Raw genomic sequence first — 270,782 nt, 5'->3', positions numbered from 1 at the left:
ATAAATAACTCCTATTACACAGCATAAGAAGTGTTGCCGTATTATTAATAATAGCGGGATATGACCAAATAATATAACAGAGACTATTCAATATTACAAATTAATATTGGCAAAAGATTAGACTTCGATCGAAGGGTACGAATTAATTATCTGTAACAATGACTTATGTGGAAGACGCTATCCTCGAATGCATAGAATGCAACAATTTCGGTTGACAGAAAAGAGGGAACATCTGTTTTCTTTCGGCTTCGGGAGATGAAATCGAAAAATAGGATGAAAAGGCTACGAAATTATAATCCACATTGGAAGCAATTTTTTTTTTCCTCCCTGCTTCTCGGTGAGCTGAAAGCCGGTTTAGTTAGTAAAAGAACAAGGGAACCCCCTAAAAATAAGAATTTGTGATTCTTTTAGTGTGAAATTGTTCATTTGGGCATGGCGGGGAATCTTCTGCCTGCCTGCGTTTACATTTGGGGGGGTGAAATACATCTAATTAAATTGGCTCAGATTAAAAATGGAAAGAAAGAAGGAAGGAAGGAAGGAAAAAAAATGAACGGGCTGTTTATGTATGTACAATAGCGCCATCTAGAGGACGGCTTTAGTATCTTTTTAATTTAGTTTATATAACATCAAATATTAAAAAAATACGAAAGAAAATAGCCGGAAAGGGAGGGAGAGAAAGGGGAAGGGGGAAGTGTAGGGCAAAGTGGGAAAAAAAAGAAAGAAAAGGCATTGACTTTTGACTCCCTTTGGTGCGGTAGAATAAGATCGTAGCATCAAACCTCAACTTTTTACTTTTACATAATAATATAAACTAGCCATTTTTTATAACAACAAACCTATAAAACAGAGGAGCAGCTGTCTGACCAGAGACAGGAGAGGCCCAAGTGGCAGCTGGGAAGCCCAGAGGCTTTGGGTGGAGAGGCCACACAGCTGCAGCTGGTCAGTGGACATTGGAAGGGAAGGGAAGGGAATATATATAGAACGGAGTAGAGTAAAGTAGAGTAGAGTAGAGTAGAGTAGAGTAGAGTAGAGTAGAGTAGAGTAGAGTAGAGTAGGGTAGGGTAGGGTAGGGTAGGGTAGGGTAGGGTAGGGTAGGGTAGAATAGAATAGAATAGAATAGAATAGAATAGAATAGAATAGAATAGAAAATATGGAGTGGAGTAGAGTAGAATAGAAGTAGAGTAGAATAGAGTAGAGTAGAGTAGAGTAGAGTAGAGTAGAGTAGGGTAGGGTAGGGTAGGGTAGGGTAGGGTAGGGTAGAGTAGAATAGAATAGAATAGAATAGAATAGAATAGAATAGAATAGAAAATATGGAGTGGAGTAGAGTAGAATAGAAGTAGAGTAGAGTAGAGTAGAGTAGAGTAGAGTAGAGTAGGGTAGGGTAGGGTAGGGTAGGGTACGGTAGGGTAGAATAGAATAGAATGGAATAGAAATAGAAATAGAAATAGAAATAGAAATAGAAATAGAAATAGAAATAGAAATAGAAATAGAAATAGAAATAGAAATAGAAATAGAAATAAATAGAAATAGACATTCGGAAGATGACTTTTTAGGTCATCTAGTCCAACCCCCTGCTCAGACAGGAAATCCCATACCCTTTCAGATAAAAGAACTACCTCCTCCTCCTCCAGATCTGAGAGCAGAGGAGGGCTGAGAGGAGGCAGGCACAAAGAAGGGCAGCCAGGCTACACGCGAGGAGGCAGCCTCGGCCCTCTTGATGAGCTGCACCGGGAAGGAGTTATTTAGCTCAGCAAGAGATGTGTGTGTGTGTGTGGATTTTGCAGTAACCTTCCCCTGGAGTGGGGAGGGAATGGAGATTTTACAGTATTCTTCTCCTGGAGTGGGGTGGAAATGGAGATTTTAGAGTATCCTTCCTTGGAGTGGAAATGGAGATTTTGCAGTAATCTTCCCCTGGAGGCGGGAGGGAATGGAGATTTTACAGTATTCTTCCCCTGGAGTGGGGTGGGAATGGAGATTTTACAGTATCCTTCCCCTGGGGTGGGAATGGAGATTTTGCAGTAACCTTCCCCTGGAGTCGGGAGGGAATGGAGATTTTACAGTATTCTTCCCCTGGAGTGGGGTGGGAATGGAGATTTTACAGTATCCTTCCCCTGGGGTGGGAATGGAGATTTTGCAGTAACCTTCCCCTGGAGTCGGGAGGGAATGGAGATTTTACAGTATCCTTCCCCTGGCATGGAAATGGAGATTTTGCAGTAACCTTCCCTGGGAGTGGGATGGGAATGGAGATTTTGCAGTATCCTTCCCCTGCCACGCCCACCAAACCACACCCACAGAACCAGTAGTAAAAAAAAATTTGAATCCCACCACTGCGTTTCAACAGTCACTAAACAAACTGTCGTAAGTCCAGGACGATCTGTATTAGAGCTGTGGCTCATGATGGTTTCCCAGGTGGGTCCGGGAGCCCAGGTGGCATTTTCAGATCGACCCCACCACCCCCCTTGTGCGTAAAGTCTCCCACCTTACGCATCACCTGCTTTACTCCCCAGGTAAGGAGACATCTTGGGAGCTCCAAACTCCAACATCTCCAAGATGCTCTTTTTAAATGGCGTCGCTCTCGAGATCGTCGGCTTTTAAAAGGGAGGATGTGACATCTGCAGACCGAAGCTTTACCTGGCATGTGATTAATATCGCAAGCATTAACGGCAAAAGGATTCCAGGAAAGCTCTGAGTTCTGGGCCTTCCCCATTTTTTTCCCCCTCTTGCAGGGATGGCCAATTCCAATAGTCACACCTGTTTTTTCGGAATCCATAGTTCCCGTGTTCCCCTTCTCTTCCCAGAAAGGAGGAAAAAAAATGGGACCCGGAAGGTTTTAGGTAGAACATCCCAAGAAGACCTTCTAGCAGAGCGGTGCGGTGGCCTAGAGGTTGGAGCTCTCACCTCACAATCAGGAAGCGGTGAGTTCGATCCTAGGTAGAGGCAGATATTTCTCTCTCTGGGAACAATCTGCCGAACAAAACTCCACGTTGGCAACAGGAAAGGCATCCGGCCAGTAAAAAAAAAAAAACACACACACACGCTCTGATAGCTCCATTCAGTTGCACGACCTCCATCCCACAAGGGATTTTGGGGTCCTTACATGATGACGATGATCCCAAGAAGGCCGGCATGACTCAACGCCAAAGGCGCACGGAACGCTGTTCCCTTCCCACCAAAGATGGTGCCTATTTTTCTACTTGCATTTTTTACCTGCTTTCGAACTGCTAGGTTGTCAGAAGCTGGGACAAGTCACGGGAGCTCACCCCGTTACGCGGCACTAGGGATTCGAACTGCTGAACTGCCGACCTCTCGATCGACAAGCTCAGCGTCTTAGCCCCTGAGCCACCGCATCCCTTATAATGCCACTATTACTGTGAGATTATTATTAATGATACGTATATTGCGATTGCCATTAAGCTTATTAATGTCTTTTTTGTTGTTCAAAACTAATTGTACTCTGACAACACGGTATTCATATAGACATTGAGTTTTTTTATGTTTATTAAAGAAAAATGTATCAGTAATTATATAAATGTAATTAGTGATACATTACTGAACTAAACGGGCGAAGTGATTTTAGCCGGATGGCTCAGAAGTTCAGCCTCGGCCTCCCGCTTACTTCGGCCTTTAATTGAACATTTTTGACAAGGTCAAGCTGCGGGAGAAAGGTTAAGCAAATGGAGGCTTTGTGCAGGAAGTTGATCAGGACGGAGTCTTCTTAATCGCCACTGTTTCTTCCAACCTTCTCAGGAAAGGATGTAATTGAGGGAAGCAGCTAATTCGGAAGGAAATGCCAGGGGTTTTTTGGGGGGACGGGACCCCTGAAGGTTTGGGGCTCCTCTCCTGCTTCGGCCCGAGTTGCATCCTCGGTTTATTCCAAGGGACGACAGTGGGCGAAAATCGCTTGGCTCTCCCATCGGAGCGGCTCCCTTGGGAGCGTGGGAAAGGGCGCCCCCACCTCTGGTTCTCTGCCCCCCCCCCGCTCCCCCCCACCCCCCACCCCCCGGTCGATTTGAAGAGGTGGATCTTGAGACCCTTGCACTGCTGCCTCGGTGGCCGGAATGGGACAACTTGCGACCGCCAACTCAATATGGCCAACTCAACATGGCCAACTCAACATGGCCAACTCAACATGGAATAATTTGCTGTGGGACAATCCAACAATGCAATTTAATTATTTCAAATAATAAATGACTTTAATTTTTTTTCATCCACATTTCATTTTCACCGCAAGGAAACAGAGATGTACTTCTTCCAGGATTATTTCTCTCTCTCTCTCTCTCTCTCCCTCCCTCTTTCCCTCTCTCTCTCCCCCTTTCTCTCTCCCTCTCCCTCTCTCTCTCTCTCTCTCTCTCTCACACACACACACATCACTGGTGGGATTCAAATTTTTTTACTACTGGTTTTGTGGGCATGGCATGGCTTGGTGGACGTGGCAGGGGAAGGATACTGTAAAAACTCCATTCCCACCCCACTCCAGGAGAAGAATACTGTAAAATCTCCATTCCCTCCCGACTCCAGGGGAAGGTTACTGCAAAATCTCCATTCCCACAGAATGGACAGAACAATGCCCAGATCTCTTGCACGGATCCTATGATCCTCTCTACCCCTCCTCAGGTCACTTTATTTTGGAGTTCAGGGAACTTTTGAATTTTGGCTTTTCCAACGCATTGGCCCAATTTAACAGAATAACAGAAGCAAATGAAACCACTTGGTATCCATGATACCAAGACTTGGTATCCATGAAAAAACGCATCCTAAAATAAGCCCTAATTGAGTGGCAGAACGTTTCTGGAGAGTGGGGGGGGCTGATTCAGAATAACAGAGCCAAAAGGGACCTTGGAGGTCTTCTAGTCCAACCCTCTGCTCAAGCAGGAGATCCCATATCATTCCAGACAAGTGGCCAGAGTGAGCAGAGGGGCAGAATCCCACCTCATTGAGCCACATCCAGGGAGGGGAGATCTAGTGCAGCCCCCACGACCTCCCAGCCCCCCCTCCTGGGTTTTCCCTGTCTCCCCCCCCAGGCGTGGGCATTGCATGGGTGCCCCCCTGCCCTCCAAGCTGGACCCTCTCCCACCCTCCTGCTCCCAGGCAGAAAAAGGGGCATCCAACAGGTGCAGCCACTGCACCGCTCCCCAGCGCCTGGGGTCTCACTTTGGGGAGTGGGGCGGCCGAGGGGCAGAATCCCCCCCCCAATGAGCCACATCCCTGCCTCTCCAGGGAGACCTCCCAGGGACCCCCTCCTCCTGGGTTTCCTCCAAGGCGCAGGGATTGTGTGGGTGCCCCCCTGCCCTCTGAATCGGACCCCTGCCCATCCTCCTACTCCCAGGCAGAAAAAGGGGCATCCAATCAAGTGGAGGAGCGCACAGGCAGTTCATTGGGCACACCGTTGCTCCCCTTCCCTCTACAGGATAAGCAAGATCTGCCGAGGAGGCCCCTGAATTTTAAACCCTCTCCATCTCCCAGGTAAGAGGCTGGACCGCCCAGCTCAGCAGGGCTGCTCCAAGTGTCCGGGGAGGTGGGGGGGGGAGGGGCAGGCAGGGTAGTGGTGGGCTTTTTTCATATATCTCTGGGAGGGTGACCTGAATTGAATGAGCCCGAGAGAAGGGAATGGCACCAGTCCTGTCCTGAAATAAAAATCCATCTCGTATTCAAAGGTCACTTGTCATCCAAGCCGGCAACTCATTAAAAAGTTTCCACTCCTGTTACTTGAGACACCCCTCGAGTACGGCTGGGCATGACGAAAGAAGGGGGGGACTCGGCTGCCCCTTCCCTAAAATAACAGGCCTGCTCTTTCCCTGTCTCCTTTGCGACCACGACCTTCGCCGTCGGCTGAACTGCCTGCTTTGTTTCTCTGCTTTGGGGTGGGATTGAGAAGGGGGCGCTAGGGCCTTCCTGAGATGTTTTTGGGACGAGCAGGAACAGCGGTCTTCTAAAGATCTAGAGCAGAATGGGACAACGCACCGCTGCCAACTCACCACGCCCGACTCACCTGGGCCGACTCCGCTACGAGACAATCCAATGATTTAGGTTGAATGATTTAAAACAATCGTTAAAAGTATTTTAATTGGTGTCGTTCACATTTTATTTTGACCCTCCTTTGGCATCCTTTCTTTAAGGAGTCTGTTCCACTATTTCTATTAGGGTAACTCTTGTCCTGTGGCAAGTTGACTCATCGAGAGTTGGCTGCAGTGAGTTGGCTGTGGAGAGTTGGCCATGAAGAGGTGGCCGTGGGGAGTTGGAGGTGATTTGGCTGTGGAGAGTTGATTGTGGGGAGTTGGCGGTGATTTGGCTGTGGGGAATTGGCTGTAGAGAGTTGGCCATGGGGAGTTGGCCATGAAGAGTTGGCCATGGAGAGTTGGCTGTGGAGAGTTGGCGATGATTTGGCTGTGGGGAGTTGGCTATGAAGAGTTGACTTTGGTGAGTTATCCATGGAGAGTTGGCCGTGGGGAGCTGGCGATGATTTGGCTGTGGGGAGTTGGCCATGAAGAGTTGGCCATGGTGAGTTGGCCATGAAGAGTTGGCCATGGGGAGTTGGCCATGAAGAGTTGGCCATGGTGAATTGGCCATGAAGTTGGCCATGGGGAGTTGGCCATGAAGAGTTGGCCATGGTGAATTGGCCATGAAGTTGGCCATGGGGAGTTGGCCGTGAAGAGTTGGCCATGGGGAGTTGGCCATGAAGAATTGGCCATGGTGAGTTGGCCATGAAGAGTTGGCCATGGTGAATTGGCCATGAAGTTGGCCATGGGGAGTTGGCCGTGAAGAGTTGGCCATGGGGAGTTGGCCATGAAGAATTGGCCATGGTGAGTTGGCCATGAAGAGTTGGCCATGGTGAATTGGCCATGAAGTTGGCCATGGTGAGTTGGCCATGAAGAGTTGGCCATGGTGAATTGGCCATGAAGTTGGCCATGGGGAGTTGGCCATGAAGAGTTGGCCATGGGGAGTTGGCCATGAAGAATTGGCCATGGGGAGTTGGCCATGGGGAGTTGGCCATGAAGAGTTGGCCATGGTGAATTGGCCATGAAGTTGGCCATGGGGAGTTGGCCATGAAGAGTTGGCCATGGTGAATTGGCCATGAAGTTGGCCATGGGGAGTTGGCCGTGAAGAGTTGGCCATGGGGAGTTGGCCATGAAGAATTGGCCATGGTGAGTTGGCCATGAAGAGTTGGCCATGGTGAATTGGCCATGAAGTTGGCCATGGTGAGTTGGCCATGAAGAGTTGGCCATGGTGAATTGGCCATGAAGTTGGCCATGGGGAGTTGGCCATGAAGAGTTGGCCATGGGGAGTTGGCCATGAAGAATTGGCCATGGGGAGTTGGCCATGGGGAGTTGGCCATGAAGAGTTGGCCATGGTGAATTGGCCATGAAGTTGGCGATGGGGAGTTGGACATGAAGAGTTGGCCATGGGGAGTTGCCATGGAGAGTTGGACATGAAGAGTTGCCCGTGGTGAGTTGTTGTAGACCTGACCCAGACTATCAGGTTGGAGCGCCTGTGGCCTCTGCCTGGCTTGTTGGGGTGGGGGTAAGACCCGATTGGTGATGGTAGGGGTTTGAGAATAATTGTGGGTGGAATTGGCTATAATGCACGACGGCATTTGATGCCGCTGCTTGACATTCTGAAGTAGCCAACCCTGCTGCATTGGAGCAGCCCTGGTGTCTCGACAAGTTTTGTACCCCTCCCCTCCCGCCTGTGGGGGCCGAGGAAAAACTTTGGTTTGAAAATAAAAATTGGGAGGGGGGGACTCCACGTCCTCTGAATGCATTCTCTCGCCTGGAAAACCCTTTTGGCAGTCCACACGACCTCTGTCTCTGCTGATCTTTTGAAGTTCTCGGCAGGTTGTGCTTTCCCGTTGCGTGATTTCCTCACTCGTTTCCCCAAAGTAGCACACGGAAAGACACACACACACACATGTCATTGAAACACACGATAATCACTATTTTACCTTTTTATTTCAGCATTTGAAGGACACTTCGGAGAGGCCGCTCAAGCCCATCTTTCAAGAGGCACCTAAATTCTGTACAGGCGGTTCTGCGCACTATTTGGTAAAAATGTGAGAACGTGTCTCAAACGCCAGACCAGAGTCAGAACTAAGTAGACGATGGAGTAAAAATAAGGAAGTGGGGCGCTGATAGTCCCCGTTTCTATAGGGGGCAGAACGTGGACCGAACCTCCCGCCGTTGACGGAGCTCTGTTGGGCCCAAAGGAAATGAGATTGTGCAGAAAAAAAGGCTGGGAAATGGAACCGGTTGGGAACAAAAATGAGACGACCACACATGCTGTTTTTCAAAACCCAAGCAGCTCAAAGAACTAAAAGCTATCGATCTGCACCGTTTGGGTTGCAAATTCCATATTATAACAGGTTTCTGCAGCGTGTAACTCCCTGGTCAAACAACAAGAGGTGGTATCTGCTCTCTAATTGTCTCTCCTCCTTCTAAACAGCCCCCAAAACAGCTGCAGTCTCGGGACGCTCTACAATGATCTGCTGCAAGACAGGAAGAACAGGTCTTCTCGCCCTTCGACCGCGCGACCATATCCTGCCTCGAGTTTCTTCGCTCAGGAGAAGAGCCGTGGTGGTGCAGTGGTCAGAATGCAGCACTGCAGGTTTACTCTGCCGACTGCCGGCAGTTCGATCCTGACCGGCTCAAGGTTGACTCAGCCTTCCGTCTTTCCGAGGTCCGTAAAATGAGGACCCAGATTGTTGGGGGAAATACGTTGACTCTGTAAACCGCTTAGAGAGGGATGTGACGCACTGTGAAGCGGTATATAAGTGCTATTGCTTGTGAAGGAAGGAAGGAAGCTATAGTGGTGGACTTGTTACATTGCAATGTTGCAGGCTATCTCTGCCGACTGCCAGCAGTTCGATCCTGACCAGCTCAGAGTTGACTCAGCCTTCCATCCTTCCGAGGTCTGTAAAATGAGGACCCAGATTGTTGGGGGCAACAGGCTGACTCTATAAACTGCTCAGAGAGGGCTGAAATGCCCTGTGAAATGATATTTCCCTTCCTTCCTTCCTTCCTTCCTTCCTTCCTTCCTTCCTTCCTTCCTTCCTTCCTTCCTCCCTCCCTCCCTCCCTCCCTCCCTCCCTCTCTCCCTGTGGCTAGAGTGCAGTATTACAGGCTAACTCTGCCCACCGCCCACAGTTCAATCCTGACCGGTTCAAGGTTGATTCAACCTTCCGTCCTTTCCAGATCGGGAAAATGAGGACCCAGATTGTTGGGGGGCAAGAGGCTGACTCTGTAAACCGCTTAGAGAGGGCCAGTAAAGCACTATGAAGCGGGATATACTAAAAGCACAATATAAATGCTATTGCGATGTGACCAAAACCTCCATCTGATATTTTTAGGTGCATAGAAAAGAGGCGGAATTTGAGTGGCACCGTTATGCTCACTTGCTTGTACCTTGTAGTCCCCCCTAAATGTGCAGGGCAGGGATGGCCACCTGCGAGAGACTGAGAAGGCTACCCAGATGGATGGGAGCAGGTGAGATGACATAATAGGGAAAAGGGCAGAAGGTGACTGATGGCAAGGGAGGGGCAGGTCAATGGAAGACCCCCGAGTGGTTTCCTGGGGATTTTCAACGACACCTCCCTGATACTACTGTGTTTCCCCCAAAATAATCCCGAAATAAGCGCTTGGCCTTATTTTCGGGGAGGTATTACTTTGGGGCGCATGGAGCAAGGCGGGGCTCCTCCTGCCGTCTTACCTGATTTCCCGCTCTGTCTCCCTAACCCTAACCAGAGGAAATGGCGGGGACCAGCTACGCATGAGGAGACCCCGCAGAGGAGGTCTTATTTTCGGGGGAGATCTTATTTTCGGGGGAGGTCTTATTTTCGGGGAAGGTCTTATTTTCAGGGGAGGTCTTATTTTCAGGGGGGTCTTATTTCCAGGGAGGTCTTATTTTCAGGGGAGGACTTATTTTCAGGAAAAGTCTTATTTTCAGGGGAGGTCTTATTCTCAGGAAGTCTTATTTCCAGGGGAGGTCTTGTTTTCAGGGGACGTCTTATTTTTCGGGGGGGCGGTCTTATTTTCAGGGGAGGTCTTATTTCCAGGGAGGTCTTATTTTCAGGAAACGTGTCAGACTTCGATGCTATCTCAAAGTAAATGAATTTCCAAACTGCCAATCTTTAAGGAAATCTTTTCTTTAATTGAGCACAGCAACTGGATCATGACTCGATGCGGACAAGACTGACCTTTTGCCCCCCAATCCCTCCCTTTCCGATCCCCAAATCTCTACTTCTCATTGGCTATCTTCCAAGTCATTCTCCAGACTTCTTGTCTCGTCATTTCCCAGGAATGTCTCCCCCCTCCTCATTTCCACGACAACCCGGCTTCAAAGGGATTTAGCAGGCAAAAGTTCAGAGCTTATCTCTCTCCTCTCTATGCCAGCGCTAAGGCGCTGACAAAAGGTCTTATTTTCAGGGGAAGTCTTATTTCCGGGGGAGGTCTTATTGTCAGGGCAGGTCTTATTTTCGGGGGAGGGCTTATTTTCAGAGCAGGTCTTATTTTTGGGGGAGATCTCATTTTCAGGGGAGGGCTTATTTTCAGGGGAGGGCTTATTTTCAGGGAAACATGGTAGCTGTGCTGGACATGCAGATCAATGCACGTACCTATAAAATAGTAATAATTGCAACCGTCATTATGGACACCGGGGAAGCCTGGAAGGACAGCTACATACAGATAAATAATAAATAATAAAAACCAGTTGCTTTGGCTGGGGGTGCAAGCGGGAGTGGAAGTGGTCTCTTTCTGCACACCAGCAGCCTTTGATCCAAGCAAAAAAAGAGGAAAAAGTTCCCCCCACCTTCCTGATCTGCGTGGGAGATGCATTTCCCGGGAATGCAGAATCCACCAAAACCGTCCACTTTCCAAAAATTTTCTGGAAACACCAGTTACTCTACAACAGGGGTCCCCAAACGTGGCCATTTTAAGACTCGTGGGACTTCGACTCCCAGAATTCCTCAGCCAGCATGGAGCGGAAGTCCACAGGTCTTAAAAGTTACCAAGTTTGGAGACCCCTGCTTTCTACAAAGAGGAAGGACACGCCTGCATCCCAGCCAGAAGCGCCCAGTAACAACAAGAAGGCAAAATTAAAAGTCGGTTTTGTTTCATGCTGCTCGCTCCTCGTCCCAATCCTAATCACGTAGACGTGTCCTTCTGCTTTTTGAAAAATAATAATAATAATAATAATAATAACAACAACAAACCAAAGCCATTTCGGCTCTTAACAAAAGCAATCGGATCAATGCGTACACTGTACAGAGTTGCGTTTCTTGCATATTTCGTTCTAGTTACTTTTCTCGGACTTGAAATGCCTCGATTTCACCGTTTTTGGTATGTAATGCCTCGTGTGCCAAGATCCACATTTTTTTTTTTTCAACAGAGAGGACTGCTGGTTTGGAAGAGAGGGTCAAAGAGGCCACCTGTATCAAAACCGAACAGCCCTCCCTTATCAGAGGGGGAGGGTTACGACATTATCTATCTCCAATCTATGACATGGTCCTTTCAGCAGTTCCAAGAAGGCTCCACACCAGTGGTGAAATCCGAATTTTTTTTACTACCGGTTCTGTGGGCGTGGCTTGTTGGGCGTGGTGTGGCTTGTTGGGTGTGGTGTGGCGGGCGTGGCAGGAAAAGAAGGATACTGCAAAATCTCCATTCGCACCCCACTGTGGGAGCAGCTAGAGGTGGCATTTGCCGGTTCTCCGAACTGCTCAAAATTTCCGCTACCAGTTCTCCAGAACCTGCTGAATTTCACCCCTGTCTCCACACCCATTTTAACTATTCAGATGATGCTTTGGACACAGATAAACAAAACTCCAAGTGGCCTCAACAGCTCTCTAAAAGGATGCAAATAACCAGCTCTCTGCAATCCCCGCCTTCCAATCGGAGCTGAAGAAGCTTCAGGGATGAGAAGCGAAACGTCTTCCGAGAAAAATCAGAAAGTCCAACTGCCTCTTGAAAAAGGACCCCGAGGACACAGACAAAGCTCCAAGTGGCCTCAACGGCCCTCTAAAAAAGGGATGCAAATGACCAGCTAGTCTGCAAGGAGTATCCACCATTCTCCGCCGTCCAGTCGGAGCTGAAGAAGTTTCTGGGATGAGAAGCGAAACGTCTTCAAAGAAAGTCCAGTTGCCTCTTGGGGAAAAAAAAACCCGCTTTGGGACAAACCACGAGGCGGATGACGGAGAATCTGCACACACGGTTGCGACGAGTGGCTTTGGCGCACCCGTCAGCCGTGCTGCCGGTTTTCCTGCTGGAAATTGAGTCCATTGGAATGAATCTGGTCCAGACCGGAGTGCAGGGATGGCGTTTAGGAGGGCGAGCGCAGGTGGGCAGGTGGCGAATTTCTGCCCCCTTAGGAAGAACCGGGAGGGCCGTCGTCTTTTTTCTGCTGCTGCTGCTCCAGTTCCTGCAGACGCTCTTCTCGAAAGTGGGCGTGCTGGGTGCCCACCTTATGGGCCGTTTCCGTGGCGGTGATGTCAATCTGGGCGTATTTTGTGGTGTCGCCGCCTGGGTGTGAAAGCATTGCGTTGGCCACGCAGCGTATCCCACAAGCGCAGAGCGGGAATATCAATTTTACACAAGGACCGATAAGCCACCCCCTCCTCCCCCCACCCCCCGTTCTGGATCTCTGGAAGCTTAGGAGAGCGAACCCAGGCAGTCCTCGACTTACGATGTTTCATTTAGTGACCATTCAAAGTTTACAACGGCACTGAAACCAGTGACTGACGGCCGTTTTTCACACTTAAGGACCGTTGCAGCATCCCCGTGGCCACGCGATCACAATTCGGTCGCTTGGCAACGGACTCATACTTATGACGGTTGCAGTGATCACTCTTTGCGACCTTCTGGTAAGCAAAGTCAGTGCCGAAGCCGAATTCACTTAACAAGTGAATTACTAAAATATCAACTGAAGTGATTCACGGAAAAAACAGTGGCAAGACAGGTGGTGAAACGGGGCAAAAACTCACTTAACGAATGTCTCACTTAGCGACCAAAATTTTGGGCTCAATTGCGGTCATAAGTTGAGGACTACCTGAGCTTGGCTCTTCTGGGAAGCCTATCTCCTTTCCTGCCCCCGCAGGAAGACTCCTCTAAGATTGCCTGGATGCCTCCCTTCAGGTTATACAGGTAGTCCTCGATTTACGACCAGAATTGAGCCCCAAATTTCCATTGCTCAGTGAGATAGTTGTTAAGTGAATTTTGCGACGAACTTACAACACTTCATTTAGTGACTATTTGAAGTTATGGCGACACTGCAATGACCATTTGTCACACTGATGACCGTTGCTGTGTCCCCATGGTCATGTGATTAAAATTCAGGACCTTGGTGACTGACTCACATTTATGACGGAAGCAATGTCTCAGGGCCGTATCATCCCCTTTTGGGACCTTCCTCAATGGGGGGAGACAGCTTCACTTAACAACCATGTGGCATTAATTTAACAACTGCAGGTATTCCCTGAACAAGTGGCAAGAAAAGTCATTAAAAAAAACCCCTCGCTTAACAAATGTCTCACTTAGCGACGTAAATTGTGGGCACTCATTCTGGTCGTAAGTCGAGGACTGCCTGCAACCATGGCTATTCAGCCAAATTCGGGAGGGAGGGACGAGGAGAGAAGCTTTTATATTCCAAAGGCTTATTGTGATTCTTAGCGTAGCTCAGAACGTCGTGAAAAACGTATACTCTTGCCTGGTTGGCCATTTTTGGAGATTCTTACCTCGAACGCTCCCGCTGGCTTCCTGAAGCTCCACCTCCATGTAATGGAGTTGCTTCTTTGCTGTGGGGCTCGTGGGGATATTCACGTAAGTTGCCATTTCGCCGTGCAATTGCTCCGAAAGGGACGGTTCTGCAGAAACAAAACAGAATGCGAAGTCTGTGGGGATGACCTTGGAAGCGGGAGGAAGCCGAGCCTGCAGAAGGAATGCGGGCATGGCTTATGTCTCACATGGGACCCTCCCTAGGGTTTAGCTCTGTAAAGGTGGGAGTGGGAAGAGATGTATTCTCAGACTAGCCAAATTTCCTTTGTGTGTGTGTTTTTTTTACAGTCCTGTAGTCCCTTAAATCAGTGTAAATGACTAGAGCTGAGCATTTACTGGCCAGGTGCCCTTCCTGACACCTACGTGGAGTTCACAGTAGATATTTTTTCTTTGTGACCTGAGAGAGAAACTATGAAATTTCCGGGTTTTTTCTTTTTATGCCCCTGTAGTCCCTTAATTCGGGGTGGGGTCAGGGCGATTGACTGGAGCTGAGTATTTACTGGCTGGATGCCCTTCCTGGCGCCTACATGGAGTTCACAGTAGGTATGTTCTCTTTCCACCTTGAGAAAGTACGAAATTTCCTGTGTGTGTGTGTTTTTTTTCGTTTTACGACCCTGTAGTCTCGTAATTCAGAGTGGGGTCAGGGCCATTGGGTGGAGTGAGCATTTACTGGCTGGATGCCCTTCCTGACTCCTATATGGAGTTCACAGTAAATATTTTCTCTTTGTGCCATGAGAGAGAAACTATGAAATTTCCTTTTTTTTTTTTCTTTTTATACCCTGTAGTCCCTTAATTCGGGGTGGGGTCAGAGCGACTGAGCATTTACTGGCTGGATGCCCTTCCTAACACCTACATGGAGTTTGCAATAGATATTTTTCCTTTCCGCCCTGAGAGAGTGAAACTACAAAATTTCCTTTGTGTGTGTTTTTTTCTTTTTACGACCCTGTAGTCTCGTAATTCAGAGTGGGGTCAGGGCCACTGGGTGGAGTGAGCATTTACTGGCCGGATGCCCTTCCTGATGCCTACCCGGAGTTCACAATAGGTATTTTCTCTTTGCGTCTTGCTTGAGAAACTACAAAATGTCCTTTGTGTAACTTCGCAATCAAGATAAGGATGGCACTCCTGACTAGGCAACCTTGCAAGGGCGACAATAAACTTTTACACGACAATCACTTAACTGGATACGTCTGGAGGGGTGAACAATCAGAACTAGAATGGGAAACTTTTATCTTCGGACATGAGTGGCGTGGGAAATTCAAATCCATCCGTGGCTCTTACCTAGATTGGGTGCGAACATTTGAGATGATAAAATTGAAGTCTCCTTTAAAAACACACAAACACACACGTAGAGAGAATAGGTTGTATTAAAATACGCTTCTTTCAAAACTACCGTGTTTCCCCGAAAATAAGCCATCCCCCGATAGTAAGCCCTCCCACTAAAATAAACCCTCCTCCGAAAATAAGCCCTCCCTGAAAATAAGCCCTCCCCGAAAATATTTAAACGCATTTCCTCTGCCATTTCCTCTGGTTAGGGTTAGGGAGACAGAGCTGGAAATTATGTAAGACAGCAAGAGGAGCCCATGTCTTGCTCCACGTACCCCAAAATTTTTTATTTTTTATTATTTTATTTTTTATTATTCATATTTCTATGCCGCCAACTCTCCGAGGACTCTGGGCAGCTTACACGAAAGACAGTATACTAAATAGCATATTGCCCCCAACAATCTGGGTCCTCATTTTACCCACCTCGGAAGGATGGAAGGCTGAGTCAACCTTGAGCCGGTGAGATTTGATCCGCTGATCTGCTGAACTAGCAGTCAGCTGAAGTAGCTGCAGTACTGCACCCTAACCACTGCGCCACCTCGGCTCAATAATAAGCCCTCCCCAAAAATATTTCAACGCAGAGCTGGAAATCAGGTAAGACGGCAAGAGGAGCCCCATCTTACTCCATGTACCCCAAAATAATAAGACCTCCCCGAAAATAAGGCCGAGCGCTTATTTCGGGGTTCAAAAAAATATAAGACAGGGTCTTATTTTTGGAGAAACACAGTAGGAGCACTAAAATGAACTACTTTCTCTTGATCTCTTAAAATACAGGTAGTCCTCGACTTAAAACGGTGAACACTCAGTGACCGTTCAAAGTTACACAGCATTGAAAAAATGGACTCGTGACCATTTTTCACACTTACGACCGCTGCAGCAAGCCCCAGGTGCTGACATTTAATTTAATTTAATTTAATTAATTCAATTTATATGCCGCCCCTCTCCGAAGACTCAGGGCGGCTCAGGGCGACATGATTGACATTCAGATACTGGACAGCTGACTCACATTTATGATGGCTTGCGGTGTCCCCGGTGGGGAGGGAAGGGGGGTCACGCGATCCCCCTTTTGCGACTTTCTAAGAAGAAAAGTCCGCGGGGAAGTCAGATTCGCCGAACCACTGTGTGACTCGTTTAACAACGTCGGGGGATTCGCTTAACAAATGTGGCGAGAAAAGTCATACAATGGGGGCAAGGCTCGCTTAACAAAATCCCTCACTTAGCGACCCAAAGTTGCGGCTCAATTGTGGCCGTAAGTCGAGAACTACCTGTTATCTCTATAGAAACACATTAAAAAGGTTTAAAAAGGTAAAAAAAAAAAAAAAACTGCCAGGAAAGCTTTAAACGTGGTAAGCAGCACCCACAAATGCAGCTCCGTGGTGTTACACGGACCCAGTATCTGACATTCTTTACCACTCGTGCAGCCTCGTTCTGCACCAGTTGAAGCTTTCAAATGTTCTTCAAGGGCAGCTCCCTGTAGAGACCTCTGCAGTAGTCCAGACGAGAGGGCATGAGGGCGCGAGAGACTCTGAACAACGATACTGCCAATTTCCTTTTCCGGTAAACCACAACTTAATCAAGGAACCAACCTAAAACACTGCCACCAACACTGATGGAGAGAGCCACTTGCATATAAACTCTTGTCCCTTCTAGCATTGATGACGTTACCTAGTTGGGTCAGGAAACGTCTTGCAAGGAAGCAACCCAGCTCAGAGAGCATCCAGGAGCCCACAGTTTAACCCTGAGCTACAAATATTCCCCTTCTGTCTATTTACTCCGTTATAATCTTAAAAAGAATTTTTATAAAATGATGCACACTTGGCGTACGACACCAGAAAAACTGTCTAGAGCGGGATGACAAACTCAAGGCCCAGGGGAGCGGATCTGGGCCGTGGGGGCCCCCCCTGGAAACAGCAAAGGACCAGCCCGCAGTACCTCTGCCAGCTAAAACAGAACTGGGAGGGGGGCACGTGCAAGCTCCATTTTCACCGGCAGAGGGCTGCAGGTCATCGCGGCCGAAAATGGGGCCGGGAGGGGCCCCGCACAGCCCTCCCGGATTCTGTTTTTGCCGGCAGAGGGCTAGCAAAACAAACTAAAAACGAAACAAAAGGAGAAATGTTTCCACTTTTGCATTTGAGCATGGTAGGAAGGAAAAGGAAAGGAGAAAGGGAAAGAGGAAAGACAACGAAAAAGAAGGGAAGATGGGAAGAGAGCAAGGAAGGAAAAAAATAAGGAAAGAGGAGAAGGAAGAAGAAAGGAGAAGGAAGAGGGAAGGAAAAGGAAGAAAAGGAAGGAAGGAAAAATAAGGAAAGAGGAGAAGGAAGAAGAAAGGAGAATGAAGAGGGAAGGAAAAAGAAGAAAAGGAAGGAAGGAAGGAAGGAAGGAAAAAATAAGGAAAGAGAAGGAAGAAGAAAGAAGAATGAAGAGGGATGGAAAAAGAAGAAAAGGAAGGAAGGAAGGAAGGAAAAAATAAGGAAAGAGGAGAAGGAAGAAGGAAGGAGAATGAAGAGGGAAGGAAAAGGAAGGAAGGAAGGAAGGACAGAAGGAAGGAAAAGGATGGAAAGAGGGAGGGAGGGAAGGAAGGAAGGAAATATAATGAAAGAGGAGAATGAAGAGGGAAGGAAAAAGAAGGAAGGAAGGAAGGAAGGAAGGAAGGAAGGAAGGAAGGAAGGAAGGAAGGAAGGAAGGAAGGAAGGAAGGAACCCTTATGCTGCCCTCAATGAAATTGAGTTTGACACCTCTGGTCTAGAGGGTACAAAGGTATTTTAAAACAGCAGCCCCCAATGTTTTGGGCAACAGGGACCGGTTCCGTGGAGAGATTCAAAGCAAAATAAGGATGAGCTGCCAGTTACGGTTTACCTGTATCCCACCACAGACTGGGCAAGATGGGAAGAGAGCCGGCTTCGCCTCGGAAGGGGAGCTGCACAGTTCACACGAACTGCTAGAGATGCACGGAGCAACCTCGGGCCCTCTCCAATCCTGGCCCTGAACCGGCTGCCTGAGCTGTGTCTCCGGGAAGGAGCCTTTGGTGCTACCCGGCGGGAAGGCGACTTGCGAGTCCTTTTCCAAGCTTGGCCTGGAAGCGGCATCTCTCTCCAGATGTGGGGCCGGCCGTTTCACATCCCCTTTGGAGCTCTGGGTCTTGGACAGGCCGGCGTCTGGACCTGTCGTAGATGCTGCAAACAAACTTCGGGGTGTATCGTAGGTGTGCCGGAGCCAGCTGGGGGCCTGGTACTCCGACCCGGGACTTCTCCCTGGCTCCCCCGACAGGCAACTGCAAACATTCCGGTCGGAAGGGAAGCTGAGCGAGAGGCTCAGCAGGGACCCAAACTCATCCCCATGGCAAATGTCCAGGCTCCCCGCGTAGGAAGAGAAGCTTCCCGAATAAGAAGAGTGGCTTCCGGTCGCTATCCCGCTGTCGGAGGAACTCTGGCGGCCAATTTCTTGGAGCTGCCTGGAGCGCAGGAGGCCGGGGGGAAGCTTGCTGGCCCCGTGGGCTCCGTCTGACTGCAGCTTCTCTGCTGCTGTTGCCGCCGCCGCCGCCACCGGTCCACGAGACTCCTGGGAAGTGCCGGCGGATGACTGCTCGGGCCAGAGAGTCAGTCTGCTCCCAATGCTGGCATCGGAGTGGCTGGTGTCCGAGGATGCACTGGACAAGCTGCGGTCATCCCCTGGTTGAAGGAAGAAGAGACACAGGATTAAACAGTGGAAGCCATGTGGGAGCAGAGAGGGATGCCACTAATCCTAGCCAGGCAGGGCAGCATCCATTATCACCCAGGTAGCCTAGATAGAGGCTCTTTTTTTTTTGCACCATTCAATTCCACAACAAACAGCCTTCCAACGGCCGTGAAGGCTCTACCCCAAACTTCCCTGAAGGCAGCCACCCACAAACAAAACCCAGGAAGCAACGAAACCAATTCACGAAGACAGAGAGGAAGTCCAAAGGCAAGATGCAAGATCGAGGGAGGGAAAGATCCGAGAGTCAAGGTCCCCACACCAAACATGATCCAAAGCAGGTTTTTTTTCTAAGGTCGGGTGGGGTGGGGGGGAGTGCATGCCAAAAACATACAATTACTTCTGACAAAAATAAGCACCTCTACCCCCACACCGGGCCTCTGTTTAAGTCAACCCCAGCCTTTGTGAGGAGGAACGGGGTGGCCTCCTCACCGGCAGCCTCCGCAGACCTCCTCTGAGCTTGCCTCCGCTCTACCCTCTGTGCCCTCGGATCAAGTGGAGGAGGCAGCTGTCCTTCATCCCCACCCACTTTCTGCAGTCCATCCTCCCCACCCCCACCCCCCTCACCCCGTGTCTGTGTGGGCAGGCAGCTCCCTATCTGGTCGACCACTTCCCCCAATGCCTGAGAGGCCTGGGACAACAGCGTTCTCAGCCCCAAGCATTCCAGGGGAAATGTGCCATCCCTGATAGACAGTCCCAGGGTTTCAATTCCTCCTTCTCCTCCTCCTACGAACTAGAATCCGATGGGGTTGCGCCAGCATCTGGCAACACCTGGGACAGGCCGATTAAGTCACCTGCAATGCAAATCTGTCCCAGAAGATAAATATGGCAGGAAGACCGGTGACACTCTACTTATATTTTGGAACCTGGCTCCTTCCCGCTTCTACTCGGTGGCGCAGCCCAAACTCCGTCCCATCCTTGCAGAGAAGAAGAACTTAAATCCGGTGGCGCTTTAAAGATTAGCTGGGCATGGATGGAGTGACCGGACTCTGTTATCTCTCTGTTGTTTCTATGGCTACTTTTGCAGAAAGCCTGTCCTGTTCACTTTTGTCCATTCTCCTCTCCCCGGACTCAGCAACTACCTTTTATTAAATTGGGCAAAGAATATTTTTTTTCAGACCCGGAATTTGGCACCGACTGTGCAGAAACCAGCAGACAAGGGAGCTTGTCCAGGGGTGGTTTCACTTACCTTTACCACCGATTCACCACGTGCGCTGTCCGCGAATGCACCCAGCCTTCCGTGCATGTGCCCGGTTTCGAAAATGTGCCTAAATAGCACCACCCGTGATCACTGCAATCGGTTCACCCGAACCGGTGCGAACCGGCTGAACACCACCTCTGGGGCCCACCCTCGCATCTAAAGCCCAGCTTCATTCTCCTCGCCCCCTCCCACGGGCCCTGAAAGGAACCAAAGTGGCGAAGCGGTTCGGTTCTCCGGCTCAGCTGTGGAGCAAATTCCTGGGACGGAGAAGGAAGGAAGGGCTGGGCGAGAGACGTTACCTCCGCTGCCGTGGCAGCCGCTGTGGGAGAGCAGGCTGAGGCGCTTCTCCAGCTTCGAAGCCTCGTAGGCCACCCTTTCTTCCGTGCAGGCGGGACTCGCACTGGGGTCTTCGAGAAAGGGAGGGGTAGAGATAGAGAGGTCAATGAGACAGGCTGAGATTAATTCTAATGAACATTTGAAGGACAGCTTGGCACAAGGGTCTCCAACCTTGGCAACTTTAAGAGTTGTGGACTTCAACTCCCAGAGTTGAAGCTGGCTGATGAATTCTGGGAGTTGAAGTCCACAAGTCTTAAAGCAAAGCTGGCTGATGAATTCTGGGAGTTGAAGTCCACAAGTTTTAAAGCTGCCAAGGTCAGAGACCCCTGGCCTGGCAAGTCCAGCTCAGCTCTGGCTGATCCCAGGATAGCCAGGGCACCAAGACCAAGCTTGCTGAATGAAATTAACAGTGCATCACAAAAGAAAGTAGGGTGACATTTCGCTCTTATCCCAGAGGTCCCCAATCCCCGAGCCATTCACCACCGGGCCCCAGAAAGAGCAGGTCTGCGTGCTGCCACAAATGGAGCTACACTGCGCACGAGCTTGCCGACTACTTGTGGGGAGGCATCCCCTCTCTCCACCCCACCTTCCCCGTCGGTCGACAAACCCGGAAAGGTTGGGAAACTCTGTCTTAAACGCCAGGGTTATGGACATTTTTAGAATAGGATAGGATAGGATAGGATAGGATAGGATAGGATAGGATAGGATAGGATAGGATAGGATAGGATAGGATAGGAGTAGAGTAGAGTAGAGTAGAGTAGAGTAGAGTAGAGTAGAGTAGAGTAGAGTAGAGTAGAGTAGAGTAGAATAACAGAGTTGGAAGGGACCTTGGAGGTCTTCTAGTCCAACCTCCTGCTTAGGCAGGGAAACTTATAGCATTTCAGACAAATGGTTGTCCAATCTCTTCTTAAAAACTTCCAGTGTTGGAGCATTCACAACTTCTGGAGGCAAGTTGTTCCACTGATTAATTGTTCTCACTGTCAGGAAATTTCTCCTTAATTCTAAGTTGCTTCTCTCCTTGATTAGTTTCCACCCATTGCTTCTTGTTCTGCCTTCAGGTGTTTTGGAGAATAGCTTGACTCCCTCTTCTTTCGGGCAGCCCCTGAGATATTGGAACACTGCTATCATGTCACCCCTAGTCCTTCTTTTCATCAAACTAGACCTTAGAAGCAAAGATGAAATCCAAATTTTTTTACTACCAGTTCTGTAGGCATGGTTTGGGGGGGCATGTTGTGGTTTGGTGGGCGTGGCAGTGGAAGGATACTGCAAAATCTCCATTCCCTCCCCACTCTGGGGCCAGCCAGAGGTGGTATTTGCCAGTTCTCCGAACTACTCAAAATTTCCGCTACCAGTTCTGTGAACTGATCAAAATTTCCGCTACCGGTTCTCCGAACTACTCAAAATTTCCGCTACCGGTTCTCCGAACTACTCAAAATTTCTGCTACCGGTTCTCCGAACTGCTCAAAATTTCCGCTTCCGGTTCTCCGAACTGCTCAAAATTTCCGCTTCCGGTTCTCCGAACTGCTCAAAATTTCCACTACCGGTTCTCCGAACTACTCAAAATTTCCGCTACCGGTTCTCCAAACTACTCAAAATTTCCGCTACCGGTCCTCCGAACTACTCAAAATTTCCGCTACCAGTTCTGTGAACTGATCAAAATTTCCGCTACCGGTTCTCCGAACTGCTCAAAATTTCCGCTTCCGGTTCTCCGAACTGCTCAAAATTTCCGCTTCCGGTTCTCCGAACTGCTCAAAATTTCTGCTACCGGTCCTCCGAACTACTCAAAATTTCCGCTACCGGTCCTCCGAATTACTCAAAATTTCCGCTACCGGTTCTCCGAACTACTCAAAATTTCCACTACCGGTTCTCCGAACTGCTCAAAATTTCCACTACCGGTTCTCCAGAACCTGCTGGATTTCCCCCCTGCTTAGAAGTCTTCCAGTCTTAACTCCTGCTCAAGCAGGAAATCTTCTTTTCATTAAACTACTAGCCATACCCAGTTCCAGCAACCGTTCTTTATACGTTTTAGCCTCAAGTCCCCTAATCATCTTTGTTGCTCTTCTCTGCACTCTTTCCGGAGTCTCCATATCTTTTTTACATCGTGACGGCCAAAACTGGAGGCAGGATTCCAGGTATGGCCTTACCAAAGCTTACTTTTAATCCAATGGGGTTCTGTTTTTCTTTTTCTAAATACCTAAATTATCAGGATTTAGTTTATTTAGAGTAGACGAGGGTCAGACGAGGGGTCAGCTTTGCTTATCACCCCATGCAGGGGTGGGCTTCAAAAATTCTAGCAAGGGGTTCCCTGCCCGGTTGCTTGGTAGGCGTGGCCATGATGGGCGTGGCCTAGTCAGTCTCCTGCACCACGGCGGGAGGGAGTGTTTTTGCCCTCCCCAGGCTCCTGAGGCTTTTCTCGAGCCTCCGGGAGAGCGAAAACAACCTCTCCAGGCTCCGGAGGCCCTCTGGAGGCTGGAAACGAATTTCCAGTAGGCCCGTTTTTTGCCCTCCCCGACCCTCCGCGCACGCCCTGCACTTACCTGCATCCAAAGTGGGGAGTCCTGGGAGGGGCAGGGTGGTGTGGGCAGGGCCAGCTAAGAGTGGGATTTGGGGGTTGTCTGAACTGCACAGAATCGTACCTAGAGGTTCTCCCTGCGAACCCCCAGCAGCCCACCCCTGACCCCATCCCTGTGAGGGGGGGGTGTTTTCCCGTCTTAACCTGCTAGCGCCCTCCGAAAGCCTCTGGTTGGAGAGATGCCGTGAACGATACAGTCGAAGAGAAAGCTGATTTTTTCCCCTTCCGTGCAAGAGAGGAAAAAAACTCCGGCCCCTGAAAAAAGAGCGAAACGTTAACATTTGCTATCCATTCAGTGTTTTCTTGTCGAAAAGAATTGTTGAAAAGAAAGGTAGACTGCTTCGGGAGCTGGAGGATTCTCCATCACAATTACAGGGAGACCTTGACAGTTCGTTTAGCGACCATTCAAAGTCACCCCAGCGCTGAAAAAAAGTGACTTATGACGGCTTTCCGTGGTAACAACGTTTGCAGCATCTCCATAGACACCTGATCAAAAATCAGATGCTTGGCCACTGACTCGTATTTACGACGGTTGCTGCATCTTGGGGGGGGGATGTCACGTGATTCCCCCCCTTTTTCGACCATCTGACCAGCCATGTCAAAGGGGAAGCCGGATTCGCTTAACAACCGTGCTACTCACTTAACAACTGCAGTGATTCACTTAACAACCGGGGCAAGAAAGGTCGCAAAATAGGGCAAAACTCACTTAATAAATGTCTCAGTGAACAGCAGAAATTTGGGGCTCCATTATGGCCTTAAGTCGAGGACTAGCTGTAGTTTCCCACAAGTTCTAAATAAAAACATCGTTTGTGCTCAAAAACATAACTTGTTTTAACCATAAAATCCAAATGCTTTTAAAAAAATGTTTTTTTTTTAAAGCTTTACTTCTCTCTAACCTCTTTGATTCACTGTTGTTGTTGTTTTTTTAAATCTTTTTCTAAAACTTCTAAACCATGTTACTTTTACAGTAGTGGCCAAAATTGTGAAAACCTTTTGGGAAAAGTATATTTTGGAGGTTTGATGGCTTATAACACCACTTTTTGGGGGGGAGTTTCAAGATAATCCTACTCCACTGCTGGAATGGACTGGAAATAGCCCAGATCTTCTTAACCCAATGGAAAATCTATGGAGCAGCCGACTAAAGAAACTGGTTAGTCAGAACTTGCGATAAAACCCAGTTAATAGAAGCCATCATTCAATCTTGCTTTCATATTATCACAGCTGCGGAACTCAAAGATTTGGTTCACTCCATGGGAAGACGTTGTAAGTGTCAGGGCATTGATTAATCCCATGTTTGGCTCTGGGAAAAATCACCCTGGTTTAGAGGATGGATCGTGGCTTATTCCTTGTCGCAATATTCTGAAAAGAAACGCGAAGAAAAGTTTCTAATAAAACTCATTTATTTGTTATAAAGAAAATAAAACACCTCATTAACTAAGAAAAGTAATTGCTACATTTTGAAATAGCTTTTGCCGGCTATTTCTCAGCCGGACCTTACTGGCAAGAGAACAAAGGAAGGAGTGTGAGAAAGGAATGTGGGTGGATGGATATGTGTAGTAGCTTTTGATAACAATTCTTGGCAAGGTATGGAAAGTCTGATAGTCCAGAAATATGAGCTCAGCTGGTAAATAAAATAACGCAGTGACAGTAAGGCCGTCATTCATGCTAAAGGTTACCCAACGAAGTATTAACTGACACAATGATCATTTTTGTATATCTCATTTTTTCTACGTGTTTCACTTTTCTTCTTTATCCTGTCACTAACAGAAAATCCTTCCTAAAAGTTATTGCATGACATTCTTGATTAAATTATCTTTCCATGGATATATAATTTCATGGCACTACTCCAGAAAAAAAAAAAAAAGTGGGATTTATTAGCTAGTTTTAGAAACTACATTTTCCCCAAAAGGTTTCCACAATTTTGGCCACTGCTGTATATATTTATATACTGTTACATTCTAGAATTAGGACAGTTGGAAGAATGAACCCCCATTATTTTCTTTGCCGCATTTCTTGCAAGGAGTTCTCAGCAGTCCAGAAAAACTTTCGTGGATTGTTGGATTCACTGGGTTTTTTTTCCCTAGACTCAAGAGTAAAAAATTACTCACAGAAGCCGCATCGTGTCCCGCCTTCATAAACAAATCCGTTAGGAACGGCCCCATAGCGTCGGAGGTCCGAGAGCTTCCACTGTCCCATGATGACTGGCGGGACATCCTTCACCAATACCAGTATGTCGTTGCAGAAGTGAAGAGTCGCTGGGCCACTTTCCAGCTTGGTCCCAGGCGCTACCACGACGTGAAACCGGTGAACTGGTGGGAGGAACAAAGCCAAGGAATTCAGCTTCTCATTGAAATGCCTTTTAGTCTGCCCACTTTCCTTTGGGGCAGCTGGCGTCTTTGCATCCAACAGCATCGTTCTAATCTGGAGGGTGGCGCAGTGGTCAGAAGGCGGTATTGCAGCCTAACTCTGCCCATTGCCAGGAGTTCGATCCTGACCGGCTCAAGGTTGACTCAGCCTTCCATCTTTCCGAGGTAGGTAAAATGAGGACCCAGATTGTTGGGGGCAAGAGGCTGACTCTGTAGAGAGGGCTGTAAATGTCTAAGGGCTATTGCTAGTGTTATTTTCCTTTCTTTCTTCCTTCCTTCCTTCCCTCCCTCCCATCCATCCATCCATCCATCCATCCATCCATCCATCCATGGTGTGCAGTAGTTAGAATGCAGTATTGCAGGCTAACTCTGCCCACTGTCTGCAGTTCGATCCTGACTGGCTCAAGGGTGACTCAGCCTTCCATCCTAAGGAAGGTTGGTCACTAAAATGAGGACCCAGATTGTTGGGGGCCATAGGTTGATTGTGTAAACCGCTTAGAGAGGGCTGCAAATGTCTAAGGGCTATTGCTAGTGTTATTTTCCTTCCTTCCTTCCTTCCTTCCTTCCTTCCTTCCTTCCTTCCTTCCTTCCTTCCTTCCTTCTTTCCTCCCTCCCTCCCTCCCTCCCTTCAGGTTGACTCAACCTTCCTTCCTTCCGAGGTGGGTAAAATGAGGACCCAGATTGTTGGGGGCAAGAGGCTGATTCTGTAAACCGCTTAGAGAGGGTGGTAAAGCACTATGAAGCGGTATATAAGTCTAAGTGCCATTGCTATTGCCCGCCTTCCTTCCTTCCTTCCTTCCTTCCTTCCTTCCTTCCTTCCTTCCTTCCTTCCTTTTCTTCCTTCCTTCCTTTCCTTCTTTCCTTCCTTCCTTCCTTCCTTCTTTTCTTCCTCCCTTCCTTTCCTTCCTTCCTTCCTTCCTTCCTTCCTTCCTTCCTTCTTTCCTTCCTTCCTTCCTTCCTTCCTTACCTTCCCCTAAACTGTAGCGGATGTGTGCATCCCAGACGTGCATGGTTTCCTTGCTCTCAAAGCCCAGCATCACCACCTGGGTGAGGCAGATGATGGCCAGGGTGTTGGTCAGCCCCTCGTAGCAGAGCCCGGGGTCCAAGCCGCAGATGTCCTCCAAGGTCACGCTGCTCCTCTCCTTCAGCCCTCGCAGACGTTCGGACCTTTCCTTGTACACCAGGAGGAGCAAACAGTCTGGCACAGAGAGAGAGAAAGGGAGAGAGAGAAAGAGAGAACGGCCCTCAAACCCAATTCTGGACCCTCCAGGACAGGGGTCTCCAACCTTGGCAACTTTAAGACTTGTGGACTTCAACTCCCAGAGTTCCTCAGTCAGCCTTTGTTGGCTGAGGAACTCTGGGAGTTGAAGACCACAAGTCTTAAAGCTTTGCTGGCTGAGGGATTCTGGGAGTTGAAGTCCACAAGTCTTAAAGCTTTGCTGGCCGAGGAATTCTGGGAGTTGAAGTCCACAAGTCTTAAGGCAAAGCTGGCTGAGGAATTCTGGGAGTTGAAGTCCACAAGTCTTAAGGCAAAGCTGGCTGAGGAATTCTGGGAGTTGAAGTCCACAAGTCTTAAGGCAAAGCTGGCTGAGGAATTCTGGGAGTTGAAGTCCACAAGTCTTAAAGTTTTGCTGGCTGAGGAATTCTGGGAGTTGAAGTCCACAAGTCTTAAAGCTTTGCTGGCTGAGGAATTCTGGGAGTTGAAGTCCACAAGTCTTAAAAGCTTTGCTGGCCGAGGGATTCTGGGAGTTGAAGTCCACAAGTCTTAAAGCTTTGCTGGCTGAGGAATTCTGGGAATTGAAGTCCATAAGTCTTAAAGCAAAGCTGGCTGAGGGATTCTGGGAGTTGAAGTCCACAAGTCTTAAAGCTTTGCTGGCCGAGGGATTCTGGGAGTTGAAGTCCACAAGTCTTAAAGCTTTGCTGGCCGAGGGATTCTGGGAGTTGAAGTCCACAAGTCTTAAAAGCTTTGCTGGCTGAGGAATTCTGGGAGTTGAAGTCCACAAGTCTTAAAGCTTTGCTGGCTGAGGGATTCTGGGAGTTGAAGTCCACAAGTCTTTAAAGCTTTGCTGGCCGAGGAATTCTGGGAGTTGAAGTCCACAAGTCTTAAAGCTTTGCTGGCCGAGGGATTCTGGGAGTTGAAGTCCACAAGTCTTAAAGCTTTGCTGGCTGAGGGATTCTGGGAGTTGAAGTCCACAAGTCTTAAAGCTTTGCTGGCTGAGGGATTCTGGGAGTTGAAGTCCACAAGTCTTAAAGCAAAGCTGGCTGAGGAATTCTGGGAGTTGAAGTCCACAAGTCTTAAAGCAAAGCTGGCTGAGGAATTCTGGGAGTTGAAGTCCACAAGTCTTTAAAGCTTTGCTGGCTGAGGAATTCTGGGAGTTGAAGTCCACAAGTCTTTAAAGCTTTGCTGGCTGAGGAATTCTGGGAGTTGAAGTCCACAAGTCTTAAAGCTTTGCTGGCTGAGGAATTCTGGGAATTGAAGTCCACAAGTCTTAAGGCAAAGCTGGCTGAGGGATTCTGGGAGTTGAAGTCCACAAGTCTTAAAGCTTTGCTGGCCGAGGGATTCTGGGAGTTGAAGTCCACAAGTCTTAAAGTTGCCAAGGTTGGAGACCCCTGCTCCAGGAGGAGACCCAGAGCCTGACCTCTGCCCCACAGCCATTCAGATCATCTAGGGACCCCAGCGCTGCCCTCCTGCGGAATTCCTGCCTGCCCTGCCACCTAAATCCATCGGAGGCTCCCCACCTCTCTTGCTTCTCTCCCCCCCCCCAAAGTTATCCACACTTCTGCATTACACGTAGACAAAAGGTATGTTAGGATATGCATTAAAACACGCAGCCTCGTTCGTGTTCTCTACACTTAACAGCATAACTGAGCTTCTTAGAAGCAAACGAAACCCGCGAGTCTTGATTAATATTCAATGTTCTTCTTCCTCTTTGCAATTTCACATTTGAAAGACTTGGTATCCATGAAAAAAAAAAAAGCATCCTAAAATAAGCCCTAATTGAGTGGCAGAACATTTCTGGAGAGTGGGGGGGCTGATTCAGAATAACAGAGCCAAAAGGGACCTTGGAGGTCTTCTAGTCCAGCCTGCTGCTCAAGCAGGAGATCCCATATCATTCCAGACAAGTGGCCAGAGTGAGCGGAGGGGAAGAATCCCACCCCATTGAGCCACATTCGGGGGAGGGGAGATCTAGCACAGCCCCCACGACCTCCCAGCCCCCACAATCTCCTGTGTTTTCCCTGTCTCCCCCCCCCCAGGCATGAGGATTGCATGGGTGCCCCCCTGCCCTCCGAGCTGGACCCTCTCCCACCCTCCTGCTCCCAGGCAGAAAAAGGGGCATCCAACAGGTGCAGTCACTGCCCCGCTCCCCAATGTAATGCCGCCTGGGGTCTCCCTTCGGGGAGTGGGGCAGCCGAGGGGCAGAATCCCTCCCCTATGAGCCACATCCCTGCCTCTCCAGGGAGACCTCCCAGGGACCCCCTCCTCCTGGGTTTCCCCCACCCACCCCAAGTGGGTGCCCCCCTGCCCTCCAAGCGGGACCCTCGCCCACCCTCCTGCTCCAGGGCAGAAAAAGGGGCATCCAACAGGTGCAGCCACTGCCATGCTCCCCAGTGCAATGCTGCCTGGGGTCTTACTTTGGGGAGTGGGGCGGCCGAGGGGCAGAATCCCTCCCCTTTGAGCCACATCCCAGGGAGACCTCCCAGGGACCCCCTCCTCCTGGGTTTTACCCCCCCCAGTGGGTGCCCCCATGCCCTCCAAGCGGGATCCTTGCCCCCCCTCCTGCTCCCAGGCAAGCAGGCGGAAAAAGGGGCATCCAACAGGTGCAGCCGCTGCCCCTCCCTGGGGCCTCACTTGTGGGGATGGGGGAGGCGAAGGGGAGGAGGGTCTCGGGGATGGGAGGCCACCAGGAAAGCCCAGGGGAGGGGGACTCACCGGCCACTGGAGAGGGCTTGCGCAGGACCAGCCACCGGCTCTTCCACTGGGGGGGGGGACAGAGAGACAAGGGGAGGGGGGTTAGCAGCGTCCCAGGGGGACCCCCGACCCTCCCTCCCTCCCCTGTTCCTCCCCCTCCCTCCCTCCCTGGGGCACCTTCTTCCCCTCCCGCCACTTCAGCTGCCCCTCCAGCACCACCGCGTCCGTCATCTTCGGGCATGGCTGCCGACAGCTGTTAGGGGGCGGGGCGTGGGCGGGGCAAGCGAGGGGGGCGTTCCCCCCCACTTTTCTCTCTCTCTCGGGCGCGTTGCATGCCGGGAGCCGTAGTCCGCAGGCAGGACGCTGCCACGCCGGCTGGCGGGAGGGTGGGAGGGCCGGAGCCCCGGCGGGTGATTGACAGCGGCGGCGCGCGTCGCCCTGGCAACGGGGGCCGAGGGAGGCGGCGGCAACGGAGGCGGCGGAGGTGAGCGGCGGCGGACAAAGGGCGGGCGGGGGGCGAGGGAGACCCTCCGCGGGAAGGAGGGGAGGGGAGGGGAGGGGGGAGGGCTTGGGGGAAGGGGCGCCCTTCTCGCAACCCCTGGGGGGGGGGCTCTGGCCTTTCCTTTCTTTCTTTCTTTCTTTCTTTCTTTCTTTCTTTCTTTCTTTCTTTCTTTTATCTTTCTTTCTTTCTATCCCTTTCTCTTTCCCTTGCCTCCTTTCTTTCTTTTCCTTTCCTCTTTTTTTCCTTTTCCTTCCTTCTCTCCTTCCTTTTTATTTTCATTTCCTTCCTTTTCCTTTTTTCCTTCCTTCCCTCCCTCCTTCCCACCTTGCCTTTCTCTTTTTTCCTTTCCTTTTCCCTTTTTCCTTTCCTTTCTTCCCTCTTTCCTTCCTCTTTTCTTCCTTTCCTTTCTTTCCTCCTCCCTTTCTTTCTTTTCTTTTCTTTTCCTTTCTTTCCTTTCCTTTCCTTTCCTTCCTCTTTTCTTTCTTCCTTTCCTTTCCTTTCTTTTCCTTTTTTTCCTTTCCTTTCCTTTCTTTTCCTTTTTTTCCTTTCCTTTCCTTTCTCTTCTTTTCCTTTTCCTTCTTTTCCTTTCCTTTCCTTTCCTTTCCTTTCTCCTTCCCTTCCCTTCCGTTCCCTTCCCTTCCCATTAATTTCCTTTCCTTTCCTTTCCTTACCCTTCCCTTCCTTTCCTTTCACTCTTCCTTGCCTTACCTTTCTTCCTTCCTTCCCCTCCCTCCATTCCTCCATTCCTTTCCTTTCTCCCTTCCATTCTTCCTTGCCTTATCTCCTTCCTTTCCTTTCCTTCCTCTTTTTTCCTTCCCTTCCCTTCCCTTCCCTAACCCTTCCCTCCTTCTCTTCCCCTCTCCTACCCTTCTTCCTTTCCTCCTTTGCCCCTTCCTTTCCCTTTCTTTTCTCCCTTTCCCTTTCCTCTGCTTTCCCCTCCCTTCTCTCCCCTCCTGCTTCCCTTCCCCTCTCTTCCCCCTTTCCCTTCTGTTCCTCCTTCCACTCCTCCTACCCCTTCCCACCCCTTTTTTCCCCTCCTTTCTTTTTCCTCTCTCTCTTCCCCCTGGCAAAGCTCCAACTTCCAGGCTGCACCAGGGTGGTGGGCGCTGCTTTTGGGGGGAGTGGGAGGGGGAAGACCCTTGGGGCTGCTCGGAGAAGTTCATGGTTCTCTTCCCCTCTTCCAGCTGAAGCAGTCCTCGACATACGACCACAATTGAGCCCCAAATTCCCGTTGCTAAGCGAGACATTCCTTAAGTGAGCTTTGCCCCACTTTACGACCTTTCTCGCCACCGTTGTTAAGTGAATCACCGCCGCGATTAAGTTAGTCACCCGGTTGTTAACTGAATTGGCTTCCCTGTTGAGCTTTGTTCATCCGAAGGTCGCAAAAAAGGGGATCCCATGACCCCAGGGACACTGCAACCGTCATAAATGTGAAACACTGCAACCGTCGTAAATATGAATCAGTTGCCAAGCGTCCGAATTTTGATCACGTGACTGCGGGGATGCTGCCGTGACCGTAAGCGTGAAAAGCGGACCCAAGTCCCCTTATCCAGTGCCGTGGTAACTTCGGACGGTCGCTAAACAAACTTGTCATAAGTTGAGGACTCCCTGTCTTGCAAAGCAGACTGCCTGTCTGCTTCCGAGAATCTTTCCTGGTTTCTTGCATTTTCTTCCCCAGGGCTTCCTTTGCAAAACGCCGGCTTCCTCCTTCTTGGCAGGGCTGAGTAAGCGAAATAAGAGGCTGAATTTCATTCGAGGTCTGGCTTCAGGGGCTGCTTAGAAACTTGGATTTGCTTCTGTCTTGTTTCCCATTTGCTTTTGCTTTTGCTTTTGTTCCCGTTATCAGCGTTTCCATGGGACACCTAGATTACAGCGGGCATTTTAAATGCTCGAATTCCTGGCCAGCCTCAAGTTTCCTAGGTTGACCTTGCTAGGTTCTTTGGGAAACACAGCACCACATCCAGGCGCAGGATGAGACTCAGAGCACCCAATGGGTCCTGTGGGCACTAAAGGCTCTTGCTATCTTTCTTCCTTCCTTCCTTCCTTCCTCTCCCTCTCTCCCTCTTCCTTCCTTTTTGTTTCCTTCCTTTTTGTTTCCTTCCTTCCTTTTCCTTTCTTTACTTCCCTCCCTCTTCCGTCCTTTCTGTCTCCTTCCTTTTTATTTCCTTCCTTCCTTTTCATTTCCTTCCTACCTTTTTGTTTCTTTCCTTCCCTCCCTCTTCCTTCCTTTTCGTCTCCTTCCTTTTCATTTCCTTCCTTCCTTCCTTTTCATTTCTTTCCTTCCTTCCTTGCTTTTTGTTTTCATTTCCTTCCTTTTCATTTTTCCTTCCTTCCTTTTTGTTTTTCCTTTCCTTCCCTCCCTCTTCCTTCCTTTTTGTTTCCTTCCTTTTCATTGCCTTCCTTCCTTTTTGTTACTTTGCTTCCTTCCCTCTTCCTTCTTTTTGTTTCCTTCCTTTTCAATTTCTTCCTTCCTTCCTTTTTGTTTCTTTCTTTTCTTCTCTCCCTACCTCTTCCTTCCTTTTTGTTCCCTTCCTTTTCATTGCCTTCTTTCCTTTTTGTTTCTTTCTTTCCTTTCTTCCCTCCCTCTTCCTTCCTTTTTGTTTCCTTCCTTTTCATTTCCTTCCTTCCTTTTCCTTCCTTCCTTCCTTCCTTCCTTCCTTCCTTCCTTCCTTCCTTCCTTCCTTCTCAGTGGTTAGAATGCAGTATTGCAGGCTAACTCACTGCTCACTCCAGGAAGTTCGATCCTGACCGGCTCAAGGTTGACTCAGCCTTCCATCCTTCCGAGGTTGTTTAAATGAGGATCCAGACAATATACTGACTCTGTAAACCGCTTAGAGAAAGCTGTAAAGCACGGTGAAACGGTATATAAATCTAAGTGCTCTTCCTCCTCCTCTTGGTATTATTCAAACTTCTCCATATTCTTCTTTGGTTTTGTGGTATAATAAATGATAAATAATTATAATAAATCACTATTATCTACTCTCTTGCCTCATACCGATGTCAGGAATACAGGCAGTCCTCATCGCACGAATCACAATTGAGCCACATATTTATGTCGCTAAGTGAGACATTCGTAGAGTGAGCTTCGCCCCATTGTTACGACTTTCCTCGCCGCCTTGGTGAAGGGAATCCCTGCACACGGTTTGTAAAGTCAATCTACTTTTCCCCGTGGATTCTGCGCCTCAGAAGGCCCCAAAAAGGGACCGCGTGACACCCCCTCCACCCCCGGGACGTCGTAAATGTGAGTCAGCTGTCAATCATCCGAATTTTGATCACATGACCCTGGGGATGTTGTCGTGGTCGTAAGTAAAAAAAACGGTCACGGGTCGCTTTTTTTTCAAATGGTGTTGTAACTTCGGATGGTCACTAAGTGAACCGTTGTAGGTCGAGGACTATCTGTACTTTCTATCCCATCTGTTATCTTTCTTTCATAATACCCTTCCTTGTGTTTGCTTCTTAATTATCAGTCTTGAGAACTAATCATTATCCTAGAATAATAGCTGTGCGCTAAAATGCCTTTGAGCTCTGCCTCCCTTTGCTCAATAAAGCCCTTTGATAATTGCACGCAGGTGTGGTGGCCTTTCCCGAGCTTCACAAGTCTGGCTGGCCCTGTTTGACCTGGCCAGGGGTGGCCACTGCTCCAGGCCACCTCAGCGGCTGGACTCGGCTCCAGAATCTCCAGTCTGGCCTGCCAGAGTTGAAGTCTGCTGGTCTTCAAGATGGGGAAATTCTGTGGGAAGGAGGGAGGGGTAGAGAGGGGAGGAAGGAAAAGGGAGGGAGAGAACGAAAGAAAGAAGGAAAGGAAAAAGGGAGTGAAGGAAGGACAGAAAGAAAAAAGAACAGGAAGGACGGGAGGGAGGGAGGGGTAGAGAGGGAAGGAAGGAAAAGGGAGGGAGAGGGAAAGAGAAGGAAAGAAAAGAGGGAAGGAAGGATGGAAAAAACAGGAAGGAAAAGGGAGGGAGGGAGCAAAAAAATGAAAGAAGGGCGGGAGGAAAAAACAGGAAAGGAAGGAGGGGTCGAAGGGGAAGGAAGGAAAAGGGAGGGAGAGAACTGAAAGAAAGAAGGAAAGAAAAGAGCGAGTGAAGGAAGGACGGAAGGAAAAAAACAGGAAGGACGGGAGGGAGGGAGGAAAGGAGGGAGGGAGGGGTAGAGAGGGAGGAAGGAAAACGGAGAGGGAAAGAGAAGAAAAGAAAAGAGGGAAGGGAGGGTGGGAGGAGTAGAAAGGGGAGGAAGGAAAAGGGAGGAGAACAAAAGAAGGAAAGAAAGAGGGAAGGAAGGAAGGAAAAAACAGGAAGGAAAAGTGAGGGAGGGAGCAAAAGAAAGAAGGAAAGGAAAGAAGGAAGGAGGGAGAGGGGTAGAAAGGGAAGGAAGGAAGGTAAAGGGAGGGAGAGAGCAAAAAATAGGAAAGAAGGGAGGGTGGAAAAAACAGGTAGGGAGGGAGGGGTAGAAAGGGAAGAAAGGGAGGTAAAGGGAGGGAGGGAGCAAAAGACGAGGTAAGAAAAAACAGGAAGGGAGGGAGGGAAGGGAGAGGGGAGGTAGACGGGGAAGGAAGGAAGGGAAAAGAGGGAGGGAGCAAAAGAAAGAAGGAAAAAAGGGAGGGAAGGCAGGAAGAACAGGAAAAAAGGAGGGAAGAGGGAAGTGAGAGGAAGCGGTAGAAAGGAAAGGAAGGAAGGAAAAAGGAAGAGAGCAAAAGAAGGAAAGAAAAGAGACAGAGGAAAGGAAGGAAGGAAAAAACAGGAAGGACAGGAGGGAGGGAGGCGTAGAGAGGGGAGGAAGGAAAAGGGAGGGAATGAGCGAAAGAAAAGTAGGGAAAAAAGGAAAGGAAGGATAAAACAGGAAGGGAGGGAAGGGTAGAAAGGGAAGGAGGGAAGGAAAAAGGAGGGAGGGAGCAAAAGACGGAGAAAAGGAGGGAGGGAGGGAAGTGGAAGGGAGGTGTAAACAAGAAAGGAAGGGAAAAGGAGGGAGGGAGGGATCAAACGAAAGAAGGAAGGAAGGAAAGAAAGAGAAGAGGAAGGAAGGAAGGCAACGGAGTGAGCTGGCCCCCTTACGTTGTAAGGCCGTCATTCATGCTAAAAGTTACCCAACGAAGGATTCACTGACATGGGGATCATTTTTGTATATCTCGTTTTTTCTACATGTTTCACTTTTCTTCTTTGTCCTGTAACTGCTATTCTCGTAGCAAATCCTTCCTAAAAGTTATTGCATGACATTCTTGATTGAATTATCTTTCCGTTGATATATCATTTTATGGTACTACTCCCCCCCAAAAAAGTGATTAGTTTGTTTTAGAAAATACACAATTTCCACAATTTTGGCCACTCGGCTCCCTAACGAAGCAGAGGAAAGTGAGGAGACATGGCTGCCTTTTTCGTTCTCTCTTTTCTTTCTCTCTTTTCTTTCTCTCTTTTCTTTCTCTCTTGGGATAACTCAGTCAATACGCCAGCCCATGGGTTTGTAGGATAGGCAGTCCTGGACTTACAACGGTTTTCTTCGTTTAGTGACCGTTCAGAGTTACATCGGCCCTGAAAAAAAGTGAGTTACGACCGTTTTTCAAACTTCCAACCATTGCAGCATCCCCGCAGTCACGTGATCAAAACTCAGATGTTTGATGACTGACTCGTATTTATGACAGTCGTAGTGGTCCTGGGGGAGATGTTACATGATCCGCTTTGGCGACCTAACCAGCAAAGTCCGCGGGGGAAGCCAGAGTCGCTTCAGGACCGTCTGGCAAACTGAACGACATCAGTGATTCGCTTAACGATGGTGGCAAGAAAAGTCGTAAAATGAGACAAAACTCACACAAACGACCTCCCTTAGTGACAGAAATGTTGGGGTCCGCTACGTTCGTAAGTTGAGTCAAGGGGGGGAAGCCAGGTTCACCTCCCAACTGGGTGACTAACTGGCCAGCTGTCGTGATTCACTTACCAACGGCAGCAGGGAAGTTCGTAAAAAGGGGCAAAACTCAGTTAGCAAAGACAAATTCAAACACCGAAGGCAAATTCCTTGTGTGTCCAATCACACTCGGCCAATAAAGAATTCTATTATCTATTTTTCCAAAGTCTCAACCTCTTTTTTTTTTGGATGTTCTTTTTTTCCTTTAGGACAAGTGAAGATTCGGATTCGATAGCCCGCAAAAATGTAATTCTGGAGAGGTTTTCTGGCCCGACCAAATCCCAGCATGTACAGACCAGGAGAGAAGCCGAAACGGCGGCTGCGCGCTCACAGCTCCAGCATCCGAAATGTCGAAATTGCCCGAGGGAGAGCGGGATATGGTTTTACTCTTTCTGGCCAAGCTCCCTGCGTGCTGAATTCTGTTTTAAAAGGAAGCCCTGCAGATTACGTGGGGCTGAAGGCAGGGGATAAAATCTTTGCCATCAACGAAATTAACGTGAAATGGGCCTCCCACGAAGACGTAGTGAAGCTGATCGGCAAATGCTCTGGGGTTTTGCACATGGTCATCGCCGAAGGCTACGGTCACGCGGAAGCTGGTTCTAGCGAGGACGAAGATGGTCTTCATGACGGGAAGGGGTGGCCAAAGACCAAGCTTGACCTGAAAGGCCCGGGGATAAACCGGGCGGTGAAAGTGGTCGAGGAAATGCAATCCGGTGAAATTTTCAACATGATCTTCGAAAATGCCAATATTTCTGCTGGCGATACGCAGGCACCAAAACCAAAAGAAAGGTCCGTTCACGAGGGGGCCAAGTTGGAAATAGAACCTCCTCCCGAGAGCGATCAACCCCTCGCACCGTACAACGAGGAGCGGCCCCAGGTCTTGAATCACGACTCGGTTTTTCAAGGTGGACCAGAGGACCCGGAATGCTGCGGAATCGACGCGAGCATTTTAAACGTTGCCATGGTGGTGGGCTACCTGGGATCGATCGAACTTCCTTCTTCCAGCTCAAATCTGGAGTACGACAGCTTGCAGGCCATCCGCGGCTGCATACGCCGCCTTCGGGCCGAGCAAAGGATCCATTCGTTGGTGGCCATGCAGATCATGCACGACGCCATTCAGCTGCGCACAAACCCGGCCGTCGTGATTGCCACCTACCCGGCCGAGAAACTGGCCTTCAGCGCACTCTGTCCCGATGACAAAAGGTTTTTTGGACTGGTTACCATGCAGAGCGTTGAGGAGGCGAGCTTAGCTCCGGAGGACGAAGCGGTCTTGAGGACATCCTGTCACGTCTTTATGGTGGATCCGGAACTCTTCAGTCATAAAATTCATCAGGGTATCGCCCGACGGTTCGGATTGGAATGCACAGCCGATCCGGACACCGACGGTTGCCTCGAGTTCCCCTTGTCGTCTCTCCCGGTCCTTCAGTTCGTCTCCGTCCTGTACAGGGACATGGGGGATTTCATCGAGGGGGTGAGGGCCAGGGCCTTCCTGGATGGAGAAGCGGATGCCCAGCGGAACAACAGCATGAGCAGCAACAGCGACAGCGGGATCGGAAACGTCAACCAGGAGGAAAAAAGTCGGGTTTTAGTCGTTGATTTGGGAAGCAACTCCAACAAACACACTCTTGGCAATCTACAGGGCAGTCCAATAAACAGAGCTCAAAATACCCACTGGAGTTTTGGTCCCGAACAAGAAAACGTCGGATTGGGGCCCGCATTCCAGAATGACAAATCTCAAAACCTAAGTAAATTTCTGGCGTCTTCGGCTCACGTTGACGTTCCGGGCGCTTTGTCTAAAACCTCAGGGCCCCCGGGTCAGAAGAACCTGGGGGACCATCAGAGGTGGTTGCCCGCTCACGTCCTGAAGGACTGGCAGCACGGATGCCTGAGCGACCAAGAGTCGTACACGGATTCTACCGACGGCTGGTCAAGCGTCAACTGCGGGACGCTTCCGCCTCCCATGAGTAAAATCCCGGCGGACAGATACAAGGTCAGCGGCAGCTTTGGTCAGCCTCATCTCCTGTCCCCAAAGAAAGAAGTGGCGGAGACAGAATTTCAGAGGGAGGATCGCTTGGATTCTCGACACGGCTTCAGATCACCCAAAGAAGACAGGAAGGTACGTCTCTTCTTGAAATACGCGTAGTCCTTGACTTACAGACAGTGCATTTAGTGTCTGTTCTCTAACACAAATGTGCTTTTTCTATTTCCTGCAATAAGGGAATGTATGTGTGTGTGTGTTAATAATGCAGGTAGGCCTGCATTACAATAGTTCATTTAGTGTCTGCTCAATAACACGAAAGTGATTTACTTTATTTCCTGCAATAGTAGACTCTTTTTATATACCGTATTTTTCAGACTATAAGGCGCACCTACATTTAGAAGGGGATAACAACAACAAAAAAGTTTTTGGTCTCCATGCACCCCATATGCGGGCCTTTTTTTCAGGCCCGTTTTCAGGGCTCTTTTCAGCCCGTTTTCAAAGCTATTTTTGGCCTGTTTTGAGGCTTTTCCAGCCCATTTTCAAGGCTTTTTTCAGCCCGTTTTCGAGGCTTTTTTCAGCCCATTTTCAAGGCCTTTGTTGACCCATTTTTTTGGCTCTTTGGCCCGTTTTGAGGCTTTTTTCAGCCCATTTTTGAGGCTTTTTATGGCCTGTGTTTGAGGCTTTTTTGGCCTGTTTTTGAGGCTTTTTTGGCCTGTTTTGAGGCTTTTTGGGCCCCTTTTTGAGGCTTTTTATGGCTTATTTCTGAGGCTTTTTGGCCCCTTTTTGAGGCTTTTTGGGGCCTGTTTTTGAAGCTTTTTTTGGCCCATTTTTGAGGCTTTTTGACCCATTTTCGAGGCTTTTTGGCCCGTTTCGTGGGCAGGGCTTTGCCAATATTTGGTCTATAAGATGGGCAGACATTTTCACCCTCTTTTGGGAGACAAAAAAGTGCATCTTCTAATCTGAAAAATTCATACATATACATACACACACACTCACACATATTGCTTAGAAAGGGTGTAAAGCACTGTGAAGTAGTATATAAATCTAAATGCTACCGCTATTGTCCGTCCGTCCTTCCTTCCTTCCTTCCCTCCTTCCTTCCTTCCTTCTTCCTTTTATCTACTTTCAGCTATACAATTTGGGATGAACATCCTTTGAATGGTGTGAGAGTAGGAATGGATTTCCATAGGGAAAATTGCAGACGACAGGAACCATTTACACTAGTCAGGTGACCCTGAGGACACAGACAAGCCTCCATGTGGCCTCAATAATGGAAGTAATGTGAATGATGTAGGAATAGTACAGGGTCAGCTATATGAACACTGAAGGGCCCTCTTTATTCACATTATTATAAAAAAGAAATGTGCTTGTTTAGAGATTACACTAAGTCAGCTAAATTCCATTCTTGGTAATATATATCTTCTGAGGGGCCTAGCTGTCAAGGATGCAAGGACATCCATATGAAACAAAAGTTACTTATTATCCAAAGCAGCCATGAATCTACACATCAGCGATCACAGAATTGAGGAAGGTTGTTTAGCTAAGATAATCTTATGAACTAGAAAATAATGTAGGAATTTAGTAATTTAGAAAGTATCAATTATCATGTGACAAATGTATGTTAACCGTATATGGGAAACTGCTGTGCTCACAAAATCCTTTATGTCTTGGATATGTATAAAAGCAGTTGTATCAGAGCTCTTCTTGGTTCAGAATTGCAGATACAAAATCTGATTCTGAAACTGCGCAATAAACTGTCTCTGGCTGACCCAGGAATGTTGTTTGGTCTCATCATTCCATAACAGAAGGAATATCAATCCTTCCATTCCCCACCATCCAGTCAGAGCTGGAAAAGCTTCTTGGATGAGAAGCGAAACACCTTCAAAAGAAAAAACAAGAAAGTCCAGTTGCCTCTTGGAAAAAAAAAACAACACTTTTGGGACAATTTGTTCCTTACCAAATGTACAGGCCTAAATCTGGATCCACCCCAATGGCGTGCTCAGAGTTGCAGAGTGGAGGCGGCATAATGGCGAGCGTGAACTTTCTGCCGGGACGTCGGAGGGCTGCTATTTCAAGCGTTTTACCATTTCAGAAAATGTGTTTTCCCCCCCGTCTCTCTCTCAAATTCACAGCACCCCGTAATAAGGACGTTTTTAGATTCTATTGTTTAAAAATAGAACGCAACCCTGCAATTAAGAAAATTTACATTGCTGGTGTAATCCAACGCTAAACAAATCCCAGCTGCCGCTAATTTTGCTCGACAAAGAACTTGAAACCTTGCAAATGGAAACAAAGATCGGCCAATATAATTACACAACAAAAAAGAACTTGATGTAGGGTTATGCAGTTGTGTTAGCGTTGTTCGTGCATCAGCAAGTATCTCTGGACTACCGTATTTTTTGGACTATAAGACGTCCTTTTTTGTCTCCAAAAAGGGGGTGAAAATGTCTGTGCGTTTTATAGACCGAATATTGCCGAATCCCCGCCTACCCGCCGGCCATTTCTTGGCCTCTGTACGCCCCATATTCAGGCCTTTTTCGACCTTTTTCAGGTCTTTTTTTGGCCCGTTTTGGGGGCTTTTTTGGCCCGTTTTGGGGGCTTTTTTGGCCCATTTTTGAGGCTTTTCGGGCCGTTTTCAAGGCTTTTTGGGGCCTGTTTTGGGGGCTTTTTTCGACCCGTATTTGAGGATTTTTTCGGCCCCTTTTCAAGGATTTTTTTGGACTGTTTTCAAGGATTTTTCCGGACTGTTTTCCAAGGCTTTTTTCTGCCCATTTTCAAGGCTTTCTTTGGCCTGTTTTGGGGGCTTTTTTTGGTCCATTTTTGAGGCTTTTTTCGGCCTGTTTTCAAGGCTTTTTTCAGCCCGTTCAAAAAAGGCTGGAAAAGGCCCGAAAAGAGGGAGACCAAAAATCTTTTTTTGTTGCTTTCCTCTTCTAAATTTAGAAGAGGAAATCTTATAGTCTTATAGTCTTACAGTTTTCGGACATCTTATAGTCCGAAAAATATAGTATTTCATCAAATATCAGCTCCTCCTAATGACTTGGAATGAGGGATCTCTTGAGGTGAACGTGAGTGCAAGAAACGATTATTTTATCGAGTGCCTACCAAGTGCTAGAGCTAATCATCATCATCTTCTTTTAACGACCCCATAATCCCTTGCGGGGGGGTGGAGTCTGGGCAACTGAACGGAGCTAGCAGTGTGTTTTACTGGCCGGATGCCCTTCCTGTCGCCAGTACGGAGTTTTGTTCAGCAGATATATTCTCATTGTGGCCAGAGAGAGAAATATCTGCCTCTACTAGGATCGAACTCACAGCCTCCTGATTGTGAGGCGAGAGCTCCACCTCTAGGCCACCGCACCGCTCCAAGTGCTAGAGCTAATATTCTTCCAAAATAAATAGCCGAAAGTGATCCATCAATCACTGGACAACACAGGTAGTCCTCGACATACAACCACAGGAGCAAGCCCAACATTTCTGTTGTTAAGCGAGACGTTTGCGAGGTGCTTTTTCAGGAGGCAACTGGACTTTCTTGTTTTCTCTGAAGACATTTCACTTCTCATCCAAGAAGCTTCTTCAGCTCAGACAGGATAGTGGGGAATGGAAGGATTTATTGCAGTGTTTCCCAACCTTGGAAGCTTGAAGATGGGTGGACTTTAACTCCCAGAATCCCCCACCCAGCGCTGCTTGTGAGAAGGTCGCAAAAAAGGGAATCACATGATCCCGGGATACTGCAACGGTCGTAAGTATGAGCCAGTTTGCCAAGCATCTAAATTTTGATCCCATGATCATGGGGCAGCTGCGAAGGTCGCAAGTGTGAAAAACGGTCACACAGCGAGTCCCTTTTTTTCCAGGGCCGTTGCAACTTTGAACGGTCAGTAAATGGACTGTTGTAAGTCAAGGACTGTCTGTCCAAACTTATGATCCTGAAGTCATCCCATTGAAGAGGAGAGCATGTCCTCCTTGTTTTCGATGGACGTTACAACACGGCAGAAGATGGAGGCATCAAATAGGGCCACTTTAATGCCCCCTGACACCACACATCATCTGAGTTGCTTCGATGCGCTCAGAAGCATCAAGGATGGAGGCTACCAAGTATTATCCTGAAGGTCATCTTGACCTACCTTTGGCTGTCTTGCCTGGGGCTCATGGGAGTTGGAGTCCAAAACTCAGCAAACTACATGGTAGAATGACAGTAGTGGCCAAAATTGTGGAAACCTTTTGGGAAAAGTGTATTTTCTAAAACTAACTAATAACACCATTTTTGGGGGGGGGGGAGTAGTACCATAAAATTAAAAGGGGCGCGGTGACTCAGCAGCTAAGATGCTGAGCTTGTCGATCGAAAGGTCGGCAGTTCAGCGGTTCAAATCCCTCGTGCCGTGTAACGGGGTGAGCTCCCGTGACTTGTCCCAGCTTCTGCCAACCTAGCAGTTCGAAAGCAGGTAAAAAATGGAAGTAGAAAAATAGGGACCACCTTTGGTGGGAAGGGAACAGCGTTCTGTGCGCCTTTGGCGTTGAGTCACGCCAGCCACATGACCACGGAGACGTCTTCGGACAGCGCTGGCTCTTCGGCTTTGAAACGGAGATGAGCATTGCCCCCTAGAGTCGGGAACGACTAGCACATATGTGCGAGGGGAACCTTTACCTTTATCTTTACCATAAAATTATATATCAATGGAAAGTTAATTTAATCAAGAATGTATTGCAATAACTTTTATGAAGGATTTGCTATTAGAATAGCTGTTACGGTATAAAGAAGAAAAGTGAAACACGTAGAAAAAAAAAAGAGATATACAAAAATTATCATCGTGTCAGTTAATACTTCGTTGGGTAACCTTTAGCATAAATGACGGCCTTACAACGTCTTCCCATGGAGGGAACCAAGTCTTTGAGTTCTGTAGCTGTTCTAATGTGAAACCAAGATGGAATGATGGCTTCTATTAACTGGGTTTTATTGCTGGGTCGCTTCTGACTAACCAGTTTCTTTAGTCGGCTCCATAGATTTTCCATTGGGATAAGAAGGTCTGGGCTATTCCCAGGCCATTCCAGGAGTGGAATAGGATTCTCTTGAAACTCTAAAAAAAAAAAAAAAAGTGGTGTTATTAGCCATCAAACCTCAAAAATACACTTTTCCCAAAAGGGTTTCCACAATTTTAGCCACTGCTGTAGCATGCAAAAGTTAATGCTCGGTGGGTCATGAAACATCTGCAGCTCAGAGGGCATCAAGGACCCCACAGTTCAACCCTGAGGTACGAATATTCTCTTCTGTCGCTCCCAGTTAACATCCAAACCGTTGAAATTCCACCCACCGCCTTACCACGGTTTATTTAGTGACCGTTCAAAGTTACAAACGGCACAGAAAAAAACATTTTCCACAATTACGGCCTTTGCAGTATTCCCATGATCATGAAGCTTGGCAACTGGCTCATATCTAGGACCGTCGCTGGGTTCCCAAGATCACGTGGATCTCCTTTTGCGACCTTCTGACTAGCGAAGTCAATAGGGAAACCAGGTTTGCTTAACATCCGGGTTACTAATTTATCAACTGCCGTCAGTGGGATTCAACCGGTTCGGGCCAATTCGGGTGAACCCGATAGTTAAACTGCCCCTTCCAGGAGTCCCCATGTGCTGCATTTTGGCTCCCAGGTAAGTGCAGGGAGGCCTCCTAGGCCCAAAACAGGGTGTGAGGTGGAGGCACGGCTCCCCTGCGGCCCATTTTCACTCCCAGGAGGCTGCAGGGAGGCCTACTAGGCCCAAAACGGGCTGTGGGGGGGGCAGCACGTCTCCCCCCCACAGCCTGTTTCTGCTCCCAGGGGGGTGCAGGAGGCCAAATGCTGCCTGTCACACCCCCTGGCCACGCCCGCTATGGCCACGCCCACCTAAACGATCATTAGGGCAGAGAACCAGTTGTTAAATTATTTGAATCCTACCATTGATCCGCAGTGATTCACTTAGCAACAAGAAAGGTCGTAAAATCGGGGAAAACTGGCTTTAACGAATGCTTCTGGTGCCCCCAACACTTTTGTCTTTCTTCTCCTGTGTGCGTCGGGAACGGGTTTTAAAATAACGCTTCATAAAAATCTGCTTTCAAGGAAGTACCAGGGGAAACAGATCACGAAGAACGCAGGCGGAAACCTACATTCAATGTCTTGTTTTTGTGGCTGATTTAGGGCGCAAAATTCGGACCCGCTTTCGGATTGGTTCAACTCTTCCATCACTCCTCTTCGGCTCGGCGATCGTTTGGGCGCTCCAAGAGATTCAGCGTTACCCGCTCGCTCGAGGATCTTGAGGTAACTTTCATGATTTCGGAGCGAAAGTGGTCCGTGCACAGTTCATTTTGATGCAGGAAAATTAAGCACAAATGTACTTCTGGATACTCTGCCTTGAAGTCACTTTACGCTTCCTCGTTTTTGGGTCTTGCCTTCTGCTTTTCTTAGCAACGTTTAGTACTCGTAACTGCAAAGATTTTCATACAGAGAGGTTGGTTGGTTGATTTAAACTTTGGGGATGGTTGTGCGATTACTGAGTGGTGTAGTGGCCTAGAGGTGGAGCTTTCGTCTGACAATCAGGAGGCTGTGAGTTCAATCCTAGGTAGAGGCAGATATTTCTCTCTCTGGGCACGACGAGAATATATTTGCTGAATGTAACTCCTCATTGACAACAGGAAGGGCATCCGGTCAGTAAACACTCGGCTCCATTCAATTACTCAGACTCCACCCTGCAAGAGATTATGGGATCATTAAAAGATGACGATGGTGGTTGTTGTATGATCACTGAGGGCATAATAAAGCTTTGAAGTCCCTTCCTTCACATAGGATAGCTCCTGAGGTAGCCTAGCATCGGTTGTGCCAATGCATAACCCCACACCTGTGGCCCTGGACCAGAGGTAGCTGCCGTAGCCCAGACGCTGGCCCCCTATACTTCTAGACCAAGGGTATCCAACCTTGGCAAGTTTAAGACTTCTGATTCTTCTGATTATGATTTAAGACTTCTCGTTATGATTTCTTGATGAACGTATCTCTTCTTTTTCTTTTCTTTTCTTTTCAAGACCTCGGTGCCTTCCGCCGTGCCCTTAAAACTTTCTTTTTCCAGCAAGCCGGGCTGGCTTAACATAACATTTTTTTCAAAACATTTTTAACTGGTTTGTCATTTTAAATTGGGGCCAAATTAATATATATCCTTTTAATTGTTTTTAATGTTTGTATTGTATGTTTTTAGCTGGCTGTACACCGCCCTGAGTCCCTCGGGAGAAGGTGCGGTATATAAAATTCGAAATAAAATAAATTAAAAAAAAATAAATAAAATGTACACCGAGAGCGTAGGCACCAAGACAAATTCCTTGTGTGTCCAATCACACTTGGCCAATAATGAATTCTATTCTATTCAGCCAACACAGTCCTAGGCTGCATTAACAGAGGGATAGAATCAAGATCACGTGAAGTGTTAATACCACTTGATAATGCCTTGGTAAGGCCACACTTGGAATCCTGCATCCAGTTTTGGTCCCCACAATGTTAAAAAAAGATGTTGAGACTCTAGAAAGAGTGCAGAGAAGAGCAACAAAGAGGATTAGGGGACTGGAGGCTCAAACACATGCAACGAACGGTTGTTAGAATTGGGTATGTCTAGTTTTAATGAAAAGAAGGAGTAGGGGTGACATGATAGCAGTGTTTCGATATCTCAGGGGCTTCCCCCAAAGAAGAGGAAGTCAAGCTATTCTCCAAAGCACCAGAAGGCAGGACAAGAAGCAACGGATGGAAACTCATCAAGGAGAGAAGCAACTTAGAACTAAGGAGGAATTTCCTGACAGTGAGAACAATTCATCAGTGCCTCCAGAAGTTGTGGATGCTCCAACACTGGAAGTTTTTAAGAAGAGACTGGACAACCATTTGTCTGAAGTGTTGTAGGTTTTCCTGCCTAAGCAGGGGGTTGGACTAGAAGACCTCCAAGGTCCCTTCCAACTCTGTTATTCTGTTCAGTTCCGTTCTGTACTTAAGAGCAGATAGTCCTGACTTTGAAGCTTTGCAGTGGATCTGGTCACATCCAGATGATCCTGGGATCGAGCCAAGAAGGCTTCCATCTGCTCCCTCATATTTTTCCGCATCTGGATCAACCTAATAACAGCAGCCATTTATTTATTTATTTGGCTTCTTCTTGCTGGATTCCGAGGAAACAATGCAGTGGAATATTAACTGCACAATGGGAGGTATTTTTACTGCAGGTGTCCTAAACCCCTGAAACATCTATATTTAAAAACAGATTTCAGAGCGTAAGCTGAAAAATAAATCCAGAACCAAGTTCCGATCAATCTTGGTTTGCTTCAGTCCATGGATAAGTGGGTGAGCCCTTTTGAGCAACAAAAAAGGTTAGAAGCAAAGATATTTTTCTGACATTTGTTAAGTGAGTGTTGGCCCCATTTTACCATCTCTCTAGACACCGTAGTTCACTGGTAAAGGTAAAGGTAAAGGTTCCCCTCGCACATATGTGCTAGTCGTTCCTGACTCTAGGGGGCAGTGCTCCTCTCCGTTTCAAAGCCAAAGAGCCAGAGCTGTCCGAAGACGTCTCCGTGGTCATGTGGCCGGCATGACTCAACGCCAAAGGTGCACAGAACGCTGTTACCTTCTCACCAAAGGTGGTCCCTATTTTTCTACTTGCATTTTTCACGTGCTTTCAAACTGCTCAGTTGGCAGAAGCTGGGACAGGTCACGGGAGCTCACTCCGGTTACGCGGCACTCGGGATTCGAACTGCTGAACTGCCGACCTTCCGATCGACAAGCTCAGCGTCTTAGCCAGTGAGCTCCCGCGTCCCTCCATTAATTAATTAATTAATTAGCTGGATGTGGTCGTTGAGTTAGAAAAATGGATGTAAAGTGAATCCCATCAATTTTTGCTCGTCAGTAGGTGGCCAAACGGGGATCGCACGACCCCGGGATGCTGCAACCGGGGCCATAATTACGAGGCCTGTTGCATTTGGATCGCGCGGACCGCGGGGGGATGTTGCGACGGTCGTAAGGGCGAAACGAGGTCATAAAAATCACTTTTCTCGGTGATGTCGTAACTTTGGACGGTCACTAAAGGGACCGTTGCATGTCGAGGACCGGCTGCTCTTTTAATTGGTTCTACGGAACGTTCTTTTCAAGCTTTCGACGCCCGCTGGTTTCAAACCAGAGGGTGTGGTACCCTCTTTTTTTTTTTTTTTTTGGTGGGAATCCTGTTCTGCAGGAGAGGAGAAGACCTCGTAAACTTTAACGGAGTGAAGAAATGAGCGAGCAGTCGATGGGAGCAAGCCGCAGATCCGACTGGCGTATGATTATAATCTTCTGCGAACATGCAGCTACATGCCAACAAGCAACAAGCTTTTACAGGATCGTTTGAATTCGGAGCTAAAGATTCAACTTGCCTAAAGGAAGACTTGAACTAAAAAAAAAAAACCCCACAAAAACCCCAAAACTCGGGGCGAAATCTCATACGGCTAATCCGCTCGTATGCTGTCTCGGTCGACGGCTCAATTGCTATGCAGGGATTGTCACAACAGGAATTTAAAAACCTTTGAGTTTGGGCTGCCGCTACTCCACATTGTAGCACAGGGGAAGAAGCCTACGTTGAACCTGGGTGGGTCCCCACTGGGTGGGGGGGATGGGAGAAAGGAGGGAAGGAAGGAAGGAAGGAAGGAAGGACATACACTTCACACTCCCAGTTGTGACTGCGAGGAAGGAGAAGGGGGAGCATGTCTCAGCGACCAGCCCGAAAATTTTACTTAAATGAAAGATAATTCCCTGCAGTCTCTCCGTTCATGGATAAAATTTGCAAATCCGGTCACGTAAGTTTTACTTTTCTAAAAAAAAAAAAACAAAGTGGGGGGGAGGATTAGTCAATATTGGGTTTTACGGGGGAAAAAATTCTTTCTGTCTTTATTCTGCAGATTGGTTATTTTTTTTTCCTATTGGTTATTTGACGATGTCAACGAACAATACAATCATTTCCTAGTATTTCTAACGCTAAATGGCGACTTTCCCGTGTAAGCTTCCCTAAGCCATTTAAAATATTTATTATTATTATTATTATTATTATTATTATTATTATTATTATTATTATTATTATTATTGCCTAGATGTTTTCTTAGCTCTTTTTTTTTGCCATTCAACCCTTTTTGTTGGCTCCCTTCAACATTTTAATCCTCTCGAGTGTTTCTTTGCTGTAGGTATTGTGTTTATGGAATCGAGCGGAAGAAAATATTTCAAAGGATCGGGGTGGGATATTGAAAAGATCGGGCAGATTGATAGCAGAAAGAAGGTTAAAACACTGGGATTGATTCTTTCTTAGGCTGTTTTTATCCTTGTTTGGGGGGGGGAAATGTTTTTGGAGGTGCCCTCTGGGCTGAGAAGGAAGCCACATAAAACTCAACAGGGCTTCCGTCTGCGTAGCCTTGTTATGGATTTTCCGCGGGGATCTCACCTGGTTTGTCAATTTAACATCCGATACCCAGACATTTATAGTTTTCCTCTCCAAATGTTTTAATCTCTGTTCGTTGTCTGACGTTAGCTATGGAGGCTACAGTAGTGGCCAAAATTGTGGAAACCTTTTAGGGGGAAAAGTGTATTTTCTAAAGCTAGCTAATAACACCACCTTTTTCTTTTTTTTTTTTGGAGTAGTACCATAAAATGATATATCAATGGAAAGATAATTTAATCAAGAATGTCATGCAATAACTTTTATGAAGGATTTGCTATTAGAATAGCAGTGAGAGTATAAAGAAGAAAAGGGAAACACGTAGAAAAAACGAGATATACAAAAATGATCACCAAAGAAAAAATGAGATATACAAAATTGATCACCCTGTCAGTGAATACTTCGTTGGGTAACCTTTAGCATGAATGACCGCCTTACAACGTCTTCCCATGGAGGGAACCAAGTCTTTGAGTTCTGCAGCTGTTCTAATGTGAAACCAAGATTGAATGATGGCTTCTATTAACTGGGTTTTATCGCAAGTTCTGACTAACAAGTTTCTTTAGTCGGCTCCGTAGATTTTCAATTGGGTGAAGGTCTGGGCTATTCCCAGGCCTTTCCATTCCAGCAGTGGAATAGGATTATCTTGAAACTCCCAAAAAAAGGGGTGCTATTAGACATCAAACCTCAAAAATACACTTTTCCCAAAAGGTTTCCACAATTTTGGCCACTACTATATGTATTTCTTCTTGGTAGGAATAGCTACTGGCAAGGAACGATTAGATAATGAGTTAAAAAGTGAACGAAACTTGATCTGATATTATAGTGAACAATCCTCAAATACAAGTAGTCCTTGAGTTACAACAGTTCGTTTAGCGACCATTCAAAGTTATGACAGCGCTGAAAAATATCACAGCTGTTTTTTTCACACTTACGACTGTTGTGGTATCCCCACGGTTCCCTGATCTGAATTCAAACTCTCGGCATCTGGTTCATAGTTACGACGGTCGTGGCATCCCAGCGGGGGTCCCACGATCCTCTTTTTTGCGACCCTTCCTGACGAGCAAAGCCGACTGGGAAAAAAAAACCCAGATTCATTGAAAAACTAACCGTTGTTACCGACTTTAACGTCGGCCGTGATTCGCCTGACGAGAGCGGCGAGGAAAGCCGCAAAACGGGGCTAAAACTCACTTGACCTGTGTTTCACTTAAGCGGCATAAATTTGGGGCGTCGCTGTGGTCGTAAGTCAAGGACCCCCTCCCCATGTAGCCAGCAAATTTCGTTCATGTACATCTGCCTGGAATTACGATCTCCATTCATATGAATGGGTGTGTAGATCAGAGGTCTCCATCTTTTGTTAACTTTAAACCTGGAGGACTACATCTCCCAGAATTCCCCTGGGTGTGGAATTCTGGGAGTTGAAGTCTGCCAGGCTTAAAGTTGCCCAGGTTGGAGACCCCTGGATTAGATGACAGACAGAGAAATTTCCAGCAGGGTCTTACACCGGGTGGGGAGGGGGCAGGTGGATTTTAAGAAAAGCTTGCCCTGGTGGCTCACCTCTGCCTCTCCACCCCCCCCCCACTCCCGGCCTGCAGTTGGGCTGAGGGACCCCATCTTCAATTTTTAGCTGCTTCAAGGATATTTTTGGGCTTTTATGCTTCTGAGTTGAATAAGCCCCCCTCCTCCCTACGAAAGTTACAAAAAATACTCTAATAGGGGGGGAAAAAAACAGGCCGAGCCGGATACACAGAGAGAGAGAGAGAGAGAGAGAAAGAAAGAAAGAGAGAGAGAGAGAGGGAGGGAGGGAGAGGGAGAGAGGTCAAGAAGGCAAAAATTGGGAGTGAAAAGTTAAAGTAACGCGTTGAAAGTTCGAAGAAGGGGGGGGGAATCAGCTAGTTTAAGTAGATTGGAGTCAGAGATGGGAAGGCTGACGGCTGCGTCACGCTGTCCTGAAAAAAAAAAAACGACAAAAAACAAACCATTTAGAATTCTTTGTGTGAATTAGACACACACAAGGAATTTGTCTCCATTGCATAAGCCCTTGGTGCACGTAAACACTATAAATCAGTGATGGTGAACCTTTTCGGCACCGAGCGCCCAAACCGGGATGCGCGAGTGTACGCACGAGCCAGAGTCCCGGAATCTCGAAGGCCACCTGGTCTTCGCGCACGCCAGAGTCCGGGAACTGGAAGACCAGCTGGCGGGTGCGCATGCGCGTACCCGAAACCAAAAGAGCAGCTGGCGATGGTGCACGTGCCCCCAGAGAGGGCTCTGTGTGCAACGTCTGGCACGCGTGCCGTAGCTTCGCCATCATAGCGATAAGTCATAAATCCTGATCATGGTCATCATAAAAACGCATTCATCGTATGTCATAAAGTACAACCCTTCATGATCGTCAGAGGATACGAAATAAGTAATCAACGTTGCTTATCAATGTTTATCCCCCTCCTTCCGACCCTTGGCAACCGGTTCCTATTTATGACGGTCGCAGGCGTCCTGGGGAAGTCACGTGATCGCACTTTTGCGACCACAGGGACGGATGCCTAACTTGACAAGTGCAAGGATTCCCTTAACGACAGGGTGAATGTCACTTCACCGGTGTTTCACTTAGCAACGTAAATCCGGGGGTCATAAACCGAGGTCATAAGTCGAGGACTGGATTTACTGCAATGCCTGAATTGTCCAATAAAAAATCAGATTGAAAGGCACCTGCTGATGGGACTCTCTTCCGAAGGGACTCTGCTCAGGGAATGGGGGGTGGGGGGGTGGGCTTAGAGTTCTCCCAGGGTGGGAAGTGAAGGGTCCTTCAAAAGCAAAAAAAATCCTTTTGGCCACCTGGATCTTCTGGAATAAGCTGCCCCTGAGAAATAAAAATATTATATAGGACAGTGATGGCTAACCTTTTTGCTATTGCGTGCCAAAAGCGGGTGTCATGCGTGCGTGACCCCCCCGCATGACCCCCGCTTTTGGCATGCAATGACCTGTGGGCCTGTTTTTCGCCCTCCCCAGGCTCCAGAGGCTTCCTTGGAGCCTGGGGAGGACGAAAACTGCCTTCCCCACCCACCTGGCGGCCACCCGGAGGCCGGAAACGGCTTGTTTCCCGACTCCCGATGGGACTGGAAGGCCCGAAAATCAGCTGGCCAGCGCACGCATGCGCGCTGGAGCTGAGCTAGGGCAATGCTCGCGTGGCCACAGATATGGCTCCGCGTGCCATCTGTGGCACGCGTGCCATAGGTTCGCCATCACGGATATAGGACATACTGTCTCCCGAAATCAACTTTATTTATTCAAAACTTTGTTTTCACTGGGAACATTTTGTTCTCAGTAACGGACCGAATCAAATCCAACCGAATGGGCTGATGATGGCTTGAAGGTTGGATCGAAGGGGTGGATAAAGAAATCTGGCGGAGAACTTTGCATTTTCCAGTTTTTGCATTCACGACTGATCATTTCTCTCTCTCTCTCTCTCTCTTCTTCCCTTCTCTCCCTGCAGTCTACAACTGTGTCTGATGGAGGTAAGCTAAACGCTTCTGTCTTTATGGAAAGAACTGATATTTTTTAGGCACTTTTGACAATGAGTGATACTAGCACTCATGATGTTCCCTAGTTGAAACATCTGCAAAAAACAAGCAAGCTCAGAAAACACCAAGGACCCCACAGTCCTCCTTCCCATCCTCCTCCTCCTCCTCCTCCTCCTCCTCCCTCCCTCCCTCCCTCCCTCCCTCCCTCCTCCTCCTTCTTTCTGCAAATCTAGCACTGATGACCTTACCTAGTTGGGTCATGAAATGTCAGCAAGAAAATAAGCCAGCTCAGAGAGCACCAAGGACCCCACAGTCCTCCCTGTGAAGTTTCCGAAAGATGCCCTAATTAATTCATGAGCCATGAGCCAAACTTCAAAAGAAATACAGTCATTTATTAGGAGCACCATTCCGGCAATATTCGGATGCAGTTAGAACTAATCCCACGTAGATTTACGTTCCCCTATGACCCTGTCTCTCCCTCTCCTCCCTGGCCATGTCATAAATCACATTCTCCAATGAACCACTTCGGCTGGCTTGTGAAACCCAACACCCTCCTTCTGATTGCGGTCAGGAAGAATGTATGGAATGCAGCTTCAGTTAGGGAAATCAATCAGCTCTATCAGTTCTCCCTCCCTCCTGCTCATGGCAACTTGCAAACTTTGCAAGTTGACATTCCCTCCCTTCCTTCACCTCCTCCTCCTCCTCCTCCTCCTCCTCCTCCTCCTCCTCCTCCTCCTCCTCCTCCTCCTCCTCCTCCTCCTCCTCCTCCTCCCTGCCAATCTAACTCCCTTCTAGCATTGATGATGTTCCCTAACTGGGTCATGAAACATCTGCAAGAAAACAAGCAAGCTCAGAGAGCACCAAGGGACCCCTCATTTCAACCCTGATTTACAAATATTCTCCTTTGTTAATGATGCTTTTGCGCAAATTAACAACAAAAGTCTCTATTTACAGGTTAACTGTTAGGTCCAACATCCACCAAACTCATTCTCGATTTGAACCGGTTACTCATTCAAACATTGATGTTGTGGGAGGAGGGTGATGGAAGGAGGTGGCGTAGGTGGGACCCTTGAATTTGCAAGGAGAGGGTCAGGGGGGATCTGGGGAAGGGGGGGGAAGGGATCAATGGTAGGCAACTGGGAATGGTGGCTGTGGCTCATGGGAATGTGGACCCAGAGTCCGTACTAGCTCCACTGGGTGGATTCTGTTTGTTGCTGCTGAATACAATCCTTGGTTCTATAAACAGAGGCACAGAACCAAAATCAGGTGAAGTATCAGTACCACTTTATAAGTCCTTAGCAAGGTCACACCTGGAATGTTGCCTCCTGTTTTGGTCACCCCCTTACCAAAAAAGACGTTGAGACTTTGGAAAAAGTGCAGAGAAAAATAACTGCGATGATTAAAGGCCTGGAGACGAAAACGAACAAAGAACGGTTGCAGGAATTGGGTTTGGTTAGTCTAGAGAAAAGAAGGACTGGGGGGGGGGACATGACAGGAGTTTTCCAGTATTTGAGGGGCTGCCCCAAAGAGGAGGGGAGGGGGGTCAATATACAGTATTTTCCAAAGCACCAGCAGAAAAGACAAGAAACAATGGATGGAAACTAATCAAGGAGAGAAGCAACCTAGAACTAAGGAGAAACTTCCTAACAATGAGGACAATTAACCAGTGGAACCAAGATTGCACCAAGATTGCAAAGAGGTAAACAACAAAAAAAAAGTTTTTATTTATTTTATTTTATTAAATTTCTATACCGCCCTTCTCCCGAAGGACTCAGGGCGGTGAACAGCCACAAGATAAAACGCATAAATACAAAAATTTAAAATAAATTAAAAACGAATTAAAGAATTTGGCTGGATTTAAAATACCCCATAATTTAAAAACAAATTAAAATTTACATTTAAAAAGGGGAGAAGATTTAGGCCAGGGCAGCTTGATGAAATAAAAAAGTCTTAAGCGCGCGACGGAAGGTGCACAGATCCGGGATCCTCCGTATCTCCGGGGGGAGCTCGTTCCAGACAGTAGGTGCCCCCACAGAGAAGGCTCTCCCCCTAGGGGCCGCCAGTCGACATTGTTTGGCCGACGGCACCCGGAGGAGCCCCTCTCTATGGGAGCGTACTGGCCGGTGGGAGACTATTGGTGGTAGCAGGCGGTTTGCCCTCCGTGGTCCCCAGGACCACTCTGTATATACACCCCAGGACCACGGAGCCGTTTTTTGCAAAAACGGGACACGCAGAGGGCGTTTGTTGGCCGGCAGAGTGCTCCTGGGGACTGGGGAGGGCTAAAACGCCTGTGTTTTTCCAAAATCCTGGCCCATTTTTGGTCTCCCAAACACCCCACACATCACGTTTTTGCACTCCCCGGCCCCCAGGAGCACTCTCCCAACCCCCCCACGCATCCCGTTTTTGTGAAAAACGGGCCTATTTTTGGCAAAAACGGGACGCGCGAGGCGGGGTTTTGGGAGGCCAAAAATGGCTGTATTCGGTGTATAAGACGCACCAACATTTCCACCAGGGGTGAAATTTAAAATGTGTTACTACCGGTTCTGTGGGCGTGGCTTGGTGGGGGGGTAATGTGACTGGATGGGCGTGGCCAACTTTTTTTTAAAAAAAAACTTTTCAAAGCATTTTTTCTAATGCTTTGAAAAACCTCTGGCGATCAGGCAACTCAGCTGGGATCGTCAGAGCCTTTTCAAAGCATTTTTTTAAACCACCTCTTCGGCCGAAGAGGTTGCAGAAAAAAATGCTTTGAAAAGCCTCTGAGGATCCCAGCTGAGCCGCGCGATCATCAGAGCCTTTTTTAAAAAACTTTTAAAAGCATTTTTCCGTCAGAAGAGATTGTAGAAAAAATGCTTTGAAAAGTTTTTAAAAAAAAGCCTCCGATGATCGTGCGACTCAGCTGAGCATAGTGAGGGGTAGCGCAGGGATTTTTGCTACTGGTTCTTCGAACCACCCGCTGCCATCGCTACCGGATCGGGTGATCCGGTCCGAACCGGGAGCATTTCACTCCTGATTTCCACCCTCTTTTAGGGAGAGGGGGAAAAGTGCGTCTTATACTCCGAAAAGTACGGTCATTTTAAAGTTTTAAACCGGACCCCATGCCTTCCTAATTTTCTTTAGGGAAACAGGAAAGCCCAGAATTTATTTTATTTCACCAGGCGGGCCTGGCCTAATTTTTTTTTTTTTTTTTGATTTATATGCCGCCCTTCTCCGGAGACTCAGGGCGGCTTACAATGCGTTAAGCAATAGCCTTCATACTTTTGTATATTTTATACAAAGTCAGCTTATTGCCCCCACAAACTGGGTCCTCATTATTTTCTCATGTATTTTCTCCCTCTTTTTAAACGATTTTAATAATTTTAATATCTTTTAATATTTTTAATACTCAAAAGTTTAAATTTGTTTTAAATTGATTGGGGTTTTAATTTGTCTGGGCCAAACTATTTAATTCGATTTTAATTCTGCTTTTTAAATTTTGTATATAAGTATTTTATGGTTGGCTGTTCACCGCCCTGAGTCCTTCGGGAGTAGGGCGGTATAGAAATCAAATAAAAGTAAAAGTAAAGTAAAGTAAGAATGAAGCTGTTTGTGTAGAAGGCAGGTGTGTGTGTGTGTGTGTGTATGTGTGTTGCATTTCGATTGGCCTCTCAGCTGTGGCCACTCGAGCTCTGCATCTGTCCTTGTATTGCGCTGCAAGTTGAATAATTCATATCCCTTCGGCAACAGCCACGAAAGGGCCTTTTTCGTTCAATTATTGATGTTGCACCGGATTAGCTCTGAGTCAGGTGTACCAAGAGCATCCTTCAGGATGTGTCGGGGGGGGGGGGAGGATGCCACTTGGAGGAAATGCTGTAAAATAAGAGCTAAAGGGAGAGAGAGAGAAATGATGCTCGCTGCTGCTGGTTTCGCCACCAGCGGGAGGCCGACCGGGCCTTCTCCGTGGGTTCGGCCGCTCTGCTGGGCATGGCCGCTGAAGGATGGCCTTCCCTGAGCGACTGGAAGTGTCTGCTGAAGTGGCACCACGCCAGGGGCTCCTACCAGCTTTATCCAGGTAATGCCTCGCGGATCATGACTGGCCGGTTCTTTTTTTAAGAGAGGAACAGAGTTGGAAGGGACCTTGGAGGTCATCTAGTCCAACCCCCTGCTCAGGCAGGAAACACTCTGCCATTCCAGGCAAACGGAAGTCCTTGAAAACTTCCAGTGTTGGAGCACCCATAACTTCTGAAGGCAAGTTGTTCTGCTGATTAATCGTTCTCACTGTCAGGAAATTTCTCCTTAGTTCTAAGTTGCTTCTCTCCTTGATGAGTTTCCACCCATTGCTTCTTGTTCTACCCTCAGGTGCTTTGGAAAATAAGTTGATCTTCTCCACTTTGGAGCAGCCCCTGAGATATTGGAAGACTGCTCTCATGTCACCCCTAGTCCTTCTTTTCATCAAACTAGACCTACCCAATTCCTGTGGATTCTCACCTTTCCCGTCTAGCAAACGAGAGATTTCACGGTTTTCAGTTCCAGAGAGGTTGACGCAGCCATACGTTTATTGCCAGATTCATTTGGGTTTTTTTTGACGTTACCGCAGAGCTGAATCACAGTGACTTGAAAGATGGCGCCAGTGACACCAGCCTCAGCAGCAATGCCAGTCTGCCCAGTGTCCAGAGCTGCCAACGACAACGAGAAAGAAGAGTTGCCAGTTGGGCTGTTTCCTTTGAGCGTCTTCTACAGGATCCCCTTGGTATTCGATATTTCTCTGTAAGCAATGGAGAACGACTAAGCCATGGTTTTGGTTTGGCGTTATCCCAAACAGAGTGCGCTGAACGAGCATCGAGCTGCAGCTGGCAACCAGATCCTGGTGGTATCTAAGAGAGCATGGCCAGCCTGGAATCTCTTGGACAAGTCCCCTAGGCTAGTCTCGTTGTCCTCGGCAAACAACGGCAAGGCCGGAGATGGAATGGGAGTTGCAGGCCTTCGGGAAGGTCTAAGGCTTCCTTTGAAGGAAGGAGGGAAGAGGTGCTGTGGCCATGTGCCCATGACCTTGGTTGGAAGAAACACCATCTCTAGATGTCTATGGAGATTCTCAGTCATCCAGGTCATGGTTGTCCCAAAGGTGCTTTTTTAAGAGGCCACTGGACTTTGTTTTTTCTTTTGAAGATGTTTCGCTTGTCATCCAAGAAACAACTTCTTCTTCTTCTTCTTCTTCTTCTTCTTCTTCTTCTTCTTCTTCTTCTTCTTCTTCTTCTTCTTCTTCTTCTTCTTCTTCTTCTTCTTCCTTCTTCTTCTTCTTCTTCTTCTTCTTCTTCTTCTTCTTCTTCTTCTTCTTCCTCCTCCTCCTCCTCCTCCTCCTCCTCCTCCTCCTCCTCCTCTTCCTCTTCCTCTTCCTCTCTCCTCCTCCTCCTCCGTGAAACGTCTTCAAAGAAAAACCACAAAGTCCAATTGCCTCTTGAAAAAAATCATCTTTGGGCAGTGGTGAAATGTAAAATTTGTTACTACCAGTTCTGTGGGCGTGGCATAGTGGGGGGGTTAATGTGACTGGGTGGGCATGGCCAACTTTTTTTTTTTTTTACTTTTAAAAGCATTTTTTCTACAGCCTACCAGAGGTTGTAGAAAAAAAAATGCTCTTAAAAGCCTCTGACGATCAGGCAACTCAGCTGGGATCGTCAGAGGCTTTTAAAAGCATTTTTTTTTCTACAACCTCTACAGACGAAGAGGCTGTAGAAAAAATGCTTTTAAAAGCCTCTGATGATCCCAGCTGAGCTGCACGATCACCAGAGGCTTGTTTTTTTTACTTTTAAAAGCATTTTTTCTGCCAAAGAGGTTGTAGAAAAAATGCTTTTAAAAGTAAAAAAAAGCCTCTGATGATCGTGCGGCTCAGCTGGGCATGGGGGGGGTGGCAGGGGGATTTTTGCTACCAGTTCTCCAAACCACCTGCCTCCATCGCTACCAGTTCGGGCAATCCGGTCCGAACCGAGAGCATTTCACCCCTGCCTTTGGGACATCATCTGTAGGTTTGGGGTGTTACATTCTTTTTGGCCCGAAATACGTGTAATAATTTCGAATAAATCTTTTTCTGGGCCATGTAGGTGGACACCTTGGGCATCATAGCTTCAGGAATTTCTGGATGTGTCTGTCTGTCTGTTTGTCTGTCTGGATCTCTTTGGGGAGGGGGCTTGTTTGAGGAGAGAGACACATTGTGTCCCGTCTCCCGTCCTCCCATCCCCACTTAATCCCTTGAGCCAGGAGATGGAGCCGAACCTGGAGATTTTCCTCCGTTTTATGCCGGTACATGGGCCAATAACATGGTTGTCTCCTTCGGGACAACCTCCATCACAAGTATGGTTGGCCCCATCATCCTTCTCCATAGCTGAGCTTAATTCAGTCGCCGTTGCAGCTCGATTCGCTTTGAGCCCCCCCCCCCCCCCGCCATCTCCCCCAACCCAAGACAGACCTTGAAAGAGACACAAAAGGGCCCCTTCTCTGGAAGATGTTTCAGGGGCTTGAGATCTGGTGGGCTTTTGGAGGTTTCCCCCTCAGTGTGGTTTTTAAATTCCTCTTTCCCAACTAGGATTTTTTACGGAAGGAATTTAGCGAAGAAAACATCCTGTTTTGGCAAGCCTGCGAATATTTTAATCACATACCAGCTCACGACAAAAAGGAGGTAAGGTTATGTTGTCAAATGCCTTTTCCCTTCTTTTTGCCTTTATTATCAAACAACCTGCAATAAATTCAGGCTGTTCAAACTCTTTGGAAGGTCTAAGGTGAGGTACAGGGAGAAGAAAGGAGCCACCACCCTGGGAAGGAGAAGATAGCTCATCCTCGACTTACAACAGTTCATTTAGTGACCGTTCGAAGTTACCACTGAAAAAAAGTGACTTGTGACCGTTTTTCACACTCATGCCCTTTGTAGCATCCCCACGATCATAATTCAGATGCTTGGCAACTGACTCATATTTATGCAGTCTTGGGGGTCACGTGATTCCCTTTTGCGACCGCCTGACAAGCAAAGACAACAGGGAAGCTATGGAAGACAATGGAAAATACGCCCGTAACTCCCTTTTTTTTTTTGCCCCAGTGCCGTTGTGACGGTCACTAAACGAACTGTTGTAAGTCGAGGGCGGCCTGTACCTCACAGCTGCCATAATTCCTGCGTACTTTTCTTTTTAACGTCATTTCTTCTTGCTTCGCAGCTTTCATTCAGAGCGCAGGAGATCTTTAATAAATATTTATGCAGCAAAGCTACGACTCCAGTCAATATTGACAGCCAAGTCCAGCTGGCGGACGATGTCCTGACCGCACCGCATCCGAACATGTTCAAAGATCAGCAGCTTCAGGTACCGTCGGAAATCTGAACAATTCCCTTCCGCTGGTTATGAAAAACACCCTTTGCGGAGGGCTGCCACAACTATCCTGTTTCCCCGAAAATGAGACCCAACCAGAAAATAAGCCCTAGCATCAATTTTCAGGATGCTTGTAATATAAGCTCTACCCCCAAAATAAGCCCCAGCACAAGGGAAAAAAAATCTGCCTCCCAGCAATTTGTCTCCTTGCAGCAAACAGCGGATGCCCACGCAGCTATTGCTCTGGCAATCCCTGCAACCTGAAACAGCTGATGTTCGGGAGGCCGATCCAACCGACAATCAGCTGCTTGTGCTAATCAGGCTGTGCTGAAGCTGAAACGGGCTGTTTGCTTCTTGCTGCAAGGAGGTAAATTGCTGGGAGGCAGATTTTTTTTTTCTTGTGCTAATCAGGCTGTGTTGAAACTAAAACGGGCTGTTTGCAGTTTGTTGCTCTCTGCAAGGAGGTAAATTACTGGGAGGCGGAGGCCAAAGGGTGGGCAGGGCTACATTTGGTGTATAAGAAGCACTCAAATTTTCACCCTCTTTTAGGGGGGGGAAGTGCATCTTCTACTCCGAAAAATATGGTATATTTTTAAATTGTTTTATTCCCCCCCCCCAGGGACAAACTCTGCCACTTGTGAAACTCGTATTGAATTCTGTCTTAACAGGACTCCTTTTTTGTCTTTTAGATTTTCAATTTGATGAAATTTGACAGCTACGCACGCTTTCTGAAGTCTCCGTTTTACCAAGAATGTGTTTTAGCCGAAGTGGAAGGCCGTCCGGTCCCCGATCTGCAATGGGCCCCAAGCAGCCCTACGCTGAAGTCCAATATCAGTCCTGACATGTTCGGTGTTTCCTCTCCGAGAAAGGTATCTATCTGTTAGGATGCACAGTTGAAAACAGATCCAATTCTTGCTGGTGTAGAATAGAATAATAACTTTATTGTCGCTTTGAAAGTCCACTAATCGGCATACATTAAAACGAAATTTCATGGCATACAGCTCTCAAGAGGGTCACCGCCTCCAATATACGCTACACAGACATGACAAAATAAGTAAACAAATACAAAATTTGTTTATATACCCTGTTTCCCCGAAAAGAAGACCCAATTGGAAAATAAGTCCTAGCATGATTTTTCAGGATGCTCGTAATATAAGCCCTACCCCCAAAATAAGCCCCAGTTAAGATTGTCAGCCAGATGGATGCATTTAGTACCGTATTTCCCCCAAAATAAGACCTAACCAGAAAATAAGCCCTAATGCATCTTTTGCATAACCAGAAAATAAGCCCTAATGCAGCCAAGAAATTAAAAGACGCTTGCTCCTGGGGAGGAAAGCTATGGCAAATCTTGACAGCATACTAAAAAGCAGAGACATCAGCCTGCCAACAAAAGTGCGTATAGTCAAGGCGATGGTGTTCCCAGTTGCAATGGATGGCTGTGAAAGTTGGACCATAAGGAAGGCTGAGAAGGCCAAAGAATGGAGGCCCTTGAACTCTGGTGCTGGAGAAGACTCCTGTGAGTCCCTTGGACTGCAAAGCCATCCAACCGGTCAGTCCTAGAGGAGATCAACCCTGACTGCTCTTCAGAAGGCCAGATCCTGAAGAGGAAACTCAAATCCTTTGGCCACCTCATGAGAAGGAAGGACTCCCTGGAGAAGAGCCTAATGCTGGGAAAGATGGAGGGCAAAAGAAGAAGAGGACGGCAGAGAATGAGATGGCTGGATGGAGTCACTAAAGCAGTCGGCGTGAGCTTAAATGGACTCCAGAGGATAGTAGAGGACAGGAAGGCCTGGAGGAACATTGTCCATGGGGTCGCGATTGGTCGGACATGACTTCGCAACTAGCAACAACAATGATGCATCTTTTGGAGCAAAAATTAATATAAGACCCGGTCTTGTTTTTGGGGAAACACGGTATTATATGACAGAGAGAAGCAACACACCCTAGTATACATGAGTGAGTGAATCCGTCCCCCACGAGACGTTTGAGCCGAAATTGGGAAGGTGGTTCAAACTGTAACCAAGTAAAAATGCATTAGCTAAAAGGTGCATATTAGTGTGGACCAAAAAAAAAAAAAAGGATGCTGAGACTCTAGAAAGAGTGCAGAGAAGAGCAACAAAGGTGATTCGGGGACTGGAGGCTAAAACATATAATGAACGGTTGCAGGAACTGGGTATCAGACATAATGAAAAAAAGGACTAAGCGGGAATTCGGTATGTCTAGTCTAATGAAAAGAAGGACTAGAGGTGACATGACGGCTGTGTTCCAATATTTGAGGGGCTGCCCCAAAGAAGAGGGAGTCAAGCTATTCTCCAAAGCACCTGAAGGCAGGACAAGAAGCAACGGATGGAAACCCATCAAGGAGAGAAGCAACTTAGAACTAAGGAGGAATTTCCTGACAGTGAGAACAATTAACCAGCGGAACAACTTGCCTCTAGAAGGTGTGAATGCTCCAACGCTGGAAGTTTTTAAGAAGATGTTAGATAACCATTTGTCTGAAGTGATGTAGGGTTTTCTGCTTGAGCAGGGGGTTGGACTAGAAGACCTCCAAGGTCCCTTCCAACTCTGTTATTCTGGCAGTTGCTTGTTCATCAAGAAGGGAATGAAGATGGGCCTTGTTAGTTCGTCTTGGCTGCAAGTGTGTATGATAGGTCCTGTCTGTAGGTCTCAAATCTGCTGGGAAGAAGAGGATGAGCAGGCAGCAGAACCAGCAAATAAAAGCACGATTCTTTTTTCTTTTTCTTTTTTCTTTTTCTTTTTTGCAATAACTTTTTATTTTATTTTTTAAACATGCAAAAATTCCAGTTTAGCACTATTCTGATTAAAGAAACCATACTCACGGAAGTGATTTTTTAAAATTGCACTTGTTGATAGTTAGGCGGAAAAGCCAAGTCTGGACGCTCCTTGAATGAAGAATCTGGAGAAGAAGATGGCGAGAAAAAGAAAAAAGGAACTTTTTTTTCCTGGTCGAGGAGCAAGAGTTTGGGGAGGTCACAGAAGAAGAAGGAGAACGGCAGTTGCCTCAAAGGTGAGTTTTAAAATCCAAAGATGAGGCCTTGGTGGAGAGAGAGAAGGATGGATGGATGGATAGATTCTGAGAGAGGGAGGGAGGGAGGGAGGGAGGGAGGGAGGGAGGGAGGAAGGAAGGAAGGAAGGAAGGAAGGAGAGAAGAAGAAAAGGATGGATGGAAGGATTCTGAGAGAGGAAGGAAGGAAGAGAAGAAGAAAAGGATGGATGGATGGATTCTGAGAGGAAGGAAGGAAGGAGAAAGGAAGAAAAGGATGGATGGAAGGATTCAGAGAGGAAGGAAGGAGAGAGGAAGAAAAGGATGGATGGAGGGATTCTGAGAGGAAGGAAGGAAGGAGAGAGGAAGAAAAGGATGGATGGAAGGATTCTGAGAGAGGAAGGAGGGCTTCTGAGGGAAGGAAGAAAAAAGGAGAGAGGAAGAAAAGGATGGATGGAAGGATTCTGAGAGAGGAAGGAGGGCTTCTGAGAGGGAAGGAAGAAGAAAGAGAGGAAGAAAAGGATGGATGGAAGGATTCTGAGAGATGAAGGAGGGGTTCTGAGTGGGAGGGAAGGAAGAAAGGAAGTATGACGAAAGGGAAGGAAGGAGAGAGGGATGGAGGGATGGAAGGGAGTGTTCTGAGAGAAGAAGGAAGGAAGGAAGGAAGGTAGGAGGGAGAATGATGAGGGACACGGATGGCTAGATAGATGGATGGATTCTGAGAGGAAGGAAAGAGGGAGGGTGGCAGACTTCTGGAATCTATGGAATTTACTGATAGGGCATCACTGGGACTTCAAATTTTGAGGCCTTTGGTTTCCATGGCAATCCCTTTGCTCATGGGATCCAGATAGGGAAAGTTCTCCGAGCCCTCTTTTACCAGTTTGGAGAGTTATTCATTTATTTAGCATACGGTGACAAACCCAACAAAGAGAAACAAACCCATACCGCTTGTATACATGAGACTTATCTTACAGTTCGAGGGTCACCGAATGCTTGTTCCCTCTGAGGAGGAAAGCATCATGCAAAGAACAGCGAGAGAAAAATGACCAAGGTTCCCCCAAAGCAGAATTTGGAACTTTACATCTGCCCCACTCTCAGAATTGTAAGGTGTTTTTCCGTCACAGGGCTGCTTCTAAAAGAAATCCGGAGAGGTCAAGACAGTAGCGGACAAACTCAGGAGTAGAGAGCGCGTGGGACTCTTTTTCTCATGAGTTTCTGGGCCAAATTCCAACTGGGTTTTTTTTAAGCACATAAATCTCTTTATTCTTTGGGCTACATCCAGTCAAAGGAATACATGCTTCCTTGTTTCAGGTGCTTTGTTCCTATTCGGTGACACCTGCAGCCCTTACCTGAGACCAGGGGAGAAACAGTGGGGGCCAGAGCTGCCTAGGGGCGCATCCATTGCTGGGTGGATTTGATTTCAATCGAGTTGATTTAAATCCCGATTTAAATTACTAGTGAAAAAGGCTTGATTTAAATCAACTCGATTTAAATCATAATTTTTAAAGAGCAAATGGTCGTCTCCATCCCGCAGCAGCTCCTCCTCTGACCCGCCGTTGACTCACCGATAGTCCCAGTATTGCAGAATATATAGCCTCATGCTACGTAACTAAGCTCCCTTTCTTGCAGAATAAACTAAATTATTAATGTATCTTAAATAGACAACTATCTTTAGATTAGTGGTGGGATCCTGCCGGTTTAACAATCGGTTCGGTGGTCACGCGCTTTGCGTGTGTGTGTGTGTGCGTGCACAGTTTTACAAAAACTTATCTTCTACGTTACTGCTGGGGAGTAACACAGCTGAGGCGCAGCAATCCGCTCTGCCGCGCGAATAAACTGAAAAGATATAGGTCAGTAAAGTGCAGGGGCTGATCACCGGAGCTACCAGTTCGCCCGAACCGGTCTGAACCGGTAGAATCCCACCCCTGCTTTAGATAGATTTGTACTCCAAAAGCATTTTGTTAAAATAAATTTAGACACCTGACTTAATATTTCTCCCCAGAGTCTTCTCAGCCTGGTGGGCTCTCCTACAGACATAAATCACAAGATTCTTTGTCTTCGGCTGCGAGTCTGGAGATGGTAAGACTTGTCTTTTTGGACTGAAAATATGCATGAGGATGAACTACGATGATAAACTATTGTCTAGTTTAATAAAAAGAAGGTCTAGGGGACAGGGGCGGGATTCAGCCGGTTCGGACCGAACTGGATGCTAATTTTACATCTGGTTCGCCCAACCGGTAGTTGCAAGGACTTAACAATTAACCAGTGGAACAAGTAGTTGTGGGCGCTCCATCACTGGAGGTTTTTAAGAAGAGACTGGACAACTACTTGTCTGAAATGGATAGAATAGAATAATAATAGAATAGAATAGAATAGAATAGAATAGAATAGAATAGAATAGAATAGAATAGAATAGAATAGAATAGAATAGAATTCTTTATTGGCCAAGTGTGATTGGACACACAAGGAATTTGTGTTCGGTGCATATGCTCTCTGTACATTAAAAAAAATACATTTATCAAGAATCTTAAGATGTAACACTTAGTGATAGTCATAGGTTACTAAATAAGCAATCAAGTCATACTAGGAAACTAAAACAATATAAATCGTAAAGATACAAGCAACAAGGTTATAGTCATATGTAGAAAGAGATAGGTAATAGGAAGGATGAGAAGAAGAATAGTAATACAGTAAATAGTTTGACAGTGTGATGGGAATTAGTTGTTTAGCAGAGTGACGGCATGCGGGGAAAAGCTGTTCATGTGTCTAGTTATTCTGGTGCGCAATGCTCTATAACGTCGTTTTGTGGGTAGAAGTTGAAACAATTTATGTCCAGGATGTGAGGGGTCTGTAGATATATACATATAGATATGGAACAAAACTCCACATTGGTGACAGGAAAGGCATCTGGCCAGTAAATACATCTCCATTCAGTTGCCCAGACTCCACTCCACAAGGGATTACGGGGTCGTTAAAAGAAGAAGATGATGTGCGGGGTCTGTAGATAATTTCACAGCCCTCTTTTTGACTCGTGCAGTACACAGGTCCTCAATGGAGGCTTAGTACTTCGTTTAAATTCCCCGCTCGATTTACCCAGCAGACCGCAACGCTTTCTCTTCAAAGGGCGAGCCCTGCCAGCCATCGGGACCTCCCACGGCAAAAGAGAAGCCCCCCAAGTGTTGCCATGTCCACCTGCCCGATGGCTCCACTTCCATCATGCCCGTCAGAGGCGGGTTCTCCATCAAAGAGGTGCTGTCCGACTTCTGCGAAAGGCAACGTATCAACATGGCTGCCGTCGACCTCTTTTTAATCGGCGGAGATAAGGTGCTTAACTTTCATGGGACTTTTCTAAAAAAATTAATTCATTTTTAGGCTACATTTTTTCCAAGAGCAATGCAGAGATTTGAGAGACCAATAGCATTTGGGCTTATATACCACCCCAATAGCACTTTAGAGTGCTCTCTGGGTTTGTTGTGGCCTGTCGGCTGCCTCCAGCAGCTGAATCAGAGGAGGAGGAGGAGGCATGGGAGTTGGGGCCAGCATCAGGGCTGGGGGAGAGAGAGACACGGAGGCGGAGCCTGGGCCGTCTGTCAGCCGTCAGATGGAGAGACAGCAGCCCCCAGGTCTGGAGGTGGCTGATGAGGAAGAGGAGGAACAGCTGGGTGCAGTGCCTGACACACAGATGTACAGAAGGCAGAGGAGAGGAGAGCAGTGGAAATCTATAGGCCGGTCCTTGGGAAGGAAGAGCCACTGCTGCTAATGAAGCCCCACCCTATCTCTGGGGATAAAAGGCAGGAGGCGGAGATGAATAGATGTGGCAGACAACTATTCATCTTCTGGATGGACAGTTAGCCTGCGGTGAGAGAGAAACTTTTTGCCGGGGCTGCCGGCACTCCTAATTAAAGAAATCTTTGAGTTCACTTCAGAGGGTTTGTCGTGTTTGGGGAGCTGGGTCAGGGTGGTTTACAATCTAGAAGGATTAATACATTTTGCCCTCAAGAATCTGGGTCCTCGTTTTATCGACCTTAGAAGGATGGAAGGCTGAGTCAACCTGGAGCCTGCCAGGATCGAACTTCCTGGCTGTGGGCAGAGTTTGCCTGCAATACAGGTTGTTCTCGACTCACAGCCGTTCATTCAGCAAATACCACCTGTGGCTGGCCCCATAGTTGGGTGGGAATGGAGATTTTGCAGTATCCTTTCCCTGCCACGCCCACCAAGCCACACCATGCCCACCAAGCCACGCCCACAGAACTGGTAGTAAAAAAAAATGAATTTCACCACTGCTCCAAAGTCCCTTCCAGCTCAATTCTAATTGATTGATTGATTGATTGATTGATTGATTGATTGAAATTGTTTAGGATCTCTTGTTTCAGCAGGAGGTTGGACTAGAAGACCTCCAAGGTCCCTTCCAGCTCTATTCTGATTGATTGAAACTATTACCAAAACGTATTATTTATTTTTGTAATAGTTCAACGGGCTTTAAATTAAATTTTAAAGACAAATACTGACCAGCTATCTCAGCTGAAGTCATCTCCAGATGTTTTCTCTGGAGGTAAAAGTCTCTAATCTACAGGAGTAACCTTGAAAGTTCTCAGTTTTTTAACTCAGTCACCCATTAAATGTGACATTAAATATGACTTAATGTGACCTTTTCTGTTCGCAGCCACTCGTACTGCAGCAGGACAGCAGCATTTTGGATTCTCAAACTCTTCGCTTAGAAAAAAGGACGTTATTTCGGTAAGACCAGAAACTTGCTCCGATGCCCTTCCCACTCCCTTATGACCGTATTTCACTCTTACGACCGTTGCCGTATCCCCGTGGTCACATGATCAAAATTCAGGCACTTGGCAACCAGTTCACATTTACATCTTCTTTTAATGACCCCATAATCCCTTGCGGGGTGGAGTCTGGGCAACTGAATGGAGCCACCAGAGTGTTTACTGGCCGGACGCTTTTCCTGTTGCCAGTGCGGAGTTTTGTTCGGCAGATATATTCTCATTGGGCCCAGAGAGAGAAATATCTGCCTCTACCTAGGATTGAACTCACAGTCTCCTGATTGTAAGGCGAGAGCTCCATCTCTAGGCCACCGCACCACTCCTAACCAGTTCATATTTATGACGGTTGCAATATCCCGGGGGAGATCACGTGATCCCCTTTTGTGGCCGTCGGATGAGCAAATTCAATGGGGAAGCCAGATTCACTTAACAACTTCGTTACTAAGTAGTCCTTGATTTACAACAGTTCACTTAAGTGACCGTTCAAAGTCACAACAGCACCGCGAAACACTGATTCACAGCCATTTTTCGCACCTCAGGACTTTTGTGGATGATCAGGTGATCAAAATTCAGAAGCTGGGCCACTGATTCATACTTACGACTGTTTCAGTATCCTAAGGTTGGGGAGATTACCTTCTGTAGCCTTTTGACAAGCAAAACCAACAGGGAATCCCGATTCCCTCAACAATCGTGTTATTCACTTACCAGCTACGATGATTCACTTAACGGTAACAAGAAAGGTCGTAAAATGGGACAAAGCTCACTTAACAACCATCTCGCTTAGCAGCAGAAATTTTGAGCTCAACTGAGGTTGCGAGATGAGGACTAGCCGTGTTATTTTTTTATTTTTATTTTTTGAATTTTATTTATATATTTTTTTTCTTCTTTAAAATACCTAAGTGCTTAATAAACACTGTATTGTCTGGATCAATCTGTTTATGCGCAGTATTAATAAACTAGTAGTAAAAGTAATAATTATAATAACATCCATAATTAAAATACTACAATTTACTTATTATGGTAAAAAAAATCTACTTCATTTATATATTTCAGTAATCTTTCATCCTCCAATTTCTACCTCTTTTATCCAACCATTGATAAAATATATCCCATGTTAAAAAATATTCTGTTCCTTATCTTTTATTATTAGTATCCATCTATCCATCTCTGCACAGTCTAATAATTTTCTAATTATACTTCATTTTTCCAATATTGTGCAAATACAACTCTCACTGCTGTCAACACGTGTATTAGTAAATATGTAGCCCCTTTTCTTGTCATTTTCTGGTAGTATACCTAAAAAAAATACTTTAACTGCCTCACTTAACAGCAGAAATTCTGAGCTCAGCTGAGGTCGCGAGGTGAGGACTAGCCGTATTCTGAGTGCAAAATCTAAGCAGCCAGCATGATATTTCCAAGACTCTGCCTATCAGAGAAGATTTATCTGGGCGGGAGGTGTGTAAAAAAGCCACAATGGCAACCAGGACTCACAGCCACCACAATCTTGGCTTGTTGGAGATAAACACACCTATCTCGTGGCGGTCCTGAATGCCAAAAAAATAAAAAAAGATATTCTCATTTTTCTTAGTTTCACATTACGTCAAAGAGATGTAAAGTAAAGGTTCCCCTCGCACATATGTGCTAGTCGTTCCCGACTCTAGGGGGCGGTGCTCATCTCCGTTTCAAAGCCGAAGAGCCAGCGCTGTCCGAAGACGTCTCCGTGGTCCTGTGGCCGGCATGATTCAACGCCAAAGGCGCACGGAACGCTGTTCCCTTCCCACCAAAGGTGGTCCCTATTTTTCTACCTGCATTTTTTACCTACTTTCGAACTGCTAGGTTGGCAGAAGCTGGGACAAGTCACGGGAGCTCACCCCATTACGCGGCACTCGGGATTCAAACCGCTGAACTGCCGACCTTTCCATCGACAAGTTCAGCGCCTTAGCGACTGAGCCACCGCGCCCCTCAAAGAGATGTAGGATTAAGCTAAATTCTGAATGGTTCTCTCGACGAACGACCACAGTTGTGCCTTAAATTAGTTAAGTGAGTTTTGTCCCGTTTTGCGTCCTTTTTTGACACAGCTGATAAGTGAATCACTGCAGTTGTTAAAATTAGTAATACGGTTCTTAAGTGAATCTGGCTTCCCCATGGACTTCGCCGGTCAGAAAGTCGCAAAAGGGGGGATCGCGTGACCCCCCAGGACACTGCGGTCCATCATAAATATGAGTCAGTTCCCCAAACACCTGAATGTTGATCATGTGACCACGGGAAGGCTGCAAGTGTGAAACAGTTGTGCCCTTTTTCTAATCAGATAGTAACTTCGAACGGTCACTAAATGAACCATCGTAAGTCGAGGACTAACTATGTTCACTCGGTTTGTCTATCCGTTTCAGACTCGACCTGCTCCCTATAAATAGATCGGTTGGTTTAAAAGCTAAACCCACCAAGCCAGTCACGGAAGTTCTGCGTCCGGTCGTTGCAAAATACGGATTGAATCTTAATAATCTGGTGGCCAGACTAGTAAGTAATTCGTTCAACTAAAATAAGGTGTTTTTTGTTTTTTTTTAAAGATTTCAACGCGTGGTGTTTTCTTTACGATAAATGAAACGGTCTTCAACCTCATTTGTTATTAAAAGACACCCTAAACTCACCGATAGGAGATTAAAGCAATTTTATTCCTCTCTATGTGTATATTTTATAGAACTCCAGGCTCCACATGTAAATTTTAATTTATATATATATATATCAGTGGTGAAATCTAAAATGTGTTACTACCAGTTCTGTGGGCGGGGCTTGGCGGGTGGGGGTAATGTGGGCGTGGCCATTTTTTAAAAAAACTTTTAAAACCATTTTTTCTTCGGCGAAGAGGTTGTAAAAAAATGCTTTCAAAAGGCTCTGACGATCCCAGCTGAGTTGCCTGTTTTTTTTTTCTTTTAAAAGCCTCTGCCGAGGTCGAACAACCCTTTCACAGGGGTTGCCTAAGACCATCGGAAAACACATATTTTCAATGGTCTTAGGAATAATTTTATTAGTTGGGGGTCACCACAACATGAGGAACTGTATTAAAGGGTCGCGGCATTAGGAAGGTTGAGACCCACTGCTCTAAATAAATGCCCTTTTTAATCCCACGGCGCTGAATTGGACGACAGAACGGGGAGCAAGAGCCCTTAGACCTCGGGGCGCCCATCTCCAGCCTTGATGGACAGAGGGTGATTCTGGAAGACAAGATTTCGAAAAAGGGGAAAGGTAAGCAGCGCTGAAAATGACTAAATCAGGATCACGCGCGGGCGGGATCCAGCCGAATGACCTGAATTCGGGACTACTAAGTAAAGCTTCCCAGTACAGGCAGCCCTCGACTTACAATTGATCCCAACATTTCTGTTGTTAAGTGAGACATTTGTTAAGTGAGTTTTGACACACGTTACGGCCGTTCTCGCCTCCATGCTTATGCGAGTCGCTGCAGTCGCTAATTAGTAACGCGCTTGTTTGGTGAATCACTGCAGTTGATAAGTTAGCACCATGGTCGTTAAGTGAATCTGGCTTCCCCATGGACTTGGCTCATCAGAAGGTCACAAAAGGGGATCACATGACCCCGGGACACTTTTTTCTGTTGTCATTTAACAACCCCGTAATCCCTTGCGGGATGAAGTCTGGGCAACTGAATAAAGGTAGTAGAATGTTTACTGGCCGGATGCCCTTCTTGTTGCCAGTACGGAGTTTTGTTCAGCAGATATATTCTCATTGTGCCCCGAGAGAGAAATAATCTGCCTCTACCTAGGATCGAACTCACAACCTCCTGATTGTGAGGCGAGAGCTCCACCTCTAGGCCCAACGCACCACTCACTCCGGGACACAATAATGGTCCTAAATAAGAACCAGTTGCTAAGTGTCTGAATTCGGATCATGTGATCACCGGGAGGCTGCAAAGGTCATAACTATGAAAAAATGGCGCTGGGTCGCTTTTCTCAGTGCTATGGTAACTGAACAGTCACTAAATGAACTGATGTAAGTCGAGGACTACCTGTGATCGTCAGAGGCGGTTCCAGGTTGCCCAGATGGATGGGACCAAGGGCGTAAAAATTATTTATTTATTTTATTTATTTATTTTTATATGCCACCCTTCTCCGGAGACTCAGGGCGGCTTACAATGCGTTAAGCAATAGCCTTCATACTTTTGTATATTTTATACAAAGTCATCTTATTGCCCCCACAAACCGGGTCCTCATTTTACCCACCTTAAAAAGGATGGAAGGCTGAGTCAACCTTGAGCCTGGTGAGAATTGAACTCGCAGTAATTGCAGGCAGCTGGATGTTAAATGCTGCCTTAGTAGGAGGCATTAGCCTCCTACGCCACTCAGGCTCCTAAAAATTACTCTTAAGGGGTCCTTTTCTCACCGGTGCACCAATCGGAGTCTCGGCCTTCGCCCGTCAAGCAGTAGCCGTGATCGTGATTGATCTTAGATTGTAAGCGTGTTAGCAGGAAACATTGGGGTTTGAAAAAAAAAAAAAATTAAATTTCTATCGTTCACAGACAAGGGGAAAGGAGCCTCCTTAAAACACAGTGCGCCTGTAACTACTAATGCAGGAAACCAAGCACTCACAGTAAGTTTTCTTCGATTATTTGAAACTCCCGTGATTCAACGTTTTCTTCCCAAAATTAAGAGGGGTTGGATGAGCATCGAAGTCCCGTATTTCCTTTATGCTTGTTCTTTATTATTACATTCGTATTCCGTGGCTCACCAGTGTGACGTTAATGGGTTCGTCAGAAGAAAGTTACGCAAAATCATCTTAAGAACAAAGTTGGAAGGGACCTCGGAGGTCTTCTAGTCCAGCCCCCTTTGCTCAGGCAGGAAAGCATATAACATTTCAGACAAATGGTTATCCAACATCTTCTTAAAAACTTCCAGTGTTGGAGCATTCACAACTTCTTGTGGCAAGTTGTTCCACTGAACAATTGTTCTCACTGTTAGGAAATTCCTCCTTAGCTCTAAGTTGCTTCTCTCCTTGATGAGTTTCCATCCATTGCTTCTTGTTCTACCTTCAGGTCAGTGGTGAAATGTAAAATTTGTTACTACTGGTTCTATGGGTGTGGCTTGGGGGGGGGTAATATGACTAAGTGGGCGTGGCCAACTTTTTTTTTTTTAACTTTTAAAACTATTTTTTCTACAACCTCTTCGGCTGAAGAGGTTGAAAAAAAATGCTTTTAAAAGCCTCTGACGATCCCCGCTGACTTGCCTGATCGGCAGAGGCAATAACCTCTTCGGCCGAAGAGGTTGTAGGAAAAATGCTTTTAAAAGCCTCTGATGATACCAGCTGAGCCACGCGATCATCAGAGGCTTTTTTTCTTTTTTACTTTTAAAAGCATTTTTTCAGCCAAAGAGGTTGTTGAAATGTTGTAGATGAAAGATTGTAGATGTTTAGTCCAAAATGCTGCTGTTCTGGATAGAAGCATATTGTGTGAAAAGTTACAGATTACAGAATAACTAGAGTTGGAAGGGACCTTAGGTCATCTAGTCCAACCCCCCACCACGCAACATGAAGATGATCCCGATTTCCTCAAGATGCTTTCCTCAAAATCAGCCTGCCGCCGTTGCGCCAAAGCTCAGGGACAAAAATGGCGTCCCTTGAGAAGCTGCGTTGACAAACACAGTCCGAAGATGGAGGAATAACTTAAAATAAAATAATTAAAATAAAGCCTTGTTACACACCAGGGATTGGCGAGGTAGGGGCTTGTTCAGCCAGCCAGCGGAGAGTCAGAGGTCACCGATCCTGGCAGCCATTTTAGGCGCCCAGATGTGTTTTCCGCAGAGAAAATGGTTCTGCTAGCTAGTATTCGCGTAAAGGCATCAAGAGTGAATCAAACTCTGCGACACTGTTACGTCATTTCATGCCATCCGTCCTCAACTCGCAACCGCGGTTGAGCCCCTATATTCACGTTGCTAAGTGAGACATTTCTTCAAGGAGTTTTGCCCCATTTTACAACTTTTCTCGCCGCCATTGATAAGTGAACTGTTGCATATGTGAAGTTGCTCACACGATTGTTAAGTGAATCCGACATCCCCCGTAGACTCTACATGTCAGAAGGTCGCAAAAAGGGATCGTAGGACACCCCTCCCCCCAGGGGGGGGACACACTGCAGCCGTCATAAATATGAATCAGTTGCCGTGCGTCTGAATTGTGATCGCCTGATCACGGGGTATGCTGCAACGGCCATAAGTGTGAAAAACCGTCATAACTCACTTTTTTCAGTGCCGTTGTAACTAAATGAACTCTTGTGAGTCGAGAACTACCCATATTTAGGAGCAATTTAACAAAATATTAGCAGCAAACATGACGAAAATGTTACATCCAGTCAGGGTTTAAGTTGTAGTCCTCGACTTATGCCCACAATTGAGCCCAAAATTTATGTTGCTCAGTGAGGCATTTTTGAAGCGAATTTTGCCTCATTTGACGACTTTCTTCACCACCGTTGTTAAGTGAATCAACCCTGCAGGTGTTAAATTAGTAACCCGGTTGTTAAGTGAATCTGGCTTCCCCATCGACTTTGCTGGTCAGAAGGCCGCAAAAGGGGACCCCACCCCCCACCCCACAGGACACCACAATGGTCATAAGTATAAACCCGTTGGCAAACCTCTGGATTTGGATCACGCGATGGCAGGGAGGCTGCAACGGTCGTAAGTGTGGAAAAACGCTCATAAGTCGCTTTTCTCAGTGCCATGGTAACTTCGGTTTGTTGAATTGTTATAAGTCGAGGACTACCTGCCTAGCACAATTCCTGCTTTTGGCTTGTCTAAGTCAGGGGTGTCAAACTCGATTTCATTGAGGGCCACATGAGGGTTGTCTTCGACCTCGGGGGGCTGGGGTGGGCATCGCCAGGGTGAGCATGGCCAGCTCGACATCACTTGTGACGCGCCCTGCCTGTGGTGGCCTGAGCGCTCTGCCAAGCAAAAACGGGTCCACAAGCTCCATTTTCGGCTGCAAAGGCCTCCTGCAACTCTGCTGGTGAAAACTTCACCCATGGGGTGGGGGGGGCTGTGCTGGCCCCCAGGGCTGCGTTTTCAGCTGGGACGACCTCTTGCAGCCTTCTGCCAGTGAAAACTTTGCTTGGGGGACTGTGCTGGCCCCCAGGGCGAAGTTTTCAGCTGTGAAGGCCTCTTGCAGCCCTCCGCTGGTGGAAACGTCACTCATGTATAAAATAAAATAAAATAAATAAATAAATGGGGGGGGCTGTGCTGGCCCCCAGGGCTCTGTTTTCGGCTGGGACGGCCTCTTGCAGCCCTCTGCCGGTGAAAACTTCGCTCAGGGGACTGCGCTGGCCCCCAGGGCGAAGTTTTCAGCCGTGAAGGCCTCCTGCCACCCTCTGCTGGTGAAAACGGTGCTCAGGGAGGGCAGTGCGAGCTCCATTTTGGCTGGCAGAGGCACCGCGGGCCTTGAGTTTGACACCCCTGGTCTAAGGGGTCTCACCATCTCGTCTGCTTGTCCAGAAAAGGGAACCCGGTAACTGCTTCAGAGCCCCATCTTGTGTTGAAGTCTTGAAAAGATGCCTCTGAATTAATGCTCTTTCGTGCAACCATCCATTGACCGTAATCCTCCAAATTAAGATTAGTGTGGGTGATTAGCGTGGCTTGGCCCGGATCACGCATTGTGGCAGTGGGATTACGACAATTGTGTTTTCCCCTTTCCCGGATCCCCCTCTCAGTTCGGGCACATCAATCAAGGCCTCTCGTAGACCGAAGCCACCAGAGACCTCCAAATTGTAATTTTAAAAAAAAATTAAATGTAAAGATAAGGGAAAACTTTAAATACAAGGTAATCCCTGACTTGCAGCGGTCTGTTTAGTGACCGTTCAAAGTTACGGCGGCATTGAATAAAGTGACTTAACAACCGTTTTTCCACCGTTATGACCTTTCCAGCATCCCCATGGGCACGTGAGCCCAAATCAGACGCTTGGCAAACTGACTCGTATTTATGACCGTTGCTGTGTCCCAGGCCCAAGCAATCCCCTTTTGCGACCTTCTGACAAGGAAAGTCAAGGGGGGGGTGGGGGAAGCCAGATTCACTAAACGACTGGGTTACTAACTTATGAACTGGAGTGGTTCGTTTAACAACGGAGGCGAGAAAGGTCGTAAAACGGGGGCCAAGTTCACTTAACAGACGTCTCAGAAATTTTGGGGCTCCGTTGAGGCTGTAAGTTGAGGACTATCCTGTATTTCAATCCACCAGGGAATTGTTACTTTTGCTCAAAAACTCTTATAACCTGTTCAATTTTCTCTCCCCTCCCCCTCCAATCAATCTAACTCAGGGGTCGGCAACCTTAAACACTCAAGGAGCCACAAAGGTCCTAACCGGAAGCCCCCCGTTCAATTTTAGAGCCGACCGGAAGTCCTGTTCCCCCTACCATACAGTTTCCTCCTAGCACCGCATCCTTTTTCCTCTGCCAACCGGAAGTCCTGTTCCCCCCACCATAGAGTCTCCTCCTAGCGCGGCATCCTTTTTCCTCTGCCTGTCCTAACCGAAAGCCCTATCAATTGTGGAGCTGACGGAAAACCCGCCCCTTACCATAGAGTCTCCTCCTGGCATGTCGTGCTTCCCCCCAACCCCCAAAACCAGAAGCTCCTCTCAAAATTGTGGCGCCAACTGGCAACCGGGAGCCGCAGCAGAGGGATGAAAGAGCCACATGCGGCTCCAGAGCCACAGGTTGCCGATCCCTGATCTAACGCTTGATTCAATGCATAGAAGCCACGTAACTAAAACCCAAAAGTCTTGTGTCCATAATGACTCTTCTTGTGAATTTTCTTTTTTTACTTCCTGCAAAAGGGGATTCTAAAATTCTTTCCAAGGAGAAGAAGCAAAAAAAAGGCTGCGGACACCAGGACTAGAGTCCAGTAATGTGTAGCGAACAAAGTCCATCCTCTGTTTTTGGCATCTTGTTTCTTGATCTTCTTCCAAAGCAAATTGTGATAGCAATAACAACCTCCTGCCTGCCCTTTCAAATCTCGGGGCTGGACATTTCTACGCCGTATCTGAAAAACGTGGAATTTTCTGCCCAGCCTCTTTGATAAAGCCTTTTCTTGAAGGACTCCCGGTTTCACCTGCTGAAGTCCCAAATTTATCTCTCGACTGGAAAAAAATACGGAAGTTCCTGATTTAAAACAATTGTCGGTGTGAGGCTCGAAAAATTGAGGGAAAGAAAGAAGAGGGAGCCAGTGTATCTCACGGAAGGAACCAAAATATGATTTTGCTAAAAATCATGATAAAGCATGGACACCTGACCCTAATTTTAACCAGGGTGTCAGTCAGGGGTGCTATTCAGCAGGTTCTGATAGGTTCTGGAGAACCGGTAGCGGAAATTTTGAGTAATTCGGAGAACCAGCCAATACCACCTCTGGCTGGCCCCAGAGTGGGGTGGGAATGGAGATTTTGCAGTATCCTTCCCCTGCCATGCCCACCAAGCCACGCCCACAGAACCGGTAGTCAGTGTCTTTTAGGAAGACTCTGCTGGTCTCTGTATTACTAGATCTTCATGTTGGGGTGCCAAGGTGTGGTGGGGCATTTGCAGAGGGCCCACAAGAAGATGGGAGGGTGGAAATGATGGGAGATCCAAGAATCATCATCTTCTTCTAAAGACCCCATAATCCCTTGCGGGGTAGAGTCTGGGCAACTGAATGGAACTGAGTTGTGTGTTTTAATGGCCGGATGCCTTTCCCTGTCGCCAATGCGGAGTTACATTCAGCAGATATATTCTCATTGGGCCCAGAGAGAGAAATATCTACCTAGGATTGAACTCACAGCCTCCCAATTGTGAGGCAAGAGCTCCACCTCTAGGCCATCGCACCACTCTATAGGGAGATCCAAGAACATCCTGGCCAAAAGTCCCTGGAGACAGATTTGGCTGTTTCTCCTCCATGTGGCTGTTGTGTCAAGGTAATTCGTGTTCCCTTTGGCTTCCCCTGTAGGGCGAAGGAAGACCTGTTGGAAAGCACAATTCTTTTAAATTAAAAGGCGAGCCGGGGAAAAGCTCTCGCGAAGCCCACCTGGCCCCCAGAGAAGACCGCCTTGCTCAGACTGAAAAAAACACACGCCAGCATTTGAATTTGGAAGAAGCAGAGGGTATGTCATTTTTAAAATATATGCAGTAAGTGTGTTGTCTCGTCCGACCGTGGTGACCAAGTGGAGTGCGTTATCTGTTCCGGCCGTGTGTATTGGCGATGCAATAAACTTCATCCACATCTGAAGTTAACATTCCTGTGTTGCTGGATGTGTTTGGGACACATGTGAGCCCCTGCCTTTGCGCTGGGAGGGGCTGGGGAGAAGAGAAGGAAAAGGGGATGGGGGGGAGTTGTTCTGTGATCCACTCAACAGGATACCCGTGATCTCATGGCCACGTCATCCAGACCTCTTACATCCCCAACTCTTCTTTGGAAAAACCCAGCTGTTGATGACGGCTTTTCTGATCAATCCATCGTTGGGTCTAGGACAGGGGTGTCAAACTCGATTTCATGGAGGGCCGCGTCAGGGTTGTGTTTGACCTTGGGAGGCCGGGGTGGGCGTGGCCAGCTTATTACCCTCCACACCCTCGTGTCGAGGGTGCCTGTGAAGGCCCGAGCGCTCTGCCAGCAAAAACAGGCTCCCGAGCTCCGTTTTCGGCTGCCGACGGCCTCCTGCAATCCTCTCCTAGCGAAAACTGAGCTCGGGAGGGCCGCACGCAGCCCCCTCGAGCTCCGTTTTTGCTTGCGGCAGTGGTGGGCTCCTCCCGGTTCGGCCCGGTTCAGCCGAGCTGTTAGCGCTGACGATATGATGTCACCGAACCGATTCTGCCCCCCCGCATTATTCTTACCTTTTATTTGTTTTGAATTGTCACATGATCATCAAGCGACGCCCACAAAATAAGCCACGCCCACAGAATCGGTAATAAAGAAAAATTAGAAGCCACCCCTGCACTCCGGGCCAATCCTTCGCTGTTTCCAGGGCAGCCCCATGGGCCAGATCTAAGCACCCCGCGCGCCGCATCCGGCCCCCAGGCCTTGAGTTTGACACCCCCCGGTCTAGGACAAGCTGCCGTGGCTAACTCACCATGGCCAAATTGCCCCGGCTATCTCGCCTCGGCCAACTGGCCACCGAACAACTCGCTGCGGGACAAGAAGTTGTACTAAGATCAAAGAAATGGTGGAATAGAATCGTTAAAAGAAGGCTGCCCAAGGAGGGACAAAACGAAACGGGAATGAGAAAAAATTAAAATATATATTTTTAAATGATTTTAAATAATTCAACAGAATTGTTGGGTTGTGCTTGGTGAGGTGGCTGTGGCGAGTTAGCCCATTCCGTTTCTTATCAATCCATAGTTGAGGTCTCCATCTCAACTTCCACCAGCCCAGTCTTTTCCCGAAGTCGTTTCTTTGGGTTGATCGATTCTGGCAGTAGATCTGTGTGACCCTCGATCTGGAGAGGCTCGGGGTTCAGGGATCCTTTCCCCAGCCCCTTCCTGGCCCACCTCCGCTTTCCAAACCGCCACCATAGACTTCATAACTTCTCCTGGCGCATTAAAAATAATACTTGGCAGACAACAACGATTGAAGTCACATATTCAAATGTCGGGGGTTTGGGGGTGCCCCTGGCCTGTTTTTCCTTGCCTTCAAATTAGGGGTACGCAAAATATGCTGAACTCACCAGGCTGAGAGATCACGAAGGATTTTGCTTTCAGAGTGGATTAGTAGCGGGCTCCCTGTTCCTACGGACCAAGTGGCGTCTGCTTGGAAGAGTCAGGATCAGGCTGGGGTGGGGTGATGCGGGGGCAGAGATTCCCCCAGCTGGCATCCCTGGAAAGAGGTGGGGCTGAGTGGCTCGGTCAGCCCATCCTCTGGGGGGCCATTTGGGTCTGAGGATCAGGAGGTAGATGCAAAAATCAAAAAGTTGATGGCGCCACCTCCGAAGCAAGTCCAGGCTGGGCTCAAGGATAGCGGCCGATGGGACACTTGGTGGTCATCACAGGTGATGTTGGCGCATTGTTTAGAAGGCATGAACCAGCAGAGAGAGAGACAAGTATCTTTCCACCCAAGGGGTTTAGCATCTGCGTGGGCATCCCCTTGGCATCTCCACAACTGTCAAGAGCATCAAACGAGCTACGTCTTCAATTAGAATCATAGGATCTTGAGGTTGGAAGGGACCCGGGAGGTCTTCTACTCCAACCCCCTGCCCAATTTAAGAATCCTTATATCATCCCGGACAAATGGCTGTCCAATCTCTTCTTAGAAAACGAAATTTGCGCAATTTAGCATTTTGTTCATTCCGTGGTTCAGAAGAGTCTTGACGATAGGGCAAGAAGGGACCTTGGAGGTCCTCTAGTCCATCCCCCTGCTCAAGGTAGGAGACCTTGTACCGTTCCAGACAAATGGCTGCCCAATCTTTTCTTGAAGACCTCCAGCGATGGGACACCCACAACTCTGGGAGGCAGGCTGTTCCATTGTTTAATTGCTCTCACTGTCAGGTGAGTTCCAAGTAGGACCTCTCTTTGAGGAACTTCTACCCATTGGTGGTGGGGCATCTGTCCCACCGAACAACGAAGCCATGGCTGCAGATGCAGCTGGTGGATAGAAGGGAAAGCTCTCCACTGTCACCAAGCTAACCTTTGGCTGATGCCCAGATGATGACTTTGGACAACCAACATGGTAGAGGATCTACTCCCAGCACCTCTGTCCAATGACTTGTTCTAGACTTCCCTTCACAAATCACCTTCAGCAGGTAGGTGAAACTTCCCTGGATCCTTCACAGAAGGAACAAGTGTTGGGAAAAGCTTCCTTAGCTTGACCGTTCATCTTAGATACTTCTTCTTGGCCAACCCTTGGTGGGGATGGAAATAAGAGAAGGCATCTAGTGCTGGAGGAGTGGTGTGGTGGCCTAGAGGTGGACCTCTTGCCTCACAATCAGGAGGTTGTGAGTTCGATCCTAGGTAGAGGCAGATATTTCTCTCTCTGGGCACAATGAGAATATATCTGCCGAACAAAACTCCGCACTGGCAACAGGGAAGGGCATCCGGCCAGTAAACACTCTGCTAACTCCATTCAGTTGCCCAGACTCCAGCAAAGGATTATGAGGTCATTAAAAGATGATGATGATTATCTTCTAATGCTATACTGGCATTTCAGCTCATGGATGTTTCCCGTGCCAGGAAGCATAACTTGAATAGAATCCTCAACATGGAAAGGTTGAAGGGAACCCTAGAAATCATGTAGTCCAGTCTCCTGCAGGAATCTGTTCCTGCAGCTTCTCCGATGACGGCCAGCCGAGGAAGGAGAGTCCAAAGCAATCAACTCCGTTGCTGGACAGATTATTATTATTATTATTATTATTATTATTATTATTATTATTATTATTATTATTATTACAATTCTCCTTTTGTGGCTAGCCTGAATCACAAACTGCCGTCAAAGCAGACTTCCTTCTGGCTTGGGACCTTCTCCCAAGTCATCAGCAGCCACCCCCCCCCCAGCTCATCATCCCTCCCCCCACAGCCTAAACATTTCTTGCTAAGTAGAGAGATAGTTGGGTCTAGTGGCCAAGGCGCCAGGTTAGAAAGCGGGAGACCAGGAATTCTAGTCCCGCCTTGGACCCAAAGCCAGCTTGGCTTCATGCCTAAGGAGGGACTATAGGATCAGAGTGGCAGGTCTGAGATCCTACCATGATGCCGACTCTGCATCCGAGGCAATTTCGGACAGCCGGTACCAGAAGATCCCTCATTTTGGCCGTCCCACCAGGTAGGTAGGTAAGTTCCCAACCTTGTTAATACTTTGCAAAGGGAAAATTCAGTTTCGGGACTCATCCTAGGCTGCTTCTCTCTGCTTGTGGAGATGCATATCTATTACACCAGGAGTCCCCCACTCCTCGGTTTATGGACCCACACAGGGCCGTGGCATGCCAGCAACCGGGCCACGCAAACAAGCGAAGCCCCATCCACGGGATGCAGGTAGCACGCAAAACCAAAAGATTGTGGGGGGGGGGGACCACTGTGTTACACAGATCTAGACTAAGGCCAGTTGAACTCTTATCCAGGTTCTAGATTTCAGTTGTGGCTGTTTTGCGACCTATACTATATATGGTCACAGGTAGTCCTCGATTTACGACAGTCCATTTAGTGACCGTTGAAAGTTACAACGGCGCTGAAAAAAAGGACTTATGGCCGTTTTTCACACTTACGACCATTGCAGCATCCCGTCATGTGATCAAAATCCAGACGCTCGGCAACTGACTCCCGGGGGGGGGGGGCTGGAGTGTCACGCGACAAGCAAATTCGTCGGGGAAGCCAGATTCGCTGAACAACGACCGGGTTTAACTAACTCGGCCGCTGCGGCAATTCGCAACCGCGGCAAGGAAAGTCGTAAAACGGGGGCAGCGCTCACTTAACCGACGTCTCACTTAGCAACAGAAATTCCGGGCTCCGTTGTGGTCGTAAAGCAAGGAACTAGCTGTACTGATGTAACAATTTCAGCGGTTCACTTAACAACCGTGGCAAGAAAGGCCGTAACATAGGTCAAAACGCACTTAACCCGCGTTTCTCTTAGCAACATAAACGTTGGGCACAATTGCAGTCGTAAGTTGAGGACGAGCTGTATTTAATGTCCCCGTTCTTGATCTGATTTTGTGGCTCTCCTCCCAGAACCCACGTGGGTTGTCCTGGAGCAGTTTACACACAGGGTGCACCGGAGAGTTGGTCTGTTAACGTTGTTGAGCTGTCCCTTTGTCCTCTTATTGCTTTTCTGTGGCGACATTAGTTCTAGCCAGAGCCGTGTTCTCTGCGGAAAAACACATTCGGGCTCATAAAATGGCCCGATTGCGGTTGTATCTCAAGGACTACCTGTAAATCTCAAGGTGGGGGGGATGGTGGAAATCCTCCATAAATTACAGCCATTGGCATCTTGGAGTCTTAGTGGATAACCAATTAAATATGAGCCTTGGTGGAGCAGCAGACAAAAGCACTGTTAAGTAACACCAGCTGCCTGCAATTACTGCGAGTTCGAATCTCACCAGGCTCAAGGTTGACTCAGCCTTCCATCCTTCCGAGGTAGGTAAAATGAGGACCCGGATTGTGGGGGCAATAAGCTGACTTTGTATAAAAAAGAACATCGCTTAGGCGGGGGCCAAAAAGCCCTACTAAGCAGGTATATACAAAAGTATGAAGGCTATTGCTTAAGGCATTGTAAGCCGCCCTGAGTCTCCGGAGAAGGGCAGCATATAAATTGAACGAACGAATGAATGAATGAATGAATGAATGAATGAATGAATGAATGAATGAATAAATAAATAAATAAATAAATAAATAAATAAATAAATAAATAAGCAAGCAAGCAAGCAAGCAAGCAAGCAAGCAAGCAAGCAAGCAAGCAAGCAAGCCTTGGTAGTACAGTGGTCTAAGGCACCCTGTTATTAAGCTGGTTATTAAGACCAGCTGCCTGCAATTACTGCAGGGTTCGAATCTCGCCAAGGCTCAAGGTTGACTCAGCCTTCCATCCTTTCTAAGGTAGGTAAAATGAGGACCCAGTTTGTGGGGGCAATAAGCTGACTTTGTATAAATATACAAAAGGATGAAGGCTATTGCTTAGCACATTGTAAGCCGCCCTGAGTCTCCGGAGAAGGGCGGCATATAAATCAAATTAAAATAAATAATAAATAAATAAATAAATAAGTAAGTAAGTAAGTAAGTAAGTAAGTAAGTAAGTAAGTAAGTAAGTAAATAAATAAATAGTGTGCAGCAGCAGCCAAAAAAGCCAATGCAATCCTAAATTGCATTAACAGAGGGATGCAGTCAAGATCAAGGGAAGTCCTAATACCTCTCTGTAAAGCCTTAGTAAGACCACACCTAGAGTACTGCATACAGTTTTGGTCACCACACTATAAAACAGATGTTGAGACTCTAAAAAGAGTCCTATTAGCCATCAAACCTCAAAAACACACTTTTCCGAAAAGGTTTCCACATTTTGGGCCACTACTGTATATACCATCTTCTTACAAATCCGAGAAGACAAATTGACATGTTTACAATATATATGTAGCCTAATATTAGCCGTGTGTGTGTGAGTGAGAGAGAGAGAGAGAGAGAGAGAGAGAAAGACCTGTGGATTAATTTATGGAATAATTCTTCGTTCCTAGATAAAATACTGTGGATTGAAAAAGAATTCTCTGCCACGCAATATGATATAACCGATTTCGAACCCCCTATTATCTTCCTCGAATCTTTTAATCTTTATATGCGAGTCTACTGTGTTTAAAAGAAAAGTTTGTGACGTTAACGCTGAGAAAATCCCATTGCTTTTACACGTAAGGGTTGGGTTGCCTTTTTTAAAAAACGAGTCCTTAAAAACAATCGAATTTGATTCCCTAAAACCATGTTGGGACTTGCAATGACCCAATTGCCAAATTTACGCAGTCGTAAGGGGCTTTCCCATCCAACAATTAGGTTGCAATTCCAAAAATCCTTTTGCTTTCGTTTAGTTAACGTCTTTTATTCAGTTTGCATGTTATTTGGCCAAGGTTATTAATTCGGTTTTCTGTAATAAATGGGAATGAATGAACTCTTACTCTTTCCAGAGGGAAATACCTGAAAAACGGTTGCAAGAAAATAGAAGCTAGTTCAGGCAGGTTAAAAGTTGTTCCCAAAAGTATAGAATTTATTTAGTTAACAATTTGATTTATTTCTACTTATTTTATTTATTTATTTATTTATTTATTTTCAATTTATATACCGCCCTTCTCCCTGAGGACTCAGGGCGGTGCACAGCCAGAATTAAAAACATGAAATACAAATATTAAAAACAATTAAAATCTATATAAATTTGGCCCAAAATTTAAAAAACCACAAACCAATTAAACATTTAAAAATTTAAAAAATTTCTTCCTAAGAAGAATTTATTACAAGGGAATTCTAGGGAATTCCCTTTATTACAAGGGAATTCTAGGGAAGGCCAGTAATGGCTAACCTTTTTAATATCGCGTGCCAGGAGCCCCACCTACCCCCGCTCCTGGCACACGATGGTATGGTGGGCCCAGTAGGCCCAATTTTCTCTCTCCCCAGGCTCCAGAGCCTTTCTAGGAGCCTGGGGAGGGAGAAAACGGCCTTCCCCACCCCCCACAGGGGTCCCACCGGAAGTTGGCAAATGGGACATTTCCGGCCTCTGGAGGGTCTCGGGGGGGAGGCCGTTTTCGCCCTCCCCAGGCTCCTAGAAAGGCTCTGGAGTCTGGAGAGAGCGAAAAACGGGCCTTCCGCACCCCAACCCCCACCCCGAGGCCCTCTGGAGGCAGGAAACAGCCTCTTTCCCTACTTCCTGTGGGCCCAGAAGGCCCAAAAATCAGCTGGCTGGCGCACACATGCACGCCGGAGTTGAGCTCACGTGCCCACCGATACAGCTACGCGTGCCACCTGGGGCAGGCGTTGCCATAGGTTCATCATCACGGGTTTAGGCTATAGGTAGTCCTCGACTTACAACAGCTTATTTAGTGACTGTTCAAAGTTACAATGACACTGGAAAAAAAGTGACTTAGGACCATTATTCACAGTTACCGCCTTTCCGGCATCCCTGATCAAAAATTCAGACCCTTGGCAACTGACTCATATTTATGACAGTTGCCATGTCCCAAAGTCACGTGATCCCTTTTTGCGACCGTCCGACAAGCAAAGCCCATGGGGGAAGCCCGCGGTACTAACTTATCAACTTGTGCAGTGATTCACCGAACAAGTTCCTAATTTAACAAACGCAATGATTCACTTAGCAACTGCGGTACGGAAAGTCGTAAGAGGGGGGCAGAACTTGCCAGACAAATGTTTTCCTTAGCAGCATAGATGTTGGTGCTTAATTGTGGCCGTAACTCGAGGACTACCTGTGGTCTTGATACATGACGTTTATATGAAATCACATCTGCTCCAAATACTCACCAGGGTTGTGAGTTCCGATGCTGCTTTTCCCGGATTTTTTAATAAACCCTTTGGAGGACGGAGAACCAAATTAGCAAAAGTATTGAATTCAAAATGGCAGATATTGCTCTCTCTGGGCACAGTGAGAATATGCCGTATTTTTCGGAGTATAAGACGCACCTACCTTTTTTGGTGAGGAAAAGAAGAAAAAGAAATCTCCCTCTGCCTCTGAGCAATTTTGCCTCGTTGCAGTAAACAGCAAACAGCCTGCTTTACTTTCAGTTTCGTTTTCAGCATAGCTTGATTAGCACAAGGAAGAAAAAAAAAATCTGCTCCCCGCAATTTACCTCCTTGCAGCAAGCAGCAGAGTCCTGCACAAAACAGCTGAGAGCAAATCAGCTGAGAGTCGGGAGGCTGATTCAATCAACTGGTGCTAATTAGGCTGTGTTGAAGCTGAAATGGGCTATTTCTTCTTGCTGTTTGCTTGCAAGGAGGGTAAACTGCTGTGAGGCAGAGGCCAAAGGGTGGGGGCCAGTGGGTGGGCGGGGCTACATTTGGTGTATAAGACGCACCTAAATTTTCGCCCCCTTTTAGGAGGGAAAAAGCTGCGTCTTATACTCCGAAAAATACGGTATATCTGCTGAACAAAACTCCGTGTTGGTGACAGGAAGGGCATCCGGCCAGTAAAACACTCTGCTAGCTCCATTCAGTTGCCCAGACTCCACACACACACACCCCACAAGGGATTATGAGTGTTGTTAAAAGAGGATGATGATTATTGAATTCAAAATGGCGTCCAACTGTGACGGGCTTTTGCAATGCTGATTCTCACCTTCTGGCTTTCTTGATTTAGAATTTTTCGAACTCATATCCAAAGTCCAGAGTAACCGAGCCGACGACCAGCGAGGGTTGCTGCGAAAAGAAGACCTGGTTTTGCCCGACTTCCTTCAAATGCCACCATGCCAGATGGGCGTTTGCACATCTGTCCCCAGGGATGCTACAGGCACTTCTCCGAGGACGCCCCATCCTGACGGCCAGGAGAAAAGGAGCCAGGAGGACAGGAGATGCCCACAATCCCCAACCGACTCGGCAGCCGGACAAAGAGGTCCAGAGAAGGCTCTGGGGATGCCCGTGGCCCTCAACCAAGCGGCCAACGGTGGCACCGGCCCTGGCACTGCCCCCCGCCCTCCGAATCTGCTTCTGCAGGGCCACCGCAGGTGGGAAGAAGAGGTAGAGACAATGGAGGAGGAGGAGGAGGAGGAAGACGTCCTGGCAGACGTGACCCTTGTGCCCGAGGGGGACATCGCCAGCCCCCCAAACCGCAGGCTGACCCTCCCCGAGACGGGAAGTCCCACCGAGACCAAAAGCGCCTCCGAGAAATTCAGACCAGGTATTTCCAGATGTCGAATGGCTTGGGAATCATTCACTGTGATGCTGTTCGTGGCATTGTTTGTTACACCGGCTTACGCCCAAAGATCCTGGGACAGGCAGTCCTCGACTTAACAACGTTAACGCTTAGTGACCGTTCGAAGTTGCAACCGCCCTGAAAAAAGGGACTTACGGCCTTTTTTTTCATGGTTACGGCCTCTGTGGCATCCCCACGCTCATAGAATAATATTGGAATAGAACAGAACAGAACAGAATAATATTGGAAAAGAATAGAATAATATTGGAATGGAATGGAATAGAACGGAATAGAACAGAACAAAACAGAACAGAATAATATTGGAAAAGAATAGAATAATACTGGAATAGAACAGAACAAAACAGAACAGAACAAAATAATATTGGAAAAGAATAGAATAATATTGGAATGGAATGGAATAGAACGGAATAGAACAAAACAGAACAGAACAGAATAATATTGGAAAAGAATAGAATAATATTGGAATAGAACAGAACAAAACAGAACAGAACAGAATAATATTGGAAAAGAATAGAATAATATTGGAATGGAATGGAATAGAACGGAATAGAACAGAACAAAACAGAACAGAACAGAATAATATTGGAAAAGAATAGAATAATATTGGAATAGAACAGAACAAAACAGAATAATATTGGAAAAGAATAGAATAATATTGGAATAGAACAGAATAAAACAACAGAACAGAATAATATTGGAAAAGAATAGAATAATATTGGAATGGAATGGAATAGAACGGAATAGAACAGAACAAAACAGAACAGAATAATATTGGAAAAGAATAGAATAATATTGGAATAGAACAGAACAAAACAACAGAACAGAATAATATTGGAAAAGAATAGAATAATATTGGAATGGAATGGAATAGAATGGAATAGAGCAGAACAAAACAGAACAGAATAATATTGGAAAAGAATAGAATAATATTGGAATAGAACAGAACAAAACAGAACAGAACAGAATAATATTGGAAAAGAATAGAATAATATTGGAATGGAATGGAATAGAACGGAATAGAACAGAACAAAACAGAACAGAATAATATTGGAAAAGAATAGAATAATATTGGAATGGAATGGAATAGAATGGAATAGAGCAGAACAAAACAGAACAGAATAATATTGGAAAAGAATAGAATAATATTGGAATAGAACAGAACAAAACAGAACAGAACAGAATAATATTGGAAAAGAATAGAATAATATTGGAATGGAATGGAATAGAACGGAATAGAACAGAACAAAACAGAACAGAATAATATTGGAAAAGAATAGAATAATATTGGAATGGAATGGAATAGAACGGAATAGAACAGAACCGAACAGAACAGAATAATATTGGAAAAGAATAGAATAATATTGGAAAAGAATAGAATAATATTGGAAAAGAATAGAATAATATTGGAATAGAATAGAATAGAATAGAATAGAATAGAATAGAATAGAATAGAATAGAATAGAATAGAATAGAATAGAATATGGAATGGAATGGAATGGAATGGAATGGAATGGAATGGAAGGAATGAAGATAGGATAGGATAGAATAGAATAGAATAGAATAGAATAGAATAGAATAGAATAGAATAGGAGTTGGAAGGGACCTTGAAGATCTTCTAGTCCAACCCCTTGCTTAGCCAGGAAGCCACTTCAGACAAAGATCATTCTAAGCCAGGAAACAGAGCGAAAGAAATAGCGTCGCAACTCACGTCACAATGTGAAGCCCTGTCATCTTCCCTCTTCCCTTTTTCCTCTGTGTTCTAGGTGTGCTCCCTAAGCCTAGAACCCACTCCCGAGGCAGCGAGGGGAGCCTTGACGACCCAACCTCCCCAAACCGTCGTCGTGACTTCAACCCCGCCGGGATCCGAAAGGAAACTTGTAGGCCTGAACTCCCGATCCGTTGCGTCATCGATGTGGACAGTGTTACGACATCGCCAGGCCCGCGGTGGTCTTCTCCCGAACCGGAGAGCCATGTCCTTTGTGACGGCGGCGTCTCGGAGCTCAGGGCCGGCCAGCCGAAAAGACAAACGAGAACTCAAAGGACATCCAACCTTCCCTCTGTCCCTGCGGCCGGGAGTGCGGAGAACGAGGGTCCTTGTAAGGCGACTTTCGTTTGAAAGTCTGGAGACGACAACTCCTGGGGCTTTGGCTACCTGTGGCATTCACCTGTGGAGCCACGGTGGCGCAGTGGTGGGAATGCGGTACTGCAGGCTACTTCTGCTGACTGCCGGCTGCCTGCAATTTGGCAGTTTGAATCTCACCAGGCTCAAGGTTGACTCAGCCTCCCGTCCTTCTGAGGTCGGTAAAATGAGGCCCCAAAATTGTTGGGGGCAAGAGGCTGACTCTGTAAACTGCTTAGAGAGAGCTGTAAAGCCCTGTGAAGCAGTATATAAGTCTTAAGGGTTATTGCTATTCGAGTAGCGAATACTCTGGGCAGCCCAACCGTCATATTGTTATCTTCCTTCCTTCTTTCCTTCCTTCCTTCCTTCCTTCCTTCCTTCCTTCCTTCCTTCCTTCCTTCCTTCCTTCCTTCCCTTCCCTTCCCTTCCCTTCCCTTCCCTTCCCTTCCCTTCCCTTCCCTTCCCTTCCCTTCCCTTCCCTTCCCTTCCTTCCCTCCCTCCCTCCCTCCCAGTAGTTCGAGTGCAGTATTGCAGGTTAACTCTGCCCAGTGCCAACAATTCGATCTTGACCTGCTCCAAGGTTGACTCAGCCTTCCGTCCTTCCGAGTTCGGTAAAACGAGGATCCAGATTGTTGGGGTGGCTAGAGGCTGACTCTGTAAACCACTTAGAGAGACCTGTAAAGCACTGTGAAGCAGTATATAAGTCTATGTGCTATTGCTATTGCCCTTCCTTCCTTCCTTCCTTCCTTCCTTCCTTCCTTCCTCCCTCCCTCCCTCCTTCCTCCTTCCTTCCTTCCTTCCCTCCTTCCTTCCTTCCTTCCCTCCCTCCCTCCCTCCCTCCCTCCCTCCCTCCCAGTGGTTAGAAAGCAGTATTGCAGGTTAACTCTGCCCAATGCCAGCAGTTCAATCCTGACCTGCTCCAAGGTTGACTCAGCCTTCCGTCCTTCCAAGGTCGGTAAAACGAGGATCCAGATTGTTGCGGATAATAGGCTGACTCTAAACTGCTTAGAGAGGGGCTGTAAATCACTGTGAAGCGGTATATAAGTCTAAGGGTTATCGCTATTCGAGTAGCGAATACTCTGGGCAGCCCAACCGTCACCGGGCAGAAGGGAATTTAGTGACGCCCGTTTGAGAACGCGGAACAGATGCATTCGTCCCAAACCTTAACACCGAAGCTTCTCCCCGTTGTAGGTTCGGCAACTATAAATATGCTATTCGACATACGTCACTTTCACTCTTTGCTTGTGTACCCATCCTGGCAAAATCACTGAGGAGAAGCGACTCCGGCCCAAACGGATGTTGCAAAATTCACCGCAGTCCACCGAGGATTCGCGTGATACTCCAATCCTGAGTTTACCATGGCAGCCCCTAAAAAATTAGGGATTTTCTTACTTCCTTTGCCGGTGACACGATTCCACAGCTGCCCAAGTATATACAGTAGTGGCCAAAATTGTGGAAACCTTTTGGGAAAAGTGTATTTTCTAAAACTAGCTAATAACACCACTTTTTTTTTGGAGTAGTGCCATAAAATTATATATCAACGGAAAGATAATTCAATCAAGAATGTCATGCAATAACTTTTAGGAAGGATTTGCTATTAGAATAGCAGTCACGGTATAAAGAAGAAAAGTGAAACATGTAGAAAAAAACGAGATATATAAAAATGATCACTATAGAAAAAAATAAGAATTATTAACGTGTCAGTTAATTCTTCGTTGGGTAACCTTTAGCATGAATGATGGCCTTACAACGTCTTCCCACGGAGGGAACCAAGTCTTTGAGTTCTGCAGCTGTGATAATGTGAAACCAAGATGGAATGATGGCTTCTATTAACTGGGTTTTATTGCTGGGTCGCTTCTGACTAACCAGTTTCTTTAGTCAGCTCCATAAATTTCCAATTGGGTTAAGGCTATTCCCAAACTATTCCAGCAGTGGAGTAGGATTATCTCGAAACTCCAAAAAATAAAAGTGGTGATATTAGCCATCAAACCTCAAAAATACACTTTTCCCAAAAGGTTTCCACAATTTTGGCCACTACTGTACAAATATATCTAATGCAGTTTTTCAGACACCAGGGACCAGTTCCTTGGAGAGAGGTTTTTCAGTGGACCGGAGGGACCATCGTTTTGCATGCTGCCTGCGTCCCACGGATAAAGCTTTGCTTTTTTGCACAGACCAGTTTGTGGCACATCGTGGCCTGTTGCCAGTCTAGAGACAGGAGTTTAGCGACAGTCCTATTCTAAAGGTCCACCCTGTTTGAACGAACATCAATGTATTTTTCTAGCCCTTTGCCCTGAGAGTTTAGGAATTATGAAGTTTGTAGGCCACAGACATGAGTCAAAAACGAACGAGAAGCGAATCAGCAAAAAGGATCTCCTGATGGTCATATCTTCTCAACCTCGTGGTGATCGTGGTGTTCCATTTTCACCGTAGGCCGGACATCGTCTTCCCATCGGAAATCCCGTTCCTCTTTGGCTCGTTTGTTTTCCAACTTCCAATACGGCTGATCCCAGGCAGGGGTGGGTTCTACTTACCTTTACTACCGGTTCGCAACGGGGCCGCACGCGCGCGCCCGAGCGAAGCGAGCACACAAGCATTTTGATGATGTCAGAGTCAGTGGGCGGAGCCTCCCGCCGGTTTTACTACCGGTTCTCTAGAACCGCTGCGAACTGGGGGCTACCCCTCACTGGTCCCAGGTCCGGAAAAGGCCAAGTGCGTCTGAATATTTCTCCCCGGATCTACAACAACTCAACATGGCCAACTCACCGCGGCCAACTTTCCATGGATAACTCTCTGTGGGACCAGAGTTACACCAATATCGAAGAAACGGTGGAATAGAATCATTTAAAAAAAAGGATGCCGAAGGAAGGACAAAACGAAATGGGAATGACAACAATGAAAACAGTGGCCTCCAGATAGTGGGGAGGCTGTTTTTGCCCTCCCCAGGCGCCAAGAAAGTCTCTGGAGCTTGGAGAGGGTGAAAAACAGGCTTACTGGGCCCACTGGTAACCTTTTGGCCATTGCGTGCCAAAAGTTGGGGGAGCATGGGGGGGTCACACGTGCATGCGTGAGGGTGTGGCGTGCCAGGGGGCATTGAATTATGGGTGTGGCCACACACACACGCAACCCCCCGCGCTCTCCCCGCTTTTGCCACGCAACGGCAAAAAGGTTAGCCATCACTGCACTAGTCAATCACAGCATTGCAGAAGTTTCTGGCGTTACGTGCTGGGCCATCACACACAGACACACACACACAGAGAGAGAGAAAATGGAAGCGGAATTCGAACCCTGTTCTGGAATTCAGTAGGAAGAAGAAGTTGCCTATCATTTTTGGACGTTTTGGGTTTTGCCTGTAAGCTTTTCATTTGGTCAATGGTGTGTAAATTGAATGGTTTTAATTTAAGAATAAACTATATTTTAAAATTACTCCGTGTCGTCGGGCAGCGTTTACTCAACAGGGATCCTTCTAGGCGGGACTCTTCATTCTCAACAAGTGGCGCATTCTGCAAATATTGATCCATCCCCAATTCTCTGACGATCGGTCGGTGAGCAGGTGAATGATTAACCCTCGTTGGAAGTGGTTGCAGAAGTTAAACTTATCCGAAAACGAAGCAAATTTGCATACATCCCAATGTTGCTTTAAGTTCCCATTTCATCCAGGCCTGAGATATAATTACTCCATGAAAACTCCAAGGTAGTTTTGTACTTTAATTTAAGCAAAAAAAAAAAAAAAGGAAAATTAGTGAAAGAGAAGAGGATGAAAATTTATATTTTTTCCATCACGCTTGCTCTGGTTTCGGGTCTGAGGAACGCTACTACTCGTCCGGTAAGTGTGTGTGTATATATATATCTGCTTGCTTTTAACATTTTCCCGGCTGAATCCGGAGTCAGAAAAATGAGAATTTTGGTAATGATATCGGGAACAGAACGGTGGGTTCCGAGAAATGATCCTTGTGGCCAAGACCTTGTCCTTCTTACAGAGACCCAGATCTTGCTAGCGGGAGCAGATAAGTCTTCGGCTTACAAATGATTCGTTTAGTGACCAGTGTTACAACAGCCCTGAAAAAAGTGACTTGGGACGGTCACTTTTGGTGTGACTTTTTTTTTCACACGACCGTGGCAGCGTCCCGTGATTAAAATTCAGAGTCTTGGCAACTGACTCATGTTTCTGATGGCTGCAGTGTCCTTGGGGGGGGGGAGGGATGTCATGTGGTTCGCTTTTGCGACCTTCCGACGAGCAACACTCAACGGGGAAGCTGGATTCACTTAACAACCGGGGCAGCTAATTTAACAGCTGCAGCGAATTCACTGTGGCAAAAAATGCCGTAAAATGGGACAAAACTCACTTGACCAGCGTCTCCCTTAGCTGCATAAATTTTGGACTTTGATGGCGGTCGTAATTCGAGGACTAGCTGGATTACAACTGGAAATGGAGTATGCGGTACGTAGGCCTTTGCACGTTAGGAAGGATTGGATGAAGCAGGTAGCGAGCAAAATCCTTGCCTGAAGAAATTCAGGCAATCCTCGGTTTATGACCACAAATAGAGTCCAAAATTACTGTTGTTAAGTGAGATGTTGCGTTTTGCCCAGGGGTGAGTTCTACTTACCTTTACTACCGGTTCGCATCGCACCTACACGTGCTCACTTCACTTGCACCCGCGCACGCTCTTCTGCACATGCCCAGAAGCTTCTACGCATGTGCAGATCACCTTTGATGACGTCCGGGTCAGTGGGCGGAGCCTCCCGCCGGTTTTCCTACCGGTTCGTCCAAACCGGGGGCAACCCACCACTGGTTTTGCCCCATTTCATTACCTTTCTCGCCAAAGTTGTTAAGTGAATCACTGCAGTTGGTAAGTCAATAACCCGGTCGTTGAGTGAATCTGGCTTCCTCCACTGACTTTGCTTGTCAGAAGGTCACCAGGACACAGCGACCGTCATAAATATGAGTCAGCTGCCAAGGGTCCGAATTTCGATCATGTGACAACCGGGGAGGCCGCCAGAATTGTTAACTATGAAAAAAGGTCATAACTCAAAGTCACTTTTATCACTGCTGTTGTAACTTCCAACTATGAAAAAAGGTCATAACTCAAAGTCACTTTTATCACTGCTGTTGTAACTTCCAATGGTCACTACATGAACTGTTGTAAGTCGAGGACTAACCTGGTGGCAGTCCTGCCCCTGCCCCTAAGACCTTCTCGTCCCTTGAACCTCTCCCTAAAAGAGACTAAAGAAAGCAATGATGGCCAGAGTGAAGGACCCAATTTATTTTGCAGGGGTCAAACTTTCCAAAACTTTCCAAACTTTCCAAAAAAAGTGTGGAAAATTAGTTTCAGAGTACAGGCCTTCTCCGGGAATCCCTCTCCCCCCCCCCCCCGCTTCTGTCCCAATGGCTTTGATGACGTGATGGATGATTGATTGACCAACCCGAGGAGAGCAAGAGAGGACACGGGCCTCAGGGAGAGAGAGAGAGAGAGAAATTGCCGGAACGAACAAGCTGAGGATTGTTTTGTCTCCAACCTGCTGGAGTCTTCGCCTCGCCCTTGTCTGAGGTCCCGAGTCTCTTTCCTCAACCCTGTTTCTATTAAATGCACCATGACATCCTTCAGCTTGCGTGGGAATTTCACCTTCCAAACTACGGAAGCAGGATAGTAAGTGAGATTTAACAACAGCAGCAACAACAGAGTTGGGAGGGACCTTGGAGGTCTTCTAGTTCAGGGGTCTGCAACTGATCTGTCCCTGTCCACACACACACACAAACACAGCCAGCCGAGGGTTAAGGAAACACTTTGGCACACACCCAGGTCTTTATCTCCAACTTGGCAGCGATTTACACACCGTCTGCCAAGTGCATTTATTTCCACAAAACAGAAAGATAAGATACTTAGTGTACAAAAGTCCAATCAGAATAATATTCCTCTCAGCAGTTTCCGGACGAGGCTTTAGTGACTATCCAAGGTTTACTTTTGTTCGTCACAAGGATCACTGGCCACCACCCTCTATTATATAGTCTCTGCGGTGTGGTCCAGTGACTCAGTTCTAATCCCTAGCACACCTCCTGAGCTGCTGCAATCGTTTATCACGCCTTCGGAGGCGTGCGTCCAGGAATGATGTCTCTCCCTCACTCTCATCCAAGCCACCTGTCTCCCTGCTAATCTCCTCTCCCTCGGCCGGCACCTGAGACAGTGCCAGAGGGGAGGGGCCTGGAGAGGGAGGCCTGGCTGACTCCTCTTCCTCATGCTCGGAGCTTTCTTCCTCCGATGGGACAGGCTCAGAGGGCGGGGCCACAACAGCAACCTTAAACACTCCGAGAGCCATTTGGACCCATTTCCCACAGAAAAGAAAACACCGGGAGCCACAAAACCCTTCCCGTGCCTGACTATTTCTCGAGCGGCCACAAAACGAGCACATGTAGTTGAATTAAATGTTCTGTTTTCTTCCGAAACTTTTCTTTTCTTGGACTTATCCATGGTTGGCCTACCGGGGGGTTGAAAAGCTCAATAAATTGCCTGCCGGTGGGTGTCACACATTAACAGTTGTGACGCATATTTTGAGCAACAGGGAGCCGCAGCAGAGGGGTGAAAGAGCCACATGCGGCTCCAGAGCTGCAGGTTACTGACTTCTGTCCTAGACCATTTCATTCAGGTGGCTGTCCGGTCTCTTCTTAAAAGCCTCCAGCGTTGAAGCACCCACAACTTCTGGTGGCAACTTCTGTCCCACTGATTGATTGTTCTAAGGGCCAGGAAATTTCTCCTTGGTTCTAGATTGGGTCTCTCCTTGGTTAGATTCCATCCGTTGCTTTGGAGAACAGGTTGACCTCCTCTTCCTTACGACAACCCCTGAAGTATTGGAAGACAGCTATGAAGTCACTCCTAGTGCTTCTCTTTCTTAGGCATGGAGTCCACCCATAATTTCATAATATAATAAGGTTGGAAGGGACCTTGGAGGTCTTCTAGTCCAACCCCTTGCTCAAACAAGAGACCTCATACCATTTCAGACAAATGACTGTCCAATCATCTTTAAAAAGCCTCCAATGATGGAGCAACCACAACTCCTGAAGGCAAGTCCTTCCACTGATTCATTGTCCTCACTGTCAGGAAATTTCTCCTTAGTTCTAGGCTGCTTCTCTCCTTGATGAGTTTCCATCCGTCGCTTCTTGTCCTGCCTTCAGGTGCTTTGGAGAATACGTCGACTTGCAATTTTGTCTTGCAAGTTTTAGAAAAGCTCCATGACTCTCAATTTCCAAGAAAAAACAACCACACCGTTTACTCTTTGGAGTCCTTTATGGCTTTGTACAGGAACAACAGAAATTTTGGACTCAATTGTGGTCAATTGTAGCCAAGGACTTACCTTGTATTTACCTACCATTCTCAATTTTAGAGCAAGAGACAGAGGATCTGTTTACTAAAAAAAAAAAAAAAGTCAACTAGTCACACAATTTACTCTTGAGAAATGGCTTCTTCAAAACAAATTTGCATTGCTATTATTCCTAGGAGGAAATAACAGCGGGCGCTAAGACGACAGCTGAACCGGAATATGAAATCTATCCACGCCAAGGTCCTGAAAAGAATGACGTGGAACAATCCGGTCAGAATTTAATTCTTTAATTGCTTACACACAGCAGACAGAATCTTGCCAGAGTCAACTCTCACTATTCTTTTCCTGATAGATATACACCCCAGGAGATACTAGGGAGTGGCTATCCTGACTCTTTCCTCTGCTTCCTATGTAGCTCTGTGCTGAGCTGCCTCTTTTCTCCTCCTTCCTTTTCCCCTTCCTGCTTTCTCCCCTTCCCTTTCCTATCCTACTTTCACTTTCACTTTCACTTTCTTTTCACTTTCCCTTTCACTTCCCTTTCCCTTTCCCTTCCCTACCTTTTCCTTCTCCTCCCTATCACACCTTTCTCTTCCCTTCCCTTCCCTACCTCTTCCCCTTCCCCTTCCTCTTCCCCTTCCCCTTCTCCTTCCCCTTTCTTTTCCTTTCCCGTTCCCTTCCCCTCCCTATCGCACCTTTCCCTTCCCTTCCCTTCCCCTCCCCCTTCCCCTTCCTTTCTCTTTCTTTCTGTTTCCCTTTCCCTTCCCTACCATTCCCATCCCCTCCCTATCGCACCTTTCCCTTCCTTTCCTTTCTCTTCCTTTCCCTTTCCCTTCCCTACCTTTCCCTTCCCACCTTTCCCTTCCCTTCCTTTCCCTTTCTCAATTCCTTCTCCCTTCCCTCCTTCTTTATTCTTCTTTCATTCAGAATTTTTGTACTGTTTTTAGCTCTGTCAAAAAAAACCCTTCCTCAGTAAAAATTATTTTAAAAAGAAAGAAGCGAATTAGAATTGTCACAGCAAGGACACTCCTGAAGAGAAAACGGTCAAGGGACCTCCAGACAGAGGAGAGCAGTGCAGTGAAGAACTGAGTCCCCAGAGGAGATCTCTCCACCTGGCCTCTAAAGGTCTGATCCTGGCTTGGTGGCCCAAAACAATCCTCCTTCCTTTTGTGCTGTTCATTAATACCCGGGGCCCGTCCGCTGTTGCCTTTCTTGATTTTCTCTTTCACTGCTTTGCTGTGTAGATGGTTCCCACGACTGCGGACGTAACCCTTGTAGAAATGGGGGCACGTGTTTCCGGGAATGTGACCAGTGTTCTCAGCGCTGCGTCTGTCCTGCTGAATTCATGGGGACACAGTGTGAAGTTGGTAAGCTGAGTCTCTATGGTTTTTATTTTGAAAAGGATTGGTTTTTCTGTGGAAAAAGATAAGATGTTTCTCTCCCCGTCCTGGAAGCTTCATCATTGGATGCTGTGGGAGATGGACAGTCATGGACATTTGGTTAGCTGAAATTCTCCACTGGGTCTATGACAATTCCCCACAGGGAACACACCATGGCCAACTCATTATGATCACCCACCATGGCCAACTCACCGTGGCCAACACACCACAGCCAACTCACCATGGCCAGCTCATTATAACCACCCACCATGGCCAACTCACCATGGCTAATACACCACAGCCAGCTCACTACGGCCAATACATCATGGCCAACACACCACAGCCAACTCACTATGACCACCCACCATGGCCAACTCACCATGGCCAACTCACCATGACCACCCACCGTGGCCAACTCACCGTGGCCAACTCACCATGGCCAATTCTTTATGGCCAACTCATCATTGTTTACACACCACAGCCAACTCACCATGGCCAACACACCATGGCCAACACATCACAGCCAACTCACCATGGCCAACTCACTATGACCACCCACCATGGCCAACTCACTGTGGCCAACTCACCATTGCTTACACACCACAGCCAGCTCACCACAGCCAACACACCATGGCCAACACACCATGGCCAACACACTATGGCCAACACATCACAGCCAACTCACCATGGCCAACTCACTATGACCACCCACCATGGCCAACTCACTGTGGCCAACTCACCATTGCTTACACACCATAGCCAGCTCACCACAGCCAACACACCATGGCCAACACACCATGGCCAACTCTCCATGTCAACTCTCCATAGCCAACTCACTACAGCCAACTTTCAACAACCAACTTGCTGAGGGACAGGAGTTACATGAATATCTAAGAAATTGTGTAATAGAATCATTAAAGAAAGGATAAAAGAGGAGGGACAGAACGAAATGTGAATGACAAACATTAAGAAATCTTTTAACTTTACTTTAAATGATTAAATTGAATTGTTGGATCCAGCTCTGATTGCAGAAATTGTGGTCCAGGCTAAAGGCTTCTCCGCTTTCCTCCATTACAGCGAAATGCTTTGATGAGACTCTGTATGAACACTTTGAGATTGGAGACAGTTGGGCCAGAGTCTACCAAGGCTCAATACAAGCGTGCACCTGTGTTAACGGCACAACCGACTGCCATCCGGAAATGTATACAGGTATTGCGGGGAAATGTTCATTAGAGCAGGGGTCTCCAACCTTGGCAACTTTAAGATCCGTGGGCTTCAACTCCCAGATGGCTGAGGAATTCTGGAAGTTGAAGTCCACAAGTCTTAAAGTTGCCAAGGGTTGGAGACCCCTGCACTAGAGGGCTCCCTTTGAGGCATTGGAAAGAGGCCAATCAATCAGAATAGAGCTGGAAGGGACGTTGCAGGAGATGGAGGAAGGGAGGGGGGGAGAAAGGAAGGAAAGGAAGGAAGGAAGGAAGGAAGGAAGGAAGGAAGGAAGGAAGGAAAAAGAAAAGAGAAAGAAAGGCAGGAAGAAAGGAGGGAGGGAGGGAGGGAGGAGGGAAGGAAAAGAAAGAAAAGAGAGGAAGAGGGAGGGAGGGAGGGAGGGAGGGAAGGAAGGAAGGAAGGAAGGAAGGAAGGAAGGAAGGAAGGAAGGAAGGAAGGAAGGCTGAGTCAACTTTGAGCCGGTCAGGAGGAAGGGAGGAAGGAAGGAAGGAAGGAAGGAAGGAAGGAAGGAAGGAAGGAAGGAAAAAGAAAAGAGAAAGAAAGGCAGGAAGAAAGGAGGGAGGGAGGGAGGGAGGAGGGAAGGAAAAGAAAGAAAAGAGAGGAAGAGGGAGGGAGGGAGGGAGGGAAGGAAGGAAGGAAGGAAGGAAGGAAGGAAGGAAGGAAGGAAGGAAGGAAGGAAGGAAGGCTGAGTCAACTTTGAGCCGGTCAGGAGGAAGGGAGGAAGGGAGGAAGGAAGGAAGGAAGGAAGGAAGGAAGGAAGGAAGGAAGGAAGGAAGGAAGGAAGGAAGGAAGGAAGGAAGGAAGGAAGGTTGGTTCAACCTTGAGCCGGTCAGGGTTGAACTTCGTGGCTGTGGGCAGTGTTAGCCTGCAGTGCTGCATTGTAACCACTGGGAGGGAAGGAAGGAAGGAAGGAAGGAAAGGAAAGGAAAGGAAAGGAAAGGAAAGGAAGGAAGGAAGGAAGGAAGGAAGGAAGGAAGGAAGGAAGGAAGGAAGGAAACGGGAGAAATGCCAAATTTCACTAGTGGCTGACTGTTTCCCAATATTTAAGGTGAAAACACCTAATCTCTGCAGGGGAGAATTCTTCAAACGTTTCTTCATCGTGGCCAGAGAAGTCTCAAAAAGGATCCACAGAAACACCAGTTCAAGCCGAAGCTGTGCTTCGTATTTTATCAGGGAAATGTCGGGTTTTTTAAGGGCCCCCTTTGCCTCTGCTTGGCTTCCCTCCAGGCTGTCCCTCGGACCCCTGCCTGCCTCGGGGCAGCCGCTCTTGCAGGAGGACCTTCTTCTCGGACACGACCGTCTGCGTGTGCAGCCACCTCTTCAGCGGGAGACACTGCAACATGGGTGAGCCCCCCCTCCACTCCTCCCTCCCCCCAGTTGTGACCGGTTGTGTCCAAAGTTGTGTCCACTTGGATTGGTTTTAATCTCCTTTTTTTTAAATCACGAGGCCCTCAGCTGCCCGCTTTGCGAGCGGGTTTATTTTTCCTTTGGCAAATTCAAATTCCCCTGCTGCACGCGCGGTCCTCAACTTACGACCACAATTGAGGCCAACATTTCTGTGGCCAAGGGAGAGGTTGGTGTGAAGTGCGTTTTGCCCCACGGCATGACTTTTCTTGCCACCGTTGCTAACTGAATCCCTGCCGTTGGTAAGTTAGGAATCCGGCTTTCCCCCCCTTTTTGACTTTGCTCGTCAGGAGGTCGCGAAAGCGGATCTCGTGACCCCCCTGGGATACTGTGACTGTCGTAAATAGGTGGCCAAGCGTCATAATTTGGAGCACGTGACCTCAGTGATGCGGCAACGGTCGTAACTGTGAAATACGGTCCCAAATCACATTTTTCAATGCCGTCATAACTTCAGTCACTAAATGAACTGCTGTAAGAAGACCTAAAACAAGATGGAGCGACGACATCAGTCCGTATGGCGGGCCCAATTGACCCAAAAGATAGCTCAGGACTGTCTTGGTTGGAAACAGGCAGAAGAGGCCTTCATCCTGCAGTGGACAGACAACGACAGGAATGATGATGATCACGATTGATGATGATCACGATTGATGATAATGATGTTTATGATCCTTTACAAAAGCCAAGTCGTTACAGAAGAAGCAAAGCCGGATCTGAGGTTTTCACGCGCAAAGCATAGGGTTAACTTTCCCTTGTTCCTATCCATCCCCTGGTTATCAACGAGTGTCCAGTTTGCTAACAAATTGTTTGAGTAACGGTCCCTTGTCTTCGCGGGCTGGGTGGTTCTGCGTTTCTTTGTGTGACCTTGGAACAGCCGGTGGTTTTCACCGGACGGCATAGTTTTGATTCCACATGCTAACTCTCCTCTTATCCCAACCCGGCAATTTCCCTTCCCCTTGTCGAGTATAGCAGGCCGACAGCAGGCAATGCGTGGCGTAGCAAGATGGCAGTCCTGATACAATGATACACCTCTTTCCATGCCCTATTACCGAGGCAGATACCCATATCCTACATCGGTGCCCTGGATATCCGTTTCAGAAATGGTATCCCTGCTCCACGAGCTCCGATACATTTCCGTCCGTGACTTTCCGCCTCCAAATCCATCTTCTCCATTTGAATTTTATTTACTGTATATCTCAGTCCGATATTAATTCCCAGTTCTGACACCTTCCTGTCAAAGCCAAGAATCAGAATAGAGCTGGGAGGGGTCTTCATTTCAGACAAGTGGCTGCCCAGTCTCTTCTTAAAAACTTCCAGTGATGGAGCAGCCACAACTTCTGGTGGCAAGCTGTTCCACTGGTTGATTGTTCTCACTGTTAGGAAGTTTGTCCTCAATTCCAGATTGTTTCTATCCTTGATTAGTTTTGATCCATTGCTTCTTGTCCTGCCTTCTGGTGCTTTGGAATAACTGACACTATGGATCGATTTTGATAAAACTATTGACTGGGATTTGACTAATGAGGGTCCAATCAATTTTGGGGGCACTGACTTGAATCTTTTGCCTTTCCTTCTTCATCAGCTCCGAATCAAAATTGTTATTTGGGTAATGCGACCAATTACCTGGGCCTGGCCAAGAAGACCATTTCTGGAGATGATTGTCTCCCGTGGACTTCTGACCTCTTCTCCTATGACGATCCTCAAACAAACACAGTGCAGCTGGGATTGGGCTCGCATTCCTACTGCCGGTAAGACGTCAGAGGAGTAACTCCTTTCTAAGAACAGCTTGGAGAAGTCTAGGAAGATACTCAATCATCCAGAGGGGCTTTTCCCAAAAGACAGGTGAAGACACTGTCAGCACTTCAAGCTGTCTTTACTCTAGTGCTGACATAAGAAGGAGGAGCGGAGGCGTCTGGAAAGGGACGTTTGACTTTTCACCTACTTATTTTCCCTGGAGATAATATCCCCTAGGAGATGGGATGGGAGGGGGGAAATTCCTTTGAGTTGGAGCAGTAGATAGGGGTAGAGTGACTTGGAAGATGGCCAATGAGTGCAGGGGAGTGGGGAACAGAAAGGGAGGGTTTTGGGTCTGGAAGTCAGTGTTGGCTACGATGAGTCAGACTTTGAATGTCGTGCTGAATAAATGGAAGTTTTCTTCAAAGACTTTGTTTGAAATGCAATTTATTTGAGACTACCTCGAAACCTGACAGACGCTTCTTGGATGAGAGGCAAAACATGGTTTCGCTTCTCAGTCAAGCCAAGCCAAGCATTCTGGCTGGGGGATTCTGGGAGTTGAAGTCCACAGGACACCCCTGCTGTATACGGCATCATCGGTTAACAGACTCCCTAAATTGCTGGCAAGACCATGGGCCAAGAAGAAGGGCCGTGCCAAGTGAGACAAAGAGTGAGGAGGGAGAGAAGACAAAGAGAAGGGAGAATCGATTTGAGTGATTTGAGACTCGAGACCCACCATTTAGGATGGCCCCTGGAGGGAGGGAATATGAGGAGGTTCCCACAAAGCCACCCCAGATGACAAAGAGGTCCCTCACAGATAGCTGGGCACCTCCTAAACACCAAGGAGCCACCATGGAGTCCTTTCCCCGTCCTTCCCTCTGACATTAGAAAATCCTAAATCAAATCCACATTTGAAGCACGGGAACTCCTAGCAAAACCAGAAGAAACCAGAAGATAGGGGGTTGGACAGAAATTTTGGAAACTAGGCAGTGGAAGAGGGTAGAGGTGGGAGAAATACCTAGATTGAACAGTCAAGAAGCAGATGCAGACAGAGATAAAGATCCGAGAGAAGAATATGGGAGGCAAGTCCAAAAAAAAAGCATAGCAATTAAAGTGTTGAAGCGGGCAAGAGACGATGGATAGAAGATTTCTCTTTTTTGTTGTAGTTCTGGTTTTCTTTTTCTTTTCTCTCTCTCTTTTTTTTTTAGGTAGGTGACATGACTAGAAGTTAGGTAGGATAGAAAGAAAACATTTTTTAATAAAGGTGACATGATTAAAAGTTAGAATAAGAGATAGAAATAAGAGAAGGGGGAATATTACCGTATGCCCTTTTATATAATAAAATAAAAGCAAAAGCAAGAGAAAGCATGGAATAATTGAATGACAAACTGCAACTTAATATAACTGTGTATCATTATTAAAAATATATAAGTTGATTGAATGTAATAACTATGATTAATTCTACTAGTTTTATTTGTATTAGAATGTATGACTGTGCCACAGTGTTCACTCATTGATATGTTTGTTTAAAAAAAAAAAAATTAAAAATAAAAAACTTAAAAAAAAAACAGAAGAAATCGAGCCTGGAAGTCAACGGATTACTCAAAGAGTTAATTCCTTAACTTTTTTCCAATGCCATAGAAGCCCAGATGAGGACGAGCAGCCGTGGTGCTATTTCATTAAGGATGGCAATCTGTCTTGGGGATACTGCAATGTGTCAGCGTGCCGTAAGTAACTTGTAAACTGCAGGATTCAACTTGGGTTGTACCACGAAATTAGCCCAAGGATCGACAGACGGGTTCTTAAATAAATGTATACTTTTTTTTAAAAAAAAAATTGCAGTTATCAATCAGTGTCACGTCAATATTAATCTTCGTGCCAATACTATCCCTTTAGTCAGTCTCTCCTCATTACAGGCAGTCCTTGATTTACGACTGCAACTGAGCCCGAAATTTCTGTCGTGAAGTGAGTTTGGCCCTCATTTTATGACTTTTCCGGCCACCATGGTGACGTGGATCGTTGAACTTTGTTATTAGTTGTTAAACGAATAACATGGTTGTTCAATGAAGCCGGATTCCCCGTTGACTTTGGTGATCAGAAAGGTCGCAAAAAGGAGATCGCGTGACCCCCCGGGGCACTGCAACAGTCATAAGTACATGCCAGTTGCCCAGAGTCTGAATTTTGATTGCGTGACCACGGGGAGGCCGCAACGGTGACACATGTGAAAAACAGTCCTAAGTCTCTTTTTTCAGTGCCGTGGTAACTTTGAATGGTCACTAAATGAACTGTTGTATGTCAAGGACTGCCTTTATTACAGAAGGCTTAGCAAGGACAGGTTCCTCCCTTCTAGAATAACGGTAAAAGATTCGCTGTCCAGTTGTGTACGACTCTAGGGCCCGGTGCTCATCTCCGTTTCTAGGAAAAAGGAGTCCACATTGTCTGGAGACTTTTCCGTGGTCATGTGGCGAGCATGGCTACATGTCAAAGCAGCCCGGAACACGGTTATCTTCCCACCAAAGTGGTACCTATTGATCTATTTGCATTTGCATGCTTTCGAACTGCTAGTGGGCTGGAGCTGAGACAAGGACGGGAACTCACCCTGTCGCCAGTGGTGGGACTTGAATAACTTAACAACCGGTTCTCTGGCTGGGTAGGCATGGCCGGTTGGTCATGTGACTGGGTGGGTGACATCACTCACCACACCCAGCCCCGCCTCCCGGCCACTGGCCTCAAAGGCAGAGGTAGGATTCAGCCGGTTGGGTCTAATCCCACCACTGGCTGGCCCCTCCCCCTCCCATTTTTCGACTTGTTTTTTTGCCTGTTTTTTGGTCATTTTGGCTGTTTTGGGGGCCATTTTTAGCTGGTTTTTGGGCAATTTTCAGGTGGGTTTTTGGGCTGTTTTTCAGCCATTTTGGGGGCTGGTTTTCAGGTCATTTTTCAGGCCATTTTCAAGATGTTTTTTGGGTTGTTTTCATGCCGTTTTTCAGGCTGTCTTTTGGAGAGTTTCAGGCCATTTTGGGGGGCATTTTTGGCCACTTTTTGGGTTATTTTCAGTCAGGTTTTTGGTCCATTTTTCAGCCATTTTGGGTTGGTTTTCAGGCCATTTTGGGGCTGTTTTCAGGCTTTTTTGGCCCAAAAAACAGCCTGGACAACAGCACAGAAAATGAGCGGGAGCAGGGCCAGCCAGAGGTGGGATTTGCCGGTTCGCCCAACTGCACAATTTCTTAACTACTGGTTCGCTCACCTCTGCCTGTCGCGTGGCGCTCGCGTCTCGAACCCGGGCTATCAGCTGATAAGCTCAGCAACTTCAACCACTGAGCCATCATGCCTCCCCACCCCCGTACAATAACATTCTGAAAAGCAAACGGAAGGAAAAACCAGTAAGGAAATAAAGTGATTCCTTATCCCCTCCCTTCTTTCAGAAAGTGGGCGCAGGCAGCCGCCACCGCCGCCGCCAAACTTTTTTCCAGAAGCCGATGAGCTTGCCACGGTCAAGAAGTCGTGTGGGAGGAGGCACAAGAAGCAGAAGTTTGTAAGACCCAGGATTGTGGGGGGATCTTCTGCCTTGCCAGGATCCTACCCCTGGCTGGCCAGCATCAACGTCGGCAGGAATTTCTGTGCCGGAAGCCTCATTCGCTCCTGCTGGCTGGTCACATCGGCCCACTGTTTTGCTCACAGGTGAGGCCGCTCAATTCGTTGATGGGTCTCAAACTCTGAATTTCTTTCCAGCGATGTTCTTCTGGGAGCTAATTGGTCAGGAAGGGCCCAGTGCAAATGTTTTCCCTGAGCTCTAAAATGGGCCAGACAGTCGTCCTCCTGTTCCTCTTCCTTTTTCCCTTCTTCCTCCTCCTTTCTCCTCCTCCTCCTTTCCATCTTCCTCCTCCTCTCCTTCTCCTTCTCCTTCTTCCTCTTCCTCCTCCTTTCCCCCTTCCTTCTATTCCTCCTCTTTTCCCTCCTCCTCCTCCTCCTCTTCTTCTTCCTCTCCTCTTCCTTTCCATCTTCCTCCTCTCCTTATTCTTCTTCCTCTTCCTCCTCCTTTCCCCCTTCCTTCTCCTCCTCCTCTTTTCCCTCCTCCTCCTTTCCATCTTCCTCCTCCTCTCCTTCTGCTTCTTCTTCTTCCTCTCCTCCTCCTTTCCCTCTTCCTCCTCCTCCTCTTCTCTTTCTCCTTTCCCTCTTTCTCCTTCTCCTCTCTCTGCTCCTGCTTGCAGGGACCTCCTCCAGTTGCCCCATTGAGTGCAGCGTTGTATGCAGGAGGGTGACAGAAGAATCCCAGATGTCACCCCCAACCTCCACCCCTCAACCCTTTTTAACATGTGCTGCGGCGGCCATCCTGATGTTTTGACCCCACCCTATGGCCACCTCTGCTCGCATCCAGCTCCCAGGGGACTGAAGCAAGGAGGTAGGAATGTTGTGGAATGATGAGACCAACGCAACATTTCTAGGTTAGTCAGAGACAGTGTATTGCGCAATAGGTTCAGAGCCAGTTTTATACATGAAGCTTTGAACAACTTATGATTCTGAGACCACAGTTTTATACATTTTCAAACAAAGGATTCTGTTAACTCAGCAGTTTATATGATCATATACATTTGTTATATTTAATTGACATTTCCTAATTACTAAAGTTTCATATTATTCTTGCCAAACAATCATAATTCTTCTGTAAATTACTGGAGCATAGATTCAAATTATCTTCTGTTGATAAATGACTTATAGCTCATGTGGATCCCCTTGACCTAACCAACCTTTAAGCTGTATGTCATTAGAATGTTCCTTTCTTCTGACAATTTACAGGCCTCCTAAAAGTATCAAAAGGATTTTGGCTGAGTTTGTAATTTTTCCAACCGGATGCATTGCTTTTTAGACTAGAGTGAATAGAAAGTTATCCAGTGGTCATCTATCAGAGCCCGCTTCATTTACATTAGGAGAAGCGTGGAGCCCCATCGTTCAGCAGGCAGAGAAGCCGGAAGGGAAGGCTGCATCTCACAGACCTTCTGGGTTAGGCCCGGGGAAAATCTCTGCGCAGGTGGAAAACTTTGGATGCTAGAAGTGGCATCCTTACCTTTGCCTTTGGCTCTGAGAAAGTTTGGGTCAGTGATCAACTGCCCCGACGGTGGGGTGGAGGCTCAGGATAGGGTGCCATTAACAGGGCTTTCTCGTTCCCTTCAGCCCGCTGACCTCAACCATCCACGTGGTTTTGGGCCAACATTTTTTTAACAAAACGACAGACGTCACTCAAGAGTTTAAGATAGAGAAGTACATCCTGCATCCCAACTACTCCGTGTTCAACCCAACCGAAAACGATATCGGTGAGCTCTTTTTCTCTACTGCCGCGTAAAGCAGTGGTCCCCAATCTTTTCGGGGATGGTTTTGCACACACGCTGTTTTCACAAATACAGCTTTGTGCAAGCGCACATGCGCTCGCGCAGCACTTCTGTGGTCCGGTACCAAACGGGCTGCAACCCAGCACTGGGCCATGGACTGGAGTTGGGGACCACTGATATAAAGACTGAATTCCATTTATTGGATCAAGAGTAGAGTAGAGTGGAGTGGAATGGAGAAGAGAAGGGAAGGGAAGGGAAGGGAAGGGAAGGGAAGAGAAGAGAAGAGAAGAGAAGAGAAGAGAAGAGAAGAGAAGAGTGGAATGAAGTAGAGGAGAGGAGTAGAGTACAGTAGAGTGGAATGGAATGGAATGGAATGGAGTAGAGTGGAATGGAGTGGAGTAGAGTAGAATAGAGTAGAATGGAATGGAATGGAGAAGAGAAGAGAAGAGGAGTAGAGTAGAGTAGAGTAGAGTGGAATGGAGAAGAGAAGAGAAGAGTAGAGTAGAGTAGAGTAGAGTAGAGTAGAGTAGAGTAGAGTAGAGTGGAATGGAATGGAGAAAAGAGAAGAGGAGAAAAGAGGAGTAGAGTAGAGTAGAGTAGAGTAGAGTAGAGTAGAGTAGAGTGGAATGGAATGGAGAAAAGAGAAGAGGAGAGAAGAGAAGAGGAGTAGAGTAGAGTAGAGTAGAGTAGAGTAGAGTGGAATGAAGTAGAGGAAAGGAGTAGAGTAGAGTGGAGTGGAATGGAATGGAATGGAGTGGAGTGGAGTAGATAACAGAACAGAACAGGACAGGACAGTTGGAAGGAACCTTGGAGGTCTTCTAGTCCAACCCCCTACTCAGGCAGGAAATCCTACACCATTTCAACCAAATGGTTCTTCTTGAGAACCTCCAGTGTTGGAGCAGCCACAACTTCTGAAGCCAAGTCATTTCACTAATTTTCCTCACTGTCAGGAAATTCCTCCTTAGTTCTAAGTTGCTTCTCTCCTAGATTAGTTTCCACCCGTTGCTTCTTGTCCTGCCCTCAGGTGCTTTGGAGAATAGCTTGACTCCCTCTTCTTTGTGGCAGCCCCTGAGACATTGGAACACCGCTATCATGTCTCCCCTAGTCCTTCTTTTCATCAAACTAGACATACCCAGTTCCTGCAACCGTTCTTCATATGTTTTAGCCTCCAGTCCCCTAATCCTCTTTGTTGCTCTTCTCTGCACTCTTTCTAGAGTCTCCACATCTTTTTTCCATCTTGGCGACCAAAACTGGATGCCATATTCCAGGTGTGGCCTTACCAAGGCATTATAAAGCGGTATTAACACTTTAAGTGATCTTGATTCCATCGCTCTGTTAATGCAGCCTAGAACTGTGTTAGCTTTTTTGGCCACTGCAGCACATGGCTGGCTCATTTTTAAGTGATTGTCCACTGGGACTCCAAGGTCCCTCTCACAGTTACTACTATTGAGCCAGGTACCACCTATACTGTGTCAGAATATTCATGACTGGGAAGACATGGTAACAAGGTCAGCCAATGAATAGACATAGCAACTAAGTCAGCCCATTGGGAGCTAAGACAGACTGGAGCCAGGACATGTCTTAGTCTGCAGCTTCTGATTCTGTGCAGAGAAAGAGAAACTGAAACCAGTGTGTGTTAAGCTCTGAGCTGCTGTACTCTGTGTGTGAACACGTCTGCTGATCTGAGCTGACAAATCAACTGTTGGTATTGTAAATATACTTTATGCATTATGATGAATATAAAGAAGTTAATGAATCCGGCTGATTCAGTTATCTGTGCGTGCTTCTTGATTTGATTTTTGCAAGAAACTCTGACATACTGTACCTGCGCATTTGGCTTTTCTGTCGTTTCAGTATAGAATAAGCACTAAGGCTGTGGGGCAGAAGGCAATCTAATGATAATTCACTCTCTTACACCTTCAACCTGTTCTTCCCCTCTCTTGCAGTTTTAATTAAACTGAAGAAAATCAAGCAACGCTGCGCGGTGAGATCCCGGTTTGTTCAACCCATATGCCTGCCAGAAGCTTCCATGTCCTTTCCAGACCATTACAAATGCTACGTTGTCGGATGGGGATACCTGCACGAAAGTAAGAGATGACCGTTGGGGAAGCTGATCACCCCCTATAGCCAGGAGTTTCAGCTGACACTAGGACGATCTTCATGATGTCTGCACATCACACTCCGTTTTTAGATAGCGGATGTTTTCAATAGAGCCCTGGTGGCGCAGTGGTTAGAATGCGGTATTGCAGGCCGACTGCCTACTGCCAGGAAGTTCGACCCTGACTGGTTCAAGGTTGAACCAACCTTCCTTCCTTCCTTCCTTCCTTCCTTCCTTCCTTCCTTTCTTCCTTCCTTCCTTCCTTCCCTCCCTCCCTCCCTCCCTCCCTCCCTCCCTCCCAGTGGTTACAATGCAGCATTGGAGGCTAGCACTGCCCACAGCGAGTAGTTCGATCCTGGCCAGCTCCAAGGTTGACTCAGACTTCCGTCCTTCCAAGGTCGGTCAAATGAGGCAAATGCTGGTCATACTTTAGAACATACAAGGGTGCCTACCAAAAAGTGGGAGGGGCATTTCTAATAATTTCTTACTAAAACTCTTGTGGGGGGGTCTATGACAATTCACCATAGCCAACTCACCACGGCCAACTCATGAAGGCCAACCCGCCATGGCCAACTCATCATGGCCAACTCCCCATGGCCAATACACTACGGCCAACTCAACATGGCCAACTCACCACGGCCAACTCACCACAGCCAACTCACCACAGCCAACTCACCACAGCCAACTCATGAAGGCCAACCCGCCATGGCCAACTCGTCATGGCCAACTCCCCATGGCCAACTCAACATGGCCAACTCACTGTAGCCAACTCACCATGGCTAATTCTCTACGGTCAACTCACCATGGCCAACTCATCATGGCCAACTCACCACGGCCAACTCACTACAGCCAACTTCCCATGGCCAATTCACCATGGCCAACTCACCATGGTCAACTTACCACAGTCAGCTTGTTGCGGGACGACTCACTGTGGGAGAAGAGTTACCCTAATCTCAAAGAAATAGTGGAATAAAATCATTGAAGAAAGGTTGCAAAAGGAGGGACAAAATGCAACGGCAAAATTGAATTGTTAAATTGCCCTGCGCTGAGTTGTCCCATGGCAAGTGGGCAATGACAAGTTGGTGACTGCGAGTTGTCCCATTCTGTTTGTGGGTGCCCTTCTCAGGCCCAGCTGCTGTTCCTCAGACTTATTTTCTTTCTCGTCGTTTGAGCAGATTCCTCCAGATACTCCAATGTGGTGCAAGAAGCATTAATTCCGATTATCCCAGATTACAAGTGTCAAAACGCGGACGTTTATGGCGCTGAAATCAGCGAAAATATGTTCTGCGCTGGTTACCTCGACGGCAGATCAGACGCTTGCCAGGTAATCCTCTTGAGTTTCTGCAGGAATTAGCCCCAGGGGTGGAGTCTGGGCAACTGAATCGAGTTAGCAGAGTGTTTACTGGCCGGATACTTTTCCTGTCGCCAGTACGGAGTTTTGTTCAGCAGATAATATTCTCATTGCTCCCAGAGAGAGAAATATCTGCCTCTACCTAGGATCGAGCTCACAGCCTCCTAACTGTGAGGCGAGAGCTCCACTTTTAGGCCACCATATATACCCGTCTGTGTGTGTGTGTGTGTGTGTTTGTGTGTGTGTGTATTTACAGCATTATAAAGCTCCATTGAAGTGGCTGCAATAATTCTCCTAGGGATTGTATAGCCAGCCATTGCAATATTTTATCCTTTTTTTTACGTCTCGCCACATTTTATGCTGGCCGTTAACAAAAATAGTAAAATCCGCAAAAGGGTCAGATTTGGGGGGAAATAAAGTGAGCTTGAACCGTGCGCTCTGGTCTTTATAGCGTGTAAAATAACTTTGCAACTTTTTAATAGTAACAGAGTTGGAAGGGAACTTGGGGGTCTTCTAATCCAGGGGTCCCCAACCTTTCGGACCTCAGGGACCACTTAATTCATAATTTTTAATCCCGCGGACCACGAATATGATCTGCCTAATGACCGGCTGGGTGGGCGTGGCTAGGTGGTCATGTGACTGGGTGGGCGTGGCCAACTCGATGTCACATCGAGGGCGCCTCGCCGGCCTCTACTCGCCCCTCCCTTCCCAGTTACTCCTCGCCTGCCCGCCCGGGCTCCTTAGGGCCCCAACAGGGAGCAATTGTTGGAGCTAAGCAGCCGCCACGAGAAAGAGTCGGCAAAACAGCTCAGTTCAGATTGGATCCGACCGAGAAGGAGGCTCAGCAGAAGCACCTCACTGAGGACTAAGAGCATAGGCTTTCCAAGCAGAGGGAAGACCTGCGGGAGTGCAAGGCCAGGTACCGGCACCCGGAGGCTCAGCGGGTTGAGATGGTCAGCCAGTTCCAGGCCATGATGCAGTCCCACTGGAACAAGGCCCTCCGGCTCTTCGCCACCAGCGGCTCTTCCCTCCAGCCTTCGCCCAAAGCCCCCCACCAGGAGGCTGAAGCAGACCCCGAGTCGTAATTTCTGCCCCCCTCCGACCTGCACAAAAAGTCCCCGAAGGGGGAGACTCTCTGCAGAGCAACACAAACGTTCATGGCACGTATCCGGCCCAGGCGCCGTAAGTTGAGGACCCCTGATTTAGTGCAATATGAAAAATGCGAATAATTTTTCTGCGGACCACCCAAATTTTCTCGCAGCCCACCAGTTGGTGACCTCTGATCTAGTCCAACCCCCAGCTCACACAGGAGACCTGGAGTAGGGATTCAAACCGCCAAACTGCCGATTTTTCTGGCCGACAAGCTCAGTGTCCTAGCCACTGAGCCACCTGGTCCGTTTGGCTTCAGTTTTCTCTGGGTTGAGGTTCCCAAGGAATTTGGGAATCTAAAAGAAATAGTTCCTCCCCAGGAGCCTTAATGGTTCCGTACAAATGCGGCCAAGTTTGATCTGGTTGGGTTCTTTGCCTATCAGCCAACGATCCCATCACCGGATGCAACCGCCTGCTGGGGTGTGCGATTTTTACCGAAACCGATGCTTTTCCCTGGCTTTTAGCCGGGAGTTTGTGGGGGCCACTGGTGCACACGCCCAGTCCGGCTTAAGCCTAAAAAAATATATATTGGAGGTTCTGCGGTTCTCTCCGTTTCTTCTTCTGAGATTCGGTGCCATCCCTCCTTTTCCTCCCACGGCAGAGCCTGGCTTGGGGTTTCATTGGCTGAGTTAGGATCAACTCTGATACCCAAAAGAGAAGGAATCTGGAAATCCATCCACAGCTTTTCGCTGTACCCCAAGAAGTCTTTGGGGGGGGAGGGGAGTTACTGAAGCTCAGGTCCCTCTCTCCCACCTTTCCTCTCTCCCTCCCTCCCTCTTTCTTTCTTCTTTCTTTCTTTCTCTTTCTTTCTTTCTTTCTTTTTCTTCTTTCTTTCTTTCTTTCCTGTTTTCCTTCCTTCCATCCTCTTTCTTTCTTCCTTTTTCCTTTCACTTTTTCTACTTCTTTATTTCCTTCCTTCCTTCCTTTTCTTTCTTTTCCTTCTTTCCTCCCTCCCTTTCTTTCTTCCTTTTTTCTTTCACCTTTTTCTACTTTATTTCCTTCCTTCCTTCCTTCTTCTTCCTTCCTTCCTTCACTCCCTCCCTCTTTCTTCCTTTTTTCTTTCACTTTTTTCTACTTTATTTCCTTCCTTCTTCCTTCCTTCCTTTTCCTTCCTTCCTCCCTCCCTCCCTCTTTTCCTCTTTCTTCCTTTTTTCTTTCACTTTTTTCTACTTTCTTTCCTTCCTTCTTCCTTCCTTCCCTCCCTCCTTCCCTCTCTCTCTCTCTTTCTTTCTTTCTTTTCTCTTTCTTTCTTTCTTTCTTTTCTCTTTCTTTTCTCTTTCTTTCTTTCTTTTTTCTATTTTTTTATTTCCTTCCTCCCTCCCAACCATATTGCTTCCCGTTCTGAGCTGTGCATTTTAGGGAGGTCTTTGAAGGAAGGAAATCTGAGCTGGGCCTCTGTTGAGCTAACCTAGGGAGTTTGTATTACTTTGATTTTTTTTTAATTTCCCAGCTGCATCCAGCTGTTGGCTCTTGCTCAGTTTGAACATGGAAGAGGAGTGGGGTTATGAGAGTTTGGAGGCTCTGCCTTCCCCACTTTCGCCTGTCCCCACCCCCTTATGTCTTCTCCTATCAAGGGAGCCACTTGCCTCTGGCTTTTACCATTTTTTCATTGCTTTTATCTTCCCTTGTGGGCCCAACTTCCTTCTCCCCTTTAGCTTTTCTAGTTGTTCCCTCTCCATTTTTGTTCTACCTTTGACCTTAACCAAAAACTTTTGAGCGGCCAAACAATTCGCTCAGCAGCCCATGTCTTTTCCCCTCATTGAAATGATGGATTTCCAGGATCCTCTTTTTCCCAATTCACGAGGACCGTTTCCATATTCACAGAGATATTCAGGTGCGCTGAGGGGATCTACCCATCCGGTGCCCCACAGCTGAAACACAGCTGAAACACAGCTACCATTAGAAGTTAGAAAGAAAGAAAGAAAGAAAGAAAGAAAGAAAGAAAGAAAGAAAGAAGGAAGGAAGGAAGGAAGGAAGGAAGGAAGGAAGAAAGAAAGAAAGAAAGAAAGAAAGAAAGAAAGAAAGAAAGAAAGAAAGAAAGAAAGAAAGAAAGAAAAAGCCTGGTTGGCTGAGATTTATGATGTTGCTTAGCTCTTCCATCTACAGAAGAGACCGCAATTAAAAAAAAAATACTAGATTGTGTAGGAATGGATAGGTTGACATCAGTGGTGAAATGCACTTATCTTTGCTACCGGTTTGGGAATGTGAACGCACGTACCTCTTCTGCACATCTGCAGAGCCCTATGTACATGCGCATAGGGTCAAAAACGGGACGTAATGATGTAATGACATCCCAGTGGGTGGGCGGAGCCTCCCGCTGCCAGCACTACCGGTTCGCACGAACTGGCTAGATCCAGCTGGATTTCACCGCTGGTTGACATTAAAGATAAAGGATAAAGAAGATACGGAATATTTTCTAACATGGAACTTGTTTTATCCCTATCAAGCCATATCAATGGCTTGATATGAAAATAGAGATTAGAAATCGGATAAATATTATTATGGGTAAGCAAATTGATCCAGACAATACACTGTTTGCAAAGCACTTATGGATGTAAAAGAAAAATGTATAAATAAACTAAAAAACAAACAAACACCAAAAACAAGTTACAGAAAAAACACAAAAGGATAGAAAACTCTGGTTGGCTGAGGTTTGTGATGCTGCGTAGTTCTTCCATTTACTTCCATGTTCCCCTCTGTGTCCCAGGGAGATTCGGGAGGACCCCTCGCCTGCGAAAGGGACGGAGTCTTCTACCTCTACGGAATCGTCAGCTGGGGTGACGGCTGCGGCAAAGCCAGGAAGCCAGGAGTTTACACCAAGGTGATCAATTACATCAATTGGATCAACCAGGAGATACATCGCCCGCCCAAAGGATAAGGAATGATGGCTTCATAGAGGGACCGATCCCCTTCGCCTGGTACCCATGGGACAACTTCCCAAATCGGTCTTCTTGACAATACCAAATGCTCTTTCTACCAAACTTTTCTTTTTCTGGTGCTGGCAGAACTAGGGGAAAAAAAAGCGGACTCTAAAAATCCAAGATGTCCTTCAAGGAACTCAGGATTTCTCGTTTTGGTGCTTTGGGGCGGACTTGCCATTCTTCCCTTGGGATTTCTGCCTGATTTCCGATGAACGGCGTCGGAGAGGGCCGATGGGTGGCTCCTCTGGTGGGTCAGAATAACAGAATTGTTATTCTCAGAATTCTCAGGCCGGAAACCGTAGACCAGTGATGGGGAAGGATACTGCAAAATCCCCATCCTCTCCCCACTCCTGGGGGAAAGGATATTGCAAAATCTCCATTCCCACCCCACTCTGGGGCCAGCCAGAGATGGTATTTGCCGGTTCTCCGAACTACTCAAAATTTCCGCTACCGGTTCTCCAGAACCTGTCAGAACCTGCTGGATTTCACCCCTGGCCCTAGACCCTTTCAGACAAATGGTTGTCCGATCTCTTCTTAAAAACTTCCAGTATTGGAGCATTCGCAACTTCTGGAGGCAAGTCCATCCACTGATTAATTGTTCTAACTGTCAGGAAATTTCTCCTTACGTCTAGGTTGCTTCTCTCCTTGGTTAGTCAACTTAGGCCAGGAGAGATTCGTAACCCAACAGAGAAAATGCCAGGAACAAACTTATCAATTTAGGAGCATTTACTGTATGTATAGATCAATGAAAAAGTTTTTTGTTTTTTTTAATTAAAAGGGATATAACAAATAATCTTTACCGAGCGGTATTAACAATGAACGAACTCATTTCAAATTTGAAAAAGACGTAAACATACAAAATCATATTTTAAAAAGACAGTTTGCAAACATTTTTTTTTTTTAAAAAAGTCATATTTGTCTCAAAGAAGGAGAACAACAAGTTGCGTTGTAGAGACTTTGAGTATTCGGAGCTGCGCCGTTCCTTGGGAATACGAATGTTTTATTGCGAAAAAATCAAACTGATGAATTAATCGACGGGGTGGAGAGCTTCTTTTTAACAATTGCAATTTTTTTTTCTTTTCTCTTATGGGCTCTGATGTCCCTCATGCCAACCTCATTTTTTTTATGTTCTTTGTTTGAAAAGTTTTAACCTGCTCTGGGCCCTACTGGGTACCGTCTCCTAGCTTCTGGCTTGCCTCTCCGTCACCTCAACCCTGGAGAGCCTGGATTATAGGAACTGAACTCTCCTTTCTCAGGACTTGTCTTGGAGCCCAAGTTGAGATCCTTTCCTAGAGTTGGGTTGGGTGTATCTTCCTCGAGAGCCTCAACAGACTCTGAAGAAAAGAAGTTGGAAGGGACCTTGGAGGTCTTCTAGTCCAACCCCCTGCTCAAGCAGGAAACCCTAGACAAATGATTGTCGAACCTCTTCTTAAAAACCTCCAGTGTTGGAGCACCCATAACTTCTGAAGGCAACATCTGTTCCACTCATTACTTGCTAAGAAATTCGTCCTTAGTTCTAAGTTGCTTCTCTCCTTGATTAGTTTCCACCCATCTTCTTGTCCTACCTTCAGGTGCTTTGGAGAATAGCTTGACTCTCTCCCTACTTTGTGGAAGCCCCTGAGATATTTAAACAATGCTATTATTTCACCCCTAGTCCTTCTTTTCATCAAAGTAGACATACCCAGTTCCTGCAACCATTCTTCATATATTTTAGCCTCCCTAATCATCTTTGTTGCTCTTCTCTGTGCTCTTTCTAGAGTCTCCATATCTTTTTTACATCATGGGGACCAAAACTGGATGCAATATTCTAAGTGCGACCTTACCAAGGCATTACAAAGTGGTATTAACACTTCGTGTGATCCTGATACTTTCCCTCTGTTAATTCAGCCTAGAATTGCGTCAGCGTTTTTGGCAGCCGAGGCTTCCGTGAGAATCCACCAGAACCAACGTCTCCCCAATCACTGGATTTCCTCATTCTTTGCACACGAATCAGCACTGGGGAAGGAATTTGAGTTCCCTGGCTCCTTGCTCACCTTCCTTATTTCTCAGCTCTGTCTTCAAATCTCAGACTATCTTTCTCTCCAGACACATCAGTCTCTGTTGTGTCTATGATTCATTCGGTCACTGTCCAGAGTGGCTCCATTCAGATATTCTTTCCCTGGCCATCCAGAGGATATAATAGGTAGGTCATGGCTCTTTCTCTCTTTCTCTCTCTTTCTCTCTCGCTTTCTTTCTCTCTCTTTCTCTTTTTCTTTCTCTCTCTCTCTCTCTTTCTCTCTTTCTTTCTTTCTCTTTTTCCCTTTCTCTCTCTCTCTCTCTTTCTCTCTCTTTTTTCCTCTCTCTCTTTTTCTTTCTTTCTCTCTCTTTCTCTTTCTCTCTCTTTTCTTTCTTTCTCTCTTTCTCTTTTTCTTTCTTTCTCTTTCTCTTTCTCTCTTTCTCTTTCTTTCTCTTTCTTTCTCTTTCTCTCTCTCTTTTTCTTTCTTTCTCTTTCTCTCTTTCTCTTTCTCTTTCTCTCTCTCTCTCTCTCTTTCTTTCTCTCTTTCTCTCTTTCTTTCTCTTTTTCTTTCTTTCTCTCTCTTTCTTTCTCTCTCTCTTCTCTCTCTTTCTCTCTTTTCTTTCTCTCTTTCTCTCTCCTCTCTCTCTCTTTTTCTTCTTTCTCTCTCTCTCTTTCTTTCTTTCTCTCTCTTTCTCTTTCTCTCTCTCTTTCTCTCTCTGTTGCTGCTGTCGCTTTTCTACCTTTCACACAAAAAGTTACAACACAGCTCAGAGTACCTGCATGCCGATCGATTGACGTTTGCGCCATCAAACGACAATCAAACTCTTTGCCATCGCCTAGGGCGCGAGGCCTTCTCCAGAACGAAGCCGTACCTAGAGAAAATCGAAGCACGCCGAGAAAGGCGGCATTAAAATCCCACATTCTCATCCTTTCCAACGTGAACCTATTTAACGAGTGGCAGAAGAGACCAGGAGAAATGTTCAATCTCCCTTCCATCACAGCTCCTGTTGCCCTCACAACCCTCTTGCCTGCTCCATCTTCTGAAGTCAAGACCTCTTGTATAAAAGGTAAAAGTTCCCCTCGCACCTATGTGCTAGTCGTTCCCGACTCTAGGGGGCGGTGCTCATCTCCGTTTCAAAGCCGAAGAGCCAGCGCTGTCCGAAGACGTCTCCGTGGTCCTGTGGCCGGCAGGACTCAACACCAAAGACGCATGGAACGCTGTGACCTTCCCACCAAAGGTGGTTCCTATTTTTCTACTTGCATTTTTTACCTGCTTTTGAACTGCTAGGTTGGCAGAAGCTGGGACAAGTCACGGGAGCTCACTCCGTTACGCGGCACTAGGGATTCGAACCATAGTTCTAGGCTTACAACAGTTCGTTTAGTGACCAATTACGACGACACTGAGAAACGTGGCTTATGACTATTTTTCCACACGACCGTCGCAAGCCTCCCCACGATCACGTGACCAAAACACGGAGGCTCGGCAACTGACCCGTATTTATGACAGTCACAGGTTCCCTGGGGTGGGGGTGGGGGTTAAGCCGGATTTCGCTTAACGTCTGTGTTCCTAACTTAACACCTGCTTAATGATCCGCTTTAACCGCTGTGGCAAGAAAGGTCGTAAAAACAGGGCAAGGCTCACTAAACAAACATTTCACCGAGCCACGGAAATGGTGGTCGTAAGTCGAGAACCACCTGCCCGTTGATCAAGCTGATTTCTTGTGCTTGCTTTCTATACACGAGACCTGCATTTTACGATTCTACTGGGCGAACATACATCCTCTGGAAAAGCTGACGTAATATAAAATCCCCTAATATATATATATACATACAGTAGTGGCCAAAATTGTGGAAACCTTTTGGGAAAAGTGTATTTTGGAGGTTTGATGGCTAATAACACCACTTATTTTTTTTTGGAGTTTCAAGAGAATCCTATTCCACTACTCCTGTATATCTATATCTTTAACAGTCAAGGTCAGTTTGTGTTAATAACAGATGTTCGACAGCTACATTCATTATGAGGGAATTTTCAATCAACAGGATGAGAACCTTGATAGTACAGTGGTCTACGCACCCTGTTATTAACACAGCTGCCTGTGCTGGTTCGAATCTCACCAGGCTCAAGGTTGACTCAGCCTTCCATCCTTTCTAAGGTAGGTGAAATGAGGACCCAGATTGTGGGGGCAATAAGCTGACTTTGTATAAATATACAAAAGGATGAAGGCTATTGCTTAACGCACTGTAAGCCGCCCTGAGTCTCCGGAGAAGGGCGGCATATAAATCAAATTTAAAAAAAAAAAAAGAACCAAAAGATACACAAAAGAGGACTTTTCCAAACTCTTTGGCTCAGTGGGATCATCCACCTCCTGGCATCCAGTAACAGCTTTAGCCTGCCTCACCTTGAAGACTCTTATGGCCACAGACCAACATGTCTCTTCAGCTTGATGGTCCTTCTGGCTGGGTTAGCTCCTGCTCCTTAAAGTCCAGCTAAAGCTGGACTTCTTTGTCTCTCTCTCTCCAAGTTGAAACACAAACACAGCTTCCTTTTCTGTGCATTCTGAGACGAATATCCCATCCATCCATCCACCTATCGATCAATCGATCAATCCATTCATCTTTTCATCCATCCATCCATCCATCTGTCTGTCCGTCTGTCTGTCCGTCCATCCATCCATGCAACCCATTCATCCATCCATCCCATCCCATCCCATCCCATCCCATCCCATCCATCCATCATCCAATCCACCCGTCCATCCATTCCATCCATCCATCTCATCTCATCCCATCCCATCCATCCCATCCATCCATCCATCCATCCATCCATCCATCCATCCATGTATCCCATTCATCCATCCATGCATCCCATCCATCCATCCATCCACCCACCCATCCATGCATCCCATCCATCCATTCATCCAATCCATCCATCCACCCATCCCGCCCATCCTGTCCCATCCCATCCATCCATCATCCAATCCACCCATCCATCCATCCAATCCCATCCCATCCATCCCATCCATCCCATCCCATCCATCCATCCATCCAATCCATCCATCCATGCATCCCATCCATCCATCTCATGACCCCCATTCTCTTACGTGAAGGGTTTCTACTTAGCTTCTCTTTGCTATGTTTACTTAACTATGCCCTGTCTATAGAAACCATCTTGTCTTCTCCTCCTCCTCCTTCTTCCATCACGAGCTTGGCTTTCAACTCAAACTCTCCCAGCCCCGAGCAGACAGAGTAGTAGAGTATGTCACCATATTCCATCCTCAACAATCGAGTTTCTTTTGCTATTTCCGCAATCACATCAATTTGGTGCCAGCATTCCGAATTCAATCCAAAGCCCTTTTTCTTCGCCCGAATTCGACTATAAAATCAAACTCTAGGATTTTTTTAGCATTCAGCGTAAAAGCTGAAGATTTCATATCCCTTTCACTCACGGTGGTCGCTGATTCTGATATGATCCAGAATATTCTTTTTTTGTTTGTTTTGTTTTTCCTGAAATTGGAATAAGGACGTAGAAAGAAAATGTATAACTTTGGAATAGGATCGCTGGGCCTTCGCGTTATATTTAAAATATAAATAACATTTTCTTGTCGCTCTTTAAATGTCTTTTAAAACTAACCCTATTTTAGCAAGTACGCTGTAGGGGAAATAATTATGTTTTGTAGAAAGGAACATAATAAATAAATTTGTGGCATATAATCCTTCTCGCGTATTTTTCCTCCCCCACAGACTACAGTATCTGCAAGTACAAGAATCCTTTTAGAATTTTCCTGTTGTTATTATTTTTTTTTTCTTTCCATCGTAGGTGATCATTCAGTGTATTGAATTATCCTCGAGAGATCCTGGAGCTTCAGATGAGAGAGTAAGGAAGGGGATGAGGAGGCTTAATGGTAGAGATTCGGCTATTCGTTCCCGGATCTTTTTTGGGTTGGTGGGGGAATTTCTAGGGACCTCCTGATTCTTCTGCAGGGACCGTCCCCATGTCTGTCTTCCCAGCTCTTGTTTTCCTGCCCCCTGTTCAGTGCAGCCTCCTTAGAGCCTCGTCCTTGAGGTTGCATTGCTCCGCTCTCTTCTCCGTGGTCTCTGTGGACCGAAGGCTTGAATCGCAGCAGTTGAGTCCATCTTTGGGTCCTGTAAGCTTCCGGAGATTTCTTTCCTTCATTTGCCTTAGTTTTTTTCCCCACCCCCCTCTTCGGCACCGCTAAGATCGGTGCTTTTTCTCGAGCAGGAAACCAAATGTCGTGGATTTTCATGAAAGGAGATTCATGGAGATCAGGGTTGGATTTAAATTTCGGTGAACTGTCAAAAGAGAAAAACAGAAAGAGGAGGCTGAATGGATTAAGCGGATTCTGGGCTTTTCTTTTCTCTATCTCATGCCGTTCAAGGTCCCCCTGAAGTGATGCGTTGCCCCCGGTTCAGACCGGTTCGCAAGAACCGGTAGTAAAACTGTCAGGAGGCCCTGCCAACCACCCCGGATGTCGTCATTAGCGATCTGCGCATGCGCAGAAGCAAGGCGCACGTGCGAGCAAAACCCTCTCGCACGATCCCATTGCAAACCAGTAGTAAAGGTAAGTAGAACCCACCCTGTCCCCCTGGCAGAACATCCTGGAGCCCCCCCCCCATCCATTCTGCAAAACTTCTCAACATGAATTCAACAATATTAGGTGAAAGGTCCCACCTGCCAAAATCATCATCATCATCTTTTAACAATCCCATAATCCCATGCGGGGCAGAGTCAGATCAACAATGGAGCTGAGTGTTTACTGGCCGGATGCCCTTCCTGTCACCAATACGGAGTTCAGTTCAGCAGATATATTCTCATTGTGCTCAGAGAGAGAAATATCTGCCTCTACCTCTAGGATCGAACTCACAGCCTCCTGATTGTGAGGTGAGAGCTCCATCTCCAGGCCACCGCACCACTCCTCTTGCTTGCCAAAAGGCAGGCCTAGAAAACAGCCGATGGCCCTAGTTGACCCTCCTGGTTCGAAGCGAACCACCAATGCCTCCTGGCCCTCATGCCAGCTATCTGCAGACAGCAAGGACAGTCCTGGTGTCAATCGTTGGGTGACAGTCTCAGGGCCCTCCCCGTGGGCCTACGTTGAGCGATGGGTCCCCAACATGAAAGTCCCACCTGCATCTCTGTGTTTTGGGTTTCTTGTGACCTCCGCCAGGAACACCACTGATGAGCAGTCAAAGGAACTGGCACGGAGGTCATCAGGAACTGGCCCGGAGAGCCTTTGCCAGTGGTTTGAAATCCGAACCGGTTTGCTACTGGTTTGCTGCCAAGCGCACTCTGCACGCATATGCGCAGTGTGTGCCAAATGCGCGTTGCGCGCACGCATACACAGTACACACCAAAAGGAGGCTTTGGAAGGTAAGTAGAACAGTGAGGGGGAGGGATCAGCTGTGCCGCGCGATTTAACTTCGCTAGAAAGCAGGATTTCCTGCTTTCTAGCAAAGCTAAACCTGATTGTCGGAAATATTGGTTCAGAGAAACCAGTAGTTTTTATCACTACCGGTTTGCCCGAACCGGAGCGAACCGGTAGCATTTCACCCCTGGCCTTTGCATTTGCTCTTCCATCAGTCTCTCTTCACTGGCCCCCAATAAGGTTGGAACAAAGTAAACCCTCAGTGCAATCACCCCATATGGCTTAGGAACCATGTTTTGCTTCGACGTAGCCGAGACACGAAATTGCTTCCTTCATAGCAATAGCACTTAGACTTATATACTGCTTTACAGTGCTTTTACAACCTTCTCTAAGCAGTTTTACAGAGTCTGCCTCTTGCCCCCCAACAATCTGGGCCCTCGTTTTACCCACCTCGGAAGGACGGAAGGCTGAGTCAACCTTGAGCCCATCAGGATCAAACTCCTGGCTGTGGGCAGAGTCGGCCTGCAATACTGCATTTTAACCACTGGAAGGAAGGAAGGAAGGAAGGAAGGAAGGAAGGAAGGAAGGAAGGAAGGAAAAGGAAAGAGGGAGGGAAGGGAAGGGAAGGGAAGGGAAGGGAAGGGAAGGAAGGAAGGAAGGAAGGAAGGAAGGAAGGAAGGAAGGAAGGAAGGAAGGAAGGAAGGAAGGAAGGAAGGACAAGCAATAGCACTTGGACTTATATACCGCCTTATAGTGCTTTACGCCACTCTCTAAGCGGTTTACAGAGTCAGCCTCTTGCCCCCAACAATCTGGGTCCTCATTTTACCCACCTCGGAAGGCTGGAAGGCTGAATCAACCTTGAGCCTGGTGAGATTCGATCTGCCAAATTGCAGGCAGCCGGCAGTCGGCAGAAGTAGCCTGCAAATACTGCACTCTAACCACTGCGCCACCGAGGCTCTGGGGCTTCACCCTTCCCATTCCCCCTGCCCCCCCCCAAATTAACTCATATTATCAAGCCCAAATTTTATTTGCTTAAGAGTTAGCCTACAAGGAGGTCAAGCTGTTTTTTTCCCGTTTCGATTTACCTGGAAGGAAGAAGCTATCCTAGGGATATGAAATAAGCCATTTCTATCAAAACAGGTTAAGTTTCCTTCCTTCTTTTTTTTTTCTTTTTTCTTTTTCCCCCCCGAGGCAGAAATTTAAACATTGGCTTTGGTGATCATCTTCTCCAGTAAATTCATCATTCTTTCCTGTAGCTGCAAACTCTGGACTTGGATAATGTTCTGTTGGTCCAGAGTCCTTCGGACTTCTCGACATGTTTCCTCCATAGCTCGGCTCAGTTTTTTCTGCTCTTCCAGCATGGCTTCCATCAGCTTCAACTTCTTCTTTTGAAAACTGCAGCTTTGCACTTTTCTTTTCTTCACCGGTCGCTCTTCTGTTCTGAAACGGGAAAAACTTCGGCGTTAAAACCCCCTTCGTGCACCACGATCGTCTTTGCAATGTCGCGATTTCAAAATAATCCATCCCATCCCATCCCATCCTGCTTAATAACAATAAGTTGTTAAGTTATTCGGTTTTCAATTGCAATTATATAGAATGCAAAGGATGTAAGTTTCTGTCTTTATTTTTATAGTTGCAATGTACGCGGAAGAAGGCATTTAATTTCGTTGTACCATGTGCAGTGACAATAAAGTAAACTAAACTAAACTAAACTATGAGGTAACATAGAAGAATAAAAATAACGAAAAAAGCTTGAAAAAGTTATAGACAGAAGAAGCAAGAGATTTGATGGACTTTGGAGTCCTGGTGGACGATCTCTTAAAACATGAGCCAGCCGTGCGCGGCAGCAGCTAAAAAAGCTAATACAATCCTTGGTTGTATAAACAAAGGCATTGAATCAAAATTATGTAAAGCATTAGTACCGCTTTATAAACCCTTAGTAAGGCCACACCTGGAATACTTCATCCTGTTTGGGTCACATTACAAAAAAGATCTTGAGACTTTGGAAAAAGTGCAGGATGATTAAAGGCCTGGAGACTGAAACATATGAGGAATGGTTGCAGGAATTGTGTATATGAAAAGAAGGACTAGGGATGACATGACAGCAGACTTCCAGTATTTGAGGGGCTGCCCCAAAGAAGAGGGGGTCAACTTATTTCCCAAAGCACCAAAAGGCAGGACAAGAAGCAATGGGTGAAAACTAATCAAGGAGAGAAGCAACCTGGAATTAAGGAGAAACTTCCTGACAGTGAGGACAATTAACCCGTGGAACAGCTTGCCACCAGAAGTTGTGGGTGCTCCATCACTGGAGATTTTTAAGAAGAGACTGGACAGCCCCTTGGCTGAAATGGTAGAGGTCTCCTACTTGAGCAGGGAGCTGGACTAGAAGACCTCTGAGGTCCCTTCCAGCTCTATTCTGATCGATGGCATTGCTTGCAATTTTCCTTCCTCGTCTCACCTTAATTCAAAGGTTGGTCTGAACCGGTAGTGGATTTCAAATCCTGGCGCTACCAGTTCGCTAGAGCATTTTTGATGACGGATGGGTGGATGGGCGGAGCCTCCCACCACCACCGCCTCTACTGATTCGTCCGAACTGGGGCGAACCTATAGCAACCCACCACTAATCTGAACGGTCCCTTGGTACAAACGCAACATAGATTTCTCATTTTGGTGTGCAATTCTAAAACCCCTCAGCAATTTCCTTGTGACTTCCCAATCACACCAGGCCAAACCCATAAGCTTTGAAAGAAACAATGTGAAAGATAGAAAGGTTTATATTTTGTTGTCTGGGGATTTAAGGATTGGAGAGAAACACCTGTTGAGGGTAAAGAAAAGTGTGCCAAAGATTGAAAAAACAAAGGAAATTGAATTTAAAAAATAAAATTGAAATGTTAGTAAATGATGTAAGTAAATGATGTAATTAAAGATGAAATGAAATATATGTAAGAATTTTTTTTTAAAAAGTATATTGTTCAATGTAAAATAGACCAGCAGATACAAAATAAATATAAACCATTTTGCAGATACAAAATGGTTTATATGTAAAAATAAGTGAAAGTAATTGAAATATTAGGAAAAGAGCAAAATAATGATTGAAGTGGGAATAAGAAATTAGGAATTAAAGAAAATAAGAGGAAGGTTAATTCAATTGAAAAATTTTAAGGTAAAAATGGAATCAGTTGAAATACACTGTTAAGAATTTAAAAACTTGACGTGAATCTTGAGGAATATATGCAATAAATGGAGAGAATCGGGGATGCCTGGACACTATAGAAAAAAAAAACACTGAATTGAAAATGAATACAGCAATAGAGAGAGATGGAAGAAGGAGTAGGGAGATTGAAGGAAGGGAGGAGAGAGGAATAGAAGAAAGGGAAGAGGAGAGGAGAGGAAGAAAGGAAAGGGAAATAAGAGTAGGAGAGAAGGTTAGATGTGGGGAAGAAAGGAGGAGAGGAAGAAAGGAAAGGGAAATAAGAGTAGGAGAGAAGGTTAGATGTGGGGAAGAAAGGAGGAGAGGAAGAAAGGAAAGGGAAATAAGAGTAGGAGAGAAGGTTAGATGGGGGAAGAAAGGAGGAGAGGAAGAAAGGAAAGGGAAATAAGAGTAGGAGAGAAGGTTAGATGGGGAAGAAAGGAGGAGAGGAAGAAAGGAAAGGGAAATAAGAGAAGGAGAGAAGGTTAGATAGGGGAAGAAAGGAGGAAAGGAAGAAAGGAAAGGGAAATAAGAGTAGGAGAGAAGGTTAGATGTGGGGAAGAAAGGAGGAGAGGAAGAAAGGAAAGGGAAATAAGAGTAGGAGAGAAGGTTAGATGGGGGAAGAAAGGAGGAGAGGAAGAAAGGAAAGGGAAATAAGAGTAGGAGAGAAGGTTAGATGGGGGAAGAAAGGAGGAGAGGAAGAAAGGAACGGGAAATAAGAGTAGGAGAGAAGGTTAGATGGGGGAAGAAAGGAGGAGAGGAAGAAAGGAAAGGGAAGTAGAGAAGGAGTAGGAGAGGAGGGAAGAAGGTCGGAAGGATAAACTAAGAGAGGGAGAGTAAGAAAAAGAGAAGAAAGATTGCTGTAAAACAATAAAGATGAAATGGAAGAAAGGCATCCCCGAACATGTTTAAATATATTAGGATAAAGAATGAATTATTAAATATTAAAAGAGAATATATATATATGATGAAAAATGGAGAAAAATGGCGAAAGAAGATATTGCTTATAGAAATAAGACTAGAAAGATTAAGATTGGATTAAAAAATACGGAAAAAGAACAGAATATGGCAGAAATTGTCACTAAGTAAAATATATTTGGATATGATAAGTTGCATATGATATGATATGATATAGTCAATACTCTGTTTCATAAAATATGTGGGTGTGTCTTAGGGGGGGCAAAAAAACCCAATAAAACTTGATTTAAAAAAAAAAGCTTTGAAAGTCAAAATGTGGGTGGGGGGAGGGGTTTTACCTTAATTTATACGAAATTAAGCTGGAGGAGCTCTCTGAATGGGCATCTTCGAAGAATTCTTCTCGGCCTTCGTACGGGAACTGATTATATGGCAAATAAAGAGGCGCCGATTTGGTGGAAGGCGATTGTGAGGCTTCGGTCTGGGAGGTGGAAGGACCCGGTTGCTGGCTATCGTGAATTTTCACGTCGTTGTGCTCCGGGACTTTAGATAATATTCTATCAATGGTTTTGAAATAAGGCCAATCGGGCGCCAAAGTTTCGCTATCAGTCATGCACTTTAATTTCCTGCGATGATAAAAACACAGTCACGTATGCAAACGGGCATCACACGTGGAAAGAATAGAATAGAATAGAATAGAATAGAATAGAATAGAATAGAATAGAATAGAATAGAATAGAATAGAATAGAATAGAAGAGGAGGAGGAGGAGGATAGGATAGGATAGGATAGGATAGGAGGAGGAGGAGGAATAGAATAGAATAGAATAGAATAGAATAGAATAGAATAGAATAGAAAACAGAGTAGAGTAGAGTAGAGTTGAGTAGAATAGAAGAAGAAGAAGAAGAAGAAGAAGAAGAAGAAGAAGAAGAAGAAGAAGAAGAAGAAGAAGAAGAAGAAGAAGAAGAAGAAGAAGAAGAAGGGATAGGATAGGATAGGATAGGATAGGATAGGATAGGATAGGATAGGAGGAGGCGGAGGAGGAGGAATAGAATAGAATAGAATAGAATAGAATAGAATAGAACAGAATAGAATAGAATAGAATAGAAAACAGAGTAGAGTAGATTTGAGTAGAGAAGAAGAAGAAGAAGAAGAAGACGAAGACGAAGACGAAGAAGAAGAAGTAGAAGATAGGATAGGATAGGATAGGATAGGATAGGATAGGATAGGATAGGATAGGATAGGAGGAGGAGGAATAGAATAGAATAGAATAGAATAGAATAGAATAGAATAGAATAGAATAGAATAGAATAGAAAACAGTAGAGTTGAGTAGAGTAGAGTAGAAGAAGAAGAAGAGGAGGAGGAGGAGGAGGATAGGATAGCATAGGATAGGATAGGATAGGATAGGATAGGATAGGATAGGATAGGATAGGATAGGATAGGAGGAGGAGGAATAGAATAGAATAGAATAGAATAGAATAGAATAGAATAGAATAGAATAGAATAGAAAACAGTAGAGTTGAGTAGAGTAGAGTAGAAGAAGAAGAAGAAGAAGAGGAGGAGGAGGAGGAGGAGGATAGGATAGCATAGGATAGGATAGGATAGGATAGGATAGGATAAGAGGAGGAGGAATAAATAGAATAGAATAGAATAGAATAGAATAGAATAGAACAGAACAGAACAGAACAGAACAGAACAGAACAGAACAGAACAGAACAGAACAGAACAGAACAGAATAGAATAGAATAGAATTGAATTCTTTATTGGCCAAGTGTAATTGGACACACAAGGAGTTGGTCTTTGGTGTATATGCTCTCAGTGTACATAAGGAAAATAAAATACATTAATCAAGAATCATAAGATACAACACTTAGTGATGGTCATAGGTCGCTAAATAAGCAATCAAATCATACTAGGAAACTAAATAAAACAATATAAATCGTGATGATACAAGCAACAGGGTTATAGTCATAAGTAGAAAAGGAGCTAGGTAATAGGAAGGATGAGAAGAATAATAGTAATACAGCCTTAATAATAATTTGACAGTGTTGTGGGAATTAGTTGTTTAGCAGAGTAATGGCCTGCGGGGGGAAAAATAAAAAATAAAAGAGATTCACCATAATATAGAGCATCTAATAGCTGACAGAATTTTAGTGCACAAAAATAAAATAAAAACTTTGGTCTATTTTACCTGGCAGTCTTAAGAGCCAGGGCACGATGGAAATCCTTCTTCCTAGAAATCAACATTTTCATTCGTAGATGCCTCCACCTTCAAACCTGTCTCTGACGTCAGCTAAAAGATACAGCCCAGTCCTCAACTTACAACAGTCCAATTTAGTAACCGTTCAAAGTTACAACGGCAATGAAAAAACGTAACTTATAACCGTTTTTCACACTTAAGACCGTTGCAACTTCCTCATAGTCAAAATTCAGACGCTTGACAACTGACTCATATTTATGACAATCGCAATGTCCCGGGGTCATGTGACCCCCTCTTGCGACCTTCTGACAAGCAAAGTCAAGGAGGAACCTGGATTCGCTTAACGACTACGTTACAAATTTAAGTACGGCAGTGATTCGCTTAACAGCAGTGGCACGGAAGGTTGCAAAATTTGCTTAACAATTGTCTCGCTTAGCAACAGAAATTTTGGGCTCAATTGTGGTCAAAATTCGCTTAACTGTCTCGCTTAGCGACAGACATTTTGGGCTCGTAAGTCGAGGATGACCTGTACTCATCTAGGCATTTTCTGAAGTTAAAAATAAAAATAATAATAATAATAATAAAAAAACGTTTGCTCAATTCTACTCCTTCCAGATATCACAGGCAAAACTTAGGAGAAACTGGCATTTGATTGATTGATTGATTGATTGATTGATTGATTGATTGATTTATTTATTTATTTATTTATTTATTTATTTATTTATTTATTTATTTATTTTTATTAATCGAATTTATAGAGCTGCTAAAAGTACCTGAAAGTTGTCAGGGAGGCCTGAAGCTGAGACCACATCCCTCACAACTTCCTTCCCAGTTTATTTATTTTATTCTGTTGGAGATACCAAAATGCCAAGCCATGAATGCGTATTATAGGCTGCCCCCAGGAACCATTCAAGAGCTGATGTAGGGTGAGCTACACGCATGAAGTGTGGTTGATGGGAGGCGTCATCAGAACCCGGAACCCTGCATTCTGAACCAACAATAATTTCTGAGTGGTCCTGGTGCATTGTGTTCGTCAAATCCTGTGATGATACCTGCAACAGGTCCTCCTACCCCAGAGAAGATCGTCAAAGACATCTGCAAGGACCCCAGCTTAGAGTCTATGACAATTTGCCATGGCCAACTCACCATGGCCAACTCACCACGGCCAACTTGCATAGCCAACTTACTACGGCCAACTTGCCATGGCCAACTTGCCATGGCCAACTCACCATGGCCAACTCACCATGACCAACTCGCCACGACCAATTAGCCATGGAAAACTTGCCATGGACAACTTATCATGGACAACTCACAATGGCCAACTTGCTCATTCCAGATGACAGGTACCCCCACAGAGAAGGCTCTCCCCCTGGGGGCTGCCATTCGACACTGTTTGGCCGATGACACCCTGAGGACCCCCTCTCTATGGGAGCGTACTGGTCGATGAGAGGCTACTGGTGGCATAAGGCGGTCTTGTAAGTACCCCGGTCCTAAGCCATGGAGCGCTCTAAAGGTGATGATCAAAACCTTGAAGCGCACCCGGAAGACCACCGGGAGCCAGTGCAGCTCGCGCAGGAGGGGGGGGTCACATGGGAGTGCCACATCGCTCCCATAACCACCTGCGAGGCTGCATTCTGGACCAGCTGGAGCCTCCGGGTGCTCCTCAAGGGGAGCCTTTCACACGTGGTGGAAGGATTTCTGGGCAAAGTGTCTGAAGGACTTTGAGTTTCCTTTTTAAATGTGGGTGGTAGCTCAGGGACTTCTTTCTACTGGCACCAATGGCATCTCTGGTGCCAGATGCCAGCCTGGAAACCAGAAGCCTTCTCTGGAGATCTCAAGGAATCTGTTGCAGGTCACAAATTTGGGATAGGTTCTCCCAAGGGCTCAGTCTCTCTGCAGGATCTCCTCTAGAAGGAATCCTCAGATTGTGTCCATCTACAGTAGTGGCCAAAATTGTGGAAACCTTTTGGGAAAAGTGTATTTTGATGGCTAATAACACCACTTTTTTTTTTGGAGTTTCAAATTCACTATTCCACTGCTGGAATGGCCTGGGAATAGCCCAGACCTTCTTCACCCAATGGAAAATCTATGGAGCCGACTAAAGAAACTGGTTAGTCAGAAGTGACCCAGCAATAAAAACCCAGTTAATAGAAGCGATCATTCAATCTTGGTTTCACATAATCACAGCTGTGGAACTCAAAGACTTGGTTCCCTCCATGGGAAGACGTTGTAAGGCCGTCATTCATGCTAAAGGTTACCCAACTAAGGATTAACTGACATGGGGATCATTTTTGTATATCTCGTTTTTTCTAGGGTGATCATTTTTGTACAGTATATCTCGTTTTTTCTACCTGTTTCCCTTTTCTTCTTTATATTGTAACTGCTATTCTAATAGCAAATCCTTCCTAAAAGTCATTGCATGACATTCTTGATTCAATGATCTTTCCATGGATATATAATTTTATGGGACTACTCCAAAAAAAAAAAAAAAAAAAAAGTGGTGTTATTGGCTAGTTTTAGAAAATACGCTTTTCCCAAAAGGTTTCCACAATTTTGGCCGCTACTGTTATCTCCAATTTGCCACAGTCAATTCACCGCGGCCAACTCTCACCAAAGCCAACTCGCTTCGGGACACCTCACCGTGACCAACTCTCCACGGGACAATTCAATTCAATTATTTAAAACCATTTAAAAAGTTATTTTAACCGTTGCCAACTGTTTCATTTTGCCCTTCCTTCGGCATCCTTTCTTTAATGATTCTATTCTATTATTTTCTTCGATATTAGTGTAGGAGCTCTTATCCTGCGGAGAGTTGGCCGCGGAAAGTTGGCCCGTGGCGAGTTGACAACTCTTAACTAAAAGCATTTCTCCCTCCTTTCCGTCTCTCTCCTCTCTTTTTCACTCTGAGGGGAAAAAAATTCGGAGCACAAAGACTGGGATCAACTCTCAGCGCTTTCTCCCTCCTTGGCTTTTTCCCCAACCATTCCTGAGAACCCTCCAGCTTTCCGACCTGAAGGACGTTAGAATTCCACTCTCTTGCCTACACGGAAACTTGCTGGGGAAAGTTTCCCTGCGGTGAAAATGAAACCATATTGAGGAGGAGGCAAAAAAGTCAAAATGGCGGCCCCTAATGCCACGCCCTGCTTTGGGGTGCAGGCAACCCGGATCAAAAGACAAACAAAAACGCTTCACATGTTAAAAGTTGCCTCCTGAAAAAGGCACCTTTTGGGGACAACCATGGCATCTTAAAATGCTTCCCAGGCTCTTTGGAGTTGTCCTCGGTTGACCAAGGGAGGACTAGATGATCTTCTCACTCAAGCAAGGAATGCCAGTTCGATGCACTTGTGAATAACTTTGGTACCCTGGCAGGATCGCGCGTTGAGAAACGGGGGCTGCAAAGGATTCTCATGTCACCAGGTGGGCATTTAATGAGCACCTCTTGACAGGCCCAATAGGAACTGTGCCCGTCCCTCTTTTCTCCCTTTGGCCTGGCATAAATGGCATTTCTTGGGTTTGGCTCATTTGCTCAGGATGGTGACAATGCCGGGCACCACTCTCTAGAGAGGCTATCTGGCTGGGTTCAGAGGCAAGAAGGACCAAGATTGGCACAGAGATTCCCTGGGAAAGGTTGACTTGGCTTGGCCGGATCTTACTCCCGCAGAATCACTGTGGGTCACCCTGGCTTGCCTGGCACCGTCGGCTCCTGCCCGTGCCCAGGTTGCTGGGACCTTTGTGGGTAGCAAGGGCGATGCCCCGAAATCCTTCTTTCGGGCAGAGGGATCCATAGAAGATCTCAAGGTACCCGGGCATCTCCGAGCATCCTCGACTTACCTGTATTGGAAGGTCATGTTGGTGATTTTAATCTTGATCTCTTCCCCGTGCCGGATTTCGCCCGTCATTTCGAAGAGTTTGTTGGCCATTTTCTCGTAAACTTTGGCGTTCCTTTTGGTCTGCTTGAGCTCCTCGAAGAATTCCTCCCAGACCAGCATCAGGCCTCGCATCTCGGCTTCGGTCCAGTTACGCGCTCGTCGGTGCTTCTCGCTCTGGACCGACAGCAGGCAAGCAGGAGCCGGAGCTGAAGCCATGGCAGCTGCCGGCCGAGGAGGCTCTTCGCACCGGGCAGCACACAAGCGGCGGCTGGTAGCACAAGATGGGGCCTACCATCTGACAGGCTGGAATTTAGCTAAAAGCTTTTAAACAGAGGGACGTCATTTCGATGTCATGTTTCCATAGCAACGGAGCCACTGCATAAGCTACAACAACAAAAACCTTTTAACTGAAAGGCAAAGAATCGGGACAAAGTTGACAGGCCATCAATATTAAAGCTTTTAACCACATTAGGCTTAACTAAGCCGCACGCTCACCCTTCCGTGCACACAAACACACTCGCACACACACACACACACTCACACACACAGAGGCAGGCAGGCTGGCCCCCTGCATCTCTTCCTCCCCACCACCATCAGAGCAGCATCACAGCCCGGAGGCAGCTGGAAAGGCCCTTGGAAAGACTGCAGATTCCTTGCTTTGCGAGCTTTACGGCAGAGCCCGCAGCTGCCCGTGTGGGTCAGGGGTCTCTGGGGAGACCCCCCTGCAGCCTCGGCTCCGGCAAAGCGAGGAGGGCACCTTCAGATCCGAGGCTGCGTTGCTGCAGGGCAAGATTACGCCATGCCAAGGAACCGGGTATGGCCAGTCTAGAGAAAAGAAGGACCAGGGTGGACATGTATTTCAGTCTTTCAGTCTTTGAGGGGCTGCCCCAAAGAAGAGGAGGGGGTCAATTTATTTTCCGAAGCACCTGAAGGCAGGAGGAGAAACAATGGGTGGAAACCAATCAAGGAAAGAAGCAAGCTGGAATTAAGGAGAAACTTCCTAACAGTGAGGACCAATTAACCAGCGGAACAGAAGTTTATTTATTCATTATTTATTTATTATTTAAATTTTTATGGTTTATTAAATTTATATACCGCCCTTCTCCCGAAGGACTCAGGGCGGTGAACAGCCAAGATTAAAATACATGCAATATAAAAATTAAAATAAACTAAAACAGAATTAAATTAAATTGGCTTCCCCAAATTTAAAACCCTTTGCCCATAAAATAACCCATTAAAATTTTAAGCCAGCCCGGCTTGCTGAAATAGGAAGGTCGTCAAAGCTCGACGGAAAGTACGGAGATCCGGGATTATACCGCCGTTCTCCCGAGGGACTCAGGGCGGTGCCCAGCCACAATAAAACACGTATATTCATAAGTTTAAAAACAGTTGAAAACATATTAAATAATTTGGCCCTATATTAAAAAAAACTAAAACACCCATTAAAATTCGTTATTAAGACAGCCCAGCCTGTTGAAACAATAGAGTCTTAAGGGCACGGCGAAAGGTACATAGGTCGGGGATCAGACGTATCTCCGGGGGCAATTCATTCCAGAGGGCAGGTGCCCCCACAGAGAAGGCTCTCCCCCTGGGGGTCGCCAGTCATCATTGTTTGGCCGACGGCACCCTGAGGGGTTCCTCTCTGTGGGAGCGTACTGGCCGGTGGGAGGCTATCGGTGGCAAAAGGCCGATAGCCTCGTAAATTCTCTTACGAGATCGCCTCCAGAAGTTTTGGGAGCTCCATCCCTGGAGGTGTTCAAGAAGAGACTGGACAGTCAGTTGTCTGAAATGGTATAGTTCAGGGGTCTGCAACCTTAAACACTCAAAGAGCCATTTGGACCCGTTTCCCACAGAAAAGAAAACACCGGGAGCCACAAAAACACTTCCCGTGCCTGATTATTTCTGGAGCGGCCACAAAACTAGCCTATGTAGTTGAATTAAACATTCTGTTTTCCTCTGGAACTTTTCTTTTCTTGGACTTGTCCATGGTTGGCCTACCAGAGGTTGAAAAACTCAATAAATTGAGTGCCTGCAAGTGTCGCACATTGGCAGTTGCGACGCATATTTTGAGTGAGAGAAGAGCTGCAGCAGAGGGGTGAAAGAGCCACATGAAAGAAGAAGGGATGCAGGTTCCAGAGGACTCCCAGCCGCAGCTGCTTCCCAGCCACGTCGTGGTTCTTGGGTTAGGAGGTGGAGGGATCCCAGCTGTGCCATCCCAGAACCCTTCTGGTGTTAGGTTGAGGGGCCAAATGGCTGAGAGAGGCAGGCAGAGGTCAGTCACTGAAAGACACACCGAAGGGACAGGGGCCAGCAAGAGAAACCCCAGAGGGAGGGTGTATTGGGAAAGGCCCAACATCAGGACCATCCAAGAGATGGTTGACACTATCTTTGTGGGTTGGGTGTCCTCCTGCACTTCTCTCCATTCTTTGGACCTCTTGATGGCATTCTCAGCTAGAAGAATGAATCGATAAACTCGGGGCGCCGGAAGGAAGTAGAGAAAAAGGAAAACCTTAGTTCAGTGATGGCTAACCTTTTCCGGACGGAGTGCCCAAAGTATGTGACCGTGCGTGCAAATGTGTGTGCCTGAACCCCCAAAATGCAATGCGGGCCCGAGGGGTGGGTTCTACTTACCTTTACTACCGGTGGGCTGTGGTGTGTTGGCCATAGTTGGCCATGGGGAGTTGACTGTGGGGAGTTGGCTGTGGTGTGTTGGCCATTGAGTTGGCCATGGGGAGTTGGCTGTGGTGCATTGGCCATAGTTGGCCATGGGGAGTTGGCTGTGGTGTGTTGGCCATAGGGAGTTGGCAGTGGTGCGTTGGCCATAGTTGGCCATGGGGAGTTGGCTGTGGTGTGTTGGCCATAGTTGGCCATAGGGAGTTGGCAGTGGTGCGTTGGCCATAGTTGGCCATGGGGAGTTGGCTGTGGTGCATTGGCCATAGTTGGCCATGGGGAGTTGGCTGTGGTGTGTTGGCCATAGTGAGTTGGGCATGGGGAGTTGGCTGTGGTGCGTTGGCCATAGTTGGCCATGGGGAGTTGGCTGTGGTGTGTTGGCCGTGGGGAGTTGGCTGTGGTGCGTTGGCCATAGTTGGCCATGGGGAGTTGGCTGTGGTGAGTTGGCCATGGGGAGTTGGCCATGGGGAGTTGGCCGTGCTGAGTTGGCCATGGGGAGTTGACTGTGGGGAGTTGGCTGTGGTGTGTTGGCCATTGAGTTGGCCATGGGGAGTTGGCTGTGGTGTGTTGGCCATTGAGTTGGCCATGGGGAGTTGGCTGTGGTGCGTTGGCCAAAGTTGGCCATGGGGAGTTGGCTGTGGTGTGTTGGCTGTGGGGAGTTGACAGTGGGGAGTTGGCTGTGGTGTTTTGGCCATTGAGATGGCCATGGGGAGTTGGCTGTGGTGTGTTGGCCATTGAGTTGGCCATGGGGAGTTGGCTGTGGTGCGTTGGCCAAAGTTGGCCATGGGGAGTTGGCTGTGGTCTGTTGGCTGTGGGGAGTTGACAGTGGGGAGTTGGCTGTGGTGTGTTGGCCATTGAGTTGGCCATGGGGAGTTGGCTGTGGTGTGTTGGCCATTGAGTTGGCCATGGGGAGTTGGCTGTGGTGCGTTGGCCAAAGTTGGCCATGGGGAGTTGGCTGTGGTGTGTTGGCTGTGGGGAGTTGGCTGTGGTGTTTTGGCCATTGAGATGGCCATGGGGAGTTGGCTGTGGTGTGTTAGCCATGGCAAGTTGACCATGGGGAGTTGGCCATGGGGAATTGTCATAGACCCCTTCAGGCACGAGTCCTCTCAACCTTTGGGAGTACATAATCCTCGATTTATGACCACGATGGAGCCCCAAATTTCTGTTGCTAAATGAGACATTTTTTTTAAAGAGAGCTTTGCTCCATTTTACACAACATGGGACGCTGCAAGCATCATAAATACGAGCCAGTTGGCAAGTGCCTGAATTTTTATCACGTGACCACGGGGATGCTGCCATGGTCGTAAGTGTGAAATAGGGTCATCAGTCTCAGTGCCGTTGTAATGGCCACTAAACCAACTGTTGTAAACCTCCAGAAGCTCCCTTAAGTGAAGAAGACGAAGACAAAGAGGAGGAGCCTCTTCTCAATGCACGGGCGTGCAGAGCTGCCAAAAAGGCAGGAGTGGCTCCTCAGGAGGTGGTCTCCTCAAGAGTAAGGCTTGGGGCTAATTGACTGCTCCCCTAGCCTATTTAAGGAGGAACACCGCTTGCAGCAAACTGTAGGGAATAACTTTAGTTCACTCTCCTTCGCGTCTGGATTCTCTGCAAAATTGCTTCTGGGCTTTCTGCCAACTCTGTGATTACCTTATCTTAGAATTCTGGTAGGCTGTTAAGATAGTTTATTAACAGCCTTTGGTTGATAAAGACTGAGTTATTTGAATAAAATAAGCTTTGTATAGAGTTTGTGTGTGCTGCGTTTTTTGTAGCTGGGGCAGAACACACTGGAAACTTGAGCACAGAAAAATAATGGGTTTTTTTCCTGCTACCTTTTGATTTTAGACCCATGAAAAGCAGTTTTTCTATTTGGAGCCATTTTTTTAAAAAATAAATTAAAGAACGCAGATATTACAAAAAGAATAGCTGGCCCGCAAATTTAAAGTAGTTTAAACTCTGTTTAATAAATAATTTGTATGCATACATCCAATGCAGTTGCATATATTTTACGTACATTATATACACCGATGCAGTTCTGATAAAATTTCACTTTGTTAGCAAGGGGGAGGGGAAAAAAAATATGGAGATGAATTCTATTACAGGAACGTTGCTAAGAAAAAAAAAAGTAATAATCAAAATGTCCCAAACCCGTTTGGTCTCACAAGGAGGGCACCCACAGCTCCACCTGGTAAAAGCACATGGTCCTGCAACCCTCCAGCTCAGGATGATGGGCCTCTGAGTGTGCACCAGATGCCCAATTGGGCTGGGGAGAGAAAAGTTCGGAAGAATTTCTGCGGTACTGACAGCCAGTGGCTGGAAGAAGCCCCGTCTTCCTCTCGGATTGCCCTGGGCAGTCTTCACAGCTGGCATCCTAGCTGGCACAAGGGCTTCTGGCACCCTTGCTGGGCAGAGGGAATGAAAGGGCTCTGAGAGGAGCCCTGCTTGCCTGGGCCAGCCCAGCCTCTTGCCAGCTGCTTTTCCCGGACGAAGGGATCTGAAATGAACCCCTTTGGATCTGGAAAAAGAGGGGAAGGGCCCATCACATTTCAGTAGGAAAGGGAGAGAGAGAAGGCTGGCGCCCCGAAAACCCGTGAAGCAGAAGTCATGAAGAGAGAACAGGAGGCAGGAGGGTTGAAATTGTGCAGGGATTTGTGTGAGTGTGAAAGAGAGAGAAAAACAAGGGCCGTGTCTTTTGCCAGTTTTTGTGATCCAGTCGGTCCGGTTTTGAACGACAGATCCTGAACTGCGCCCCACACCCCCACCCCCTTTCAAAGCTACTCTTGGCTGACCACAAGATAATATTTGCCTGGTTTTTTTCCCAAGTCCTCTAATAAAGAGTTACAAAAAGCCACAAAAATCAGGATTGGCTCTCGGTTGGTTTGCGGAGGTTTTTCTTAATCCAAATCAAATGTGTGTGACTTCTCTTAAAACGCCAATATTGTAAGGGGAGATTTCCTAACATGTTTTATTTCGAAGGGTTTTGCAAAGTATCCAAGTTCATTTCCTCCTCTCCTCCTCCCCGATTTCTTATCCGGTAAATCCAAAGCACCTACATAAAATCCTCTATTTTTTTTTAAAAAGATCCAACTGAAAACGAATCGAATATATTTAAACTTTTCAAAGAGTAAGCGTACAAAAGATGGAAGTATGAGTTTAAAAGGTGACACGGGAGTGCATTAAAAAAATAGACCTAAAGAATATACGATAGGAAAAACGGTAACGAGCTATTCAACATACGTGGCAAATATTCTTTTTTTAATTGTGTTAAGTGCTTCCCCAGCCTCCACGCCATTCCTGTATCTTACCATATTATACATCATTTAGAACTATTTACATTGGCTGTTTTTTTAAAACCAAGATAATCGATCCAGCTTTTACATCTAGAGGTATAAAAGAAAGTATATCTTTGAAGGTCTAATTTTCCCACACTTGTACATCAAAATACCTTGGAGTGTGTGTCTTAGTGTATATATGTATGTATGTGTGTGTGTTTGTGTGTATATATATATATATATATATATACATACACACATATATATATATGAATGAATTACTTTGGAGAGAGACAAGAGTGCGTGCATATGTGCGTATGTATATATACATATACATATACATATACATATACATATACATATACATATACATACATACATACATACATACATACATACAGAAAGAAGCAGACATTCTGCGAACTCCGGAACTAAAATAATTAAATTTTTATTCTACTAAGCTTTCGTCAGCCATCTGCTGACATCATCAGAGTATTAAACTACCATTACAGAGATCTCTGCCTTTATATGCAGTAATGGTAGTTTAATACTCCGACGATGTCAGCACATGGCTGACGAAAGCTTAGTAGAATAAAATTGTAATTGTTTTAGTTCCGGAGTTCGCAGAATGTCTGCTTCTTTCTTTACAAATATACCTGGAACACGAATTTTTAGAATAGTTTGTTATATATATATATATAACAAACCATTCTAAAAATTATATATATATATACACACACATGAATTTTCAGTGTCTTTAAAAGTCATTTTCCCTTTTCTCGTTGTCACATTAAGAAAGAAGTACAAATTGCAAAAGAAGACTTGTAGCTAGATGAAACCAAAGGCTTTTTAAATGCCCCGGAGCCGATACTGCAGAATTCACGAGGTTCAGCATGAACGATATATATAAATTTAAGCTGAGATGAGCAAATTTGTTTTGCATCCATATTTTGTCCATATCTTACTAGGTCTCGCTCTTTTTTTGTTTTTTCTTTCTTCCCCCCAAAATTCCAGGCTTTTGTCTTGCATGGCCCAGCCACCACTACCTACGGAGTCATTTGGGTTTGGAAATTTAATAAAAGAAAGCCGAGAGGTTACGAGGGACCTCCGCGGCGTGAGACGCCTTTCCTTCCGTCGTCTGCTCTCTTCTTCAACACGGGGTGATCTTGTGAATGCTTTGTAAGCAGGTCAGCAGGCGGTGGTACGGATTTCCCGGGGAAGAGACCACTTCGAAGATGGACTGAAAGGCTCTGCGATCCAATTCTTCGTCGATCTGATGCCTGTAAAAATCTATGGCCACCAGGCAGAACAAATTGAGGTCGACTTGTTCCGATTTTCCCATTCTGCTGATAATGTGTGGGAGACTTCGGGGGGAGAAAAAAACGGAGTCAAGGATATAACCGAGAGGCACCTGGTTAAAACTTCGCGCAAAGTGTTACGGACTTTTAACTCAGTGCAACGAGGACAGGTAGTAGATCTCGACTTACGACGGTTCGTTTCGTGACCGTTCAAAGTTACAGCGGCCCTGGAAGAAGCGACTTACGACCGTCTTTCAGATGTACGACCGTTGCAGCGTCAAAATTCAGATGCTTGGCAACTGGCTCGTATTTATGACGGGCTGCATTGTCACGTGATCCGCTTTTGCGATCTTCCAACAAGCAAAGCTCACGGGAAATCCAGATTCACTCAACAATGGTGTCCCCCTAACTCAATCATGGCTAACCTTTTTGCAGGGGAGCGCGGGGGGGGGGTGTCACGTGCGCGGGTGCCTACACCCATAAATCTATGCGCCCTGCCCCCGCGCATGCGTGCACAATCATCTCCCCGCTCCCCCCACTCCTGGCACGCAATGGTCCGGTGGGCCCGTTTTTCTCTCTACCCAGGCTCCAGAGCCTTTCTAGGAATCTGGGGAGGGCAAAAACAGCCTTCCCTACCCCTCACAGAGGCCCTCTGGGAATGGCCCGTTTGCCAACTTCCGGTGGGACTGGAAGACCCATTTTTCCAGTGGGATCAAAAGTTTGCAAACGGGCCATTTTCGGCCTCCGGAGGGCCTCCGGGGTGGTGGTGCGGAAGGCTGTTTTCGCCCTCCCCAGAGTCCTAGAAAGACTCTGGAGCGTGGAGAGGGAGAAAAACAGGCCTTCCCCACCACTTCCGAGGTCCTCCGGAGGCAGGAAACAACCTGTTTCCCTACTTCTGGTAGGCCCAGAAGGCCTGAAAATCAGCTAGCTGGTGCACACATGCCAATATGGCTACGTGTGCCACAGGTTCGCCATCACGGCCCTAAAAATTTTTTATCTGCAGTGATTCACTGAACCGTTGTGGCAAGAAAAGTCTGGTCACACGGGGCAGAGCTCACTTGAGCAACAAATGTCTCACTTAGCAGGTTCGCTTAACAAGCAGGCTACTGACTTAACCCCTGCTGAAGTGACTTGCTTAGCAATGGTGGCAAGGAAGATTGTTAAATGGGACAAAACTCGCTTAATACATGCCTCACTCAACGACATAAATTTCCGTGGTGGTCGTAAGTTAAGGACTACCTGTATTTCTCTCTCTCTCACACACACACGCACACGGATTTCCCCCTGGGAACCAAAGGGCTGCTCTTCCCTTCCAAAGGAGACTCTGCAAACCAAATAGGATATCTGTCGGAGGATATACCAAAAGGTGCGTTTTTTCAAGAGGCAGTTGGACTTTTTGGTTTTTTTTCTGAAGACATTTCGCTTCCCATCCGAGAAGCTTCTTCAGTTCTGACTGGATGATGGGGAATGGAAGGATTGATACTCCTTGCAGACAGCTGGTCATTTGCATCCTTTTAGAGGGTCATTGAGGCCACTTGGAGGGTTTATCAGTGTCCTCAGGGTCACCTGAGTTGTGCAAATGGGCGTGAAGCCTTCTTGGAGCTGCTGAAAGGATCTGTGTTGTGGACTCCACGCCCATTTGCACTGCTCAGGTGACCCTGAGGACACAGACAAACCTCCAAGTGGCCTCAATGAACCTCTAAAAAGGATGCAAATGACCAGCTATCTGCAAGGAATATAAATCCTTCCATTCCCCACCATCCAGTCAGAACTGAAGAAGCTTCTCGGAATGAGAAGTGAAACGTCTTCAAAAGAAAAAGTCTTGGGAAAAAAAAAGCACCTTTGGGACAACCATGAACCTGGACTGAGACTCTCCATAGACATCTGTAGGAGGATACATTCCTGAAATCCACTGGCTGGTGGAAGCGCTGACGAAAAAACAGGAAAGGCTCCACATCGCCATGGCGATCGGCGTCCGCTGCGTGAAGTTGGAGAGCGACAGCATCACCCAGTCTCGGACCATGGAGGACTGACCCGTCGTATGCAGGGACTGAAAGACCTGGAGAAACCAAGAGCCATCGTTTATCCTTCGGAAGTTCGGCAGAAGCCGTTAGGTTGAAGCGACAAATATCTAAAACGCTATTATTTCGGGGTGTGCTGATCACGTTCCGCATCCAGTAAGGGATTTTAGGCGTAACGATTTTTTAAAAAAAATCTGTTACTTAAGAATATAGGTAATCCTCGACTTACGGCAGTTCACTTAGTGACCATTCAAACTTGCAACAATGAAAAAAGTGACTAATGGCCATTTGTCACACTTAGAGCCATTGCAGCATCCCCATGGTGACGTGATTTACATTCAAACGCTTGGCAACGGATTCATATTTACGACGGTCGCGGTGTCCCGGGGTCACGTGATCCCCTTTTTGTGACCTTGTGACCAGCAAAGTCACAAAGGGGGAATCCGGATTCACTTAGCAACTGTGTTACCAATTTAAGAACTACAGGGATTCATTTAACAAATGTGCCGAGGGAAGTCGTCAAATGGAGCAAAACTCACTTAATAAATTTCTCACTTGGGAACATAAATTTTGGGCTCAATTGTGGTTGTAAACCGAGGACTACATATATATATATATAGATATATATATATATAGATAGATAGATAGATAGATAGATAGATAGAGATATATAGATATAGCTAGATAGCTAGATAATTAGATTAGATAGATAGAAATAGAGATAATTAGATAGATTAGACAGACAAACATTAGATAGAGATAATTAGATAGATAGACTGATAATTAGATTAGATATAGATAGATAAATAAATAATTAGATTAGATAAATATAGATATGGATAATTAGATATAGATAATTAGTTTAGATAATTAGATAGATAGACTGATAGATAATTAGATTAGATAGAGATAATTAGATAGAGATAGATATAATTAAATTAGATAGATATAGATATAATTAGATTAGATATAATTAGATAGAAATAGATAATTAGATAGATTAGATAGACAGATAGACAGATATAATTAGATTGACTGATAGATTAGATAAATATAATTAGATAGAGATATAGATAATTAGATTAGATATAGATAATTAGATAGAAATAATTAGATAATTAGATAGACAGATAATTAATTAGATAGATATAGACAGATAATTAGATTGATAGATATATAGATAATTGGATTAGATAGATAGATATAGATAGATAGATAATTAGATTAAATAAATATAGATAGATAATTAGATTAGATAGATATAGATAATTAGATAGATAGAAATAGAGATAATTAGATAGATTAGATAGACAGATATAGATAATTAGATTGACTGATAGATTAGATAAATATAATTAGATGGAGATATAGATAATTAGATTAGATATATATAGATAATTAGATAAAAATAATTAGATAATTAGATAGTCAGATAGATAATTAATTAGATAGACAGATAATTAGACTGATAGATAGATAGATAATTGGATTAGATAGACAGACAGACAGACAGAAAGAATGAGCCACCATGGCTTACCTTGTGCCATAAAACCTTACCTTGTAGAGTACTTTTGCCATAAATTGTGGGTAGGGTTGCTGGTTGGATAAAAATTCCCCAATCACTTTATTCATCACGTCTTGCGGGGGGAAAAAGTCATCCAGGAATTGAGGGAGGATCAGAGTTACCACTCGGGCTTCGAAGGGGAATCCTTTCCTGACCCTGCGGAGAGAGCCCGGCCGTCAGTCTCCAGGGCCGGTCGGCCGGGCAGCCAGCGCCTCCCTCCGAGTCTTCTCCCTGACTTCAGGGGCCCCCAATGACAGAACTGCCATCGTAGGTTTGAGCTTCGCATTTGGCTAGCTGCCAGTCTGCCATGATGGGAGGGGGGGTGGGGAAGGCTAACTACTCGTCGTACCATTACGAGACACCAGCTTAAGGTCAAAGCGCTGGGAACGGAAGGCAACGGCTCACCAGCCCGCCCCCTGTTGAAGAGACAGTTCCCAAAACAATTTATTCAAATATAATTGGACAATAAGAGACCAAGGGGTGGTGGGGGGGAGGAACTGGACAGGGAAAGTTAACCAGAAATTTCAATTCTGGCTTTGCTATACGGTCATCCATTTGACCTTTAGTATAGTAAACCTTTCACACCAAATGGGAGTCGAGGGTCTTTCTTCGTTAAGGGACGAAGTTGGGGCAAGACTGACACCCGGCCCTCCCACAGAAGTTTTCCAAAATGTGCTACCTGCACTGGGATGGCAACTAACAGCAGAAAGCACAACAGAGCAAGTGGAAACACAATGTGGGCCCTCCCCACAGTGCTGTGGTCCGCCGGCAGCCTGCAGAGCTGGCAGCGGAGTTGGACAGTGAGGAGGCTGGGGAGGAACATGGGCCAATCCTGCAGTCTGGGGAAGGCTTGGACGAGGGCTCTGCGTCGGAGGCAGAGATGGGGCCAGGGCCATCGGGGAGTGATGTGCTGACTCCAGAGCCTCCAGAGTCTGACGTCAGCGAGGCAGAGGAACAGGGGGAGCTTGTTTCCAGTGCACGCATGCGCAGAGCTGCCAGAAGGCAAGAACAGTTAAGACAAAAGGGGCGACTTAGGAGTAAGGCCTGGAGATGATTGGCCCCTCCCATAAGACATAAAGGAGGAGCAAAGGCACGTGAGCCTTTGCAGGAAGCAACTTTGTTCGTGCTGGTTGGTTTAAATTCTGAAGCTCCGTTTTGACTCTGTGCTCCGTGTGGCCTTGCAAAGCTAATTGCCAATTTCCTTATGGCCATTTTCTTCGTGGAAGCAAAAGATGCTTGAAGTAGGCCCACCGAGTGCACCCGGGGCACCTTCGCTCTCTCTCAGCTAAAGGTAGTCCTCGACTTACAACAGTTCATTTAATGACCGTTTAAAGTTTCAACGGCGCTGAAAAAAAGTGACTTAGGGCCCTTTGTCACACTTAACGACTGTTGCGGCATCCCCATGGTCACCTGATCAAAATCCAGACACTTGGCAACTGCCATTTATGACGGTTACAGTGTCCTAGGGTGGTGTGATCCCTCTTTTGAGACCTTCTGACGAGCAAAATCAATAGGGAAGTCCGATTCACTTAACAACCGGGTTATTGACTTATCAACTGCAATGATTCACTAAACAACTGAGTCAAGAAAATGGGGCAAACCTCACTTCACACAAATGTCTCACAAGAACAGAAGTTTTGGGCCCCGTAGTGGTCGTAGGTCGAGGACTACCTGTATTCTGTGGGCTTTCTGAGACATTCCCTTTACAAGCTCAGTTGCCCAGAACGCTATCAAGTCATCCCATTCTGAGGAGGCTGCTTCTAGGCCCTTCCTTGTCCTGGGTGTCAGCCCAATTACTTCCTCTCTGCCTCCAAAGACCAAGGAAAGGGGGACTGTCCGGGATTCACAAGAGGAACGGTGGGAGAGAGGGGATGGTTCTGTGCTTGCAGTGGGGCTGCGCTATTGTGCGTGCAGCTCCATTTACACACACAACAGGTGCATGCGCCCGCCACTGAGTGCAGCCCAGTTTTGAATGGGTCAAGGCCTGGTACTGGACCGTGTAATTATAAATACAATTACATTTATAAATGGAAAATAATTGGGAAATTGTATTTGTTTTGTGCAGGGACTAATTCTTCCTGGCTTTCTGTTCCTACCGGTCAAAGAGGACAGATACTCGCTCCATTGCCACGATGACCGATTCACTGTCCGGAGCTGCCGAGTGGGGATCAGCGCTTCGTCCGGGACTGACTTTCTCTTTTCCTAAAGCCGCAATCGGGAGTAGGTGGGTAGGTGGGTGATAAAAATAAGAATCGTTACTACAATCTCGTGAGATCGATCAAAGGGAATTGACAAGAAAGGAAGATTGACAGAACGCAGTGTCAGCTGTGAAGGGTTTCGGTGATGTCTGAGCTGAGTTGTTTTCGTGCAGATGCCTCGTTATCCGACCAGGAGAACTGACAGCTCTGAAGTTGCTCCCTAGGTCAGGTAACGAAGCATCTGCACAAAAACAACCCAGCTTAGAGACAAACAAGGATCTAAAAAACCAGGATTGTTGAGAAAAACAAATTGAAGGTCACTGCAGTCGTAAAAATCGATTTATTTTGAGCCAGCCGTAAAAAATCCTAATCCCGTGATGAGGTGGCACGCAACGCCCTCTCTGTGGACACACGAGCCGTTGCCCCAGTTCAGCTCCGCCGTGCATGAGCACACGCCTCCTGCCGGCCACCTGGTCTTCGGGTCTCTGCCACGCATGCACGGGTGACGGGGTGTGTGAGGGGGGCCACGCGCGCATTGCGTTTTGGGGGTTCAGACTCTTTGGGCACTCGGTCCAGAAAAGGTCAACACTGTCCTAGTCCCACACTTGTCCCACTGGCACACGAATTAAACACAAGCATTTGCTTGCTAGGATGAGTGGTGCGGTGGCCTAGAGGTGGAGCTCTTGCCTCACAATTGGGAGGCTGAGAGTTCGATCCTAGGTAGAGGCTGATATTTCTCTCTCTGGGCACAAGGAGAATATATCTGCTCGGGAAAAAAAACTCCGCATTGGCGACAGGGAAGGGCATCCGGCCAGTAAACACTCGGCTCCATTCAGTTACCCAGACTCCTCTCCGCAAGGGAATATGGGGTCATTAAAAGATGATGATTTGCTTGCTAGGATGGAAGACAATACGAGTAGTCCTCGACTTACAACCGTTCATTTAGTGACCGCTCAAAGTTACAACAATACTGAAAGGAGTGAGTTATGATCGTTTTTTTTTTCACACTTAGGATCACTGCAGTATCTCCAAAGTGATTTGTTCACAATTCAGACGCTTGGCACGTCATCTTTTGCGAGCAAAGTCAAGGGGGATGCCTGATTTTCCTACGAACTGTGTTACTAACAGCCGCAGTGATTCGTTTTAACAACGGCGGCAAGATCGTAAATTGAGACAAAACTCACTCAACAAATGTTTCATTTAGCAACGGAAGTTTAGGGCTCATTTGCTGTCATAAACCGGATACCCATGTTTCTCACTTTTTTTCCTTTCCGAGTCAGTGGATCGTGGCCTAAATAACAAGTTGCTGAGAAGGGCAAGGAAACGACAAAAACCGCTTTACCTGTGTACATGCAGCTCAGCATGAGTCCCAAGGCGGCCATGGCTCTGTGCGGACTGAGGATGTTCACACGGTCCACGCTCAGTTTCACCAGCGCTTCGCAGTCTGGCGGAGAGAGCTGCTCCGAAAGCAGGAGCCTTTCCAGACCTCTGATCACACAGTGATAGATCACCGACGGGGTGGATCCCTCGTTTTCGGATAGCATCACTCCGCACATCTGGAAGAGACGAGAAAATGTCAGATCTGCCATTGCGTCGCGCCGGGCCCAGTTTGCTTTGATAGCAGCCTGTCCTGAAATTGGGGGGGGGGGGGAATAGAGGGACACAGGGATGACCGGAACCAGAGGTGCCAATCAGACACAACGGTTGAACCACCCAAAGACACAGGCGTGGGAACCACATGCGAAGAGGCACCAAACTTCAGAACGGTTACCAAAACTACTCATTTGAACCTCACTTGACGCAAACAGGATGATGAGGGGGAAGGCCTGGCTGAGGGGGAAAAATACTGGGTTTATGTGGGAATCCTCAGATCTGGCTTGTAATCACTTGCCTTTAGTAAAAATAGAGGTAGCCCTTAACTTGCGACTAAAAATTCCTTTTGTTAAGTGAGACATTTGTTAAGTGAGTTTTGTCCCGTTTTACGACCTTTCCTGCCACGGTTGTTAAGTGAATCGCGGCAGTTGATAAGTTAGTAACCCGGTTGTTAAATGAACATCTGCTTCCCCCACTGACTTTGTTGGTCAGAAGGTCGCAAAAGGGGATTGTGTGACCTTGGGACGCAGCAACGGTCCTAAATATGAACCCGTTCCCAAGCCTCCAAATTTTGATCACGTGACCATGGGGATGCGGCAAAGGTCGTAACTTTGAAAAACGGTCGTTAAGTCACAGGGTTCAGTGCCGCTGTAACTCTGAATGGTCAATAAACGAACTGTTGAAAGTCGAGGACTACCTGTAGGCTTTTCACTACGAGTGGAGTCGAGGGTCTTTCTTTCCTAAAGGCCCAAGTTGGGACAGGCCTGACACAAAGAAGGATGGCTGAGCAAAATTTTGAGACTGGCCAATGCAAGGCGTCAGGATCGGCCAAGGCTTTTCACTTCAGCCTTTCCTCGAAGGCCACGTGGGAAACTGTTGTGGTCCGCCAGCAACCTGAGGAGCTGGCAGCGGAGTCGGTCAGTGAAGAGGCTGAGGAAGAACATGGGCCAGTCCTGGAGGCTGGGGAAGGCCTGGATGAGGGCTCTGCGTCGGAGGCAGAGATGGGGCCAGGGCCATCTGGGAGTGATGTGCGGACTCCGGAGCCTCCAGAAGCTGACAGCAGAGAGGTGGAACAGGAGGAGTCTGTTCCTAGTGCACATATGAGAAGAGCTGCCAGAAGGGAGGAGCAGCTAAAGCAAAAAGGACAACTCAGGAGTAAGGCCAGGAGATGATTGGCCCCTCCCATAAGGCTTAAAAGATCAGCAACGGCTCTTGGGCTCTTTGTCGGAAAACAACGTTGATAGATTTGTTTCTTGTCTTGCTGCATTTATTTCTTGTCGGCGTCTTCTGCTTCTGAACTTTTGCCAAGAAAAGCCTTTGGCAGGTTGCCTAATTTGACCAAGGTTGGTGATAAAGCTGAAGAATTGTGCTATGAAGAATTTGTTTTGAATTTGTTCCCTGAGAATGAGTTAATTCTCAGATGTTCTAATAAAGTCTGTTCGTTTCGAACTGTTTGCGTCTGTTAATACCTACTTGGGCCTGGGTCACAACAGAAACTCTCCGGAGGCCTCAACCCTACCTGAATAATTCCGGAAGAGAATTCAGGTCCGACGTCAGCCGGGTAATTTTCGATTAAGTAGAAGGCCACTGCGCACATGACCAAGATGTGTTGCTGGTTGTGGAGGTTCACACAGCTGTTAAAGAGAGACCAAAAAAAATAGGAGTTCAACATACGACAGAGATCAGCATTAAAAACACTCTCTTCTTTCATTTTTCTACTGAAGAAATGCAAAAGAGGACTAAACCATTCCTTAAAAGAAGCAATTACAGGTAGCCCTCGACTTACAACAGTTCATTCAAACTTACAATGGCACTGAAAGACGCGACTTACGACCGATTTTCACACTTACAACCTTTGCAGCATCCTGATGATCATGTGATCAAAATTTGGACGCTTGGTGACTGACTCATATTTGTGACGGTTGCTGTGTCCCGGGGTCTCCTGCTTCCCTTTTGTGACCTCAATGGGGAAGCCCGATTCACTGAACAATCGGGGTTATTAACTTATCGGGCTGCAGGGATTCACTTACCAACTAAGAGTACCACACACGCACCCCCACAGACAGCCCGGAGTTAATAAGCCACACGACAAAACTCTTTGAAGATAAAGCTGGCAGCAACCCAGTGGCTAGCTGCCAGTTCAGACTTTACTCACACAAAACAAAGATTAGACTGCAAGCATTCCGATAAAACAGGCAGCGTTTCAACAATACAAGGATTAATCCAAATACAGTCCGATAAAGCAGGCAAAGTCCAGTAATGCAGAGATCATGGATTATTTCCAGTTTTTGCTTGTCACAAACTGAACCGGCCACCACACCCACATGTGGAGTGTGGTCCAGTGACTCAGCTAATCTCTGGCATGCCTTCCCTTCTGCTGCGCACGCTTCTCCCTGCGCCTCTGCCGAGGATCCAGCCAGCACTTATCTTCTTCGTCGCTGTCCACCTGTGGCTGCGGGGACGTGCTTGGCTCTGAGCCTATCTTTTGGCCTTTGGGGTCCTCCGGAGGCATTGCCAGAGAGGAGGGTCCTGGAGAGGGAGGCCTTGCCAATTCCTCTCCCTCACTCTCAGAGTCTGCATCTGTCGATAGCCGAGGCTCAGGCAACGGAGCCACAACAACTAACAGTAAATAGCCAAGAAGCACTCCCGCCAACATTCACAGGGCCAGCCACTAGAATATAAATTGAGAGCGCTCCTCGCCCTCCTCACACTGATGATGTTACCTAGTTGGGTCATGAAAGGTCTTCAAGAAAACTACCAAGCTCAGAGAGCACCAAGCACCCTTCATTTCAACCCTGAGCTACAAATATTCTCCTTTATCAGGAACTAAAGTTTCTCGGGGCTGTTTTAGCATTTCAATAAAACGCCTCTTCCACCCCTCCAAAATAGATAACCATGTTAGGTTTTGATGCGTGGTTTTTTTTCCCCCTCCACAATTCCGTCCCTCGCGGGCCCCCACCCCACCCGTCGGATGATAAGTTTAGCGAGGAGTTTCTTCTATCAAGACCTACTGGGCTACGCCACGCAGATTGGACAGCAGGTATTCGGTGATGACCGGAATAAGTTGCTTCGCCGTCTCGTCCAGGAGATCGCACTCCAAAATGTACAGGATGCCGTGCAGCGCGCCAATTCGGCTCGGCATGTGCGTGCTGCGGAGCGTCGATTCGAGCAGGCGGCTGACGGGCTCCGCCACCGCTTTATCCTGATGGAACGCAAGGAAGACAAAGGGGGGGGGGTGGTGTCAGTTTGAATTTAGGCCAGGGCCTTTCAGGATTGGGACGGCTTGTAGGCAGGGAGGAAGGGGAGCAGGATGACCAAGAGAGATTAAACAGTGAACTTGAGAGCCAGAGTTCAGGCTATGAGCAAGGACCACCCCCTCCTGATCCGCGAGCATGGAGAGTGGAGAGAAGACGAGAACAGCACAGGCTGACCTGATTACTCGGGAGGAGAGCGCCCCGCCCCTCTTTACAAGGCACACCTGAAGACTGAGACTTAAGGAGATGCTGTGAGGAGGGGGATTTGTCGGCAACAAATGCTGAATTCCTGGAGTGTTGAGTGCCGAAATTTGAACTTTCCTGGATTCCTTGCATTCTTTCGGGATTTCTGGATTAATTGCCTTGCTCCTTTGCTTCCTGGACTCCTCGACTTACCCTGCTGGATTTCTTGCTTTGCAGCCGTGCCGCTCACAGCATTGGGCTGGACTATTTGCAGCCAGAGGCTGCTTGAGGTATGCATGCGTGCATGTCATCACTTTGCTCTGGGACTTGTCAGAAACGTGGGAGCGTTTGGGGCAATTTGGAGCAAAAAAGGGGAGGTTTGAACTGCCAGCTGCCTGTGATTCTCCAAAAATCTTACCATGCCAAGAACAGCTGCTGCTTTGCACATAGCGGGGACCAAATACTGAAGAAGGATCTCGTCTTCCGACGGATGGACTTTCCGCAGTTCAGTTAACGTTGCGTACATCATTTCAAACTGATTTCTCTCCGTAAATAAGTCAGAGACGGCTAAAAGCTGCGAAGATATAAGCCAGAAAACGAATGAAAATAAGCGGGACCTTTAACGTCGTAAATCTTACGTATTAGCATAACAGTTTGGGCAGAAGGAAGCCTGGAAAGGAAATGTTTAAATACAGGTCTTTAATATAGATTTACAAGAAGTTCATTTAGTGACCATTCAAAGTCACTAAACATCACTGGGGGGGGGAAGTGACCGATGAGCCGTTTTCACACTTAATGACCATTGGAGCATGGACACGGGATCAAAATTCAGACACTTGCCTATTGACTCATATTTACGACGGTTTCAGTGTCCCGGGATCACGCGATCCCCTTTTAGTGACTTTCTGACAAGCAAAGTCAATAGGAAAACCAGTTTCACTTAACAACCGGCATACTAGTTAGCAATAGCAGTGTCGGTTTGACTCTGGGGGCTCTGGAATCCGCGCATCACTCCCAGATGGCCCTGGCTCCATTTCTGCCTCCGACGCAGAGCCCTCGTCCGGGCCTTCCCCAGACTCCAGGACTGGCCCATGGCCCTCCCCAGCCTCCTCACTGTTTGACTCCGCTGCCAGCTCTGCAGGCTGCTGGCGGACCACAACACCGAACTCATCTGTACCGTCAACAATTCAAAGCGTGATTTATGAGAACGAAAAGACTGAAAAGCTTACGGATCGGACCACTTCGCTGATCAGGGTAACCGGCGTCTTCTTGTTGGGGCTGGATGGGAGAATCCATTGACTGTATAATTCCAGCAGGAACTGGGAACACGAATGAATGTCTACCCCAGCGCGGTGCTTCCTACAAATCAAGAGAAGTTAAATAAGTTGACAGAAATCCACTGTAAATATTAAGAGTCGTGATGGTGGCGAATATCTGTAACTCGGGTATAGGATGAGGGTGGAAGTTCGTTCTCAGAGCTCGTGGGTTGGTTCCACAAGTGGTATTCAGCCGGTTTGGACCGGTTCACCCGAACCGATAACGGAAATCACAGGTGCCCACACGCCTCAGCTCTGTGTTGTCCTATTTAGGGACATATTTGAGGCCTGGCACAGGTGTGGAAGGCAGACATGTGGGCAAACCAGGTGCACATATGCATGAAGTGAGCGTGCACGCGGGGCGAACGAGTAGCAACATAATGTGCAACCCACCGCTCGCTAGTTCTCGAACGTTTCATTACCACGCTCGGGAATTCTAGGAGTTGAAGTCCACAAGTCATAAAAAGGGCCATAATTCTCCACACCTCTGCTGTCTGGGGTGCCGGAAATCTCTTGTCATGAGCTGCAAGAGCTAGCTCTCTCTCTTCTTTTGTCACTGCTACTGTACAAGCTCATTTGGGGTCATTTCTCCCCCCCCCCCCCGCAGTTTGGGACTGTAGGAAGTGGCTTCAGATCACTTCCTTGTTCCTTAAAAGTGATTGCAACTGGTCCTTCCTGGTCACACACAAACCAGCTTCATTCGTAACAGAATAACAGAGTTGGAAGCAGTGGTGAAATGTAAAATTTGCTACGACCGGTTCTGTGGGCGTGGCGTGGTGGTGGGGGTGGGTAATGTGACTGGGTGGGCGTGGCCAACTTTTTTTAAAAAAAACTTTTAAAAGCATTTTTTCTATAACCTCAAAGAGGTTGCAGAAAAAAATGCTTTTAAAAGCCTCTGACGATCCCAGCTGAGCCGCGCGATCATCAAGAGGCTTTTTTTTTTTTACTTTTAAAAGCATTTTTTCAGCCGAAGAGGTTGCAGAAAAAATGCTTTTAAAAGCCTCTGACGATCCCTGCTGAGCCGCACGATCGTCAGAGGCTTTTTTTTTTTTACTTTTAAAAGCATTTTTTCCGCCGAAGAGGTTGTGGAAAAAATGATTTTAAAAGCCTCTGACGATTCCAGCTGAGCCACGCGATCGTCAGAGGCTTTTTTTTTTTACTTTTAAAAGCATTTTTTCAGCCGAAGAGGTTGTAGAAAAAATGCTTTTAAAAGTTAAAAAAAAAAAGCCTCTGATGATCTCGCGGCTCAACTGGGCATGGGGGGGGAAGGGCAGGGATTTTTGCTACCATGTGCCGCCATGGCTACCGGATCGGGTGATGCGGTCTGAACCGGGAGCATTTCACCCCTGGTTGGAAGGGATCTTGGAGGTCTTCTAGACTAACCCCCTGTTCAAGCAGGAACCACCCTTAGAGGTGGGTTGGACTGACAGTGAATCCAATTGTTACCCAGCTGGCTTTCAGGCCTAAGGTGGGACTAGAACTCACTGTCTCCCAGTGACAGGGATCCAAAGACACCCAGTCAACATTTATGCCTAAGGCGGACTAGAACTTACCATCCCCTAGTTGGCGAACCTTTTTGGCACTGAGTGCCAAAACGGGAACACATGTGGGGGGCACCGCCAGAAACCGGAAGAGCAATTCCCCAGTGCGCATGTGCGCTGGTCACCTGGTCTTCCAGTTTCTAGCACACATGTGTGCATGAAGACCAGCTGGCCAGAAACTCAGGTTCCTCGCACATGCATGCGTGCCATAAGAAAAGCTATAGGCAGTCCTCGACCTACGACCGCAACTTCAGTGAGACAGCTGTTAACGTGAATTTTGCCCCGTTTTACGACTTTTCTCACCACCCGTTAACTTTGCTGGTCAGACGGTCGCAAAAGGGGATCCCGTTAACTCTCCGGGATATCGCAACTGTCGTAAATGTGAGCCAGTTGCCAAGCCTCTAAAGGTTCTTTTTTCCCCAAGAGGCAACTGGACTTTTCTGATTTTTCTTCGAGGGCATTTCGCTTCCTCATCCAAGAAGCTTCTTCCGCTCTGACCTGGAAGACTGAGAATCGTGGGGATGCTAAAAGGTCTTAAGTGTGAAAAACGGCCATAAGTCACTTTTTTTCAGAGTGGTTGTAACTTCGAACGGTCCCTAAACGAAGTGTTGTAAGTCAAGGACTCCCTGTATTGACTAATTAAGATACGGGAATTTCACCTCGGATCAGAAAGCTTCGAAGTTATTCTCAACCGAAACTGCCGGATGGGCCCACGCAGAGAGATAAAATGAATTTTTTTAAAAAGAGACACACCTGGAATTGATGGGGGAGGAAGGGGGCGAGGAAAGGGCAGGCATGTCGCTCTCATCATCTTCGTCTTCGCCCCATTCTTCTTCCCGCAACGGGGTAATGCTATTTCCCAGCCACACAGAATGGATGGAGACCTGCAGGCAAAAAAAAATTACCGTATTTTTCGGAGTATAAGACGCACTTTTCCCCCCCTAAAAGAGGGTGAAAATTTGGGTGCGTCTTATACACCGAATGTAGCCCCCACCCACCTGCCAGCCCCCACCCTTTGGCCTCTGCCTCCCAGCAATTTACCTCCTTGCAGCAAGCAGCAAACAGCCCGTTTCAGCTTCAGCACAACCTGAACAGCACAAGCAGCTGATTGTCAGTTGGATCAGCCTCCCGACCATCAGCTGTTTCAGGCTGCAGGGATTGCCATTGCCTATTGCAGCGGGGGCCTCCGCTGTTTGCTGCAAGGAGGCAAATTGCTGGGAGGCAGAGGCAGATTTTCACTCCCTTGTTTTCCTCCCCCAAAAAAGGTAGGTGCGTCTTATAGTCCGGAGCGTCTTATACTCCGAAAAATACGGTAAAAATAAAGAAAAAAAAAGAATGAAAATAATTCTTGAGCTCCTTAAAGGCGTACATCAACGTAACAAAACATCACCCTCAATTACAGCATAGTAATGACGACACCAAAATGCCGTTTATGGGTAGTTCTCGACGTACGACCAAAAACCGAGGCTCAAAATTTTCGGTGGGCACAAGCGTTTAAAATCAATTTCGCGACCCTTTCTTGCCACCGTTGTTAAGCGAGTCGCTGAAGTTGTTAAGTCACCCGGCTGTCAAGGGAATCTGGCTTTCCCCATCGACTTTGCTTGTCGGAAGGTTGCAAACGGGGATCGTGTGAGACATTCCCCCCCCCTCCCTGGGACGTTGCGAACGTCGTAATATAGGAGTCGGTTGCAAAACGTCCGAATATAAATCATGTGATCACGGGGGATGCTGCAATGGTCGTAAGTGTGAAAAATGGCCAGAGGTTCCTTTGGTTCAGTGCCGCTGTAACCTCGAACGGTCGCTAAACGAACAGCTTGCACGTCGAGGACTGCCTGCGTTTTAGGGATCCGAAAATGACTCTGTTTTCTTTACTTAACAGACATTTCAACAAACCTGTCCTAGTTTGTAGGTCATATTCCCCATTTCACGCTCCGTATTGATCTGAAGCAGCAGCTTCTCGTGGCTGATGAGGGAACCTGAAATGAAAAGAAGAAACGTAATCGGGATGGCCAGTTTCCATTTATTCATCTGTTGGACTGATAAAGGAACCGAAAGGGGGTGAAACCCCACAGATCTCCAGTTGTTCTGCCCCAGCTACGGATCCCAAAGAACACAGCACACACAGTCTGTACAAAACTTAATTTACTAAAATAACTCAGTCTTTTTCAAAACAAAGACTGTTAATAAACTTTCTTAACAGCCTACAAGAAACCAAAGATAAAGTAATCACAATCTTACTAGGGTTGGCCGAGAGCCCAGAAGCAATTTGCAGAGAATCCAGACGCGAAGGAGAGTGAACTGAAGTTGTTCCCTACAAATTGCTTCAGTCGGCGTTCCTCCTTAAATAGGCTACGGGAGTGGCCAATTAGCCCCAAGCCTTACTCTCGAGGAGACCTCCTCCTGAGGAGCCACTCCTGCCTTTTGGCAGCTCTGCGCGCCCGTGCATCGAGAAGAGGCTCCTCCTCTTCCTCCTCTTCACTTATAGGAGCTTCTGGAGGTTCTGAAGGCCCTGGCTGAATCCCCGCCTCTGGCACCACATCTTCTCCAGCCTCCTCATTGTCTGACTCGAGTGCCAGCTGCACAGGCTGCTGGCACAGCACCACACCAGCCTCCTCGCTGTCTGAATCAGCTACAATCTGCACAGGCCGCTGACAGGCCACAACACCAGTCCCTGATCTGGAGGATGGCTTGGCCTGCAAGAAGAAACTGAGGAGGGGGATTCTCTCCTCTCGTCTGTTCCTGGAGGGGAGGAGGGGATGTCAGGCCCCCATCGAAGCATGAATCTGCGGGGGAAGACGAGCCTGAACTGGAGCAGATGGAGGTGGAGGGGGCGGCTTTGTTGGCTCCGGAGGAATGTGGGGAGGAGCAGGCCAAGTCAGGCCAGGGCCTTTCAGGATTAGAACAGCTTGTAGGCAGGGAGAACCAAGAGAGGCTAAGGAGTGAACATGAGAGACAGAGCAAAGGCGATGAGCAAGAACCACCCCCTCCTGATCCCAGAGCACGGAGAGTGGAGAGAAGGCGGGAACAGTGCAGGTTGACCCAACTACTCAGGAGGAGAGTGCCCCACCCCTCTTCACAAGGCACACCTGGGGACTGAGACTTAAGGAGACGCTGTGGGGAGGGGCATTTGTCAGGAACAAATGCTGAATTCCTGGAGTGTTGAGTGCCGACGTTTGAACTTTCCTAAATTCCTTGCATTCTTTCTTGATTTCTGGATTACTTGCCTTGCTCCTTGGATTCCTGGACTCCTTGATTTGCTCTACTGGATTTCTTGCTTTGCAGCCATGGTGCTCACAGCGTTGGGCTGGACTATTCACAGCCCAGAGGCTGCTTGAGGTGTGAATGCGTGCCTGTCATCACTTTGCTCTGGGACTTGCCAGAAACGTGGGAGCGTTTGGGGCAATTTGGAGCAATAAAGGGGCGGTTTGTACTGCCAGCTGCCTTTGTTGCCTCTGTGCCGTGCTCCGGGTCATCACCCAGGGATTCACTGAACAACTGTGGCAAGAACTCACTTAACAAATGTCACACTTAACGACAGAATTTTTTTGGGGGCTCAATTGTGGTCGTAAGTCGAGTAAGTTGTCCCCAATTAAAAATGCAGAATTAGCCATGAGCTTTTAAACGTTGAGCGAGACTTGATTTCTCTTCCCAAATCCAAGCATGCCTAGCGTGGGGCATCTCTCTCTGTGTTTCTGCATGTAGTGCAATGATTGTTGAGATACTGACAAATATATAAATCATCGTTTACCTGTGGTAGAGGGGGCCAGGGATGGAACAGGGTCCCACATCTGATATACATGGTGGCAAGCAACGTTGTCTCTCTTAGAGGCCATTTCTTGGATTTCTTGCTCGACAATTCCTCGGATAATGTTCAATTTTCTCCCGAACCTGATATTCAGCGGAAAAAAAATGCATTGTTGAATAATAATATTGTCCATTCAGCGAGGCGTTTTAAAACAGATTCCTTTTTTTCCCCCCTTCTGAAAGCACGTGACATTTACAACTGAAATGGGCTACGAGGAGTCCTCAACTTACGACAGTTCACTGTAGGGACCCTTGAAAGTTAACTCAAGATTTAAAGCACAACAGTTCTTCAAAAGAGAGAGAGAGAGAGAGAGCGAGAGAGAGAGAGAGAGAGAGAAAATAAAGGAAGAAAACGGCTTTTGATCCTTCTGAATCACTTGTTGGGATTAGAAGGGATTTGTCCATGGTTGACCTCCCGCTACTTAAAGTCACCACAATGTAAAAAAGATGTGGAGACTGTAGAAAGAGTGCAGAGAAGAGCAACAAAGATGATTAGGGGACTGGAGGCTAAAACATATGAAGAACGGTTGCAGGAACTGGGCATGGCTAGTCTAGTGGAGAAGGACTAGGGGAGACATGATAGCAGTCTTCCAATATCTCAGGGGCTGCCAGAAAGAAGACGGAGTCAAGCTATTTTCTTCTACTCTATATTCTTCATTCATCTACTCTACTCTTATTCTTCATTCCTCTACTCTACTCTACATTCCTCTATTCTACTCTATTCTTCATTCCTGTACTCCTCTTCATTCCTCTATTCTTCATTCCTCTACTCTACATTCCTCTACTCTACTCTATTCTTCATTCCTCTATTCTACTCTATTCTTCATTCCTCTACTCTACTCTACTCTACATTCCTCTATTCTACTCTACTCTACATTCCTCTATTCTACTCTATTCTTCATTCATCTACTCTACTCTTCATTCCTCTACTCTACCCTATTCTTCATTCCTCTACTCTACTCTTCATTCCTCTACTCTACTCTATTCTTCATTCTTCTACTCTATTCTATTCTTCATTACTCTACTCTATTCTTCATTCCTCTACTCTACTCCATTCTTCATTCCTCTACTCTACTCTACATTCCTCTATTCTACTCTACTCTACATTCCTCTATTCTACTCTATTCTTCATTCCTCTACTCTACTCTTCATTCCTCTACTCTACCCTGTTCTTCATTCCTCTACTCTATTCTTCATTCCTGTACTCTATTCTATTCTTCATTCCTCTACTCTACCCTATTCTTCATTCCTCTACTCTACTCTTCATTCCTCTATTCTACTCTATTCTTCATTACTCTACTCTACTCTACTCTACTCTACTCTACTCTACTCTACTCTACTCTACTCTACTCTACTCTTTCCATTCTGTTCTGCCACTGGGAAGTCTGTGCCTGACTCCCGGGTCTTGTCCTGGAGGTTTCTCTTGGTTCTGGTTTTTGACACTTGCCTGAAACCACCAGAAGGCTTGCACATTATGCTATCACATAACCAAGGAGGCTATAGGTTGCGTTCCCCTAATCCAGGCATAGCGAGGGATCAAGGAAGCAAAAGCCCCCCCCCGCCCTCCCCCCGCTATACCTGGTGTCAAGAGCTTTCAAGGTTTTGTTTCGAGGCTGCTGCTCCAAACAGCTGACGGCTGGATTGCCGGCCAGAGGGATGGTCATGGCGCTCAGCACCAAGGAGGTGATTGCCTGAACAGCCAGAACATTGATCTGGGTCCTTTCCATGTCTTCCTGGAAACAAAACAAAACAAAAAAAAAAGGATACAGGTGTCAAACTAATTTAGGTGGGAGTGGGGGTTAATAGGGGGTGGGGTGGGAAGGAAACTTTTGAAAAGAATCAGATGTTTAGGCCTATCTAGGAAAAAGATGCATTTCTACAGAGAGGAAGAAAGAGAGAGAGAGAGACAGACAGACAGACACAGCGAGAGAGACACACACACAGAGAGAGACAGAGACAGAGAGAGACAGAGAAACAGTGCGAAACACAGAGAGAAACAGAGACAGAGACAGAGACACACAGAGAGAGAAACAGAGAACAGAGAGACAGAGACAGAGAGAGACAGAGACAGAGAGACACACAGAGAGAGAAAGACAGAGACAGAGAGAGACACACAGAGAAACAGAGACAGAGAGAGAGAGAGAGAGAACAGAGAGACAGTGAGAGAAAGAGACAGAGAGAGAGAGAGAACAGAGAGGCAGAGAGAGACAGAGAGACAGTGAGAAACACAGAGAGAAACAGAGACAGAGACACACAGAGAGAGAAACAGAGAACAGAGAGACAGACAGAGACAGAGAGACAGACAGACAGAGAAACAGACAGACAGAGAGACACACACAGAGAGAAAGACAGAGACAGAGAGAGACACACAGAGAAACAGAGACAGACAGAGAGAGAGAGAACAGAGAGACAGTGAGAGATACAGAGACAGACAGAGACAGACAGAGAGAGAGACAAAGACAGAGACAGACAGAGAGAGAGAGAGACAGAGAGACACACAGAGAGAGAAAGACAGAGACAGAGAGAGACACAGAGAGAAACAGAGAGAGAGACAGAGACAGAGACAGAGAGAACAGAGAGACAATGAGAGAGACAGAGACAGAGAGAGACAGACAGAGACAGACAGAGAAACAGACAGAGACAGAGAGACACACAGAGAGAGAAAGACAGAGAGAGAGAGAGAGAGAGAACAGAGACAGAGACAGAGAGAGACAGACAGAGAGAGAGAGAGAGAGAGAGACAGTGAAAGACACAGAGACAGTGAGAGACAGAGACAGAGAGAGACAGAGAGAGCGCCACCAAGGCCAGAGGGCACCAAAGACCCCTGCTTATTTTACCTCTTGCTGGTTTTCCTCCTGATCCATGACGATCGGCTGGGTCACAAGAACTCCCAGGAGGCTGGCCCAGGTTTCCTCAAACTGCATGCGGTTTGTCCACCCTAAAGGTGAAAACCACAGGCTGGCCGTGAGATGGGCGGCTTTAGAAATACGACGCATCAATAAATATTTGGCCTTCCAGAATCCAGAGCCTCTTAGGCTTCTTTATTTAAAACCGGAGGGGACGGCAAAATAATGAGAAACAAATATCACGAGGATCTTTACAGATGCTCTGTGGACCCATGGCTGACTCTCTTCAACTCTGAATCAAGAGGAGATGTGAACTGACCCCCTGGACCGGACAGAATAGGGCAGCGGAGGCGCAGTGGTTAGAATGCAGTATAGCAGGCCAACTCTGCCTACTGCCAGGAGTTCGATCCTGATCAGCTCAAGATTGGCCTCAGCCTTCCATCCTTCCGAGGTGGGTAAAATGAGGACCCAGATTGTTGGGGGCAAGAGGCTGACTCTGTAAACCACTTAGAGAGGGCTGTAAAAAGCACTGTGAAGCGGTATATAAGTTTAAGTGCTATTCTCTCTCTCTCCTCTTCTTCTCTCCTTCCTTCCTTCCTTCCTTCCTTCCTTCCTTCCTTCCTCTCTCCCTCCCTCCCTGCACAGTAGTTAGAATGCATTATGGCAGGCTAATTCTGGCTGACGGCTGACTGCCAGCAGCCTTGCCATCCTTCCGAGGTCATTAAAATGAGGACCCAGATTGTTGGGGGCCATAGGCTGACTTTGTAAACTGCTTTAGAGAGAGCTGTAAAGCATTTGTGAAGCGGTATGTAACTCTAAGGGCTACTGCTATTTTCCTTCCTTCCTTCCTTCCTTCCTTCCTTCCTTCCTTCCTTCCTTCCTTCCTTCCTTCCTTCCTTCCTTTCCTTTCCTTTCCTTTCCTTTCCTTCCTTCCTTCCTTCCTTCCTTCCTTCCTTCCTTCCTTCCCTCCCTCCCTCCCTCCCTCCTTCTTGGCTGCCTAAATTTGGCAGTTTGAATCTCACCAGGCTCAAGGTCGACTCAGCCTTCCATCTTTCCAAGGTGGGTAAAATGAGGACCCGGATTGTGGGGGCAATAAGCTGACTTTGTATAAAAAAGAACACCGCTTTGGGGGGGGGGAAAGCCCTACTAAGCAGGTATATACAAAAAGTATGAAGGTTATTGCTTAACGCATTGTAAGCCGCCCTGAATCTCTGGAGAAGGGCAGCATATATAAATCGAATCAATAAATAAATAGATATAACTCTAAGGGCTATTGCTGTTGCTATCTTTATGTCCCTGTTCTCAGGGACATAAAGCTCTTCAAACCTACAACAGCTGCTTAGGGTGGCAGAGAATTGCAGGCAAATTCACTCAGAACTAAAACTTTTTAACGGGGATTTTAAAATGTTAACCTGTACCAAAAGCCTTCAGCTTTTCATGCCTGAAACTCATTTCCGGTCTCCGGACTTACCCAATGTGTTAATTCGGTAGATAAATTCTTTGAAGACTTCTCTCTCTTGGAGAAATTCCACCGGGATTTCTGGAAACGTCGTGCCGAATTCACCCGTCGGCTTCGGGGACCAGCCCAATTTCCAGACCTATCACGACATAGAAGGGTGAAGAAATGGTTACTGTATTTTTCGGAGTATAAGATGCACCTTTTTCCCCCAAAAAAGAGGGTGAAAATCTGGAGGCGTTTTATACTCCAAATGTAGCCCCAACCAGCTTCTCAAACGGAGGTTTCAGAGGCTGAAAAAAGCATCAGAAACAAAGCTTCAGAAAAGAAGCCTCCAAACAGAACTTCAGAAAAAAAGCCTCCAAATAGAGCTTCAGAAAAGAAGCCTCCAAAACAGAGCTTCGGAAAAAAGCCTCCAAACAGAGCTTCAGAAAAAAAGCCTCCAAACAGAGCTTCAGAAAGGAAGCCTCCGAACAGAGCTTCAGAAAAAAGCCTCCAAACAGAGCTTCAGAAAAAAAGCCTCCAAATAGAGCTTCAGAAAAGAAGCCTCCAAACAGAGCTTCAAAAAAAAGCCTCCAAACAGAGCTTCAGAAAAAAAGCCTCCAAACAGAGCTTCAGAAAGGAAGCCTCCAAACAGAGCTTCAGAAAAAAGCCTCCAAACAGAACTTCAGAAAAAAAGCCTCCAAATAGAGCTTCAGAAAAGAAGCCTCCAAACAGAGCTTCAAAAAAAGCCTCCAAACAGAGCTTCAGAAAAAAAGCCTCCAAACAGAGCTTCAGAAAGGAAGCCTCCAAACAGAGCTTCAGAAAAAAGCCTCCAAACAGAGCTTCAGAAAGGAAGCCTCCAAACAGAGCTTCAGAAAAAAGCCTCCAAACAGAGCTTCAGAAAAGAAGCCCCCAAACAGAGCTTCAGAAAAAAAGCCTCCAAATAGAGCTTCAGAAAAGAAGCCTCCAAACAGAGCTTCAAAAAAAGCCTCCAAACAGAGCTTCAGAAAAAAAGCCTCCAAACAGAGCTTCAAAAAAAAGCCTCCAAACAGAGCTTCAGAAAAAAAGCCTCCAAACAGAGCTTCAGAAAGGAAGCCTCCAAACAGAGCTTCAGAAAAAAGCCTCCAAACAGAACTTCAGAAAAAAAGCCTCCAAATAGAGCTTCAGAAAAGAAGCCTCCAAACAGAGCTTCAAAAAAAAGCCTCCAAACAGAGCTTCAGAAAAAAAGCCTCCAAACAGAGCTTCAGAAAGGAAGCCTCCAAACAGAGCTTCAGAAAAAAGCCTCCAAACAGAGCTTCAGAAAGGAAGCCTCCAAACAGAGCTTCAGAAAAAAGCCTCCAAACAGAGCTTCAGAAAGGAAGCCTCCAAACAGAACTTCAGAAAAAAAGCCTCCAAATAGAGCTTCAGAAAAGAAGCCTCCAAACAGAGCTTCAAAAAAAAGCCTCCAAACAGAGCTTCAGAAAAAAAGCCTCCAAACAGAGCTTCAGAAAGGAAGCCTCCAAACAGAGCTTCAGAAAAAAGCCTCCAAACAGAGCTTCAGAAAAGAAGCCTCCAAACAGAGCTTCAGAAAAAAGCCTCCAAACAGAGCTTCAGAAAAGAAGCCCCCAAACAGAGCTTCAGAGGCTTTTTTTCTGAAGCTCTGTTTTGGAGGCTTTCAGAGGCAGGAAAAAAAATGCAAAAAAAAAAAAAAAAAAGCAAGGCACAGAGCTCACAACCAAGGAACCTGCTGCTAAAATTCACCTCTGGGAACAGCTGATTGGGGTTATTCCGGGAGGCCGATCCACCCGCCAATCAGCTTTTTTCTTATTTTCCTCCCCAAAAACTAAGGTGCCTCTTATACTCCGAAAAATACAGTAAGTCGTCCTTGAATTACAACAATTCACTTTAGTGCCCATTCAAAGTTACAGCATCACTGAAAAAAATACCACAATTGTGTACCACCTGCAAGAAAAGTGGTAAATTGGAGCAAAACTCACTTAATGAATGTCTCACTTAGCCATATAAATTTGGGGCTCCATTGTCATATGTCGAGGACTACCTGTGTACTAATACTAGCGATTTGGAAGCTGTGCTTTTGGGGGCACTTTGTTCCTGAATAAAGACAGATCATTAAAAAGAAGCACGTGCTTGCAATAATAAATATAGGTATCTCAAAATATAAATGCTGTGGCTTCATTCCTTCGAAAACAAGAAAGAACTAAGCAGGAAAACTTCTTCCGCTTCCCAGTTCAGTACATACCAGGAGGGGAACCCGGGCGTAGCTGTTGACTAATGGCAGCCGAGACAGGCTGATGATGATGTTCCTCAGAACGGGGGTCAGAAATGCGGGGATGGGGCTGTTCTTCTTGTGCCCCAGAGCCAAGACAGACTGCAGGCATTCTACCAACTCGGCTACCACTTCACAAGTTGCCGTAATGGACTCAGAATCTTAAGTGGACAATAAAGCAAACATTTATTATAATAAATTAAGTGGAAGTTAAGAACTGGGAGTATCCATCCATCCATCCATCCATCTATCCACCCAGTCGCTTATCTTGTCCATGCATCCATCCATGCATCCATCCATGCATCCAGTCTATCATGTATCTTATCTTTATGCATGCATGCATCCATCCATTCATGAATCTATCCATCATGTCTATCATGCATCCTATCTTATCCATGCATCCATGCATCCATTCATGCATCTATCCATGTCTATCATATATCTTATCTTTATGCATGCATGCATGCATCCAGTCTATCCTGTATCCTATCTTATCCATGCATTCATTCATCCTGTCTATCCTGTATCATATCTTATCCATGCATCCGTTCATTCATTCATCCATCTACCCATCTATCATGTCTATCATCTATCCTATCCTGTCCGTCTGCCCATCATCCATCCATCCAGTTTGATATTATTTTATTTGTTTTATTTATTATTTAAATTTGTATACCGCCCTTTTCCCGAAGGACTCAGGGCGGTGCACAGCCAAAATTAAAATACATACAATACAAAATTTAAAATAATTTAAAAGCAGAATTAAATCGAATTGGCTTCCCAAAATATTAAAACCCATTACCCTTAAAATAACCCATTAAAATTTTAAGACAGCCATTTAATATCATATATTAAATGCATTAATATATCTTTGAGGCGTGTACGTTTTCCGATTTCCCAAGGATATCCACCAAAGGGAAACTGAAGCTGGAGAAGACATGATGGGGGAAACATCATTTCTCAACCTTTCTCTTACAGCCTCAACTCCAGCTACCATCTGGCTAAAAATCACCTCCTCCTAGTAAATCTTACGCTGAAGTCTTCAGAGCAATTCCCTCCACGTAAACCTAAAGTGAAATTCACATCTAACTCTTAAGTTGCAACACATTTGCAGCCACCATTAGATCCAATACAACTCTAAGCTTAGGTAGAATCGTGACCTATAACTGAAAGAGCCTTGGTGGCGCAGCAGACTAAAGCGCTGTTAAGTAGCACCAGCTGCCTGCAATTACTGCCAGTTCAAATCTCACCAGGCTCAAGGTTGACTCAGCCTTCTATCCTTTCGAGGTAGGTAAAATGAGGACCCGGATTGTGGGGGCAATAAGCTGACTTTGTATAAAAAAAAAAAGAACACCGCTTAGGGGGGGCCGAAAGCCCTACTAAGCAGGTATATACAAAAGTAGGAAGGCTATTGCTTAATGCATTGTAAGCCACCCAGACTCTCCGGAGAAGGGTGGCATATAAATCGAACCAATCAATCAATCAATCAATCGATCAATCGATCGATAAATAAATAAATAGATAAATAAATAAATAGATAAATAGATAAATAAATAAATAGATAGATAAATAAATAGATAGATAGATAGATAGATAGATAGATAGATAGATAGATAGATAGATAAACAAACAAACAAACAAACTTTTTATCCTTACTTGGTGTTTGTGAACCTCTTTCGTTCTCACTGCCAGCCTTCTGAATCTTCTTTCTTTTCTCTGGACTCAGGAGACGATTTCCCGGTTCGATTGCCACTAAATCAGACGGAAGCAACACGTTTTTTCCAAAAAAGATCTCCGATGGCACACCTGAACTTCAGCAAAAGTTTCTGAAGAAACTTCAGAATACAGACTCGCTCCGACTCCTAAAGTTTTGGGGTTTTTTTTTTTTTTTTGGTCTTGTGCCTGGAGTGAGTGAGCGGATTTTTTTTTTCCCCCTAGAACTTCCTTCACCCCATTTACATTCATTTTCTTTGACAGGGAGAGCAGTCTGGGGCAGTGGTTAAAGACACTGGACTGGAGGCCAGGAAGACACGCTTCTAGACCTGCTCTAGGCACAAAAGCAGCTGGTGAATTTGGGGAAATCTCTGTTCCTCAAGCCTTAGGAAGGAACTATCTGGGACAAACCACTCGTGGAAGTATTTTCCCCCCAAGCCTGCAAGAACTTGTCTGAGTGGTCCCCAAATCAAGACTGACTTGAAGGCATAAAAAATGAATAGAATAGAATAGAATAGAATAGAATAGAATAGAATAGAATAGAATAGAATAGAACAGAACAGAACAGATATTAGAAAGGAATTGAATCGAATCAAGCCATATAAATATTGGAAAAGAATAGAATAGAATAAATATTGGAAAAAATAGAATAGAATAGAATAGAATAGAATAGAATAGAATAGAATAGAATAGAATAGAACAGAACAGAACAATATTGGAAAAGAATAGAATAATATTGGAATGGAATGAATAGAATAGAATAGAATAGAATAGAATAGAATAGAATAGAATAGATTAGATTAGATTAGATTAGATATTGGAAAAGAATCGAATCAAATCAAATAAATATTGGAAAAGAATAGAATAGAATAAATATTGGAAAAGAATAGAATATTATAATATAAAATAGAATATTAGAATATCATATCATTTTAATATAATATAATATATAAAATATATTATAAAATATAAAATATAATAGAACATTAGAATATCATATCATTTTAATATATAATATAAATACAATACAATACTACTATTATATAATATAAAATAGAATATTAGAATATCACATCATTAATATATAATATAAAATAAAATATATTAGCATATTAGATTAGAATATCATATCATTTTAATATAATATAATATCATATATAAAATACATTATAAAATATAATAGAACATTAGAATTTTAATATAATATAATATAAATACAATATTATACTATTATATAATATAAAATATAATATATTAGAATATCATATCATTATATCATATATGATATATGATATAATATAATATAATATAATATAATATAATATAATATAATACGATACAAATAAAATAATAAAATAAAATAAAATAAAATAAAATAAAATAACAAAAAAATAAAATAAAATAACACTTGACAGTAGCCTCTCATTCTCTGCTGCTGAAGGTGATAAAATGAAAGGAACGGTTCCAAATTCAGGTAAACGAGACAGTTGGGAATTGACTTACTGGATGCCCTGAAGTGAAAACGTGTGAAGAGCACTGAAGGAAAAGCTGAGGGAAGGGAGTGAAACCGGGCCGGGGGGGGGGGGGAGAGAGGAGATGGGGGGGGGGGCTCACCTGCTTCCAGGATGAATCGGGTGCAATGGATGAGGGAGGACGCCTGGCTGCTGTCCTCTGCTGATGCCCAGAGATTCCACAGCTCCGTCTGTTGCAACGCCAGGCAACAGCAATCCAGCACAGCCTGGAGATCCATACTTAGGGGAACCTGCTTGCGTGCTAAGTGCCAAGACAGGATCTGTTAGGACAAGAATAAACAGAGTTGGAAGGGACCTTGGAGGTCCTGTAGCCAATCCTATACCCTTTCAGACAAGTGGCTGTCCAGTCTCGTCTTCAAAGACACCAGTGTTAGGGCACCCACAACTTCTGGAGGCAAGTAGTTCCACTGGCTAATTGTTCTCACTGTCAAAAAAATTCCTCTTTAGTTCCAGGTTGCTTCTCTCCTTGATGAGTTTCCATCCGTTGCTTCTTGTCCTGCCCTCAGGTGCTTTGGAGAACAGGTTGACCCCCCTCTTCTTCGGGGTAACCCCTCAAATATTGGAAGACTCGGCTATCATGTCCCCCCTGGTCCTTCTTTTCATTAAAGTAGACATACCCAGTTCCTGCAACCGTTTGTGTTTTAGCCTTCAGTTTTCTGATAATCTTTATTGATTTATTGTACTTTTTCCAGAGCCTCAACATCTTTATTATATTATGACCAAAACTGGATGCAATATTCCAAGTGTGGTCTTACCAAGGCACCAATTATGTATCATCATCATCATCACTATTATTATTATTATTATTATTATTATTATTATTTCTTTTATTCATTAAACATGAAACTCAGTCAACTGGACATTGAAAAATATGTCACGAATACCATTGACTGGTGCTAATGGTTGATACGGGTTGCTGCCAGCATCTTAGGTATCAACCAAGTACCTTCTTAAGAGGTACGATGTTCTGAGTAGCGCAGTTTTTTTGCAGTTCCACTACTGTTATTGCAGGAAGTTGCACTTTCTTGATTCTTCTTCTTCTTCTTCTTCTTCTTCTTCTTCTTCTTCTTCTTCTTCTTCTTCTTCTTCTTCTTCTTCTTCTTCTTCTTCTTCTTCTTCTTCTTCTTCTTCTTCTTCCTCCTCCTCTTCCTCTTCCTCTTCCCCTTCTTCTTCTTATTAATTTAATTATTTAGATTATTTAAAGTTTATTTCAATAATTACTGAAATAAATTATTTAAAGGCACCATCATCCTCTGATCAGGAAAAGCTTTAAGGGGCTGATATTCCCAGTAAGCTTTGTAATTTCAAAGCCTCAAAAACGGCCTGGAAAAAGCCTTAAAAACGAGCTGAAAAAAAGCCTCAAAAAAGGGCTGAAAAAAGCGCTAAAAATGGGCCGAAAAAAGGCCTGGAAAAGGCCCAAAAATGGAGCGTGTGGAGGCCAAAAAATGGCCGGCGGATGGGTGGGGCTTCGGCAATATTCAGTCTTTAAGATGCAGATATTTTCACCCCCTTTTGGGAGACAAAAAAGTGTGTCTTATAGTCCAAAAAATGTGGTACATTCCCCCCCCCACCCCCAAAATATCGTGATCGCCCTTACCTCTAGCAGCATCACAACGAACTTCACAATGTCGTTTTCCTTCTCCGGAGGAATGCGAAGGGAAGTTGGCAGTTTGGAAAGCGACACCAGATACTGACTTAAAGCCTGAGCTAAAACCATTGCGAACTGAAACATTTCTGGGTCTCCTGTGTGGGGGAGAAAATACACACACACACACACACAATGTCATAACACAAACCGCGTTGTGATTTGGTCTCCTCTTTCAAATTTCTGAGGACCCAAGAAAACAGTTCAGTCACGGAAAAGATCCTTTCTTGAAAACGGGCAAAATCATTCTGTCCCACTCCGGGAGCCGTTAGGGACCTATTTCTCCAGCTACCCCTCAACCCACTTTCCACAAGAAAAAACACACGCATTATTATTCTCCCATCAGCAAGAGCCGACAATTGTCGGAAGAAAAACCCACTCTGGTTCCAAGCTGGGAGAAAGACACTGAAAATAAAATGGAGGCTGGCTGCAGGATAGAAGGTATCTGTTTATTTGGATTCCAGAAACTTCAGTGACAGCAGAAAATGTTTCTGGGGTGGCTTCCTAATTGGCTGGGTGAGTGGATGGATTTTTATAGGGTTCTAGTGTTTAGTGATTGAGATGCTCCAGGGGGGTTGTGCAATGTAGTGAGCCTTGTGACTTTTACTATTCTAATGGCGGTGGGTTAATCCTATTATGTCCTAAAAGTCATGTCCCGTCCTTAGAATTTGGGCGGGGGAATGTAAATTCTTAATTCCGATCAGCTCCAGCCTTCTGTGTGGCTGAAGATGTTTTGTTTATGAATAAGATGGCTTGACTTTCTTCATAGGTACAAAATCTCTATCTCTAAAGACTTGAGGCTTCTTCTGGAGGCTACGGCAGGAAGGCTGGGGCTGCTTTCTGCCTCTGTTAAGATTTTTTCTCTGTTCTGATCCAGCTCCCCAAACACGACAAACCTTCTGACGTGGACTCAAAAGATTCCTTTATTAGGAATGCCAGCAGCCCCGGCAAAACGTTTTCTCTCACAGGCTAACAAGTTTGTCTGACAGGGAGTTAAATAGTTGTCTGCTACATCTATTCATCTCCGCCCCCTGCCTTTGATCCCCAGAGATAGGGTGGGGGTTCGTTAGCAGCGGTGGCTCTTCCGTCCCGAGGACCAGCCCATAGATTTCCACTGCTCTCCTCTCCTCTGCCTTCTGTGCATTTGCATGTCAGGGCACTGGACCCAGCTGTTCCTCCTCTTCCTCATCAGCCACCTCCAGACCTGAGGGCTGTTGACTCTCTATCTGAGGGCTGACAGACGACCCAGACTCCCACGCTTCCTCCTCCTCCTCTGATTTGGTTGCTGGAGGGGCCGGCGGCCGACAAGCCACAGCATTCTCCATTTCTCCTTTTTGGGAAATATAGACGCTACAAAGAAGTTGTCGCAACAATCGTTCCTCTCAAATACAAGAAACGCAACCAAGACCTCGTGATTGGGTCACAGATAAACCAAGACACAACTGATGAGAGATGCCGTGTTTGCAAAAAGCCCAACGGAGGCAGACCCCCTAACAACAGAGCCCACAAAAGGCGCCAAAGCGCTTCTGGCTGTGAGGAGTTGCCCGCTCCAATGGGGAGATCTTGCATGCCGGATATGCCAGTGCCAAAGAGAATGTGCCAAGAAAAGCCAGCCCAATCCTCTGCCCCATCTCACCATAAATATTGCTGAGTTTGTTCCAGTATGGGGACGATCCCACCGGCTGAGTCGGTTGGAAGACTTGATGGTTGGCGGGGAGTTTGTTCACCACTTCCGTCACCTGGTGCAGCGTGACCAGGCGGGCGGCTTCAAAATGGCTCCTCAGCCCTCGGGAGAGTTCCTGCCCGCCCAGGCTCAAACACGGGGCGAGGAGGCTGATGTTGAAATCCTGAAAAGAGCCAAGCAGCAATAATGCAAATTCTGTCCACAGCCAGGAGTTCAGTCCTGACTCAGCCTTCCATCCTTCTGAAGTGGGTAAAATGAGGACCCAGATTGTTGGGGGCAAGAGGCTGACTCTGTAAACCGCTTAGAGAGGGCTGGAAAGCTCTGTGAAGCGGTATATAAGTCTAAGAGGTATTGCTATGGCTATTGTTTTTCTTTCAGAGCAATTTGAGGATTGATAAGGAGGAGATGGTTCCCCCCCTCCTTCGTTTTGGACAGACATGGCTAACGATTGAGAAAACGTCCGACTACACCCTCTCGAATTTCTTCTAGTTTACGGACATTAAAGAAGCGGATAGGAAGCTCCCTGGTCTGATTCTGAAATAGTAGAAAATACTCGTAAGCTCGGGTTTTAGATTTGGGGCAGGGGTTTGCTCTCCCAGCTTGTTTCGATTCAGTTTCTGAACGTCACGTTACCAGACTGGGTAACATCATCAGCGGGATTTTCTCCTAACGACGGGGACGATTCCTTGGACCATTCCTTTCTCAGCAACTTTGGGAGGCTGGGTGCATTGGTGGGGGGAGAGTGTTAAGGATTGTTAACGCTGTGAAGCGGTATATAAGTGCTATTGCTATTCCCACCTGCCTTTGTTATAGAAAGAAGGCTATTTTCCCTTCGTGGGACAACATGCGCATTACCTGGTGCATCATAAAAGGAATCAATTCCTGTTCAGGAAGCCGATTCATCAGTTCGGCACCTTCTGGAAGAGCGAAAGCTGATTTTGTGTAGCACTGGGACCTCACGAGTGAACAAAACCAATCCTGGCAGGGAAACAAAAGAGATTAGTAACAGGTATTTATTTGCCTCATATCATAAGGTAATAATCCCTGGTCATTATATTAGATTAATAGGAAAACAGCTCAACCTTACTTTGTCTGGAATTAACGTTTCTAGATCGGGATGGTTCCCTCCATCCAGGGGATGTGCCGTAACCAAAGGTGAGGGGCTTATGGTTTCCGGAGCCACAGTTAGACGAAACCGGTCCAAGAGTGAGTAGAGTCTTTGATGTCTTAAAAAAACAAAAAAAACAAAAACAAAAAAAAACAAGAAATCTACCAGATTAGATATTTTGAGAAAAACAGAACTCACTCTTCTGGCGATGCAGGTGGTCCTCGACTTACAACAGTTCATTTAGTGACCCTTCAAAGTTACCACAGCAAAAGTGACCTACGACCATTTTTCATACATAAGAGCGTTGCAGCGTCTCCATGGTCACATGATCAAAATTATGATGGCTGCATGTCCCTATTTACCGTATTTATTGGAGTATAAGACGCACCTTAGTTTTTGGGGAGGAAAATAAGAAAAAAAGCTGATTGGTGGGTGGATCGGCCTCCCGGAATATCCCCAATCAGCTGTTCCGAGAGGTAAATTTTAGCAACAGGTTCATTGGTTGTGAGCTCTGTGCCTTGCTTTTTTTTTTCTGCCTCTGAAACTTCTGAAACTCTGTTTCAGGGAAAACCTTTTTTTCTGCCTCTGAAAGCCTCCAAAACAGAGCTGTGTTTGGAGGCTTTTTTCTGAAGTTTCTTTCAGAGGCTTTTTTTCTGAAGCTCTGTTTGGAGGCTCTTTTACTGAAGCTTCTTTCAGAGGCTTTTATTCTGAAGGATTATCTGTAATCTGTACTCTGTTCAATCTCCTTTCTTTGGTATTAGTATGTAGATTAACCTCTTCCGATCTGTTGGTTATGGTGTCATTCTCCAGATTGTTTAGAATAGTTTGGTTAGAACCTGTACTGATTCTTCTTTTGTTGCTTGCCGTATTATTTTAGATAAAAGCCTTTCAGAGGCTTTTTTCCTGAAGCTTCTTTCAGAGGCTTCTTTCAGCCTCTGAAATCTCAGTTAGGGAGGCTGGGCGGGGCTACATTTCGAGTATAAGATGCACCCATATTTTCATCCTCTTTCTGGGGGGTAAAAGGTGCGTCTTATACTCCAAAAATACGGTATTTATTTATTTTCCTTTACAGCAGGGGTGGGGAACCATATGGCCCCTTTATGACTTGTGGACTTCAACTCCCAGAATTCCCCACCTCTGCTTTATAGCCTTTAACCAACCTGTGACAATTGATACGGTGCAATTTTAAACAATTCCATGAATGGATTATTTTCATGGTCAATCCTTGATAGCTTACTAAATTGGATTTAGGAGAAATCAGTCTCACGAAGAAGTTCAAACTGACTTACTAAATTTAAATGTCCTCCACTGCAGCTATATAGTTAAAGGAAGTCATACTAGTCCAGATGTAAACGAGAGATTGCAATGTGGAACAACTTCCTTCGTTTGTAAATTTGAAGGCGTTCTTCAAATATTTTTAACGCACTGATTTGGTAAAAGCACATGGTGAACAAGGAACGAGACAGCGTTTCAGTTAAAAGCATGATGAATGCTGAATGGATAGTCCTTGGGTTATGACAGAAATCCCAGCTTCGGTCATAAACCCAAGACCATGGGCCACTAAGCAAGGAACAGCAGGAGGGTCAGGTAATGAAGAGAGAACAATTATAGGAGCTAAACACTGGCTTGCCTAGAATCATTAAGACTTGAGTTAAGAACTTCTGGAATTCTGGAAGGATTTACAAATCAAATAAACTAAATTAAACTAAACTAGGATTGGGTGACACGGTGCTCAGTGGTTAAGATGCTAGGCTTGTCGGCTTGAAAGCTGGCACCCTGGGTTCAAGACCCAAGTGCCACCATGTGACGGGGTGAGCTCCCGTCCTTGCCCCTGCCAACCTAGAAGTTCGAAAGCCGGAAAGTGCGAGTAGATAAATAGGTACCATTTCGGTGGGAAGGAAGGTAACAGCGCTCCGTGATGTCATGCTGGCCACATGACCACGGAAATGTCTCCCGACAATCCCAAAGGTGCTTTTTTTCAAGAGGCAACTGGACTTTCTTGTTTTTTCCTTTTGAAGACGTTTCGCTTCTCATCCAAGAAGCTTCTTCGGCTCTGATAGAATAGTATCCAAGAAGTTTCTTGGATGAGAAGCGAAACGTCTTCAAAGAAAAAACAAGAAAATTCAGTTGCCTCCTGAAAAAATTCACCTTTGGGACGACCATAGAGAATCTCTACAGACTTTTAGCTATACAATTTGGGATGAAGACCCTTGGAATGGCATGGGAGTAGGAATGGATTCCCAGAGGAAAAAATTGCAGACTACAGGAACCATTTGCACCACTCAAGAGACCCAGAGGACACAGATAAACCTCCCAGTGGCCTCAACAACCCCCTAAAAGGATGCAAATGACCAGTTGTTTGCAAGAAGTGTAAATCCTTCCCTTCCCCATTATCCTGTCAGAGCTGAAGAAGCTTCTGGGATGAGAAGCGAAATGTCTTCAAAAGGATAAAAACTACAAACTCCAATTGCACCCCCTAAAGTCAGTGACGACTAGCAGAGTAAAATCCGCAGGGATTCATTTTCGGGGAGAGGGGAAAAAGCTTGGCAAATATTTGGCTACTTTCCATATTCTGTAAAAAAAAAAAAAATCCATTAGGATCCTCACCTGTGGGCTAATCCGGTGTTCTGCAGATATTCCTGAATTCGGTCCAGCTCTTCAACTGGCAACTGAACCGTGCTGTTCTGCATCAAAAAGAAAGAAAGAAAGAAAGAAAGAAAGAAAGAAAGAAAGAAAGAAAGAAAGAAAGAAAGAAAGAAAGAAAGAAAGAAAGAAAAACAGGAAAGACAATGTGTTCGCGTCAGTTTTGAGAATTAAAAGCTGAAGTTGCCAACACTGGCCGTAAAATACACTTAACTCGAAAAGACTGAGTTATAAAGAACGTGGCTCGTTTCTGAGCTGAGTCTAGCTTAGAGGGTCAAGGCGTAGGTTTTACGAATGAATTTGTGCTAACCATGCAAGGTAGGACTGGAAAGGAGCAAGCAAACCACCGAATCAACCCTGACCCCTCAACTCAGAATACGGTAGCGGCCAAAATTGTGGAAAGTGTATTTTCTAAAACTAGCTAATAACAACACTTTGGGGTTTTTTGGGGGGGAGTAGTACCATAAAATTATATATCCATGGAAAGATAATTTCATCAAGAATGTAATGCCATAACTTTTATGAAGGGTTTGCTATTAGAATAGCAGTTACAGGATAAAGAAGAAAAGGGAAACCCGTAGAAAAAACAAAATATACAAAAATTATGACCATAGAAAAATGAGATACACAAAAATTATCCCCATGTCAGTTAATAACTAATACTTAGTTGGGTAACCTTTAGCATGAATGACGGCCTTACAACGTCTTCCCATGGAGGGAACCAAGTCTTTGAGTTCTGCAGCTGTGATAATGTGAAACCAGGATTGAATGATGGCTTCTATTAACTGGGTTTTATTGCTGGGTTGCTTCTGACTAACCAGTTTCTTTAGTCAGCTCCATAGATTTTCCATTGGGTTAAGAAGGTCTGGGCTATTCCCAGGCCATTCCAGCAGTGGAAAAGGATTCTCTTGAAACTCCACCCAAAAAAGTGGTGTTATTAGCCATCAAACCTCAAAAATACACTTTCCCCAAAAGATTTCCACAATTTTGGCCAATTTTGTAAAGGACTGCTCAGGTTCTCCTTGAGGACAAACAGGAACGGCGCTATGACAATTCGCCACGGCCAATTTGCCACGGGACAAGAGTTACACTAATATCGAAGAAATGGAGTAGAATCGCCAAAGAAAGGATACAAAAGATGGGACAGGAGGAAATGTGAATGGCACATAAAATAATTTTCAAATTTATTTTAAAGCGTTAAACCGAAGAGTTAAATTGTCCCACAGTGAGTTGGCCACAGGGACCAAGTGGCCTCAACGACTCTCTAAAAAGGATGCAAATGACCAGCTGTCTGCAAGGAGTATAAATCCTTTCATTCCCCGCCATTCAGTCAGAGCTGAAGAAGCTTCTTGGACGAGAAGCAAACATCTTCAAAAGAAAAAGACAAGAAAGTCTAGTTGCCTCTTGAAAAAAAATCACCTTTGGGACAACCATAATCTGGATGGCCAAGAATCTCCCTAGACATGAGGGGGTGTGTGGTTCTCAGCACTCCCCGATCAGACTGAGATGTGCATTTGGCCATGTGGTGATGGGCATTTGTTAGATTTATAGCCTACCCACCTCCAAGAGCGCAAAGCAAAGCGGTGAGTTTAATTCTACTTTTATGACTATTATTGTAAAACTCCGCCCTGGTGACAGGAAGGGCATCCGGCCAGTAAACACTCAGCTCCATTCTCTCTCTGGGCACAATGAAGAATGTATCTGCTGAACAAAAACTCCGCCCTGGAGACAGGAAGGGCATCCGGCCAGTAAACACTCGGCTCCATTCAGTTGCCCAGGCGCCACCTCGCAAGGGAATTATGGGGTCATTAAAAGAAGATGATGATTCTATTTTTCATTTTATTTATCCCTGCAGACCCCAATTTTTTTTTTCTCCCTGAGAATGACTGATGAGCGTCTCCACAGACGTTATGGCTGAGTGGGCGGCCATACAAATCCCGACCCCCACCCCCAGTCACATGAGGTGGGTTAGGGCTGAGAGATAAGGGCTGATGACTCGAAGACCCATAGGGAGGCAGACTAAACCTTCCGCCATCGACCAGCCCAGATGACGCCACGGTTTACCTGCACAGACGCCGCTAAAAGCATTTCCACACGACGGCAAGCCAGGGTGTCGACCATGTGAGCCAGCACACGGAAGGGAGTCGAGAGAAGCTTGTCCACGTACAAGACCAGCACAGCCCCTGACTGGCTCAGGTGGATCCCCTCCAAACACTGCAGCGTCTTCTTCACCGCTGTCGGCTGAAACCGGGAAGAAAAATATCTTTTTTAGAGTCTTTTTTGTTTTCCAGACTAATCAAAAGTATAAAAAACATCTCATCAATCTAACACAAGGGTCGGCAATCTTAAACACTCAGAGAGCCATTTGGACCCGTTTCCCACAGAAAAGAAAACACCGGGAGCCACAAAACCCTTCCCGAGCCCGACTATTTCCTGAGCGGCCACAGAACTAGCCTATGTAGTTGAATTAAGCGTTCTGTTTTCTTCTGAAACTTTTCTGGGATTTATCCATGGTTGGCCTACCGGGGGTCGAAAAGCGAAATAAATCGCGTGCCGGCGGGTTTTGCACATTGGTGGTTATGACACATATTTTGAGTGACGAGCCGCAGCAGAGGGATGAAAGAGCCACATGCGGCTCCAGAGCTGCAGGTTGCTGACCCCTGACTTAACAGGTTCCTTTTTAAAATCAGGTGAACCTCCATGGCTTTTTCTTACCCGCACAGATTTCACACGAATTTGGCCCCCACAAAAAACCCTCATTTTCTGGGGATTAAGAGGAACAGGTTGAGCCTCTGGATGAATTCTGCAACAGACTCTCATCTGTTCAGAAAATCTGCCGGGGTGATGCAGGTAGTCCTCGACTTGCGAGCATAACTGAGCCAGCAACATTTCTGTTGTTAAGTGAGCCAGTTGTTAAGTGAACGTTGCCCCCGTTTTATGACCTCTCTCGCCACAGTTGTTAAGTGAATCACTGCGGTTGTTAAAGTTAGTGACACGCTTGCTGAGTGAATCGGATGATGTTACCTAATTGGTAATTGGCGTGGCCAATTTTTAAATTTTTTTTTTACTTTTAAAACCATTTTTTCTACAACCTCTTTGGCGAAGAGGTTGTAAAAAAAACGCTTTCAAAAGGCTCTGACGATCCCAGCTGAGTTGCCTGATCGGCAGAGGCTTTTTTTTTTCTTTTAAATGCCTCTGATGATCAGGCATCTCAGCTTGGATCGTCAGAGGCATTTAAAAGAAAAAAAATGTTTTTAAAAGCCTTTGACGATCCCAGCTGAGCCGCGCGATCATCAGAGGCTATTTTTTTTACTTTTAAAAGCATTTTTTCAGCCGAAGAGGTTGTAGAAAAAATATACTTTTAAAAGTAAAAAAAAAAAGCCTCTGATGATTGTGCGGCTCAGCTGGGCAGGGGGGGGGGGCAGGGATTTTTGCTACAGGTTCTCCGAACCACCCGCCTCCATCGTTACCGGATCAGGTGATCCGGTCCGAACCGGGAGCATTTCATCCCTGGACTGGAGGCTAAAACACACGAAGAACAGTTGCAGGAACTGGGCCTGGCTAGTCTAGAGAATGGAAGGACCACATGATAGCAGCTTTCCAATATTTGAGGGGCTGCCCCAGAGAGGAGGAAGGGAATCAAGCTATTTTCCAAACCACCTGAAGGCCAGAAGAAGGAAGAATGGATGGAAACTGATCAAGGAGAGATTCAACCTGGAAATAAGGAAGAATTTTCTGGCAGTGAGAACAATCAACCGATGGAACAGAAGTTGCCTTCAGAAGTTGTGGGAGCTTCATCACTGGAGGCTTTCAAGAGATTGGACTGCAGTCTGTTGGAAATGGTGTAGGGTCTCCTGCTTTGGCAGGGGGTTGGACTAGATGACCCACAAGTCCCTTCCAACTCTGTTAATCTGTTAAGAGTCAACATGGATTCCTGGCAACTGTTTACAGAGACAGTTGCAGTTCTCTGGGCCAGAATCCAGAAGTGGCTTTCTCTTGCCTTCTACTTAGGGCTGAGAGAGAGGGACCGGCTCAAGATCGGTCACCCCGCTGGCCTGCTTCATGCCTCAGGCAGAATTAGAACTCATGTCTCCCAATTTTTTAACCAGTGCAGTAGACCGACTCATTTGCAATGGCCAAACGATCAACAGACGCATCTCCTGTTTCGGTAACCTCAATATTTGAAGGACGTTGTTACCTTTAAAGATGCAAAAAAAAATTTTTACCTCAGGAAAATTGAGATGTGTTGGGCAGGAGAAAAATCATCAAGAGAAAAGAAATCACGAGAACCAAAGCAAAGAACTTACGGAGGCGAAGTTCTCACATCGTGACTGAATAGCCTGGATGAAAAGTCCACTCGCCGCCGAGTTTCTGTGAATGGCGCTTATGAAATCCTGGACGGGAGGTTCGTGAGACAGGCTGATGAGTTCTTGGACATGATTGACGGTCAGCCAGGTTAAGTGCTCAGAGTCGTGCAGGTTTTGGCACTGTGGAAAGAAATGGAATGGATTCACTCGAGCGGAAGAGACAACAGGGTGTCATGGAAACAGAGGTGGGATTCAGCCGGTTTGGGCAATCAGCCGGTTCGGGCAAACCGATTGTAGCAACCTGTTTAGCCACGTTTTCTAAGTTGCGCACATGCGTGCGAGCCCCGCGTGCAAGCAAAGCGCTGCGCATGCTCACATTTTCGGCGAATCGGTTGCTAAATTACGGGAAGCCCACCTCTGCATGGAAGGCTCCTCCAGAGTCCCAGAAGGCAGGACGAGGAGCAACGAACGGTAGCCGATCAAGGAGAGAAGCAACCGAGAACTAAGGAGGAATTTCCTGACAAATCAGAACAATTAACCAGCGGAACAACCTGCCTCCAGAAGTTATGGATGCTCCAACAATGGAGGCTTTTAAGATATTCTCAGACAGAAATCCAGAAACAAACACGGACCCGAATTTCCTTGTGCTCCAGTTGCACCCTGGCCTCAACCGGGAGGCCTTTCAGACATTGACTGACATTCTGATCACCTCATGGCTGGGGTACTGCAATGCATTCTACCTGGGGCTGCTCCTTGAAGGCCGCCAGGAAGCTACGGCCAGCAGCGCGCAAGGAGAACTGAACCAAGATGCTTTTTTTTTTCCAAGAGGCAACTGGACTTTCTTGTTTTTATTTGAAGCTGTTTCCCTTCTCATCCAAGCAGCTTCTTCAGCTCTGACTGGATGGTGAGGAATGAAAGGATTGATACTCCTTGCAGACAGCTGGTCATTTGCATCCTTTTAGTGAGTCGTTAAGGTGACCTTGTCTGTGTTCTCAGGGTCCAAGTGGCCTAAATGACTCTCTAAAACAGGGGTGTCAAACTCGATTTCTTTGAGGGCCGCATCAGGGTTGTGTTTGACCTTGGGGGGGGGTCACGGGGGCGTGGTCAGGGTGGGTGTGGCTAGCTCAAAGTCACTCGTGTCAGGGGTACCTGTGGAGGCCGAGTGCTCTGATTTCGGCTGTGACGGAAATGAGTGAGCTCTGTTTTCGGCTGTGACGGCTTCCTGCAACCCTCTGCCAGCGAAAACGGAGCTCGGGAGGGCCGCCTACAGCCCTCCCGAGCTCCGTTTTCACCGGCAGAGGCACCGCGGGCCGGTCCTTTGTTGTTTTCCACAAAGGCGGCCCCACGGGCCAGATCTAAGCACCCCGTGGGCCGCTTGGAGGTTTGATTCAGAATCCAAGTAGCCTCAACGACTCGCTAAAAAGGATGCAAATGACCATCTGTCTGCAAGGAATATCAATCCTTCCATTCCCCACCATCCAGTCAGAGCTGAAGAAGCTGCTTGGATGAGAAGCGAAACGTCTTCAAAAGAAAAACCAGAAAGTCCAATTGAAAAGAAAAAAAAACACCCTTTGGGACAAATCTGACCCGGATGACTGAGAATCTCCATAGATATTTGAGCTCACGGTCCTCCCAGTTGCCTGTCACTTCCCAGGTGCAATTTATGACGCCAGCTGCTACGGTTATTTAAAAACCCTTTATGAGAGAGCCGAAAACCTGAAAGTGTTAAAAATTTATTTATTTTATTTTATTAAATTTTTATACCGCCCTTCTCCCGAAGGACTCAGGGCGGTGTACAGCCAGAAATAAAACCATGACAATATAAAAATTAAAAGCAGTTTAAAACAATTAAATAAATTGGCCGAAAACTCTAATAAAACAACCCATTAAAATAGTAAAATATTATTCTAATTTAGGCCAGCCCTGCTTGTTGGAATAATAATGTTTTTAGGGCGCGACGAAAGGCACGCAGGTCGGGAATCCTACGAATCTCCGGGGGCAGCTCATTCCAGAGGGTAGGGGCCCCCACAGAGAATGCTCTCCCCCTGGGGGTCGTCAGCCGACATTGCCTAGCCGACGGCACCCGGAGGAGCCCCTCTCTGTGGGAGCGTACCGGTCGATGGGAGGCTATCCCAGCTTGGATGGTTATTTGCACACAAAAAAAAGAAGAAAAAAAAAGCGAGGGGGAAAAAACAAAAAACAAAATAGGCTGGAAGATGAGTCACTAAAGGCAACAGAAAAGCGGGCATCGCCTGCAATCCTCGGCGCTTACCACGTAGTCACAGAAAAGGATGAGGGATCCTTTCCGCACGATCTCGCGGTTGCAAATGCTGAGCTTGGAGCCGCCGTCTTCTTCGTGGGGATCCCCGCTGGGTTGAGGGCTGAGCAACTTAGCGCCTGACAGACTCTGCCTTCTGGAAAGAGAAGGAAAGGGTTGGTTTTTTTTTTTAAACTACAAAATCTAGGAGTCAAGTTGCCAGAAAGAAATAAAGAAGAAACAGGTAGAACAGGGGTCAGCAACCTGCTGCTCTGGAGCCGCATGTGGCTCTTTCACCCCTCTGCTGCGACTCCCTGTCGCTCAAAATATGCGTCACAACCGCCAATGTGCGACACCTGCCGGCACATGATTTATTGAGCTTTTCAACCCCTGGTAGGCCAACCATGGATAAATCCAAGAAAAGAAAAGTTTCAGAAGAAAACAGAACGTTTAATTCAACCACATATGCTAGTTTTTGTGGCCGCTGAAGAAATAGTCAGGCACGGGAAGGATTTTGTGACTCCCGGTGTTTTCTTTTCTGTGGGAAACGGGTCCAAATGGCTCTTTTGAGTGTTTAAGGTTGCAGACCCCTGAGGTAGAAGAATCTGGAAGGATCAAGGCAGTTGGCTAGTAAGAAACTGATTCAGCGGCCAGGAACAGAACCGAAGGGCGACTGGCCAGCCTAAGGTCAGCGAGTGACCATCAGGTTCTTCAGTTATTCAGACTGGATATATAGTCGCAGTGCCCCAAAGGTCATGTGATCCCCTTTTGCGACCGTCTGACGAGCAAAGTCAAATGGGGAAGCCGGATTCCCTTTACAAACTAACAGAGTCGCCGTATCAGTCAGATGGGCGGCATGAAAATTTAACGAAATAAATTTAATTAAAATATACATACACACATACACCCGCCCAGGCGATCAGCATCATCTCCTTTTAACGGCCCCATAATCCATTGGGGGGGAGGGGATGGAGTCTGGGCAACTGAATAGAGCTGAGTGTTTTACTGGCCAGATGCCTTTCCTGTTGCCAGTGCGGAGTTTTGTTCGGCAGATACATTCTCATTGTACCCAGAAAGAGAAATATCTGTCTCTACCTAGGATTGAACTCACGGCCTCCTGATTGTGAGGCGAGAGCTCGACGTCTAGGCCACCGCACCCCTCTAGATACACCCAGGCGATGCCATGGCTTCATTCTCAATCCATCCGATAGCATCGAACTAACACATTCTAGAATTTAGGGGTTGACAAAAGAAAAAGCTGCATTGTTTGTATTTTTGTACCTCTGGAAACAAACCCTGCTGAACAATATAAATGAATCCAGAGGTGGGTTTCACATATTTTTACCACCGGTTCGCTGCGCACCGAAAATGTGAGCGCGTGCATGCTTGCTTCACGCGGGTGCCTTCCGAGCATCCGTCCGGCCTTCTGCACTTGTGCTTTGCTTGCACGCATGCACGCAGCTTAAATAGGACGGCATAGCGCCGGGATGGGTGGTTGGCCAGGCCCACCGCAGTCGCCACTACCAATTCGCCCGAACCGGCTGAATACCACCACTGAATGTATCCCAAACTTCCATCTGGCTTCTACCCGAATGACTTCTTGGCCAAAATGTCCCGCTCAGCTGTAGCAATGAAGACACCACAGGGGAAGGGGGGTGGAAACTGCCCAGAGGTAGGTTTCACATTGTTACTACCGGTTTGCCCCACGTGCGGACACTCCCTTCCTGCGCGCATCCGGTTTGAACGCATTGCTCGCGTGTACACCTTCCGCACATGTGCCTGGCCTCAAAAATGTGCCTAAATAGGAGAGCATAGAGCTGGGGCATGTGAGCAGGCCCATCCGCGATTTCTGTTACCAGTTCGGGCGAATCAGGGCGAACCGGCTGAATACCACTTCTGGAATTACCCCCAAGGAACCTCGGGGTTCCTTTACAATGAGACTTTCCAGATGATCGAGTTCTTCAGAAATGTTGTGGCTCCGTTGCCTGAGCCTGGGCTATCGACAGATGCAGACTCTGAGAGTGAGGGAGAGGAGTTGGCAAGGCCTCCCTCTCCAGGACCCTCCTCTCTGGCAATGCCTCCGGAGGACACTGAAGGCCAAAAGATAGGTTCAGAGCCAACCACGTCCCCGCAGCCACAGGTGGACAGCGATGAAGGAGATAAGTGCTGGCTGGACCCTCGGCAGAGGCGCAGGGAGAAGCGTGCGCAGCAGAGGGGAAGGCGTGCCAGAGATTAGCTAAGTCACTGGACCACACCCCACAGGGTATAAATGTGGGTGTGGTGGCCGATTCAGTTTGTGACGAGCAAAAACTGGAAATAATCCATGTTTTCTGCGTTACTGGACTTTGCCTGCTTTATCGGACTGCGTTTGGATTAATCCTTGTATTGTTGAAACTCTGCCTGTTTTACCGGAATGCTTGCAGTCTAATCTTTGTTTTGTGTGAGTAAAGTCTGAATTGGCAGCTAGCCACTGGGTTGCTGCCAGTTTTATCTTCAAAGAGTTTTGTTGTGTGGCTTATTAACTCCGGGCCATCTGTGGGGGTGCATGTGTGGGACCGGGACAGAACAAGAAAGGAAGGTGAATTTTGAAAGGCGAGGAGGAAAACAAGACCTTTTCGTATTAGCCCGCTAAAATCAGAATCGGAGGAAGCTTTCAGGACGGAAAGAGTTTTTCAAATCTACATAGGAGGGACATTTACACGAGAAATAAGACTTGTAAAGCAAAGGGCAGCGTTTGAAATCACAAAGACACATCCACTCTGGGCCGAGGAGGAGACTGAAGACCTTAAAAACAGAAATGGTGTAGGGTCTCCTGCTTGAGCGGGGGGTTGGACTAGATGACCTATAAGGTCCCTTTCAACTCTGTTAATCTGTTAAAAACAGACTTACTTGGGGGTCTGATGAACTTCGGACCACCAGCTGGAATTGGTGTAGTTAACAAGCAGAAGGATCTGACACCAGAGAAGCACCAGGGATGGATGCGTGGCTATCATGGACTTGACAAGATCATTTAATCTTTCGAGGGTGTAGAAATGAAGACCGTGCGGTCCATTCTCGGTAAAAATCTTGGTCGCCGCAGCTGTGATTCTTCGGAACATCCCTGAAAGACCGAAACGATGGAAAAAAAACATTGTTATCAAATCAGTCCCAACCGATAGCTTGGGGTTCCCGCCGAAATATTACATACAGGTAGTTCTCGAATTACGACCGCAAAAATCGAGCCCCCCCAAACGTCTGTCGCTTGCCGAGACAGTCGTTAAGGGGAGTTTTGCTCTGTTTGACCACCTTCCTCGCCACAGTTGTTAAGTGAATTGCCGCAGATGTTTTAAATTAGCGACACGGTCGTTAAGTGAATCCGGCTTCCCCGTGGACTTGGGCTTGTTTGGAAGGTCGCAAAAGGGGGATCGCGTGTCGCCAAAGGGCACTGCAGCCATCACAAGTGCGAGTTCGTTGCCAAGGGTCCGAATTTGAGTCACGTAACTGTGGGAAGGCTACAATGGTTGCCAGTGTGAAAAACGGTGGTAAGTCATTTTATTTTCAGCGTCGTCGTAATTTTGAACGCTCTCATTACATGAACTGTTGTAAATCGAGGACTACCTGTACAATCCACCCCCTCTGGTTTTTTGTTCATCCAAATATCACTGGATGCTGTTTTCCTGAAATAAAAGGTTTTGTTCTGTTGTCAAAAGCCTCTTCTTCCCAAAAATTAAAGATCAGCACAACCTTACCTTTTGGCTTCTATTGATTGGCTGCTGATTTCCACTGTCCCAATGCCCACAATGTTTTGTGCAACCATCCTGCCTGCTCAGAATCTGTACTGGGCCTTCCACTTTCCAGACAGGGCCTAGCATAGGGGTGTCAAAGTCGATTTCATTGAGGGCCGCATCAGGGTTTTATTTAACCTTGGGGAGGGCTGGAGGGGCGTGGTCTGGGGGACGTGATGAGGGTGGATGTGGCCAGCTCAACGTCACTCCTCTCGGGGGGTGCCTGTGGGGGCCCAAGCGCAGCGCTCTGCTAGCGAAAACGGGCTCCCGAGCTCCGTTTTTGGCTGTGATGGTCTCCTGCAGCCCTCTGCCAGTGAAAACGGGCTCTTGACCTCCGTTTTCAGCTGTGACAGCCTCCTGCAGCCCTCTGCCAGTGAAAACGGGCTCCTGAGCTCCGTTTTCAGCTGTGACAGCCTCCTGCAGCCCTCTGCCCGTGAAAACAGGCTCTTGAGCTCCGTTTCCAGCTGTGACGGTCTCCTGCAGCCCTCTGCCAGCGAAAACGGGCTCCTGAGCTTCGTTTTCAGCTGCAATGGCCTCCTGCAACTCTCTGCCAGTGAAAATGGGCTCTTGAGCTCCGTTTTCATCTGCGACGGCCTCCTGCAACCCTCTGCTAGGGAAAATGGCAGAGGGAGGACTCCTGAGCTTCATTTTTGCTAGCAGAGGCACTGCGGGCTGGTCCTTTGCTGTTTCCAGGGTGGCCACATGGGCCAGATCTAAGCACCCTGCGGCTCGGATCCAGCCCCCGGGCTTTGAGATTGACACCCCTAGACTAGGACAATTCACCACAGCATACTCACCGTGAGGAATGGCAAAAATTAATGTCTCAATTCTTTCAGCTAATTAAATTGAATCGTTGAATTGCCCTGTGGCGAGTTGGCCAATGTCAAGTTGGCTGCCGCACAATTGATCACGGCAAGTTGGAGAGTTGGCCGTTGTCCCATTCCGTTCTGCCCGGGGAGACGCTGCCCGGGGACCCCACGGCTAGCTTGACCCTTCCTCCCTTCACGTAAAGTGGCAAGAAGAAGGGGGTTGAGTAGCACCTGATTTGAAGGTATGAATTAAGCACATGAGAAGGGTGCCCAGTTCCTGGCAGTAGAAGGTGTGCTGCTGTTCGCTCGTCTCCACATTCAATTGTTTGCTGGTGATATCTTCCAGGAGAATCCCCACCAACTGGATGAGGAATCTAGAAAGAAATGACAATGACAATAAAGTTATTATTATCACTGATATATATATGTCTTTGGTTATTCGGGTCTTCTCCCACGTAAAATTGGAAGTGTTTTGGCGACGTTTCGACGAAGTCTCATTCGTCATCTTCAGGCTGGTGTTCTCGGCTTCGTGCTTTCCTTTGCTCCTGGAAGCACGAAGCCGAGAACACCAGCCTGAAGATGACGAATGAGACTTCGTTGAAATGTCGCCAAGACCAAAGACCTACATACAAACACCCGCAAAAACCTGAGAAAACATATATATATAATTTTATGGTACAACTAAAAAAAAAAGTGTTATTAGCTAGTTTTAGAAAATACACTTTTTCCAAAAGGTTTCCACAATTTTGGCCACTACTGTAGAGGCCAAGCGTGAAGCCCAGAAAAAAGCAAAAAAGGACTTTGCAAAACAGAGGGGAGGGGGGAAAAAAAACCCTGATATGCATAGCCAGCCCTGCGGTTACATCAATCTTCTTGGCCTTCTTCAAGGTTTACATTGATGATGCAGATAGTCCTCGACTTACGAAAGTTTGCTTAGTGTCCGTTCGAAGTTACGGCGGCGAAGGGAACCGAGGGCCGTTTTGCATACTTACAACCTTTGCACCACCTCCGTGGTCAGGCTATCCGAATTCGGACGCATGGCAACTGACTCGTGTCCCGTGTGGCCTGTGTGTGTGTGTGTGTGTGTGTGTGTGTGTGTGTGTGTGACGTGATCCTCTTTTGCGAACTTCGGACAAGCAAAGTCCATGGGGGAAGCCGGATCCACTTAACGACCGTGTTACTGACTCAACAACTGCCGTGATTCACTTAAGAACGGTGGGAAAGAAGAGTCGTAAAACGGGGCAAAATTTCATTTAAAAATGTCTCGCTTAGCAACAACAGAAATGTTGGGCTCGCCTCCGGTCGTTAAGTCGAGGGCTACCTATATATATTTTCCTCCATTCCTTATCTCAGAGCCTTTATCTCTCTCTTCTTTTTTTTTTCTTAATGGTTTAAAAAATAAATAAATAAATAAATAGCAGGCTCTTATGAGCAACCTATACCTGGAAAAGGTCTCTTCGGGAAGAAAGCGATCTTGCTCATCCGTGGAGGTTTCCTGAGTGGGAGGAACTTTGCTTTCCCCGTTCCGCAGCCGGTTAATTGTTTGGCAAGAGATCAGATACGGGGAAAAGGAGAGCTCTTGGATGCGGGAGAGGACGATGTCTTCGGTGGACTGGGAAATCAAGACCCGCAGAATAGCCAGAATGCCAGAGACCCATAACTGAACGGTGCTCACTGAAGCCTATTGAAAAGGGAGGGGGGAGGAGAAGCGGACAAAATATTCATTATTTAAGTTAGTCCCTCCCTCCCTCCCGTCTTTCTCTCCTTCCCTTCCCTCTCCTCTCCCCTTCCTTCCCTTCTGTTCTTCCCCTTCTTTCCTTCCCTTTCTACCCTCTCCTCTCCTTCCCCTCCTGTCTCCTTCCTCTCTTTCTCCTCTTCCCTTCCCCTCCTCTCCCCTTCCTTTTCCTTTCCTATTCCACCCTCCACTCTCCTTCCCCTCCACTCACCTTTCTCTCCTTCCCCTCCCCTTCCCTTCCTTCTCCTCTCCCCTTCTTTCCTTCCCTTTCTACCGTCTCCTTCCCCTTCCCCTCCTCCCCTTCCCTTCCTCTCCCCTTCCCTTCCCATTCCACTCTCCCGTCTCCTTCCCCTTTTTCTCCCTTTCCCTTCCTTTCCCTTCTCCTTCCTTCCCTTCCTCTCCCCTTCCTTTTCCTTTCCTTTTCCATCCTCCACTCTCCTTCCCCTCCAGTCATCTTTCTCTCCCCTTCCCCTTTCCTTCCTCTCCTTCCCCTCCCCTTCCCCTTCTTTCCTTCCCTTTCTACCCTCCCCTCTCCTCCCCTTCTCCTCCCCTTCCTTCACACTTCACCCTCCCTTCCCCTTCCTCTCCCTCCCCTCCCCTTCCTTCCTTCTTTCCTTCCCTTTCTACCCTCCCCTTCCTTCCCATTTCACCCTCCCCTCTTCTTCCCCCTCCCCTTCCTCTTCCTTCCCTTCTCTCTCCTTCCTTCCCCTTCTTTCCTTCCCTTTCTACCTTCCCCTCTCCTCCCCTTCCTCTCCCTTTCCCTTTCCCTTTCCCTTCCCCTCTTCTCCCCTTCCCATTCCACCCTCCCCTTCCCACTTGATCATTTGCCCAAAGGAAGGCAGTTCCTCTGTAACACCCCTGCCCTTGGCAGCTTAGCCATTTCCTTCCCCGCTGCCTGCCTACGAAGCGAAGGGGGCTTGAGGCCCAGATGCCCTTCTGGAGGGCGGCAGCAAAGGGGCCTTGGCTGCTAAGCACCCGGGCAGCTATGGACCGAATCGGATTTATACCCCGCTTTTTGGCAGGAGCTGGAGGCGCCAGGCAGGCTGCCCCTGTTGTCCTCCCCACAACGCCTTTGCAAGGAGAGGGAATGTCCAGACCCAAATCCTTAACCCCCGGACACCCCAGGGAAAGAAAGAGGGCAGTTGGGGACGTCCTGAGCCCGGACCGAGGGCAGCGAGGCCTCCTTCCCTCTCGCTGAGCGGCTTCTTGGCCGGATGCCTCTCCCCCCCCTCCTCCTTACCATGGTGCTGGGCGTCACAAACATGCTCCTCAGCAGCATGTCCACCGGGCGCAGGGCGGAAGGCGCCAGGATCTCAAACAAGGTATTCAAGATCCCCAGGGCTTCGTGGGAATCTATTTGCATCTGGGGAGGGTTAAAACAAACCGACAAACACAACGGGGTCAACGACGGCTGCAATCGAGTCCTTTCAGAGGCGTTTATTCTGAAGGACTATCTGTACTCTGTTCAATCTCCTTTCTTTGGTATTGGTATGTAGATTAACCTCTTCCCATCTGTTGGTTATGGTGTCATTCTCCAGATTGGTTAGCATCGTTTGGTTAGAACCTTTACCGATTCTTCTTGTGTTGCTTGCCATATTATTTTAGATAAAAGCCTTTCAGAGGGTTTTTTTTTCTGAAGCTCTGTTTGGAGGCTTCTTTTCTGAAGCTCTGTTTGGAGGCTTTTTTTCTGAAGCTTTTTTTCTGATGCTTTTTTCAGCCTCTGAAACCTCCGTTTGAGAAGCTGAGCGGGGCTACATTCGGAGTGTAAGACGCACCCAGATTTTCACCCTCTTTTTGGGGAGGGGAAAAGGTGTGTCTTATACTCTGAAAAATACGGTGTGTGTATATGTATAAATATATATATATAAATAAAAGAAAATGCCAGGGCAGCTTCTCCACACGCTACGTGGCCAGATGTCCATCAGGCGCCTGGAGAGGGCTTGGCCGCTCTATACCAGGCCCCGATTCCTAAGGGGCAGAATGGAAAAGGAAGTTTTTCCTCCGTGCAGAAAGCAGGAAGGTCTTCGTCGATGGCTACCTGTGACCAAAGGTAAACCCTCACCTGTTGTTTGGCCAGCATTGGCAGGATGATGTCGGCTACCTGTCGCGACAGCCTCTTCCATTTCTCTTCGTTCTCTCGGTGACACTGTTGCAGCACAAGGATGAACATCTCCAGCACCTGCCAGCAAAGAAGAATACCAATAGCCATAGCCCTTAGACTTATATACCGCTTCACAGGGCTCTAAGCACTTTAGAGTCAGTCTCTTGCCCCCAACAATCTGGGTCCTCATTTTACCGACCTCGGAAGGACGGAAGGCTGAGTCAATTGATTCAGCATTGATCTTCTGCCCCAGCTATGGATCCCAAAGAACACAGCACGCACATTTAAATTTACTAAAATAAGTCAGTCTTTTCCAAACAAAGGCTGTTAATAAACTTCCTTAACAGCCTATAAGAAAATAAAGATAAAGTAGTCACAATCTTACAAAGGTTGGCAGAAAGCCCAGAAGCAATTTGCAGAGAATCCAAATGCGCAGTAGAGTGAACTAAAGTTGTTCCCTACAAATTGCTGCAATTGGCGTTCCTCCTTAAATAGGCTAAGGGAGTGGCCAACTAGCCCCAAGCCTTACTCTCGAGGAGACCTCCTCCTGAGGAGCCACTCCTGCCTTTTGGCAGCTCTGCGCACCCGTGCCTCGAGAAGAGGCTTAACGCATTGTAAGCCGCCCTGAGTCTCCGGAGAAGGGCGGCATATAAATCAAATTAAAAAAAAAAGAGGCTCCTCCTCTTCTTCCTCTTCACTTATGGGAGCTTCTGGAGGTTCTGAAGGCCCTGGCTGAATCCCTGCCTCTGGCACCACCTCTTCTCCAGCACCCTCATTGTCTGACTCGAGTGCCAGCTGCACAGACTGCTGGCGCAGCACCATACCAGCCTCCTCGCTGTCAGAATCAGCTACAATCCGCACAGGCCGCTGACGGGCCACAACAATTGAACTGCTGGCAGTGGGCAGAGTCAGCCTACAATACTGCATTCTAATCGGAAGGAAGGAAGGAAGAGCAGTGGAAATCTATGGGCCGGTCCTCGGGACGGAAGAGCCACCACTGCTAGCGAAGCCCCACCCTAGCTCTGGGGATCAAAGGCAGGGGGCGGAGATGAATAGATATGGCAGACAACTATTCATCTCCCAGCTGGATGGACTTATTAGTCTGCGGTGAGTCTGGTGCTCCTAATAAAGGAATCATTGCTTCAACTACAGGGGGTTTGTCGTGTTTGAGAGCCTGGTCAGATCACCTCCAGTCCAATCACTCAGACAGGCAGGCTCAGCGTGTTTGCAATAAAATCCGCCATCTGGGAGTTGTGAGGATGTTCAGAGACACAGGTGAGCGACCGCGGGGTTTACCTGGTGATACTGGATCAGCCGCAACAACATCGAGACCACGACTTCCTTCTGGGTTTCTAATTCTTTGCCGGCATCAGCTTTATTCGCTCCTCTTAAGATGAAGAGGTCGTGGACGATGGGCTGCAGAGCCGGGATTGCTAAAGAAAAACAAAATCAGGGCTCGCTTTTCAGCCAGGAGATCGCTTGACAAAGAAGAAGAAGAAAAAAAAAACAAAAACCAGAAGATGCTGTCGCTTTAAATTGACAAGCCAAGAAGCAGCTGCTGGAAGGAGGTTTTTACTTGCAGAAGCAAAGTGACATTCAGCCGTTCGTTTCTGGGTCAGCTGAACAACAAACTGGATAAGAGGAGTGAATTCTTATATGGTTCTATGTTTTTGAAGTTTTGGGGTTTGTGCAACATGGGCTTTGTGTTTCTAAAAAGGTTTGGGTGATTTCCATTGTGAAATATCCTGTCTTGAATGAATTTTCTGCCTGCTTGTAAATGGAGCTGAACTTCCGGCTTCCACTTTCTATTATCTCTAAACACCGGTAGCTGTTGTTTTCTTACAAAGTTTCCTTTATGCAGCTGGCAGGAATGTGGAATGAGCCTCAGGCAGGTTCCTTTGTTAGCAGCTTGATTTTTCCTTGCTTTTCTGGGAGCCTTTTCTTATGAGTAATATTTTATTTGGGGAAATGAAGAGGGGGGAGTTTGATTCCTTCCCAGAGCAGGTTAGTGGGGTGGGGAGGAAATGGGGATTTTGCAGTATCCTTCCCCCGTCCCGCCCACCATGCCACGCCCACCAAGCCACACCCACAGAACCGGTAGTAAAAATTTTTAAAACCCACCACTGATGTGACGGCATTAAAGTTTAGCTAAAGAATCATGCCAAAGAACAATTTCCCCTACTGTAGAATCAGGGTCTCAACAAATGACATTTTGACGTCTTCTAATGTTATTAATCGACATATTCAATTTAAAGTGACACAAATTTCAAAGTCTCCAATATTTACATTGGCTTTCATTGTTTCTTAGCCTTTGCTCCTTTTTTCCAGAGTTATTATCTGTCAACCTCATAAAAGGCTCTGGAAAGTCAGTTTTATGGTATTTCCATAGAAATATATATTTACGCAGAAAGATATACCGGGGGTATATTTGAAAGTGTGTGTGAGAGAGAGACAGAGAGAGGGGGGAGGGAGTGGGAGGAGAGAGAGGGAGAGGGAGAGAGAAAGGAGAGAGAGGGAGAGGGAGAGGGAGGGAGGAAGGAGAGAGAGAGGGAGAGGGAGGGAGAGGAAGGAGAGAGAGGGAGAGGGAGAGAGAGGAAGGAGAGAGAGAGAGGAAGGAGAGAGAGGGAGAGGGAGAGAGAGGAAGGAGAGAGAGGAAGGAGAGAGGGAGGGAGAGGGAGGGAGAGAGAGGAAGAAGAGAGAGAGAGAGGGAGAGGGAGAAAGCAATAAAGATCCAGCAAAGTTGCAGCAGGACAATACATTTCGTTGTAAATTTTAAGTGCCTGCCATGTTTAGTGGGAGGAGTTCAGTTCTATGACTTCTGATTTCCCGTTACCGTGTGTCACTGCTTTCCTTCCGCTGGCCATGATCCCGTCACAGAGCTGAATAATTTTAGGGATTCCAATGATCTGCTTGGAGTGGTAGCGCTCGTAAGACAACAACACCAGGAAGAAAAAGACGCTCGGAATAATGGCCTCTGATTCCCTGGTGGGGAAAAACAGAAAGAAAGAAAGAAAGAAAAAAAAAAAAGACACGTTGGACTACCCTCTCAGCATCAGGAGAGGAGTATGAGTCGTTCCAAGAGCCATGGGGGCGCAGTGGTCAGAATGCAGCATTGCAGGCTAACTCTGCCCACTGTCAGCAGTTCGATCCTGACCGGCTCAAAGGTTGACTCAGCCTTCTGTCCTTCCGAGGTGGGTAAAATGAGGATCCAGATTGTTGGGGGCAAGAGGCTGACTCTGTAAACCGCTTAGAGAGGGCTGTAAAAGCACCGTGAAGCGGTATATAAGTTTAGGTTCTACTGCCCTCCCTCCTTCCTTTTCAATGAAGAAGAAGAAGAAAGAAGGCTCAGAATCGCTCGTTGGTGTTGAGCCTCCTTTTCACATAAATATATAAGGAAAGTTCCAGTCTGTGCTGGAATTTGTACCTGAATTGGCCGACTTCAATGTATTCAAACTGCTTCAGCACAAATCCAATAAATACCTGAAAGCCAAAAAGAAAAAACACCCGGATTAATTTCGGCAAACATCGGCTGGGTACATTCTGACATTACCTCCATCAAATCGGAATGAAACAGACCGTGACATCTGATGAGAACAACAAACAGCTCATTACTGGGTGTTCGTTACTGCAAATCGTATTTTATGTCAACGGAAACAAAGCACAAAAGAAACGAACAGGACTTCAACTGTCAAATGTCTTTCATGTCATCTGGTCTTGTTTGGACAAGGATGGAGGCAAACCCTCTTTAGGTTTGAGATCCCAAAGAGAAAAATATTTCTGCGTGCACAAATTTCCTTCCACTGGGAATAGAGGAGTAGAATAGAATAGAATAGAATTAGAGAAGGAATAGAATAGAATAGAATAGAATAGAATAGAATAGAATAGAATAGAATAGAATAGAAAATATGGAATGGAATGGGGTAGAGGAGTAGAATAGAATAGAATAGAATAGAATAGAATAGAATAGAATAGAATAGAATAGAATAGAATAGAATAAGAGAAGGAATAGAATAGAATAGAATAGAATAGAATAGAATAGAATAGAATTAGAGAAGGAATAGAATAGAATAAATAGAATAGAATAGAATAGAATAGAATAGAATAGAATAGAATAGAAAATATGGAATGGAATGGGGTAGAGGAGTAGAATAGAATAGAATAGAATAAGAGAAGGAATAGAATAGAATAGAATAGAATAGAATAGAATAGAATAGAATAGAATAGAATAGAATAGAATAGAATAGGAGAAGGAATAGAATAGAATAGAATAGAATAGAATAGAATAGAATAGAATAGAATATGGAACAGAGCAGAAACTTGGCAGCTGTGATTTGATCTACCTATTGTGTTAGTCTTTATGCCTTTTTTGCCGTTGTTAAGTGAGTAAGCCACTTTGAACTTTTGTGGCACTTCCATAATACATTGCTATATTGTTTCAATCAAGTCTGTTATTAAAGCTTTAAAGAGGTAGGTAGGTGTGAGAGTGGGGGGGGGGAAGAGAAAGGAGATCATGTGACCCCGGGAGCATTGCAGCTGCCATAAACACGAGGCAGTGCCCAAGCGTCCGAATTTTCATCACATGATCCCAGGGATGCTGCAATGGCGTGAAAAAATGTGAAAAACGGACGTAAAGCCACTTTTTTCCAGTGCTGTTGTAACTTTTCAGGGTCGCTAAATGAACTGCTGTAAGTCGAGGAGCACGTGTACTCGGGTTATGAAATGGCTCCAGATGTCACATCTTCTTTCAAGGTGACCACACCTTTCCATGAGCGCTGAAAGGGTTGAAGGGGACAGAATGTCACGAAAGACACAGACGGTTTGGTTTAACTGATTTAGTTCGCTTGTGGCTACGCGGCAATTCTAGGCTGCTTCCTCTTTTGACGCCGCCCTTGGATTTTGCCAGTCCTTCTTCTCCCACGACAGGCCGTGATCCGGAGCACAGGGTGGACTGGCTGCAGAAGAAGATGGACTTGCAACAGAGGCTGAATACTCACTTGGTCGGAGTCCAGAAGACAATAGTTGACCCGCAGCTGGACGAGCTGGGCGAGAAGGTCCAAGACTTGTCTCTGCAGTTGTACGGACGTAGTGGTGGTGTACTGCTTTAGCGCTTTGATGACCAGCGGTTCAAACAGACGGATGTGATTGTGGATGATATTCTAAGGGAGAAAGAGAAGGGCGGCAACTCAGCGGGACTTCAGACGGAAAGCGCGAAAGAATGCCCCCCCACCCCATCTTCGCAGGCCCACTTCGAATCCCCCCACACTGTAAGGGCAAGATCCAACAGACTCATGGGAAGTTCTGGGGGCTCCACCTTATCTTTTAAAGTGGCACCTTTCTTACTTCGATCTCTTACCCATGTAGTCCAGAAAACAAGGATTATCTGCAAGATGTTGTTTTAGCAAGGGATTCCAGCTGGCAGATATTAACAGAGTTGGAAGGGACCTTGGAGGTCTTCTAGTCCAACCCCCTGCTCAAGTCAGGAAACCCTACACTAGTGATAGCTATCCTTTTTGCCATCGTGTGCCAGGAAGGGGGCGCACGTCCGTGCGGGCCCACACCCATAATTCTATGCGCCCCGCCCTCACGCTCCTGTCACACGATGGCCCGGTAGGCCTGTTTTTCTCTCTCACCAGACTCCAGAGCCTTTCTAGGAGTCTGGGGAGGGCGAAAATGGAAGTTGCCAAACGGGCAGTTTCTGGCCTCCGGGGAGGTGGAGAAGGTCATTTTTGCCCTCCCCAAACTCCTAGAAAGGCTCTGGAGGCTGGGGACAGCAAAAAACGGCCCTTCCCCACCACTGCCCGAGGTCCTCCGGAGGCAGGAAACAGCCTGTTTCCCTACTTTCAGTGGGCCCAGAAGGCCCAAAAATCAGTTGGTTGGCACACGGATGCGTGCCGGAACCATTTTTTCAGGAGTGGTGAGATTCACAACGATTTATTTCAGGACTTTAGGCCAGGGGGGTCTCCCAACCTGGCAACTTTTAAGACTTGTGGATTTCAACCCCCAGAATTCTCCAGCCAGTTTAACCAACATAGCTGGCTGGGGAATTCTGGGAGTTGAAGTCCATAAGTCTTAAAATTGCCTACGGTTGAAGAAAAATACCCTGCCCCAGTTAAATATTTGACGTGTATCTCTTACAGTTATCTTTTTAAAATATATATATATAGCAAGGAACATGTGTTTTGCATTTGTACCTTATCAGCACGGTGCTTGGCCATATTCGCGGTGCCAGTTTTCAGCTGCGCAGAAACCTTTTGCAATATGTCAAACCAGCTACGAAAGCAAATATTAATACAGGGTTAGGATTAGCGTCCATGATTCACACAACAATAAAAGCATTTTAAATGGAACTGGGCTAACAGGAGCAGCTTCTGCCAGGTGTGTTCATTCAACAATGAAGCAACTTTGGGCTACGTCGGGTTTTATTTATTTTTATTTATACGTCACATTTCCTAACCATCCATCTTCCTTGATTTTCGCCATCTGAAACACATCCCTGAAAAAAGCCTCACATTGGCTAGGTTAATAACCACAGCCATTTTTTTCATTTTATTTCTTTTAGTTTGCGATCAATGAATCTTGCAAGCCTCGAGAACAGATTAAATTAATAAATGCAACAGACTTAAGATATGCTTTTAAGATAAAAGCATATCTTAAGATTTGTATGCCGCCTTCCCAAAGCATCTCTAGGTATCTTAAAACTCTTGGCATAAAAACAGCCATAAAATCTTTATAGTAGAGAATAAATTGCTGACTGCTCTTTGCATACCGTATTTTTCGGAATATAAGACGCACCGGAGTATAAGACGCACCTACCTTTTTTGGTGAGGAAAACAAGAAAAAGAAATCTGCCTCTGCCTCCCAGCAATTTTGCCTCCTTGCAGCAAACATCAAACAGCTTGCTTTACTTTCAGTTTCGTTTTCAGCATAGCTTGATTAGCACAAGGAAGAAAAAAAAAATCTGCTCCCAGCAATTTACCTCCTTGCAGCAAGCAGCAGAGGACCCTGCAAAACAGCTGAGAGCAAAACAGCTGAGAGTCGGGAGGCCGATCCAATCAACTTGTGCTAATTAGGCTGTGCTGAAGCTGAAAGGAGCTGTTTCTTCTTGCTGTTTGCTGCAAGGAGGTAACTGCTGGGAGGCAGAGGCCAAAGGATGAAGGCCAGTGGGTGGGCGGGGCTACATTCGGTATATAAGACGCACCCAAATTTTCACACCCTTTTAGGGAGGAAAAAGGTGCGTCTTATACTCCGAAAAATACGGTATGTTAAAGTTTAACTGGATCAGGTTCTAAACATAGAAGGTTTTTTTTCCAATAACCAACCAGCTGTCGGCTGTAGCAATTCTGAGCGCTAGGATATTCCTAGCAAGAGAAATTCGTTGCTACCGTGTTTCCCCGAAATTAAGATCCTGACGTGGGCCGCGGCGCTGGATTTCCTGTCGCTTTTGCGGCTGCAAAAGTGGCCATGGTTGCTGGAGGTGACGGTAGGTAAGGGAGTGGGGCGCGAGGCGCATCGCTGGGACTGCCACTTGTTTTGCTGCGGCCATCAGCGTGACAGAAGGGGTGTGGTGGCTAGGATTGCGGGAGCGGCCGTTAGGTAAAGGCACGTGGGGTGCGGGGGGCATGTTCCCCCTCCCTTTCCCCGCCCTCGCCTCCTCACTTCGTGTTGTTTGCGCGGCAAGCAACCAGAGTACATGGTGGGGACCGGGTGCGCATGCGTTTAAGTAGTTTCGAGGGGGGTTATTTTCGGGGGGAGGTGTATTTTAGAGCATGCGCTGAAAAGCCCGATTGGGCTTATTATCCGGGGATGTCTAATTTTGGGAGAAACACGGTAGTTCCAAGAAATAGCTAATTAAAACATTTAGACTGTCTGCACGTTGTCCAGTCTTTTCACAATAAATCTGTAATTTTAAGACATGTGGATTTCAACCGACTGGGGAATTCTGGGAGCTGAAGTCCACATGTTCTAAAGTTGCCAAGATTGGACACCTGTGCTTTGAAAGCATGTAAGACTCACACGTGTATTTCTCCTGCGCTCACAGGTAGCCCTCGACTTACGATCGCAACTGAGCCCCCAATTTCTGTTGTTAAGTGAGAACCTTTTCTTAATTTGCCCCACCTTGCCACTGCTCTCGCCTCCGTTGTTAAGTGAATCGCCGCCGGGGATATTGTTAGTCACCCGGTTGTTAAGTGAATCCAGCCTCCCCCGCTGACATTGCTTGTCGGAAGGTCGCAAAAGTGGATCCCGGGACATTGGGACGGCCAGGCACGGTCATAAATAGGAACCGTCTGCCAAGCGTCCGAATTTTCAGTCATGTGATTGCGGGGGATGCTGGAAAGGTCGTAACTGGGACAAACGGCCCTAAGTCACTTTTTCCAGTGCCGTTGCGGCTTTAAACGGTCACTAAGCGAACCGTCGTAAGTCGAGGACCACCTGTATTTCAATCAATCATCTAGACACGATGGCAAAACCAGGGCCCGGTTTGGAAGGAGAGAAGCGGCTCTCACCCTGAGGTGTCCCGTTCCTGCTCGGCCTGCATCATATTCCTCAAACTGGCGTCGGCCAAGGCCTGGGTGAACTGGGTATAAGGAGCCATGAAGCAGCAGTGGTAAAGGCCCGGCCGTAAACTGGAGGAGCCCAAGCGCTGGCATTTGGCCTGAGCTCGGCAGGAGTTGGAAGACCAGCTGTCAAACTGCGAGGCCAAGTTGGTGCCGAACAAGGTCTTGAGTAACTGGAGAAGGCGGGAAAGAAGAAGCTTTGTGAAAAATCAATGCCCAACGAAGAAGAGAAGGAGAGAGGGAGGGAGGGAGGGAGGAGGAGGAGGAGGAGGAAGAGGAGGAGGAGGAGGAGGAGGAGGAGGAGGAGGAGGAGGAGGAGGAGGAGGAGGAGGAGGAAAAGGAGAAGGTGAACCCTCAGCTCTGCCCTTAGGAGAGATGTTATTGTTGTGGTCTGCCAGCGGCCAGCAGATTCGAACAGTGAGGAGGTTGGGGAGGAACATGGGCCAGTCCTGGAGTCTGGGGAGGGCTCTGCATCAGAGGCAGAGAGAGGACCGGGGCCGTCTGACAGTTGTCAGCTGCCTTCGGAGTCGGACATCAGTGAGGTAGAAGAACAGTTGGAGCCTGTTCCCAGGGTGCGCATGCGCAGAGCTGCCAGAAGAAGGGAACAGCTAAGGAACAAGGGTCGACTCAGGAGTAAAGCCACAGGTGGACGATGAATGGCCCCACTCAGAGAGAATGAAAGAGGAGCGAAAGGGGAGTGGAGTTTGCAGGAGACAATTAGTTCGCTTAATTGGATCGTGACTTTCTGAGACTCCTTGTCAAGCTTTGAAGATATCGGCCTGGCACCTGTCCAAGCCAGATAAGGTCTGTGACTGGAAATTCACCCTTGAATGACTGTGCTGGATGTGAATGAGAAGAATTCACAGTAACTTAATAAAAAGGGTTTTTTGTCGGGACAAGGAGTCTGCTTCATGCTTTTTGGGGAAGCCTAGGTCAGAACAGGACGGGACCAGAGGCCGCCCCAGCTGGAGGTCTCGGAAGGAGAGACCCTGCCCCCTCTTTTTGTTCTTCCTCCCTCCCTCCGTTCCATCCATTCCATTGCTCTCTGCTTCTTGATTTGATTTCTGAATGGTTTCTGAGTCCATACTGTGACTGTGGGGCTCCAGAACAAACTATAACACATCTAGCTCAAGAATGGCCCCTTAGGAAATTTCAAGGCAGCTGGGATGATCTTATCACAGCCAAACCAGAAGCGGTGAGATGGTTACCTTTCTTGGGTATCGAATTAAAAGATCTACCCCACTGCAAGGCTATGGCTCCATATTATGGGATTTTATTATGGTTTTACCTTAATTTAATATATTATCTCCTATATTGTATTGTCAACCCAGACACATGATCTCTCTCTCTCTTTCCCTACCCCCTTCTCTCTGCATCTTTTTCTTTCTTTCTTTCTTTCTTTCTTTCTTTCTTTCTTTCTTTCTTTCTTTCTTTTTCTTTCTTTCTTTCATTCTTTCTTTTCTTTCTTTCTTTTTTCTTTCTCTCTCTCTCTCTCTTTCTACCTACCTACTTATCTTTTATCTTTTTTATCTATCCTATCTATCCTATTATCTATCTATCTATCATCTATCTACCTACCTATCTACCTACGTACCTCTCTACCTACCTACGTACCTCTACCTACCTACGTACCTATCTACCTATGTACCTACCTACCTACCTACCTACGTACCTATCTACCTACGTACCTCTACCTACGTACCTACCTACCTACGTCTCTACCTACGTACCTCTCTACCTTCGTACCTACCTACCTACGTACCTACCTACCTACCTACGTCTCTACCTACGTACCTCTCTACCTACGTACCTACCTACCTACGTACCTCTCTACCTACGTACCTACCTACCTACGTACCTCTCTACCTACGTACCTATCTACCTACCGTATCTATCTATCTATCTATCTATCTATCTATCTATCTATCTATCATTTATCTACCTACCTATCTATCTACTGATGCTACAATTTGATTTCTTACTCTCTCTCTCTTCTCTCCCCTCTCTTACCCTCCCCCTCTCTCTCTTTCTCCCTCCCTCCCTTACCTTCTCCCACTCTTTCTCTCCCTTTCTCCCTCCCTCTCCCTTTCTCTTTCTCTCTCCCCCTCTCTCTCCCTGCATGCTGTTTGTCCTAAACAGACTTCATTTTGAAGTGAGTCTTCTATCAGACAGTTGTGTCAAATTTGGGTTCAATTCTACACCGGGAAGGATTAAAGCAATCCATTCAGACGGATCGTGCCCGGGATGTAATGCAGCTGACTCAAGGGAGAACTCTTCTCTGAGAAAGGCGCACGCGCACACATTTTGAACATTGTTACCTGCTGAACACACACAGTTGCCATGACTGGTTCTTTGTTGAAACAGGATTTCAGGTAACACAGAATTTCTTCCACGTACTAAAAACAGAAAGACAGAATTAGGTGTTGCCCAGACAGCAATAAACATCATCTTCATTTACCTATCCCATAATCCCTTGCGGGGTGGAGTCTGGGCAACTGAATGCAGCTAGCAGAGTATTTTACTGGCCGGATGCCTTTCCTGTTGCCAGTGCGGAGTTTTGTTACTGTATAACTGCAACAACCCTGTGAGCTGAATTCAAAGCTCTAAACTATACATTAATTAACATTAATTATGCTTTCGTATGTTCCTCTAATCCAGGGGTCGGCAACCTTAAACGCTCAAAAGAGCCACAAAGGTCCTAACCGGAAGCCCCCATTCAATTATGGAGCCAACCGGAAGTCCAGTTCCCCCACCATAGAGTCTCCTCCTAGTGCGGCGTCCTTTTTCCTTTGCCGACCGGAAGTCCGATTCCCCCACCATAGAGTTTCCTCTTAGTGCGGCATCCTTTTTCCTCTACCTGTCCTAACCGAAAGCCCTATCAATTGTGCAGCCAACCGGTGACAGGGAGCCGCAGCAGAGGGATGAAAGAGCCACATGCGGCTCCAGAGCCACGGGTTGCCGATCCCTGCTCTAATCGATCTGGCTTAGAGACATTTAAAAACCTCGTAAGCCAGCCTGAACCCACCTTTCCAATGTCTTGTAGAGTTGCCAGTTCTAAGATCTGAGACAGAACGTCCAAAGCTGATCTCAGGAATCCACCAAACTTTTCATTGACGTTTTGGAGATCGAGTGTAACCTTACGAAAGAAAGAAAGAAAGAAAGAAAGAAAGAAAGAAAGAAAGAGGAATTCTTATTGGCCAAGTGTGATCCGACACACAAGGAATTCGTCTCCTGTTCAAAAGCTTTCAGCATACATACAAAACAACAAAGTGAATGTTCATATATCATAGTTACAATCATTAATTCTAAAATACAACAAGTGATAAATCATAGATACCAAAAGGAGAAGGCAGAAAGACAGATGAGAAGATGAGAAGGATAATAGCAATACAGCCCTACTACATGGGTAATCTCAATTCCCGGCAAATAGATGGGGAAGAAATGGAGGGAGTGACAGATTTTATTTTCCTGGGCTCCAAGAGCACCGCAGATGGGGACTGCAGCCAAGAAATTAAAAGACGTTTGCTCCCGGGGAGGAAAGCTATGGCAAATCTAGACAGCATGCTAAAAAGCAGAGACTGGAACTTTGTTATATGCTCTGCTTGGACTGATTTTTTGGACTGGACTTGACTATTCTTTGGTTTTTGTGGACTTTGATGTTTTCGGTCGGAGGAGATAAACCTCCCTTTGTAAGTAAAGACTGTTGGCAAGCAGCCACTGGATCGCTGCCAATTCTGTTATCAAAGGAAATTCTTGTCTGCTGGTTTATTTTAACTCTTGGTCGACTGCTGGTGTGCGTGTGTGAGACGGGGACAGAACAGATTACTCCCCTAAACTTTAAAACAGATTACAGATTTCCTTGCAGATTGCAAGTAAAAAAAAAAGAAAGCAGGGCAGAGGGTGGGCTCCAGATTTTACAAAACACAAAAGAACCAGAACTACGGGTCCACGAGCCTGCAAGGTCTCCAGAATTCGGTAGCACGCGCGGCGCGGATTGCTCAGGAAAAGTAGTTTGATACAAATAAATACCTTATAGTTGGCATAGGTGGCCTTCAGAACGTCGTAGAGTTTGAGATACGACGGGAGATGGTAGAAGTTACCCAGAGTGGACGAGGATTTACTCGGGGGAGTGGAGCTTGAAGTGTCACTTTGTCTCGGAGCTTTATGAATCAAAGCAGAGAGAAGAGAAATTCTTTAATAATGTTAAAACTCTCGACATCGTCTCTATCCAGGCAGCCCTCCTTCTAGCACTGATGATGTAACCTAGACGGGTCATGAAATTTCTGCAAGGAAACAACCAAGCTCAGAGAGCACCAAGGACCCCGTTACGACCACAAGGGAGCACCCCAAAATCTACGCTGCTGAGCGAGATATTTGTAAAGCGAGACATTTGTTCTATTTTATGACCGTCCTTGCCACAGTTCTTAAAAGTGAATCTACACAATTGTTAAATTAGTAACCCGGTGGTTAAGCAAATCTTGGCTTCCCCATCGACCTTTATAAATAGTCATTAAGCGAGCCATCGTTCATTAAGTGAATGACAAGTCCGAATCCAACTCATCCTATGGCTGCTTTTTTGCCGAGTTCAGGCCAAGTGCCTGTATCAGTTTTAGAAAATGGGGGCCAAATGACTCTTCTCACAAAGGGTAGTTTTTAATTTTATGGTTATTTGCTCTTCTAAAGCCAAGCATTTTCTTTTTAAATTCGGCCGCCTTAAAAGCAATTAAATCCATTGGGTTCAATGCAGACATAACTGAATAAACAGCCTTCCGTGGCTCTGAAAAAGGAATGGTTCTGAAGAGCCTTTTATTAATAGTCAATATCTTTTTGTTTTGTTTTGTTTAAATCGATTAGGTTTTTATCCCATCGTTCTCCAAACCTGGGCTGTTTTCACTCGTCTTTTTAGGGCTTATGGCGACCGTGGCTTGCTCCGTCACTTCTTTTTCTTTCGCTTTGCGCCGAATTGGACTCAGCGAAGGTGGGTTGGTGAGAGATGGTAACGTCGCCTGGAAAAACAGATTTTTTTTAAAAAAAGAAAATCATCATCTCCCTGTGCTTCAGGGATGAAATCCAGCAGGTTCTGGAGAACTGGTAGCGGAAATTTTGAGCAGTTCAGAGAACCGGTAGCAGAAATTTTGAGCAGTTCAGAGAACCGGTAGCGGAAATTTTGAGCAATAGTTCGGAGAACCACCTCTGGCTGGCCCCAGGGGTGGGGTGGGAATGGAGTTTTTGCAATATCCTTGCCCCAGGAATGGAGATTTTGCAGTATCCTTCCCCTGCCCCACCCACCAAGCCACAGCACGCCCACCAAGCCACGCCCACAGAACGGGTAGTAAAAAAAATTGGATTTCACCACTGCCGTGCTTTGCCTGCTTTTCTCATTGCTTCTCTCTCCAAAGATCCATTGTGCTTTAGAAGCTGTTTTTTTATCCCCAAGCAGGGGATAAAAAAACCAGCAAATTAATGTGCTGAAGCTGACCAGACTTAAGGACGCTAGCCAAGTGAATATACCTGGTATGCAGAATTTTTTTTCCTATTTTCCTCCCCAAAAACTCAGGTGCATCTTATACCCCCAAAAACACGGTATGTGAAACCCACCTGTGTAACGGAGTCTTATGCTCCCCTTACCTAAAAATAAGCCAGCAATGTCAGCGACAGACAACAAACGTACCTTCAGTGTCGGGCCAGGAACGACATCATCCAATATGTGGGAACAAATATTAATGATCTTCAGCAAATGGGAAAACAGGTGATCGACCAACAGGGCAAGCGTCCGGTCTGACAGGGCCACCCACGAGTCCTCTTGCTTAGCGGCAGGAACGCTGGCTTCGTCCTCGCTGTGCGTCCAGGGGTTTTGCAAAGATTTGGAGGCGGTGGCTGAAAGCACGACAGGCGCTTAAAAATCCAAATAACTAACTTTGATTTTTGGGGTTTTTTTTTACCGATGATTAGATAAGATTTCTTGTTATAGAAATGGCTAGAATAGAATCACAGAGTTGGAAGGGACCTTGGAGGTCTTCTAGTCCAACCCCCTGCTTCGGCAGGAAGCCCTAGAGTGTTTCAGTTTATATTATTATTTAAAAGTAAAATGCTGAGTTTATATTATTATAAAATAATAGTTTCTATTATCATGTAAAACAGTTGAGTTTATATGATTATAAAATAATAGTTTTTATTATGTAAAAGTAAAAAGTTGAGTTTATATGATTTTAAAATAACTTTTTATTATGTAAAAGTAAAAAGTTGAGTTTGTATGATTATAAAATAATAGTTTTTATTATCATGTAAAACAGTTGAGTTTATATGATTATAAAATAATAGTTTTTATTATGTAAAAGTAAAAAGTTGAGTTTATATGATTTTAAAATAATTTTTTATTATGTAAAAGTAAAAAGTTGAGTTTGTATGATTATAAAATAATAGTTTTTATTATCATGTAAAACAGTTGAGTTTATATGATTATAAAATAATAGTTTTTATTATGTAAAAGTAAAAAGTTGAGTTTGTATGATTATAAAATAATAGTTTTTATTATCATGTAAAACAGTTGAGTTTATATGATTATAAAATAATAGTTTTTATTATGTAAAAGTAAAAAGTTGAGTTTATATGATTATAAAATAATAGTTTTTATTATCATGTAAAACAGTTGAGTTTATATGATTATAAAATAATAGTTTTTATTATGTAAAAGTAAAAAGTTGAGTTTATATGATTATAAAATAACTTTTTATTATTATGTAAAAGGAATAGTTTTTATTATATAAAAGTAAAGAGCTGAGTTTATATTATTATAAAATAATAGTTTCTATTATCATGTAAAACAGTTGAGTTTATATGATGATAAAATAATAGTTTTTATTATCATGTAAAACAGTTGAGTTTATATGATTATAAAATAATAGTTTTTATTATAAAAGTAAAAAGTTGAGCTTGTACGATTATAAAATAATAGTTTATATTATTATGTAAAAGTAAAAAGTTGAGTTTATATTATTCTAAAATAATAGTTTTTATTATTATGTAAAAGGAAAAAGTTGAGGTTAGATGTTAAGGCCTTATTTTACTGCATCAGGAGTCAATGCCCTTTTTTTTTTGTCTTTTCCCCCTTTTCTTTCTCTCCCTTTTCCCTTCCTAATTTCCCTATTTACTTTTGTATTCTCTTTGTACGCCATATTATCAACTAATAAAAACTGAATGTAAAAAAAAAATATTTAAAAACAAAAAAAACCACAATCCAAATAACTCAGACAGTTGCTCCTCGACATATGACCAGAATCGAGGTTGCAGAGCCAGACATTTGTTAAGTGAGTTTTGCCCCATTTTACGACCTTTCAAAGTGATTCAGCAAATCACTGCCATTCTTAAGTCAGTAACACGGTTAAGTGAATCCTGCTCCCCCACTGACTTTGCTCATCAGACAGTCGCAAAGGGCCTGGTGGCTCAGCAGACTGATAGCACTGTGATTAACACCAGTTGCCTGCAATTACTGTAAGTTCGAATCTCACGAGGCTCAAGGTTGACTCAGCCTTCCATCCTTTCTAAGGTAGGTTAAATGAGGACCCAGTTTGTGGGGGCAATAAGCTGACTTTGTATAAAATATACAAAAGTATGAAGTCTCCGGAGAAGGGCGGCATATAAATCAAATTTAAATTAAAAAAAAACAACAACATGATCCCTGAGAAACTCCAACCATCATAAATACAAGTCAGTTGCCGAATGCCTGAATTTCGATCCAGGGGATGCTGAAACGGTCGCTGTGTGAAAAAACGGTCCTAAGTCACTTTTTCTAGGGTCGTTGTAACTTCAAACCGTCACTAAATGAATTGTTGAAAATCGAGGATTGCCTGTATCCCAAAAAGCATATTCCCGATGTGAATTTGTATCTGTCTTGCTAGATTGTAACACGGACCGCAACTGTTTATAGACAAATAATGCTCCTTGGGTGTTTTAAAAGCCGCTAGTGAAGATTAAATATTTTACTTATTAAAAAAAAAATACACAATATTGGAAAAATGAGAACACCCCATCACATGAGGATGTAATTTGGAAAATATTTGACTGTTCAGAAATGGACAGATTGACTTTAAAAATAAAAGACTAAGAAGACACAGAATATGACTTTGATATGGAATAGTTTTTTTTTTGTTTTGCTTTAATTTATATGCCGCCCTTCTCCGGAGACTCAGGGCGGCTTACAATGTGCTCAGCAATAGCCTTCATCCTTTTGTATATTTATACAAAGTCATCTTATTGCCCCCACAAACTGGGTCCTCATTTCACCTACCTTAGAAAGGATGGAAGGCTGAGTCAACCTTGAGCCTGGTGAGATTTGAACTTGCAGTAATTGCAAGCAGCAGATGTTAATAACAGTGCTTTAGTCCACTGTACTACCAAGGCTCTTTTATGAGTGGTTAGAGATAAGAGGTAGAATTAGATGAAGAAAGATTATTGTTATATATGAATTAAATATAAAAATTAATAATTATAAATATGTCAATATAATTAACAGAATTATAAATAAGCTAATATAAAGAGAAACTATTCTGTTTCTTCTTAGCCAAAACTATTCTGTTATATTATTACTACCCTGTCTCCCCCAAAATAAGACATCCCCTGATAATAAGCCCAATCGGGCTTTTGAGCACATGGCAATAAGGCCAAGCGCTTATGACAGGGTCTTATTTTCGGAGAAACACGGTATTGTTACCAGTATATGTGTTAATATTTCTTTTGGTTTCTCTTTATTATTTTTTTTGTAAATGATACACCCTGACAATACACTGTATTCAAATGGTTATGAATTTAAAAAAGAAGAAGATGATTAAATATTTTTTCTTACCTGCCAGCAAATTCCCAGCCAGGATCAAGGCGTCTTGGTGGGCAGAGAGATCCAGAGGGAACGAAACGGAGGAAAGGAGGGAGAGGAGCAAGCCAACTATCCCAACTGCGCTCTTCTCCTGGGACTCTTCCACGCCTCCCGGGTGAGAAAAACTGGAATTCAATTTTAAATCATCAGTTTCCACGCCACAGGAGGAATAAAAAGTATTTCTATATTATATATTATAAAATATAGATATATTATTATTTACTATATTCATTAAACATGAAACTCAGTCAACTGAACATTCAAAAATGCATCACAAATACCATTGACTGGTGCTGATGGTTGATAAGGGTTGCTGCCAGCGTCCTAGGGATCAACCAAGGACCTTCTTAAGATGTACGATGTTCCAAGTAGCGCAGTTTTTTGCAGTTCCGCTGGTGTTATTGCAGGAAGCAATATTGTTGTTGTTGTTGTTGTTGTTGTTGTTGTTGTTGTTATTATTATTATTTAATCTTTAGTGAGATTCACAGCCTTTGAGGCTGGTTAATAGCTCAGCAGCTCGAGTCCTAACCAAGGACCTAGGAACTGTTAAGGTATCGTCGGAGGATGTAAGCTGTGTTTTCTATTATTATTATTATTATTATTATTATTATTATTATTATTATTATTATTATTATTATTATTTAATCTTTAGTGAGATTCACAGCCTTTGAGGCTGGTTAATAGCTCAGCAGCTCAAGTCCTAACCAAGGACCTAGGAACTGTTAAGGTATCGTCGGAGGATGTAAGCTGTTCCGAGTAAGGTGGTTTTTTGTAGAGTCAAAATGTTCAAGTCCGGCAAATTTAGAATTTCTAAATAGCGGGGTAGCCCTTTGGGTATTGCTCCAAGGGCTCCAATTACAATCGGGACAACACACGATTTCTTTTTCCACAGTCTCTTCTTCCTCTTCCTCTTCTTCCTCTTCTTATTATTATTTGCTTTATTCATTAAACATGAAACTCAGCCAACTGAACATTTAAAAATGTACCACAACTATTATTAACTGGCACTGATGGTTGATACGGGTTGCTGCCAGCATCCTAAGTATCGACCAAGTATTTCCTTAAAATATACGATGATGATGATGATGATGATTGGAGACCCTTGCTCCGGATTCCCTTTCCAGTAAACGAAGGTGAATGAATTGCAACTTACCCACAGTGCCATCCCACATTCCAGGTACAAACCGGAAACGATGAGGACAAAAGACACAATGCTTCGCAGCAGCCAAACTGGAGAAAAAAAGAAAAAACCAAGAAGGAAAAATATTATGCTCAGGAACACAGGGAAATGTGGAAGAGGCACGGGGTTGTGTTTTGCAGCACGCTCCAACAGATAAACGGCGTGGTTAAGATGCGGGAAAGGAGCGCAACACTTAAAAAAAGCTCCAACTGGTAAAATATAGGTAGTCCTCGACTTACGACCATGATTTGAGCCCAAAATTTCTGTTGCTGAGCGAGACACTTGTGAAGTGAGCTTTGCCCCATTTAACACTCTTTCTTCCCACGTTTGTTAAGCGAGTCGTCGCAGTCGTTTAAGGTAATGACAACAGTTGTTGAGTGAATCCGGCTTCCCCTATTTTGCGACTTTGCTTCACTTAACCAATGTCTCGCTTAACAACGTAAATTTTGGGCTCGATTGTGGTCGTAGGTTGTGGACTACAAAAAAAAAGAGGAAAAATTGATCATATAAATGTAACGTTTAATATGTAGGATCCACCCTAGCTGGGTCATGAAATAAAAATAAAAAGCAGTAAATTCTCCTCCCCTTTTACATACACACACACAATCACACACACATACGTATATATGTATATATCTGTGTGTATACATCTCTCTCCCTCTCTCTCTCTCTCTCTCTCTCCCCACAAACACACATTATATACATACATACATATAGTATGTATGTATGTATGTATGTATGTATGTATAAAAGAGCCCAAATTTTTTGTTGCTAAGCGAAACATTTGTTAAGAGAATTCTGCCCCATTTTACGACCTTCCTTGCCACTGTTGTTCAGTGAATCACTGCAAATGTTAAGTTAGTGACAGGGTTTGTTAAGTGAATCCAGCTTCCCCCTTGACTTTGCTTATCAGAAGGTTGCAAAAGCGGATCGCATGACCCCAGGACACTGCGACCGTCATAAATACGAGTCCTTCTTCCCCGTCCCTACAGGACGGTTCTGGCCCACAGACCCATCGGCAGCAGTTTGTCAGTATGGGTTTTCGCGGAGCTCATCAGAGCCTACTAATTCCCTGACTGTCTCGCCGCGATGCCAAACCAGAAGTCCGAGCGTCTGAATTTTGATCACGTGACCACGGGGAGGCTGCAACAGTCTTAACTGTGAAAAACAGCCGTAAGTCACTTTTTTTCAGGGACATCGTTACTTCGAATGGTCACTAAACGAGCTGATGTAGGTCAGGGACAACCTGTATTGACATCAACGGATCCACATTCAAAACTCACAGTCAGGGATCTGGAGGGTGAGGTCGTCAACGCATGGGACACGGCCGAGATCACTCTGGAAAGGTTGTTCTCCACTGTCACATCGGCTGGACTTGGCATCAGGTTGTATCCTCTGTAGGTTCTAGAACAACATGAATGCACCTCATTAACCATTTCTTAACAAACTTTAATAATTCCTGGTTAAGGAGGAAAAGCACATTTAATTGATGGTTACATCCAGGGGTGAAATGCTCTGAAGTCTGCTACCAGTTCGCTTTGCTACTGGTTCGCTTCGTGCACGCATGCGCAGTGCGTGCCAAATGGAATGGGACTTTTCAACTCGAACTCTTGGCGCTGCCTGTTTCTCCAACAGGGTTTCACCTGTGTGTTATTACGCCTCGGCACTTTGAGCCATGGCCCCTCTGTCCCAGTCCCTTCGCCGCGGCCCATTCGTCGCAGTACAGTTCGCGTTGGGCTTTTGGGTGCAGAGGACAGTTCGAAGTCAGCCAATCGGTGCAGGGGCACAGGGGCTTTGGGAGTAGAGCGGGGGCTGCAGTTCAGAGGGAGGCTCTGTCAGTTCGGGGCCTCCTGAGGCGGCCGAGAACAGCATGGGGGAGGGATCTAGCCACAAAAGACGGGGGGAAGGGGGGCTGTAGAGGTTCCCAGGTCCTCTCCCTGTGGAAGAGGGGGCTGGGAGGTGGCAAAGGTATTTTGTTAGTAGCGCTTGGAACTCTACCCTCCACCCCAGCCAAGAGCCGCTCGTCTGTCAGTTTGGAGCCTCCCGAGGCTGCCGAGAGCAGCGGGGTGGGGGTGGGGCTGTAGAGGACGAGGGATCCAGCCACAAAAGACAAGGGGAGGGGGCAGTAGAGGGCGAGGGATCCCAAAGCCCCCGTGGCCCTGCACCGATTGGCTGGCTTCGAACTGTCCTGTGCGCCCAAAAGCCCGACGCAAACTGTACTGCGACGAATGGGCCGCAGCGAAGGGACTGTGATGGAGGGGTCGTGGCCCAAAGTGCTGAGGCATAATAATGTGGAGGCGAAACCCTGGAGAAACAGGCAGCGCCAAGAGGTTGAGCCAAAAAGTCCTAGACCCATGCCAAATGCGCGCTTTGTGCTACTGCGCAGCACTGAAAAAGGAGGATTAAGAAGCCTTTTCTAAGGTAAGTAGAAAAGTGAGGGGGGGAACAGCTGTGCCGTGCGATTTAGATTCGCTAAAAAGCAGGAAATCCTGCTTTTTAGCGAATGTAAATCGCGTGGCACAGCTGATCATCGGAAATACTGGTTCACCCGAACTGGTAGCATTTTTTTTTATTAGTGGTTCGGGCGAACTGGTCCATACCGGTAACATTTCACCCTTGGTTACATCCCTTCTACTGGAGGCTTTATTCTACCCCAAAAGGAGCTTCTATTCAATCAGAATAGAGCTGGAAGGTACCTTAGAGGCCTTCTAGTCTAACTCCCTGCTTAAGCAGGAGACTCTGTACTATTTCAGATAGTCTATTCTTAAAAGCCTCCAGTGATGGCGCACCCACAACTTCTGAAGGCAACTTCTGTCCCACTGGTTAATTGTCCTCACTGTTAGGAAGTTCCTCCTTAATTCCATGTTGCTTCTCTCCTTGATTAATTTCCATCCATTGAATCAGAATAAAAATGGAAGGGACCTTGGAGGTCTTCTAGTCCAACCCCAAGCAGGAGGACCTATACCAGTGATGGTGAACCTATGGCATGTGTGCCAGGAGTAGCACGCAGAGCCATCTCTCCGGGCATGCCAGGAGAGCCTCTGTTTATACAACCGAGGATTGTATTAGATTTTTTTTTGGCTGCCGCCGCATACGGCTGGCTCCTGTTTAAGGGATCGTCCACTAGGACTCCAAGGCCCCGCTCAGTTTGCAGCTGGAAACCTAATTTTTTGTATTATTCAGCTGTTAACTTGCATCCATTACAAGAATGCAAGTGAAACTCGACTGCAGATTTATCCTTAGTCAAAAGAAAGAGGTGAGTAAAATAGCAGGTTCTCCTCACGAATGGAATGGAAAGGAAAGGAAAAAGGAGAAAAAGGAAAGGAAAGGGGAAAAAAGAAAAGAGGAAAGAGGAAAAAGGGGAAAGGAAAAAGGAAAGGAAAAAGGAGAAAAAGGAAAGAAAAGGGGAAAAAAGGAAAGAAGAAAGAAGGAAAGGAAAGGAAAGGAAAGGAAAGAAGGAAAGGAAAGGAAAGGAAAGGAAAGGAAAGGAAAGGAAAGGAAAGGAAAGGAAAGGAAAGGAAAGGAAAGGAAAGGAAAGGAAAGGAAAGGAAAGGAATAATAGAGTTGGAAGGGACTTTGGAGGCCTTCTAGTCCAACCCCCTGCTTAGGCAGGAAACCCTACACCACTTTGACAAATGGTTGTCCAATCTCTTTGTTAGGAAATGGTTATTTGTCTTAACTAGTTGGTCAGGCAATATATAAACCAACAATGTATGTTTGCAGTCAGAAAGGTATTATATTGCTTTAAGACTGCATTGCATCATCCTGTATCCTGACTGGCTAAGCTCTGTAGCCAATGTAATTAAGGGAAGTCAGGATCATGGTTTGTGTGGATACTACACCATTTTACCTGATTATTTGCTGTAACTCTCTACCTGATCTCTCTGCATGATCAGTGTTTGATCATAGCTACATGTTGCTTTCTACTATTTATTGCAAGTTTTGATATTGAACTTGTTCCTGTTTTGAAACTCAAGAAGAACTGTTTTATTGTATATGACTACAACTGGTAAGAAGACTTTGTACTTGAAATATCCCTGGATTGATCTTTTAACTCTCGTCTTATCTGTGTATGACTTGGATTGTTTTTGGACTTTGCTTTACTTTTTCTAAAAGTAAAAGACTACAACAACTCAGTGTGTTTGTATGTTGACTGTGATTGTTCACAACCACTCCCAGTCACTTTTCATGTGTTTACTCAAAGGGTACTCTGCTCAATAACCCACATCATCGGTTATGAGCCAAGAATATCCTTAACACTCTTCTTAAAAACTTCCAGTGTTGGAGCACCCAAAACTTCTGAAGGCAAGTGCTTCCACTGGTTAATTGTTCTAACTGTCAGGAAATTTCTCTTTAGTTCTAGGTTGCTTCTCTCCTGAACGATGTTCCCGGAACGAGGCGTTTTATTATTCCCTGCTAAATGCAGCTCTACCTGGTGATGGTGCTCACTGCAAAGTGGGAAGTCGGTGGGGTTTCGTGCATCAGGAGCTTCAGGTAGACGCTGCTTTGCTCCTTGGCCAGAGCTACGACCGGATCAGTCTGCCCTGCGTCGCAACTATAGAACAGCTTTGGGACCAGCCTGTGAGAAACAAGGGAGAGAAGAAACGAGAAGGGCCTTTTTCACTAAGAGAAAACAAGAAAACCAGGGACACTCAGGGCAAGTCACATTCAGTGTTCAAGCATCCTTTTGAGGGAAAACGTGGTGGAGAAAACGGTCACACAAAAGCTTGAGCATGCACAGGTGGTCATACTCACAGGCCCTGAACGAAGCAGGGATAATCTACAAACACGACAAACCCTCTGAAGTCAACTCAAAGATTCCTTTATTAGGAGCGCCGGCAGCCCCGCAAAAAAATTCTCTCTCAAGTCCGTCAGTCCGTAAGATGAATAGCTGTCTGTCGCACCTATTCGTCTCTGCCCTGCCTTTGATCCCCATAGGTAGGGTGAGGCTTCGCTAGCAGCGGTGGCTCTTCCGTCCCAAGGACCGGCCCATAGATTTCCACTGCTCTCCTCTCCTCTGCCTTCTGTAAATCCATGTGTCAGGCACTGGACCCAGCTGTTCCTCCTCTTCCTCATCAGCCACCTCCAGACCTGGGGGCTGTTGACTCTCCATCTGAGGGCTGACAGACGGCCCAGGCTCCGTCTGTCTCTCTCTCTCTGCCAGCTCCATTCCCTCTTCCCCCTCGGAGTTTTCAGGTTTCCCTGATGCTGACCTTGACTCCCATGCCTCCTCCTTCTCCTCTGATTCGGCTGCTGGAGGGGCTGGCGGCCGACAGCCCACAACAATCTGGCTTCAGGCCTGGACATAAGATGTCAGAGATGGCACTGATCACCCTTCTGGATGATCTCTAGCAGGAGTGGAATGGGGATAGTGATCCGCGGGGGCTCACGTGGTAAAGCCGCTGAGCCTGCACTCCGCTGAGGTCGGCAGCTCGGTGGCTCGATTCCCGTGAGCGAATAAACCGCGTAGGGACAGGAAAGGAGCCTCCCCCAATTGCCTACTGGCATTCAGGCGTCCCCTGGGTAAGATAACAACGTCCGAAAAAGTTCCTTTCGCAGAGGCAGCCAACCACTTCGGCGATCCCTTTATGATCCTTAATGGCTTTAATTTAGCCATTAATACAAATAGTCCTCGATTTACAACATTTCACTTAGTGACTGTTCGAACTTACAATGGCACTGAAAAAAGTGACTTATGACCATTTTTGACACCTACGACCATTGCAGCATCGTAATTTAACAACTGCAGTGATTTGCTTAACACGTGTGGAAAGAACAGTCGTAAAATGGGGCCAAATTAAAAAATTTCTCACTTAGCAACATAAATTTTAGGCTCAATTGTGGTCATAAGTCGAGGGCTACCTATAACACATTTAATTTCCCTTTCTTTATGGTGATAAGCAACCACTTTCATTCTTACCATTCAATATTTAGCTTTTGCTACGGAAACAACCCAAATACTTCCGTATATGAGAATATAAACTTTCTATTTTTGGGAACTCCGAGATAAATGCATTTTGGAATACATCTGCAGTCTTTCCATCATATGTATTCCGTATTAAACCCCTGCCTGTTGACAATTATTATTCCCAAAGCGTAATTCCAATTATGCATCAGATTTACAGTATGTTTGTTTGTTTTTTGTAAATAAAAACAATGTAAGGTTTATCCTAGATACACTGGAATAGTATGAAATGCATTTATTATATAATTTATTATAATAATAATTTATTATATAATGCAATTATATAATGCAATTATGAAATCCAGGGAAAAAATGGCGCTGATATTTCTAGACGTACAGAAAGCATTTGACAGTGTAAACTGGCAAATTTATGATGCAACAGTTAAAACTGTATGGATTTGGGGGAGAAATTCATAAATACGATTAAGACAGATTTACACCATATGCTATCTTTCTGTGCAAAATATAAGGAATCGAAACAGGGCAAGAGCAGAAAAATTAAGTTTCGCTGAACGAATACCTTACTAAAGCAGCTGCGGCCACACGCCTGACTCTGGGATCTTCGTCGCCTAGGAGAGAAATGACCACTTCCTTCAGAACCCGATCCTGAAGTTTTAACAGCTGTGGGGGGAAAAGAGGAGCGCAGAGGCCGATCAAGAAAAGCATTTTTTTAAGGGGCTTATAGACCGCACCTATAATTTTCAAAATAACAACATATTAACAAAATAACAACATATGTCTCAGAACCAGGGGTCCCCAAGAACGACTGTCACTTCATAACAACGTTGTGAGATTCTTCCAAGCGGTTTTCTTTGTTCCTCCTCACCCACAGGCAGAAATCTTGCCAAAGTAAAGCAGACTAATTAAAACATTAAACGTACACAGGTAGTCCTAGACTTACAACAGTCCACTTAGTGACGGTTCAAAGTCATAGCAGCCCTGAAAAAAAGTGGCTTATGATCACTTTTCACGCTTATGACCATTGCAGCCTCCCCATGGTCATGTGATCCAAATTCAGACACTCGGCAACTGGTTCATACTTATGACCGTCGCGGCATCCCGGGGTCACGAGATCCCCTTCTGACAAGCAGAGTCAATGGGGGGAAGCCAGATTCACTTAACAACCGGGTTACTAACTTATCCACTGCAGTGATTCACTTAACAGCTGTGGCAAGAAAGGTCGTAAAATGGGGCAAAGCTCACTTAACAGATGTCTCGCTTAACGATAGAAAGGTTGGCCTCAATTGTGGTTGTTAAGTTGAGGACTACCTATTAACTATATTCTGGAAACGATCAGGGAGGATCTGTCTTCATCCTGTTTCTCTCACGTAAACTATCTGAACTGAGTTGTCTCTTGCTGCTCCGGAGCACAGCCCCTCCCTCCTAGGAATCCAGACTACGTTCCACTACACTGACTCTCAGATAAACTTTATACGAAGGAGAATAAGCTGGCAGAGAAGTTCTCTTTGGATGCATATGTAACTATTTTCTGTCATCCTGAGCAGCCGTGAAACTAAGCATGCAAATCCCTACCCACATTGGCTCAGCCTCAACCTGCTACTCACCCCAGCGTAATGATAATCCCCTCTATGCAGATTGCTGTCCCTTTCTTCCAAAAACTGGATTAACCTTTGCAGCAAAAGGAGAGAAAGGCATTGTTACGATTAAGCATAACATTAGATCATCATCATCTTTTAACGACCCCATAATCCCTTGCGGGGTGCAGTCTGGGCAACTGAATGGAGCTAGCAGAGTGTTTTACTGGCCGGATGCCTTTCCTGTTGCCAGGGTGAAGTTTTGTTCAGCAGATATATTCTCATTGTGCCCAGAGAGAGAAATATCTGCCTCTACCTAGGATCGAACTCACAACCTCCTGACTGTGAGATGAGAGCTCCACCTCTAGGCCACCGCACCACTCTAAGCATAACGTTATATGTTAAAGAGAATATAACTTTTCGGGGTGGGTGGGACGGGGGGGACGTAACGTACGGATGCTTACCGAAAATCTATTTCAGCCACCGTTTCCAGAAGCTCCGTCCTAACCAGCCAGTAGGAGCTGTTCCTCAGGAGAAGGAGGTCAACCAGTAATTGCAACCCCAAGGAACTATGGCTGCTGCCACATAAGCTCATGATGCAGTGCTGAAAAGAGAAAGGTTTAATTGCTTTCAGCAATACGGTACGTCAGGATTTAATCGACTTGATCCTGAACGCATTTGGGTCACTATAAAAGGAAAAAAAGAATGACACTGCCATAGGTCAGTGTTGGCGAACCTTTTCGGCACTGAGTGACGAAACGGGAGTGCACGTGCGCCCATGCATGCCAGAAACCGGAACAGCAAGTGCCCCATGCGCATGTGCGTGCCAGGAAGATGATTCGGACAGTGAGGAGGTTGGGGAGGAACCTGGGCGAGTCCTGGAGTCTGGGGAGGGCTCTGCGTCGGAGGCAGAGAGAGGGCCAGGGCCGTCTGACAGTTGTCAGCTGCCTTCGGAGTCGGACATCAGTGGGGTAGAAGAACAGTTGGAGCCTGTTCCCAGGGTGTGCATGTGCAGAGCTGCCAGATGAAGGGAACAGCTAAGGAACAAGGGTCGACTCAGGAGTAAAGCCACAGGTGGACGATGAATGGCCCCTCCCAGAGGGAATAAAAGAGGAGCGAAAGGGGAGTGGAGTTTGCAGGAGACAATTAGTTTGCTTAATTGGTTCGTGACTCCTTGCCAAGTTTTGAAGATATCGGCCTGGCAGCTCTCCAAGCCAGATAAGGTCTGTGACTGTCAATTCTCCCTTGAAAGACTTTGCTGGATATGCGAATGAGAGGAATTCACTGTTTGTTTAATAAAAGGGGTTTTGTCGGGACCAAGATTCTGCTTCGTGCTTTTTGGGGAAGCCTAGGTCAGAACACATGTGCACGCGCTCGCCCACCGCCTGCGTGGCCTGGTTCCGAACAGGCAGCGGCCTGCTAGTGAGCCACAGTCTGGCTGGTTACAGATTACAGATTAACGGAGTTGGAAGGGAACTTGTAGGTCATCTAGTCCAACCCCCACCCCACCCAAGAAGGAGACCCTACACCATTTCTGACAAATGGCAGTCCAATCCCGTCTTGAAAGTCTCCAGTGATGAACCTCCTACAACTAGGGTTGGGGACCCTAGAATTAACAGAGGTGGAAGGGACCTTGGAGGTCTTCTAGTCTAGGGTGTCAGCACTTCAAGCTGCATTTACTTTAGTGCTGACATAAGGAGGAGAAGCAGAGGTGTCTGGAAAGGGACATTTGACTTTTCACCTACTTATTTTCCCTGGAGATAATATCCCCTAGGAGATGGGATGGGAGGGGGGAAATTCCTTTGAGCTGGAGCAGTAGATTAGGGGTAGAGTGACTTGGAAGATGGCCAATGAGTGCAGGGGAGTGGGGAACGGAAAGGGAAGGTTTTGGGTCTGGAAGTCAGTGTTGGCTACGATGGAGTCGGAATTAGAATGTCGTGCTTAATAAATGGGAGTTTTTTTTTCATCAAAGACTTTGTTTGAAATGCAATTTATTTGAGACGACCTCGAAACCTGACATAGGGGACTAGAAGACCTCCAAGGTGCTTTCCAACTCAGTTCATTCTGTTGATTAGAGCTTCTCTCGCTGAAATAGACTCAGGTGCTGGCTTCCAAATTTGAAGCGTGCAAACTTGAGGAGCAGTTTTAATGAACTCAGTAGGTCAACCTATGACGGAGACAACCGAGTGACTTTTCCTAGAGAGATCACTCAGAATGTTCACGTATAAAGGTGGGGGGGGGCAGCAGAGTAGGAAGAACAGATTCCCCCAGGTGGAAGTGAGGAATCTTTCATTCAAATTATTTAAAAAATTATTTTAAATGGTTCCCTTACAGAGGGGGAAGGAAGATCAAAGGCTTCTCTGGTCATCACAAGACCAGAATGGGACAACTTACCGCAACCAGCTTGCTGTGGCCAACTTGCCATGGTCAACTCGCTGCAGCCAACTCACCGCGGCCAACTCGCCATGGCCACAGCTGACTTGCTGCAGCCAAATCACCATGGCCAACTCGTTGAAGGACAATTTAACAACTCTATTTAATTATTTAAAATTAATTGATATAATTATTTTAATTTTTGCCATTCACCTTTCATTCTGTCCCTTCTTTGGCATCCTTTCTTTAAGGGTTCTACTCCGCTATTTCTTTGGTATTAGTGTAACTCTCGTCCCACACCAAGTTGTCCTGCAGCGAGTTGGCCGTGGCAAGTTGCCCGTGGTGTGTTGGTCATGGCAAGTTGGCGTGGCACATTCATCCTCATCCAACGACCCCATAACGCCTTGCGGGGATGGAGTCTAGGTAACTGAATGGCGCTAGCAGAGTGTTTTACTGGCCGGATGCCCTTCCTGTTGCCGAGGCGGAGTTTTGTTCAGCAGATAAATTCTCATCATGCCCAGAGAGAGAAAAATCGGCCTCTACCTAGGATCGAAATCACAGCCTCCTGATTGTGAGGCGAGAGCTCCACCCCTAGGCCACCGCACCACTCTACTTTGATGTCGTACATTGGCCGTGGTGAATTGTCGTAGATCCTCACAAGAGCCCTGGCGCCCACTTGGTGGGCCTCGGGGAAGAAATAACCGCCAAGTGTGATGTTTTAAAGGTATTTCCTTACCCTCACAGCTATGCAAGCCAATTTGCACGTGACCGAAGACTCGTCTTTCAGGCTTTTCTGTAGTAAGGAGACACACTCCACCAGCGTCCCTGGAGGGAAAGGACAGCAGAGGTCATGCACCCTTCATCGGGACGTTTTCAGGCGCAAAATTCAGGTCTTCAGCCCCGTTACCTGTGGACGCTTTTATATTTTCCAGCCAAGTCTCCACACTGAAGCAAGACTGGACGAGGATGGAATAAACAATGGTTCCGCACAAAATGGCGGTTGTCCCTCTGATCTGGGGGTCTCCGTGGTCGATATAATTCACAATGTCCTTCACGGACTGCTCTTCTGGAGAAATAAATCAGGAATCAAGAAAGAAAAATCTGCACACGGAAGTAAGTTATTAACTAGGTCAGGAATTGTTGTGGCCCCCGCCGGCGGGCAGCGGAGCTGGCGGCAGAGTCGGACAGTGAGGAGGTTGGGGAGGAACTTGGGCCAGTCCTGGGGGCTGGGGAAAGCTCGGACGAGGGCTCTGCGTTGGAGGCAGAGGGGGAGCTAGACAGCAGTGAGGCAGAGGAACAGCTGGAGCCCGTTCCCAGTGTGCACATGCACAGAGCTGCCCGAAGTCAAGAACAACTAAGAAAGCAGGGTCGACTCAGGAGTAAAGCCACACCTTGGAGGTGACTGGCCCCTCCCATAGGAAACAAAAGAGGAGCGAACGGGGAGGGGGCTTTTGCAGGAAACAATTCGTTCCTTCCGTGACTTTGAGAGACTCTGTGCCAAGTTTTGCCTTGCACTGTGTTTGGAACCTAGTTATCTGGCAGCTTTCCAAGCGAGATAAGGTTTGTGTTGATAAATATTCCTCTGAAAGACTGCTTGGACAGGCCTTGCTGACTGTGAATGAAAGGAATTCACAGTCGTGCAAATAGAAGGGGTTTTGCCGGGACCAAGACTCTGCTTCCTGCTTTTGAAGGAAGCCTAATAGGTCAGAACAGAAATCAGATTATAGATTAACAGTCAGAAGGATCATCTAGTCCAACCCCCATCCACCCAAGCAGGAAGGAAGGAAGGAAAGGAAGAAGGAAGGAAGGAAGGAAGGAAGGAAGGAAGGAAGGAAGGAAGGAAGGAAGGAAGGAAGATCCCACTTCACAGTGCTTTCCAGCCCTCTCTAAGAGTTTAGAGAGTCAGCCTCTGGACCCCAACTATCTGGGTCCTCATTTTACTGACTTTGGAAGGACAGAACAGCTGGATCCAGTGCCTGACGCATGGATGCACAGAAGGCAGAGGAGAGGAGAGCAATGGAAATCTATGGGCCGGTCCTCGGGATGGAAAAGCCACCAATGCTAGTGAAGCCCCACCCTAGCTCTGGGGATCAAAGGCAGGCGGCGGAGATGAATAGATATGGCAGACAACTATTCATCTTCCGGACAGACGGACAGACTTGAGAGAGAAACTTTTTGCCGGAGCTGCCGGCGCTCCTAATAAAAGAATCTTTGAGTTCACTTCAGAGGGTTTGTGGTGTTTGGGGAGCTGGGTTTTAAACCAAGGTAAAAATAAAGGCTGGTGTGTTTTTTGTTTCTTTTTAAAAAAAGAATCCACATGACACCTACCTCTTTCTTCTTTGTTACTTTCAGTGGGCATTTTGTAGAGTTTGCTGAAGAAAGCTTCCGGGTAAAGGGCCACGGCTGCCCCCACGCAACTGATGGCCAAGGCTTTCACGCTGACCCTGACGTCTTTATCCGGCACCAGAGCTAGAAGAGAGGAACAGAAAATACAGGTGGCTGGGTCAGTACAGGCAGTCCTCAACTTACGACAGCCCATTTAGCGACCGTTCAAAGTTACAACAGCATGAAAAAATATGAGCCAGGAGTCCCTAATCCCCGGGCTTAAGAGTGGCCTGTTACCGGGCCGAGTGTTGTGGTCCTGCAGAGCTGGCAGCAGAATCGGACAATGAGGAGGCTTGGAAGGACCATGGGCCAGTCCTGGAGTCCGGGAAAGGCCTGGATGAGGGCTCTGCGTCGGAGGCAGAGATGGGGCCAGGGCCATCTGGGAGCAAAGCGTGGACTCTGGAATCTCCAGAGGCGGATAGCAGAGAGGCAGAAGAACAGGAAGAGCCTGTTCCTAGTGCACGCATGCGAAGAGCTGCCAGAAGGCAAGAGCAGCTAAAGCAAAAAGGATGACTCTGGAGTAAGGCCTGGAGATGATTGGCCCCTCCCAGGCGGCTTAAAGAGCAGCAACAGCTCTTGGGCTCTTTGTAGGAAAGCAACGTTGCTACATTTGTTTCTTGTCCGCGTTTGGTGGGGTTTTGCCAAGACAAGCCTTTGGCAGGGTGCCAAAGACAAAGGTTGGTGATAAGGCCGAAGGACTGTTTATGAAGGATTTGTTTTGGATTTAATTTGGACTAAGCTTAGAATGAAGTAATTCTCAGCTGTTTTAAATACGTTTGTTTAGGACTGATTGTGTCTGGTAATAACTACTTGGGCCTTAGGTCACAACACCTCGGCCCATTTGGAACTAGGCCGTGTAAGCAACGGGTGAGCTCGCATGGACGCTCCCCTCCACTTGCTTGTGTGGCTGGCGCTCACGCTCACGTGTGCAGTTCCATTTGTGCAAACGGTGGCCGCACACGCAGGCTTGCGCCTACCGCTCACATAGAACCATCCCCCGTCCACCACCACCCCTCCCCGGAAAGGTTGGGGACGCTGCTCTAAGCCAAACGCAACCCCTGAGTGTTCTAATTTAGCATCGGCCTATTTTCAAACTCTTTTGTTCCTCTTAAATTCTCAATTGGCCTGGGTGGAAAGGTGTTGAGAGGTTTTAGTCTTCCTCTGCGGGGACCCCCCGTGTCTCGACTCACCCCCCTTCTCTCCGGTGAGCAGAAAAGAGGCCGACAGGAGGCGAACGCAGTGAACTAGCGGAGCAGCACTTCCGTCCTTATAGCCCCCGATATCACCTTTCATTCTGGAGAGCTGTCGGCAGAAAAAAAAAATCAAAAATCAAAATCCAATTATATTTTATTGGAGATTAAAAGACACCAGTCTTCCAAAGAGGGTTGGTGTTAGACGTCCAGAGGGCCAAAGCATCACTATGTTCCCTCAAAATAGACCCGGGCGTTTTAGGCTCCCAGGGCCACATCCGGCCTGTGTGAAGTCGATCGGAAATTAAAATAAAATTAAAATAAATAAATTAATCAATAAAAACAAATAAATAAATATGGTTATGTCAGGCATGCAATACAATTGTGTTGTTTTTATTTTAAAAGAAACTTGTTTTTTTTCCCCCCTCCGGAAAGGGACACCGTGGCTCAGTGGCTAAAGACGCTGAGCTTGTCGATCGAAAGGTCAGCAGTTCGGCGGTTCGAATCCCTAGTGCCGTGTAACGGGGTGAGCTCCTGTTACTTATCCCAGCTTCTGCCAACCTAGCAGTTCGAAAGCATGTACCATGTAATTCTAACTTATTTCTTAGCTAAATAAGCGAAGGGGCCGTGGTGGCTCAGTGGCTAAGACGCTGAGCTTGTCGATCGAAAGGTCGGCGGTTCGGCGGTTTGAGTGCCGCGTAATGGGGTGAGCTCCCGTTCCTTGTCCCAGCTTCTGTCAACCTAGCAGATCGAAAGCAGGTTAAAAAATGCAAGTAGAAAACTAGGGACCACTTTTGGTGGGAAGGGAACAGCGTTCCATGCGCCTTTGGCGTTGAGTCATGCCGGCCACATGACCACGGAGACGTCTTCGGACAGCGCTGGCTCTTCAGCTTTGAAACGGAGATGAGCACCGCCCCCTAGAGTCGGGAACGACTAGCACATAGGTGCGAGAGGAACCTTTACCTTTGCATTTTTTTTCAATTTTCACACGCTTGTGTGTGTGCGCACATGCGCGTCTACGCACCTTCCCAGCCCTTTTGCTTTGGCCCTCCACAACAGTCCAGGTTCTCAAGAGGGCCCTTGGATTTAAGATATTTAGCATTCGGAATTAAAACTTAAACCACTGGGCTGCTCTTTGGGTACAGCCCTTGCAAGCTGGGCTGCTTGCATCAACCAGGAAGCACTTGCAGGTAATCCTCGACTTACAACAGTTTCACTTAGTGGCCTTTCGAAGTTACGACGGCACCGAAAAAAAGCAACCGCTTTTCACTCTTACAACCGTTGCAGCATCCCCACAGTCAAAATTCAAGATGTTTGGCAACGGATTCATACTTAGGGCAGTCGCAGTGTTCTCTGTGTGTGTGTTTGATGTGATCCCCTTTTGCGACCATTTGACAAGTAAAGCCAACGAGTAAAGCAGACTCACTTAAAACCTGTGTTACTGACTTAACAACTGCAGTTGAGTCATATTTGGGAACTAAATAGCAAGAAAAGTCGTAAAACGAAGGAAAACACAACTGTCTCGCTTAACAACGTAAACGTTGGGGCTCGGTTGTAGTTGTAAGTTGAGGATTAGTTACTGTAATTATCCACCCCTGCCAGAGAAGATGCTTAGCTGAGACTGTTGGTCTCCCAACCCTGAAAATTTTGGAGTTGTGAGTCAGAGCCTCTCTCTTCCCCATAAGAGGGTCTCCCTTCTGGCCAACTGGGGGGCACAGGAGCAACCCCAGGCCCTCTTGCCTTCCCCGCTCAGACTGACCTTAATTCCATGGTCAGCCAGTTCAGTTTCTTCCTTAGGCCCAAACTTCTCCATGCTGCCGTTGGAAGGCTCCCTCCTGTGGCTCACAGTTTTCGCTAAATGAGATCGCTGAAGCTCTTTAAAATAATAATAATAGCAAATAAATAACAAATAATTATAATTATATAATAATATATATTATAATGTTATAACATATCATAACAATTAATAATATATATAATAATATAATATACTATAATATAATATAATAATATAAAAAATAAAAAATATAATATATAATATAATATAATAATAAAATATAATAAAATATAATATAATATAATATAATATAATATACTATACTATACTATAATATAATATAATATAATATAATATAATATAATATAATATAATATAATATAATATAATATAATAATATAAATAATAATATAATACTCTGTTTTCCCAAAATAAGACCTCCCCTGATAATAAGCCCAATCGGGCTTTTGAGCGCATGGCAATAAGGCAAACAAGCGCTTATTTCAAGGTTCAAAAAAATATAAGACAGGGTCTTATTTTTAGAGAAACACGGTATAATAAATATAACATAATATAACATAATATAACATAACATAATATAATAAATATAATATAATATTAAATATAATATAATAAATGTAATATAATATAATATAATGCAATGCAATGCAACGCTATGCTATGCTATAATATAATAACAATAACAACAAGTGAGTTACTAACTTTTCAACCACAGTCATTCAATTAATAAGTGTGGCAAGAGAGATCGTAAAATGGGACAGAACTCACTTGAGAAATGCCTCACTGAACAACAGAAATTTGGGGCTCAGTTGGGATCATAAATTGACGATTACCGTATTTTTCGGAGTATAAGACGCACTGGACTATAAGATGCACCTACCTTGTTTGGTAAGAAAAACAAGAAAAAGAAATCTGCCTCTGCCTCCCAGCATTTTTGCCTCGTTGCGGCAAACAGCAAACAGCCTACTTTACTTTCATTTTCGTTTTCAGCATAGCTTGATTAGCATAAGGAAGAAAAAAAAAACTTCTCCCAGCAATTTACCTCTTTGCAGCAAGCAGCAGAGCCCTGCGCAAAACAGCTGAGAGTCAGGAGGCCGATCCAATCCACTTGTGCTAATTAGTCTGTGCTGAAGCTGAAACGGACTGTTTCTTCTTGCTGCTTGCTGCAAGGAGGGTAAACTGCTGGGAGGCAGAGGCCAAAGGGTGGGGGCCAATGGGTGGGCGGGGCTACATTCGGTGTATAAGACGCACCTAAATTTTCACCCCCTTTTAGGGGAGGAAAGGGTGCGTCTTATACTCCGAAAAATACGGTATCTGTATTTGCTTCCACAAAGTGTCAACGTACCGAGGCAGGAATTTCGGAACGGATCCAAAGTCTCGTCGTGTAGAACGTTGGCCGCTTCGTCTTCTTCCTCCTGCAGCTGCCCAATCTGCATTCCAGAGTATTGGTTCTCACCGCCTTCGAGAATCTAAATGGTGTACGGAATAAACTCTCAAAGCAGTTCAGATCAGGGCCCCCCATTAAACCCGACAACTTTTAAGACTTGTGTACTTTAATTCCCAGAGTGCCTGGTCGGCTCAGGAATTCGGGGAGTTGAAGTCCACCGGTCTTAAAGCTGCAAAGCTGGTTTTAGATGGAAACGTAAATAAAAAATCGTGAACTCTACCAAAATTGTATCTCTTTATATATATATATTCATTTAATTTAATCAAAGCACTGGGAAGACGCCGAGTTAGGCAACGTCAGAGTTACTTCCGTGTTCTTTGCATGTCATCCTTCCTTCCCCCCCCAAAAAAATTCTCAAGTCAAGCCTGCAACCTTGTGAATGTCCTTAACAGGACCAGCCAAAGTTGGCTTAGCCAGAATTCATCAAACCTGCTGGTATTAAAAAGAGCGGAGTGTAGAGAAAAATACAGGTAATTCTTGACTTGCAACCGTTTGTTGAGTCACACTAGTTATCCTAAGTCTAAGTTCTAAGTCTAATGACCCTTCGACGGTACTGAAAACAGTGACTTATGACCATTTCCCCCACTTATGACCTTTTGTAGCATCCCCATGGTCAGGTGATTTACCTTCGGATGCTTGTCAACTGACTCACACTTATGACATTTGCAGTCTCCCGGGATCCCTTCTAACCAACGAAAGTCAGTGGGGGGAACCAGATTCGCTTAACCACCGGGTTGCTAATTTAACAACGGCAGCGACTCGCTTAACAAACGTGGCGAGAAAAGTCGCAAAAACGGGGCAAAGCTCGCTTAACGAACGTTTCGCTTCACAACAGAAATGCTGGATTTCCATTGTGGTCGTACGTTGAGGACTAACTGGCAGCCCTATGGATTTAACCCCAACCCTACAACCACGAAGGAGCAACCCTTGGAATCCTTGCGATGCTCACTTCTCCTCCGTGGGCTGGGTACCCAACCTGTTGTGGACTGTCGGCCACCGGCCCCTCCAGCAGCCGAATCAGAGGAGGAGGAGGAGGAGGAATGGGAGTCAGGGTCAGCAGAAAGGCAACTTGAGAGCTCCGAGGGGGAAGAGGGAACGGAACTGGCAGAGAGAGAGAGACAAAGGAGGAGCCTGGGCCGTCTGTCAACCCTCAGATGGAGAGTCAACACCCCCAGGTCTGGAGGTGGCTGATGAGGAAGAGGAGGAACAGCTGGGCCCAGAGCCTGATGTGTGGATGCGCAGAAGGCAGAGGAGAGGAGAGCAGTGGAAATCTATGGGCCGATCCTTGGGACGGAAGAGCCACCGCTGCTAGCGAAGCCTCACCCTAGTTCTGGGGATAAAAGGCAGGGGGTAGAGATGAATAGATGTGGCAGACAACTATTCACCTCCCTGCTGGACAGACTTGTTAGCCTGCGGTGAGAGAGAAACTTTTTGCTGGGGCTGCCGGCACTTCTAATAAGGGAATCTTTGAGTTAACATCAGAGGGTTTGTCGTGTTTGGGGAGGTGGGTCAGAACACAACTCTTAGGAACCACTCCTTACCATTTCAGAGAAATCGGACGGGGTCACTGCCGAGTCCGGCCCTTCGGTGGTAGTCTGAGAGCTGTCGCTGATGGGCGATGAGGTGCCGTCGTTTACTTCGGACTGGATGGCGCTAATCTGGCTGGAGCTCCTGCTCAGCATGTCGTCGTCCGTATCGGCTTTCGGGGTCGCGCCCGTCAAATCGCAAGCAGAGATCTCCGATTCGGATTGCAAGACGTGCTGAGAACGGGGTTGCTCCGTTATGATGTCGCAACCCGGAGGGTCGGAGGCCGAGCTGGCCGCGGGTGAGACGCCCGGCGTGGAAGTTAATTCACTGTTCAGCTCGCTTTTCCCAGACCCTAAAAGGAGAAAGGAACGGCGTGAAGGTTCCTGAAAGCGGTAAATGAAATAAGATTGTCGTTTCTGCAATTATGGTGGGTGCTGTTTATGGAATTTTCTAGCTTCTCTTTCCACAAAAGATCCCTTACTGGAAGCACTTGGGATAAAGAAAAGCCAATTTTTTAAAAAAAAGAACACAAGGAAAAACCAGAAACGAGCAGAACTGCAAACAAAAAACCTAAAATAAAATTGGAAAGCTTATCGAATAATTCAGGAGGGTGTGATGACCCGGGGCGTGGCACGAAGGCAACACAGCCAGAGAACTGGTATGAGCCCCCTTATGGGCAGCAACTTTGCTTCCAACGTCCCATTTAGATAGACAGATAGATAGATAGATGATATATAGATATAGATATAATTAGATGATAGATAGATAAATAGATAGATGATATAGATATAATTAGATGATAGATAGATAGATAGATAGATAGATAGATAGATGATATATAGATATAATTAGATGATAGATAGATAAATAGATAGATGATATAGATATAATTAGATGATAGATAGATAAATATAGATATAATTAGATGATAGATAGATAGATGATATATAGATATAGATATAATTAGATAGATAGATAGATAAATAGATAGATGATATAGATATAATTAGATGATAGATAGATAGATAAATAGATAGATGATATAGATGAATGATATAGATGATAAATAGAAATAAATATCAGATAGATAATTAGATAGATAGACAGACTATAGATATAGCGATATAGAGATGGAAAGAGAGAGAGAGAGAGAGAGAGAGAGAGAGAGAGAGAGAGAGAGAGAGAAATACCAAAGATAGATGATTAGATAGACTATAGATAGAGAGAGAGAGAGAGAGATGGAGAGAGAGAGATAGAAATAAATACCAGATAGATAATTAGATAGATTAGAGATAGAGAGATAGAGATAGAGATAGAGATGGAGATAGATAGATAGATAGATAGATAGATAGATAGATAGATATAAGTACCAGAGATAGGTAATTAGATAGACTATAGAGATAGAGATAGAGATAGAGATAGAGATAGAGATGGAGATGGAGATGGAGATAGATAGATAGATAGATAGATAGATAGATAGATAGATAGATAGATGTACCAGAGACAGATAATTAGATAGACAGACTAGAGAGAGAGAGAGAGAGAGAAATAAATACCAGAGATAGATAATTAGATAGGCATAGAGATAAGAGAAAGAGATAGAGATGGAGAGAGAGAGAGATAGAAATAAATACCAGAGAGATAGAAATAAATACAGAGATAGTTAGACAGACATAGATATAGAGACAGATAGAAATGGAGAGAAAGAGAGAGAGAGAGAGAGAGGGAGGGAGAGAGAGAGAGATGATAGATAGATAGGATAGATATAGATATGGCTAAACAGCTTTTCCATATGAAAACACATCATGGAAGGCCGGGGAAGCCCGATGCAGTTTTCTATAATTCTGCAAGTGAGAGATTCATCTTACGTTGCTCAACTCAAAAAATTTTATTACGCAACCTTTCCCCCCCCCCTTTTTTTTTTTTAAAGGCGGCAGTACATTCACGAGACAAGACAAAACGACAACGGAATAGATTTCGGTCATTCACTCTCACCGGAACCGAGAAGCCAAGCAACCTACCTGCAAAGCCCACCTGGCTGGCTTGAGACCTGGCTTCGGAATCCTCTTCCAGGGTCTCCTCTCCTGAAAGTACTTTGGCTGACAAATCAAGGCAAGAAATTTAACAATAAATAAATAAATAAATAAATAAATAAATAAATAAATATTCCCGGCAACTTATCAGATGCTCCGTGCCAACAATGCGATTGTCTTTTTTGCAAAGTTGTTCCTTTTTTTTTTTTTTTTTTGGTTATACTTTCTTTTTTTTTTAAAAAAATAGTTTTTATTGAATATTTTACATTTTTTAAAAAAAAATTATTGAAAATTATTTTTAAAATACAAAAGAAAAAAATATAGCAATATAGACAGGATTGCAGAGAGTAACATAATACATAGAGAGTTTAGAACATCAGCTTTCACCTGATAATAGCACAAACCTCCATTAAGGCAAAATCATCAAAATAGAAGGCGTGTCCAGAAGAAAGAATTCCCAACTACCATACAATATTCCTATAAATATTTACGCACAATCATATATCAATATTTTACATTTTTAAAACGAAAAACGTAATAGAAAAAGACAAAAAAGGAAAAAGGAAAAAAAAAAAGAGAGAGGGAGAATATACACATACACCAAACGGTAAAATGCAAAACATAAATAACAACATTATATAATATTTTACCACTTTCTGGTTATACTTTCTTGCCTGCCATTTCCTCTGGGAGCACAAAGCAATCGATCGGATCCTCTACCCCAGTGTTGGCGAAATTTTTCGGCAATGAGTGCCGAAACGGGAGCGCGTGCGTGCGTGCCGGAAACCGGAAGAGCTGCCGCCCAGGGCGCATGTGTGCGCCGGGAAGATGATCTTCCGGTTTCCGGCGTGCACATGCGCAATGTGCATTTTCGTGCACACATGCGCGCCAGAAACCGGAAGACTGACTGGCCGGTGTGCATGTGTGCGCCCGGAAACCGGAAGATCATCTTCCTGGTGCACGCATGCGCCCCGGGCGGCAGCTCTTTTGGTTTCCGGCACTCCTGCACAGTGGTGAAATCCAATTTTTTTCTACTACCGGTTCTGTGAGCGTGGCTTGGTGGGCGTGGTATGGCTTGGTGGGTGTGGCAGGGAAAGGATACTGCAAAATCTCCATTCCCTCCCCACTCCAGGAGAAGGATACTGCAAAATCCCCATTCCCACCCCACTCCAGGGGAAGGATTCTGCAAAATGTCCATTCTCACCCCACTCTTGGGGGAAAGGATACTGCAAAATCCTCATTCCCACCCCACTCCAGTGGAAGGATACTGCAAAATCCCCATTCTCACCCCACTCCTGGGGGAAAGGATACTATAAAATCCTCATTCCCACCCCACTCCAGGGGAAGGATACTGCAAAATCCCCATTCCCTCCCCACTTCAGTGGAAGGATACTGCAAAATCCCCATTCTCACCCCACTCCTGGGGGAAAGGATACTACAAAATCCTCATTCCCACCCCACTCCAGGGGAAGGATACTGCAAAATCCCCATTCCCACCCTACTCCGGGGAAGGATACTGCAAAATCCCCATTCCCACCCCACTCCAGGGGAAGGATACTGCAAAATCCCCATTCCCTCCCCACTCCAGTGGAAGGATACTGCAAAATCCTCACTCCCTCCCCACTCCAGGGGAAGAATATTGCAAAATCCTCATTCCCACCCCACTCGGGGGCCAGCCAGAGGTGGTATTTGCCGGTCCTCCGAACTGCTCAAAATTTCCGCTACCGGTTCTCCAGAACCTGCTGGATTTCACCCCTGCTCCTGCGCCTGTGAAGATCAGCTGGCCGGCGTGCTGGAAACCCAGAAGAGCAACAGGCGGCAGCTCACGTGCCCGGAGAGATGGCTCTGCGTGCCACATAGGTTCTCCATCACGGCTCTACCCAGTTCCCACCGTCCTTCTTGAGAAGGTACGGAGGACTCAAATTATCCAGCCAGATTTAAGACCCCTTGTAATCATTAACCCTGTTTGTAAAGTTTGGGCTGAAAATCTGGAATGTACCCATTGGCCCCATTTTGCAGGAGGTGATAGGCACTGGTTGAAATGGTTTTTAAATAAAGGGCAGGGGGGCCATTTCGTAGAGAAAGGGGCTGCCCACACTATGACTTTCTCGGATCAGCCCTCGCGTGAATTAAGGATAATAAGGGGGGTTAAAAGGACAAGTCCAATTTATGGGTATAAATGAAGAGGCTGCACAAGTAGGCAGAACTCAAGAAAAGAGACGGCACGGCTCACAAAGCAAGAGTGCTCTTCAAACTACTTTTCAAAATCACAGCTTCTTCAAGAGGCCCTTCGAAAAATAAAGAGAACGCTCTCGATTGTGCGAGGTTAAAACAATGAGCCAGGCGCATTTCAACGTGAAGGGAACCTTGAATGAACAAAACAGATTCGGGTATTTTTGACACTAAAGAGGACTTTGCATCAGGAATGGTCCCTGCTCGACTCGTGGAATGCCAAGGAGCAGACGGTCAGCATGGCAAAGCGGAATCGGACACCTCGGCGCAGTCAATTCGCCACGGCCAAACGTGACCAAGGGACAACTCGCCATAGCCGACTCACCACTGGACAATAGCCATCGCCCTTAGACTTATATCCCGCTTCGCAGTGCTTTAAAGGCCCTCTCTAAGCGGTTTACAGAGTCAGCCTCTTGCCCCCAACAATCTGGGTCCTCATTTTACCGACCTCGGAAGGAAGGACGGAAGGCTGAGTCGACCTTGAGCTGGTCAGGATTGAACTCCTGGCAGTGGGCAGAGTCAGCTTGCAATACTGCACTCTAACCACTGGGAAGGAAGGAAGGAAGGAAGGAGAGGGGGGAGGGAAGGAGAGGGGGAGGGAGGGAGGAAGAGAGAGGGGGAAGGAGGGAGGGAAGGAGGGAGGAAGGAAGGAAGGAAGGAGGGGGAGGGAGGGAGGGAGGAAGAAGGGGGAGGAAGGGAGGGAGGGAGGAAGGGAGGGTGAGAGGAAGGAGATGAGGGAGGGAAGGAGAGGGGGAGGGAGGAAGGAAGGAAGAGGGGGAGGGAGGGAAGAAGGGAGGGAGGGAGGAAGGAAGGAAGAAGAGGGGGAAGGAGGGAGGGAGGGAGGAAGGAAGGAAAGGAGAGGGGGAGAGAGGAAGGGAGGGAGGAAGGAAGGAAGGGAAATAACACTTAGACGGAAGGCTGAGCCAAACTTGAGTCGGTCAGGATCGAACTCCTGGCAGTCGGCAGAGTTAGCCTGCAATACTGCACTCTAACCACTGGGAAGGAAGGAAGGAAGGAGAGGGGGGAGGGAAGGAGAAGGGGAGGGAGGGAGGAAGGGAGAGGGGGAAGGAGGGAAGAAGGGAGGGAGGGAGGAAGGAGGGGGAGGAAGGGAGGGAGGAAGGAAGGAAGGGAGGGTGAGAGGAAGGAGAGGAGGGAGGGAAGGCGAGGGGGAGGGAGCAAGGAAGGGAGAGGGGAGGGAGGGAAGAAGGAAGGGAGGGAGGAAGGAGAGGAGGGAGAGAGGGAGGAAGGAGGGGAGAGGGAGGGAGGGAGGGAGGGAGGGAGGAAGGAAGGAAGGAAGGAAGAAAGGAAGGAAGGAAGGAAGGAAGGAAGGAAGGGAAATAACACTTAGACGGAAGGCTGAGCCAAACTTGAGTCGGTCAGGATCGAACTCCTGGCAGTCGGCAGAGTTAGCCTGCGATACTTAGCAACAAAACGTTGGGCTCAATTGTGGTCATAAATTGAGGCCTACCTGGATCACCATCTCCATTTCCATCTCCATCTTTCGCTCTCTCTCTACCTACCTATTTATAATTTAGTTTAAAACGATATAGCAATGCACTAGGGAAATGCCACAGAAATTCAAATCAGAGGAAATACAATTAATTTAAAAGCGGGCTTTTTTTCTTTTTTTTTGTAGGAAACTAAATAACGTACTTTGTCTAACCAAAGCATTGTATCGAAAGGAGTATTCTAACCAAATCAGTTCACTATTGTTGTTTACGTGCCTTCGAGTCACTTCTGATTATTTGCAACCACATCGGTAGATATTTTTCTCCAGGAGTTCATTATGATACCTTCTATAATTTTAGCAACAGCGAAAAGCAAGGAATGAAACAATAAGCTATGATTCTTTTAAAGATCAGCAACGATAGATATATGGTGAAAGGGGAAAAAAAAGAAAAAAAAAGAACGAAGGACCAAGAACCAACCAAATTAAGTTTTCCAAGTCAAAAGAAATGAAAAAAAGCAAGAAAATATAGAAGACCAGACACAGATTTCATTAGATATAATCACCTTTTTGTTTTCTGGAAAAAACAGGGCTGCAGGAAGACCCCCCTCCAGCTGCAAATTACAGAAAGAAATCAAGGAACAGGTAAAAACTAAATATTAAAAAGGAATCATAACAATCTCTGAGAAACGCAGCAACAGTGAATTTGAGGTTCAGTGTTTTTTAAGGAATTGTTTTCGGCAACGGACTATTTTGGAAAATCAGTGGCTTTGTCTCCCGTCGAGCACAAATCAATTCCTTTTTTTTTTTTTCAATAATCCAAAAGGAGAGGGGGAAAAAAAGACATTTTGTAAGATACCGTCAGTTAGGGAAATAAAGACCGATCTTCAATTTATTCCAATTTGATGCAATTTTAGCATGCAGAGAAATAAGGAAACATAAGAGACCCCTCACCTCATCCTGAGCGTAAACCCTAAACGATGCCAGAAAAATCCACAAAGCCATTTTTAAATCTTTGGGTAACTGACTTTTAAGTGTTTAAAGTGTTTGCTTGTTTTTAAATTGGCTGTACACTGCCCTGAGTCCTTCGGGAGAAAGGCGGTATAGAAATAAATAAATAAATAAATAAATAAATAAATAAATAAATAAATAAATAAATAAATAAATAAATAAATAAATAAATAAATTTATTCATTCATTCATTCATTCATTCATTCATTCATTCATTCATTCATTCATTCATTCATTCTGTGGTGGGACTCTTCAGGGAAAAGTTTTAATGTGTATTTCTTACGGTCTCCCGTCATTTTCAACCTGTAGGATCGCTTACCGATCAGTTCCACAATGCTATTGCTGCGGCCGCGGCCGGCAATCTCATCTTCGGCTGCCCCCGCTTGCAAAAGCCCCCCGCGCATCGTGAGGGCCAAGAGGAGGTTGGGGGGAGGCGTCCGGAGGAGCTGCTGCAACAGTTCCAGGGATCCGGTGACGACGTTGTGATCCCGGTGCTGAGTGTAATGGAGACTCAGCTCGTACACCTGGAAGGGGGAGGAGCACAGCTGAGATTCCCACTTTTGCACCCCTCCGTGACGTGCATTGGAAATATTTCCCTATATTTTGGGGGTGGGGTGAACCCCACCTGCAGCAGCACTGCGAGAGAATGAGCAATAGCAATTAGAATTACCGTGTTTCCCTGAAAATAAGACCCTGCCTTATATTTTTTTGAACCCCGAAATAAACGCTTGGCCTTATTTTCGGGGGGGGGGGTCTTATTATTTTGGGGTGCGTGGAGCAAGATGGGGCTTCTCTTGCTGTCTTACCGGATTTCCAGCTCTGTGTTTAAATATTTTCAGGGAGGGCTTATTTTCGGGGCGAGGCTTATTTTAGCACATGCGCTCAAAAGCCTGATTGGGCTTATTATCAGGGGATGTCTTATTTTCGGGGAAACAGGGTATATACCGCTTTACAGTGCTTTTACAGCCCTCTCTAAGCGGTTTACAGAGTCAGCCTCTTGCCCCCAACAATCTGGGTCCTCGTTTTACCGACCTTGGAAGGAAGGATGGAAGGCTGAGTCAACCTTGAGATGGTCAGGATTGAACTGTTGGCTATGGGCAGAATTAGCTTGCAATACTGTATTCTAATCGGAAGGAAGGAAGGAAGGAAGGAAATGAAAAGGGAGGAAGGAAATGAAAAGGAAGGAAGGAAATGAAAAGGAAGGAAATGAAAAGGAAATGAAAAGGAAGGAAATGAAAAGGAAGGAAGAGAGAAGGAGGGAAGGAAGAAAAGAAACAAAAAGGAAGGAAATGAAAAGGAAGGAAATGAAAAGCAAGGAAATGAACAGGAAGGCAGGAAATAAAAAGGAAAGAAATGAAAAGGAAGGAAGAAAATGAAAAGGAAGGAAGAGAGAAGGAGGGAAGGAAGGAAAGAAACAAAAAGGATGGAAGGAAAGAAATGAAAAGGAAATGAAAAGGAAGGAAATGAAAAGGAAATGAAAAGGAAGGAAATGAAATGGAAGGAAGAAAATGAAAAGGAAGGAAGAGAGAGGGAGGGAAGGAAGAAAAGAAACAAAAAGGAAGGAAATGAAAAGGAAGGAAATGAACTGGAAGGCAGGAAATGAAAAGGAAGGAAAGAAATGAAAAGGGAGGAAGAGGGAGGGAAGAAAGAAGGAAGGAAGGAAATGAAAAGGAAGGAAGGAAGGAAGGAAGGAAGGAAGGAAGGAAGGAAGGAAGGAAGGAAGGACGGGCAATAGCAATAGCCCTTAGACTTATATGCCGCTTCACAGGGCTTTACAGCCACTCTAAGTGTCAACATATTTCCCCCAACGATCTGGGTCGTGCAATACCGCCTTCTGACCACTGAGCCACGGGGGCTCTTGAGCGAACGGATACCTGGATGAGTTGATCCAAGGAAGGCGAAATCTCGGTTTCTTTCTGGATGACCCCGAAGCTGCCCTTCAGGCTGGTGTCCTTCACCTGCTGCTGCAGCAACGGGATCAGGTACCTCAAGGTGAGCAACACCCCGAGAATCAAGACACTGGGGTGCTCTTCTTCCGTGGGACACAACAGTCCTGCGAAGACGATTGGAACGGCTGAAAAACAACCCCGCTCTCCCAGCCCCTCACAAGGCTCGCTGACACCCCCCCTCCCCCCAGGATCCAGGGGACTCCCTTCCCTTGAAGACTTGTGGACTTCAATTCCCAGAATTCCTCAGCCAGCAAAGCTTTAAGACTTGTGGACCTCAACTCCCAGAATTCCTCAGCCAGCTTTTCTGGCTGAGGAATTCTGGGAGTTGAAGTCCACAAGTCTTAAGTTGCCAAGGTTTGGAGACCCCTGCTTTAGAGCACACCAGCTATCCAGAGAGAGCCCAGCGCAGAAGGGAGTGCTGGAGGAGCCAGTGGATGGTGGGAGCCAGAGAGATCTTTCCTCTGTGTGTGTGTGTGTGTGTGTGTGTGTGTGTGTGTGTGTCCTTTTTTAAAAAACCCTGTTATCTGGATGGTCAATTTGTTTTTGCCTGGTGCACACACCTACCAAGATTTACTGATGAATGGGGACATGGACACACCTGTTGTTTAAATATGCTGGTCAGATATTATATTTCTGCGCTTGTCTGACTGCCTTACCTTTTGATCGTGTTTTTAAAGGGAGGGGGGAAAGAGGATGCTCAAAAGGAAAAAGAAAAAAAAAACTTTCACTGGAAAAATCAGTTGGAACCAGCAAACAATTTTTTGAGCAAGACAGAGATTGTTTCCCCCCCCAAATACAACTCTTTATTTTTACATCAGCTATATTTGTCAATATATATAATATAATGCTCCTGGGGAGGAAAGCTGTGGCAAACCTAGACAGCATATTAAAAAACAGAGACATCACCCTGCCAACTAAAGTGTGTATAGTCAAGGCGATGGTTTTCCCAGTTGAACGGATGGCTGTGAAAGTTGGACCACAAGGAAGGCTGAGAAGGCCAAAGAATGGAGGCCTTTGAACTCTGGTGCTGGAGAAGACTCCTGCGAGTCCCTTGGACTGCAAGGCGATCAAACAGGTCAGTCCTAGAGGAGATCAACCCTGACTGCTCTTTAGAAGGCCAGATCCTGAAGATGAAACTCAAATCCTTTGGCCACCTAAGGAGAAGGAAGGACTCCCTGGAGAAGAGCCTAATGCTGGGAACGATGGAGGGCAAAAGAAGAAGAAGGGGACGGCAGAGAACGAGGTGGCTGGATGGAGTCACTGAAGCAGTCGGCGTGAGCTTCAATGGACTCCAGAGGATGGTAGAGGACAGGAAGCCTGGAGGAACGTGGTCCATGGGGTCGCGATGGGTCGGACACAACTTAAAACAAATATTTATCAAATGCCCAACAGAGGGAACAGTTCCCTACTTCTACGCTAAGTTATAGGAGGTGTCTTTGAGTCAATCCTGACTTTTAGTGGCTGCCCAGGCAAGCCCGTTTCTTGCAAGATTTCTCAAAAGAAGTTTACCATTGCCTCTTTTCCTAGGGCTAAGAGTTAGTGGCCGGATCAAGGTCACCCAACGGGCATGGTGCCTCGAGGAGGACTAGAACTCACAGTCTCCCTATTTCTAGCCAGGTGCCTTAACCGCCACCCCAAGCTGGCTCTCGGGTTATAGCAACAGAAGTTAAGATGTTAAAGTTTAGCTAAAGAATTGGTAGAACTATTTCCCCTACTGTAAAAATCAGCGTTTCAACAAAGGACATTTGGAAGTCTTCTAATGTTAATAATTGACATATTCAATTGAAAGTGACACAAATTTCAACCTTCTGCAGTGGTTTTAAGGCTCCAATATTTACATGGCTTTCATTGTTTCTTAGCCTTTGCTCGAGTTATTATCTGTCAACCTCATAAAAGGCTCCGGAAAGTCAGTTTTATGGCAGGTATTTCCTCAGAAATACATCTTTACGCAAAGAATGGGAGGTATAGTTGAAAGTGTGTGTGTGTGTGAGAGAGAGAGAGACAGAGAGGAGAGAAAAGGGAGAGAGACAGAGAGAGACACACACACAGAGAAAGAGAGACAGAGACAGGAGAGAAAAAGAGAGAGACAGGAGAGAAAAAGAGAGAGACAGAGAGAGGAGAGAAAGAGACAGACAGAAAGACACAGAGAGAGACAGAGAGGCAGAGAAACACAGAGAGAAAAAGAGAAAAGAGAGAGAGACAGAAAGAAGAGAAAGAGAGAGAGAGAGAGAGAGAGAGAGGAGAGAAAAAGAAACAGGGAGAGAGACAAAGAGAAGAGAGAAAGACACAGAAAGAGACAAAGAGAGACACAGACACAGACACAGACAGAGAGAGGAGAGAAAAAGAGAGAGACAGAGAGAAGGACAGAGGAGAGAAAGAGAGACAGACAGACAGACATAGAGAGAGACAGAGAGACAAAGAGAAAAGAAAGAGAGAGAGAGGAGAGAAAGAGAGAGAGAGAGAGGAGAGAAAGAGACAGACAGACACACAGAGAGACAAAAAAAAGAGAGAGACAGAGAGAGGAAAGGAGACAGAGAGGACAGAGGAGAAAGACAGAGACAGACACACACACACACACAGAGAGAGAGAGAGAGAGAGAGACAAAGAGAAAAGAGAGACAGAGAGACAAGGAGAGAGAGGAAACAGAGAGACAGAGACAGAGAAAAGAGAAAAAGAGAGACAGACAGAGAGAGAGAGAAACGGAGAGAGGAAAGAGAGACAGACAGACACACACAGAGAGAAAGAGAGACAAAGAGAAAAGAGAGACAGAGAGAGACAAGGAGAGAGAGGAAACAGAGACAGAGAGAGAAAAGAGAAAAAGAGAGACAGAGAGAGGAAAGGAGACAGAGAGGACAGAGGAGAAAGACAGAGACAGACACACACACACACACACACAGAGAGAGAGAGAGAGAGAGAGAGACAAAGAGAAAAGAGAGACAGAGAGACAAGGAGAGAGAGGAAACAGAGAGACAGAGACAGAGAAAAGAGAAAAAGAGAGACAGAGAGAGAAACGGAGAGAGGAAAGAGAGACAGACAGACACACACAGAGAGAAAGAGAGACAAAGAGAAAAGAGAGACAGAGAGAGACAAGGAGAGAGAGGAAACAGAGACAGAGAGAGAAAAGAGAAAAAGAGAGACAGAGAGAGAGAGAGGAGAGAGAGAGAGAGCAATAAAGATCCAGCAAACACATGAAGCAGGATGATAAATTAAGACACTTACCTAGCAATACTTGAAGCAACCGAGTGTAAAAATATTGCGTCCTTCGTGAATGCTGACAGATGCTCACCGTGGCTGCGGCCGCCGTCCGACGGATGGTTGGAGAATTGGAGTTAAGATTACCTATGAAAGCTTTCAATAAAACCTAAAGTGAAAAGAAAATCAACAAAGTGTTTCTGCGCCGTCTGAGTTTCCTTTTTCGAAGTCTGGTTAAGGGTAGACAGACACGCTCTCTCTACAGAATACGAAATCAAGGCCAAGGTTTAAAAGAAAAAAAGAGCAAAACCATTACTGCTACTCTTGACATTAAAAAAAACCTCAAATAAAGCTTCTTATCATTTCCAGTAGGACGAATAATGTATCCTCAGCCCCGGATAGCCTCTATAACACATTGAGGAAGACAATCTCATCCGTCATCCGAGGGCCTTGAAAGTTTGGTTAGCTGCTTTTATGACAGCCTCCAGCATTGCCTTATGGGCTTCATTCTGGAGTTTTTTTTAAAAAAAATTGAAAAGTTCACCTTAAAACAGGTGCAAAAGTAAGCAGAGGCAGCCACGCAGTCTTGGTATTCATCCAGTAGTGGGTTTCTACCAGTTCTGACAAACCTGTAGTGGCGATGGCAGGAGGCTCCGCCCACCTGCCTGGACATCATCACGGACACTCTGCGCACGTGCAGAAGCGCCACGTGCGAGCAAAGCAAAAACACACAACGTGTTGGCGCTCCTGTTTCCGAACTGGTAGCGAAGGTAAGAGGAACCCACTGCTGTATTCAGCTGGTTCGGACCGGTTCGGTAGTGGCGCTATACCGTCTTATTTAGCCCACGCGCTATGCCGTCCTATTTAGCCACGTTTTCTAAGCTGCACGCATGTGTGCAAGCCGCGCACGAGCAAAGTGCACACGCGGAAGGCCGTGCGCGAAAGCGAGGGTGCGCACACTCACATTTTCGGTGCGCGGCGAACCGGCGGTAAAATTATATCAAACCCACCTCTGCAGCCACGACTTCAGCTAGGTGTTATGACTCCGACCCCCAAGGCCAACTTATCGGAGGGAGAAGGCTCCGAACATGAAGGAGGAGTTGGCCAGGCCTCCCTCTCCAGGACGCTCCTCTCTGGCAATGCCTCAGGTGCCTCCCGAAGGAGAAGAGATTGGCCAGGAGCCAGGTATCTCCTCGCAGTCGGACAGTGACGGAGATAAGTCTTGGCTGGATCCACGCCAGCGTCAGAGAGACAAGCGCACGCAGCAGAAAAGGAGGCGTGCCAGAGATTAGGCTGAGTCACTGGACCACACCCCACAGGGGATAAAAGGGGGTGAGGTGGCCATTCAGAGACTGTGACGGACAAAACTAAACTACTAGCGAGTCACACTGTATCTCTGAAACAACATTATCTGCCTCGGATTTAATACGGACTGGACTTGACAATTCTTTGACTGTGTGTATATTGTTTTGGTTTATCTGGTGGAGGAACAACCCCTCCCTCTATGAGTAAAGTTCTTGGCAAGCAGCTACTGGGTTGCTGCCAATCCTCTTATCAAAAGAATTTGTTGTCTGCCAGTTTTATTTAACCCCTGGCTGACTGTGTGCGTGTGTGAGACGGGGACAGAACACTAGGAACCAAGTTGCTGCCCCCTTCTCCTGCGTTCCAGGTGACACCACTGTCCTAGTGCCAAAGCCAGGACTTTCCCCCGTTCCTAGCTTCCTTCTTACAGGGAGAGTCCAGGAACTTTCAGATGGGGAAGCCAGAAAGGTCATTATGTGGTGGGACCACTTATGGAACCAAGCATGAGACAAGAAAGATCCCACTTATTCAGGGACTTATTCAGGGACGGCCTGCTGCTCGGGATCTGGTGTCCCAAACAGCCTGCTTCTCTCCAAAATCTGGTCCTAATTCAGAAACTTCGGCAAAGCTGGGAAAAGCTTTAATAGAACTAAATCAGCCAAGTAGCCCTGAACTCGTTGTCGTGCAGCCCCTCACGGACTGACTCATCAAAACTGTCAGTATATTCATGACTGGGAAGACACGGTAACAAGGTCAGCCAATGAACAGGCATAGCAACTAAGTCAGCCAATTGGGAGCTGAGACAGACTGGAGCCAGGACGTTTCTTAGTCTGCAGCTTCTGAGTCCGGGCAGAGAAACGAAACTGAAATCAGTGTGTCTGAATTTGTCTGCTGATCTGAGCTGAAATGAACTGTTCTCTGTTGTTGGTATTATATATTCTTGTATATAAATAAGTTAATGAATCCTGCTGAATCAGTTTATCGGTGTGTGGTTCTGGATTTGATTTTTTGCAACAAACTCTGACAAAAACGGTCACTCTCTTTTCCAACACTGTGTTGTCCGTCTGTACGCGTGGCGTTAAAGCTTACGATAATGTTTTACCTTGATGTCGCTGTCGTTTGCGAAGTTGCCAAACGCTGCCATGATTTTGGGCATCGCCGCAGCCAGGGTCTCTTGCACGGATTCTTCGGGCCGCCGGCTGACCCGGGTTAAGCAGGGCAGGAGGTTCACAAAGTACGGCCTGCAGCAAGAGAAAAAAAAATCACTCAAAAGGCTTGGGATGGGATACTCCCTTTTCGTGACTTGGTACAGGAGGGGTGCAGGAGAAAATGCAAACAGGAAAGGGGGCCCTGCCTCCAGACCTAATTTAACAGAATAATAGAGTTGGAAGGGACCTTCGAGGTCTTCTAGTCCAACCCCCTGCTCAAGTCAGGAAACCCTAGGCCATTTGAGACAAATGGTTATCCAATCTCTTCTTAAAAACTTCCAGTGTTGGAGCATTTACAACTTCTGGAGGCAAGTCATTCCACTGATCACTTATTCTCATTGTAAGGAAATTTCTCCTTAGTTCCAGGTTGCTTCACTCCTTGATTAGTTTCCACCTGTTGCTTCTTGTCCTGCCCTCTGGTGCTTTGGAGAATAGACAGACCCCTCTTTTCCTTGTGGCAGCCCCTTAGATATTGGAATGCTGCTATTATAACCCTGGCCCCTTCTTTTCATTAAACTAGACCGGGGCTCTGCAACCTTAAACACTCAAAGAGCCATTTGGACCCGTTTCCCACAGAAAACACCGGGAGCCACAAAACCCTTCCCGTGCCTGACTTATTTCTAGAGCGGCCACAAAAACTAGCATATGTAGTTGAATTAAATGTTCTGTTTTCTTCTAAAACTTTTCTTTTCTTGGATTTATCCATGGTTGGCCTACCGGGGGGTTGAAAAGCTCAATAAATCACGTGCCGGCAGGTGTCGCACATTGGCGGTTATGATGCATATTTTGAATGGCAGGGAGCTGCAGCAGAGGGGTGAAAGAGCCACATATGGCTCCAGAGCCGCAGGTTGCTGACCCCTGAACTAGATATACCCAATTCCAGCAACCAATCTTTATAGGTTTTAGCCTCCAGTCCCCTAAGACCATTAAAGGGACCAGCAAGGAGATTATATACTAGGGCAAATTATTAACATCAAACGCCAGGTAAGTTGTGTTACAGCATGCCAACAGCTGTCTAGGCAGATGGGAAGAGGCCAGCCAGCCAGGTCACAGTCCAACTCCAGGAACATACAGGTAACACCCCAAAGAACAGGACCCCAAAGCCGCTGGCCCAGAATCCCCCAGCTTCTTCTTGCTCTCAAGGAGACCATCTCACCTGCATTTCTGAGGTCTAACAAGGTGTGCAAGTTCCGCAAATCTCCACAGAGCAGCCCGCAAACTCCGGGAAGCACCGTTCTGCAAAACGCAATGGACAAGAGAGACTCACCTGTCAGTGTTGTGACCTAAGATCACTTAGTCATTATAAGACACAATTTAGTCTTAAACAAACCTATTTTATTATAACAGCTGAGAATTACGTTCATTCCCAGCTTAGTCCAAATTAATTCCAAAACAAGTCCTTCAGAAAAAGTCCTTTGGGCTTATCACAAACCTTTGTCTTCTTTGGCACCCTGCCAAAGGCCTTTCTTGGCAAAGCCCCACAAAGTTCAGAAACAAGAGATGCTGACTGGAAACAGATTTAGCAACGTTGCTTTCCTACAAAGAGCCCAAGAGCCTTTGCTGCTCTTTTAAGTCTCAGTTTTGATTTTTAATGCATCAAATATTGATAGATACGACCCACCTAAAGCAAAGCTCCTCCGGAGTCTTTTTAAAGAAGGTAACATGGTCCTAAATCCAAAATGTTTCAGAAACCGCCGTTCAAAGACAGCATCTCTCAACTTTGGTCCCTGTTGAGATGTACGGAGTTCAACTCCCAGATTTCCTCAACCAGTCTACCAGCCTGCAACTTGCAGCCATCACATTGCCCCCCCCCCCCAATCCTCTCCCCTCAAAGGAAGTGTTCGTTGCCCACGGCTTAACCTGGCAACGAGTTATGATCCCAAATTCCTGTGCAAAACTCTATACGTGCGAACAAAACTCTATGCATGCAATTTTGTGTCAAAAAGAACTCACTTTTTTAATCTCTTTGTAGAGTTCCAATTGTAATCTAGGAAGACTGGAATCCATCAAGGCCTAGAATGGAATCGAGTGTAGATATTAACAATGCATGCATCATTCCAACATCATGTCCTAAATTAGCAGATTTATTTATTACAATGGGTTTTTGGCCCCTGAATAGGAAAGCATAGAGAGGGCTTATTTCTTATCTCTATTGTTTATTTAATAGCAATAAAAAATTACTACAAGGAATCGAAATAATGTCTATGGCATGGGTATATGTCTTGGCAACTCCAGACTTGTGGATTTCAACTCCCAGAATTCCTCTGCCAGCCATGACCTATTAGCATACCTCTCCTTGCAGTAGACTCCCAAGAATCTAAACTTCAAAAATATGTGATGAGTTTACAAGTGGCATCTACCCCCGACAAGAATAGCGCAATCGTGGGAACTTTTTTTTTTTTTTCATTTTAAAGTTTACTTTCCAGAGAACCAGTAGTTAAAAATGTTTAAAAAGTAAAAAATAAATAAAGTTCTGACGATCACGCGTCGCCCAGCTGATCGTCGGAACTTTTTTACATTTTTTTTACTACTGGTTCGGGCGAACCGGACTGACCCGGTAGCATTTCACCCCCTGGCTCTATTTACAACAGTACGTTTAGTGACTGTTTTTTCAGCCCTCTGTTTTTTCTGAATTTAATACGTATTTCTAGGCCCTTAAAAAAGAAGCAAACCACTTACTTTTATCACTTTATTGAGACATTCATCGGAGACCATCCTAACATCGGACTCCGCGTCATCGCTACAGAGGAGGAAGAGTTCCATGGCGATCCCCAACAGCTTGGGGAATTCTGGAGAATTTCTGAAACGATGATGTTGCATCCAGTTAGGAAACAAGCCCAGCCTCATTGGCTCACACAGTTTCAATGGCAAAAATGGGGCCGCCTCATTGGCTCACACAGTTTCAATGGCAAAAACGGGGCCGCCTCATTGGCTCACACAGTTTCAATGGCAAAAATAGGGCCTCCTCATTGGCTCACAGAGTTTCAATGGCAAAAATGGGGCCGCCTCATTGGCTCACACAGTTTCAATGGCAAAAATGGGGCCGCCTCATTGGCTCACACAGTTTCAATGGCCTCACTGGCTCACAGTTTCAATGGCAAAATGGGGCCGCCTCATTGGCTCACACAGTTTCAATGGCAAAAATGGGGCCGCCTCATTGGCTCACACAGTTTCAATGGCCTCACTGGCTCACAGTTTCAATGGCAAAATGGGGCCGCCTCATTGGCTCACACAGTTTCAATGGCAAAAATGGGGCCGCCTCATTGGCTCACACAGTTTCAATGGCAAAAATGGGGCCGCCACATTGGCTCACACAGTTTCAATGGCCTCACTGGCTCACAGTTTCAATGGCAAAATGGGGCCACCTCATTGGCTCACACAGTTTCAATGGCAAAATGGGGCCACCTCATTGGCTCACACAGTTTCAATGGCAAAATGGGGCCGCCTCATTGGCTCACACAGTTTCAATGGCAAAATGGGGCCGCCACATTGGCTCACAGTTTCAATGGCCTCATTGGCTCACAGTTTCAATGGCAAAATGGGGCCACCTCATTGGCTCACACAGTTCCAATGGCAAAATGGGGCCGCCTCATTGGCTCACACAGTTTCAATGGCAAAATGGTGCGAACAAGCTATGATCTTGTTCCGTTTGGAGCCCGGAAGGGAAAAGGAAGGTTCAGTCTAGTAAGTTGCACAGTTCCCCTCTTCGGACTAACCCCATTCGCAAGGGGTGATGCCCCGCTCCCTAGCCAGGATTTTCTCCGAAGCCACGAGAGGGACACGTAGCGTTAATCACCAGCAGCTCAAGAAATGCATGTTTTACAGTCATGTGAAACCGTCATAAATACGAGTCAGTTGCCAAGAAAACATCTGAATTTTGATCCTGTGACCCTGGGAACGATGCAAAAGGTCGTAACTGTGAAAAACGGCCATAAGTCGCTTTTTTTCCAGAGCTGTCGTAACTTTGAGCGATCACCAAATGAACTGTTCTAAGTCGAGGACTACCTGAAGCGTATCTTTTTTTAAACCCCCGCTGTTTTCAGCCACAGAGTTCAGAAAACCTTTGATTACCTTAAACTCTGAGCCACGATGTTTTCACATATTGTTAGGCAATGATTGACTCGGTCTTTCTTGGAGGTGGACAGTTCCTTCTTTCTAAAATAAAGACACACAAACCATTAAATTAGGCCCCGCATTATCACATTCTTTGTTTTCCATCCATAAACCCACTGCCAGCCTGCTTTTGGCAACTGCCTGGAGCAAGAATGGAGCTTTGGGAATTGCTCCAGCCCGCTCAGAAACGAAAAACAGCCATTGATGCCCAAAGTGCATCACCACGGCCCAGTCTGGGGCTGCCGATATGCAAACCTTGCCCATACCAATCGATACGGCACCTTGTGAAAATCTGAAATTAGCAAGAGTTTAACCCTTTCTTTCAAATAGTTGCATAAAATTGAATTTAGCTTAGGTAAAGGTTCCCCTCGCACATGTGTGCTGGTTGTTCCTGACTCTAGGGGGCGGTGCTCATCTCCGTTTCAAAGCCGAAGAGCCAGCGCTGTCCGAAGACGTCTCTGTGGTCACGTGGCCGGCGTGACTCAACGCCAAAGGCGCACGGAACGCTGTTCCCTTCCCACCAAAGGTGGTCCCTATTTTTCTACTTGCATTTTTTTAACCTGCTTTCGAACTGCTAGGTTGGCAGAAGCTGGGACAAGTCACGGGAGCTCACCCCGTTACGCGGCACTCGGGATTCGAACCGCTGAACTGCCGACCTTTCGATTGACAAGCTCGGCGTTTTAGCCACTGTGCCACCACGACCCTTAGTTTATTTAGCTAAGAAATAAGCTGGAATTTAGCTTAGAAATAACATTTCTACATTTATCAATAGCTCCTGATAGCAGCAGATTAAAGGGGAATCATTTTTGCTAGCTTGCCCACTTGGTCAATCACCGTCCCTGATCCGGCATCTTAGGCAGACGCATCTCCTGAACTAGCCATGATTCGGATCCACAAATTCCACTGATCCAACCTAGCTTGTTACAGGGTTAACATTCTCCCACCGTTCTCCCGGATATTCCAGTTCTTGGCCTGCGTGAAATTCCAGCCCCTAATGTCATTTCTCTAACCACGGATGCCTTGGAGGTACAGGACTAGTTAGCGCATTCACTTGGGTGGAAAAAAGAGAATTTGTCCACCGTGGCTGATGAAGGACCATCAGGGCAAGTGGTCTGCCGTAGGTCTTCAGAACGCCATCCAGGAGGAGGCCAAACCTGCTCAGCTGATCCTTAAAAGGAAGGCAACCCCATCCTTATTTCTCCCAACAGAAGCCCTTCTCTTTTGGTCTGACTGTCAATCATTACTCTTCCACATCAAGGAGCTCACGGGCCTTGGAGACGTCATCCAACCTCCAACTCAAGGGAAAAGGCCCTGCCTTGGGAGGAGGGGTGTGTATGCAGTCAGGGGGGTCTGAGCCCCTCTCCTATAGGATTAGCCCTGCCTGGGGGGGAAGTCATGGGGGGGGGTCTGAGCCCCCCCCATCCTAGGGGATTAGCACTGGCAGGGGGGGAGGTCGGAGGGGTCTGTCCCCCCTCCTAGGGAATTAGCCTTGAAGCCAGGGGGGTAGTCGGATTAGCCCTGTGGGGAGGGCAGCCAGGCGGGGGGGGGGTCTAAGACCCCTTCTTCTGGGGGAGCAGCTGTGGGAATTAGCCCTGCGGAGCGGGGGCAGCCAGGAGTGTCTGAGCACCCTCCTTCTGGGGGGGAGCAGCTGGGGTGTCTAAGCCCCCCCTCCTAGGGGATTAGCCCTGTGGACAGGGGGCAGCCAGGGGTGTCTAAGCCCCCACTCCTAGGGGATTAGACCTGGGAGGGCAGCCAGGGGGATCTGAGCACCCACCTTCTGAGGGGGTCTGAGCCCCCCCTCCTAGGGGATTAGACCTGGAGGGGGGAAGCCAGGGGGGTTCTGAGCCCCCCCTCTTACGGGATTAGCCCTGTAGGGAGGGCAGCCAGGTGAGCCTGAGCCCCCTCCTTCTGGGGGGGGCAGCTAGGGGTTCTGAGCCCCCCACCTTCTAGGAAATTAGTCCTGCCTGGGGAGGCAGCAGGGGGGGTGTCTGAGCCCCCCTCTTATGGGATTAGCCCTGCAGGGGGGGCAGTCAGGGGGGTCTGAGTTCCTTCATTCCGGGGGGGCAGTTGGGGTGTCTGAGCCCGCCTCCTCCAAGGGGATTAGCCCTGCCTGGGGGGGCATCCAAGGGGGTCTAAGCCCCCTCCTTCTGGGGGGGCAGTTGGGGTGTCTGAGGCCCCCCCTCCTAGGGCATTAGCCCTGGGGGGGACAGCCAGGGGGGGTCTGAGCCCCCCTCCTTCTAGGAAATTAGTCCTGCCTGGGGAGGAAGCGGGGGGGGGTGTCTGAGCCCCCCCTTTTATGGGATTAGCCCTGTAGGGAGGGCAGCCAGGGGGGTCTGAGTTCCCTCCTGCTGGGGGGTCAGCTGGGGTATATAAGACCTCCTCCTCCTAAGGGATTAGCCCTGTCTTGGGGGGGCAGCTGGGGGGGGTCTGAGCCCCCCTCCTCCTAGGGAATTAGCCCTGCGGGGGGGGCAGCCAGGGGGGTCTGAGCACCCTCCTTCTGGGGGGGCAAACTGGGGGGGTCTGACCCCCCTCCTAGGGAATTAGCCCTGCCCGGGGGCGGAGAGGAAGGACAGGCGGGGCCGGCTCCCCACGGACCACCCAGGACCCCCGGGCCAGAGGCAGCCAAGGGTCGGGGGGGGGAGACTCTTCCAGGGACCCCCCCCACTTGTTGCCCCCCCCGGGCAGGCCTGAAGGGCGGGAGGGAGGGGGGCCGTTTGGGGGTCTCCCCACTCACGGGCGGGCGGGCGGCTCCTCGGGCGCAGGGCTGGGCTGGGGCGGCGGCGGCGGCAGCTGCTGCTGCTGGAAGGAGCGCAGCGCTTCGAAGGCCCGCATCAGCTTCTCCATGGCGGCCATGGCAAGAGCGCGGGGGGGGGGGGGGAAGGTGGGAGGAGCGGGTGGGCGGGGCGCGTCCTCCGCCGGCCACGCCCCCGGCCACGCCCCCCGACGCGCGAGGGAAGCCGTTCCAGAGGGCGGGGCGGGGCCTCCCTCTCCACACCCCCTTGGGGGCGGAGTCTCCTACAACGTCATCACAGGGCGCCGCTTCGACCCAGCGCGACGGAGCAAGATGGCGCGGCGAGGCCCGGCTGCGGCCTGCTCGAAGAACCCCTTTGAGGTGAAAGTCAACCGGGAGAAATTCCCCGTCTTGGGCCGCCGGGTTCGGCACGCGGTGGGGCTGCCGGGCGTGGCGCGCTCCCGGGCCCACGCGAAGGTAAGCGGAGGGAAGGGAGGGAAGGAGGGAGGGATGGATGCGGGGCGTTCGGGCTCTCCCCTCACCTCCCTCCCGCCTTTTCCCTCAGCGCCAGCGGAGCCTGCAGAAGGAGTTCCAGCAGCGGGAGAAGAGCGGCGTCTTCAGGGACCGGCGCTTCGGAGAGTACGATGGCGGGATGAGCGCCGAGGAGAAGGCCGAGCGGAGGTTCGCCTTGGAGCGGCAGGTAAGAACCACGGAAGGGACCTCGGGGGTCATCTAGTCCAGCCCCCTGCTCAAGCAGGAGACCCCACGGCATTTCAGAGACGTGGCTGTCCAAATCCTCTAGCCAGGTTTTTCCTACCTAACCAAGGTTTTTCTGCAGCCCTAGCTCAGTAGAATCACATCCACTCGATTCTGGGCTTTTTTCTTTCTGGCAGCCAGGTGAGAGACTTATATAGATCTATTTCTGGCTCGTATAAAGAAAGAGAGAGAGAGAGATGGATAGATAGAAAGAGAGAGATTAGAGAGAGAGACAGACAGACAGACAGATATTGATGGATGGATGTGGTAGGTAGGTAGATAGATAGATAGATGGTAGGTAGATGATAGATATAAATGTAGGTAGATAGGTAGAAGATAGATAGATAGGAAGGAAGGAAAGAAAGAAAGCAGAATTATAGAAGAGCAGAATAACAGAGTTGGAAGGGACCAACTCTGTCCAAATCTTTTCTTAAAAACCTCCAGTGACAGATAGATAGAGGATAGATAGGGAGGTAGATGTAGGGAGATAGGTAGAAGATAGGAAGGAAGGAAGGAAAGCAGAATTATAGAAGAGCAGAATAACAGAGTTGGAAGGGACCTCGGAGGTCATCTAGTCCAGCCCCCTGCTCAAGCAGGAGACCCCACGGCATTTCAGACACGTGGCTGTCCAGTCTCTCCTTAAAAACCTCCAGTGATAGGGAGGGAGGGAGGAAGGCAAGACTAGCAGAATTACAGAAGAACGGAAGAATAGAGTTGGAAGGGATCTTGGAGATCTTCTAGTCCACCCCTATGCTCAAGCAGGAGCAAATGGTTGTCCAGGCTCTTCTTAAAAACCTCCAGTGACATAGGTAGGTAGATAGATGGAAGATAGATAGATAGATAGATAGATAGATAGATAGATAGATAGATGATACAAAGGAAGGAAGGAAGGAAGGAAAGCAGAATTATAGAAGAGCAGAATAACAGAGTTGGAAGGGACCTCGGAGGTCATCTAGTCCAGCCCCCTGCTCAAGCAGGAGACCCCGCGGCGTTTCAGACACATGGTTGTCAAAATCTTTTCTTAAAAATCTCCAGTGACAGACAGACAGACAGATGATAGAGATAGATAGATGATAGATGAGTGGATGGGTGGATGGATGGATGATAGGTAGATGATAGATATAAATGTAGGTAAGTAGGTAGGTAGAAGATAGATAGATAGGAAGGAAGGAAGGGTGGAAGGAAAGCAGAATTATAGAAGAGCAGAATAACAGAGTTGGGAGGGACCTTGGAGGTCTTCTAGTCCTCTCTATGCATCTGAGGAGGGCGAAAACAGCCTTCCCCACCCTCTCGGAGGCCTGAAACGGCCCATTTCCCAACTCCTGGTTGGATAGGAAGTGACATTTTTTGCTGTCCCCAGCCTCCAGAGCCTCTCTAGGAGTCTATAGATGCATAGAGAGGATCTGGAGCCAGGTGAGAAAGAAAAACGGGCCTTCCCCACCCCCACCCCAGGCCCTCCGGAGGCAGGAAACAACCTATTTCCCTACTTCTGGTGGGCCCAGAAAGCCCGAAAATCAGCTGGCCCGCACGCACATGTCGCCAGAGCTGAGCTGGCATGGTGGCATGTATGCCATAGGTTCGCCATCACGGGTATAGGGTCGCCTGCCTGAGTTGGACTAGAACTCCACCAAGCTCCCTTCCATCTCTGTTATAATGTTACAGTCCAGAAACCAGCAGGAAGAAATATTTCCTGGTATAAAAACATCACCAGGAACCCCCAAATCAAGGTCATATTGGCCTCTCTAAGCCACAACTGTGTGCCATAGCTCCTATCTTGTCAACAACGCCTTTCCCCAGTGCCAAGGAAATTCAAAACGGCAATGAAAATAAATTTCTCAGAAGCTTCATCGATAGGAACCCCTTCAGTCTAAACACCCCTCATTCATATGTTTGGTTGTATTTCAGAAAACGTTTGAAAAGAAAAACGTATATAATCTCAATGAAGAAGAAGACTTAACTCACTATGGCCATTCTCTAGCAGACATCGAGAAACTTAATGATATTGTCGATAGTGACAGCGATTCGGAAGAAAAAGGAATGTTATCAGGTGGGGAAAAAATAATTGGAGTGGATTGTACATTCTTTATAACATGCAACTGTGATTTAATAAGACCTCTAACAACTCTTGTATATTGTAAATGAAATTTCAAAGTGCCAGTAGAAGTAGTTACAAAAGAATAACATATGGGATGCAACCTATTAGAATTCTGTTTCATTTATAAATTTGATACTTTCAAAACTTTCAGTAATCAATGTCATTTGAGGTGGATCTTCCCAGTTCTGCTCTCCCTCATGCTTAGTCACGCTCTCCTTCAATTTTTGCTCCGGTAAATTATTAACGATGCTAAAGCAGCATTAGGGATATGAATGTGCTGAGTTCTCGGGATTTATTTACATCCTGATCAATTCATAAATCTTGCATTTCCAGAGGAATTAACCGCATCTCATTTTGGAGGACTCCTTTCTAAGAAAAAACCCACAGAGCAGCAGAACGGAGAAAGTCAAAATCCCAAGTCACGGAAGGAACTTGTTGAAGAGCTGATAGCAAAATCCAAATTGGAAAAGGTAAACTATCCTAAACTTGAAATGCTCTGATGTTCTTCTTCTATAAAACTGAAAGGTATAATTCCCCTGCATGGAATTATTACGCGCAGTAGCTACTTTGACATCTATTCTCCAGCACTGTCAAGGAAGGCCTTAATATCAAAGTAAAAAGTTGAAAGTTGATGTTACTATCTTATTCTGCTTCATCAAAGGGAGTCAGAAATCAATGCCTTTTCTTTCTTTTTCCCTTTCCCTTTCTCTATTTTTCCTATTAATTTATAATATAAAATGCAAAAATTGCATTTTTGCATTTTATATTATAAATTAATAAAAAGGATAATATAAATGGGGGGGGGAAAGGTAAAATGGAGGCTCTAATACAATAAAATTATAGTCGTATCACTTTTTTTTTTTTAATTTGATTTTTATGCCGCCCTTCTCCGGAGACTCAGGGCGGCTTACAATGCGTTAAGCAATAGCCTTCATACTTTTGTATATTTATACAAAGTCAGCTTATTGCCCCCACAATCTGGGTCCTCAATTTACCTACCTTAGAAAGGATGGAAGGCTGAGTCAACCTTGAGCCTGGGGAGATTCGAACTTTGCAATAATTGCAGGCAGCTGAATGTTAATAACAGTGCTTTAGTCTGCTGTGCCACCAGGCTCTTTAAACCAATACTCTTCAACTTGAGTACTATGGTGGAGTAAGCAATGCACAAATATACGTAAACCAAACTCAACTATTCTTTTTTTAATTTCACAGAATGCATTGCTCAACTAAGGCTTTAGAAATTCTCTTAATCTGTCAGAAGAAACTGAATCGTGCTGTTTGCTGTCGGTATTTTCTAAGGCATATGTTTTGACGGAACAAAAGAAATTGTAAGCCGCCCTGAGTCTCTGGAGAAGGGCGGCATATAAAAATAATTTTTTTTAAAAAATGGATGTAAATTCCATCCTTATCTACAGTTGCCCCTAAGTCTTGAATCAGTTTCTTTGGGCACGTTGATTTCTAGCAGGCTTTTGGGGTGAAATATTATAGATGTAATTTATTTGCATACGTGTTTGTAATTGTTTGCTTTCCTTTTGAATTCTGTACTTTCACTTCTTGTTCAAATACAAAAAAGAGCATTCAGATTAGGCACCTATTGTACAGGATAGCAGTAATATGATTATCCTTCCCCCCACCCCCTTTTTTTTTTCTTTTTTAAAGAAAGAGCGACAGGCTCAGCGGGAAAATACTCTGGAACTTACAGAAAAGCTTAACAACGATTGGAGAGAGATCCAAACGCTCTTGGTACAGAGGACTTCCAAGTCAGAGACACAAAGTCAAGTTCAAGAAAAACCCAAGGTAGGCTTGTTTATCTGCGAGTAGCTGTGCTTTTTGCTAGCTGTCCTGGAAAAACTGAGTCATTTCTCCACCGTCTTCAGCGACAAGGAACTTCCCTGTGGAAAGACTCTTAGAAGTTGTTCTGTTTTATAAAACAACCTTGGGTTCTTAGTACAATTGTTACGTTTGTTTATGTCAAAGTATACACATGAGTCATTTCTAATCTAGGTAACGATACTATCTTGTGCTCCACTTTCTGTTTCCTAATTATTTGGTGAATATCTATGAATAGAATAGAATAGAATAGAATAGAATAGAATAGAATAGAATAGAATAGAATAGAATAGAATAGAATTCTTCATTGGTTAAGGAATTTCATTGGACAAGGAATTTGTCTGGTGCAGAAGCTCTCAGTGTACGTAAAAGAAAAGATATGTTCATCAAGAATCATAAGGTACAACACTCAGTGATAGTCATAGGGTACAAATAAGCAATCAGGAAACTATCAATATAAATCATAAGGATACCAGCAACAAGGTTACAGTCATACAGTCATAAGTGGAAGGAGATGAGTGATGGGAACGATGAGAAGATTAATAGCAATGCAGACTTAGTGAATAGTTTGACAGTGTTGAGGGAATTATTTGTTTAGCAGAGTGATGGCATTTGGGGAAAAACTCCTTGTGTCTAGTTATTCTGGTGTGCAGTGCTCTATAGCATTGTTTTGAGGGTAGCAGTTGAAACAGTTTATGTCCAGGATGTGAGGGGTCTGTAAATATTTTCCAAGCCCTCTTTTTGACTTGTGCAGTATACAGGTCCTCAATGAATGGCAGATTGGTAGCCATGGTTTTCTCTGCAGTTCTAATTATCCTCTGAATTCTGTTTTCTGTCTTGTTGGGTTGCAGAGCCAAACCAGACAGTGATGGAGGTGCAGATGACAGACTCAAGAATTCCTCTGTAGAACTGTTATCAGCGGCTCCTTGGGCAGTTTGAGCTTCCTGAGTTGGCGCAGAAAGAACATTCTTTGTTGTGCTTTTTTGATGACGTTTTTTATGTTAGCTGTAGGTCGTGAGATATGGTAGAACCTAGAAATTTGAAGGTCTCTACTGTTGATACTATGTTGTCTACTATTGTGAGAGTTTTGTAATCTGGAGATGTTTCTCTTTGTCGACTATAAAGAGATTAAAAGAGATGTTTCTTTTTGTCGGCTCAAAAACAATAACACTGAGAGTTACTGTTGGAGTCCTAGTGAACGATCCCTTAAACATGAGCCAGCTGTGTGCAGCAGCACCCAAAAAAGCTAATTCAATCCTTGGTTGGATAAATAGAAGCAAAGAATTGACATCACGTGAAGTATTAGTACCACTTTGTAAGTCCTTAGTTAAGGCCCCACCTGGAATGCTGCATCCAATTTTGGTCACCACATTACAAAAAAGATAATGTGATCTCTAAAGTGACGTAAGGAGGGGGGGGGAATACTAAACGTACTGCTGGAATCAAACACTTACCGTATTTAACGTGGAATAAAATGTCTTGAGTGAACAAATTGCAGCGTTTATTTTGATTTTCTGCTCACCAAAGCTCGTTCCGTTTGACACACCGCCATCCCAAGAGCTACAAATGATTTGCGCCTTTGTTGAATTTTGTAGCCAGATGAATACGACGTGCTGGTTAGAGAGCTTGGATTCGAAATGAAGACGCAGCCCTCGGATAGGATGAAAACTGAAGAAGAACTGGCAAGAGAAGAGCAAGAGAAACTCCAGCAATTAGAGGTATAACATGTACTTGTGGTTTACTTAACCTTCGACGTGCTTTCAACAACTGTGTTTATGCTTTTTTTTGTCTGTATAGGATTAGTTCTGCACTACTAATGCAGGATTGTCCTGTTCATCAAAGGAAAAATCAGGGTACTCATTACTTTTTTGTTAGGCTGAGAACAGCTAAAACTTGTTCTACAACCACAGCTGCCTTTGGCAGTCTTGTGTTACTTTGCAGGCAAGAGGACCGTGTTATCTGGCTTCCAAGGAGTCTTGAAAACTAGCTCTTCTCTAGGCATTGAGTTACTCTGATTGACCCCTTTACGTTACAGAATGGGGTAAGCGGTTTAGCTGCCTAGGCCAGGGGTCTCCAAACTTGGCAACTTTAAGACTTGTGGAGTCTTAGCAAAGCTGGCTGAGGAATTCTGGGAGTTGAAGTCCACAAGTCTTAAAAGTTGCCAAGTTTGGAGACCCGCTGGCCTAGGATTTCATCCCCCATTCTGGATCCCCCCCTCTTCCATTGAGATCTGCTGACTCAAATTTAATGTATTCATATTGAACCCAAGTAACAGAAATGAAACCCAAACTGGGATTTGGCTAAAAAGCAGGATTTTTAAAAAATGGAAAACTATGGGGGGAAAGACCCCCACTTTTTTCTCCCCTAACTGAATTATGCTACAGTTAAAATCCTCACAGTGTTGTAGTGTATTTGGTAGAGATCCATGTTGGGAATGAAGAGGTAGCGTATCTAAAATGAGCATTTGTAGCATTTATGTTTTCAAGGGATTTTTCAGGTGGCCAACACTTGAGGTGTCTTCCTCGTGGCTCTTATCAGGGGGGGCTGTTGTCATCTGGCCACTTAGGAGGGCTGACTGGATGTCCCGGGATCTCCTTCCCATGCAGGCTGACCGCTTACGTCGAATGAAAGGAGAGGAACAAAAGGAGAGCAGCAAGAAACCGAAGCACCTATCAGCTGACGATTTGGCAGACGGGTTTCTCCTGACCAAAGACGACCGACCTTTGCTGTCCTACAGTGTATGCCTTTCATCCTTTTAAGATCCTCTTCTTCTTTTTTTTAACCGACCCCATAATCTCTTGTGGGGTGGAGTCTGGGCAACTGAATGGAGCTGAGTGTTTACTGGCTGGATGCCCTTCCTTTCACCAATGTGAAGTTGGTGGAGTTTTGTTCGGCAGATATATTCTCACTGTGCCCAGAGAGAGAAATATCTACCTCTATCTAGAATCGAACTCACAGCTTCCCTGACGCAAAATATTGTGCCCATCCCCGAATGATCATGGCAAATTGCAGAGGCCCAGTTTAACATTGGCAAGAGCCATTTTGGCGAAGTGATTAAAATGCAGTACTGCAGGCTAATTCTGCTCGCTGCCAGCAGTTCGATCCTGACCGGCTCAAGGTTGACTCGGTCTTCTGTCCTTCCGAGGACAGTAAAATGAGAACCCAGATTGTTGGGGGCAAGAGGCTGACTCTATAAACTGCTTAGAGAGGTTATAAAGCACTGTAAGGCGGGATATAACTCTAAGTGCTATTACTATTCCTTCCTCCCTCCCTCCCTCCCTTCCTCCTTCCTTCCTTCCTTCCTTCCTTCCTTCCTTCCTTCCTTCCTTCCTTCCTTCCTTCCTTCCCAGTGATTAGAATGCAGTATTGCAGGCTAACTCTGCTGACTGCCAGCAGTTCAATCCTGACTGGCTCAACGTTAACTCAGCCTTCCATACTTCCAAGTTTGGGAAAATGAGAACCCGGATTGTTGGGGGCAAGAAGCTGACTTTGTAAACCACTTAGAGAGTGAAGCGGTATATAAGTCTAAGTGCTATTGCAATTAATCTGGAGGCTGCTCTTAATCTGGAACTCCAATCTGAAGCTCTCGAATCCCTGATTCACGGACCAGTACTGGTCCCTGGTCTATTAGGAACTGGGCCGCACATCTGGTGGGTGAGCAAGTGAAGCTTTACCTCCACATGCGCAGGATCACGTTTGTACGCGAAACCATTCCCCCCGCCCCCTCCCCAGTCCATGGAAAAATTATTTTCCCATGAAACCGGTCCCTGGTGCAAAAAAGATCGGGCACTGTGACTCTAGTGCCATGATGGCGAACCTATGGCACAGGTGCCACAGGTTGCACACAGAGCCATATCTGTGGGCACATGAACGTTGCCCTAGCTCAGCTCCAGCGCGCATGCGTGTGTGCGGCCAGCTGATTTTCAGCTGGACCTGCCTACGCTGCCCCTCCCCCCCAGGAGTCTCCATACGGCCCATTTTGGATGCCAGGTAAGTACAGGGCTCACGTGGAGGCTCTGGGAGGGCGTTTCCGGCCTCTGTGCAGGTGGGGGAGGCAGTTTTCACCTTCCCCAAGCTCCAAGAAAGCCTCTGACGCCTGGGGAGGGCAAAAAACAAGCCAACCGGAAGTTGGGAGATGAGCTGTTTCTGGCCTCCGGGGGGGCCTCTAGGGGGGTGGGGAGGCCGTTTTCGCCCTCCCCAGGCTCCAAGAAAGCCTTTGGCACCTGGGGAGGGGGAAAAATGGGCTTACCAGGCCCACCGGAAGTCAGGAACCGGCCATTTCCAGCCTTTGGGGAGGTGGGGGAGGCTGTTTTCGTCCTCCCCAGGCTCCTAGAAAGCCTCTGGAGCCTGGGGAGGGCAAATAACATCCCTGCTCTAGTGGGTCATATCTATCTGTCCCTCGCTGGCTAGGCGTATCTAGGATCCCACCAGATTAGAGCAAAGTTGTTTCCTTGATTAGTCATGGATCTTGTTTTAAAGCCCAGGCTATCTAATCGATCTCTGTTGCTTCACAGAATGACAAGCATGATGAAGATGGAGAGGAGGACAGTGAGAATCAAGAAAGCGAAGAAGAGTCTGACACCGAAAGCGTTAACGATCCCTCCGAAGGTGACGCCGACAAAGAGACGGTCCCGGGAAAGAGGTTTCCAAAAAGCCAAAAGACAGTCAAGAAGCCAAACGCCCTCAGAGATAAAGAGGCTGCTCAGCTGGAGTTGCCGTATTTGTTTGCTGGTAAGAAAAATAACAAAACAAAACAAAACCCGATCATTTTATTTTTGCTGCCCTGATCAGAAGCCTCTGGGAATGTCAAATTCACAACTCTACAAATAATAATAAAGCGAATTGTGAAATCACAACCTTAAAACTCGGGAGAGGAACAGCAGCCCCCAAAAAAGGCCAACAGACCTTCTCAGCCTAAACTCAGTCCAGGAAAAAAAACAAAAGGTTGAGCAGCGTCCAGAACTACAAGTTTCCCCACGAGCTTGAATATCGTTCAGTATTGCTTGCTTATTCTATTTCTATTCTGCCACAATCGTTTGGGTTGGACAGCCTCAGCAGGTGCGGAGTTTTTTAAACAGCAGTAGCACTTAGCACTTATATCCCACTTCACAGTGTATTACAGCCTTCTCTAAGCAGTTTAGAGACTCAGCCTCTGGCCCCCAACAATCTGGGTCCTCCTTTTACCCACCTCGGAAGGATGGAAGGCTGAGTCAACTTTGAGCCGGTCAGGATTGAACTGCTGGCAGTGGGCAGAGTTAGCCTGCAATACTGCAATCTAACCACTAGGAAGGGAAGGGAAGGGAAGGGAAAGGAAGGAAGGAAGGAAGGAAGGATAATAGCAATAGCACTTAGACTTATATCCTGCTTCACAGTGCCTCACAGCCCTCTCTAAATGATTTACAGAGTCAGCCTCTTGCCCCCAACAATCTGGGTCCTCATTTTGCTGACCTTGGAAGGATGGAAGGCTGAGTCAACCTGGAGCCCGTCAGGATCAAACTACTGGCAGTCGGCAGAGTTAGCCTGCAATACTGCATTCTAAGCACTGGGAAGGAAGGAAGGAAGGAAGGGCCATAGCACTTAGACTTATATACCTCTTTTACAGCCACTCTAAGCGGTTTACAGAATCAGCCTCTTGCCCCCCCCCCCCCAACCACCAACAGTCTGGGTCCTCATTTTACCAACCTGGGAAGGAGGTATTCTGGGAATTGAAGTCCACAAATCTTAAAAGGTTTTGGAGATCTCTGTTGTAGATAACGTTCATTCACCTAAATATACAAAGAACAATGTTTCGTCTGCCATGTAGTGATAGAAACGGAACTGCTTTTCCGTTAGTATTTCTCATAGCATTCAAGTTATCGTTTGTTCCTTGTTTTACCTGGATGACCATTTTGAACTTACTTTCTGAAATAACTTCTCAAGTTCCCCCAATATTTTTCATGGTTTGAATAGCGCCTGAATCGTACGAGCAGCTTCAGTCTTTACTGTTGGGGAGAACCACAGTAGAACAAATGGACATCGTACAGAGAATTCGGAAGACGAACCATCCCAGTCTCGCCGTAGGGAACAAAGCCAAGTTAGAAGTGAGTTTTTGCCGTCAGGCGTAATAATCAAAGAGCTGGAGGGTGTTTGGTGTTGAATGAAACAAATGCAGTGATTGGAGACTCCATTTATTGATAATATTAAAAATTATATTCCACAGAAACTATTCGCGTTCCTTGTGGAGTATGTTGGCGAGTTGGCTCGCGAGGAGCCGCCAAAACTGAAAACCATTGACGAGCTGGTCATGTGAGTACGGCACCTGACACATAGGGATTTCAGCTGCTAGATTGGGCCAAGCTGAACGCAAAATATGCAAGAGTTTTGCAGCCAAAATGGAACTTGTTCCTTGTAATCAGCTTCTTCCAAGTGCTGCAACTGGGCTGCTTGAGGTTGTGATTGTGTTGCTTTTTTCAGAATTCCTCTGGCCCAACCCATACAGCAGTCAATATCAGTTGTGTCACTGCTGTTGTTGAGATAAGGTCAATAGTGTGTTGGGGGAGGGCAACGCCATCAATATACATAACATCAAAGTCCCAATTGTTGTTGTTTTTTATCCCTTAAACCCAAAAGAAAAACATCTGGCGTTATCTTTATAGTCACTTTGAGATTCTTCTGTATTAAGATGTGAATCCTATTCCAAATATTTCTTGGCTCCCTCTGATCTTCAAGGGAAGCCTTTTCCCTCCACCCTCCAGATCCCAATCTTAATAAGGCTTGTTGACACTAATAAGGATTCTTAGGTGACGCTTTTTACTGAGAAGCAATTTCCGACGTCTGAATTTATCCAAAGCTCGTTCTTAATATCTTGATTTAAAAGCCGATCGATTTGGTGCTGGGCAAACATCCGTTTCTGGAGTCAGAACGTACGTGCGCAGCTGCATCTCGACTTCAGATCACTTTTGCCCCAGAAGATGCTGCCTTTAAAAAAATAAAACGTAAAGCGGAGAAAATACTTTTGGAAGAAGTAGTAATAAAAAAAAAACTTAGATTGTGCAGAAATGAATAGATTAATTTTGATGATTAAAGATAGAGAAGACTCAGAATATTTTAAAATATGGAATGATTTTTATTATTGGTTGGAGAAGAGATATAAATGATTAATTATATAAGTATGTAAAAATATATGAGTTGAAAATATTCAATTCATCACATATTTTTACATACTTATATAATGTACTTATATAAGTAATAACATACTTATATGTTAGTGATGAATTGATACTGTGGACTGGATAAGGATCAAGATAGAAGTAATGACAACTATACAGAAAAAGAAAGAAGTTTGGACAATAACACCGAGATGTCACAGGGAAGAGAAAACTGATGTATTAAATGTTTGTTTGTCTAAAAAATAAAAAACTTTAAAAAAATAAAATAAACGTATTTTAAAAAATAAATAAATGTAATTCCGACCCTTGACTTTTATCATCTCCGGATTCACAGAGTCCTCTTCGAGCTTTGCCAGATGTTCCCTAAAGCAGCCGGCGATCATATGAAGCTCCTCCTTCAAGAGGCCACACACAGCATGGAAGAGATTGCAGAAAGAAACGCTCTGCTAACATTCCCTGAGTTGGACATGGTATATATATATATATCTATTAATATTATATTAGCTGATAATCCCGGGTATTTATTTATCCCAATCCTGTATTAAACAGGAAGAGCAAAATCAACGGGGAAGCCGGACTCACTTAACAACTGGGTGACTGATTTAACTTCTGCAGTGATTCCCTTGACAAAACATCGTAAAAATGGGGGCAGGGAACTCACTGAACAAATTTCTCACTTAGCAACATAAATCCTGGGCTCCGTTGTAAGTTGAGGACTACCTGCACAGCATTGATCTGTGCTCTTTTCTTCCAATGAGACCAGAGCAACAGATGCCACAAAAGTAAACCCTAACTTTATTTTAAACACAGAAGGAATTACATTAATAATGCACAATCTTTATATTTTTCAGCTCCTGTATTTGAAAATTATTACCATTCTGTTTCCAACTTCTGATTTCTGGCACCCGGTGGTAACACCGTCCTTGATTTACATGAGTCAGCTACTTACAAAGGCAGGTTCTTTTTTTCACCATTTATCCTAACAAAAAACATTCGCTTAATTAGAATTAGAATTTGGATTATTTTCTTTTTATTGGCCAAGTGTGATTGGACACACAAGGAATTTGTCTTGGTGCTCCCAGTATACATAACAGAAAGGATACATTTGTCAAGTATCATAAGGTACAACACTTAATGATAGTCATGGGGTATAAATAAGCAATCAGGAAACAAAATCAATATAAATCATAAAGATACAAGCAACAAGGTTACAGTCATGCAGTCATAAGTGGGAGGAGATCGATGATAGGAATGATGAGAAGATTAATAGTAGTGAAGACTTAGTGAATAGTTTGACAGTGTTGAGGGAATTATTTGTTGAGCAGAGTGATGGCGTTTGGGAAAAAACTGTCCTTGTGTCTAGTAGTTCTGGTGTGCAGTGCTCTATAGCGTCATTTTGAGGGTAGGAGTTGAAAGAGTTTATGTCCAGGATGCGAGGGGTCTGTAAATATTTTCCCAGCCCTCTTTTTGACTCGTGCAGTAGACAGGTCCTCAGTGGAAGGCAGGTTGGTAGCCATGGTTTTTTCTGCCGTTCTAATTATCCTCCGAAGTCCGTGTCTGTCTTGTTGGGTTGCAGAGCCAATAGATAAATAATGATGAAAATGAAACAACATTCATTAATACTTTCATTTGGCAAACCCTAACAAGGATTTCATTTGATTTTAGGCCTCAGCCAGGTGGTACCTTTTAGGTTACTCATCTAATCCTCCCATTTTTCCAATGTGTTTATTGACTAATTAAATGAATTTGTGGAGCTGCCAATGTCACAAATGCGATTTTGGGGGCAGCTAACAACACAATTTAAAAAGCAGTAGCGGCAAAGGATAAAAACCCATCAACGGTCACGCATGCGAAGCCCAAGTCAAACAAATTTTAAGAGACGTGGTCAAAATTCAGCCCTTGGCATTGGGCTTATATTTATTTATGTATACCTGCCTTGTCTCCTTCACCTGTCTTCAGTGTGGCACACCTAGCCTCAAGGTGGGGGGAGGGCGGGGTTTTGCAACCAGCTGTCCCTCAGCTGTCCTGCTACATGGGATGCCCTGGGCTGAGTAGCCATTAGGAATTCTGGTGTAAATTCAAACTCTTGGAGTTTTGCTGTTGTTAGTTGCAAAGTCGTGTCCGACCCATCGCGACCCCATGGACGACGTTCCTCCAGGCCGTCCTGTCCTCTACCATCCTCTGGAGTCCATTGAAGCTCCCACCGACTGCTTCAGTGACTCCATCTGGCCACCTCGTTCTCTGCCGTCCCCTTCTTCTTCTTTTGCCCTCCATCTTTCCCAGCATTATTAGGCTCTTCTCCAGGGAGTCCTTCCTTCTCATTAGGTGGCCAAAGTATTTGAGTTTCCTCTTCAGGATCTGGCCTTCGAAAGAGCAGTCAGGGTTGATCTCCTCTAGGACTGACCGGTTGGATCACCTTGCATTTTGGAGTTTAGACATCCCTTAAGTTTTCTATTCTGGCTCTTTTTCTAGTGCGCCGTAAGAACGGAACAAGACGTTGTGAAAGGACTGTTTGTCTGCTGTCTCTTCCTGGACTACACATCCCTGTCTCAAAGATTTGTCCCAGAATTGGTCAATTTTCTCCTGGGAGTCCTTCACCTGGCGATACCTAGCAAGGAAGCTCAAGGTAGGATTCTGGCATCGTCTGGCGTCCCTCCTGCTCTTCTCTCTCCCCCCCCCTTTAACCCTTTCCTGGCACCACCACTACCATAACCACTGGCAGGGCTCCTGAAAGGTCCCTCTTAAGACACAGTACATGTGTAGTCCTCGACTTAACGACCACAATTGGGCCCAGATTGTATGTTGCTAAGTGAGAAACGTGCTGAGTGAGTTTTGTCTCATTTTACAACATTTCTTGCCACAGTTGAAAAGTGAATCACTACAAATGTTAACTTAGTGACACCATTTGTTAAGTGAATCTGGCTTTCCCGTGGACCTTGAAGGTCACAGAAGGGGATTGCGTGACCCAGAGACACTGCATCCATCATAAACAGGAGCCAGTTGCCAAGTGTCTGAATTTTAATCACGTGGTCATGGGGATACTGCCATGGTCGTAAGTGTGAAAAAAATGGTCATAAGTCACTTTTTTCAGCGACGTTATAACTTTGAATGAATTGTTGTAAGTCGAGGACTACCTGTACACACAATTTTTTACAGACATCTTAAAAGTGGTTTACTTATATTGACTTTTTTATTATATAATATATGCATGCATGTATGTGAGTAGTGCGGTGGCCTAGAGAGGTGGAGCTCTCACCTCACAGTCGGGAGGCTGTGAGTTCAATCCTAGGTACAGGCAGATATTTCACTTTTTGGGCACAATGAGAATATATCTGCTGAACAAAACTCCGCATTGGGGACAAGAAGGGCATCCGGCCATTAAAACACTCAGCTCCATTCAGTTGCCCAGAGTCCACCCTGCAAGAGATTATGGGGTTGTTAAAAGAAGATGATATATACCGTGTTTGCCTGAAAAGAAGACCCTGTCTTATATTTTTTTGAACCCTGAAATAAGTGCTTGGCCTTATTGCCATGCACTCAAAAGCCTGATTGGACTTATTATCAGGGGAAGTCTTATTTTGGGGGAAATAATATCTGTCTATATCTGTCTGTCTGTCTGTCTGTCTATCTTTCTTTCTTTCTTTCTCTCTCTCTCTCTCTCTCTCTCTCTCTCTCTGTAATCTATCTGTATCTATTTATCTCTATATCTATCTATCCATCTTACTATTTATCATCTGTATCTACCATGTTTCCCTGGAAATAAGACCCTGTCATTCTCATATATATATATTTGTGTGTGTGTGTGTGTGTGTACAGTTATATATATATATATACAGTTATACATATATATATGTATGTATATATGAACCCTGAAATAAGTGCTTATTTTGGGGGAAACAGGATATATATGTAGGTATGTATTTGAATAGAATAATTGTAACAGCAGGCAGTCTATAAAATAACATGCATTTCATAAACATAGCTAAACATTGGTTGTAAGAATTGTCCAACAGTATGAAATACTTAATATAAAAATAGTTTTCTCTTGTGTTTACCAGCTGTATCTATAAACTCCTTGTTCCTTTCTTTCCTTGTGAACTTTTCACTGACTTCTAAGTGCAGGAAAACGTTTGACACATTTATATAGATTTTAAAAATAGCAAGCAATGTCTGCATGGCTGCATACAAATGAGTATTCTGAGAGGAAAACTAACATTTGCATCTTTTTTTTTCTTTTCAGGTTATTCTTTGCTGCCTCCTTTTGTGTCCCTAGGAAAACATTCCAACTTGCTTGTGGTCTGTGAAAAATCAGGGACAGAAACATGGGAAAAACAAAACATCTCGCTCCAGATTTTAAGTAGATCAAAAGGAAAAAGCAAAATAGATACGAATAATCTGAGGTATGTTATATCTATCTGTCTGTCACATTTATAGAGCTACTCACCTCCCAGAACGTGAATCTCGGTGGCATATAATAAAAACACACCGTAAAAATCTTAAGCAGCCATTAAAAACGCCAATCAGACTTGGAAGTGACAGAGTAGAAAACGAGATAACAAGTTGTAGATATAAATGCATGAAGTAAATCAGTTTTCTCTTGGGAAACGTTAGAAACTATTTTGACTTTATGGTGAATAACAAAACATTTTCATCTCTTTCCTTGGCGTCCTTTTTGTAGAAGTACAATAGGTTTGTGTTGAAATTTGGCATTGTTGCTGTGCAAAGCATTTGCAAGATGGAAGTAAATTTGAGTATCCAATTCTACAATCCAGAGATATATTTGAACCTGTTTTATCATGAAACCAACATCTGTCTATCGGTATATATTTTGGAAGTTGCTTCATAGTGATATCCAAAATCTTTCTAATATCAGTTGCAAATGACGGTCTCTGCAGTCCATCAGGGTCGAACTGCTGACAGTCGACAGTCAGCCTGCAATACTGCATTCTAAGCAATAGGAAAGGGAGGGAGGTGGGAGAAGGAAGAAAGGAAGGAAGGGCAATAGCAATAGCATTTATATACCGCTTCACAGTGCTTATACAGCCCTCTCTAAGCGGTTTACAGAGTCAGCCTCTTGCCTCCAACTATCTGGGTCCTCATTTTACCGACCTCGGAAAGGATGGAAGGCCGAGTCAACCTTGAGTCGGTCAGGATCGAACTCCTGGCAGTCGGCAGAATCAACGTTGAGTACTGCTTACTAACTACGGTGCCTGCTTGTTGTCTTTTGCAGACTGTCATGCGTGGCCCTGGCTCTGGCTCTGGTGAAACGATGCGCCATTCTTTACGGGGAGCTTCCATCCTTCCGTGAAATTTTGGGTCCTGTCCGGTTGCTGCTTTCCTCACTCATACTTCAGGCAGCCAAGTATCCTGCCCAGCTTCAAGTAAGAAGTGGGGGGGGGGTTGTCCTGACAAAGAGCCGAGAACTCCTGTCCACCCTCCCAGAAAGTAGCCCCCAGAAACATCCTCGACTTACAACAGTTCATTTAGTGACCAAAAGTGGAAAGAGTGACGTGTGACCGTTTTTCACCCTTCTCGACGGTTGCGGCATCCCCCGGGTCACCCAGAATTCAGATGCTTGGCAGCTGACTCGCATTTATGACAGTCGTGGTATCCCTTGGGTTCAAAGGATCGACCCCCAACGACCATGGGGAAGCCGGATTCACTTAACAACCGCATGGCTAATGTAAGAACGGCAACGATCAGCTGAAGCCATGCGGCCAGAAAAACGGAGCAAAACCTCACTTCCAACATCGAACGTTTCACTGAGCCGCGTAAATTTGGGGCTCCGTTGTGGTCGTGAGCCGAGGAGTAGCTGCCCCAGACCTGAGCGACCAATATTTCACGTAAATACAAAGGAAAATCTTTCCGGTGGCGACATTTGTGGCCCAAGAGGACCGATGTTCTCTATAGCTGGAAGTTTTTGAGGAGAGACTAAAACAACCGCTTCTCCTTTGTGGTTTACTGGTTTCTCTGTAGGGTTGGACTAGATAATCCTTGTAGCCCCTTCCATTTTCTCTGTCCTGATAAGACTTAGAATAACTTTATTGTCACTTTAAATGACAATATGACCATGACAAATGACAACAGCTCTTCCATCCCGAGGACCGGCCCATAGATTTCCACTCCTCTCCTCTCCTCTCCTCTGCCTTCTGTACATCCATGCGTCAGGCACTGGACCCAGCTGTTCCTCCTCTTCCTCATCATCCACCTCCAGACCTGTGGGCTGTTGACTCTCCATCTGCGGGCTGACGGACGGCCCAGGCTCCACCTCCGTCTCTCTCTCCGCCAGCTCCATTCGCCCTTCCCCCTTGGAGCCTTGATGCTGCCAAGGACACCTGGACACACCTGGTTTAAGATGCTCACCTGCTGCCTGCTCCCATGGTTTTCTACCTGCTTCTAGTGAGGTTAAATACAGGTAGTCCTCAACTACCTGTATCTACAACAGTCTGCTTAGTGACTGTTCACTAAGTAGATTTCCACTGCTCTCCTCTCCTCTGCCTTCTGCGCATCCGTGCGTCAGGCACTGGACCCAGCTGTTCCTCCTCCTCCTCCTCAGCCACCTCCAGACCTGATGGCCACCATGGCTCATTTGAGAGTTTTGAGACACCACAGGAAATGCCCAAATCGGACAGAACATTAGCCCTGCGAGGTAGTCAAGGAGTCATAGCTTAGTGTCCGATTGAATTAACCGAAATCTTGCAACGCTGAAAATATTCCTGCCCTCCTCTTTTTTTAGTCTGCGGAAAATTCTGGAACATTTCCGCCCTCTTCTGAGGGCTGAAGGCATCTTTTGTATGCCACTTGTCCTGTCTGTGGCTCCCCCTTCAGCCTCCCGAGGCCATTCCACACCCCATGACATACATGGAGACTGTTCAGTTATAGGTAGTCCTCAGCTTACGACCGCAATTGAGCCCAACATTTATGGTGTTAAGTGAGACCGTTGCTCGGTGAGTAATTTCCCCATTTCTTGCCACCGTCATTAAAGGAATCGCCACAGTTAAATTATTAACACGGCTTTTAAGTAAATCTGGCTTCCCACTTACCCTTTGCTTTTCAGAAGGTCGTAAAATGGGATCACGTGACCCCGGGACACTGCGATGGTCATAAATACGAGTCAGTTGCCAAGCGTCTTGAATTTTATTCACGTAACTGTAGGGGATGCTGCGGCAGTCGTAGGTGTGAAAAACTGCCACTTTTTTCATGGTCACTTCCAACGGTCACTAAACGAACTGTTTTAAGTCGAGGACTACCTATACCCGTGATGGCGAACCTGTGGCACGCGGGCTACAGGTGGCATGCGGAGCCATATCGGTGGGCACGCGAGCGTTGCCTTAGTTCAACTCCAGCATGCATGTGCAACTGATTTTCGGGCCTTCTGGGCCCACCAGAAGTCGGGAAACAGGTGGTTTCCAGCCTCCAGGGGAGTGGGGAAGGCAGTTTTCGTCCTCCCCAGGCTCCTAGAAAAAGCCTCTGTTGCCTGGGGAGGGCAAAAAAATGGGCCTACCGGGCCCACCGTGCCAAAAGTGGGAGGAGCAGGGAAGAATCGTGCGGGCATGCGTGGGGGGGTGGGGCGCATTGAATTATGGGTATGGGAATGCATGCAACCTCCCTCCGCGGTCCCACCACTTTTCACACGCGACGGCAAAAAGGTTACCATCACTGACTTATACTCTGGGGGAAAAAAACAAAAACCTCAAAATCCTTCCTACCTTCCCCCCCGTTTATTTATCACGAAATCTTTCCATTCCTGCTGTTCAGTTTAAATCCCTTGGGAACTTTTAGGAGCTACACCAGAGCGTCCTGGAGGAACTCGACGTCCCGAGGCCGTACAGCCCATTGGTCTGCGACAAGAGGAAACCGGTTCCTTTGAAGCTGTACACTCCCAAAATAGTGAAGGTGTGAGTATCTCAAAAACGGATCCCCAACTGCCAATCCTGCCTCAGACAGAAATTTTTAAAAATCACGCGTAACATTTCATCATTTAAATTTTAAAAGCCCAGTTCGGCTGACAGTTCTTTTTTAATGTCCTGATTTGGGGCTGCTGAAATCCAGATTATGCGAGGCAGAAACGGTTTGGCGGTAATCCAGTGTCTCCTGCTACTGCATCTGCCAATTTAATCAAACTAGCAAAGTCATATGTTGAATACTGTAGTCGTCATCATCCTCTTTTAAAAAACCCATAATGGAACCTGGGCAAATGAATGGAGCAAGCAGATTGTTTTACTGGCCAGATGCCCTTCCTGTCACCAGTGCGGAGTTTTGTTCAGCAGTGTGCCCAGAGAGAGAAATACCAGTCACGAAAAGCAATTAAAACTTTGGAAAGGTTCCATTTCTTACGGGTTTTCCCCTAAACTACGGAATCGAGTCGGGGGTCCACTTCCCGGAAATTGCCAGGCAGCGGAAATGCGCCCCCCCCAATCCTCCCCGAGTTGAAATTGGGAGCTCCGCCATTTTTGACAAGTCGTTTTTTTCTCCTTTCAGGCTGGAATTTGGACGGAAGCAAGGGAGCAGTAAGCAAGAGCAGGAACGGCAGCGCCTCGTGCACAAGCACAGGCGTGAGCTCAAGGGGGCCGTGCGCGAGATCCGCAGGGACAACCAGTTCCTGGCAAAGATGCAGCTTGCAGAAGTCATGGAAAGGTAGCCCCCGCGGGTTTGGGTTTCGTGAGAAAAACGGGGGAAAATACCAGTGGCTGGGAAACGGTCTTCGCTTGGGGGGGGTTGTTGTCTAAGAGATATGAGGTTTCTAATTCATGGTTGCTGGTCTATAGAACAGAATAGATTAAATTGGAATGGAATGGAATGGAATGGCAATAAGAATAGCAATAAGAATAGCAATAAGAATAGCAATAAGAATAGCAATAAGAATGGAATGGAATGGAGACTAGAAAGAATGAAGAATAGAAGGAATGAAAAATTAGATTGGAAGGGAAGGGAATAATAGAATAGAATAGAATAGAATAGAATAGAATAGAATAGAATAGAATAGAATAGAATAGAATAGAATAGAATATTAGGATAGGCTGGGAAGAATTGAATGGAATAATGGAATAGAAATAGGATAATGGAGTAGGATAAGAGAAGAGAAGAATGGAATAGGATTAGAATGGAATGGAATGGAATGGAATGGAATGGAACGGAGAATAGAAAGAATGAAGAATAGAAGGAATGAAAGATTAGAAGGGAAGGGAATAGAATAGAATAGAATAGAATAGAATAGAATAGAATAGAATAGAATAGAATAGAATAGAATAGAATAGAATGAAGAATTAGAGTAGAATTGAAGGAATGAAGAAATGGAATAGAATATAGAATAGAATGAAGAATGGAAAGAATAAAGAAAATAGAATAGAATATGGAATGGAATAGAATAAAATAGAATAGAATAGAATAGAATAGAATAGAATAGAATAGAATAGAATAGAATAGAATAGAATAGAATAGGAATAGGAATAGGAATAGGAATAGGAATTGAATTCTTTATTGGCCAAGTGTGATTGGACACACGGAAGAAATTTGTCTCCAGTGCCTATGCTCTCAGTGTACATACAAGCCACAAACTGATAAATCACGATCATAATCACAATACAATCACCATAAATCGTTAAGATACAACACTCCGTGATAGTCATAAGCTACTAAATAAAAGCGATCCACATAACTCGTAAGACACAAACCACAAAGTGACGGTCCTAAGATGCTAAAAGAACAGCACAGCTCTACTATACGTGGTTTTTATAGCCCAGATTTTCTCGTCCCTCTTTCTGGCTCCTGCATTGTACAGAGAGGCTGGTTGCGATTGTGTTTTCTGCAGTCCTCACTATCCGTTGGACGTCTGTGTCTGTCTTGTTTGGTTGCTGTGCCAAACCAGACAATTATAGAAGTACAAAGGACGGACTCGATAATGGGCCCCGAATTAAAAAGAGACCAATAAGTAAAGTGGCAGATTTTCCAACCGTCATTAACCTATTCCATTCTACTATACATAAATAAAATCATTTGCCACATGATCAAATGGTTTACGGGATTCCTAAAAACCGAAAGCGATCCAGGCCGTAAATGTCACTGGCAGATCTGTGATCCTGTACAGACTGGATCCTGAAAGATTTCTGTCTCCTCAGCCATTAATAATCCCACAGGAGAAGCAGCGCTACGTTCTAAACTCGAGGGAGGGAGATACTTTGCATTTTTGCCTTCAAGATACAATCGCGGTTTGACGATTTTATTTTATTTTATTTTGCTTTTTTTTCAGGGATTCTGAAAGAAAAAGGAAAGTGAAGCAACTCTTCCAAAGCCTTGCTCAGCAGGAAGGAGATTGGAAAGCACTCAAGAGGAAAAAGCGTTAAATTATTCCCAGATAATAATACCTCAGAAGACAAACAAGGATATTTAAATGATTAGAATTTCCTGGAACGTTTTGATCGTTTTTAAATAGGGGGTACAGTTTTTTTTTTTCTGGATTTAAAAAAAAGTATCATTTCTAAATAAAATTGTATAATATATTTGATATTATTTTGCCTCCGTTTTAATACTTTGGCCTTTTTTTTCAGAATGCCTGGCAGTCCTTGAGTCGATCCCTTTTCTAGTGATAGACTCAAAAGGCCACTCTGCACATGGTCAGAGGCTGCACCAGCTTCAAGGCACGGAGGGCCACTCGTCCTGCGGATTGGCGGACTGCAGAGAGACGCCCGTCTTAATGCAGAAAGGGAAAACCTGGGGGTGCAATGAGATGCAACTCGCATGTTGGATTCCAAGACTGGAAGGGCAGAGGTTACTCGGAAGGGCAGGTTTACACATGGAGGGAGGGCCGGTGAGCACCAGATCCAGGGATCTGGTGGCAAGGATCCCACGGAGAGCAAGGGCAATGCTACTGAGGAGGTGTGTTAGATCTTGCCAAGTCAGAGAGAGAGAAAGTAACTTTTATTGTCATTTTTCTTTTTCACTGTGAGCAGTGAAAATGAAATTTTCACATTAAAAATGAAATTTTGTTGCCTGCGGTCAAGAGAAAATATATATCTACCCAAAGACATACATGACACACATATATACATGGCTATATCATTATCATCTTTTAATGACCCTCATAATCCCTTGCGGGATGGACTCTAGGCAACTGAATGGAGCTGAATGTTTTAATGGCCGGATGCCTTTCCTGTTGCCAGTACGGAGTTTTGTTCGGCAGATATATTCTCATTGTGCCCAGAGAGAGAAATATCTGCCTCTACTTAGGGTTGAACTCAGCCTCCTGATTGTGAGGCGAGAGCTATATATATATATATAAATATAAAAGTTTGAATCTGAGTAAGGGTCTGACTAGCTGATGAGAGCTAAATAGCTTGAAATAGATCTATACTAGTCTCCCTTTATTTCTTTATCGGCAAATACAAATTTGGTATAAAATGGTTTGTCATGAATGCGACTGCTTGAGGCCTTCTGGATTGGAGCTGAAAGGTGAAAAGGGAAGCAGTATGCTCCCCTCCCATATTGGGGCAGACCAGGTGTTTCGATAGAAAAACACTTTATATATATATCTGTAATGGTAGTTTAATACTCTGACGATGTCAGCAGATGGCTGACGAAAGCTTAGTAAAATAAAATTTTAATTTTTTTAAAAAAAATAAATTTTAAGTACCGGAGTTCGCAGTATGTCTGCTTCTTTTTTTACTAATATACCTGGAACTCGTATTTTTAGAATAGTTCGTAATATAGATAGATAGATAGATAGATAGATAGATAGATAGATAGATAGATAGATAGATAGATAGATAGATAGAAATTACAATCTATTCTAATATATATATATATATATATATATATATATATATATATATATATATATAAATAAATAAAAGTCTTAAGTTTTTGCGGGTGTGTATATGCAAAAAATTTAAATCTCTGGTGTTTTCCCGCGTCATGTTAAATAAGTTAGTTAAAATGTTTAAAACTTCTGGTTAAAATCCTAGCTTAAAATCTTCCAAATATATTTGTAATATATGTAATATATTTATATTTTCTGTAAGCTGCCTAAGAGTTGCCATGAGCCAGTAAGCAGCTATCTACATTTTCCTGAAATACAGCAAGTCCTTGACTTCCAACAGTCCGTTTAGTGACCGTTCCAAGTTACAAACAGCACTGAAAAAAAAAACGTGCCTTAGGATCGTTTTTCACACTTAACAACTTTTGCAGCCCTCCCCATAGTCACGTCATCAAAATTCAGACACTGGCCAACTGGTTCGTCTTTATGACCGTTGCTGTGTCCCAGGGTGATCCCCTTTTGTGGCCGTCCAACAAGCAAAGAGGAAGCCAGCTTCACTTAACCACCATCTGACTAACTGGAAGAACCGCAGTGATTCACTTAACAACGGTAGCAAGAAAAATGGGGCAAAACTGAGTTAAGACACGCGTCACCTTTAAACCACAGAAATTTTGGGCTCCATCGTGGTCATAAGTCGAGGACTAGCTATAAATACACTAAATACAGGCAGTCCTCGACTTACAACAGCTCATTTAGTGACTGTTCAATGTTCGAACGATTAATGAGAAATGTGAGTTGCCACTGACTTTCACAGTTACGACCACTCCGCCGCTTGGCAATTGACTCATACTTATGACGGTTGCAGTGTCCCGGATGTCACATGATCCAGATTTCCACTTCACACAAGCGGGTTACTAAGAGAAGCAATTGTGATTCCCTGAATGACGGTGGCAAGAAAACGGCAGACTTCACTGAAGACACCCATCCAGGGATGGGTTCCACTTCCCTTCACTACCGGTTTGCAACGGGCGCGTGGTGGGCGGAGCCTCCCACTGCCGTTCCTACAGGTTTGCATGAACCGGACTGAACTG

The 270,782-nt window shown here is 46.1% G+C and overlaps 6 protein-coding genes across 11 annotated transcripts; 3 read left to right on the top strand and 3 right to left on the bottom strand.

Annotated features, from left to right (window-relative positions):
• Positions 1 to 10,119: 10,119 nt before the first annotated feature.
• DOK7 (docking protein 7) lies at positions 10,120 to 29,469 on the bottom strand. 2 transcript variants are annotated; one of them, XM_060688868.2, is made up of 10 exons: positions 29,372 to 29,469; positions 29,216 to 29,261; positions 26,252 to 26,482; positions 25,027 to 25,227; positions 23,063 to 23,173; positions 20,310 to 20,417; positions 17,934 to 18,745; positions 15,033 to 15,075; positions 13,715 to 13,843; positions 10,120 to 12,503 (listed from the first exon to the last, which is right to left on the bottom strand). In XM_060688868.2, the coding sequence occupies exons 1-10, from the start codon at positions 29,423 to 29,425 to the stop codon at positions 12,349 to 12,351; spliced, it is 1,890 nt and encodes a 629-aa protein (XP_060544851.2). In that variant the 5' UTR covers positions 29,426 to 29,469; the 3' UTR covers positions 10,120 to 12,348. The 2 variants fall into 2 exon arrangements, with proteins under 2 accessions (XP_060544851.2, XP_087731669.1); XM_087875543.1 differs by lacking the exon at positions 15,033 to 15,075 and having other exon boundaries at positions 13,715 to 15,032; positions 29,372 to 29,460.
• A 105-nt stretch (positions 29,470 to 29,574) lies between these two features.
• Positions 29,575 to 88,457, top strand: RGS12 (regulator of G protein signaling 12). 2 transcript variants are annotated; one of them, XM_087875541.1, is made up of 18 exons: positions 29,575 to 29,678; positions 35,798 to 37,704; positions 43,734 to 43,853; positions 51,503 to 51,524; positions 56,104 to 56,273; positions 58,084 to 58,176; positions 58,706 to 58,849; positions 59,545 to 59,724; positions 61,730 to 61,883; positions 63,862 to 63,938; positions 64,983 to 65,183; positions 66,523 to 66,596; positions 69,025 to 69,151; positions 69,781 to 69,877; positions 71,163 to 71,233; positions 76,588 to 76,741; positions 85,384 to 85,920; positions 87,720 to 88,457. In XM_087875541.1, exons 2-18 carry the CDS (start codon positions 35,875 to 35,877, stop codon positions 88,070 to 88,072), a joined length of 4,404 nt encoding a protein of 1,467 aa, XP_087731667.1. In that variant the 5' UTR covers positions 29,575 to 29,678; positions 35,798 to 35,874; the 3' UTR covers positions 88,073 to 88,457. The 2 variants fall into 2 exon arrangements, 1 of the variants encoding a protein (XP_087731667.1); XR_015729288.1 differs by lacking the exon at positions 76,588 to 76,741 and having other exon boundaries at positions 87,720 to 88,399.
• Positions 88,458 to 91,756: 3,299 nt separating this feature from the next.
• HGFAC (HGF activator) lies at positions 91,757 to 114,024 on the top strand. Its single transcript, XM_087875542.1, has 12 exons — positions 91,757 to 91,901; positions 95,566 to 95,659; positions 96,631 to 96,753; positions 97,843 to 97,974; positions 99,217 to 99,333; positions 100,970 to 101,135; positions 102,763 to 102,848; positions 104,544 to 104,799; positions 106,291 to 106,430; positions 108,392 to 108,532; positions 109,719 to 109,867; positions 113,751 to 114,024. Exons 1-12 carry the CDS (start codon positions 91,833 to 91,835, stop codon positions 113,919 to 113,921), a joined length of 1,644 nt encoding a protein of 547 aa, XP_087731668.1. The 5' UTR covers positions 91,757 to 91,832; the 3' UTR covers positions 113,922 to 114,024.
• Positions 114,025 to 119,496: 5,472 nt separating this feature from the next.
• MSANTD1 (Myb/SANT DNA binding domain containing 1) lies at positions 119,497 to 132,076 on the bottom strand. The gene is made up of 4 exons (XM_034426294.3): positions 131,475 to 132,076; positions 125,785 to 126,069; positions 122,424 to 122,778; positions 119,497 to 120,268 (listed from the first exon to the last, which is right to left on the bottom strand). The coding sequence occupies exons 1-3, from the start codon at positions 131,726 to 131,728 to the stop codon at positions 122,538 to 122,540; spliced, it is 780 nt and encodes a 259-aa protein (XP_034282185.1). The 5' UTR covers positions 131,729 to 132,076; the 3' UTR covers positions 119,497 to 120,268; positions 122,424 to 122,537.
• A 6,429-nt stretch (positions 132,077 to 138,505) lies between these two features.
• Positions 138,506 to 246,316, bottom strand: HTT (huntingtin). Of its 4 annotated transcripts, none has more exons than XM_087875537.1 (67): positions 246,114 to 246,316; positions 243,338 to 243,421; positions 241,946 to 242,066; positions 241,220 to 241,279; positions 240,423 to 240,502; positions 239,161 to 239,299; positions 236,784 to 236,925; positions 233,490 to 233,668; positions 231,935 to 232,139; positions 231,171 to 231,218; positions 226,914 to 226,991; positions 224,907 to 225,244; positions 223,264 to 223,387; positions 221,880 to 221,995; positions 220,121 to 220,232; positions 218,874 to 219,014; positions 217,453 to 217,611; positions 217,282 to 217,370; positions 214,637 to 214,776; positions 214,203 to 214,266; positions 213,158 to 213,258; positions 211,105 to 211,251; positions 207,956 to 208,076; positions 206,646 to 206,722; positions 205,466 to 205,617; positions 202,295 to 202,500; positions 201,503 to 201,629; positions 200,653 to 200,783; positions 199,649 to 199,759; positions 198,942 to 199,019; positions 196,573 to 196,796; positions 194,260 to 194,338; positions 193,063 to 193,224; positions 191,493 to 191,548; positions 190,902 to 191,050; positions 189,365 to 189,501; positions 188,030 to 188,146; positions 187,208 to 187,330; positions 185,675 to 185,913; positions 184,464 to 184,606; positions 182,549 to 182,759; positions 179,675 to 179,816; positions 177,403 to 177,582; positions 175,160 to 175,336; positions 173,060 to 173,136; positions 170,432 to 170,570; positions 170,200 to 170,322; positions 169,297 to 169,507; positions 167,613 to 167,758; positions 166,098 to 166,275; positions 164,427 to 164,522; positions 162,744 to 162,931; positions 160,538 to 160,664; positions 159,058 to 159,158; positions 157,799 to 157,953; positions 156,165 to 156,304; positions 154,310 to 154,392; positions 153,170 to 153,300; positions 150,789 to 150,918; positions 149,978 to 150,133; positions 149,134 to 149,324; positions 147,642 to 147,756; positions 145,872 to 146,085; positions 144,428 to 144,533; positions 142,325 to 142,487; positions 140,645 to 140,805; positions 138,506 to 138,812 (listed from the first exon to the last, which is right to left on the bottom strand). In XM_087875537.1, exons 1-67 carry the CDS (start codon positions 246,230 to 246,232, stop codon positions 138,599 to 138,601), a joined length of 9,273 nt encoding a protein of 3,090 aa, XP_087731663.1. In that variant the 5' UTR covers positions 246,233 to 246,316; the 3' UTR covers positions 138,506 to 138,598. The 4 variants fall into 4 exon arrangements, with proteins under 4 accessions (XP_087731663.1, XP_087731664.1, XP_087731665.1 ...); XM_087875538.1 differs by having other exon boundaries at positions 217,453 to 217,608; XM_087875539.1 differs by lacking the exon at positions 231,171 to 231,218.
• Positions 246,259 to 268,445, top strand: NOP14 (NOP14 nucleolar protein). The gene is made up of 18 exons (XM_060688854.2): positions 246,259 to 246,587; positions 246,676 to 246,810; positions 248,772 to 248,913; positions 249,295 to 249,431; positions 250,621 to 250,758; positions 252,387 to 252,509; positions 253,398 to 253,529; positions 255,306 to 255,522; positions 256,741 to 256,871; positions 256,991 to 257,076; positions 258,274 to 258,409; positions 258,791 to 258,892; positions 260,412 to 260,565; positions 262,180 to 262,339; positions 263,170 to 263,320; positions 265,722 to 265,837; positions 266,421 to 266,576; positions 268,189 to 268,445. The coding sequence occupies exons 1-18, from the start codon at positions 246,444 to 246,446 to the stop codon at positions 268,280 to 268,282; spliced, it is 2,454 nt and encodes an 817-aa protein (XP_060544837.2). The 5' UTR covers positions 246,259 to 246,443; the 3' UTR covers positions 268,283 to 268,445.
• Positions 268,446 to 270,782: the final 2,337 nt, after the last annotated feature.

The sequence above is a fragment of the Pantherophis guttatus genome, chromosome 8 (assembly GCF_059756535.1).
Source record: "Pantherophis guttatus breed Tessera chromosome 8, ASM5975653v1, whole genome shotgun sequence".
NCBI lineage: Eukaryota > Metazoa > Chordata > Lepidosauria > Squamata > Colubridae > Pantherophis > Pantherophis guttatus.
Note: the sequence above shows the minus strand (reverse complement) of the source record. Positions and strands in the feature narration are given on the sequence as shown.

Excerpts from the sequence above, each read along its gene's own strand:
- NOP14 (XM_060688854.2), top strand. The coding sequence starts at position 246,444 with ATGGCGCGGCGAGGCCCGGCTGCGGCCTGCTCGAAGAACCCCTTTGAG. Across the intron at positions 246,588-246,675 it reads GCTCCCGGGCCCACGCGAAG|CGCCAGCGGAGCCTGCAGAA; the intron begins GTAAGCGGAGGG and ends CTTTTCCCTCAG. Across the intron at positions 258,410-258,790 it reads CATTCCCTGAGTTGGACATG|CTCCTGTATTTGAAAATTAT; the intron begins GTATATATATAT and ends TATATTTTTCAG.
- HGFAC (XM_087875542.1), top strand. The coding sequence starts at position 91,833 with ATGAAAATTTATATTTTTTCCATCACGCTTGCTCTGGTTTCGGGTCTG. Across the intron at positions 95,660-96,630 it reads GAATGACGTGGAACAATCCG|ATGGTTCCCACGACTGCGGA; the intron begins GTCAGAATTTAA and ends TTTGCTGTGTAG. Across the intron at positions 109,868-113,750 it reads GCAGATCAGACGCTTGCCAG|GGAGATTCGGGAGGACCCCT; the intron begins GTAATCCTCTTG and ends TCTGTGTCCCAG.
- DOK7 (XM_060688868.2), bottom strand. The coding sequence starts at position 29,425 with ATGACGGACGCGGTGGTGCTGGAGGGGCAGCTGAAGTGGCGGGAGGGG. Across the intron at positions 23,174-25,026 it reads CGGGACACGATGCGGCTTCT|GGGCCGGAGTTTTTTTCCTC; the intron begins GTGAGTAATTTT and ends CTCTTTTTTCAG. Across the intron at positions 20,418-23,062 it reads CTTTCGGAGGGCGCTAGCAG|ACCCCAGTGCGAGTCCCGCC; the intron begins GTTAAGACGGGA and ends CCTTTCTCGAAG.
- HTT (XM_087875537.1), bottom strand. The coding sequence starts at position 246,232 with ATGGCCGCCATGGAGAAGCTGATGCGGGCCTTCGAAGCGCTGCGCTCC. Across the intron at positions 217,371-217,452 it reads AAATATAAAAGCGTCCACAG|GGACGCTGGTGGAGTGTGTC; the intron begins GTAACGGGGCTG and ends CTTTCCCTCCAG. Across the intron at positions 147,757-149,133 it reads AATCTGCGTGGCGTAGCCCA|CTGTGTGAACCTCCACAACC; the intron begins GTAGGTCTTGAT and ends TCTCTTTAACAG.
- MSANTD1 (XM_034426294.3), bottom strand. The coding sequence starts at position 131,728 with ATGGCTTCAGCTCCGGCTCCTGCTTGCCTGCTGTCGGTCCAGAGCGAG. Across the intron at positions 126,070-131,474 it reads AACATGACCTTCCAATACAG|GAAATTAAAGTGCATGACTG; the intron begins GTAAGTCGAGGA and ends TTATCATCGCAG. Across the intron at positions 122,779-125,784 it reads TTAATTTCGTATAAATTAAG|AACAGAAGAGCGACCGGTGA; the intron begins GTAAAACCCCTC and ends TTCCCGTTTCAG.
- RGS12 (XM_087875541.1), top strand. The coding sequence starts at position 35,875 with ATGTACAGACCAGGAGAGAAGCCGAAACGGCGGCTGCGCGCTCACAGC. Across the intron at positions 59,725-61,729 it reads GTGTTTCCTCTCCGAGAAAG|TTAGGCGGAAAAGCCAAGTC; the intron begins GTATCTATCTGT and ends ACTTGTTGATAG. Across the intron at positions 66,597-69,024 it reads GAAAAAAGGACGTTATTTCG|ACTCGACCTGCTCCCTATAA; the intron begins GTAAGACCAGAA and ends TATCCGTTTCAG.